The sequence below is a fragment of the Lynx rufus genome, unplaced genomic scaffold (genome assembly GCF_022079265.1).
Source record: "Lynx rufus isolate CCGP_SWC_20201006 ecotype Redwood Valley unplaced genomic scaffold, mLynRuf1.p SCAF_4, whole genome shotgun sequence".
Classification (NCBI taxonomy): domain Eukaryota; kingdom Metazoa; phylum Chordata; class Mammalia; order Carnivora; family Felidae; genus Lynx; species Lynx rufus.
Window position 1 is genome coordinate 4918144 of NW_025814856.1, and position 245234 is coordinate 5163377.

General features: G+C 54.5%; 4 protein-coding genes and 4 long non-coding RNA genes across 13 annotated transcripts; 4 read left to right on the forward strand and 4 right to left on the reverse strand.

Moving 5' to 3' along the window:
- Positions 1-9164: 9164 nt before the first annotated feature.
- Positions 9165-44267, reverse strand: CERS4 (ceramide synthase 4). Of its 4 annotated transcripts, none has more exons than XM_047095370.1 (11): positions 44137-44267; positions 20520-20693; positions 17932-18049; positions 17168-17286; positions 17009-17066; positions 16633-16683; positions 16223-16315; positions 15882-16010; positions 11062-11168; positions 9682-9838; positions 9165-9599 (listed from the first exon to the last, which is right to left on the reverse strand). In XM_047095370.1, the coding sequence occupies exons 2-11, from the start codon at positions 20690-20692 to the stop codon at positions 9441-9443; spliced, it is 1164 nt and encodes a 387-aa protein (XP_046951326.1). In that variant the 5' UTR covers position 20693; positions 44137-44267; the 3' UTR covers positions 9165-9440. The 4 variants fall into 4 exon arrangements, with proteins under 4 accessions (XP_046951326.1, XP_046951327.1, XP_046951328.1 ...); XM_047095371.1 differs by lacking the exon at positions 44137-44267 and adding an exon at positions 43639-43799; XM_047095372.1 differs by lacking the exon at positions 44137-44267 and adding an exon at positions 18599-18672 and having other exon boundaries at positions 20520-20590.
- A 611-nt stretch (positions 44268-44878) lies between these two features.
- Positions 44879-47565, forward strand: LOC124524149 (uncharacterized). The gene is made up of 3 exons (XR_006965163.1): positions 44879-45009; positions 45681-45771; positions 46091-47565. It is a non-coding gene; the product is annotated as an uncharacterized LOC124524149 (long non-coding RNA).
- Positions 47566-91050: 43485 nt separating this feature from the next.
- FBN3 (fibrillin 3) lies at positions 91051-149098 on the forward strand. Its single transcript, XM_047095867.1, has 64 exons — positions 91051-91247; positions 91348-91430; positions 91963-92061; positions 92253-92342; positions 92600-92695; positions 94239-94436; positions 94542-94667; positions 94801-94926; positions 97306-97458; positions 97574-97756; positions 98150-98293; positions 98365-98484; positions 98606-98731; positions 101555-101677; positions 101788-102063; positions 102351-102404; positions 103877-104002; positions 104104-104229; positions 105573-105692; positions 105832-105969; positions 106117-106167; positions 106428-106553; positions 108365-108589; positions 108770-108895; positions 109181-109309; positions 110526-110651; positions 110839-110964; positions 111116-111238; positions 111386-111511; positions 112477-112602; positions 113959-114081; positions 114268-114390; positions 114793-114918; positions 115000-115122; positions 115908-116030; positions 116613-116774; positions 117674-117742; positions 119206-119331; positions 124230-124355; positions 124766-124915; positions 127345-127416; positions 129998-130123; positions 130399-130524; positions 130888-131013; positions 131391-131507; positions 132794-132922; positions 133901-134020; positions 134774-134899; positions 135731-135883; positions 136024-136089; positions 136292-136417; positions 136655-136774; positions 136894-137016; positions 138623-138757; positions 138903-139028; positions 139551-139757; positions 140563-140688; positions 141263-141385; positions 141545-141661; positions 144838-144966; positions 145056-145175; positions 146546-146780; positions 147336-147486; positions 148478-149098. Exons 1-64 carry the CDS (start codon positions 91051-91053, stop codon positions 148814-148816), a joined length of 8577 nt encoding a protein of 2858 aa, XP_046951823.1. The 3' UTR covers positions 148817-149098.
- A 1860-nt stretch (positions 149099-150958) lies between these two features.
- Positions 150959-154261, reverse strand: CCL25 (C-C motif chemokine ligand 25). Its single transcript, XM_047094463.1, has 4 exons — positions 153955-154261; positions 151909-152233; positions 151618-151805; positions 150959-151321 (listed from the first exon to the last, which is right to left on the reverse strand). The coding sequence occupies exons 1-4, from the start codon at positions 154028-154030 to the stop codon at positions 151314-151316; spliced, it is 597 nt and encodes a 198-aa protein (XP_046950419.1). The 5' UTR covers positions 154031-154261; the 3' UTR covers positions 150959-151313.
- Positions 154262-158371: 4110 nt separating this feature from the next.
- On the reverse strand, positions 158372-159764 carry LOC124524562 (uncharacterized). The gene is made up of 3 exons (XR_006965274.1): positions 159724-159764; positions 159256-159449; positions 158372-158809 (listed from the first exon to the last, which is right to left on the reverse strand). It is a non-coding gene; the product is annotated as an uncharacterized LOC124524562 (long non-coding RNA).
- A 7578-nt stretch (positions 159765-167342) lies between these two features.
- LOC124523647 (uncharacterized) lies at positions 167343-176089 on the forward strand. 2 transcript variants are annotated; one of them, XR_006965061.1, is made up of 5 exons: positions 167352-170002; positions 170158-170289; positions 170650-170827; positions 171248-174952; positions 175189-176089. It is a non-coding gene; the product is annotated as an uncharacterized LOC124523647 (long non-coding RNA). The 2 variants fall into 2 exon arrangements; XR_006965060.1 differs by lacking the exon at positions 175189-176089 and having other exon boundaries at positions 167343-170002; positions 171248-175063.
- Positions 170191-184534, reverse strand: LOC124523648 (uncharacterized). Of its 2 annotated transcripts, none has more exons than XR_006965063.1 (4): positions 184373-184534; positions 183728-183859; positions 180616-180757; positions 170191-170269 (listed from the first exon to the last, which is right to left on the reverse strand). It is a non-coding gene; the product is annotated as an uncharacterized LOC124523648 (long non-coding RNA). The 2 variants fall into 2 exon arrangements; XR_006965062.1 differs by lacking the exon at positions 170191-170269 and adding an exon at positions 175743-175819.
- Positions 184535-184799: 265 nt separating this feature from the next.
- Positions 184800-227203, forward strand: ELAVL1 (ELAV like RNA binding protein 1). The gene is made up of 6 exons (XM_047094973.1): positions 184800-184838; positions 197766-197953; positions 208441-208544; positions 214351-214504; positions 219167-219392; positions 222141-227203. The coding sequence occupies exons 2-6, from the start codon at positions 197782-197784 to the stop codon at positions 222463-222465; spliced, it is 981 nt and encodes a 326-aa protein (XP_046950929.1). The 5' UTR covers positions 184800-184838; positions 197766-197781; the 3' UTR covers positions 222466-227203.
- The last annotated feature ends 18031 nt before the right edge of the window (positions 227204-245234 follow it).

The window sequence follows — 245234 nt, forward strand, 5'->3', positions numbered from 1 at the left end:
CCTTGTGTGGGCTGAGAAGTGGGTGAAAGCAGGCCTTGAGTGCTGAGCCTTTAGCATCTTGGAGAGGGTTTGTGGGCCCTCCATACAGGCCCCTCTAAAGAATGGACAGAACCGGTGAACGGATCAACCAAATGTGACCTAGCCGTCCGATGGAATATTACTCACCCATAAACAGCAATGAAGGATAACGGACGGCATGACCAACCTCAAGAACACGGGGCTGCGTGAAACGAGGCCGGAGGCCCCGAAGTCGCATGTTGTGTGGTCCTGTCTGGAACAGGGAAACCCACGGACTCTGCACGCAGCTGGGTGGTTCCCAGGGGCTCGAGGACGGAGGCGTGGGGAGTGAGCGCGAACGGGGGTCGGGTTTCCTCTGGGGGGATGGAAATGTCTCGGAACTGGAGAGAGGGGGCGGCTGCACAACCTTGTAAATGCACCCAATGCCACCGAACCGTTCACTTCACAACGACTAATTCTATGTGAATGTTCCCTCCGTAAGGCATGTATATTAAGAAAAACTTTCCCATCATTTCCATAGATGTGGAATATGAAAGGAGAATCTAGCAACGCTCCAGCCTGCCCACTGCAATCTGCATACGTGCTATGCACAGTTTTTTTTCTTGTTTGTTTTTGTTTTTAAGGAATCTCTGCGCCCTACGTGGGGCTTGAACTCACAGCCCAGAGATCCAGAGTCCCATGCTCCACGGGCTGAACCAGCCAGGCCCTCGCTTCCCCGCTGCCCCTGTGAAGTTCCTGATACCTTTTTATTGTTTTATGGTGAAACGGCATCTATAAAAAGGTCCATAAAACGGACATTACGGATACTTACAAAGCGAACACCTGGTTACACCCACTTTTCAGTTAAAACGCTCATTCTCTCATTTGTTCCTCCCGTTCTTTTTTGCCATTGGAATTTGGGCAGATATGAAAAACAGAAATATTAATAGAAAAAAGAATAATAATCATTGATCTCTCTTCTGCCCCAACTTAATTACTGTTAATGTTTTGATACGCTTTTTTTCCACTACGTTCTACGTATCTTCTTTAACAATCTGCACGTAATCGGGGCGCCTGGCTGGCTCACTCGGGAGAGCATGCAACTCTTGATTTCTGGGTTATAAGTTTGAGCCCCACGTTGGGTGGAGAGATTACTTAAAAATAAAATCTTAGGGACGCCTCGGGGGCTCTGTCAGTTAAGCGTCTGACTTCCGCTCAGGTCATGATCTCCCCGCTCATGGGTTCGAGCCCCGTATCAGGCTCTGTGCGGACAGCTCAGATCCTGGAGCCTGCATCAGATTCTGTGTCTCCCTTTCTCTCTCTGCTCCTCCCCTACTCATGCTCTGTCTCTCTCAAAAATGAGTAAACATTAAAAAAAAAAAATTTAAGGGGCACCTGGGTGGCTCAGTTGGTTAAGAGTCCGACTTCAGCTCAGGTCACGGTCTCCTGGTTCGTGAGTTCAAGCCCCGCGTCAGGCTTTGCGCTGACGGCTCAGAGCCTGGAGCCTGCTTCAGATTCTGTGTCTCCTTCTCTCTCTGCCTCTTCCCCGCTTGTGCTCTCTCTCTCTCTCTCAAGAATAAACGTTAAAAAAATTAAATTTTAAAACATCTTAAAAATACATAAATAACATAAATGCATCCTTAAAAGGTAGGAGTTGTCATGAAACTGCCTTCTGTCTCCATCCTTCATCACCCTCTACTATGTATGTAGCCTTTTAGTTTATGTTTAAAAAAATACATATATATATATATATATCCATAATTTGTATTTTTATGTAGATGGTGTGATTCTGTATTTTTGCAAATTGCTTTCCCTTACTCAACAGTATGTTTTGGGGCGCCTGGGTGGCTTAGTTGGTTGAATGTCCAGCTCTGGCTCAGGTCGTGATCACGCTGTTCATGAGTTCAAGCCCCGCATTGGGGCGCAGCGACTAGCAGGAAAAAGGAAAACCACCCAAAAGGCCAATGACAGGGAAATGTGCTAGCAACATGCACATGATTCTGTACTGCACATCACTGCGAATTACAGTCGTATTATCGGCCTGAGTAGGCTCCAAAAACACACTGTTGTGTGTTGTTTTTGTTTATTTTGTTTTAATGTTATTTTTGTTTTTATTTATTAATTTTTTTTAATGTTTATTTTTTTTTGAGAGAGAGAGAGAGACAGAGCACGAGTGGGGGAGGGGCAGAGGGAGAGGGAGACACAGAACCCGAAGCAGGCTCCGGGCTCCGAGCTGTCAGCACCGAGGTCGACGTGGGGCTCAAACCCGGGAACAGTGAGATCACGACCTGAGCCGAAGTCGGGCACTTAACCACCTGAGCCACTCAGGCGCCCCTGCGTGTGGGCATTCTAATAGGAGTGTTGTGGTGGCCCATTGTGGCTTTATTTTGCATTTATTCCCTGATGACAGATGATATGTGATGACAGATGTGTTTTCATGCACTTGTTTGCCATCTGAATCTCTTCGGTGAGCTGTCTGTTCAGATCTAATTTTCTAATTGGGTTGTTCATTTCTTATTGTTGAGTTTTACGAATTCTTTGTATAACAGTTCTTTATCAGATAGGTAGGTTTTTTTTTTTTTTTTTTTTTTTTTTGCATTCCTTTTCTCCCAGTCCGTGCCTGTCTTCTCACTCCGTTGATACTTTCTCTCTCAGAGCAGGAATTTTTTTTCATTTTAATGGTGTCTAGCTTACCAATTCCATTTCTCACGGACCATGCTGTTGGTGGCGTATCTAAGAAGTTACCACGAAACCCAAGTTCATCTAGGTTTTCTCCTCTGTTATGTTCTAGGAGTTTTATGGTTTGGTGTTTTTACATTTAGGCCTGTGATTCATTTTGAGTTAATTTCTCAAGGGTGTCAAGTCTGTGTCTAGATTCATTTTTTCTTTTGATTTTTTTTATATGAATCTTTTAAAAAATTTTTTTTTCAACGTTTTTATTTATTTTTGGGACAGAGAGAGACAGAGCATGAACGGGGGAGGGGCAGAGAGAGAGGGAGACACAGAATCGGAAACAGGCTCCAGGCTCCGAGCCATCAGCCCAGAGCCTGACGCGGGGCTCGAACTCACGGACCGCGAGATCGTGACCTGGCTGAGGTCGGACGCTTAACCGACTGCGCCACCCAGGCGCCCCTATATGAATCTTAAAAAAATTTTTTTTAAATGTTTATTTTTGAGATAGAGCATGAGTGGGGGAGGGGCAGAGAGAGAGGGAGACACAGAATCCAAAGCAGGCTCTAGGCTCTGAGCTGTCCGCACAGAGCCCCACCCACATGGGGCTCGAACCCACGAACCATGAGATCATGACCTGAGCTGAAATCGGATGCTTAACCTACTGAGCCATCTAGGCGGTCCTTTTAATGTTTATTTATGTTAGAGCAAGCGTGCGTGTGTGTGTGCGTGTGCGGACGGGGGGTGGGGGGTGGACAGAGGATGCAAAGTGAACGGCAGAGAGCTTGATGTGGGGCTCAAACTCCCGAAACATGAGATCATGACCTGAGCCAAAGTCAGATGCTTAACCGACTGAGCCCCCCAGGTGCCCCTAGATTCATATTTTCCCCTGTGGATGCCCAGTCGTTCCAGCACCATCATCATGGAAAACACTGTCTTTTCTCTGCTACGTCGTCTTTGCTCCTTTGTCACTGACCAGTTGATTCCACTCGGTGCGTGTATTTCCGGGCTCTGTTCTGTTCCGTTGATCTGTCTGTTTTTCACCCATACCACATGGTCTTTATCACCGTGGCTTTGTAGTAAGTCTTGACGTTGGGTAGTGTCAGCCCTGCCAGCTTTGTTCTTCTCCATCGATATTGTGCTGTGTATTCTGGGGGATTTACCTGTCCCTAGAAACCTTAGAATCAGTTTGTCAGTATTGAGGAAACTTGCTGGCATTTTGGCTGGAATTGCATCTGTAGATCAAGTTGGGAAGGACTAACGTGTTGACAATATGGAAACATGGGCGTCTCTCCATTTGTTTATTACTTCTTTTATTTCTTTCATCAGTGTTTTGTAGTTTTCCTCATATAGAATTGTACGTGTTTTGTTAGATTTATACCAGAGTATTTAATTTTGTGGGTGATAACAAATGGTATTGTGCTTTCATTTTCAAATTTCACTTTTTAATTGCTGGTACATGGAAACCGATTGGCTTTTGTATATTAATCTTGTATCTTGCTACATTACTATAATGGCTTATTAGTTCCAGGAGGATTTTTTTGTTGATTATTTTGGATTTTCTACATAGATGGTCATCTCTATGAATAAAGACAGGTTTTTTTAAACTTTATTTTGAGAGAGAGAGAGTGGGGAAGGGACAGAGAGAGAGGGAGCGAGAGAATCCCAAAACGTGTAGGACTTAAGACCATGAATCACAAGATCATGACTGAGCCTAAATCAAGAGTCAGATGCTTAACCAACTGAGCCACCCAGGCACCTCAATATAGTTTTTTAAATAATTTTGAGAGAGAGAGAGAAAGAGAGCAGGGGAGGGGCAGAGAGAGAGGGAGAGAGAGAATCTCAAGCAGGCTCCATGCTGCCAGCCTGAACCATGAACCATCAGATCATGACCTGAGCTGAAATCAAGAGTCAGATGCTCAACCGACTGAGCAACCCAAGTACCCCGGACAGTATTATTTCTTCCTTCTGAACCTGTATCCCTTTTATTTCCTTTTCTTGTCTTACTGCATTAACTAGAACTTCCAGTATGACATTGAGAGGCAATGGTATATCATTGCTGTGTTCCTGTTCTTAGAAACCTTCAAGCTTCTCACCATAACGTATGCTAGCTGTGGGGTTTTTGTAGATATTCTTTATCAAATTGAGGAGGTTCCCTCTAGTCCTAATTTACGGAATTTTCCATTAAAAAATTTTTTTTAGTGTTTATTTTTGAGAGAGAGACAGAGTGTGAGTGGGGGAGGGGCACAGAGAGAGAGAGAGAGAGAGAGAGAGAGAGAGACAGAATCGGGAGCAGGCTCCAGGCTCCGCTGTCAGTACAGAGCCCGACGCGGGGCTCGAACTCACGAACCGTGAGATCATGACCTGAGCCGAAGTCAGACGCTTAACCGACTGAGCCACCCAGGCATCCCTCCATTTTTAAAAATTGTGGTAAAATACATGTAACATAGGGTCACCTGAGTGGCTCAGTCGGTTAAGCATCCAACTCTTGGTTTGGACTCAGGTCACGATCTCATGGTTCGTGGGTTCAAGCCCTGCATCGGGCTCTGTGCTGCTAGCACGGAGCCTGCCTGGGACTCTCTCTCTCTCTCTCTGCCCCTCCGGCTTGCACTTTCTAAATGGCCAAACAAAAAACAAACTAAAACAATACACATAACGTAGAAATCATTATTGTGACTATTTTTAAGGGTACAGTTCAGTAGGGTTAAGTATATTCACACTGTAACCAATCTCCAGAATTCTTTTCATCTTACAAAACTCTATACCCATTAAATAGTTCTTCATTTTGACTTCCTCCTGCCCCTGGCAACTACTGTGTCTGCTTGCTGTCTTTGTAAATTTGACCACTTAAAACATTTTTTAAAAAAATTTTTAATGTTTATTTATGTTTGAGACAGAGACAGAGCATTAACGGGGGGAGGGTCAGAGAGAGACACACAAAATCCGAAGCAGGCTCCAGTCTCTGAGCTGTCGGCCCAGAGCCCGACATGGGGCTCAAACTTGTGAGCCACGAGATCGTGACCTGAGCCACCTGAAGTCAGATGCTTAACCGACTGAGCCACCCAAGGTGCCCCTTTTTAAAATTAAAAAAAAAAAAGGGGCGCCTGGGTGGCGCAGTCGGTTAAGCGTCCGACTTCAGCCAGGTCACGATCTCGCGGTCCGGGAGTTTGAGCCCCGCGTCGGGCTCTGGGCTGATGGCTCAGAGCCTGGAGCCTGCTTCCGATTCTGTGTCTCCCTCTCTCTCTGCCCCTCCCCTGTTCATGCTCTGTCCCAAAAATAAATAAATGTTTAAAAAAAAATTAAAAAACATTATTGACCACTTTAGATACCTCATAAGTGGACGCCTACAATATTTGTCTTTCTGTGTCTGGCTTATTTCATTTAGCGTAATGTCCTCAAAGTCTATCGGTGTCATAGCATGTATCAGAATTTCATTCCTGTTTAAAGATTATTTTCCCATGTTTAAAAAATTTCACTTCCGTGACTTGCTTGTTCATATTCCATTGGCCTCTTTTCTTTTGGGTGGCTCTTCTCACTGATACCTGGGAGTTCTTTAGTAAGGTTCAATGTTAAAAAAAAAAAAACCCTCTACCCACTAAACAGTTATTCCCCATTTCCCCCTCTTCCTCCCCAGCCCCTGGCAACCGTAACTCTGCATTCTATTTTTATAGGCTTAGCTACTGTGGCTATTTCACTTAAAAGGAATCCTGAAATGTGTGACCTTTTCTGTCTGGCTTCCTTTGCGTCGTGTATGTTTTTGAGGTCCATCCATGTCATAGCCTGAATCGGTATTTCCTTTTCCGGGTGGAATAATATTTCTTGGTATGGATATACAACAATTTGTTTACCCATCTACCCACTGATGGACATTTAGGTTGTTTCCGTCTTTTGGCTGTTGTGAATGGTGCTCCTGTGAACTTTCCTGCACGAGTATTTGTTTATCTGTTTCCAGTTCTTTGAGGGTATATATCCAGGAGTGAAATTGCCGGGCCGTATGGTAATTCTGCTTAAATTTTTGAGGAACTGCCGAACCGGGTCCCACATTAATTAACCATTTTGCATCCCTACCAGCAAATACAGGGGTCGTTCCAGTGTTGCGACATCTTTACCAACATTGTTTTTTGTTTTGTTTTTTGCTCTATCCATCCTTATGGTTGTGAAGTAATATCTTGTGGGTTTGATTTACGTTTCCCTAGGACAAGGCTGAAACATTTTCACGTGCTTGTTGCTGTTCGTATATCTTTTTTTTTTTCCTTCTTTTCTTTGGTATCTTCTTTGGAAAAATGTCAGAGTCCATTGCCTACTTTTTTTTTTTTTTTTCAACGTTTATTTATCTTTGGGACAGAGAGAGACAGAGCATGAACGGGGGAGGGGCAGAGAGAGAGGGAGACACAGAATCGGAAACAGGCTCCAGGCTCTGAGCCATCAGCCCAGAGCCCGACGCGGGGCTCGAACCCACGGACCGCGAGATCGTGACCTGGCTGAAGTCGGACGCTTAACCGACTGCGCCACCCAGGCGCCCCAACCTACCTTTTTTTTTTAATCAATTTTTTAAATGTTTATTTTTGAGAGAGAGACAGAGCATGAGCAGGGGAGTGGGAAGGGCAGAGAGAGAGGGAGACACAGGATTGGAAACAGGCTCCAGGCTGTGAGCTGTCAGCACAGAGCCCGACGCGGGGCTCGAACCCACAAACCGCGAGATTGTGACCTGAACCGAAGTTGGACGCTTAACCGACTGAGCCACCCAGGCGCCCCTTGTTACATTTATTAATATGAGTATCTGTACCACACCTCATAACTCTGAAGGCTAGAACAGTTGATGGTAGGTCTATGTACCTGAATCCCATCTTCCAGCCTCCCAAGATCAAAGGTAACATCACTATTCTGACTTTGTATGCTGTTTACTAAAGAAACAGTTATACCAGATTGATGTTCATGCCTAAATAGTACACTGTTTGTTTGTGTTGCTTTTGAACTTTGTAGAATGATTAACGATTTTACAAGATGGTGAATGGTGTTCCAGAACAATTGTGCTAATTTATGCTCCCGCTGTAATAGATCAGATTCTTGATCCCCATCCTCTCTCATGCTTTCTTTGTCCTGTTTATTTTTTTTTAGCCAATGGAATGGGTCTTAGATTGTATCTGCTAGTCTAGTCTTGCTTTGTTAAGTCCTTGATTATTATTAATGAGACTGAGTCTTGGCCTTGAGTGTTTTCTTTGCTATAAACGTCCATGTCTTCTGGTCCTATTTTTTGTTTTCAGATTGGTTGTCCTTTCTTACCGATCTGTAAGTGTACTAGGAACCTCTGGGGGTGTCTCTAGGGATAGAGAGGAAAGGCATTTGTACTTCTAATTCCTGCCAGATTCCCCTCCACAAGGGGCGCACTGGGACCGGTCCATTTTCCCTGCAAATCACAACAGAGGATGCTGACATTGTGCCGGGAGAGCTGGTGAGAAAGGAATTCATTGTAGTTTTTTCCTTTGCCCCTGGTGTAGGCTGAGATTGAGCCTGAACTTGAACGTGTCTTCCCTTGCGTCAAGGCCATTTGCACCCTTCCTGTGGGCCACCTGCTGGTCCTCTTCCTCCCTCCTCCTCCGGATCAGCTCTCTTCCCAGATGTTTGAAAAGCAGGAGGTGAAATTGACACGGCTTGTCTTTACCATTTCCTCTTTCATGGTCCCATCCCGTAGCCCCTGCTTCCCTCCTTGTTCTTGCCTCCCTCTCCCCTCCAGATCTTCCCGTCTTCCCATCCCCCCAACTCGCTCACCCCGCTGCTTCTCCCTCCTCCTGGACGGCTGTTCTCCTCTGTGCTCCTGGCCCTTCCGGTCCCTCTGGGGGCAGGGGGAGGGGAGAGGGGAGAGTCTCCTAGAGGAGACACAGCAGCGCCTCCCTCCTCCCCTGTGCAGAGCAGCTTGACCAGATCTGTACCCCTTCCCCCACCCGTCGGAGGGCCTGGTTTGCCCATCCTGCGGCCTCCAACCCTGCCAGCCCTCCCCCTCCCCGCCCCTGGAGGCAGCCCCTCTGGGCCTGCCTGGGGCCTTGTGGCCGGGATTTCTAGAGCTGTGGATGGACACTCCCTTGGCTTGTCCCACAGGAACTCTCCCCCTGGGCCCTATCTCACCGTCTCCAGGGAGCCTGCCAGTGTTGAGCAGGGGCTGTGGAGACCGAAAGAGCCTGCCCTCTGCCCCGCCTCTGACTTGTGTGGGCCTCGTACCTTCCCACCTGTAAGCTGGGGGTGGAGTTGGCCGAAGGCTGCGCGGTGCTGGAAGGTGATGGCTTACCTACAGGGCTGGGTACCAGGGATTGAGTCGCCTGGCGGGGGGGGGGGGGGGGGGAAGGGGGTCTCCCTGCCCGCTTGCGGAGTCCCCTGGGGGTGGGCGTGTGTCTTGGGGTGGCCCAGAGGGTCTCATCGGTACGGTCTGTAATTAGAGTCCCCTTGGGGCCTCCGGGGATGGATGAGGAACTGGAACACGGACACAAGCGCGCTCAGAGAACTTGGCTCCGTTCAAGTTTTATTGGACCCCTTTCAGCCTGGAGGTGGCTCCGGCGGGCTACCGCCCGCCCTCCCCAGCTCTGTCCAGTTGCCCAAGGGAAGGGAAGGGAAGGGTGGGCAGAGAGAGGGGGCTGGAGACAGATCATCAGCCCTGCCCCTGCCCCTGCGGGAGGTCCCTCCCTGTCTCCAGAGCCGCCCCGGGGCCTCCGGTCCTGCCGCCCCGCAAATCCAAGCCACAGGGCCCCGGGAGCAGGCCCGCGAGGCCGGTCTTCGGCTGGCTATGTGGCTGGCGCGTGCCCGTTGGCCAGCCGCCCGGCCGCCCGGCTCCGAGGACCGTCGGTGGGGGCCGCCCCGTTCTTCAGCGGCAGGGACTCCCGGGCCACGTCCGCATCGCTCGAGTCGGCCTCCTCCACGTCGCTGCGGACGTCCTTCTCCATCTGGGGGGAGGCGGGGCGGGGCGGGGCGTGAGGGCGGGGCTCCGGGGAGGCGCCCGCGAGCCGCCCCCCTGCCCGGCCCTACCTGGCCTTTCTTCGTAAAGCTGTAGATCATGCGGAGGATGAGGCAGGACCAGAACACGTGCAGCAGCTGCAGCATCATGAGAAGGCCGTTGAAGAAGTAGTAGCCGAAGAAGGGGCCCGAGCTGGCAATGGACTCGTAGTATGTGGTGTAGAGGATCCTGCGGCAGGTGAGGAGGGGGGAGAGGTGGGGCTTCACCAGGTCTCGGGCGACCTTCTTGGCTCCAGAACCTTCCGTGGCTCCCCACTGCCCCCCCGAGTAATACCTAGGCCCTCCGGGCATTTAAGTGCCCCTTCTCGCCCGGTTGCGTTAAGCTGTGAGAACGCACAGCTTGCCCGCCGGCCATTCAGGCCCACGAGCTGCAGACTCCGGACGGGGAGCTCTCTCTCTCTGGAGCCCCAGGCTGGTGCACCCGCTGCCTCCTCCAGGACACTTCCGGGGACCCCACAGGTCCCTCGAACCGGCCCACCCAAAGCTCAGCTCCTGCTCCTCAAGCAACAGCTCTGAGCTCATTCCCGTTTTACGACCCTCGGGGGACCCCGGGCCCACCCCTCTGTCACCTGCACCGCACCCTCCAGGCGCCCCCCAGCTGCTGCTCAGGTCTCCCACCGGCCGGTCCCCAGCAGCTGCCAGGGGGCGCCTGTGAGCCTGAGTCAGGTCTGTCCCTCTCCCACCCGCAGCCCTCCAGGGCTCTCTGCTCATTGGGGTAAAAGCCCAAGTCCTCCCCGTGACCCCCAAGATCCTGTGCCACCTGCCCTGTCCCCTCCTCCCTTGTTCACTCAGCTCCAGCCACACGGGTCTCCTCGCTGTGCCTCCAACACACCAGGCCTGGTCCTGCCCTAGGGCCTTTGCACATGCCGTGCCTGGACCAGTCTTCCCCTACGATCAGTGTGCTTCTCTCCCTCCAGTCTCTCCGAATCTCGTCAGTGACCAGCTACCTATACACTTCCTGTGCCTCCCTGACCTCATTTTCTCTTTAGCACATCACTCCCTCAGGCTTTGCATTTTACCTGTTTGCTTTATTTCTTCTATTCCCCTGCCCACCCCCAGTGTCAGCTCCACGTGAGCAGCGATCTTCGTGTTGTTCCCTCTGCCAGGAGAGGCTCAGCAAATAGACTGGGGAGACTTTAGTGAGCACGTGCCCAACCCTGCCCCCTACTCCATGTTCTGGGCACATGCGAGAATGACCGCGCCCAGTTTTCTGTCTCTCCTGCCACGGGGCCTTTGCATATGCTGCGTCCAGTCCCAGGGACACCGTTCCTGGCCCTCCCCTGAAAGCCTCCAGGCCAACACCCCCAGCTTCCTGGGTGAGGGAACCGAGGGTGAGGCAGGCCTGGATCTCAGGCACTCCCCTCTCCTCAGCCGGCACGAGGGCAGACTCACTGCGTAGGGAAGAGCACGAGGCGAGTGTAGAAGAAGACCAAGGAGAAGACGATGAAGAGGGTATCGCATGCTTTCCGCCAACGCGTGTAATTGAATATCTTACAGGCCTGGGAGGGGGGCAACGGAGAGAATCGGACTCAGGCACGGGGGGGGCACAATGGTGCCACCACAATGGTGGGCACAGGGGAAGTAGGTGGGGAGGGGAAAGGGCGGGGCCTCCTCTCCAGGAGCCATCTAGAAAGCTAAAGTGGGTGCAGCCAAGAATCCTTTATCCAGCAAGGCTGTCATTCAAAAATAGGAGGAGACAGAGAGTTTCCCAGACAAACAAAAACTAAGGGAGTTTGCAACCACTAAACTAGCCCTGCAAGAAATTTTAAGGGGGCCTCTGAGGGGAGAAAAGACGAGAGAAAAAAAAAAGGACCAAAAGCAACAAAGACTAACTCTGCAGGCAACACGATGGCAACAGATTCATATCTTTCAGTACTCGCTCTAAACGTCAATGGACTCAGTGATCCAATCACAAGACAGAGGGTAACAGAATGGATAAGAAAACAAGATCCATCTATATGCTGTTTACAAGAGACCCACTTTAGACCTAAAGACACCTTCAGATTGAAAGTAAGGGGACGGAGAACCATCTATCATGCTAACGGTCGCCAAAAGAAAGCCGGAGTAGCCATACTTAGACAATCTAGACTTTAAAGACTGTAACAAAAGATGAAGAAGGGCATTATATCATAATTAAGGGGTCTATCCACCAAGAATACATAACAATTGTAGACATTTATGTGCCAAATGTGGAACACCCAGATATATAAATCAATTAATCACAAACATAAAACTCATTGATAATAATACCATAATAGTGGGGGGCTTCAACACCCCACTTACAGCAATGGACAGATCATTTAATCAAAAAACCAACAACAAGGAAACAAAGGCTTTGAATGACACACTGGACCAGAGGGACTTAACAGATATACTCAGAACGTTTCATCCTAGAGCAGCAGAATATACATTCTTCTCCAGCGCACACGGAACGTTCTCCAGAATAGACCACATACTGGGACACAGATCAGCCCTCAACAAGTACAAAAAGATTGAGATCATGCCGTGCATATTTTCAGACCACAATGGTATGAAACTCAAAATCAACCACAAGAGAAAATGTGGAAAGATAACAAATACTTGGAGATTAAAGACCATCCTACTACAGAATGAATGGGCTAACCGAAAAGTTAAAGAGGAACTTAAAAACACGGAAGCCAATGAAAATGCCCAGAACCAGCCCAAAACCTCTGGGACGCAGCAAAGGTGGTCATAAGAGGGAAGTATATAGAAATCCAGGCCTTCCTAAAGAAGGAAGGAAGGTCTCAGATACACAAGCTAACCTTAACACCTTAAAGAACTGGAAAAAGAACAGCAAATAAAACCCCAAACCAGCAGAAGACAGGAAATAATAAAGGTTAGAGCGGAAATCAATGCTATCAAAAAACAAACAAACAAACAAACAAACATTAGAACAGATCAATGAAACTAGGAGCTGGTTCTTGGAAAGAATTAACAAAACTGATAAACCCCTAGCCAGTTTGATCAAAAAGGAAAGGACCCAAATAAATAAAATCAAGAATGAAAGAGGAGAGAGCGCAACCAACACAGCAGAAATAAAAAAATAATAGGAGAATATTATGAGCAATTATACGCCAATAAAATGGGCAACCTGGAAGAAATGGGGAAATTCCTAGAAACATATACACTACCAAAACGGAAACAGGAAGAAATAGAAAATTTGAACAGACCCATAGCCAGTAAGGAAATCGAATTAGTAATCAAAAATCTCCCCAAAAAACAGAGTCCAGGGCCAGATGGCTTTCCAGAGGAATTCTACCAAACATTTAAGGAAGAGTTAAACACCTATTCTCTTGAAGCTGTTCCAAAAAATAAAAATGGAAGGAGAACTTCCAAACTCTTTCTATGAGGCCAGCATTACCTTGATTCCAAAACCAGACAGAGACCCCACTAAAAAGGAGAACTATAGACCAGTTTCCCTGATGAACATGGATGCAAAAATCCTCAAGATACTGGCCAACCGAATCCAACAATACATTCAAAGAATTATTCACCACGACCAAGCAGTAATTATACCTGGGATGCAGGGCTGGTTCAATATCCACAAAACAATCAATGTGATTCATCACATCAATCAAAGAAAGGGCAAGAACCACATGATCCTCTCAATAGATGCAGAGAAAGAATTTGACAAAATACGGCATCTTTCTTCATAAAAACCCTCAAGAAGGTGGGGATAGAAGGATCATACCTCGAGATCATAAAAGCCATATATGAGAGAACAACTGCTAATATCACCCTCAATGGGGAAAAACTGAGAGCTTTCCCCCTAAGGTCAGGAACAAGACAGGGATGTCCACTCTCGCCACTGTTATTCAACATAGTATCGGAAGTCTTAGCCTCAGCAATCAGACAGCACAAAGAAATAAAAGGCATCCAAATTGGCCAGGAGGAGGTCAAACTTTCACTCTTTGCAGATGACGTGATACTCTATATGGAAAACCCAAAAGATTCCACCAAAAAACTGCTAGAACTGACCCATGAGTTCAGCAAAGTCGCAGGATATAAAATCAATGCACAGAAATCGGTTGCATTCCTATACACCAATAATGAAGCAACAGAAAGAGAAATCAAGGAATTGATCCCATTTACCATTGCACAAAAACTGTAAAATACCCAGGAATAAATCTAACCAAAGAGGTGAAAAAGCTACACACTGAAAACTATAGAAAGGTTATGAAAGAAATTGAAGACGACACAAAAAAATGGAAAAATATTCCATGCTCCTGGATAGGAAGAACAAATATTGTTAAAATGTCAATACTACCCAAAGCAATCTACATACTCAATGCAACACCTATCAAAATAACACCAGCATTCTTCAGAGCTAGGACAATCCTAAAATGTGTATGGAACCAGAAAAGACCCCGAATAGCCAAAGCAATCCAGAAAAAGAAAACCAAAGCTGGAGGCACCACAATCCCGGACTTCAAGATGTATTATAAAGCTGTAATCATCAACACAGTATGGTACTGGCACAAAAACAGACACTCAGATCCATGGGACACAACAGAGAACCCAGAAATGGACCCACAAATGTATGGCCGACTAGCCTTTGACAAAGCAGGAAAGAATATCCAATGGAATAAAGACAGTCTCTTCAGCAAGTGGTGATGGGAAAACTGGACAACAGCATGTGGAAAAATGAACCTGGACCACTTTCTTACACCATATCCAAAAGTAAACTCAAGATGGATGAAAGACCTAAATCTAAGACAGGAAGCCATCAAAATTCTCGAGGAGAAAGCAGGCAAAAACATCTTTGACCTCACCACAGCAACTTCTTAGTCAACACGTCTCCGGAGGCAAGGGAAACAAAAGCAAAAATGAACTACTATTTTGATGACCTCATCAAAATAAAAAGCTTCTGCACAGTGAAGGAAACAATCAGCAAAACTAAAAGGCAACCGACGGAATGGGAGAAGATATTTGCAAACGACATAGCAGATAAAGAGTTAGATCCAAAATCTATAAAGAACTTATCAAACTCAACACCCCGAAAACAAATAATCCAGTGAAGAAATGGGCAAAAGACATGAATAGACACTTCTCCAAAGAAGACATCCAGATGGCCAACCAACACATGAAAAAACGCTCAACATCACTCGTCATCAGGGAAATACAAATCAAAACCACAATGAGATACCACCTCACACCCATCAGAATGGCTAACATGAACAACTCAGGCAACAACAGATGTTGAGAGGATGCGGAAAGAGAGATCTCTTTTGCATTGTTGGTGGGAACGCAAGCTGGTGCAGCCACTCTGGAAAACAGTCTGGAGGTTCCTCAAAAAATTAAAAGTAGAACTACCCTAGGACCCAGCACTTGCACTACTAGGCATCTGTCCAGGGGATACAGGTGTGCTGTTTTGAAGGGGCACATGCAACCCAACATGTGCTATCAACAATCGCCAAAGTATGGAAAGAGCCCATATGTCCATTGACAGATGAATGGATAGAGAACATGTGGTATATACATACAATGGAGTATTACTCGACAATCAAGAAGAATGAAATCTTGCCATTTGCAACTACATGGATGGAACTAGAGGGTATTATGCTAAGCGAAATTAGAGAAAGACAAATATAGGACCTCACTCATATGAGGACTTTAAGACACAGAACAGATGAATACAAGGGAAGGGAAGCAAAAATAATATAAAAACACGGAGGGGGACAAAAGGTAAGAGACTCTTAAATATGGAGAACAAACAGAGGGTTACTGGAGGGGTTGTGGGAGGGGGACGGGCTAAATGGGTACTAAGGAATCTACTCCTGAAATTATTGTTGCACCATATGCTAACTAACTTGGATGTAAATTTAAAAATAAAAAAAAATTGGGGCGCCTGGGTGGCTCAGTCGGTTATGCATCCGACTTTGGCTCAGGTCACGATCTCACAGCTCGAGACTTTGTGCTGACAGCTCAGAGCCTGGAGCCTGCTTTGGATTCTGTGTCTCCCTCCCTCTCTGCCCCTAACCCACTCGCATTCTGTCTCAAAAATAAACATTAAAAAAAATTTTTTTAATAAAAAAAAAATGTAAAAAGAAAGGTAAAGTGTGTGTTTCTGGGAGCGTGAGGAGCTTCAGGTCCCAGGAAGCCAGGAGGGGGCGTGGCCTCATGGGGCGTGGCCTCATCTCCCAGGAAGGCGGGGCGAGGGCGGGGCGAGGGCGGGGCGGGGCCAGGCCCACCTCCAGGAGGTAGTCCGAGGCGTCGTGCAGCAGCAGCACCAGAGAGCCGATGCGCAGCAGGTTTGCGCTGTAGGAGAAGACGATCAGGGTGATGGTCACGAAGTGGTGTGCCACCTGCTCCTTGAAATCCTGCGGGAGATGGTGGGTCACAGCAGGGAGGAGGTTGGGTGGCAGGGCCCCCCCCCCCACCGGGCTGGGAGCATCTGTACCTCGTGGACTCTGGGCCTCCGGCCTGAGGCCACCAGGGGGTTTCCGGGTGTGGGGTGAGGCCATCCCTCCGGTTGGAGACTGGGTCACAACTCCCCCAGGGCATCACTGCCCAGTCAGATTCTGGGCCTCACCTTGCGCTTGACATCCAAGTGCAGCGTGATCAGCAGTGAGATGTAGAAACTCAGCTCCAGGAGGTACCAATAGTACAGGCCCGGTTTCAGGGGCTGCGGCGGGGCGGGGCAAGGTTAGCCGTGGGGAGTCGAGGCTCCCATGGGGCAGGGGCCTCCCCGTTCGCTCAAAACCAGGACCTCTGGATCCAAATGACTGGGGAAGGTGGGGGCGGTCAAGGGCAGGGGGTCTGTGGCGGCTCCTGCTCCAGGGTTCCTGGCTTCTGGCCCCTGCCCACTCCACAGGGGAGGCGGAAATACTGTGGCCCTCAGGGGTGTCGTGTGATGTCCAGGTTTGGCTCCCCCCCTGTGGCTACAGGGGCTCTGACCACCCCCGCCCTCCCACCGGCCTGGGAGCCCCGCCCACCACTCACCTGATCTGGGTAATTGTCCCAGCACATCACCGGTGTCCACAGCCATGACTCCTGCAGGGACCCGGGAGTCTGAAGCTGCCCAAAGGTCAGAGCCCAGCCCTCTACTCCCCAGGTGCGCCCTCCCCTGGGCTGCTCTCACTCTAGACCGAGGGTTGTCGGCTGCACACCCCCGGCTCCCCGCGCACAGCATGTCCTCAGCAGGCACCTGAGTGATCTGCCAGGACCCCTCCCAGCCCTCTCCCCTTCTCTGTGCCTTTGCGCACTTCCCTCCTCTGCCCGAACCCCTCCACGGCCCCCAGCCCAGGCCCTGGGCACAGCAAGTGCTTGTGGGATCGATGGGGGTGGGGGGGGCAGGGAAAAGGGCAGGTGCACTCACGTGGTAGAGGACGGAGAGGCCACCGAAGAAGGAGCACAGGTAGAAGACAAACCTCCAGCTGCAGATGGCGAGGGAGCCCATGAGGCAGCCGCCAGGGGAGCAGACCCCTCGCCGGCACCCCAGCCCCCCCCTCCCCCCGCAGCCCCACCCCGGGCTTACCTGGCCTCACAGAACTTCTTGCTCAGGCAGGGCCGGTCTTGGTTCCGGCGTCTCCGGAACCAGCGCCGGGTCTGTTGCAGCGTGAGGCCACACTGGGCAGCGAGGAAGGCCATCTGGGGCTGGGGAGGGGCGACAGGGGTCACAGAGGTGGCCCTCCTGCCCCTGTCCCAGGACAGGTGAGACCCAGCTGCGTCCCCCCCCCTTCCCCTGCTGCCCCAGGCCTTGCCTGTGGGCCTGTCTACCTATGCACGCGGGGAGTAGGGGGATTCACAGCGTGGGGTCCCCCCAAAAAGGCCATATAAAAAGCAGTCCTGCTCACAGGACAGGCAGGTGGCTGACGGGGCTGGGGCAGCCCCCTCCTAGAGGTTTTCCTGGAACACTCAGGTCTTATCCCCACCCCAGGGAGGCAGTTGAGACCTTGCCTCCCACCCCTACCTTCAGAGGGAGGTGGACAAGGGAGGAAGAATCCCAAGGCCCTGAGCCACACCCACCGGATGGGCACAGGGGAGGTCACAGGCCTGCTCTGGTCTCCCCCACCCCCAGAGCAGTCCAGCCTTCTGTTCCTCACCAGCTCAGCAGAGACCTGGTCTCCCCACCTCCGTCCCAGGATGTGCCCACTGGGCAGCTGGGATGGCTGGTGGGGTGGGGAGAGGGGCACTGGGCTTTCCCTGTTGACGACTGGGCGTCATCCCAACCCCTGGGGCCCCATCCGCAAGGCAGCCGTGCAGGCCGATGGGGGGGGGGGGGCGTCAGGGGGCTCTCACCTCCTTGGGTTTACACCCCTCTGTGAGGAAGTATTTCTCCAGAGTGGCATTTGACTTTGCTGGCCTCCTGGCCTGATCTCGCACACCCAGCCACCGGCTCAGGGGCAGGCCGATAAATCTGGGTGCAGGGGAGACAGAGCCGGTCAATCCAGGTGGGGAAACTGAGGCTCCGAGGGGCCAGGTCACACGCTGGAACCCTGGAGGGGTAGGCTGGCCGCCGTACTGGACCAAACCTAGGAAGGGCAGCTGGATGGGTGGGTCTTCAGGATGGGGACGCGAAGGTTAACTTTTGGGGCACTCGGCCAGCGGCACTCAGTCCCAAACAGGAACGAGGGTCCCCGCACTGCCTGTCTCACGGTGGTCTGGGTCCTTGTCTGTGCCCCGTCAGGCTGGGGGGTCCCCACAGGCAGGAGCGGGTCTGCTCCCACTCAGGTGGCCCTTCTCCCAGCGGGGTCACGTGCAGGAGCCCGGATCTCCGGGCAATCCCCACACTTTCCACTAGAGGGCCCCTGAGGCCGGGGGTCAGGATGGAATTTCCTACCCACCATCCAAAACCCGCCTCCGTCTGGGAGAACTGAGCTCAGTGCAGCCCAGCAAGAACTCATTCCAGACTCTGTCATGACCGGGGAGTGGGGGAGAAGGGGACTGTCATTTATTGAGTACTTACAATCTGCCAAGCATAGGCACGAATCCACATTAGGTCCTGGCTCATTTCACTCTACTGTCAAAGTCCCCATTGCCCTGATGAGTAAACCGAGGCTCAGAGAGGTCAGAGGTATGGCCAAGGTTACACAGCGGGTGAGCAGCAGACTGGCCCAGGATTTACTTTAGCGATGGCGAAAACGTCCGCCTTCAACCCTGGAAGAGCTACCCACTCACGCTGGTCTTTGAAAGGATAACTCTAGGATGGGATACACCCATACCTCTAAGGAGGCCATCAGTTAAATATACAACTCCCCCCACTCCAGGCTCCAGTAGTGAACCTGGGCATAGTCTTGCGCCCTCCCCACCCTGTGGGAAAGATGAGGACTCACCCTTCAAAGCCTGGCTGAATTGGGCCTCTTAGAATCCCTCAGGCAAAGCCTTAGTCCCAGACGACCTACCCACTGTGTGACCGCAGGCCAGTGCCTCAACTTCTCTGTGCCTCAATTTCCTACTCTGTACAATGGGGATAATAACAGTACCACCTCATGGGGTTGCACAGGGGGCTGAGTTAAGACACATAAGCTGCTTCGGGCAATGGTGGGCACAGAGTAGGTGCTCCAGGGGTATCTGTTAAATAAATACAACCTCAGTGTGTATTCCCGGGTCCCCGGTGTCCCGCCTGTATCACGTGAGCCCAGACACGGGGAAGCTCCTTGGGGGTGGGAGAGACAAGGCAGGAGGTAGAGTGTTCTCATTTCCCGGTGGTCAGGGCAGGACAAAGCCAGGGACTCAACGTGGGGGCGGAAGGGAGTTATGGGCTCTATGGGGGGGGGAGCAGAAGGGCATGGTGGGGGGGGGGAGCAGAAGGGCATGGTGGGGGTCTCCCGGAACCCAGCCTTGAAGGAACTGCAGAAGAGTGAGGGAGAAGGCCAGGTGGGTGCATAGAAGGTGGCGGGCCCGCGAAGGGCGCCTGGGGAGGGACGTTAAGGGGGAGGGGGAACCTCAGAGGGGGTGGGTGGCTGATCACGGAGGGGACTGTCCGGCAGGAAGGGGGCCTGGCAAGGCAGGTCTGAATCAGCTGTGACTACAGTGTTGGGCCACGTGGAAAGCGTGGGGCACCTGGGGCAGAGGTCCCGCGCCCAGGAGACAGCCAGGCAGGGAAAGGCAGGGAACCCCAGTGTGAAGGAGGGTCTGGGTCCCATGAGACACGACTGAAGATCTACAGGGTTTGGCACCCGGCTTGCTGGGAACCGGGACAGGGGGGCAGGGAACCAGGCTGCAAGGGGGAGGGGAGAAGGGGGGAGGGATTTGGGCACAAACGGGGAAGCCAGAGTGCTCAGCTCCTTCCTTTGGCAGAGGGAGGAGGGAAGGTGTTAGGAGCCGGGAGGGAGGGGAGGGGAGGGGGAGGGGGTGTAGGAGGGATGATGGGGGGTGAGAGGGATGTGGGGGGCTGATGGAAGGATGGTAGGGGCAGGGTGGGGGAGGTGGGGGAGGGCTGGTGAGGTGGAGGGTCACTTGGCCCACAGGAGAGGGGCAGGAGGGAGCGGGCGAGAGTTTCTTTGCCCCCGGGGCCTCTTCAGGCCTGTCTTTGGTCAGCAAAGCAAGAACGCGTCCTCCAGGGCCTCCGCCCATTTTCCGAAGACGCTGGCACGCGGGACCTGAGCTGCAGCCCGTGTGGCGGGAAACCAGCCACCGGGGGCTGGAAGGGTGCGGGCGCGAGGGGTTGGGGACAAGACGGGGCTGGGAGAGGCACGCGGGCTCAGAGCCAGGCTCCGTCCAGGACACATTAGGACGAAACCCCGCAGGGCGTCTGGCCGGGGTGATCACGTCGCGCGTGCACGCACGCGAGCGCACACACACACACACACACACACACGTGAGCGCGCACACACACACACACACACACACACACACACACACACGTGAGCGACCCCGGCACTCACCTCTCGAAGGTGAAGCGCATGGCCACCAGGGCCAGTGCCAGGGGCAGGGCTGCCAGCACGTCCCGGGGGTGGGGGTACACCAGGCCATCTCGGTCCTCCAGGGCAACCCACGAGCTGTTGGGCGGTAACCATAACTTCTCCTGCCAAAACCACTCGTTGAAGCTGGACCACATCCTGTGGACACGGGGTCCGGTGAAAAGGAGCTCGGCCCGCAGGACCCACGGGTGGGGCAGGAGGGTCCGCCACCCGCCCTCGCCTCCCCCCCACCAGCGCCCGGCAGCCTCGGGCTGTGTGTCCTCAGGCAAATGACCGGCCCTCTCTGAATCTCAGGTTCACTGGGCAAACACCTGTCGGCCCAGCCCGATGAGACACACAAAGTGCTTAGCCCGGTGCCTACTGACCCTTCAGACACAGCTCCTGAAAACAGTTAGTATTTTGCACTTTACAGATGCGAAAACAGGTGGCCAGTGGTCAAGGGACTGGCTGACGGGGGTCATCAACTCGAGTTCTCCGGTGTCCAGAACAGCTTTCCGTCGCTGTGGGACAGTCCCTCCAGTGCAGCCCAGGACGACAAGGGAAATCCGCGATTCCCTTCCTGACCGCCCGCCCTTCCAGGTGTGAATGTCGCTGTCTCGCTTGCTACGTGACTGCGGTTGGGCAAGAGGGTCCCCTGCATGACCCCGTGTGCCACGGAAGTGGAGCCTCCTTCCGCCAAGAAAGCTTTCCAGTGGCCGTCTGGATGAGTCTGAGCAGCTGTGACCTTTCCTGAGATCCATCTATCGATCGATCGATCGATCTACCTACCTACCTACCTACCTTTTAAAGTTTTAAGTAATCTCTACACCCAACATGGGGCTTGAACTCACAACCCCCTGAGATCAAGAGTCACATGCTCTTTTGACTCAGCCAGCCAGGCGCCCCACCCCTTCCCAAGATCTTGAGACAACTGTCCAGACCCCCACACTGGTCCCCACTTAGGGTGTTCATCCTTAACGGCCATCTGTCCATCTGCCTTCTTCCCTGCCATTCATTCACTGTCCATCCATCTGTCCATCCATCCATCCATCCACCAATCCACCAACCAGTTATCCTTCCATCCATCCGTCCATCCGTCCGTCCGCCTGCCCAGCTGTCCCTCTACCCATCTATCCCTCTACCTGTCAGCCCATCCATCCATCTGCCTGCCCAGCTGCCCATCCGTCTGTCCATCCATCCACGAGGTGTTCTCTGATCAACTTATGCATGCCAGCATGGGGCTAGGTGATGAGGATACAGCAGGGAAAAAAGGAGACACATTCCTGTCCTCATGGAGCTCAGAGCCCAGCAGGGACAGCAGCCAATGCACAAGTAAACATTCATGAATGAGGTAACACGGTGTGATGGAACCTGGCAGGAAATACACAGGTGGCCATGGCTTTAAGTGAGGTGGCCAATGAAGGTCTAATGAGATACCCTCTGACGTGAAACCCAGAGGTGAGGAGGGCCTCGGTTTATGCAGAAGAGGGTACTGGTGGTCGGGAGGGGCTTTCAGAGGCACAAGCAGCAGGTGCAAAGGCCCTGAGGCAGGACTGAGCTCAGAGTGTTGAGGGAACAGCAAGAGACCCCTGTGGCTGGAGCAGGGTGAGTGAGGGGGAGAGAGGAAGGAGGGAAGACCAGGGAGGGGGGACAGGGGCAGGTCACCCAGGGCCCACGGGCTGCAGGGAGGAATTTGGATGATTTCCAACATTTACGATTAAACATTTCAAACCTACAGAAAAACCGAAAGAATTTACCGTGAACACCCGTAACCCACCACCAGATGCTACCACCCACATTTTGTCCCATTTGCTCTGTTGCACATCTGCTGGTGCATCCGTCCGCCCCTCCATCCGCCCCCCTCGCCCCCTGCCCCCCTGCCATCGGGCCACTTACTCTTCTGGACGCACTTTAAAATCAGCAGCAGACGTCAAGCCATATCACCCCTACATATTTCAGCATGCAGATCCTTAGCAAGGGTTTAATATTTGCTTATGGTTTTTTTTTTTTTTCATTCAAGGTAAAATTTACTAGAGCAAAATGCATCAATCTTCCGCGTAGAGTCGCCTCTGGCAAATACAGGTACCTGTGTCATGCAGCCTCCCGTCCCGCCACAAAGCTCTCGTGCGTCTTCCCCCCTTCCCGGTCAATCTCCATATCCCCCATCCAAAGGTAACCTCTGTTGGGGCTCGAGTGGGATCCCTGGGTCACGGGGCAGTCGCCTGTTTCACTTCATAAGCAACTGCCAAACTGTTTTCTGGGGTGGCTGGACCATTTTCCACCCCCCGCCCGTGGAGTCTGGGGGTTCTGTGGCCCTTGGTTTTATTTTAGATACAATGACAAGCTGTGGGGTACTGGCGCCCGTGTGGGAAGTGGCCTTCTGGAGGCCGGAAGGGGGTGATGTCCACCGGAAGGAGGTGGAGAGGAGGGGCGCAGGTTCCCAGAGACTTTTTTTTTTTAATGTTTATTTATGTATTCATTTTTAAAGTAATCTCCACGCCCAACGCGGGGCCCTGGAACTCACGACCCTGAGATCAAGAGTCGCACGCTCTACCTGCTGAACCGCCAGCCAGGCGCCCCCCTCGAGAGACACTGGAGGTCAGCGGTCTGAGACGGGGGCTTGTGGTGCTGAAATCAAGGTTGGGCAGGGCCGCATTCCTTCTGGAGGTGGAGAGAACCCATTCCTGCCTTTTCTGGCTTCTAGAGGCCACTGTACTCCCTGGAAGGCTGCGCCCTCTGTCTTCAAAGCCCACATCTCTCTCCCTGACCCTCCTGCCTCCCTCTATCAAAGACCCCTGGGGCGCCTGGGTGGCTCAGTCCCTTAAGCGACCGACTCGATTTCGGCTCAGGTCATGATCTCAGGGTTCACGAGACCAAGCCCCGCGTCGGGCTCTGCGTTAAGCATGGAGCCTGCTTGGGATTCTCTCTCTCCCTCTCTCTCCGCCCCTCCTCGCTTGTGCGTGCTCTCCTCAACGCCCCCTCCCCCTCCAAAAAAGACCCTTGGGATGACACTGGGTCACCAGGGAATCCAGGGTCACCCCATCTCAAGGTCAGCTGATTAGCAACTTCAACTGTCCTTTGCCACACGAAGCTTCCAGGATTAGGGACGTGGGTATCTTAAGGGGGCAGTACTCTGCCTACCACAGTGCCGGACATCGACAAAGTGGCTGCTCTCTAGGGACAGTGACCAGAAGGGGGACGTGGGGTTGCCCAGGGTTGGCATGTTCTGTCTCCTGGTCCGAGTGCTGTTCAGGTTGAGAAAATTCACTGAGTTATGCATCTACAACGTGGGCCCTTTTCTCTCCGCAAATTAAAATGTTTGCATTTACTTTTTTATGTTTATTTATTTATTTTGAGAAAGAGGGAAGCAGAGAGAGAGGGAGAGAGAATCCCAAGCAGGCTCTGTGCTGTAGGAACAGAGACTGATGCGGGGCTCGATCTCACGAACCGCGAGATCATGACCTGAGCCGAAATCAAGAGTTGGACATTTAACCGACTGAGACACCCAGGCGCCCCTAAATGTTTTGTTTAAAACGTCTATAATTCTGGAGGCGCCTAGGTGGCTCAGTCGGTTAAGCGGCTGTTTCTGGCTCAGGTCATGATCTCACGGTTCATGGGTTCGAGCCCCACGTCGGGCTCTGTGCCGTCTGCACGGAGGCTGCTTGGGATACACTGTCCCCCTCTCTCTCTGCCCCTCCCCCGCTCGTTCGTTCATTCTCTCTCTCAAAAATAAATGGGTAAAAATAAATTAAATAAAAAGTCTATAATTCTGTTCTGTTTGTTGTTGTTGACGTTTTTAGTAGGCTCCACATCAAGCCAATGTGGGGCTTGAACTCACGACCCTGAGATCAAGACCTGAGCTGAGATCAAGAGTCAGATGCTTAACCGACTGAGCCACCCAGGCGCCCCGAGTCTACCCTTCTGATTCCGGTTCCAATGGGTGGGCTTCTCCCCACCACGGCCCCAGCTAGCTGTCCTACAACAACGCAACAACGGAGACGGCATCAGATCCCACAGGTCAAGGGCTCAGTCCTACAAGACCGTCCCCCCCCCCCCCCCCTTCAGACACCAACTGGGCCTAAATTATTATTACCTGTGCTTCTGACCAACTGGCTATAAATCAGAGGTTCCCAGGACCCCCTCCTTGGGTTTGATTAATTTGCTAGAGCAGCTCGCAGAACGCCGAGAAACACGCTGATTAGATCACAGTTCTCGTGCAACGGGACACAACTCAGGAACAGCCAGATGGAAGGGATGTTGAGGGCAAGGCATGGGGAAGGGGCACCCATCTCCACATGTACCAACCCCCCCCCCCCCATTTCCACGCATTCGCCAACCAGGAAGCTCTCTGAACAACGCCCTTCGGGTTTTCACGGAGGCTTCGTCACAAAGGAGGCTGGATGAAATCATCATTCACTGGTGACTGAGTTCACCTGCAGGCCCTCTCCCCTCCCTGGAGGTGGGACCAGGGGGCACTGAAAGTTTCTACCCTGGGTTCACAGTTGCTACCTCTGGCAACCGGGGGCTTTCCCAAAGCCACCTTGTTAACATAACCAGAGACTGCTCGATCGGTCTTATCACAGGAAATTCTAAGGGTCTGGGAAGCTCTGTGCGAGACCAGGGACAAAGACCAGGCACCTATTTCTTATAAATCACAATAGGACAAGTCAAATGGAGAAAAAAGAAAAAGCCTCAGAGTCCGAGTCTCAGAGCCAGCAGGGCTGACGTTCAAGTCCACGGGGACGTGTGGAATAGCGCAGGGAGGGGCGGAGACAAAGGACCAGGTTGTGAGGCATCTGGCAATCAGCGAGGTGACTGATAATGGCAGTGCCACCAGTGGACACCCTGGCAGCAGCTTGACAAGCGGCCGAGGGTGTGCGACCGTGGCTAGCCTAGACCTACGAGACTCGGGCGTCCCAGACAGAACGGACAGATGGGTAGGTGGACGCAGGGACGTCTGCCCGGGCGGTTGAGCTCTCTAGGAGAGACCGTCTTCGCTAACAGGCAAGGTTGGCTTGATCCCACACACCCACAGGGGCACAGGGACACGTGCCCAGGCCGGCATTCCCGCCTCCCAACCGGAGCCACACCCACTGCAGGGCATCTCCAACCCCCTCCTCACCCAGCGGACATCCCTCCCCCCTTCCCCCCCCCCCCCAGCACAAAGGAAGCGAGCGGGGAGTCCCGGGAAAGCCCCCAGCCAGCCAGAGCTGAAGCCAGAACCCAGGAGTCCAGGCCCCCAATGCCACGTTCTTCCCCCACTCAAGGGCCACCCATATCAGGATCCAGCACAGCTGTGACGCGCGCAAAAGCCGTGATGAGCTTGGGAGGAGGAAGAGTGCACACGGGCGATGGCATCTTCCAATCTGAGGCCTCGGCCGATGTCCCAGCTTCAAAGCCCACTGCCTGACGCTTCCTGCTCCCCCCACACCACAGGAGTTCCCACAGCTAGCTTTTACAACTGCTGTCCTCTGCCTAGAATGCCCGTCTAATAGTTATTGCCCTACGTTGGGTGCTGAGGACACTGCATGGTGAGGGAACAGGCAAGGGCTCTGCCTCCACAGGGCTTACACCCCTTCCTTGTCTGTCTGGCAAACTCCTACGCATCCTTCAAAACCCAGTTCATTTGTCACTTCCTCCTGGAAGTACCCCCCGGTTGCCCACGACCTTGGATTCAGTTCAAGCACATTCCCCCAGCCCTGCTTCACTCACTGTGATACTGGGAGCTAGTCACAAAGTCTTTTTGGAACGGTGGGGGACGGAGAAGGAAGGAAGCGTGACCAGTCTGGAACTCCAGCACCCTCAGCTGAAGCAAGCCCAGGCAAACCTTTCTGGCATCCACGTCAGAATGATCCACCCGGACCGCAGAGGTCTTAGCCCCGGAAGCCCTACCCTGTCTCTAAAGTGTCTGTCCCCTCCCACCCCTCCACCCTCTCGATAAAGAAGAGACACTGTGGCGTGAGAAGAGAACAGGGTCTGGAGCCCAGCAGACGGGCCAGAGTCCCAGCTGCAATGCAACCTCAGGCAGGCAACCAGGCTGCTCTGTGCCTCAGTTTCCCCATGTGTAAAATGGGATACCCACACGGCGTGGTGGGAATGACCCCTGGGGTAGAACGGGCACTACGTGTAACTGACTTCTGTATTAGCAGCAGAGAGGGCAGCGTGGGATGAGGGGCAGTCTGGGCAGGAGGGGTGCTGGCCTGCAGCAGGTTCTGGATGGTTCTTCCCAGAACCTCCTCGGCCTCTGCAGCCTTCCCTTAAAGCTGCAGCTAATAAACTCAGGCTGGGCTTGGCCAGGGCCACGGAGAGGTCATCTGGAGACTCACCGAGTGGCTGGTCCAGCCCAACCAGGCTGAGCCTACATCCCCATCACCCCAGCCCTGCCCCCAGTCTCCCAGCAGGACTGCTGGGTCTTGAAGCCTCTCTGGCCTCGCTCCCAGCCCTGCCCCTGCCACCTGGGAGCCAGACTCTGATAATCCTTCTTAGTGGCTAAAAATATCCCCAGACCGGGAGAGATTAGGGCTTCGGGCTGATGCGGGGAGGGAGGATGAGCAGAGGGTCCCTGTCCCCGCTCAGAGGTCCGAATGAGCTTACGGCTCCCTGTTGGTCCCCAGAACCTCCAAACGCCCCAGCCCCAGCAGAGCAGGGCTGTGCACGTAGGTTTGTTTTGTTTTATTTTAAGTCCAGCTGGAAACGCAGGACTTGCCTGGGTTGTGAAAAAGGAAATCAATTCAGACTCCAGATGTCTGGGCCGCCCAGGGACGGACACACACATACACACAGACTCCCGGCCCCTGCAGCCTGGCCTACTGCCTGGGGTCACCTGACTCCGGCTGGAGGCCCAGGCAGGGAACACATGATGTGCTAAGCGGGGGTTGTTTGTAGATAACCGCAGCCGCCCCTGCCCTGGGCCCTGGCTGTCCCCTCCAGATAGCCCTGGTTCCTCTGCTCTGGGCCTCTCTGCTCAGAGGCCCTGCGCGGTGCGAATGACCAGAGGGGGAGCCAGTCCAGGAGTCACTACCGTGCCGTTCTCTGCAAAGACCCCGAGGAGGGCCCCAGGTCCAGGGCTCTGCCTCACCCCAGCCCCTGCTATGCAGACACACGTGTGCCCTCCGCACTCCGGCTCTGTTGACACACCCTCCCTCACCGCGCTAACTCAACTTACTACGATGGCTGCTTGCCGGCCTTCTAATTCACCAAGCTCATTTCTGCCCCAGGGCTTTGCATGTGCTGTGTCCAACTCACCAAGCTCACTGTTGCCCCGGGGCCTTTGCACACACTGTCCCCTCACACAGCCCCGTGTCTGGCTCTGTCTCATTATTCATATCCCAGCTCACTCATCAGAGAAAACGTCTCAGATGGCTACCAAAGAAGCCTCTGTGTTACTCCGTCTCCATATCCTGTTCTGCTCCTTTAGTCTTCCTGTCCTATGTGAGCTCGTATTTACTAGTTTGCCCGTCTCACCTCAAGGCAGAAGACTCGTGAAGCCCAGAGTGTTGTTTTAGGCACCGCTGAATCCTGAGAATAGGGCCTGGTACAACGTTAGATGCCAACCGTTTGCTAAGTGGATGAATGAACGGGTGGTACAGAGACATGGACAGGTGGGTGGGCACGAGGGCTTTGGCACAGGTGGTCCGACTTTCTCGAGAAAGAAACCACCGGGGCACCTGGCTGGCTCCGTCGGGGGAACGTGCGGCTCTTGATCTCGGGGCTGTGAGTTCAAGCCCCACACTGGGTGCAGAGCCTCCTTAAAAAGAAACCATCTGCTTCGACAGGCAAGGTCAGCTTGATCCCCAGAACGCAGATCCACAGTCTCCCCATTTCCAGAACTGGGAAGCCCGGGCTCAGAGCAAGAAGCCACTGGTCATTCAGCCGGCCGGACCACCGACACTGGGGCCATGGGGGTCACTCTGCAGCTGCCTGGGGCTGGCCGTGGGCCACCCTGGTGGAATCCGCCCCCTCCTACGGCTCCGGGGAGCCCCCGCGCTATCCCACACCCAGACGCTGGGATGCCCAAGGGCTTTCCCCAGCGGTCCAGCCTCCGGGCCTTTGCATCAGCCGAGCCTTCAGTCTGAGATGCCTCCACCTGCTTTATTCAAGCCTAGTCTGTGCCTTAACCTGGCAGTGGGTATGTATGTCTTCATCATACTACCCTTTAAGAACTATAGATGCATTTTACATGCCACTTCATCTACGATGTTTTAATGAGTAAAAGTGAAGTAAGGTCTTTCATATCCTGAAATACAAATATTTTCTTCCACGTTCTTCTAATATTTATGTCATGTTTCTCAGACTTTGGAGTGTATCCGAAATTTACAAAGCACTTCTTTACAAACTCATCCTTTCGCTGTCTCCCCAGCGACTCAAAGTCGGTAGTTCTCAGAGGCAGATCAGAAGTCTGCAGTGTGGACAAGCGCCTCAGGCCCTCCATCTGTGCAGGGCCACCGGCAGGTGCTCCAAAGGACCAGGTCCTACCAGTGTTTCAAGACCTGGGTCAGATTCAATTTCTTCCTTAAGAACCCTTCTCTGCCCTTCCCACCCTCAGCAGAGCCCTGTCCCCATCCTGGCCCGGCCCCACCCTGCCCTGCCCCACCCCTGGGCCTTTCTTCAGAGATTTCTTCGGCCCTGGAACTTAGAAAGCTAGCTGGCTCTCAGTGTCCCCCTAGACCGTGAGAGCCAGGCCAGGGACAGACCTCTGGGGTCCCCAGCACCACCTAGCGTGGGGGTGTGTCGGGGGTGGGGTCAGTCTGGAAGGTTTCAAGACCAAGAAAGGAGAGGATCAGGTCTCTTGGAGTTTAAGGGGCGGGGGCGGTGGGATCTGTCACCGGCACAGGAACTGATCAAGCGTACAGCTTGGGGGTGAGGGGAGCCCTCTTGGGCTATTACAATAAAAACACAAATACAGCTTTATTGAGGGACCCCTGACATGCAAAAAACTGCACATCTGAAGTGTGTGGTTTGACATGTTCTGATGTATGTACATATGCATGAAATCATTGCCCCAGTCAAGATAATGAACACATCCATCACTCCCCAGATGTCCCTGTGCCTTTTTGGAGTCTATCCCTCTCTCCCTTCCAGTGAAAACTTGCAATCCTGATGTCTAACAGTTGGAGATCAGAAGCCTCAGGGTTCCATATGATGAAATCTTTTTTTTTTAAAGTTTATTTTTAAGAGAGGGAGGGAGCGTGAGCGAGCGCGCACAAGTTGGGGGGGGGGGTGCGCAGAGAGAGGAGACACAGAGTCCGAAGCAGGCTCCAGGCTCCGAGCTGTCAGCACAGAGCCTGACGCAGGACTCGAACCCATGAACTACGAGATCATGACCTGAGCCAAAGTCGGATGCTGGATGCTTAATCAACTGAGCCATCTGGGTGCCCCACAATGAGATCTTACGTTATAATTTGAAAGGAGGAGGAAGACACAACATGGAGGGGCCCTGGGGACATTACATTCAGTTGAGCTAGCCAATCACAACAAGACAGATACTGTTCGATTCTGCTACAGGGGGTCCCTGGAGGAGTCCTGTCCACAGAGACAGGAAGTAGACGGTGGGAGGCGGGGGAGGGGGTGAGGAGTCGGTGTTTCATGGGGATAGAGTCTCAGTTTGGGGAGATGAGAAAGTTCTAGAGACGGATGGACAACAATATGAATATTTTAACAGTACTGAACTGTGTAAAATGGTCAAGATCGGGGGCGCCTGGGTGGCTCAGTCTGACTCTTGATGTCATCTGAGGTCATGATCTCACATTTCATGAGTTTGAGCCCCGCATCAGGCTCTGAGCTGACAGTGTGGAGCCTGCTTGGGATTCTCTCTCTGTCCTGTCTCCCTCCCTCTCAAAAATAAATAAACTTAAAAAAATTTTTTTTTAATGTTTTATTTTATTTTATTTTATTTTTTTAAAAATTTTTTTTCAACGTTTATTTATTTTTGGGACAGAGAGAGACAGAGCATGAACGGGGGAGGGGCAGAGAGAGAGGGAGACACAGAGTCGGAAACAGGCTCCAGGCTCTGAGCCATCAGCCCAGAGCCTGACGCGGGGCTCGAACTCCCGGACCGCGAGATCGTGACCTGGCTGAAGTCGGACGCTTAACCGACTGCGCCACCCAGGCGCCCCTTATTTTATTTTTGAGACAGAGAGAGACAGATCGTGAGCAGGGGAGGGGCAGAGAGAGAGAGGCACACAGAATCCGAAGCAGGCTCCAGGCTCTGAGCTGTCAGCACAGAGCCCGAGCGGGGCTCAAACTCACAAACCGCGAGATCGTGACCTGAGCCGAAGTCGGATACTTAACCGACTGAGTCATCCAGGCACCCCTAAATAAACCTTTTTTTTTTTAAATGGTCAGGATGGTAATTTCTATGTTATGTGTATTTTACCACGGTTCACTTTTTTTTTTTTAATTTAAAAATTAACCAAAGGGACAAAAAGAGGAGGAAATGTTATACTCACGGACTTGGGGAGGGGGCAGTCAAGGAGTTGAAAAAAATAAAAGCAAAATGCAGGGGGCCACTGATGGCCTGATAAGTAATTTATGCAATGGAAAACCACCAGGAGAGCTCAGCTTCTGGGGGAGGCGGAGTTAGCCGCATCGGACCAGCCCCTCGGAGCCGAGAAACTCTACCTCGAAGCTAAAACCCCTCAGTACTGCATTGTCCAACGCACGGCAGCTACTAACAGCAGGGGCCTTTCTGAATTGCAATGAATGGAAATGAAATTTCAATTCAATTTCAAATTCAATGCCTCAGTTGCACCAGCGAAATGTCTATGCTCATTGGCCACATGTGGCTTGTGGCTACCCTAATAGGCAGTGCAGATAAGGAACATTTCCACAAGTCTGCTGGTGCTGCTCTAGCATGACCCAAAATAGGTAGCAGTTGGAGGGGAATCTATACCAGGGATAAGGGAACGGCCCAGGGCGCGTTTCCTTTTTTACTGTTATTCACTGGAAATAGAAGCCGGCTTGAAAAATGAGAAGACAGAACCCAGAAAGACGACAATAACTCAATGGGACAGGACACGCAGGAAAGGAGAAAGCCAGAAAAAGGAAGTCCCAAATTCTACACAAAAATTCTGTGCAGTGGTTCAGGGCAGGCTCCAACCAGCCTAGCTAAGGCTAAAAGAAAGGAAGTGAGGGATGCCTGGGTGGGCTCAGGCAATTAAGTGTCTGACTCTTTTTTTTTTTTTTTTTTAATGTTTATTTATTTTTGAGAGAGACAGAGACAGAGCGTAAGCGTGGGGGAGGGGCAGATAGAGAAGGAGACACAGAATCTGAAGCAGGCTCCAGGGTCGGAGCTTGTCAGCACAGAGCCTGATGCAGGGCTTGAACTCACGAACCGTGAGATCTGACCTGAGCCGAAGTCAGATGCTTAACCGACTGAGCCATCCAGGCATCCCAGTGTCTCACTCTTGATTTTGGCTCAGGCCATGAGATTGAGCCCTGCATCGGACTCCACGCTGAGTGTGGGACCTGCTTCGGATTCTCCCTCTCCCCCTGCCCCCCTGCTCATTCTCTCCCTCTCTCTCTCTGAAAAATAAATAAACCTAAAAAAAAGAAAGGAAGAAAGGAAGTGAGATCTCACCTGTCACCCACCATAAGGAAAACAGACTTTTAGAGCTTGAGTCCAGACAGGTTAATTGCCTGATAAAAAATGCATTTTTAAAAAAGCCGTGCTCTCCAGAGGAACACAACAGAATCCAGAGTCTCCCCAACACATCTTGACAATGTCCAGAATACAACCCCAAATTACTTGACCCTTGAAGAAATAAGGCAACATGACCCATACGCAAAGCAGAAGGAAATTAATGGGGACTAACCTGTGAAGTGCCCCAGATGTTGGAATAAGCAGGTAAGGATTTGGAAGCAGCTATTATAAATCTATTCAAAGATGTGAAGAAAAAAATAGCTACTACTGAATGAATAAGAAACCTCAGCAGAAAAGCAGAAAAATGAACCAAACGTAACTTTTTTTTTTTTTTAAGTAGCCTTCACACCCAGCATGGAGCCCAATGTGGGGGTTGAACTCACGACCCTGAGATCAAGACCTGAGCAGAGATCAAGCAAGAGTCAGACACTTAACTGACTGAGCCACCCAGCTGCCCCCTAAATGTAAATTCTAAAACTGAAATTACTTGAAATTAAAAAGTCACATGTGGGCTTGATTGCCTATCAAAGAAGATAAAAGAAAGAGTTAATAAATTTGAAGCTAGATAAATCCTAAACATCCAAACTGAAGAACAGAGAAGAAAAAACAAAGATGAAATAAAAATGTGCCATCTGGGGTCTCCTGGCCGGCTCAGTCGGCAGAGCGTGCAACTCTTGACCTCAGGGTCATGAGTTTGAGCCCCACGTTGGGTGTAGAGATCACTTAAAAATAAAATCTTAAAAAAAACAATGTGCCATCTGGAAATAGACAGTGGTGACGGCTGCAGGATACTGTGAATGCACTCAATGCTACTAAGCTGCACACTTAACAGTGGTTAAAATGGTCAGTGTTACATTTTGTATATTTTACCACAATTGGAAAAAAAAAAAAAGTAGAGTCTCAGTGACCTTTGGGACATTATCAGATCTAATTAGAGTCCCAAAAGGAGAAGGAAACAAGAACGGAGCCAGAAAAAATATTTAAAGGAATACGAAGAGACTTTTTATCTTCTCCCATGGCCACATATATGCAATTTAAGTCACAGAAATAGGCTATAAGGATTATATTCTTATATGTCTGTGTGTGTGTGTGTGTGTGTGTGTGTGTGTGTGTGTATACCCATAATCAGGAGAGTTATTATATCAGGAAGTCGGGGGAGGGAGGAGCTGGTCTGCTTGTTTTGGGATTCAGGGATTTTTTACAAGGAATGTTTCAGGGTGACTTAAATTTTTTTTAATTGTGGTAGAAAACGTAGAACATAAAAATATACCATCCTATTTTTTTATTTTTATTTTATTAAAAAAAATTTTTTTTTCAACGTTTTTATTTATTTTTGGGACAGAGAGAGACAGAGCATGAACGGGGGAGGGGCAGAGAGAGAGGGAGACACAGAGTCGGAAACAGGCTCCAGGCTCTGAGCCATCAGCCCAGAGCCTGACGCGGGGCTCGAACTCACGGACGGCGAGATCGTGACCTGGCTGAAGTCGGACGCTTAACCGACTGCGCCACCCAGGCGCCCCCATCCTATTTTTTTAACGTTTACTTTCGAAAGAGAGCGAGCGAGCGCATGGGGGAGGGACAGAGAGGGGAACAGAGGACCTGAAGCAGGCTCTGAGCTGTCAGCACAGAGCCCGACGCGGGGCTCGAACCCACGCACCGTGAGATCATGACCTGAGCCGAAGTCGGACGCTCAGCCGACTGAGCCGCCCAGGTGCCCCCATCCTTACTATTTTGAAGCGTTTAGCTCAGTGGTATTAAATACAGTCATATTGTTGGGCAACCATCAGCACCATTCATCACCGGGGTTTTGTCTTGCAAAACTGAAACTCTGTCCCCATTAAACACTAGCTCCCCACTCCTCCACCCCCAAACCCTGGTCACCCCTATTCTGCTTTGTTCCTATGGATTTGATGACTCTAGGGACCTCCCACAGGTGGAATCATACGATATTTGCCCTTGAATGACTAGCTTATTTCACTGAGCATAGGTCCCAAGGTCCATGTTGCAGCAGCTGTCAGAACGTCCTGCCTTTTAAGGCTGAGTAAGGTTCTAGGGTGTGTATATATTAAAGGTGACTTTTTAAATAGAAAATCACATGAGTACAGAAGGAACATAAAGGTTCCCACCGAAGGGGTGCTTGGCAGAGGAGATACGGGCTCAGAGGGGGCATTTCTAGCTGTCAGTACGCACCCCCCCCCCTCAGCTGACCATTAAGAAACCGATTCCCAATCCAGGTCAGCCCCTTCAGCAATGCCAGAGAACTGTGGGTTCCAGGTTACACTCTGATGGCACCCCTTATTCACCCGATCTCGTCTAACACCTGCCTTACTTCTCCCACCAGCTGGCCGCTGGGCCCCTCTGCCGCTCCCTGGTGACAGCGTACATGGGGCCAGGTTCAGGTAGGGCCAAGTAGCAGCAAAAGCCAGACTTCTTTTTGGGACAGCAGGCCTTGCCCATACACGTACCGGGGATTGCCCAACATGCCTGGGGTGCTGGTACCATGCCAGGTGTCACCCACAGAGGCTTGCCCCAGGGCAGGATCTGTGCCCTACCAAGTGCCCTACCTTCCTACGCTGGAAATGTTAGACATGCCCTGAGGAAGATGCTGTCAGGGTCCCCATTTCGTGGATAAGCTGAGTCTCAGAGACTCTGAGTCATCTACCTGGGGTCACACACTGGCAAACAGCTGGAGTTTGAACTCTCATCTACACCACTGGGCATCCCAGATGCACACGGGCTCACGGAACCTCAGCTCACTGGCGGCCACCCAGGCATTCTTGGAAAGCAGACCCTGCCTTCGTGCCTGTATGTCACTCTGTCTCCACCTCACTCCCGCCCACTCGGCCTAGGTCCCCAGGGACTCCCCCCACCTCCCTGGCCAAGCGCGGCCCGCGTGTCCATGACCTCTTACTGCGTATCCGACCCCTCGTCTGCCCCTCCCTCGGAGAACGGAGGCGTCCCGGCTCCCCTCCCCTCTGCTGTCCCGTCTCTAACCCATGCTGGGTTTCCTCCCCTCTGGCCCCAAATCCAGTCCTGGACCCCCATTGCCATCTGCTGTTGCTGGAAACTGTGATCAGCACGGCTCCCAGGTCTCTCCCACAGCAAACCTGCTAAGCCAAGACCCCCAACTGCTCTCTCCCAGACGCATCGCACTCAAGCCCTCCCCCACCCGGGTGTGCTCTCTTCCTCCCCAGGCTTCCTGGCCATGGTCCCACCTTCCACCCAGTCTTTGGGGACAGGAATCTGGGAGTTGTCCCGGAGCCCTCCACACACGCCCGGGTCACGGAGCCCCTGCGATAGCATCCATCTGCCCCGTGACTAGCAAGCGGGTCCCTTCCCACTCGCGTCCCACGGCCACGCCCTCACGTCTCATGTCAGTAACTGTGGCCTCCTCCCCGGGGTCCCCGCCTCCGGGTTTTGCTCAGGCCGCCCTTCCAACGTGCAAATCAGACTCTTGGCTTGAAATCCCGCAAAAGTTCCTGCCCCCAGCACGTTGCCCACAGGTACGCCTCCGGATTTTTGCACGTGCTGTTCCCCCAGCCAGTGATGCCCTCCCTTCTGCCTGCCAAGGCCTCCTGGTTCTTCACGACTCTGCTCTCAGACACGTCCACCAGGAAGCCCCCCAGGCTAGGTTAGGGAGCCCTCCCCTCCATCCTCCCCACAACCCCGGCCTCTCCCATCTGTGCATCAGGCACCCACCCGTCTCCTTCAGAAGGCGAGTTTTGTTTTTCAGTACATTTATCTTCAGAAGAAACTTCCCCTCCCTCCCCTGAAGAGAAAGCCAGCGTCAGTGTCCCATGTGGACAGGGACCATAAGACAACCAACAATGAAAACAAGACGACGTTCGGTCCTGGCCCGCCGGCACCTGATGCTGATGAGGCTGTCAGCCCAGGTCCAAGCCTTCCTCGTCAAGGGGAGGGTGGCAAGCGCCTGTCACCTGGGCCTTAAAGGTCCAGTGGCAGCATGGGAGGCTCAGGCCTCGATGTCCGTCCGAAGGGAGTGATTCTGTGAACTCTCCTCCCTCGTGGGCTGTCCTTGGGATTTCGCAGGTGAGGAAAGTGCTGCCCAGGAGCTCATCGGTGGGCTGGCATCTGGGAGGGGACAGGGGCGGGGGGGGGGCAACCTGATCTGGGAATCACCCACCTTGGCAGGAATTGGGGGACAACCAACCCAGCGGGGGGAGGGGACAAGAGCCCTTTGGGCAAACCTCCAGGTGTGGGACTCTGAGAAAGTGCCTTCTGAGCATAAAGAGGGGTGACGATGGGGAAGGGCAGGGCCTTAAGGGCTCTGGAGCTGCAGCACCCCCAGGCACCTCCTCCCCACTCCGACCTCCACGCACCTGTCCGGGTTCTGGGTCAGGTACTGGCAAACAGTGACTGTTGGGAGTCCACAGGCCTGGGCAGATCTGCTCCTGCCGGATGGTGTCAGGCGAGCGGTACCTCCTGTCCTCCTATGAACTGCCACCATCCCGCCAGCCTGCCTAGGAAGGGTGGGGAGCCCGTGCAGGGCACATGTGAGCACTGGTCATCCTCTCCAGGTGGGGTAGGGCTGCGGGGCTGGAGCATGGGGTGGAGAGAGAGAGGGGTCCCCCCGCCCAAACGCTGTCTATCTGGGGGCCCTTTAAGGACCAGAGGTGTTTGCATAACTAGAGGCCAAGCCACTGCACTTCCTCCCAGATGTCGGTTGAGGGGAGCCCCTCCTCCGGTAGGGGATGCACACAGATGCAGGGCTGTGCACTCATGCAGGGCGAGGCAGTGGTGGGGGATGGAGGGCGGCTGGGGCGCGCAGGGCAGACCGCTTTTCCCCACCCAGCCCTCAGCAGCACACAGCACAAAGTACAAGCCTGTCCCTTCCCCCTGCCCGGCACCCGGAGGACGTCCTGTAGCCACCCAGACAGCCCCTACTCCCACCCATGGTTCTTAGCCAGCGTCCGTGGCCGGACTCCCAGGGTCGGGTCAGATTTCAGAAATACCACTCCAATGCAATACCCAGATGTCCCCCTTGGCCCGAGTCACTAGCCACCATTCCTGCAGCCCTTCAAGTAACCAGCTTGCCTGTTGTTGCTTCCAGGAAGCCTTCCAGGACTTCCAGGCTGCATCAGGGGGCCTGTGGATCCTCCATTTGGTCCACATTATTTTTCCTTGTAACTGCCCAGGGACGTGTCTATCTCCCCAACGAACGGGGTGGGTGTGGGGGGGCTCTCCAACGAACAGGATCCGATTCCTCTCTGTGTCTGCTCTCAGCTCTAACTCTGGCCCCAGCTCCCGTATTACCTCCTCAGAAGACCTAAGTTTGGGCAGCACAAGTAAGGCAACAAAGAATGCCTTAGTAAGCAACAGATACAACGTAGCCAAAACTTACAAGGGGTGGTGCTTAAAGAGTATTTCAGTAACAACAGAGACATCCAGTCTCTGCCTCCGAAGCAGGAGTGAACTATCTATCCTATGAATGAAAAAGTCAGTGGCTGCACACACCCATGCAGTTCTGGTTTCTAAATACTCTGTGCCCGATCTCTAGGCAATATTTGAGCAACGCTGTGTGCAAATGACTTACGTGCTTGTCAGATTTCCCCAAGGTCCCAAGCCGCGACCCCTTCACCTATTTCCAGAATTTCAATCAGGTATGTTCACTGAGTCTCGGAGGAATACTGTCCAAAGTTGAAATAGGTGAGCAGCTACCTGCCCTGTGGCTCACGCCCCGGTCTCGATCCAGAAGTTACCACAAGCATCTTTGACATGTCATCAACGCAAGCGCCACGGCTCTTGCTGTCTGAAAATCCTCAAACCCCAGAGCCAACTTCACCAAAACGTAGGACCAACCACTCACTCAGGCATGTAAGTACGAGGCTTTGTTTCCCGTGCTAGTCCTCTGGGCTCTTAGAGTTCAGAAACACATCCCAGTGAATCAATCGCACCATTTCTGCAGAGTGGTGTGAATTTCATCGTGTAAGAAGGTTACAGTAAATACACAATTACTCCAAGCACGTGCACGGGTACAACCACGCCTCCTCAGAATGTGCAGACCAGGGGAACCTCTGGACCCTCCATGCACGTGAAAGGGAGACATGGCCGTGGAGACACTGGACTTTAGTGTCAGAAATGAGCCCCTTTGCGAAACAGCACTGGTAACGTACATCCTCAAGGGTCCTGGCATTTGTCCCGGATAATGGCCCACCAAAACCTTTTTCTTTTTATTCAAAACTGAAAGATTCAGGGGCACCTGGGTGGCTCAGTTGGGTAAGCCTCTGACTCTTGATTTCCGCTCAGGTCATTATCTCACCATTCGTGGGGACAGAGCCCCGCTGACAGCACGGAGCCTGCTTCGGATTCTGGGTCTCCCTCTCTCTCTGCCCTTCCCCTGCTCATGCTCTCTCTCTCTCTCTCTCTCTCTCAAAAATAAACAAACGTTAAAAAAATACAAAAGTGAAAGATTCAAAATCCATCAAGAGGGGGAAAAAGTGACCTCCTCAGAGAGGCTCTGCCCCCCCAGCCTCTTACTCTGAACACATTTCTGGAAAATTCTAGGAACATGTGGGAAAGTTCCGAGTGTCCTGACTTGGGGCCTAAATTGCCCTCAGCTGCTTCCAGTCTCTGGCTAGCCACTCCACACACCCCCCCCAACACACACACACACACACACACACACACTCATTGTATGCCAGGGGGCTGGGGTCATAGCAGGAAACACACTACATGAGGATCCCAGCCCTCATGGAGCAGAGGTCCTGGACGGGGTGAGGGTTGGGGGTGGCAAATACTATACATTTTATTATTAATTTATTTCATTATTCTGGATAGTGGAGAGAAAAATAGGGCAGGAAAAGAGATCAGAAATGGGCAGTGGGGGCTGCAATTTTTTTTTTTAATTTTTTTTTCAACGTTTTTTATTTATTTTGGGGGCTGCAATTTTATTTTTTTCAACGTTTTTTTTTTTTTTTTTAATTTATTTTTGGGACAGAGAGAGACAGAGCATGAACGGGGGAGGGGCAGAGAGAGAGGGAGACACAGAATCGGAAACAGGCTCCAGGCTCTGAGCCATCAGCCCAGAGCCTGACGCGGGGCTCGAACTCCTGGACCGCGAGATCGTGACCTGGCTGAAGTCGGACGCTTAACCGACTGCGCCACCCAGGCGCCCCAGGGGGCTGCAATTTTAAACAGGAAGGTCAGGATGGTCTCTCTAAGAAGACACGAGGAAGCCACAGGGATAGAGCATTCTCGGCAAAGGGGACAGGCTGTGTAAAGGCCCTGAGGCCGGGCCATGTGCAGTAGCTTCGAGGCACAGAGAGGAAGCCCACAGGAACAGAGGGGCATGTGGGAAGAGGTCAGGGCAGGGGGGCGACAGCCTTATACTACGACCCGCCCTCACCAACATCTCAGATGAAAAAGGAGATCCAGACGCAGATGTTTCCAGAGCTCATCCTGCCTGCTCTCCCTCTCTGTCACTGTCTTTGTTCCCTGCCATCTCCTAATAGTTTAGTGAGACTCCCTTGCGCCCGCGGTGGCTCCTGAGCGCCTGCGGGGATCGTCGTCATAACTGAGCCAGGGCCAAAAAGAACTGCCCTTAGGCACACCCATCCCCAGTGTAGACAGGGATGGGGGTGGGGAGGGCAGTCGTGGCCACAGCCTCCTGGCTCTCAGCAGGACCCCCAACCAATCCAGGTTCCGGAGTCCGAGGCTCTGAATCCTCTCATTAAAGCCTCTGAAGCTGGTAGGGTTTGGGGTCTGCCTGGCTCAGTAGTGGGGGTGGGAAGGGGAACCAGATCCAGGTGACCAGGCCCTCGTCCACATGCCTTACAGGGAGGGGCGGGGAGGGGGCCGAGTCCTTTCTCCTCCACCTGCAAAGGGAGTGACAGCAGGCCGATGGCAGGGCCGCCCTCACGACACTCCTGCTCTGGTGTTTGCTGACCGCCATCCGGCATCCCTGTCCCCTCTCTGAGGGTGTCCCGCTCCAACCCCCAGCTCGGGGCCCTGCCGGTCACTGCCGCTGCCCCCGCCCTCCAAACCCCCACCTGAGCCCTCTCCCTGGCTACTTCAGTGTTTCCGAGAAGTCTCCCAGGTCAGCTGAGCCCCACCACATGCAGGGGGAAGGCGGAAGCCTGCCCCCCACCCCGCTGGGAAAGGGGGTGGATTTGCTCCCTTCCTCCTGCCAGCAGCCGCCTCGGCCATCAAGGGTTCCGGAAATGACCACCGTAGGGAGGCCACAAAGCAGCAAAGCAATGCCCCTGCAAACTGCGAAGAGGTAGGGCTCAACTCCTCTTACCCTTCAAGCGAGGACCCTCCCAGGGCCTGCTGTTACTGGACCCGGGAGCCCTGAGACCTTCAGTCTCGTCGTCTGCCCCTCTGCCCACTCTCCTCCTTGCTCCCTCTGCTCCAACCCCCCCCCCTCTGCCCCCCCAACATTACTCCTCCAAGTAGTGTGCAGCAAGGAAGCTTCCTTTGGTGCACCGCTCGTCCCCGGTGCCTTCCGGTGCAGGTACTTCATAAATGCGTGCTGGATGAATAAATGACGGACGTAAGGGTGAAGAGGGGTGGGGCCAAGCGCAGGGCAGAGGGGTTCTCCAAGGTGTGGCTGGCAGGCACGTGGCCCCCCTCCTCAGACACACGGTCAGGGGATCCTGGGGCAAAATATGCGTTTGGGAGCCCAAGATGGGATGGGGAGAGAACAAGCTCCCGGCCATTCATTGTGGGGAACTGGGGTGACAGCCTCATATTAACAAAGGTATAAAGTCGAGATTGAAGGAGGAGAAAGACCTCCCAGATGCCACTCTGGTCAGAGCCTCTTCAAGGGTGGCAAAGAAGAGTCCATCTGGGGGCATCTGGGTGGCTCAGGTGGTTGAGCGTCGGACTCTCGATTGTGGCTCAGGTCATGATCGGGAGTTGGAGCCCCGCATCAGGCTCTGTGCTGAGCCTGCATGGGATTCATTCTCTCTCTCTCTCTCTCTGCCCCTCCCCTGCTCGTGTGCTGGCATGCACCCCGGTGCTCTCTCTCCCTCTCTCAAAAGTAAATAAATACACTTAAAAAAAAAAAGAGAGAGCCCATCTGAATGGCTTGGGGTGGGGTGGGGTGAGGGTGGGAAGGACAGTCAAGTAAGGGAGTAGAAGTCCTGCCACTGAATTATTCACGCAGAGGATTCAGAAACTCAGCTGGGCTGGCCATTTCCTTCTTTTTTTTTTTTTTTTAAACGTTTATTTATTTTGAGAGAGAGAGAGGGTGCACGCGTGCGCATACGCGCAGGTGAGAGGCAGAGACAGAATCCCAAGCAGGCTCTGCACTGTCAGCACAGAGCCCAAAGAGGGGCTCGATCCCACCAACCCTGAGATCATGACCTGAGCCGAGATCTAGAGTGGACGGTTAACCCACTGAGCCACTGGCGCCCTTCCTCCTTTTTCCCCAGAGCCCTTGCCAGCTACTCCATTTCGTCCTGCCCTCTCTCTACCCCCTCCCCCACCCCCCCATGGGGACCTCTCCCAACCTCCAGCCTCGCTTCTTCAAAGCCCGCCTCCAAGCCGGCTGCGGAGCAGGGACACTCGCACCCGAACCTGTTCCCCGATCAGTGGCCGTTCCACTCCGCCCCCCACCCCCGCCCCCTTCAAATCTCTCCGGGATCCAGGCGCCTCTCACTCAGCTCCATCGCGATCTGGACCAGTCAGCTGCCTCCATGCTGCTCTCAGCTCCTGCTTGTGGCTCCTCCCATGCACCCCCCAGTCTCTCCCCACTGGAGTCCCTCTGCTCTGTTACCTCATAGGCGTCCTCAGTGACCCACCAATGGTCACCTCCTCCGAGAAGCCTTCCCTGACCCCTCCCCAGGCTGAATCAGGCCCCTCCTCTGGGCTCCCTCCCCCCACACATCCAGGCATCTGCCGTTTCATCAGCTGCTTATTAGCAGCTGGGCACCACACTCGCCTCTGAGGTGACGACGGCTATTATTTCCATTTTACAGGTGAAGAAACTGAGGCGAGAAGGAGGTGAAGTCACTAGCCTGAGGGCACTGAACTCATACAGGCAGGACAAGGTCAGAGGCAGCCTCCGGACAGCCGGAAAGGGGACAGCCTGCGGTGCCCAGATAAGAGCGGAGCATGCGCCCCGCCCCCCCCATGCCTGCTTTCCTGTGGGCATCCCAAGGGTGATGGCCCGTTCCCGCCCCCCCCTGCCAAATACAGGAGCCCAGTGGCTCCTGGGCCGAGTGATCACTCCAAGCCAGGCGCTGGGCCAACCAAACACTTTACACGCCTGACTCACTCAGTCTGCAGAAGGCAGGCCCTGGGTCTGGAGGTGGGCGCAGTTACACAGCGCTCCCATTTCTGAGAGCAGGCAGAAATGGGGGCTCCTCAGGCTGCGGGGGGGGGGGCGGTGATCAGCCAAGTCCTTTCCTAGCCAAGGCTTCCTCTGATCAGAACAACATTCCCAGGGATAGGTTCTACTGACCCATTTTACAGATGGGCAAACAGAAGCTCAGAAAACTTTCCCTGGGGTCACAAGGCCAGGTCAGCGACCAAATCTCCCAGCTCACTCCTACCGCCTCTCCCTTCCCCTCTCAAGACACTCGCATTGGGAGTAGGTGAGCCGGAAAGGCACGGAACGTTCTGGCTTGGCCCGCCCCGGCTCAGGTGTGCTGCGTGAGGCTCCTCGTACCCCTGCCCCAGCCATGCTGATTCACAGCAGCTGCTCTTGGAAGGGGGCTGAGTTGAGCCTGGGGACCTTCAGAGGCCACCCCACCCTCCAGAATGTGTTCCTCAGGCAGCCTCCCTAAAAGAGACCCAGGTCACCCTAGTGGGGCCAGCGCGGCCCCTGCACTCGGCCGCTGGACACCTCCCCTGGGTGTGGAGTTGGTCTCCAGGAGCCTCCCCCATCGGGCGGCATTTCAGGGCGTTCGCCAGTCAGACGCGGCCACAACAGCCCCACCCCACCTGCTTCTCCCTCAGTTTCCCCATCGCGGAATGAAAGGCCCCTGCGTGCCCCCAGCTGCCAGTGCCAGAAATCTCCTCCCAGCGTGTTACTTCACGCCCCACTTCTAAGCAGGCAGGGAATGCAGAGGACGTCTTCTGCCAGGATGCGCCCCCCCCCACCCGCTTTCCACCGCTCCTTCCAGGGGGGCGCAAACCAGCAGCCTCCTCCCGGGTCTCCTCCCATCCCTCCTGCCCACAGCACGGGGTCTTCCTAAGACACAACACGACCGGGGAGCTCACTTGGCTCTAAGCCTCCCGTGCCCCCCCCCCCACCCCAGACCCGAGAGCGGAATTCACTCACTCCCCGCCATCTTCGAGGCTCGGGCCAAACTCTCCCCACCTCCAAGCCTCCCTTCTCCGCGCTCCAGCCACGCTGGCCTCCTTTCTGCCCCGCAGACACACCGGGCTGGGCCCCGCCTCGGAATCTTGGTGCTTCCTGGGCCTCAGCAGCCCTCGCTGGCGGGTCCACTCAGCCCGGATGACACCTCCTCCGACAATCCGTCCCCCACCCCTTACCCCGTCTCCCCGAGGTGTCGTCTTCCCCGCACTCAGCGCGGGCTGGAGCGATCCGAGTCTGTTTACGCCGTTGCCAGCCGTCTACGCGGCCGGGCTGCGAGGCCAGGGCCCCGGCTGCGCCCCCAGCGCGGGCACGTCGGTGGCCCCCACGCAGGCGCTCGGTGTGGGCTCGCGGGTGTCAGACCCACACGCCCGCGGCGCTGCTCGCGTTCACACATCCGGATGCCCCCACCCCCACCCCGCGTCGCCGCGCCGGGCTCGCCCCCACTCCCGCCCGCCTCGCAGCCGCGTCCCCGGCGCTCGCGGCGCCGCGACCCTCGGGGGAGCAGGGCTCGCTCGGCGCGGCGGCCGGGGCCTGGGACCGGATGGGAAGCGCCGAGAGGCCGCCCGGGGGCGCGGTGATGGGGACCGGGGCCGCCATGGCCGCGGAGGCGGGGCCGGGGCTCGCCGCGAGGGTGGCGTTCCGGGCGGCGTTCGGGGCGCGGGGCGCTCGCTTACCTGGGGGCGCAGGCGGCGGGGCGCAGCGGGGACGGACGCGGAGAGGAAGGAGCAGGCGCGGCCCGCACGCGGCAGCGGGACTCTGCTCCCGGGGCCCCCTCCGCCGTGGGCCCAGGAGGTAGGCAGGGGTGGGGGGGCGGGGCCTGGAGGGGCGGGGCCGGGCCGGGGCGGGCCCCTGCGGGGCGCAGGGTCCGGGCGGCGCTCGGCCCCCTCCGCGGCCTGGACCGCTTCCCGGACCCCCCGCCCCGCGCCGCGGGCCCCGGCCTAGCTCCGCCCCCAGGCCCGCCCCCACCCCCACCCCCGCTCCAGGCCTGTCCGGAGGCGCGCCTGGCCGAGAGCCAGCGGCAGGTCCCCGGGCTGCGCCTTATCTCTCTCCTTTGAACCCAGCACCTTCGGCGCTCAGTCTGGCTCCTGGTTCCGTTCCGCTCGCCGCACGTCCGCGCGATCCCCTCCTGCCGGGTCCCCTCTTCTGGCCCCGCCCAGACCCGCGCATCTGCACCCACACCGCGTGTGCCCTGATCGCCGGAGCACACGGGCCGGCCGGGCATCGATTGCCGGGGAGGCCCGGACTGTCTCGGGCCTCAGAAGCCACCTCGGGTTCCCCACTTGTCCCAGATTGAAGACCGAGCCGCCCCAGTTCGGAGGCGTGGGGCGGAAGCCCAGTTGGGAGGTTGGGCGTAGGGGAGGGCAGGCAGGCGGGTGGGGTGCGGGGGGTCAGGAGGCAGAGCAGGGGAGACGGGCCCGCGTGGGTGGTGGGGCAGCCCCCAGCCCTCTCTTGCCGGATGGAAGCGAAAGTGACCCGGGGTCAGCAGTGCGCGGGAGCAGGGAGCCCCGGCAAGCCTTGAACGGAAGACGATCCTGGATGGGGCGCAGGTAGTCTGTGAGCGCCTGGGTCGTACCCCGGGGAGGGGGGGGGCGGTGCTCACGGCCCAGCTGCCCCAGCCGAAGGCAAGGGGGTTCCAGAGCTGCTGGCCAACGGCCCCTCACCAAGTGGCTTCACCTTTGAACAATAAGCCTCTCCTTGAAGCACATCCAGGGCGAGGGAGGGAGAAGGCCCGGCCTCTTGGGCGTGGGGCCCTAAGCCGGTTGCTTCACGTTGCTGAGATTTGATTTCCACACATGGGAAGCAAGAGGGGCCCGAGAGCCTGTGCCTCCAAGAGACTATTTTTTTCTCTTTTCAAATGTGCGCGTCCTTCTCCCTCAAACCCTCCCTCCCTCCCCCTGTGCTCCCAAGAGCTCCTTTGTGCACGGGGGGAGAGGAAGGGCCATAAAGCCACTTTCCCAGTTGCAGGGCCCAGGAGCTGCGGTTTTATCGCCTTGCACCTGGGGGGGGGGCGCTCAGAACGTGACAGTCGTCTGTATTAATAGTAACTGGAGACATTGTGGAAGGGCGGAGTCCAGGCCCCAGGGGAGAAGCAGCAGATCCCTGGAGAAGTAGAGGGGGAGGCCCCTGAAAAAGGATTTGGGTGGGCCAGGGTCAGGGACAGATTTCTTGGCTACCCTATGCCCTCCTTTTCTCCTGCCCCCACCCCATGTGTGAGCAGGGAGTATTCAGGACAGGCTTCCTGGAGGAGGTGACATCTGAACCCTGAGAGGTGAATGGATGGTGGCCTTAAGTGGAGTTAGAGTCCAGAGGTGAGTGAAGAGGGCAGCAGGGTGGGGCCAGCCACCAAGGCCCTCCAGGGTTCTCCCAGGAGAGGGACAATCAGACTTCAAATTGGACTCTGCCGTGGGGCCGCTGGGGCCTGGTGGAAGGGGTACGGACAGGGCTCTGGGCATCAGGGGAGGCCAGGATCTGGTTGGTGGGAGTTTCTAAGCCCGAGAGCCCAGTGTGGGGTGTCTGGGGAGGGGGAGGGGGAACCCTAGGGAGGCCCAAAGCTGGGACCAGAGGCAGAGAGGGGGAGCGCCTTGCTTCCCCCTCCCCTCCGGGTTTTCACACCTTTTGTGCTTGAAGGGCAGACCCAGGTGGAGGACGCTGTACTATCTGAAGATGAAGAAAGGGGCCATGAGCCAAGGAACGCAGATGCTTCTAGAAGCCGGAAACACCTTCTCCCCAGGGGCTTCCAGGAGGAAAATGTGACCCTGTGGACACCTGGATTTCAGCCCAGTGAGACCCGTTTTGGACTTCTGACCTCCAGAACTGTCAGATAACTGTGTGTTCTTTTAAGCCACCAAGTGAGTGCTGACTTGTTACGGCAGCGATAGGAGACTCAGACCCCCAACCTCCCGCCCAGAGTCCTGCTTGTGCTCTCAGAACCACCCCTCCCCGCCCCCCCCCCCACATCTGGACTCAGTTTCCAAATCAGCAGTCTGGGGCCCCATCCAGGTCAGACCCACAACCCCTGCAGCACGCACCCATCACCCACCCCTCCAGACCTCTGGGCCCCTCTGGGGGTCTACCGGGGCTGCTGCTCCCTTGTTCCAGCAGGGTGGGAACTGAAATCCCACAAGTCTGTCTGTCACTGCCTCTCTGTGCCCTGCAGTGCCCAACTCACGCCAGGCCTGCTGTCCCAGGCCTCTCTGTGTCTGGCTGTCCTCCCTGGCCTAGCCTTTGCCAAACAAGACCTCTGTCCTCAGTGGGGGGCTCCTCTCCCCGAAGGCAGGAGCCCCCAGTTCAGACAGTCCTGGGCTCATGTTTGTGCTGTGTGAACTCGGGTGTGTGACACAGCCTCTCTGAGCCCCAAGGTGTCCTCATCTGTGGAATGGAAGAGAACCAGGCCATCTGGGGGACAGATAGGTGGAGGGACCCCTGCCTCCATGCTGTTTCATCCAAGTGGCCTGAGTCAGGGCTGGGGAGGGCTGGGATGGGTCGGATGGGGTGGGTGGAGAAGCCTTTATGCTGTCTGTTCCTCCTGTCTGGAACGCTTTTCCTTCTTCTTGCCAGTCCGCGTGGCCCCCTCCCGCCATCCCTTGGGCCTTTAGTCAGGGGTTCACACTGTCCACCCATCCTGCCCCCCCCCGCCTGCCACCGCCCCCCCCCCCCCACCAGCTGTATCTCCCCAGCCCTCCTCCCTCTCGGTTCCTTTTTTATCCTGTGCCTGATAGCCTCCTCCTGGAAAATGTCCACCCCTCAAGGCTGGGGGGCAGAGGGGGTGTCCCATCTTGATCCCCCAGTGACCCTAACGCTGAAACAGGGCCCGGTACCCAGTGGGTGTTTCACAGATGTTCCTTAAGGGCAGAGAGGATGGGGCGAGGCAAGGTGGGAAATGAAGTTTTCCAAGAAGGGCTCTGAAGAGGGCCTACTGGGTATGTCTGTGAGTTGGCCTGCCTTCTTGTCCGTGTGTCTCCAGGTCCCTCTGGGTCTCTGTGTTTCTGTGTGTGTGTGTGTGTGTGTGTGTGTGTGTGTCTGCAGGGGTGTCTCTGTGTTTCTGGGGTGTCTGTACGTGAGCGTCTGACTGGACGCACACAGCTTCAACTTCTCCGGCCACGGTGGGGGGTGGGAGGGGGGATACTGAGCTGTTCTCCCTGGAGCGACTCTGCCTCCTTCCATCCTGCTGCTGCCTCCCCAAGGGCCCCGCCAGCTTCCCAGTGTCGGCGGGATAACCCACTTGAGTTGGTGACGCCTGCCTGCCAGCCTGAGGTTCCCAGCAGCCGGGCAGGGAACAGCATGACGGGGCTCCCGTGCTGGGCGCTTTATAGAGACGAACATACCCACCCCTGTCTGTGGAGCAAGTGCATTAAAAATTCCCATTTCAGGGGCGCCTGGGTGGCTCAGTCGGTTAAACGTTCCACTTCTGCTCGGGTCCTGATCTCATGGTTTGTGAGTTCGAGCCCCGCGTCGGGCTCTGTGCTGACAGCTCAGAGCCTGGAGTCCGCTTTGGATTCTACGTCTCTCTCTCTCTCTCTCTGCCCCTCCCCCACTTGTGCTTTCTCTCTCTCTCTCTCAAAAATAAAATAAACATTTAAAAAAAAATTCCCATTTCCACAGACGACGACACAAGCCCAGAGTGGTGCAGTTAGCTGCCCGAGGCCACACAGCCAGAGAGGAAGCTTGAACTCAGCTTCTCTTGACCTCTTATTCTCTGTCAGCCCCTGCTTTCTTTCCTTGTGCTGGTTTTGGGGGGGGCACTGGGGTAGGGTCACAGAGGACCCTCACCCCTCACCTTCCCTCAGCCCTGGCAGACTCACATCCCTCACTCTTTTTATTTTATTATTATTATTTTTAATGTTTATTTTTGAAGGAGAGAGAGAGAGTGTGAGTGGGGGAGGGGCAGAGAGAGAGAGAGAGAGAGAGAGAGAGAGAGAGAGAGAGACATAGAATCCAAAGCAGGCCCCAGGCTCTGAGTTGTCAGCACAGAGCCCGACGCGGGGCTCAAACCCACAAGCTACATGATCATGACCTGAGCTGAAGTCAGACGCTTAACCGACCGAGCCACCCAGGCGCCCCTATTTTATTTTTAAAAAATAATCTCGGGGGCGCCTGGGTGGCTCGGTCGGTTAAGCGTCCGACTTCGGCTCAGGTCATGATCTCACGGTCCGTGGGTTCAAGCCCCGCGTCGGGCTCTGTGCTGACAGCTCAGAGCCTGGAGCCTGTTTCCGATTCCGTGTCTCCCTCTCTCTCTGCCCCTCCCCTGTTCATGCTCTGTCTCTCTGTCTCAAAAATAAATAAACGTTAAAAAAAAAAAAATCTCCACACCCAACTTGGGGCTTGAACCCACAACCCCGAGATCAAGAGTCACACACTCCACTGACTGAGCCCACAACGTGCCCCATTTTCTTTTCTTTTTTTAAACAATCGCATCTTATGTAGTCCCCCTTTTTAAAAAATGAGGTAAAAAGTATATAGCATGAAATGTACCACTGTAACCATTTTTTAAAGTGTTTAAATTTGTGTTTAGTAATCTCTACACCCAACGTAGGGCTTGAACTCACAGCCCCAAGATCAAGAGTCACATACTCTTCCAACGGAGCCAGCCAGGCGCCCCCTGTTGTAGCCATTTTTAAGCGCACAGCTCGGTGGCACTAAGTATATTCACACGGTTGTGCAACCACCCCCACCATCCATCTCCAGAACTTTCTCATCTTTCCACACTTGAGATTATGTCCCCATTAAACACTGACTCCCTAACCCCTACTCCAGTCCCTGGAACCTGCCATCTACACTCTGTCTCTACGAATTTACCCATTTGAGGTATCTCATATAAGTGGAGTCCTACGGTATTTGTCCTTCTGAGTCTGGCTTGGTTCATTTAGCGTAACGTTTTCAAGGCTTATCCACGTTTCAGAACTTTATTCTTTTTAATGGCTGAGTAATATTCCACGGTATGAATGGACCACATGATTTATTCATTCGTCCGTTAATGGACACTTGGGTTGTTTCCACCCGCTGGCCGTTGTGATTGTGCTGCTGGGAACATGGGTGCACAAATATCTCTTTGAGTCCCTGCTTTCCAGGGATACCCAGAAGAGGGATCGCTGGCTTATACAATAATTCTACGTTTAACTTTTTGAGGAAACTGAACCTTGCTTTTTAACTTAATGTTCCTGGGAGCCCAATGCAGGGCTTGAACTCACAACCCTGATATCAAGACCTGAGCTCGGATCAAGAGTAGAATGCTTCACTGACTGAGCCACCCAGGCACCCCACTTTTTAAAAAAATTTTTTTAACATTTATTCATTTTTGAGAGAGAGAGAGACACACAGAATCGGAAGCAGGCTCCAGGCTCTGAGCTGTCAGCACAGAGCCCGAGGCGGGGCTTGAACTCATGAACCGTGAGATCATGACCTGAGCCGAAGTCAGATGCTTAACCCACTGAGCCACTCAGGTGCCCCTACTTTTTATTTTTTTAAGTAAGCTTTATGCCCAAGATGGGGCTTGAATGCATGACCCTGAGGTCAAGAGTTGCACATTCCCCTAACTGAACCAACCAGTTGCCCCAAAGTTCTTTTTAATATTAAGGAAATTACTTATTCTCTGATACAAGCCGCAATATTCCCCTCGCCCTCCCAGTTTGTTGTAGTTTTAGCTTGTTTATAATCTTCCCTTCCCATGCGCCTCTAAGGATTTTTAGGAAGTTGAACTCACCTTTTTCCTTTGCAGCTTTTGCGTTTAATTATTTTTTGTAGGAAGACCTTACCTATTCTCAAATTACTATTTTTTTTAACGTTTATTTATTTTTTGAGACAGAGAGAGACAGAGCATGAACGGGGAAGGGGCAGAGAGAGAGGGAGACACAGAATCCGAAGCAGGCTCCAGGCTCTGAGCTGTCAGCACAGAGCCCGAGGCGGGGCTTGAACTCATGAACCGTGAGATCATGACCTGGGCTGAAGTGGGACGCATAACCGACCAAGCCACCCAGGCGCCCCTCAAATTACTATTTTAAAAGGCCCCCCCCCCTTGGGGCGCCTGGGTGGCGCAGTCGGTTAAGCGTCCGACTTCAGCCAGGTCACGATCTCGCGGTCCGTGAGTTCGAGCCCCGCGTCAGGCTCTGGGCTGATGGCTCAGAGCCTGGAGCCTGTTTCCGATTCTGTGTCTCCCTCTCTCTCTGCCCCTCCCCCGTTCATGCTCTGTCTCTCTCTGTCCCAAAAATAAATAAACGTTGAAAAAAAATTAAAAAAAAAAAATAAAATAAAATAAAAGGCCCCCATGTGTTTTTTTGTTCCCTAGTACTTTTATGATTTTCTTTCCCCGTGTAAAACATCGACCCATCAGGAACTTATATTGAGGTAAAGTAGGGATCCAAGTTTTACGCTCCCGGTGGTCCCAACGGCATTCACCGCCTCATCTGTGTTTTCGATGAGCACTTTGGGGAGCCCACTAGGGGTGTCACGTCTGCAAGGAGGGTGGTCGTAAGGTGTGGAGGGAAGCTAATGTTGTCACAATATGAGAACCACTTACTACTAAATTGGCGACTTAGGAAATCGGACTCCATCTGAACCTTCAGGATTATTTCAGCAACAAACTGCACCCACAGGAAACGATCTTTTTGTTAATTTTTTTTTTTTTAATTTTTAATCAATTGTTCTCTGGTGTGGGACGTAGTCAACATTGCCCCCGAAGTTAACACAACAACGCAAGTCTATCACAACATGATACGGTCAGTCTTGCGACCTGGTATGATTTCACGTGGTGAAGAGAATGGCTGTGGACCTGGACCCAAATGCAGGCAAGTTACTAAGGAATAAACGAAACAGGGAGAAGGTGGCCAAGCCTGCTACAGGGAGAGTGACTCAAACCCCAAATGGTCAGACGCAGACCTGTGCCGGGTTTCCTGGGGCCACCATGACGAAGTGCCACAAACCGGGCAGCTCGCACAGCGGAGGCTTAATCCTCTCACAGTGCTGGAAGTTCAGTGTCTGAAATCAAGGTGCCCACAGGGCCGTGTTCCCTCCGATGGCTCCGGGAACCGATCTTTCCTGCCTCCTCCAGCTTCCACTACTGTGGGCAATCCTTGGCACTGCTCGGCTTGCGGACACATCATTCCAGTTTCGGCACATGGCCATTTTCCCTCTGTGCAACGTCTGTGTCTTTGTGTCCAAACTTCTCTTACGCCGTCATTGGATTAGCGGCCACTTCTACTCCGGGATGACCTCATCTTAATTTGATTGCATCTGCAGAGATCCCATTTTGAAATAAGGTCACATTCCCAGGTACCACCACAACATATCTTTCTGGGGGACACAATTCAACCCACAATAGCATTTTTGTTTTATTTTCTGTGTGTGTGTGTGTGTGTGTGTGTGTGTGTGTGTCTGTTTCCCCCCAAATGATTCCAGAATCCTATTGAAATATTAAATGTGAATTATTGGGGCGCCTGGGTGGCTTGGTCGGTTAAGCGTCCGACTTCGGCTCAGGTCATGATCTCACGGTCCGTGGGTTCAAGCCCCGCGTCGGGCTCTGTGCTGACAGCTCAGAGCCTGGAGCCTGTTTCAGATTCTGTGTCTCCCTCTCTCTGCCCCTCCCCTGTTCATGCTCTGTCTCTCTCTGTCTCAAAAATAAATAAACGTTAAAAAAAAATTTAAAAAAAATGTGAATTATTGAACACAGTTTGGGGGGGGGATGCCCTTCCAAAAAATCCCCAATGAACTAATTTCTTTTTTTGTCTGTTTGTTTCAGGAATTAGCCTGTAGTTTCCATTGTAGCTCACATCTTGTTTACTCTCAAGTAGAACGAATTCCTTGTCATAATTTGTACTCTGTTTTCAAAAGAAACAGTTCCTTCCAATCAACCCTTTTGTTTCTGGCTCCGGCCTTTTTGGTGCCAGTGTTAATTGGAGGGACTTTTCTCTGGGACCAGTGAGCCAAAGCTGATGAAGAGACCCCTTGGCAATTCCAGGTCAGTGTGCTGGGGGTGTGAAGGGGGAGAGCACAGGATATTCAGGACGTGGGTAGGAGGTCAGGGTGATGTTCCCAAGGACAGAATGTCCCTCAGCTGAAGAGGCAGGTGGGCAGGGATGTGGGGGGCGGGGCGCAGGGAAGAGGAGGGCCCACTGAAACAAAAGCCCAGTGTGACCTGGGGGGGGGGGGGCGGGCAGCATGAGAGATACTGTCCCTTCAAGCCATTCAACAGCCGCAGGGCTCACCCTTCACGCAGCTACGATTGGGTTTCTATAGGAGAGTGTCGTGCTCTGATTTGCAGTCTGAGAGGTCACAGGGCCTGCAGCGTGACAGATGCATGCAGGGGACAGAGACACGGGAACCTGGTTTCTCCACGGGAGAGTGTCTGGAGGCTGGTGGGTCCCTGCGGAAGGAGGCAGAGGAGGTGTGAGGGAGGTCTGGTGGGTGGGTCTGGACTGTGCCCAGCATGATGTCCCTCTCTGGCTGGGTGGCCAGATGGGTGACCCTGGGGGGGCGGACGGGCAAGGGCAACAGCAGACTTGAGGGACGGTGCTGGTGTCTGAGAGAGGGGCGCCCTAGAAGCCGTCTTGGGTGTCTGTCTGCACTGGAGATGGGGAGTCCCTGGTGTCAGCCCCAGGAGAGCCGTGGATGGCAGGAGGCCCCATGGGTGACAGTCCCTGTGGGTGAGGGCCAGAGGAGGGGGCATGGGGAGAGGCTGGGCTGAACTACAGTTGGGTCACCTGGCTTGGGCCTGTCCTGCCGCCACCCTCCGCATCCAGGCAGTGGAGGCCCGCGGAAGGATCAATTCAGACCTTGAACTTGGCCTCTAGACCATCCTGGGGCAAAAGCAGTATGGCACTGGCCCAAGGTCACACAGCCTGTGAGCACCGGAGCTGGGACTGGGAGCCAGCGAGCCACTGGTGTCTGTGAAAAGCTAGCCGCCCTGGGTGAAGCCTGCCCAGTGCTTGTTCCGGTGAGGACAGGGGCTGGGGTGGGGGGCGCAGGGGGCGCAGGGGGTGCAGGCGAGCAGGAGACAGGCTTGGCTGAGTCGCCTAAGGTCTGCTGGCGGGCCGGGCGGTGTGAGCTCGGGGCGGGGCTGACCTCACCTCGCCTCCCTGGAACTTTCTCCGCCAGCCCCCCCTCCCCTCCCCCTCACTTCCCCTTCGGAGAGCTGCCGGCGGGGGGGGGGGGGGGGGCGGGGTTATCGGCGGGGGGGGGCGGGGAGTCCTCCGGAAATAGGAGGAGAGAGGAAGAAATCCGAGGCCAGACGCGCAGGGCTGGGGTAGGGGGCTGCAGATGGGCGGAGGCTTGGGGCTTCTTCCCAGCCTGAGAGACCCCTGTGTGGCTCAGAGGGATGGGGCTTTCCCCGGAGGAAAGGACCCCGGGGTGAGCCACTAAGCTTTTGCCCAAGACTCGAAGCCTCCTTTTGCATTTTGCAAAACCCAGAGCGCCTTGGGGTGAGCCTCCGAGGGCAAGAGTGTGTCAAGCCCGCCACGCAGTCTGGCAAAGAGGAGGGCAGGTGCCAAGGCGTGGAGGTTTGAAGCAGCATGTTTGGGGCTGGAGGTTAATTTAATGGTGCAAAGAACAGAGAGGGGAGGCAGAGGGAAGGCTGCAGAAGAAGCAGGGCCGGAGCCGGGAAAGTCCTTACAGACTTGGAGCTAATCTTGCGGGGCGGTAGGGAGCCATAGAAGGATTTACAGCAGGGAGGGCCACAAGTCTCTGGTTGTCTGGAGGAGGGCTGGGGCCCGGGGAGAGGTGGGGCAGCGTGAGAGTTGCCCTGGGCAGAGTTGATGAGGCCTGAATATGGCGGAAGCATAGAAGGGGAGGGTTTTTAACTTTTAGAACCTTTTATTTCAAGTTTATTTATTTACTTTGAGGGGCGCCTGGGTGGCTCAGTGGGTTAAGCATCCAACTTTGGCTCGGGTCATGATCTCGCGGTCCGTGAGTTCGAGCCCCGCGTCGGGCTCTGGGCTGACAGCTCGGAGCGTGGAGCCTGCTTCGGGTTCTGTGTCGCCCTCTCTCTCTGCCCTTCCCCTGCTTGTGCTCTGTCTCTCGCTTTCTCAAAAATAAATAAAGATTAAAAAAAAAAAAGTAGCCAGGACACAGACCTAGGGGAGAATATCAGCAGCCCCTAGAACCCCTCCTTCCTGTCACTCCCACTCAGGGTAACCCCTAACTTGACTTTGAACAGCATACAGTCATTGTGCCTGGCGTTCTGGTTTTAATCCACATCTCCCTGATGACTTGGGATGTCAAGCATATGTTTACCTATTGGCCATTTGGAGATCACCTTTTGCCAAGGGCCCATTTTTCCTTTGAAGTTTCTGCCTTTCTCTTCTTGGTCCGTAAAGGACGCTTTCTATATGCCGGACCCATGGGGGCATCGGGGCTACCTTCATTCTAGTCCCTCCGGTCCCCCTGGCCACCTCCATCACGCTGATGCCCCCCGGCTGTGTTGACCATCCGGCCGCACTCCACTCTGGCCACCAGACTCCCCGGCCATCAATCTGCAGTGACCTGATTTCTCTGGCCACCGCAGGGAGGCGCACTTGAAAGACGCAAGTACCCAGAACAAAAATCACTGCCCCCCCCCCCCCCCCCCGGAAAACCACTTCCATAATCTGTGTCTACTTTACCAGGAAGAGAGAAAACCATATATAACATATAATGCTATTGTGTGTGTGTTATGTAATTTATATAAATAGCATCACACTGTATTATCATCACACAACTTTTTTTTTTCCACCCAGAAGTAGGTTTTGGGGATACGTTTATATTGAGACAGAGATAGAGAGGGGGAGCTGGTCATTCCTTCTTCACTCCTGTATAATATTCCATTTCTTCACGTGACTGCAAGAAAGTCCTTGTATCGGGCTCCCTGACACCTCTCAGAAGTTATTTCTTTTTCAAAACCCACTGGCCACTTTTTTTTTTTTTTTTTTTTTTTTTGCTGCCTCTGCAGTAAATGGTTCCATTTTATTGGCCATTTGGAGACAACCTTTTGTGAAGGGCCCGTTTTTCCTTTGGGGTTTCTGCCTTTTTCTTGTTGATTTGTAGGAGCTCTTTATATATACTGGACACAAGGCCTTTGTCAGATTTCTTACAGCAAATATTCTGGAAGAAGTTTTGGGAGGCACTCAGGAGGTAAGGTCGCTAGATCTAGGCGGCTCAGTGGAGGAGAGGGAAAGGCAGGAACGGAAAGCGATGCCCTCATCTCTGGGGCTAAGTGTCAGGGTTGACTGATGCGACCATTGCTGAGGTGGGAGCCTAGGAGGAGCCACAGGTGAGGGAGGTGCTGGTGGATGTGAGGAGTCACCAGAATTTGTCCTGCAGCGACACAGACAATATGGAGCGCCACAGGGAAGGGCCCCTGGGTCAGCTGCAGACTTCGGAAATCGTCTGCAGGATAGCAGGGCATTTTTCTTTTCTTTTCTCCTCTTTCTTTCCTTTCCTTCTCTCTTTCCTTTCCTTTCCTTTTCTTTTCTCTTCTTTCTTTCCTTTTTTCTTTCCTTTCCTTTCCTTTCCTTTTGTTTCCCTTTCTTTTCTTTCCTTTTCTTCTTTTCTTTTTCCTTTCCTTTCCTTTCTTTTCTTTCCTTTTCTTTCCTTTCATTTCCCTTTCTTTCCTTTCCTTTTCTTCTTTTCTTTTTCCTTTCCTTTTCTTTCTTTCCTTTCCTTTCCTTTTCTTTTTTGAGAGAGAGAGAAAAAAAGAGAGAGAGAGAGAATGCATGCAAGTAGGAGAGAGGCAGAAGGAGAGAGAGAGAGAGACAGTCCCAAGCAGGATCTACGCCCAGCACAGAGTCTGACACAGGCCTTGATCCCACGACCCTGAGACCATGACCTGAGTGGAAATCAAGAGGCAAACGCTCAACTGACTGAGCCATCCAGGCGCCCCACACTTAAGTTTATTGATTTACTTAAGTAATCTCTACACCCAGCGCGGGGCTCGAACCCACGAACGGTGAGATCATGGCCTGAGCTGAAGTCGGGCGCTTCACCCACGGAGCCACCCAGGTGCCCCGATTTTATTGTTTAATGGACTTTATTAGGTTCGCAGCAAAACTGAGTGGGAAGTACAGGGAACCTCCATAAGCCTTCTGCCCACATGTGCATAGACTGTGCCATATCGACCTGGCAGAGGGACACCTTTGTTACCATCGAGAGACCCGTACTGACATCATTATCTCCCAGATCTGTGGTTTACAGCTGGCCCCGGGTGGTGTGCATTCTGTGGGTTTGGACGCACACGCCACGAATGAATCTGCCATTGTGACATCACGCACAACAGTTTCACTGCCCTAAAAATTCCCCTGCCTTCTGCCTGTTCATCCCTCCCTCCCCCCAAGCCCCTGGCACGACTGATGTTTCCACGGTCTCTTCACTTCTGCCTTTTCCAGAACGTCACAGAGCTGGAATCCTACAGCGTGTAGCCTTTTCAGACTGGCTGCTTTCGCTTAGCGATAGGCGTTTAAGGTTCCTCCGTGGCCTTTCGTGGCTGGATGGCTCGTGTCTGTTTAGCGCTGAATAATGTTCTCTTGTCCGTGTGTCCCACGGTTTACTTATCCATCCACCCACTGGCGGACATCGGGGCCGCCTCCAGGTTTCGGCAATTATGAAGAAGGCTGTTATGAACATCCGTGTGCAGGTTTCTGGGTGGGCATAGCTTTCGACACCTTTGGGTAAACAGCAAGGAAGGCGATTGCTGGATCGTATGGTAAGAGTATGTTTAGTTTTGCGGCTAACTGCCAAACTGTCTCCCAAAGCGGCTGCACTGTTTTGCATCCCCACCAGCAGCGAGTGAGAGTTTCCTTGCTCTCCAGGCAACAGAATTTTTCTTTTAAAGATTTTTTATTTTTATTAAAAAAAACTTTTTAAATGTTTATTTATTTTTGAGAGAGAGAGACAGAGAGACAGAGCGTGAGCAGGGGAGGGGCAGAGAGAGAGGGAGACCCAGAATCCGAAGCAGGTTCCAGGCTCCGAGCTGTCAGCACAGAGCCCGACTCGGGGCTCGAGATCAGAAACCTCAAGGTCATGACCTGAGCCAAAGTCGGATGCTTGACTGAGCCATCCAGGTGCCCTAAGTCTATTTATGTATTTTGAGAGAGAGAGAGGGACAGAGAGAGAGAATCCCAAGCAGATTCCACACCAGTAGCATGGGGCCCCATTCAGGGCTTGAACCCACAAACCATAAGACCATGACCAGAGCTGAAACCAAGAGTCAGCTTAACCAACTTAGCTAACCAGCAGAGTCACCCAGGCGGCCCTGGCAACGAGACTTTTAATCACAGAAAAATCTAGACAAAAAATTAGGTTCCATCTATATGCTTTCTCTTTTCATCTAAGCTTTTTTACTTAGAATTTTGTATGAAAACACTTTCCATATTGTTAAGAAAAAAATCTTTCTGTATTGTTAGAAAAACCTTCCCATATTGTTAAAAATGTCCACAACATTTTTGATGACCGCATTATAGATTTCATCATCTTATTTTTTTAAGGTTTGCTTATTTATTTTGAGAGAGAGAGAGACTGAGAGAGAGAGAGGGAGAACGCACATGCGTCAGTAGGGGAGGGGCAGAGAGAGAGGGAGAGACAGAATCCCAAGCAGGGCCCACACTCAGCAGAGCCGGATGCAGGACTCGATCTCATGACGGTGAGATCATGACCTGGGCTGAAATCAAGAGTCAGGCACTTAAGGGTGCCCGGGTGGCTCAGTCGGTTGAGCATCGACTCTTGGTTTCGGCTCAGGTTATGATCTCATGGTTGGGGGGTTCGAGCCCTGCATCCGGCTCCGAGCTGGCAGGGCAGAGCCTGCTTGGGATTCTCTCTCTCTCTCTCTCTCTCTCTCTCTGCCCCTCCCCTGCTCTCTCTCTCTCACTAAATAAACTTTAAAAATTATTATTAAAAAAAAAAAAAAACAGAGACGCTTGACCGACTGAGCCACCCAGGACCCCACTCATGTTATTTTTAATTTTATTTTTATTTTTTAATTCAACTTTTTATTTTAATACCAGTACGGCCAACAGGCAGGGTTATATTGGTTTCAGGCGCAAATCATCATGTGCTGGTGCTGACCTACCTGCGTACCTCAGTTTGCGTTACCTGAGTATCGAAATAATGCTACGGGGAGTACTGTTATGGGCAAATATTTGCCTACTTCTCATATTTCTGCGGAGTGAATTCGCAGAAGTGGAAATACTAGCTTGAAAGAGGCAAACATTTTGTGATTCTTGGTACACGTTGCCAAACGCTGTCCAGAAGGCTGCAGTTTATGCTGAAAGCCGCCAGCCAGCGCGAGATTCGGTAATTAAAAAGAAAACAACGCACGTCACTGTTCAAACAGACAACAAGGTGTCTCCTTTTTCACCAGCAGTGAGCATCTCTGAGAACTCGGGGGTCGGATGTGTTTTCCTCTCCTGCTTGTTTCACGGGTGTGTATGACTTCTCTGTCCGTGCTCTTTTCCATGTCCTGGCTGGAATATTACTATGAATCGATCCGTGGAAGGGCTTTCAGTTTTAAAGAGACGACCCAGTGCATTCCTTTCTGATTCCTCCCACTGCTCTTAAGCTTAGAAAGAGCTTTGAAATCGCACAGCTTTGAAATCCATTCACTTTTATTTCCTTCTAGTTACGTGGAAGGTGTAGTTTGATTTGTGGAAATTTAATTAAACAATTTTTTTAATGTTTATTTATTTTTGACAGAGAGAGAGAGAGAGACAGAGCATGAGTAGGGGAGGGTCAGAGAGAGGGAGACACAGAATCCGAAGCAGGCTCCGGGCTCCGAGCTGTCAGCACAGAGCCCATTGCGGGGCTCGAACCCACAGACGGTGAGATCGTGACCTGAGCTGAAATCAAGAGTTGGATGCTTAACTGACTGAGCCACCCAGGTGCCCCTAGATATTTATATTTTTTAAATTTATTTTTAATTTATATCCAGGTTAGTTAGCATACAGTGCAATAATGATTTCAGGAGTAGATTCCAGTGACTCATCCCCTGCATGTAACACTCAGTGCTCATCCCAACACGCGTCCTCCCTGATGCTCCTTGTGCATTTAGCCCATCCCCCCTCCCACCACCCCTCCAGCAACCCTCAGTTTGTTCTCTGTATTTAAGAGTCTCCTACGTTGGGGCACCTGGGTGGCCCAGTCGGTTGAGCGTCCGACTTCAGCTCAGGTCACGATCTTCAGGTTGTGGGTTTGAGCCCCACATCAAGCTCTGTGCTGACAGCTCGGAGCCTGGAGCCTGCTTCGGATTCCGGGTCTCCCTCTCTCTGCCCCTCCCCCGCTTGTACTCTGGCTCTCTCTGTCTCTCAAAAATAAATAAATGTCAAGAAACATTAATAATGAGTCTCTTCTGTTTTGGCCCCCTCCCTGTTTTTATATTGTTTTTGCTTCCCTTCCCTTATGTTCATCTGTTCTGTGTCTTAAAGTCCTCATATGAGTGAAGTCATATGATATTTGTCTTTCTGTAATTTCGCTTAGCATAATCCCCTCCAGTTCCATCCACATAGTTGCAAATGGCAAGATTTCATTCTTTTTGACTGCCGAGGAATACTCCATTGTATATATAGACCACATCTTCTTTATCCATTCATCCATCCATGGACATTTGGGCTCTTTCCATACTTTGGCTGTTGTCGATGGTGCTGCTATAAACATGGGGGTGCGTGTGTCCCTTCGAAACAGCCCACCTGTATCCCATGGATAAATACTTAGTAGTGCAATTGCTGGGTCATAGGGTAGTTCTATTTTTAGTTTTTTGAGGAACCTCCAGACTGTTTTCCAGAGTGGCTGCACCAGTCCGCCTTCCCACCAGCCGTGCAAAAGGGTTCCTCTCTCTCCGCATCCTCGCCAACATCTGTTGTTGCCCGAGATGTTAATTTTCACCATTCTGACAGGTGTGAGGTGGTATCTCATTGTGATTTTGACTTCTAGTTTCCTGATGATGAGTCGTGTTGACCATTTTCTCACGTGCTAGTTGGCCATCTGGATGTCTTCTTCGGGAAAGTGCCTATTCGTGTCTTTTGCCCATTTCTTTACTGGATTATTTGCTTTGGGGGGTATTTCATTTCTTTAATGTTTTAGGTTTAGTTTTGAGGGGGGGGAGGGGCAGAGAGAGAGAGGGACACAGAGGACCCGAAGCAGGCTCTGTGCTGACAGCAGACATCCCGACGTAGGGGCTTGAACTCACAAACCGAGGTCAGGCGCTCAACCGACTGAGCCACCCGGGCGCCCCTTGGATATTTACTTCCTGACACCAGCTTGTATTTATCAGCTATTGTTGCGTCACTAACTACCCCAAAACGTAGTGGCTGAAAAGAGTAACAAACATTTAGGATCTTTCCAGTTTCTTGCGGATCAGGAATTTAGGGGCGGTCCAGCTGGGTGGTCCCGGCAAGCAGGGGTTTCTCAGGAGCTTAGAGTTGGATGTCGCTCGGGGCTGTTGTCACCCCAAGGTTTGACGGGATTCATTTTGAAGGCGGCTCACTCACAGGGCTGGCGAAGTTGGCGCTGGCTGCTGGCAGGAGGGCTGGGGGCTGCTTGAACAGATCAAGCAATCCAAAAGACCAAGGCGGTCAAAAGGACAGCCCGTGGGCCAACCCGGTCCCTTCCCTGTTTTTATAAATAAACTCCCATTGGCATACTGCCACGCCCGTGTTTCCACGTGGCCTGTGGCTCCTCACACACTTGCAAGAACAATGCAACGGCAAGTCGAGTCGTTGTGACAAAGATCACACGGCTCACGACACACAAAATATTTAGTATCTGGGGGTGCCTGGGTGGCTCTATCGGCTCAGGTCACGATCTCACGATCTCGTTCCTGGGTTCAATCCCTGCATCAGGCTCTGCACGGACAGTGAGGAGCCTGCTTGAGATTCTCTCTCTCTCTCTCTCTCTCTCTCTCTCTGCCCCTCCCCTACTCGTGCATGCGTGCACGTGCCCTCTCTCTCTCAGAAGAATAAACTTAAGAAAAAGCTTTCTTGGGGCACCTGGGTGGCAGTCGGTTAAGCGTCCGACTTCCGCTCAGGTCATGATCTCATAGTTCGTGGGTTCGAGCCCCGCGTCGGGCTCTGTGCTGACAGCTCAGAGCCTGGAGCCTGCTTCGGATTCTGTGTCTCCCCCTTTCTCTGCCCCTCCCGTGCTCGTGCTCTGTCTCTCTCTGTCTCAAAAATAAATAAACATTAAAAAAAATTAAAAAAAAAGAAAAAGCTTTCTTTATTTTTTCACTATTTATTTATTTTGACAGAAGGAGAGAGAGCTTGTGCACAAGTGAGGGAGGGGCAGAGAGAGGGAGAGAGAGAGAGAGAGAGAATCCTAAGCAGGCTCTGCTCTGTCAGCCCAGAGCCCGATGCGGGGCTCCAACTCACAAACCGTGAGATCATGACCTGGGCAGAATCAAGAGTCAGATGCTTAACCAACTGAGCCATCCAGGCGCCCCCCACCCCCCCAAGAAAAACCAAGCACTTTCTTAATTTTTTTTTCCCCCATCTGGTTCTTTACAGGAAAAATTATCCTGGCCCTGCAAATGACCAAGGCAGAGGCTGCAGTGGCTTTTATGACCTAGCCTTGAAACTCACATACTGTCCTTCTACAGAATTCCATTGGTCACACAGGTCACCCCACCTGTGATCTAAAACGGGAGGGACTTGACTATCAGGAGGTGACCTTTGATCGCAGGGGGCCCTCTTGGAGGCTGACCACCCACATGCCTGCAATTTGTTTGCAGGTGTCTTTTCAAAGATGTTTGCCTGCTTGCCTATTCATTTTCCCTTCTTCGTTACTAAGGAAACATTGATTTTTTTTGTCTGGGGCAGCAATATGTTCAGTTTAAAACGCAAATGTCCCCAGATTCCCTTATAGCCAGAGGTGGCCACAGGACTCACTTGTGGCCAATGAGAGGCATGTCGGACACTTTTTCTGATTGGAAGGGGAGAAACTGTACAATCCCTACCTTTTTTTTAAAACACATAATCCTTCCTGTTTCTCGCTGCCTGGAAAAACGGTCATGATGCCTGGAAGCACAGCAGCCATCTTGAGGCCAAGAGGACAAAAGCCACACGGCTAAAGATGATGGTGGAGGGGGCACCTGGGTGGCTCAGGTGGCTGAGCGTCCGACTTCGGCTCAGGCCATGCTCTCACTACTCGTGAGTTCAAGCCCCACATCAGCCTGGCCGCTGTCAGTGCCGAGCCCACGTCAGACCCTCTGGCCCCCTCGCCCTGCCCCTCCCCCACTTGCGCTCTCTCAAAAATAAATAAAAACATTAGAAACAAATGAATAAAAGACAATAAAGATGATGATGGAAAAGAGAAGGAGCCCAGGTCCCAGGGGCATCATGAGACCACCTCACTGGTGCCAGATTCCTCACTTCCAGACTTCACCTTCTTTGAGGAACAGCAAACTTCTCCCTCTATTTCAGCCGCTTAGTTGGTTTGTTTCGTTTTGTTCTTCGGTCATGCATAGTGAGAAGAAATTCCAGAGTGGTTCTGATGTCGTGCGGGATAAGGATCCTTTCTTCCTCCCAAATAGGTAACTGTTTTATCACCGTTAACTGGTCTGTGACACCACCTCCGTTACCCAAAAACCATGCACACACGCACGCAAGACTTTGGTCCGGGGATTTGGTCTCCAGTCTTCTTGCTAGAGCAACATTGTTTTCACTGTTCTTGCCGTATGTTGCGTTTTCATATCCGGTAAGGCTTCCTTCCTCCTCCTCTTTTTCCTTCAATTATCTTTACCTCTTTATCCTTCTTGGGGACTTTTGAGTTGACGTGTCCATCCCCCTACCTCGCTGCCGCGATATTTTAAGTCAGGGTCTGGTAGTAAAGGGCAGCTTTTTAGGTTTGGTGCAGATCAGCTTTGTCTCACTGGTTTCATTTTCCGGACGATTCATCGGGTCTGCGCGGGATCATGCCAGACGCTGTGCTTAGGGTTCCCCACCGCTCTCTGGTTGGATTTACACAGCCCTCACTGGAAATAGGTACCATTATTTGCTCCCTTTGACAGATGAGAATGCGGAGGTCCTGAAGTTGTCCAGTGTTCATAAAGCTAATAAAGGGCTGGACATACTATTCAAACTCGGACGCCCAACTCTGAAGGCCATTTGAACTCCTCCACGGTCCTGCCTCCCTATCGTGTCCTCGGTGCCCCCCAAAAGGCACCATTTTCATCTAGAGTCGGCTCAAGGGGTGGCCAACAGCTTCGGCCAGTTGACGGAGGCTGCTGAACTCCCAGAGAGAATAATTCCCGTGAACCCCTGCTCTCTGCCTTCCCGCCCGGTCCTTGTGTTTACGGCCAACACTCCCAGAGAGCCGCAGAGAGAAATTCAGAATGTTCCCGGGCAGAGAAAAATGTCAGGAGCCAGAAGGTAGAAACCTGTTATGTGAGGGGGTGGGGGTGGGGGAAGCAATGACCAGAGCCCCGCCCCCCTGGCCCCCAGACACCCCCACCCCCACCAGGCAGCTTCACTCAAGTTCAGTATCCCACTTCCTGTGACCTAAAACCATCAGCGTTTCCATAGTCCCTCACCTCTCTGTCCTCTTTATCCTCGAGGTAGTTTGGCCCAAGTCCCGAACGGGAAGCAGCGAATCCATCCATTCGGGGCCTCCCCAGATGTTAACTGAACAGCTACTCTGGGCAAAGCACGATGCCAGGGAGTCAGCAGTGATGACGGCCCTGCTCCCCGGAGCTGGCGGTGTAGAGGCCAGTGATAGATGGCCCGTCTCTCTCTGAACGGGCTCCCCTGGAACGTTCTCCAACAGTGTATGTGCTGATAGGCTGTCTGCAGCTGCTGTCCTCTCTCGAGTTGGCTGAGTCTGGGTCATTCTGCCAATCCATCCATCAGGGGGAGTGTCCGGCAGGACTTGGGATCCCCTGGGGATGTGACTGTTGGCAGGTCGGCTGACTGCCCATCCGGTCCGGGTCTGTGCCCAGCCACGGGTCCCCCAAGGGACCCAGACTCAGGCACAACGTGGTTCTCGGTCACCTGGATGGCTTTGCAGGGATGGCCCGTCCTTTGGGCACTGGGCCCAGGGCCCATGACATGTTTAGGGGCCCATGAAAATGCTCGAAATGTAATTTTTTTTTTTTTTTAAGGTCAGAAACTAAAAAGGGAAGGGGTGCTTGGGTGGCTCAGTCGGCTCGGGTTATGATCTCGCGGTTCGGGAGACTGAGCCCCGCGACGAGCTCTGCACTGACAGCCAGAGCCTGCTTGGGATTCTCTCCCTCTCTCTGTCTGCCCCTCCCCTGCTCTCTCTCTCTCTCTCAAAATAAATAAATAAATAAACTTAAAAAAAAAAAAAGGAAAGGAGTGGATAGAAAATAATGCATACATAATAATGAACCTGGCTGGAATCACATGGATTTTTATACCAATGCAGTTCTAATTATGACTGCTTCATTTAAAAAAAAAAATTTGGGGGGCGCCTGGGTGGCTCAGTCGTTTAAGCGGCCGACTTCGGCTCAGGTCATGATCTCGCAGTCCGTGAGTTCGAGCCCCGCGTCGGGCTCTGTGCTGACAGCTCGGAGCCTGGAGCCTGTTTCAGATTCTGTGTCTCCCTCTCTCTCTGACCCTCCCCCATTCATGCTCTGTCTCTCTCTGTCTCAAAAATAAATAAATGTTAAAAAAAATTAAAAAAAAATAAATAAAAATTTTTTTTAACGCGTATTTATTTTTGAGAGAGAAAGAGAATGCGAGTGGGTTAGGGGCAGAGAGAGAGGGAGACACAGAATCGGAAGCAGGCTCCAGGCTCCGAGCTGTCAGCACCAGAGCCCGACGCAGGGCTCGAACTCACGAGCTGTGAGATCATAACCTGAGCCGAAGTCAGACACGTGACCCAGTGAGCCACCCAGGTGCCCCTGATTGCTACGTTTTTTAAATAAAGGAAGGGGCCCATGAACGTAAAAGTGCCTATGACCCACAAAAGTCATACTGCCACCCTTGTGCTCTCCTCCCAGGAAAGCCCAGCCCCACCTGTCACCCTATCCCATTAGGGAGACTGGGTCTCATCCCACCCCTGCTCAAAACCCTCGTGCAGCTTCCCAGCACACTCAGTGACCACAGCTGACAAGACCCCCATCACCTCCTTGCTATTCACCCCTGTCTCTCTATTCCAACATCCCAAACTTCCTTGCTGTGCCTCAGACAGCCAACGTCACTCCTGCCTCAGGGCCTTTGCACTCCCTCTTCCCTCTACTTGGAACTCTGTTTCCTAGTTCTTATCATAGGTGACCCTTTCTCATCCTTCAGGTCTCAGCTCAAATGTCACCTCCTCTAAAAGGCCCTCCCTCGGGCGCCTGGGTGACTCAGTCGGTTGAGCATGCGACTTCAGCTCAGGTCGTGATCTCGCAGGTCGTGCGTTTGAGCCCCGCATCAGGCTCACTGCTGGCAACCTGTCAGGGCAGAGCCTGCTTCGGATCCTCTGTCCCCACCCCCCTCTCGCTGCCCCTCCCCTGCTTCGTCTCTCTCTCTCAAAAAATAAATAAAAAACATTTTTTTTTCAACGTTTATTTTTTTGGGGACAGAGAGAGACAGAGCATGAACGGGGGAGGGGCAGAGAGAGAGGGAGACACAGAATCGGAAACAGGCTCCAGGCTCTGAGCCATCAGCCCAGAGCCCGACATGGGGCTCGAACTCACGGACCGCGAGATCGTGACCTGGCTGACGTCGGACGCTTAACCGCCTGCGCCACCCAGGCGCCCAATAAAAACCATTTTTAAAAAGTTAAAAGGTCCTCCATGATGTCCCCAACTAAAACAGTCCAGTGACATCACTCTGCTTTTGGGCCTCCACATCACTGGCTGAAATTTCCTTGTTTGCTTGTCTGATAACCGTCTCTCCTGGTCTGGTTACCCATTATTGTCACCCCTAAACTTATTATGATCTCTCATAATTTGGGGGGTTGGTTGGGTTCAGCCGGATGGCTCTTGCCTGAAGTTGCTCATGTGGTCACAGTCAGGCTGGGACTGGAGTTACTTCCTGGCTCACCTGTGCGACGACAGATGCTGGCTGCTGGCTGGGGGCTCAGCTGTCCACGCCACCCTCCCGTGGCCTCTCCACGTGGCTTGGGCTTCCTCACATCATGGCGGCTGGTCCCAAGAGGGACCCAGTTAGGAGCCGCGTCACCGTGTATGACCCAGCCTTGTGGTGTGGTGTCATTTCCCCCTGTGCTCTCTTGGTTAAGGTGGACACGAAGTCCCGCCCAGCTTCAAGAGGAGGAGACCCGGACCCCGGTTCTTGTCCGGGAGAGTCAAGTTCACACTGCAGACGAGCAAGTAACATGGTAGAGGTTGTGACAGCCGCTTGGGGGGGGATACAGTCTGTCCCGTCGCCCCTGGAACCATCTCCAAGAGAGCAGCGTCCTTGTTCCGGTTGTTCACGGCTGTGTCCTCACACCTCGAAAGTGCACGCCACCTGCTTCGACTGAAACATTGTAACGCTTTCCTGAAAAATCCTGTGTTCCGATAGCTCACATTATTTCTATTTTTTTAAACAGATGTTTTTAGGATGTAGCCTAGTTCTTTTTAAAATTTTTTAATGTTTATTTATTTATTTTGGAGAGAGAGAGAGAGAGAGCACAAGCTGGAAGAGGGGCAGAGAGGGAGGGAGACACAGAATCGGAAGCAGGCTCCAGGCTCTGAGCTGTCAGCACAGAGCCCGACGCGGGGCTCGAACCCATGAACCGCAAGATCATGACCTGAGCCGAAGTTGGATGCCCAGCTGACTGAGCCACCCAGGCGCCCCCGCAAAAGCTCACATTTAAAAAATACCAGGATATTATCTATATATTTATTTATATGATATAAATAACATATTACTTACATTACAACAGGATATTACAATACATATATTAAATACAAACTAAATATTATACTTAATAATAGAAATAATTGGGGGGGAAATGGGGTTGAAGGCACAGGGCAGGACAACAAAGCACTTTGTGCCCAGAGCACTAAAAGAAGCATCTGGCATCCTGGTCAGACCCCTGCCCCAGGTGTCCTCTCCTGTCACATGTGAGCGCCCCCTTCTCCAGGCTCAGTCACAGGGTGCTGCCTCCTCCTTTGAGACAAAGGCATTCGCATCTCAGAGAGGCCACCTTTAACCCAGTTTAAATCTGACCCAGCCTGTGGATGTCTTCATTAATTTATTGCTTCAAACTAGGGCAAAATGTCTTTGCGGTGTCTTCACCTTGAAAATTCCCCAGGCAAGAGACCAGAAGGTGTAGAAATTCCTGAAGCCCCAAGTCAGCCACAGAATCTAGTCATGGAACCCAGCACGGAACCCAGCCACAGAATCCAGACGCTGCTTGCCCCGAAGGAAGGCATTTTCACAGCTCTTTTGTTCTGTCTTGTTTTGAGAGAGAGAGAGTGTGTGTGTGTGAGAGGGGGAGGGGGGCTGAGGGGCAGAGGGAGAGAGAGGAAGAGAGAGAGAATCCCAAGCAGGCCTCATGCTCAGTGCAGAGCCCGATGTGGGGCTCACTCCTCAATCCCACGCCCCTGGGATCACGACCGGAGCTGAAGTCAAAGTTGGACACTCAACTGATTGAGCCACCCAGGCACCCATAGTCTTTTTCTTTTCTTCTTCTTGTTATTATTATTATTATTTTAAAGTTTGTTTGTTTGTTTGCTTGTTTTGAGAGAGACGGAGGGAGAGAGAGCGGCAGAGAGAAGAGAGACAGGCTTCCAAGCAGGCTCGGCACCCAGCTCCGAGCCGGATGCGGGGTTCGGACCCACAAACCGTGAGATCATGACCTGAGCGGAGGTCAGGAGTCGGCCGCTTAACCGCCTGGGCCACCCGGGTGCCCCCAGACTTCCCTTTAATTGCACAAAAGTGCTAGGAAGAAAACGCGTGTGAACCGACACTTCTGGGTTATCTTGACGTCCACCCTCTCCCCGTCCATGCGACGCGTCCGTTCGAATTCACAAAACAAAGGACACGCGGAGAAGCTGGGGCCGTTGGCGACAGGGGCTGGATGGCCAGATGGGCCCGTGAGACTCCTTCCAGCGTCTCAGATGCGGCCCCGCTGGGCACGGATGCGAGACAGGTGTGGGTCCGCGGCTCCCCAGCTGGGCCCGCTCAGGCGAGCTGCCCCTTGTTTCATCACCTGTAAAACGCAGCCCGAGACCGGCTTGGCACGTCTGATCTGTGTGGCTGCTCAGAGCCCTGCAGGCAGAAGGGCCCTGCGCTCGGTTTGAGGCCGGGCAGTTGCCATCTGGAAAGCCCCCGCCCACTTCACTGAGCTACAATTGGCACGTAGCCCTGGGTGAGTTTCCCGGTGCGTGTGTTGATCCGATACACTTATAAATTGCAAAACGCTCACGCTGCCTCCACCGTGACACAAAGTTACCATGTCTTTCTTTGTGGTGAGAACGTTGAAGATCTACTCCTTAGCAACAGTGGAGAATATGATACACTACTGTTCGCTATAATCGGCGCGCTGTCCATTAGATCCCCCGAGCTGTTATTTCCTTTTTCAATTATTTTTTTAATGTTTCTTTTTGAGAGAGAGAGCGTGAGCAGGGGAGGGGCAGAGAGAGAGAGAGAGAGAGAATCCCAAGCAGGCTCCGCACCGTCCGCGTGGAGCCCAGCAAGGGGGCTCGATCTGGTGAACCTGGAGATCGTGACCTGAGCCAAAGTCAAGAGTCCCACGCTTAACTGACTGAGCTACCCAGGGGCCCTGGGGCCCCTTTTCTGACCATTTTAGATTCCACACATAAGTGAGATCATCCCGCATTTGTCTGTCCCTGACTCATTCCACTCAGCATAAGGCCTCTGGAAATTCTTAATCATTTCACTTTTGAACTTGGGCTTTTAAAGTGCAGTGGGTGGGGTAGTGGAGCCCCCCCCCCCCCCCGGGGAGCACAGAATCAAGGTGCGCCTGCCCTGCCCTGTGTGCCTGGCTCAGCAACATTCAAAGTGAGGTCAAGGGTCCAGGCTTGAGTAAGGGGAGGTGCTCACAGCCTCCGGGTCAACACTTTGCCTGGGAACCAGAACTGGGCTCTAATTCTGAAAGCAATCAATAGCGTTCCAAGAAACAGGCAAGAAACCCTGAGGTGACTTGTGTCACTGGTGGTGTTAGCCAACGACTTGCATGGTGACACAATAGAACAGAAGAGAGGGCAAGGTAGGCTCCCCTCTGCCGCCGGGCCCAGCGAGGGAAGGCGGAGTGTGTGGGCGGAAGGGGCCCCTGCAGCCTGGGGGGACTGGCCAGTGGCGGTTCCCACGGTCCTGGCCAGAATGTGGTGGGAGGCACCGTCACCCTCCCTCCGTCCGGGCGCCCAACTCCACAGTGTAGGGGATCTCACGAACAAGTGGCATGCTTTCTTATATTTGCATTTAAAAATAATTATGTTGAAGGGGCGCCTGGGTGGCTCAGTCGGTTAAGCAGCCAACTTGGGCTTCGGTCATGATCTTATGGGTTCGTGAGTTCGAGCCCCACGTCAGGTTCTGTGCTCACGGCTCAGAGCCTGGAGCCTGTTTCAAATTCTGTGTCTCCCTCCCTCTCTGCCCCTCCCCTGCTCATGCTCTCTCTCTCAAAAATAAATAAACACGGGGGAAAAAAAGGAATTTAACATTTTGATTGCTTGTTACTTAGAATGACATGGGAAATGCCAGATACCGTAAGTCAAAGAGGAAGCTAGGGAAAAAAGGGAAAGCTTTGTATTTCCTCTTTTTTTGTTTTTAATGATTATTTATTCTTGAGAGAGGGAGAGACAGAGTGCAAGCGGGGGAGGGGCAGAGAGAGAGGGAGACACAGAATGCGAAGCGGGCTTCAGGCTCTGAGCTGTCGGCGGGCCCGACGGGGGGCTCGAACCCACAAACCGTGAGATCGTGACCTGAGCAGAGGATATCAAGAGTCGGACGCTTAGCTGAGCCGCGCAGGTGCCCCTTCGGTTTGTTTTTTAGCAAAGAACCCCACATTTGCTATCACGCTGGGACCTGCACGTTATGTAGCCCGCTTCGTGTAGAGCCTAGTGGGGGCCTAGGGCCCTAGCGTGTAGAGCCCGCTTAGTGGGGTTGCAAATGATCACGTGGTGCTTGGCCCACCGCAGGGCTTCCGCGAAGGTGAGGCCTGCCATCATCTCCTTCTCCTCTCTGTCCCCCAGCCCTGTGCTCTCAGCTCACCCACGGCCAGCTCACGGACTCCTCTCCTCACTGGCCAGCCCAGCCTCCCTGACCCCCCGAGACCCCTCTGCCATCCCTGCCCGCCACACCTTACCCGCACTCTGTCACTGGGCCCTCCGTTCGGCCAGCCGTCCCACGGCGGCTCCGAGGGGCACGGTCTGGGTTGGCTGGTCCCCAGCCCCGTCCCTCATCGGTTTCTTCTCCCCTTTGCTCACCTCACTGCCCCCTCCCCGCTGAAATCTCACCAGCTCTTGGCCTGGACCCCCAAGGTGAAAAGCAGCCTGGTATCCCTCTTCCCGTTAGCAGCCAATCTGCTAACAGAGGAGGTACCAGCCCCCCTCTACGGCACCCGGGACCCCTTAACCCTACAGTCACCGGCCAGGCTCAGCAGCCTTGACTTCTTGCAGCACTCGGCCTTGCTGACCAACTGTCTGGACTCTCTGAAATCCTTTTGTCTTAACGTGTACCCAGATTTGTTTCAACCAGGGATGGCCAGACACACAGAAACCGGAAGGAAGGGGTCCCCTAGGAGCAGGAGGTAGGGCATGGCCCCCACGGGGCCCCAGGGGGAAGCCCCAGGCTGCGGCAGGGGGCAGAGGGAGTGAGGGGAAACCCTAAGAGAGAGCCTTTACTGTGGTTTCCGTGGGAGAAGCAAGACAGGGTGGGGTAAGATTTAGGACTTGGTAGTTTGAATAATTTCAGTGGACTCCAGAGGGTAGGTGTTATCCTTAGTTGGGGGTGGTTGGGCGGGGGAATATTGGCCCCAGGGCAGAGCCTGTGAGGGAGGGATTTGGGGTTTTGCACCGGCTGCTTTGTGTAAGAAGATGAGTTCGCGGAAATTGTGCCCTATTTCTAGGAATTAGCTAACCCTGGGAGGGACAGTGTCTCTGGGATCAGCAACGCCCCAGGATGGTAAAGCCCCAGAAAATACAGAATATAAAGAGGCATGGTTAACACAGTCTTTCACCTCGTAACCCCACACACCCTTTTCTCCGTATCTCTGCACTTGTCCCCCATGGCGGTCCCTCGCTGTCTGTCCCCCGGCCCTGACTCATCCATCCATCCCGTGCCTTCTGTCTCCCTCTTGTCTCTGTGTGCAGCCGGGCTTCTCAGAGCCCCTCTCGGCTCCCCCCACCCCTGCCGGCTCTCATCCACTCCATCAGCAAATGCTCTAGAGCAGGGTCCCTGCCCCAGGGAGTTCGCAGCCCCTGAGGCTTCAGACACTTGACACGGGTTTCTAGTTTTTGAACCAGCTTCCTCCCCGGTGCTTCTGACTCAGCACCCCGTCCCGTGCCCACCTGCCACCAAGCAGCCAGGGAGACGGCTCTGGAGGCTTCAATAGTTGCTCATCCCTGCTTAGAATCCCCAGATCCCAGAGGCTTTCCTACAGCCCTCCAGCGAGCTCACCCTTCTTGTTCTTGTCTTTCTGGTTCTTCTTCAGCAAGCCCACCCTTCCTAGCTGGAGACGCAAAGCCCTTCTGGAGCTGAACTTGCTGGCCTTTGGGATCATTTGCTCATTTCTTCCGAGTGGGCTTTTTTTTTTTTTTTTAATTGTGAAGGGGGGAGGGGCAGAGAGAGAGGGAGACAGAGGATCTGAAGCGGGGTCTGCTTCGTGGGGGGGGGGGCTTTCCTTATGGTCTTAAGCACCCGGGTTATACACACACACACACACAAACACACGCGGGTCCTGCTTCTCAAGCACACACTGGGCACTTGTCTGTCTCAAGGTCACGCCCCCTCGTTGTCCTCTCTGATATCAAGGAGCAAAGTTTGAAAAGACACCCCGTGGAGGCTGCTGCTGGAGACCCGGCCCCCCCCCCCCCCCCCCCGCCAGCCCCTGGGAACAGCCGGGGGGAGGGCAGTTAGGCTCCAACCAGAAACCTGGGAACCACAGGCGCCTTTGGGGGAATATCTCCTGCACGTAAACTTGCATACGCGAGGGACTTCACACGAGGTGATTCCAGGCTGTGTCCTTTGTTGTAGCAAAACCTAAACGCCGGGCAATCAAGGGCCAGGTAAAAAAAAGTCCGCAAAAACGGGACCCTGCTTGGCTGTCACGTGAGAGGAGGCAGGTCAAGGTTGGCCAATCAAGCAGTCTATGTATTTTTTTTTAAGTTTATTTATTTTTATTGATTTATTTAAAAATGTTTAAGTTTATTTATTCATTTCGAGAGCGAGGGAGAGAGAGAGAATCCCAAGCAGGCTCCATGCCCAGCAGAGCAAAGCCCGATGCGGGGCTCAGTCCCGCAACCGTGAGATCATGACCCGAGCCGAAATCAAGAATCCGACGCTTAACCGACTGAGCCACCCAGGTGCCCCTAGAGACTTTATTTATTTTTATTTTTATTTTAATTTTTACTGTTTATTTATTTCTGCAGAGAGAGAGACAGACAGAGTGCAAGCAGGGGAGGGGCAGAGAGAGGGGGAGACACAGAATCCAAAGGAGGCTCCGGGCTCTGAGCCGTCAGCACAGAGCCCGACGTGGGGCTCGAACTCACAAATTGTGAGATCATGACTTGAGCTGAAGTCAGATGCTTAACCGACTGAGCCACCCAGGCGCCCCTCTAAAGATTTTATCTTATTTTATTTATTTATTTATTTATTTATTTTAAGATTTTAAGTAATCTCTGCACCCAATGTGGGGCTCAAACTCACAATCCTGAAATCAAGAGTCAACTCTCCACCGACTGAGTGCCCCTATTTTTATTTTAATTATCTGTACACCGCGGGGCTTGAACTCAAAACCCCCAAATCAAGTCCGGTGCTCTTCCGGCTGAGGCAGCCAGGAGACCCCAAAACAGTGCAGACGTACGGTGCTGTGATGAATGCACGATAGGTGTTGGCCTTTTCTCTTTATGTCCTGAAATGCTCATCACATTTCTATGTAGGAAGTGGATGCTGCATTTCTCCCCACTTTAGGACAAGGAAGGAAACGGGGGTGGCATCGAAGGGTTAGATGACGAGACTGGATTCATGGAAATAATAATGCAAATAATCCCTGTGCTAGGACATGTCGGTCTGCTGACTTGGAAGGATGTCCAACATCCGTCATTCACTTCAAAAGCAAGGAACATATTTGTGAAGTGTGAATTCATGTTTGGGGAAAGCTGACTGCAGGGGATTCAGGAATCCTCTTCACCATCTTTGCACCTTTTCTGTAGACCGGCAACCATTCCAAAATAAAGAGTTTGTTAGGAAGAAAAAAATGTCTCTAAGAGTCGCTTGGGCGTCCACGTTCAGAAGCCACCTAACAAAATGTGGTCCGTCCACACAGCAGAGTATCACTCAGCCTCGAAAAGGAGGGGCGTCCTGACCCCGGCTGCGTGGATGAACTTCGAGAACGTTATGTTCCGTGAAATAAATGAAAGTCACATAAGAACAAGTGTTGTATGATTCCACTTCCATGAGGTCCCTGGGGGAGTGACATCCATAGGGACAGAAAGCAGACCGTGGGAGCCAGGGGCTGAAGGAGAGTTTAATGGGGAGAGTTTCAGTGCCGCAAGATGAAAAATGCTGGCGATCCTTGCACAACAGTGTGAATGTGCTCAGTGCCACTGACCTGGACGCTTAAAAAATGTTCTGCAGGGGGCGCCTGGGTGGCTGAGTCGGTTGAGCGTCCGACTTCGGCTCCGGTCATGGTCTCGCGGTTCATGAGTTCGAGCCCCGCGGCGGGCTCTGTGCTGACGGCTCAGAGCCTGGAGCCGGCTTCAGATTCTGTGTCTCCCTCTCTCTCTGCCTCTCCTCCCCCACCTCTTGCAAATAAATAAATATAAAAAAAAAAAACACCTTTTTTTTTTTTTAATGTTCTTCATGCCCTAGTGCCGGCTCCATTCCAGGAGCTTGGGTCAATATTTGTCAATGCCATTATCTACCAGGGCATCAGTGGGGGTGTCCTTGGCTGAGGCTGCCAGGGGGCTGCGGGACAGATGGGGCTGACTTCCTGCCTGGGGCCACGCAGTCTCCGCACAGGGCTGCGCTCACGGCCAGGCGACTTTGTCCGCCGCTTGTAGATCTTCCGTTAATCTTTCTCCCCAGGATGGTTTTGACTTCCAGGGGCCTGCGGGGGTCACTTGCTAGAACCCCCACTTTGTCCATTTGGGGGTGGATGTTTCTGGAAGGCAACCGACATGTATCCAAAACTTTAATAAATGGCCTTTGACCCAGAAATTCTACTTTTAGGTTTCAATCTTAAGAAAAAAAAGACTCGGGGCGCCTGGGTGGCTCAGTCAGTTAGGCGTCCGACTTCAGCTCAGGTCACGGTCTCGTAGTCCGTGAGTTCGAGCCCCATGTCGGGCTCTGGGCTGATGGCTCAGAGCCTGGAGCCTGCTTCCGATTCTGTGTCTCCCTCTCTCTCTGCCCCTCCCCCGTTCATGCTCTGTCTCTCTCTATCTCAAAAATAAATAAATGTTAAAAAAAATTTTTTTAGGGGCGCCTGGGTGGCTCAGTCGGTTAAGCGTCCGACTTTGGCTCAGGGCATGATCTCGCGGTCCGTGAGTTCGAGCCCCGCGTCGGGCTCTGGGCTGACGGCTCAGAGCCTGGAGCCTGTTTCAGATTCTGTGTCTCCCTCTCTCTTTGACCCTCCCCCGTTCATGCTCTGTCTCTCCCTGTCTCAAAAATAAATAAACATTAAAAAAAATTAAAAAAAAAATAAAATTTTTTTAAAGAAAAAAAAGACTTAAAGTTTTAGCAACATATATAATATATGCAGTAATATATAACATATATATTATATACATACAGCATGTTTATATTGACATGTCCCATATATACATAAAATATATATGTAGTGAAGTTATATGGCTATATATAATTATAATAATATGTACACAATATAGTTATATATAAAAATACAGTTAAATAAATATATAAATATATATATATATAATAACAACAGTAATGAATCAGAAGCCACATAAATGTCCAATAATAGAATATTGGTTAAGTATATAATGCTTTGGCCGTGTAAGGGAGTACTATATGATCGTTAAAAAAAAGATGAGGGGCATCTGGGTGGCTCAGTCAGTTAAGTGTCTGACTCTTGATTTCAGCTCTGGTCATGATCCCAGAGTCGTGGATGGGATTGAGCCCTGCATAGGGCTCTGCACTGAGAGCACGGTACCTGCTTGGGATTCTCTCTCTCTCTCCCTCCCTCTCTCTGCCCCTCCCCTGCTAGCTCTTTCCCAAAAATAAAGAAATAAACTAAAAAAAAAAAAAAAAAAAGAAAGAAAAAAAAAGAAGAAAGGATGGGGTGAAAGCTGCTATACTGAAGGCTATTGCCAACCCCTTCCTTGCTGGGTTCCAAGAAAGCCAGGGGTACGCCCCCCACCACCCCCACCCCCACCCCCACTCCAGGAAACGGGGAGTCCTTTTTGGAGAAATCAAATGGTCCCAGAGAAAAGATCTATAAGAGACTGACATATGGGGATGAGGAGCTTACCTTCAACGAAACTCCCCACCAACATGAACCCCTTGCCATCAGTTCAGCCCCTGGGCCTCACATTCAAATACACGATTTAGGGGAAACTTCAAAATGAAAGGCAGAAACCAGAACAAACCTCGGAAAAAGCAACTCAGGAAAATTTTTAAACATGCCAAGAGGGGGAGAAAAAAGTAATACAGCCCCACCATTATTATCTTCAGAGAAATAGCCGAAGATATAACGATTAGATCAATAACGTAAGAACAGAATGCTGTTTTAAAAAAAGGGGGGGGGGCGCCTAGGTGGCTCAGTGGGCTAAGCGTCTGACTTCGGCTCAGGTCGTGATCTCACGGTTCGTGAGTTCGAGCCCCACATCTGGCATTTTGCTGACAGTGCGGACCCTGCTTGGGATCCTCTCTCTCTGTCCTTCCCCTGCTCCTGCTAACTCTCAAATGCCGCTTCTGAGTCAAACAAAAAAACAAAATGCCAGTGGAGACAGGAGGAAACGAGAGCTAAAGATAACACAAAACCATCTGGGTCAGTGTAAAACACGTGCACGTAGGACAATATTCATCTGGCAGCATTAGGAACAAAGTAAAAGGTACACACCAAATTCTCTACAAGAATACCATTGGGATTCTCCAATGGAAGAGATAAAGCAAGCCAACCACAAAAAAAAAGAGCACAATGAGCCTACCCTCTCTAGAACCCTTTTCATGGCCCCGCCTCCACCCGTGGCCAACCTCTCTTCCCCAAACCCACCATCAATGTCAAAGGGCAATGCCTTGAATGACAGAGCCAAGAGGGAACTTGTAAACTATTTAGAACACAGTGAAAAGAGCACCATCTTTTTTTGCCCTTAAAGATTTTATTTTTAAATCTCTACACCCAATGGGGGGCTCGAACTCACAACCTCGAGATCAAGTCACATGTTCTACCGACTGAGTTAGCCGGGCGCCCCTGAAAAGAACATTTTAAACAGTCAGAGTAGAAAAACAAACAAGATTAGGGAGATAAGGTCTCAGTGTAAGTGTAAACGGTTAAATATGAGAATGTACATGCAGCTCTGGGCAACATTCGGAAAAACCTAGAAGGAAATGAATGATCGCTGAGAAAAATGCACATTGGGATCACTTGCCCCCAAGCGGAACATCCGATGAGGACAACCATGCTGTAGAAAAATACAGAAAACTCCCCGATGCATCTTTGACTTCATTTTATGAATTCAATTTCATGTCTTGAGTTCTAAATGACAGGACAGAAGAGCACAGATCAATCTCACTTAAGGACATAGAAAAATTTGGGGCACCCAGGTGGCTCAGTCGGTTAAGCATTGACTTTGGCTCAGGTCATGATCTCGCGGTTCGTGGTGCGAAGTCAGCTTGGGATTGTGTCTCCGTCTCTCGCTGCCCCTCCCCTACTCGCAATTTCCCCCTCCCTCAACATAAATAAATAAACTTAAAACAAATAGCAAAATTCTGAAGGTTGCCAGATATTGTCATTTGATAGTAATGTACCAAAAAAAGAGTAGGAAATGGTCAGCTTTATTTCCAGATTCCAGAGAGGTCCAATAAAAAGCATTCTGTCAAATGAGGAAAACCCACATGGTCCTATTAGTGTGTACGAAAAAGCATTTCATAAAATTCAGCAGTCATTCCTGACAAAAGTGAAGTAAAATTTAAAAAGAGAAAGAAATTGCGAGGCGTGTGGATGGCTCAGTCGGAGGAGAGAGCAAGGTCATGAGTTTGAGGCCCCACGTGGGGCACAGGGGTTACTTAAATAAATACACTTGAAAAATAAAAAATAAAGAATAAAAAGGGAAAGATATTGCTTAAATGCAATAAAAGCAATTCCCTTAAGATCAACAGTAAATATTAGCCTAAATGCTAATCAGGAAAAAGACCAATATGCAGTCTTTTACTGTGGTTATCTAACTCTGTCCTGGGGATTCCAACAAATGCAGGAGGACAAGAAAACAATAAGACATTTGGAAAGAAAAGGGGCACCTGGGTGGCTCAGTCAGTTAAGCATCTAACTCTTGATCTCAGCTCAGGTCTAGATCTCAGGGTCATGAGTTCAAGCCCCACATTGGGCTCTGGGCTGGGTGGGGAGCCTACTTAAAAAAAAAAAAAGACATTTGAAAAGAAGAGATAAGGTGAACTCTCTTTGTTCAAGTGCTTTTAGCAAGAATTTAGTAAGATGACTACCTAGAATAGAAATACTCAAAAGACTCAGAAATGAGCGAACACCACATTTATTTATTTATTTTTAAATTTGTTCAACGTTTATTCATTTTTGAGAGACAGAGCACGAGCAGGGGAAGAACAGAGAGAGAGGGAGACACAGAATCGGAAGCAGGCTCCAGGCTCTGAGCCGTCAGCACAGAGCCCGATGTGGGGCTCGAACCCACAAACCATGAGATCATGACCTGAGCTGAAGTCGGATGTTCAACCCACTGAGCCACCCAGGCTTCCCGAGGGAAAATGACAAACTACCTGTGAACAAATTTAATGAAAACAGCACAGGTACAATACAAACAAAATTATAAAATCTCATTGAAGGAGGGAAAGCAAAGTCTGTAGTAATGGAAAGACAGTTTCTTGGGTTGACATAAAAAAAAAAACAACTATAAATTACCCACAATCTAACTTACAAATTAAAAAATTTTTTTTCTAATATTTATCTTTTTTTGAGAGACAGAGCATGAGCAGGGGTGTGGGGTGGGGGGCAGAGAGAGAGGGAGACCCAGAATCCAAAGCAGGCCCCAGACTCCGAGCTGTCAGCACAGAGCCCGACGCGGGGCTCGAACTCACGAAATGCAAGGTCATGACCTGAGCTGAAGTCGGACGTGTACCAACTGAGTCACCCAGGCACCCCCTAACTTACAAATTTAATACAATCGTACTCAGCATCCCAACAGAAAAAGAACAATTCTTTTTCTTGAGGAGCCAAGACAAACATAAAAAAGAATAGGGGGAGAATTCAATTGCTGAGGTATTAAAATGGAACTAGTTAAGTAGCCGAGTAGAAAAAGAACAGAAATCCAGAAACATAATCCGGCGTATGTGAAAATCTATATATGATAAAAAGTGGTATTTTAATTCTCAGGGAATAGGGTGGTTTATTTCAAAAATAGTGTTGGCCCAATTCTGAATATCCATCTGAAAACACAAGTAGAGCCTTAGTAAACCCTTTGTTAATTGTTGAATACAATAAGCAAAAATATATCCCAGATAGAGTCAAAACTCAAATATAAAAGAATAAAAATCTTGCTAGGAAATCTAAGCGAATACATATGCAATCTAAGGACAAAAGAGAATTTCCTTGGCAGGAATGGGAACTCTAGGCGATAAAAGATACCACAAAATTTTGACGTCAATAAATCAGATGGCAAGGGACATGTATAAATTGGAAAAAAGACAATTCAAATGAAAAAAAAGGAACAAAGAATGTGAATAGCTAGTCTACAGAGAAATGAATCCAAGTTACCCAAAATCATATGAAAAGATGCTCGACAGGACTGGGGTTAGAAAATGCATATCGAGGTAACAGTGAGATAACCCTTTCTCAAACTGGGAAAAACTTTAAAAAGTGATAACACTCACAGCTGGTGAGGCTGTGGGGAAAAAGTGCACTCCTGCACGGTTAGTGGGAATGTGCTCGCCAAAAGGATTTGTTCTGTTTCTGAATTTGCTAATGCCATGATTCATTTTGGGTTCACTTTTGTGGGAGGTGGAAGGTGTGTGTCTGGACTCACTTTTGTGCCTGTGACATCCAATTCTTCCGGCACCGTCTGTTGAAGGGACTGGCCTTTATCCATTGAATTGCCTCTTGCAATTCTTTGCCAGAGATCAATGGACTTTATCTGCGCAGGCTGCTTGCACGCTGTCTGTCCTGCTTCATTGATCTTCTGCCAACAGCCTTTGTCACCGTAGCTTTATAGAAAGTCTTGACATCGGGCAGAGCGTCAGTTCTCCAACTTGGTTCTTCAGTATCGTGTTGGCTTTTCTGGATCTTTGCCTTTCTTTTAAAAATTTTTTTTTTCAACGTTTATTTATTTTTGGGACAGAAAGAGACAGAGCATGAACGGGGGAGGGGCAGAGAGAGAGGGAGACACAGAATCGGAAACAGGCTCCAGGCTCCGAGCAGTCAGCACAGAGCCCGACGCGGGGCTCGAACTCACGGACCGCGAGATCATGACCTGGCTGAAGTCGGACGCTTAACCGACTGCGCCACCCAGGCGCCCCGATCTTTGCCTTTCTGTATAAACTGTAGAATCGGTTGGTTGATGTCTAGGACCTGACAACATCTATTAAAGTTAAAAACACACAAGCCCTTCATCTAACAGCTCTCTCCTAGAAATCGTTCCCTTAGAAATAGAATCATTAGCGCATGGAGGTATAGGTATAAAAATATTGATTGCCGTGGTTTTTGTGTTTGTTTGTGTCTTTTTGGTAGCGGAGGGAATAAAACCTGTGAACCAGGGGCACCCGGGTGGCTCAGTCGGTGAACCTGTCTGACTTTGGTTCAGGTCGTGATGTCATGGTTCATGAGGTCGAGCCCTGCATGGGGCTCTCTGCTGTCAGCACATAGCCTGCCTCAGATCCTCTGTTCCCCTCCCCCCACCCCTCCCTCACTCACGCACACACGCTCTCTCTCTCTCTCAAAAATAAATAAAAACATGTTTTAAAAGAGGGTAATTTGCCCCCTTACAATAGTTAAAAAATAGTAACTTCTCTCTAAGCCGGCACTGGCCAATACGAATACAACTGCAACCCATGTAAATAGTCTTAGATCACAAGAAAGCAAAGGGATGTCTGGTTGACCCAGTGGGAAGGGCATGTGACTCTGATCCCGGAGCCACGAGTCGGAGCCCCACGCTGGGTGTAGAGATTGCTAAAAAACAAATAAATAAACTTTTAAAAAGGTTAAAAAAATACCAATGAAACTTTAATAATATAATTTATTTAGCCCGATGTGCCCCAAATCTCATCATTGCAACATGTCACCGACGTTTTAAAAGGCATTAACGAGGCACGTTGCCTTCTTTTTCCTCTCACGAAGGCTTCGCAATCTGGCACGTGTTTTGCACTTACATTTTGACTCGGACTGGCCACAGTTCAAGGGCTCACGCAGCCACCGTGTTGCACGGTGCGGCTCCGAAGAGAACCTATAGGAGGACTTGAGTGCCCCCTAGCGGCAGATACGATTAACACCGCCCTTCTCCGCAGCTCGATCGTGGAACTTAAATCAGATCGCGGGGCTCCCTGCCTGGAACCCTCCCAACCTCCCTGGCTGCCTGCTGCTTCTGGGTCCAACCCTCCGCACTTTACTGACCGTATCCTTGGGCCTCAGTCTTCACCTCTGACCCCGCTCTTCATGCCTTTGTCTAGGATCATTGGGGGAACTCAGTGTGATAATACGTGTAACGCGTCTGGCCCGCCATAGATGCCTCATAGATGTTGGCTGAACTAATGGCATTCTGGAAGTCTGCGGGACGGGGCAGGAGCTGCAAGGAAAGACTCTGACAGCAGCTGGGAGGGGGCGGGGCGGGATGGGACTGTTGGGAGGAGACAGGCTGGGCAGATAGCGGAACCCCAGAGAGATGGTGGGTGCAAATAGCAGGGCTAAGGGTAGGTGCCCACGTCCTAACTCCCCTACCAGGCCTAACCCACACCTGGCCCAGTGGTCCCATCCCAATCGTGGCAGAACCCACTTGTGATCACCCTCTGTGAAAACCCCTCGATGGCTCCCTGCTGACTTTAAAAATAGCAAGGATGTCCCCACAGATCACCCCTCCCCGCTTCTCTCCCTTGTTCCTCGCGCTCTGGCCACAGAAACTCACACATTTGCTCATGATGTTTCCCCTTGTTGGGATACTCTACCCTTCCTTTCTCTCAGTTTAACTCCCCCTTGTCTGGCCAACCTCAGAGCAAACGTCACTGCCATAGGGAAAGCCCCTCCTGACCCCCCACCCCAGCCTAAGTCAGGTCCCGGGGCACCAGCAACCTCCCTTCTGTGGCAATTACCACTACCAGAACGTGAATTCCAGAAATCTGTGCTTTGTTTGCTGCTGTCTCCCACCAACCCACGGCACCTGGAACCTTGCCTGGTATACAGCAGGCACTCAGTGAATGTCAGCGCAATGAACGTTCCCCAGGCTCTGCAGGAGGGCAGGATCTGGGTCTATTTCGGCTGGCCTTCCTGTCATCAGGGCCGGGTACACAGTAGGCGATGAGTAAATGTTGCAGAAATCAATGCCGGGTCACTGGTCACCCGTGTCTTGGCTTGCCATGTGGACACTGCATATTTCCACCTGCTTGATTTCGCCTGATCTCTGCAGGAAGATGGCTTGCAAAAGGCAAAGAAAGAGGGACTCTCTGTCCCATTTTGAAGACGAGGGAACCGAGGTCTGCAGGATGAAAGGCACAGCTCAGGCACGCAGCTCCGAGTCTGTGTCTCGCTCAGTCTTTGGAGCTAATGGTGAGGTTTGTTCTCCATCAGGGAAGCTTATTATGAGAGGTTCAATAATGCACCCCCTCCCCAAGGATGCCCACATCCTCACCCCTGGGATCTGTGAATAGGTTACCTAACACGGAAACGTATTTGCCGATGGGATTCGGTTAAGGATCTGGACAAGGGAGTAGATCCTGGATTCCCTGGGGGTCCAGTGACATCACATGGGTCCTCAGAACAGAGGGGCGGGAGTCAGAGAGAGATAGGAAGGCACGATGCTGCCGGCTTTGAAGGTGGAGGAAGGAGCCATGGTGCAAGCAGGGCAGGCAGCTTCTAGAAGGTGGAAAACGCAAGGGAAGGGATTGTCCCCTGGTCCCTCCAGAAGGATGGCAGCCCCCAAGTTGCCTTGGTGTTCACCCACTGAAAGACAGTGCAGACTTCTGACTTCTAGAACCGCAGGATACTAACGTTGTGTTTCTTGAAAGCCACCAAATTTGCCACAGCAGCGCGGGAAATGTATACACACTTCAACCTCAGGGGAAGGTTCCAGCAGGTCAGCATCAGATGGCATCAGACAGGTGTTGCGTGACTGTCCCCTTGGCATTCAAAGTTCTACGTTCTGGGTACGACCAGCCCCGCTGCTCCAATGCCTCCCAGAAACCAGTGGCCAAGTCAGTACCCCCCCGCCCCCCCGCTCCGCTTCAGCAGCAGAGAGAACGTTAGAACTTTGGAGATGTGACAGAGCCGTCAGAAGTACAGGCAATGCATGATTTGTGAAATGGCAACCCTCACCTCTTTGTCCTACAGCCGCAGAAACATCCAGACATTTCTCTCCAACGAGAGAGGAAACAAAAACCGAGAAAAACCCTGAGCCCTCGGTGAACCTGACATGACTTCACGCCTCTGGGGCCGCCGTGGGGAGCAGCGATGGCCAAGGCTGATGGCCGAGACCGAGGACCGATGGCCGAGGACTAGGACCGACCAGCCCCACCCCTCCAGGGGCCGAGGCCGCAGGCGGGGAACGACCCTGCAGGCAGACGAGGCTTGGATGGGCCCAGAGGTGAAACTGTGGCCTCCACATTTTTTAAATATGTGGTGATAAAATTTACCCTCTTAACCATTTTATTAATTCTTAAAATTTTTTTCCAACTTCATTGGGAGATAATTGACGAATGTGATTGTATTTATTTAAAGCGTAGCATGTGATGATTTGATATACACATACATTGCAGAATGGTTGCTTAACCATTTTTTAAGGGTCCTGTTCAGTGGCGTTAAGGACAGTCACGCTGTTGTATGGCCATCTCTCCTGTCCATCTCCAGAACTTTCTCATCTTCCCCAAATGGAACTCTGTCCCCATGAAACACTGACTCCTCACCCCTCCCCCAGCCCCTGGCTCCCACCATCTACTTCCTGTCTCTATGGATCTGACTCCTCTAGGGACCCCATGGAAGAGGAATCCTACAGGGGCGCCTGGGTGGCTCAGTGGGTTAAGCCTCCAACTTCAGCTCAGGCTGTGACTTCATGGTTTGTGAGTTCAAGCCCCGCATCGGGCTCTGTGCTGACAACTCAGAGCCTGGAGCCTGCTTCAGATTCTGCGTCTCCCTCTCTCTCTCTCTCTCTCTCTCTCTCTCTGTCCCTCCCCCGCTTGTCCTGCTTCAGATTCTGCGTCTCTGTCTTTGTCCCTCCCCCACTCGTGCTCTGTCTCTCTCTCTCTCTCAAAAACAAATAAACATCAAAAAAGTTAAAAAGAAAAAAAAACCTGTCTCCCCCAGCAGCTGCCTGCCCGTTTTATTTTTGTTATTTTTTAGAATTTTTTATTATTTTTTTAACGCTTAATTTAAAAAGTTAAGGCAGCCTGTCACTGACATTATTACCACTCCTTGTCTTTCGTGAGTGCAGAGTGGACGTCCGTGGCCTTCTAGCTTCTGGCAGTCACTGATGAGAACGCTCTCCCGGGACGTCCCCTTCATCTTCAAAGTGATGACGTTCCAGAGGTGGCAGGCATGTGTCCTTCTCCGGGGTGGGTGATGGGGGGGCGTGGAGTCTGAGAGTCAGGAGCCCTTTCCTTCGGAGACACGGGTCTGTCTTCAGCTCGGGGAAATGCTTGCCCGTTACTGTTCCAGGGCTCTGTCTGTTTTGTCCGTCATGGGAGTGTCGGGAAGTCCGTCCCGCTCAAAAGCTCCTGCCCTGGACCCCCGAGTGTCTTTGTGGGGCAGCCTTACTTCCACCTCTCCCCCGGGGCCAGCAGTCTGGGGTCAGCAATGGCCGTCCTTCCTTCCACGGAGGGAGGTGAGTGACAGCTTGGCCACAAGATGGCTAAGCCACGTCTGCAGGCCTGAGATGACCCCTAATCCTCAGAGTCCCTGTCACGCCCTGTGGCTGTGGTCTTCCTGTTCTCTAGGGCTTCACAGCAGTCAGTCCCTTGGGACATCTGTCCCGGGTGCTTGGGTTCATCCCTGGTGGCTGATCCTGTCGGGAATTGTCCTCTCCAAGGCTTCTCTACTCTGTCCATTGTCCCTTCAGCACACAGGCTGGTCGGGTGCAAGGTGACAGTGGTAATGATGGAAACTTAATGATGCATCCACGGGGGTTCACCACGCTGTCTATGTATTCTCTCTACTTTTGCAAATGCTTGACATTTTCCACAACAAAAAGGTTTCTAGGGGTGCCTGGGTGGCTCAGTCGGTTAAGCACCTGACTTCAGCTCAGGCCATGATCTCAAGGTTCAAGGGCTCCAGCCCCGCGTCAGGCTCGGGGCCGACAGCTCAGAGCCCGGAGCCTGCCTCGGATCCTCTGTCTCTCTCTCTCTCTCTCTCTCTGCCCCTCCCCCACTCATGCTCTGTCTCTCTCTCTCTCTCAAAAATAAACATTAGGGGCGCCTGGGTGGCGCAGTCGGTTAAGCGTCCGACTTCAGCCAGGTCACGATCTCGCGGTCCGTGGGTTCGAGCCCCGCGTCGGGCTCTGGGCTGATGGCTCGGAGCCTGGAGCCTGTTTCCGATTCTGTGTCTCCCTCTCTCTCTGCCCCTCCCCCGTTCATGCTCTGTCTCTCTCTGTCCCAAAAATAAATAAACGTTGAAAAAAAAATTTTAAAAACAAAAAACAAACAAAAAAAAAACAGTAAAAAATCAGACAATCATTGCAAAGCACTTTTTCGTTTGCAAGTAAAAGAAATTTTTACGGAGAGGAATGAAGCCAAGGATGGTTACACAGGTGCTAATATTGTGTTTACTGTTAAAGAAAAAAGAATGTATGTATATTTATCCGAGAGACACCCCTTGCCCGGCAGACTGAGGTCTGGGGCTTTGTGGCCTGAGTTCAGATCTGCCTGTGTTCTTTACTGGCCGTGTTCTTCAGTGACTCTGGGACTCAGTTTTCCCACCTGTGCAATGGGGAAGATACATAGCAAAGGCCCCTAAGGGGTCTGTTAGGAGGGTCTGGCCCAGCACACGGTGCGTACTCCATGAATTGGGGGGGAGGGGGCTTGTCACGCCCAGAGAACCAGACGGGGAAGTCCTCGGGCTCCAGCTGCTCTCTCTGCCCCTCCTGGCCTGGGCCTGACCTTCTCTGGGTCTTACGGGGACCCACCACCCCCCAGCCTGATTCCCAGGCATCAGGCCAAACTCCCCGCCCAGCTGCTTCCTGTGCTCAGACAAAGAGAGCTCTGTCCTCAGGCCACCCGGCCTAGGCGGGCACAGCGCCCCACACGGCACAGATTGCAGGCAACCCCCCCCCCCCCATGTCTCTTTGTCTGCCCTGTCTCCACCCCTTCCTTGGGCCTGGGCTAATGGACACCAGGGCACCTCCCAGCCCAGGGCACACACAGTGGAGTCGTGTCTGTGGGAGGGGACTTTGGGACCGCACAGAAAGTGGTGGGGAGGAGGGGGCGTGTGGGAAGAAAGAGCGGAGCTGGAGTAACTCAGACATTCCATCATGACCTCAACAGGGTGACAACAGTGCGGGGTGCTCAGCGTAGCAGGGACGGGTGACAACTAACAGGAACCGGGGATGATGGACAGGCAGCGTGACGGCGACAGGTGACAAGGAGGAGACAGTGTGACAGCAACAGGTGACCATGAGGACATAGGCTGACAGCGACAGATGACACCGTAATAAGAGAAAGCCCCTGGGGATCCGTGTAATGTTGGTAGGGAGGCTGGGATACGGTGATGAAGGACAATAAGGAGACAGTGTGTGAAAATGACAGGCGGCAGTGGGGAGGCAGTGTTGGGATATGAGAGAGGACGACATTAAGACAGTCTCTGATGGTGATGGATGGTGGCAAGAAGATGTCAGAAGGTGTGACGGGAACAGGTTGGGAACGACACGGCACACAGGACCTTTGTCATCTATGTGGCCATCAGGTGACCCAGTGACCTTTCCCTGGGTCTGGGAAACGAGCCCCTCACGAGACACATCCCCTGACAGAACTTCTAGATGCCAGATCCCATTTTCCTGGCTCCCTCACAGCAAGGCGGGGACACACGCCCCCACACTCCCCCAGCCGGTCACCCCTGCCCCCAACTTAGGCAGATGCCGATGTTGGAAGAAGTTGGGGCCCCCTCGGACTCCATTTTGCCGAGGTGGTGCTGATTTCTGGGGAGGAGGAGGGAATGGAAGGTATCTTTGTGGGACCAGATCTGTGGGCGACTTGGGCATCACTCTGCCGGCTGTGGAACCCCCAAGCTCGGGTCTCCGGCCTCCCCGGGGGGTCTGTGCGCGGCCAAGAGCCCTTTCTGCGGAGGGTGACTTCTACTGCTCGCAGTATAAGGATGCCGGCCCTCTGGGTGATGGTGTGATCGTTAATGGGTCACAATGTCACAGCAACAAGGTGTAGAGATGACAGGGGAACACCACGAAGGTGACAGGCAGCAAAATCACCAGAACACAGCAAGGTGTCTCGTTGATGGGTGACAATGAGAGGGTGACAGCCCTGGGTGACAGTGACGGGAGGCCTTGGAATAGGGTATTGGTGATGCTACAACTTGGACAGGGAGACCGGGGCTGCTCTGCCCTCATGACAGACAGTCTTGGGGTGGCACCGGGATGCTTCTGGGACACCCCGTGCCTATCCCTGTGTCCGTGCAAGACACATCTGTTGGCTGAAGAGCGGCCCAGGATGCACCTTGACAAAGGAGCCTGGGAGGAGGGGACAGAAGTGTCCCCAGAAGCTGGCTCATCCCCACAGCCTCTGGGCCCTCCCACACTAGAATCCCACCCGTCAGCTGCTCTTCTGGTGAATCCTGGGGTTCCTTCCGTAGCCCCGCCCCCTGGGGGACCCCATTCCCTCTGCCAGGATGTCCTGAACCTTGTCCCTGAGGTTTCCCTCTGTCTCATGCCCCCCCCTCCCCCAGCCCAGTTCTAACCCCCACAGTGCAACTCTGGGGCGATTCTCACCATGGGAGCCCACCATGTCCGGGGGGAGCCCCCTGAGGGCTCCTCTGCTTACCCGGCCAGATCCCCTCTTTCCCTTTCTCTGCTCCCCCAAAGCTCCAGCCTCATTCAATTCCTGCGTTCTCCACGCTCTCCTGTCTCCAGGCCTTTACCTAAGCTGTTTCTTCCCCTTTTCTGATCTGCCCCTTTCTACTGAGCCCCAAGCCTCCCATCCTCAAACAGAATGCCCCCTTCCTCCCCATCCCTGTCCAGGGGGTCCCTCTCTCCTGCCCAGGAATGTTGGCGTCTAGGTCTGCCTCCCTGGACCCACACTGGGAGATTATGAGTATCTCCCTCATAGGGTTTTTAGTTACTGAACGAGATAATGTGTACCACACGCTTAACACCAAGCCTGGCACGTCAGCATCCGTTAAACATGAGCTCAAATTACTTTTACTATTTATTTATAACATTCTGGAAGTGCCGTGACGGAGACACGATCAGCGCAATCAGCACTGGGAACGTAATAGGGTAAGCTAACAATTTGGGAGTAGGGAGGGGCTTTTAGAACCGGGCTCTGCCAGATGCATAGGAGTTTGCTGAGCGGCATTAACAGTTTCAGGCCCACCCAACTGCCCTGACTGGATCCCCACCTTGAGGGGCAGCGGTGGTCTCTGTTCTCAAAGCTGGAAAAGTGGTGGGTGGAACTTACAAATTTTCCCCGGGAATGTACAGCCCAAACAGGCAGCCAAAATTCTGAAGTCTGGGCCCCTTTGACAGGTAGAGAAACCGAGGCCCAGAAAGTCTAGACCTGTTGGATTCTTAAACTCTTCATTTGGAGAATCAGGCGAAAACCGTGGGCCTTCTCAGGAAGGCCACCTTTGCCCAATGGTTTGCCTACATTCTTAGGGGCCTCCGGATCTTGGTTAAGAACCCACGCTCCAGGCGCGGCCAGGTGAGTTTCCAACGTCACCCTTGGAATTCTCCTTGCCCGCCCGAGGGAAGGGGAGGTGGCTTGGGACGACGAAGGGCGGCCTCCTAGGTGAGTCCCGGGACCTCCCGGCCCTGGCTGGCTTCCCGGCCGCCCCAAATCGGAGCCCCGCCTCAGGGCTACCTCCAGATCAATTCCTATCCGAACACGCGGTTCCTGCAGCCCCACCCCCCAACCCCCCTCCAGAGCCCTGAGCCCCCCCCTCCCATCTAGCCTCTCAGCCCCGGCAGAACTCTGGGTACCCCCCCCTCTGGCTTCTCCAGCCTCTCCGAGTCCCCCCCCCCCCCCACCGCAGCCCCAGGCCCTCCCCCCAGCTCCAGCCCCTCCCCCCAGCCCGGATCCGAGCCCCCGGCCCCCGCCCCGGGAGCTTCGAGGTGCAAACGCGCCCTCCCCCGACTCCTCCCGCCCCCAACTCCCCCCGCCTCCCCCCCCCCCCCCAGTGGCGGCTCCGGGCTGCGAACGCGACGGGGTCGGCCTCTCGGTTCGCCTTCCCGCCCCGGGCCCCCGGCGCCGCGCGAGCCGGCCCTCCAGCGCGGAGCCCCCGCGTCCGCTCGCCGTGCCTGCCTCCACGCGCGCCGGCTCGCAGGTCGGTGTCGCGCGGGGCCCGCCGGGGCGCCCGCGGGGACGGCGGGGACGGCGGGGGGCGGGGGAGGCCGGGGCCGGGGAGGGGGAGGGGATTCCTTTGTTCGCGGCCGCAGCCCCGGGCCCACCCGCTCCCCTCTCCGCGCGGGACGGGGGCGCCGGGCGGCGGGAGGGCCGCGGCCCGCAGGTGAGGGCGGAGCCGAGCGCGGTCGCGGCCCGGGGGCCCTCGGTCCTCGGCCCTGCCGGGTGGAGAGCGCGGCCGGCGGGTCCCCCTCCTCGTCCGCGGAGCCCCGGACCGCTCGCTTCCCGCCCGGCGCCGTGCGCGCCTTCCCCGCTCATTCATTCGAGCACCTCCGGGACGCGGGGCGCGGAGGGCGGAGGGTGGAGGGCGGGGGGGGGGTAGGGGGGAGGAGGATGCCGGTCAGGGGTCAGGACTGGTCAGAGTCTCTACCCACCCCCCCCCCCAGCCCGGGGCAGAGGGGGCGGGGAGCGAGACGGCGTGCGCCCCAAGGCTGCCTGGAGAAGGCGTCCTCCCCGCGCGGATTGAAGTGGGACAGCTTGGAGGCGAGAAAGGGGTGCCCCTCCCCAGCCAGGCTGAGGCTTCCCGACTTTCGCCACGGTTGACAAGGGTCTCTCCCTTCCCCGAGGACCTGGGGACCACCTGGTCAGGCTCTCTTGGCACCCAAGGCCCAGAGAGGGACAGCCACCGGCCCAGGGGCACACAGCAGAGTTCCTGCACGGTCCCTACCCAGGACCAGTTCTTCTCTCTGGTCTGGAAAGTAGGAGCTGAAAGGGTCCCCCAGAAGGCCACTTGGTCTGTCTGCTGTCCTCCAAGTATTCAGCTTCCTTCCTCCTAACCCGCACCTGGGCATCTCCTTCACCTCCGTCTCTAGCCTCCTGCCCTTCCAGGTTCTGGAGAGAGCCAGCCCCCTCCTCAGAGGGGGGGTGCACCCATCCTCTCCCTCTCCCCGCCTCTGCCTGGGCTTCAGCACTCACCCACCCCCAGCCCCTCACTAACTGTGTGATGGCCTTGATTTGCTCCTCTGTGCATTGGGCACAACAGCTATCCCTTCCCTGCTGGGTGGAGGGAGTGCGCCACCCTAATGTGCATCCGCCACCTGTCCCCCCTGCCCTCGGGTCCCCTCCCGTCAGCCCTCCCAGCCAGGATTCCGGGAGTCTCCTCAATGCCTCCTGCCTCCTTTGGAACCAGCTTCCAACTCCTGGTGACTCATCTCCTCATTCGTCCTGGAATTCTGTCCCCTCCCCTCTCTGGACCCCTGCCCCAGCCTCCTCACCTGCACGCTTCCTCCCCGGCCCCTGCAAGCCCTTCCACACCCCACCAAACACCCATTCTGCCTTGGTTCCTCCCGCTTCACGCCCTTCAGGGCTTCTCCATCGCCCTGGACCGCAAGTAGAAGTTCCACTCCACACTCCTCCCGCCTGTGCTCTCACTGCGCTCTCTGCTCCCAGCACTCTTCTCTCAGCTAACTCTGAGACATCACACCTCCTCCAAGAAGCCTGCCCTGACTGTTCACCTGGTTTTGGGTCAGGGCTGGATGCCGCCCTGGGCTCTAGTACCTGTTCCCCGTCCCCTCACCCTGCCATCCAGCCGTCCCAGCCTCCTGGTTCCCCTGGGTACTCTGTGGCTTCTGCTGCCGTTGACTCTGCTTCCCCTCTGCAGCCTCTGAGGGACGCACGATGGTTCTGAAAGGCCTGTGCTCAGCAAGGAGAAGGGCTGGGGCTTTCACCATGGCCTGGGGCCCCCTGGCTCGGCTCCTGCTGGCCTGGACGGCCCTGCTGTGCATGGTGGGCGTCCACGGCCGATGGGACAGGGCCTTGGAGCCTGCAGGTCCCGGACGTGTGCGGAGGCGTGGCAGCCCGGGCATCTTGCAGGGGTGCGTGGCTCCCGGCATGCTGTCAGGCCCCTGGGGTGTGGGCTGGGCTGGGCTGTCCTGCAGGGCGGGGGCTCACCCGCTGTGCCGCGCTCTCCCAAAGGCCGAACGTGTGCGGCTCCCGCTTTCACGCCTACTGCTGTCCCGGCTGGAGGACATTGCCAGGCGGGAACCAGTGTGTCGTTCGTGAGTGCCATCGCCCTCTGGGGGTGGGGCGGGGGGGAGGGGGACGCAGGGGGCGGGACGCCAGGGCAGCTCTCTAACCCCCTGGCACGTCCAACCCTGTTTGCCAGCTGACTTGACCAGGAGTATCAGGCTGAACCACAGGATTGGCCCTGGCCTGTCTTCAGGCTCTCGGGCCACCCTGCTATGTTCATTTCCTTTGCCTCACTGCCTCCTGTCTCTGTCCCTGCCTGTCTGTCTCCCTCCCATTGTCTCTCCCCCCATCTGTCTCTCTCTCTGCCAGTCTGTACCCCCCCAGCCCCCAGGTTCTAGAATCTGACTCTACCCCCAGGAGAGCCCTCCACCTCCACACCACAGTCACCGACCCAGCGTCTCCGGCTTCTGTCCTCGGTGCTCAGCCCTCCTGGCCCAAAGAGCCCCTCTCCTCGTGGCTCCCACAGAAACCCAGAGCCTTGCCTGGGCACTGGCGGGGTAGGGGCGGCACAGGATTCGGGGCCCAGCCCTGACTGACCGTCACCTGCTCTGCCCATGCCAGCCGTCTGTAGGCACGCCTGTGGTGACGGCTTCTGCTCCCGGCCCAACCTGTGCACCTGTGCTGATGGGAAGCTGGCCCCCAGCTGCGGGGGAAGCCGAGGTGAGCAGGGAGATGGCCCCCCCGGGGGCAGGAGGAGAAGGTTGGAGGCTCCCGGATGCCACTGGGGGCCCAGGCTGGTTTTGCCGGAGGACCGACCAGAGCCGGGCCGGGCCAGCCTCGTCTTGCCACAGATCTCGTGCATCTCGAGGGTTTGTCCCCACTCTGCCGCGTGTCCCTCCTCCCGTCCTTAGGGTGCAGCGTCAGCTGCATGAATGGGGGCAGCTGCCGAGGGGAGTCCTGTCTGTGCCAGAGGGGCTACACGGGCACGGTGTGTGGGCAGCGTGAGTATCTCCCGTGAACACCTGGGCCCGGGGGGCCCAGAGGGCGGGTCTCTGCTGTCAGCTGCCCCCCCCCCCCACCACCCGCGGGCCACTCTTCTGGGACCAGGGAAGGGAGGGACATACGTACCCATCGTCACAGTCTTCTCATTGGGTCTGGGCCACACGGTGGGGATTCCTGGGTGAAAATGGGCTTTTCTGGGCCCCAGCTCCCTCTGCTGCGAGGGGACCTCAGGCCACCCTCCTCTCTTCCTCCACAGCCGTCTGTGACCGTGGTTGCCACAACGGGGGCCGCTGCATAGGGCCGAACCGCTGCGCCTGTGCGTATGGCTTCATGGGGCCGCGGTGTGAGAGAGGTACCAGGCTGGGCGTGGGGTAGGGGCCTTGGGGGATGGCAGGGGGCTTCCCGGCAGCCCCTGAGATGTAGCCAGGCCCTGGGAGGCTCCAGCTGGCCTCCTTTCTATTGTCCCTGGTGCTGTGAAGGGCAGAGAAACTGCTGCTCCAGGGAAGGGCATCGGGGAGGGCTTCCTGGAAGAAGCGATAAGTCAGTTCATGAGATGGACAAGCCTCCCTTTAATGCACCCCCCCCATTGTCAAAATACTCCCACAGCTGAGGTGGGGCGGGGGTCATCTGTTGGGAGGCAACGGTGTTTTGTGAAAAGTTGAATGCGGGGCAGGCGGAAATAGCTGGACAGCCGGGCCCGGGGCTGCCCCGTCCGTGGGCCCGAAGCCGAGCGGATGGTTGAGTTTCTGGCGGAAGACAAGCGAGGGTGACTCAGGGTGCGCAGAAAGCACAGAGCCCAGGGGAAGCTGAGAAGGAGAAAGCCAGCAGCGGTGGGGATGCCGGGCTGGTGAGGTTTCGGCTGCGGGAGCCACGAGGCTGCCCCGTGTGTGTGGCCCGGGAGCCCAGGCCGGCGGAGGTGGGTGGACCCCAGCGTTGGGAGGTGCTGCTGGAGGAAAAGACCCATCTGTGGCCAAAGCCGGGGTGGGGACGGTGTAGCTATGAGTCAGAGGCTGGAGGGACTGGGAGGGTCACCTCGGTGCGAGCCGGGTGCTTTTGGGAACTGGAATTCGGGCTGACCGATGGGGAAGGGGAACAGCGTGGGGTGGCTGACGGGGAGGAGGGTCGGTGGGGCGGGTGAGAGAGGGAGGCCTGAGTGGGTGGTGGCTGGTGAGGGCCCCAGAGAGAGGCAGGAGCCAGGGGGATTCCAGAGTTCTGGGTGAATAAGGTGAGATTCTGGAACTGTTTGGGCTTCGTGGAGTCGGGACCGTTGCTGGTTTCTGCGTGTCTCCTCCTCCATACGGGTCTAGGGGGCCCGGCTTTGCCTTCCCCTTCTGGGAGGGGCTTCCCTTGGTCTGTCGCCAGCCCCTTGATTGGAACCATCTGGAGGATGGAACCAGGAAGCCCACATCTGAGCCCGTGTACAGAGGTGGGGGCACTCAAGAGACCACCTTTGGCCGGGCTCAGGGGTCAGGGGCGCGGTGTTGTGCTGGGTCCCTCCTCGAGTCTGGGAGATCTGGCAGGGCCTGGCCTGCACTCAGGGATGAGACAGGCTGTCCTGCTGGGTATCTATGGTCTCTGCCCAGGCCTGAAGGGAGGGTGGGCCAGGGGGAGTGGTCGGCTTCTCTGACATGCTCTGGTCTTTGTGGACTTGGAGGTCCTGGCCTCTCTTTTGGAGGTTGGTTGGGGAATGCTTTGGGGAGAAAGGGTTTTGAAGGGTGAATAGGAGTTCGTCTGATAGGGCTGGGGTACAGCGTGAGTAAAGGCTGCTTGCTGTATTGGTAAAGGAGGCCACAGCAGTGGTCCGAGTAACAGAGGTAAGGGCCCGAGCTGGGGCTGCAGGGATGACAAGTTCTGGGGCGGGGGCAGCTGAAGTAGCCAGCTACCCTGTCTCACAGACTATCGGACGGGCCCCTGCTTCGGTCAAGTGGGCCCTGAGGGGTGCCGGCACCAGCTGATCGGCCTCGTGTGCACCAAAGCACTCTGCTGTGCCACCGTGGGCCAGGCCTGGGGTGTCCCTTGTGAGCTCTGTCCTGCACAGCCTCACCCCTGTCGCCGAGGCTTCATCCCCAATATCCACACGGGGGCCTGTCAAGGTAAGGGAGTCAGCGAGTAGGGAGGACGGTCCTGGGGGCCAGGGCTGAATGGGATCCCTTGCAGCCTTGGTTCTTCCCTCTGACGGGCCTCTCATTCCCTTGCAGATGTGGATGAGTGTCAGGCCGTCCCGGGCCTGTGCCAGGGGGGCAGCTGCATCAATACCGTGGGTTCCTTCGAGTGCCGCTGCCCGACTGGACACCGGCTCAGTGAGAACAGTGCCAAGTGTGAAGGTGGGCGATGGGGAAGGTGACGACTGGGGGCCTCCTTTGGCTCCGGGCAGCTCAGGCTCCCCTGCAAGGAGGAGGAAGAGGAGGGGTACAGCTGGTGGCAGACCCGCTTCTGACTAGGCATCCGTCTACACAGATGTGGATGAGTGTGTCAGCGTGCTGGGCCTCTGCTCCGGGGGCGGCTGCACCAACACAGCTGGCAGTTTTGTGTGCACCTGTCCCCGTGGGTTTGCCAGCAGCCTGGATGGCTCCCGCTGCCTGGGTGAGCTGGGGCCTGGGGGGTGCTGGAGGGACAGGGGGCGGTTAGGAGACAGGCCCCGTGCTCAAATATATTTGCAACCCTTCGGCCCTTGGGCTCCTCTAGCCCTCGGGTCTCTATGTCCTTCTGTCGTTTCTGGAACAGGGTTCCCTCCCCTCTGGCTTCCTGGCTCCCTACCCATTAGCCCTTGTGCTCTCTGGACCCTGGTCTTTAAGCCCCTCACTTCCGCCCCGCCCCTCTCCCGCCGCCCCGCCCCTTGCCCCGCCCCTCTGCCCCTCGGACGCCGGACTCCGTGCCGTTAGGGCTCACTGGCCACCCTTGTTGCCTCTCTGGCTCCCTGTCTCTATGCCTCCTGACCCTCTGGCCTCAGTCTCTGTGCCCTTCTACCCATTGCGTTGTCTTCTAAAGAGACTTCCCAGAGACTTCTAAAGAGTTCCCCATCTTCCCCCACACCCTGTGTCTGAGAGAGGGAAACAGACCCAGGGGGGAGGTTTGCTTGAGCCAACTCAGTAAGTCCAGAATATATGGCCATACCCAGCTCCCCAGACCGCCCCCTCCCACCCCCCAGCCGGGATGAGGTCCTCTGGGCCATGCCTCCTACCGAGGCCCACACTCCTGTAAGCCCCCCACCCCCGCCCTGGACACCCTCCTGGGAGGCGGGGGACCTTTGGGCTCTCACTCCCTGTCCTGCTGTCCTGCTGAGCTGGTCATTAGACTTTAGACATTGCCGGTGGTTAATGAGGTTGGCCAGGAATATGGCCACTTGTGGCGGGGGATGGGCAGAGCCCTGGTTTGGGGAGGAGCGAAGGGGCTTGGCAGTTCCCCAGCATCACCAGGGCCCCTCTGGCTGGGCCTCTACCAGGCAGGGTTGGGAGTATTGTGTTTGGAGTTCTGCCAGTGTGCTGTGGCCAACGCCAGACCTTCTATGCCTCCACCTCTGGGGGCCATCATGGCCAGCGTAGACGACACCTCTGGGCAAGTCCCCTGCAATAAAGGGTGGAAAAAGGGGGTCTCTCCCAGCCACTAAACAGTAGAGCCTAGATTTGAGCCAATGTCCTGGGTGCCAACTGCTACCTGAGCTGCTCACAAACTCTGTGATCTCAGGCAAGTGTCTTAACCTCTCTGTGCCTCAGCTTCCTTATCTGTGAAATGGGGATGGTGGCGATACCTACCTCTTGGAGTCGTGGAGAGGATTAAATACAATTTTGGAGTGATTTGCCCAGAGCTGGATGTGGTGGGCATGCAATACACATTCACAAAGACGAGAGAGCGGTGTAGATGGGGCGCTTGGCTGGGCCCGATCACCGTGGGTGCTCTGTGAACAGAAGCAGCATCGTTTTTGTTAAAATCCTCACATTCTGTCTCTGTCTTCCCTACTTGAGAGGCGGCTGCTTGGTCAGATCCCCTGGGGTTTGGGTATCTGCGCTCCCATCCCTCCTCCCTCTTTAGTGGCTGTGTGACCTTGAATGAGTCTGTTGACCTCTCCTCCTCTGGGCAGGCCTTGTCCCCCTCAACCCACCTTTCAAGGGCTGGGATGGTACCCCAGCTGTCACACGTGCACCTGGGGGTCCAGCTGGGGAGGTAGAAATGTTTGCTTGTTTTCTCAGCCCTGGGCGGGGCAGGACAGGGGCTGCTGTCCGGGGCCCTCCCTGCTGGTGGGAGAAGTTTCACTGTGGGCCACTGGCCAGGATTTGTGCGCTTTTAAGCCAAAAATACTCTTTGGGCCTGAGAAATCTGATCACTGCATAAAGCTGTCAGCCCAAGAACAGAGTGGGATGTGGAAGAGTGTCTGTGGTTCTCGTGTCTGGGGAGCCTCTGGTTCAGTGTCCCTGGGGCTGCAGTCCGTGGTCATGAATCCAGCAGTCTGCTCCTTGGGCCTCTTCTCAAATCCACAGCCTCTTAGGTTTCCCCAGATTCCCAGGGCTGGCCGGTGAGGGCACACGGCCGCAGATCCTGGCGTCCTCGCTTGAGCCTTCAGCCTGACCTCCCAACCCGGGCAGCCCCCCCCAAACCAAAGGGTCTTCCTCGGTGTGGTTGAATGCCCGCAGGGACAGGGAGCTTACTACCAACGCCAGCGGTAGGCATCAGAATTCTTTTACTTGGAATGAGCCCAAATCTATCTCTCTGGGATCATTTGGAAATCTTGGCAATAAGATTCTCATTCAGTGACGATCGGCCATGTGCCCCACAGGGCGCCCTCCACTTTTCCATCCCGGCGACTTTCTTCTGAGGTGAGGTGGATGGTCTGAGCATCCCCATTCGATGGATGGGGAAACCGAGGCACAGAGCGGCAAGGAAACCTGTTCTGCAGGTTCTGCAGTGTTGGTGGAGCTGGGATTTGAACCCAGGGCTGGTAACAGATCCTTCCCGTCCCCGTTGCAGACCACCGGGCTGGCACCTGCTTCTCGGTGCTGATTGTGGGCCGCTGTGCCGGAGACCTCGCTGGCCGTTACACTCAGAGGCAGTGTTGCTGTGACAGGGGCAGGTGCTGGGCTCCCGGCCCAGCCCCAGAGCCGTGTCCTCCGAGGGGCTCTGGTGAGTGGCCTGGGGTTGCCCCCCTCCTTCCTCTGCCCCCCCAGAGCTCCTGCCTGAAGACTGCGGCCCCTGGGGCACGACTGAGGGCCTGGCCTCAAACTCTGCTTCCTTGCAGAGGAGTTCCAGCGACTGTGCGTGCAGGGGCTCCCGCTGCTGCCCTCCTATCCCGGCCCCTTCCCTGGTCTCCCTGGCTTTGGATCCAACGGCATGGGTCCTGGCCTTGGGCCTGCGTGGCACAGCCCCCATGGCTCCAATGGGCGTGGCGTTCCCGGCCTGGGCCTTGGCAACGCCCATATCGGTGAGGCCAGGGGCTTGGGAAGAGGCATCCAAGACCCAGGGGAGGGGGTCCAGGCCTCAGGGGGAGGGTCAGGGCTTTGGAGTGGGCGTCCTGGCCTGGGCAGTAGAAATGAAAGTACGACAGCGGTCTGGTGGTGCGGGTGGATGTGGGATCTGGGCCTCAAAGTCAGGGTTCAGGCCTTGGGTAGGGGTCTGGCACCGGGTCGGGGGGGCGGGGGGCAGGTCTCACTCCATGGTGAGGGTCTGGGCCCACAGTGGGGTGTCAGCCGGTGTGGGGGGTCTGCGGTTAGGGCGGGACTCCAGGCTGAAGTGGGCGGGGTTCCAGCCTCCGCGTGGGCGTCCACACCCAGAGGCCCGGCCTAGACTCAGGTGCGCCTGCTGTCCCCGCCCTCAGGCACAGCCACCCTGAACCAGACCATCGACATCTGCCGGCATTTCACCAATCTGTGTCTCAATGGCCGCTGCCTGCCCACCCCTTCAAGCTACCGCTGCGAGTGCAACGTGGGCTACGCACAGGACGTTCGCGGGGAGTGCATCGGTGAGCGGCGGCCGGGTTGTGGGTGGGGGGCGCACCCCGCCGGGCGGGGGCTCAGGGTCCTCTGCCCACAGACGTGGACGAATGCGCCAGCAGCCCCTGTCACCACGGAGACTGCGTCAACACCCCCGGCTCCTACCGCTGCCGGTGCCACGAGGGCTTCCAGGCGGCGGTGGCCAAGCAGGCCTGCGTGGGTACGGCCGTCGGTCGGAGAGCGGGGGCGCTGGGGTTGCCCTGCCGGCGGGAGCCTGCTTCGGCGGCCTGAGCCCGAGTCTGACCGCCTGCCACCTCCCCCGCGTCCCCACCCCCACCCAGACGTGGACGAGTGCCTTGTGGGCAGCAACCTGTGCCACCGCGGCCGCTGCGTCAACACAGACGGCAGCTTCCGGTGTGCCTGCAACGCGGGCTTCGAGCTCGGCCCGGGGGGCAAGAACTGTGTGGGTGAGTTGGGGGTGGGCAGGTGGGTAGGGGGGCTTGGGGGCCCCGGTGGCTGCCGGCGGGGCCCACCTTGCCGGTCTCCTCTGTGGCACCACCCACCTCCGTCCCTAAGGCAGAGAGAGCCCCCGCTCCCACTCCTGAACCCAGCCAGCCTGCTCGAGATCCTTCTTGCGCTGCGGCCCCTGCCGCCCCTCGGAGTCCCCCTCCCCGGGGGCCCTCCCCGGCCGCAGCGACCAGGCTGGCGGGACTGGGGCATCCCAAAGTCCACCTGGGTCCTCGGGGTGGTCCTGCACCACCCTCGTGCCGCACCTGCCAGTGCCTCGGGGGTGGCCTGCCACATGTCCGTGCCCCCCGCCCCCCCCCCCCCCAGCCCTTGCAACCCATCACCGACAAGCAAGCGGCCAGCCTGGTGCCGCCACCACCCCTGGGAAGCCCTCAGCCAACTAACTGACTCCTTCGTTCCCTCCCTCCTGCGTTCGCTCCCCGAATCCCAGCAGGGGCTGTCCGACCCCGGTCCTGTCCTGTCCTGTCCTGTCCTGTCCTGTCGCAGTCTGGCTGAGAGCGTGGGATCAGGGCCATGGGGTTCGGGGAGCATGTGTGAGCGCCTCGCCCCTGCTGGTGGCTGAGGGATGTGCCCGTGGGTGGAGGGGCACATCGTTTCTTCACCCCTCAGCTGGTGGACGTTGGGGCTATTTCCTCTTTTCCCAATTATGGGTATACTGCGATTGACATTCCCACGCAGGTTGTTGTGTGCATCGCTCATTCATTCATTCACTCGTTCCTTTCTACTTTTTTTTAAATTTTATTTTTAATTTTTTTAAATTTACATCCAAGTTAGTTAGCATGTAGTGCAACAGTGATTTCAGGACTGGATTCCTTAGTGCCCCTGACCCATTTAGCCCGTCCCCCCTCCCGCAGCCCCTCCCGTAACCCTCAGTTTGTTCTCCATATTTATGAGTCTCTTCTGTTTTGTCCCCCTCCCTGTTTTTAGATTATTTTTGTTTCCCTTCCTGAGTCTCTTCTGTTTTGTCCCCCTCCCTGTTTCTATGTTATTTTTGTTTCCCTTCCCTTATGTTCATATGTTTTGTGTCTTAAAGTTCTCATATGAGTGAAGTCATATGATTTTTGTCTTTCTCTGAGTAATTTTGCTTCGCATAATCCCCTCCAGTTCCACCCAGGTAGTTGCAAATGGCAAGATTGCGTTCTTTTTGATTGCCGAGTTATACTCCATTGTACATATTTGTACATCTTCTTTATCCATTCATCCAGCAATGGACATTTGGGCTCTTTCCATACTTTGGCTGTTGTTGATGGTGCTGCTATAAACATGGGGGTGCATGTGTCCCTTCAAAACAGCACACCTGTATCCCTTGGATAAATGCCTAGTAGTGCAATTGCTGGGTCGTAGGGTAGTTCTATTTTTAGTTTTTTGAGGAACCTCCAGACTGTTTTCCAGAGTGGCTGCACCAGCTCGCATTCCCACCTTTCTGCTTTTTTGACGTAGTCCTTTTTGCTCAGAACGGATACTTTGATACTCATTTCTGCACCTACCGCTTCCTTACAGTGAGACCAAGTTCTTGTCAACTGTCACCCCCCCCCTTTTTTTTAATGTTTATTCATTTTTGAAAGACAGAGAGAGACAGAGCACAAGCAGGGGTGGGGCGGAGAGAGAGAGAGGAGGACACAGAATCCAAAGCAGGCTCCGGGCTCTGAGCTGTCCAGCACAGAGCCCGACGCAGGGCTCGAACTCATGGACTGCGGGATCGCGACCTGAGCCAAAGTCAGGCTCTCAACCGACTGAGCCACCCAGGCACCCCACCCCTTTTCTTTTCTTTTTTCAAAAATTCTTTTAACGTTTATCTTTGAGAGAGAGAGTGCGAGTGGGGGAGGGGCAGAGGGAGGAGGGGACAGAGGATCTAAAGTGGGCCCCCGAGCTGACAGCCCAGAGCCCGACGCAGGGCTCAAACCCACGAACCGCGAGGTCATGACCTGAGATGAAGTCAGTCGCTCAACCACCCGAGCCACCCAGGCGCCCCTGTTCTCCCCTTTTCTTTGTTTGAATTGAGGTGAGATTCACACCACCACCTCCTTTATTAAAGACAAAAATTGCAGCAAAACATACATAGCCTCAAACCATTTTGACCATTTTTAAAAAAATTTTTTTTTCAACGTTTATTTATTTTTGGGACAGAGAGAGACAGAGCATGAACGGGGGAGGGGCAGAGAGAGAGGGAGACACAGAATCGGAAACAGGCTCCAGGCTCTGAGCCATCAGCCCAGAGCCTGACGCGGGGCTCGAACTCACGGACCGCGAGATCGTGACCTGGCTGAAGTCGGACGCTTAACCGACTGCGCCACCCAGGCGCCCCCTTTTTTTTTTTTTAATTTTTTTTTCAACGTTTATTTATTTTTGGGACAGAGAGAGACAGAGCATGAACAGGGGAGGGGCAGAGAGAGAAGGCATTTTGACCATTTTTAAAGGGACGATTTGGTGGCGTTTCGTACAGGCTGGTGCAGCCACCACTCTGCCTTTGAACAAATATTTATGGAGCACCGACCTGTGCCAGGAGGAAGATGCAGGTGGAGGCAAAGACCCCCTGCCCCCACCCGAGCGTGGCCCACGAGCGCTCACGTTCCAGCAGACAGACTGACAGCCAAGCGGACAGAGCCAGTTGCCTGGTGGGGCTCCCAGCCCCTGGGTGGGGTCCTGGGGGCTCAGCCCTCACTCTGCTCTGCAGAGGAGAAGTGAGAGGGGGGACCGGTCTGCGAGCAGGGCCGGCAGAGCCAGGGGCCGGGGCGGGGCTCCAGCCTCTCCGGTGTCCCTAGATCACAACGAATGTGCCACCACCACCATGTGCACCAACGGAGTGTGCCTCAACGAGGACGGCAGCTTCACGTGTCTCTGCAAATCCGGCTTCCTACTGGCGCCTGGTGGCCGCGACTGCGTGGGTGAGGCCCGGTGGCCGGACAGACGGGCTGGGCAGGGGGTGGGGTGCGGTGGGGCCCGCTGGGACCCGTTGCAGAGCCTCCCCGTGCCCGCCCCCCCCCACCCCCTGCAGACATCGACGAGTGCCAGACTCCGGGCATCTGCATGAACGGCCGCTGCACCAACACCGAGGGCTCCTTCCGCTGCCACTGCTTGGGGGGGCTGGTGGTGGGTGCGGACGGCCGCGTGTGCGTGGACACCCACGTGCGCAGCACCTGCTACGGGGCCCTGGAGCGGGGCTCCTGCGCACGCCCCTTCCCCGGGGCGGTCACCAAATCTGAGTGCTGCTGTGCTAGCCCAGACCACGGATTCGGGGAGCCCTGCGAGCTCTGCCCTGCCAAGAACTCCGGTGAGCGTCCTGCTGCCTGGCCCAGCCTGCCTTTGTGTCCCCGTAGACCTTCCAGTTCATCACCCTGGGGGTGGGCGGGGACAGGCGTCTCGGTTCCTATGAGGTGGGGGGGGGCATCTCTCTGCTGGTGACTCTCCCCAAGAACACACCGCAGGAAGTTGCTGTCTCCGTCGGGGGAGGCAATCGGGCCCCAGACTCCTGCTCCGCACCAAGGGGTCACGTCCTTGGGAGTGGCTTGGGTGCAGCGATGACCACTGCCCCCTCTCCCCCTGTCTCTGCCACCCCAGCTGAGTTTCAGGTTCTGTGCGGCAGCGGTCTGGGCATCACCACGGATGGTAGAGGTGAGTGGCAGCGGGTGTCGGGAGAGGGCAGGGGGGCAGGGTGCTGGCTGGGCACCGTGTCAGTTCGCGGAGGCTGTCGTAGCCCGGCACCACGGGCTGGGGGAGGGCAGGGGGCTTCAAGCACAGAAATTTATTCCTCCAGAGCTATGGAGCCTCAAAGTCTGAGATCAACGTGTAGATAGGGTTGGGAGAACCTGTTCCTTGCTTGTATTCCCAGCTGCCTGTGGTCACTGGAGTTTTGGTGTTCCTTAACTTGCAGAAGGAGCCCCAATTTCCGCCTCCGTCTCTACGTGGGGTCCTCCCTGCGTGTCTGAGTCCGAATTTCCCCCTTTTGTGGGTATGCAATCATCCTGGAATGGATGGGGGGTCCACCCTAACGACCTTGTTTTACCTGGATCACCTCTGCAAAGACCCCGTTTTGCCATAACGTCCAATGCTGAGGTCCTGGGGGTTTAGGATTTTAATGTATGAATTTGGGGAAGACGCGACTCAACCCACAGAGCTGGAGATGGTGGGTGTGCAAAGCTGTGCTTTCTCCCACACCTTTCCCTCCTGAGCTGTGATTTTTTTTTGCCCCAGTCGCTCTCCAACCTCCCTGATTCTTGTCATTCCCCCCACGACCGACAGTCCCTACCCTGGGATTCCTGGCTGATCTCCCGTGGCCACAGCAGGTCTCAGCCCAAGGGGCCTTATCTGTACAGGTGAAACCTGAAAGCGAAGGAAATTGCCCATGTGTGTGTCTCCTCATTGGTTTGCTGAATACACACACACACACACACACACACACAGAAACAGCCTTTCTGCCCGAGTGGTAACCAAAGGACTTAGGATACAGTTGATTTTCCCTTGACCGCTGGGCCATTGGGGGAGGACAGACATCTGGACCACCACCCCCTCATCCAGTTGAAGGCACTGGCTCTGGAGACAGATGCCTGGGTTCGAATCCCAGCCCTACTGTTTACGGGCTGAATAACCTGGGGCAGGTTACTTACCCTGTCTGTGCTTCAGTTTCCTTGTCTGTGAAGTGGGCACAATAATAGGACCTGTTTCGGGGCTGTTGTGTGGTGAGGGTCAGTCGGGTTAATATGCACAGAATGGTGAGCCCTCCGCGACGGTAGCAAGTAGGACTGCCTTTGTTCTGATCGTGTCGCCGCGGTACAAGGGTTTGCTCCAGGGGCGCCAGACTGAGGACGGCTCTGCCCCCAGGAACATTTGGCACTGTTTGCAGAAATACTGGGAAGGGTGCCTTTGGCGTTTCGTGGGCGGAGGCCAGGGACGCTGTTCAGCGTCCTACAGTGCCCAGGACGGCCCCACCGCCAAGAACGGCCCCGAAGGGCCACCGCGCCGAGAAACGCTGGTTTAGAGGGAAATGAGGCGGGGTCTGGGCTGAAGCTCGGGCCTCCGCGGGGGGACCTGGCTTCTTGGAGGCTCCTAGGAGCCCGAGCAGCCGCTCTGTCGTCTTCCTGCTGCAGACATCAATGAGTGTGCCCTCGACCCCGACGTCTGCACCAACGGCATGTGTGAGAACCTTCGCGGCAGCTACCGCTGCGTCTGCAACCTGGGCTACGAGCCGGGCGCGGCCGGCAAGCAGTGCGTGGGTGAGCGTGCGCGGCGGGCGGCGGGCGGCGGGCGGGTGCGCGGGCCTCCCCCCTCCGCAGACGCCCTCACCGCGCCCTCCCGCCCCCACCCCTGCCCCTAGACGTGGATGAGTGCGCGCGCAACAGCCTCCTGTGCGACAACGGGCGGTGCCGGAACAGCCCCGGCAGCTACAGCTGCTCCTGCCCCCAGGGCTTCAGCTTCCGGCAGGACACGGAGACCTGTGAAGGTACAGCCTCCGGGCACACTGCGTGCAGCGTGCACGCACACAGACGCACACGCGCTCGAACACTTACGCGTGCTGCGTGCGCCGTGTGCACACGCACACACACTGTCAGACGCTCGTGCATGCTGTGTGTGCACACGGACACGCCCAGGCACGTGCTGCATGTGCTGTGTGCACGCACACGCTCTCAGACGCTTCTGCATGCTGCGTGTGCCTACATGCACGCACTCGGGCACACACGCTGCATGGCACACGCACACACTTACACATTGCATGTGGCGTGTACACACAGGCGTACATGCTCAGGCACTTGCACGTGCTGCGTGCGGTGCGTGCACACAGACATGCTGAAAGACGCACGTATGCTCGTTACACACACATTCGCACTCACATAACTCGAAGACCAGTATATTCACGACTCGGTCTCACACAGTTATACACACTCATGGGTGCGTGCCCTCAAACACACGCGTACCCCCATGCACACACTCACTTCTCACGTTTTACACACTTGAACTCACAGCCACACACAGTCACACCCTGAGAGGCACACACTTGTGCGTGCAGTCACTCAGTTACGCAGACTGGTACTCACTCAGGACACACACACCCGTGTTCACACTCACAGACGTGCCCGTGTAGCTACACACACTCAGGTGCACGCTCTCAGATGCGTGTGCCCACATCCTTATGCTTTCACACACTTAGATGTGTGTTCACATGCATGCACTTGTGCGCGCACACGCATGCTTACACGCATGTTCAAGCATGCGCACACTTCGTATCGATGTCCTTATTCCCCAGCAGTCGTGTGGCCGTGCCCCCTCTGCATGACCCCACCTCTCCCTGGGCCTTCTGTCTTCTCTCCCTCCCCCCAGCAGCCCCGCTCGCCCTACTCCGGAGCGACTTCTGTCCCCCACCCTGTCCCATCAGCTGCCTGCAACCCGCTCCCCGGCCACATCCAGGCCTCTCCTCCCTGGGCCTTCCTCCTGCCCCCTCAGTCGCGTCCTCTCTTGTGCGGTGACTCCCTTGAGGACCACTGTTCCCATCGTGTCTGTCCCTCCACGGTGACATGTGCGTGCTCCTGGGACCCCGCGTGTCACCGTGCTTGTCTGAGCGCACAGCACGATTCGGTGCAAGCACTTGGGCGTGCGTGCCTGTGCGTTTCCGTTCCTGTGCACCCTGCCTGCGTGCGTGCGCCTCCTCCAAGTACACGTGTGGCCACACGTGTACCTGGGTGCATCCTATGTCACTGGACCCTGGCAGCCCCTGGGGAGACGGGAGTCCTGGTCAGCCGGGGCTTCCCCTCCCAGAGCTCAGGACCTGGTGGGGGACTGTCCTTGCAGACATCAATGAGTGCCTGTCCAACCCGTGTGTAAATGGTGTGTGCCGGAACCTGGCCGGTTCCTATGCCTGTGAGTGCGCCCCCGGCAGCCGGCTGGGGCCGTCCGGCACCGTGTGTCTAGGTGAGAGGCCCCGAGTCCCGTGGAGCAGCCGCGAGCCTGCTGCCCGGCCCCTCGTCCCACCCTGGGGAAGGCCGGGCTTCCGTGGGTCGGTGTGCAGGTGTGGGCTGGCGGGTGACATGGGTGGCCGCCTCCCCCGCAGACAGCACCGGGGGCACCTGCTGGCTCCAGGTCCAGGACGGCCGCTGTGAAGCGAACCTGCGCGGAGCCTCCCTGCGGTCCCAGTGCTGCGCCACCCTGGGGGCTGCCTGGGGGAGCCCGTGCGAACGCTGCGAGCCCGGTAATGCCCTGGGAGCCCCCGGGGGGGGGGGGGCTCTTGGGGTCCTCCCGGGCGTGGCCACTGTGGTCGCCTGGGTGCCCGTTGAGAGAACGGGGGTCTGGATAGAGAAAGTGACTCCCGTGCCCACTCTGGTTCTCCCAACCACAGACCCCGCCTGCGCCCGCGGCTTTGCCCGCATGACGGGGCTCACCTGCGAAGGTAACTCCCTGCCCCTCTGTGGTTCACCCCTCCCCGCGAGCTGCACACGGGCCGGTGCCTGTCGTGGGGGATGCCTGGGGTCCTGAAGTCTTTTGAGATCAAGGTAGAGATTGCCCTTCCTTGGGGTCTTCCCCGAGATTCCCCAGCCCCCGAAGCTGGCACTGTCCCCTTTCCGCCTCCCCGAGGACAGCCTGGGTGTCCTGAACCCCCAGCAGGGGAGCTCCAGCCCTTGCCTCTCCCCCTTTTCCACCCCTGCCCAGATGTGAATGAGTGCGAAGTCTTCCCCGGGGTCTGTCCCAACGGGCGCTGCCTCAACACTGCCGGCTCCTTCCGCTGTGAGTGCCCCAGCGGCCTGACTCTGGACACCACCGGCCGCCTCTGCGTGGGTGAGTCCACGTGGGACTGTGCGGGGCTGCCTGCCCTCCCTCCGTGGCCCCCATGCCGGGGCCTGGAGACCCCTCCTAGGGACAGAAGGGACTGGGGAGGGGGTCCTCTGGGACCCTCTCCTCCCTGCTCCTCTCTCGTTGACGTGTCTTGAAAGACATTTGTTTGGGGGTTTCACCCTTTCACTTACCTGCCCTTTAACAAGGCTCCTTGCTAATGGTAAGCTCTCGTAAAATACCACCTGCAACTTTTATTTATTCTTTCTTGTTACCAAAAAGGTTTACACGGGGCGGGGGGGGGGGCACCTCTAGCATGCCCAGGAATCTCCCTCAGCATCCAGGGCTCAAACACTCACTCTGAATGGTTCCCTGTCAGGCTCAGAGATCTGAGACGTTTTCCCCCGGGGTGAGGGTTTCTCGATGTTGCCACTGTCCACATCTTTAAATAAAAAAAATTTTTTTCAGCGTATTTATTTTTGAGAGAGAGATGGCATGAGCAGGGGAGGGGCAGAGAGAGACAGAGAGAGGGAGAGAGAGAATCCCAAGTGGGCTCCTTGCTGTCAGCACAGAGCCCGATACGGGGCCCGAACTCACGAAACCGTGAGATCATGACCCAAGCCAAAACCAGGAGTCACACGCTTAATCAGCTGAGCCCCCCCAGGCGCCCGCCACTCTCCACATATTGAAGCAGACATTTCTTGGCCAAAAGCATGCCAAGCAAACAGGGCTCTGCCTGCTGCCCGGTTTCTCCCCACAGTTGGCTAATAGCCTCCTTGTAGGTGCCTTCTCAACTTTGCTTCGCTTCTGAACCGAGTTTTAGGTGGGTCCTCCCACTGGCCCCCAAATCTAACCAAGGAAAGAAAGGAATCGAGGAAAGAGAAAAAAGCCATCGCATTACAGGACCCGTGTGCTGAATTCGGGGCCGGGTGAACAGGGAGGTGCTGACTCCGGCCCGGTCTGCTCAGACGTGACCATTAGCCCCGGGCCAGGGCACCCGTCCCTGTGTGCGTCACAGGGTTCCCAGAGGTTCTCGAGGTTCTAAAACAAGGTCTCGTCTTCAAACTGACCTGCCCGATCATGCATTCCTTCGGGAAACAGAAGTTTTCCTAGACCAGGGGTTCAGCAAACGTTTTCTGCAAAGGGCCAGGGGTAAATATTTTTGGCTTTGCGGACCACACAGTCCCTGTTGAAGCTACGGAGGTCTGTCGTGTAGCGCAAAAGCAGCCACAGGCAATTTGGAAACAAAGGATGTGGCTGAGTGTCAATAAAACTTTATTTACAAAAATAGGCGGCCGACCCCCAGGCTTGCAGTTAGGCTCTCTTGGACTCTTGTCTCTGGTCTTGATGGAGGCTTATCTGGCATCGGATTGTTCTGAGGGCATCTTGCAGATCAGACACACACTCTGGGGCCAGATGGCCTGGGGTGAACGTGGTTCTGCCTTTCGCCGTGTGGCCGCGGACAAGCTACCTAACCCTTCTGTGCCTCAATTTTCTTGCCTGTAAAATGAACATGATGCTAATATTTTCATCTTGATGTCTATTTTGAGGATTGCATGGGTTGGGGAGCTTAGAACAGTGCCCTGCCCGTAGCAAGCACCTTAACACAGCAAGGTATTGCCACTAAAATGTTGCATGACGTTGTTACGGAAGCGTTACCGCTGGGTGATGTAGAATGTCGATAATGGCACTCCCCTTGCGTCCTTCCTGTTGGGGAGGGAGTTTCAGACAGGTGCTGCTGAGGGAGACCTTATCGGCCATGTGACAGCAGGCACACCGTGGCAGGGGTGGGACCCAGTGACTGTCCCTCTGTGTAGACGTGCGCCTGGAGCCTTGTTTCCTGCATTGGGAGGAGGACGAGTGTGGGGCCGCCCTGCCCGGCAAGTACCGGATGGACGTCTGCTGCTGCTCCGTGGGGGCCGCCTGGGGGGATGAGTGTGAAGCATGCCCAGAGCCGGAGTCCCCGGCATTTGCCAGCCTATGTCCCCGGGGACTAGGCTTCGCCAGCCGGGACTTCCTGTCAGGCCGGCCCTTCTATAAAGGTGTGTTCGGACGCGGGGAGCCTGGAGGATGGGGAGAGGGCACAGCACAGGCAAAGGCCCTGTGGTGGGAAGTGTGTTTGGGAGAGAGCAACGCGTCTGCAGTCAGAGGTGTGAAATCTCAGGGGCAGACCCAGGGACCCTGGAGGGGTTTGACTGACATTTCGTGCTCCCGCACCTCAGACGTGAACGAGTGCAAGGCGTTCCCCGGCCTCTGCGTGCACGGCACCTGCCGCAACACCGTGGGCAGCTTCCGCTGCTCCTGTGCCGGGGGCTTCGCCCTGGATGCTCGGGGAAGGAACTGTACAGGTATGTGCCCACCCCGGGGGCGTCTGCAGGAGTGGGGGCTTCAGATCACACATGGGGTCCAGACCCACTCTTGGTCCTGCTGCCTTCTCTGGCCCTAGGGGATTCCGACTGTGAAAGGAGGGGCTGACAAAGGCGACCTCCGGGGTGGGGGGAGTTCCCTGCCCTTCTCTGATGTGCAGCCGCCACACCTCCGTCCCCATCCCTGGCTCAGCTCGGCAGCTCGGGGCTCCCGTGTAGCCTCCGTGTCTACAGACGCGGAGGCCGGCCTTGCCCCTCTCTCCCCAGACATCGACGAGTGCCACATCTCCCCTGACCTCTGCGGCCGGGGCACCTGCGTCAACACCCCGGGCAGCTTCGAGTGTGAGTGTTTCCATGGCTACGAGAGCGGCTTCATGCTGATGAAGAGCTGCATGGGTAGGTGGCCGCAGGGCCATTGCGCGGGTGGCCCCGGGCAGGGTGATGCCTGTAGGGTCTCGGGGCTGAGGGGAGGGATGGTGAGGGCGTTGTTGTGATGGGCGAGGTGGGAGGCGCAGGTGTGGGGAAAAGCTGAGACCCAGCAAATCTGGGTGCCAGGTGGTGGCATCCCCAAAGGCAGCCAGATGTCGGGTCTGTCATGCAGAGTTGAGTCCTAGGGACCCAGATTTGGGTGAGTTCTCCCAGAGCAGGTGTAGCGTGAGAAGAGGAGGAGGGCCCTGGAGAGAGGAGTTCCTTCCTTCCTTCCTTCCTTCCTTCCTTCCTTCCTTCCTTCCTTCCCTCCCTCCCTCCCTCTTTCCTTCCCTCCTTCTCTCCTTCCCTCCCTCCTTCCCTCCCTCCTTCCTTACTTCCTCCCTCCCTGCTGCCTTCCTGCCTGCCTTCCGTTTTTTTCTTCATTCAGTGAACATTTCATGCACCTCTACTGAGGGGAGCCACAAGGAGCTCAGTAGCAGACAGCCAGGCTCTCGGAGCTCATGACCTGATGGGGAGACAGATGTTGATAAAATTAATCCCTGGAGAAATGCAAAATGGCCACTGTGAGAAGCGCTTGAGAGGGCCACGCAGTAGGGTAGAGTGTGGTCCCCAGGGACATGTCCTGTTCTGTGGGCCTTGAGGTTGTGGCTGAGAGTGGGAGTAAATGTGGTGAAGAGGGGCTGCAAGAGCAGCCTGAAGGGAGAACAGCAGGTGCAAAGGCCCTGGGGTGGGCCTGAGGGATGGAAGGGGTTTCTGTGCGGTGAGCCAGGTGGAGGAAACAGCAGGTGCAAAGGCCCTGGGGTGGGCCTGAGGGGTGGAAGGAGGTACTCGAGACTGGAGTTCGAGGCGGGGGGTGGCACAGTCTGCTCCTGGTGATGCCTGCACCTTGCCTCCCTGCGGAGTCCTACAGCGTTGCTTCTCAGGGCCTCCTTCAGTGACTCGAGGAATGTCGGCCTCATGGCCCTGATTCTCCTGAGGATTCCAGCTTCCTTCTTGGGCTGACCTGCCCCTGCTCCTCCCAGCGCACACCCCGCTCCCTGGGTCATCAAGCCCAAGCCTCCAGGCTCTCCCGGCCGTGGCCAGGGTGACGGGGCTGGGGACCGCAGGGAGAAGCTTCCCACGAGCCACGCCGCGCCCACCCTGGTCGGTGCCTTCACACCCGCTCTCTCTTGCACACGCGCAGACCTGGACGAGTGTGCGCGGGACCCGCTGCTGTGCCGGGGAGGTACCTGCTCCAACACGGACGGGGGCTACCAGTGTCAGTGCCCCCCCGGACATGCGCTGACGGCCAAGGGCACTGCCTGTGAGGGTGAGTGTGCAGCAGGCATGCGAGCGAGAGTGGTGTGGTGTGAGTGAATGGTGGGCGTGTGCACTTGTGCGTGCCTGAAGTACCCTTGTGAGAGTGTGTGCGTGTGTCCGAGTGTCTCAGGGAGCCCACGCTGGGTCATCGCCTCTGCTCACGCTGGGCCCCCGCCGGCCACGTGCTCCCCCCGCAGATGTTGACGAGTGTTCCCTGAGTGACGGTCTGTGTCCCCATGGCCACTGTGTCAACGTCATCGGGGCCTTCCAGTGCTCCTGCCACGCTGGCTTCCAGAGCACAGCTGACCGCCTCGGCTGCACGGGTGAGACTGTGCCCACCTGCCCCACGTGGACTTCAGCCCCCAGCCCCCAGCCCCAGCCACCGTGGCGGTCCTTCCTGGCCTCAGTTCCAGACCCCACTCCTGCCCCCCCCCCCCGTCAGCCCCGTGCTCGAGCCTGCCCTGCCTCCCACAGATATCAACGAATGCCGCACTGGGAACGGTGGGTGTGACGTGCACTGCACAAACACCGAGGGCAGCTACCGGTGTGGCTGTGGACACGGCTACTCGCTGATGCCCGACGGGAGGGCGTGTGCAGGTGCGTGGCATAGGGGATCCAACCTAGCTTGGCCCAGGCGAAGCCGGCCAGACCTGGGATAAGCCGCTGACCCCGTGGCCAGGTCCCCGGGGGCTGCTCCTCCGTCCCTGCCCGCCTGCAGCCCAGCCCCCACCTCTGCTCCCCCAGACGTGGATGAGTGTGCGGAGAACCCGGACATCTGCGACGGAGGCCAGTGCGTCAACGTGCCGGGGGGTCACCACTGCCTGTGCTATGAGGGCTTCGTGGCCACGCTGGACGCGAGGGCGTGTGTCGGTGAGGAGCCAGGACCGTGGGGCGGAGGAGACAGCGTCCGACCTCACACGCCAGGCCTTCCCCAGGGGGGGCGCGTGGGCAAGACAGACAGCGGGTCCCGTCCCCGTCACGTGCAGGCGAGGGAGACGGGCTCTGCAGCAGCACGTGGCAGTCTGTGCGTGGCCACCAGTGCCCAGGGCCGACCGCCACGCGCCAGGGCCTGGGGGCTCGGATTCACAGCAGCAGATACCCTGAACCTTGCTCTTGAAGTACATCTATTGAGCACCACTGTGTACCTGATGCACACCCCGCTCCCGGGGCTACGTCTCAAGATTGTCACACGCCGAGGCGTTTTATGCAGAGGGGGGGCGAGCTCGATGGGAAAGGGCGCTCAGAACTGTGTTTTCTGAGACCCGCTCGGGGACCGCGGGCTGTTCATGCCGTGGTTACTGTCCTCCCCTGGCTGCGGGGCGTCGCGGGGCCCCGGGAGCGGATGCGTCCTGGGTGCCCCATCAGGGCAGCGCTGGGGTCCGAGCGGGGAAGTTCGAGGAAGGGAAGGTGCAATTCTCTCCGAGGAAAGACGTGTGTGCAGCCCCAGCGCAGCTCAGCGTTCCCGGTCGCGGGAGTCTTGGAAGCCCTGAAGCACCTCGGCTCAAATGACACAGGGAACCGTTTATTGCTCCACGCCCTTCTTGCTGTTGGCGTAAAGGCTCTGAAAAGGCCCGTAGGAGAAAAACCCTAACTCTGCGCGCTCTAACTGTCCTCAGCTACAAAATCCTTTCGGGAACTTGTGCCCAGTGTGTCCCACAGGGTGCGCGCTGGAAAACGCGGACGAGACAGCGGTCCGGTGGCGGAACCAGAAACGGCGTGCAGTCCCGGAGACGGGCACCCAGAGCCTCCACGCGGGGGAGCGGCGTGGCAGGGCACCCGGCAACGCTCGGGCACCCCCTCCGCCCTCACCTGCTTGCCCTCCCGTCACCCCGCAGACTTGAACGAGTGTGAACTGAAGCCCCACCTTTGCCTCCACGGGGACTGTGAGAACACAAAAGGCTCCTTTGTCTGCCACTGCCATCTGGGTTACATCATCAGGAAGGGGGCCACGGGCTGCTCCGGTGAGCTGGCGGTCGGTGGGGTGTGGCACGGGGGGCTCCGAGGGGCCAGCTCGGGGGTCGTGGGGTCCCTGCCCCGTCCCCCGGGGCTGAGCACGGCCAGAGTTCATTCTCCCACATTTCCGCGGGTAGGGCCTCGTGTTCAAGCGGGAACAGGACCCAGTCGGGTGCCCCTGGGGCTCCCCTCTAGCCCCCAGCTCTGCGGGCCCCAGGTGTCCGTGGCAGCGTTCCCAAAGCATGCCAGCCTGATGACGCGACACCCTACGGGGGCGAACGTTTCCACGGTTCGTTAGTCAACTGACTCAGGCTCTTAGCGCTGTCGTAACAAATTCCTACCAGTCTCAGGGCTCAGAACCGCAGAAACGTATTCTCTGTCCGGAACGGTTCCCGAGCCCAGAAATCTGAAATCAGCACGTCCGCAGGGCTGCGGGGGCTCAGAGGGGGAATCTGTCCCACGCCTCTACTGCCTTTGGCGGTGGCCAGGAGTCCCCCATGTGCCTCGTCAGCGTGTCGCTCTACTCTCTGAGTCTGTCTTCACGTGGGTTGTCCCTGTGTCTGGGTCCAAATTTCCCTCTGATGAGAATGCCAGTCGCTGGATTAGGGCCACCAGAATCCAGGATGACCCCGTCCTAACCTGGTTACATCCACAAAGACCCTGTTTCCAAATAACGTCCTGTGCACAGCTTCCGGGCATTAGGACAACGCTGTGCACAGCTTCCGGGCATTAGGACAACGCGAACGTATCTTTCCGGAGATACACTGATGCGGTTATTTTAACGCGTGTTAGAATCCGACGTTATGTAGCAGCCTCGAATCCATGACTCTTTAGAGCCTGTTGTTGATGTAAAGTTGGCTTTTAAAATACATTTACCTAAGTAACAGTGAGGAAGCATGGGAAGCAACGTTCGGGAACCAGGAGCTCACTTGGGTGGTGGGTAGACATTGCAGAGTTACAAGGGTGAGGCTGACCTGGCTGAGGGTCCGAGACGCTGGTTTGGAAGGAAATCCTGCTTGAGGGCGAGGACGAATGCATTAGGACGGCTACTCTTCAAGTCTACCCTGAGACTCTTACGTTCCTGTTTCAGATCACTTCAGAGGGCTGCTGGGAGTCGTGCCTTTGGGGTTTGGGAGTTTTCCTCCTGGGCTCTGGGTGACGGGGGAAGCTCCTGAGGTGGGTGGGGGGCTTTCTGGGCCAGCCCTCCCCCAGGAGGGTCCTTGCCCTTTCCCTGTTGCTGTAGTGTCTCCCTACTCTGGACCCGAAGCCCTATTTCTACAAAGCCCAGGCCTTGTGGGGGTGCCGCGTCCTTCCTCTCCTCTCCTGGTCCAGACCCTCCCGTGACCGGGTCCCTCTCCTTGCAGATGTGGACGAGTGTGAGCTTGGGGGACACAGCTGTGACAGTCACGCTTCCTGCCTCAACGTCCCTGGGAGTTTCAGCTGCAGGTGCCAGCCAGGCTGGGTGGGGGATGGCTTCGCATGCCACGGTGAGTGCCTGGGGGCAGGCGGTCTGGGCAGAGCAGCTGAGGTAGGTGGGGGGCAGGAGGGAGACGGGGCGGTGGGGGTGGGGGTCTGGGCCCAGGGGTGTCTGTGGGGGTCGAGCTTGGAGGGTCCGCCTCCCTGCAGCCCCCCCAATGCGCACATTGGGGGGCCCCGGGCTCCGTGTCCTGCAGACCTGGACGAGTGCGCTTCCCGGGAGCACCAGTGCAGCCTGAGGGCCGACTGCCTGAATGTTCCCGGCTCCTACCGCTGTGCCTGCCACCAGGGCTTCACCGGGGACGGCTTTTCCTGTGAAGGTGAGAGTGGGGTGGGGCCCGAGGGGACAGCCACAGGGGCTGGGTTCCAACTCAAACTGATCCCACCCAGTGCACGGCGCCGGGGTGCTGGAGATGATGTGACTTCATCCTCGCGGGGCCACAGGCCAGGCCGAGTCACGGGGTGGGCCGTCTTCTCCCCTGGACTCTGAATGCACGGAGCCTTCTGGACGTGGAGCACAGGAACACTAGCTTACTTCCCGGTGGCCCTCCACCCGGGTCCCGCGTGACCAGGTCTCCTGTCTCCCTGAGTCGGGGTCTGAGTTCCCGGTACTCCCTGGAACCCTGGGTGACCATGAAGGGTTTGACCGGGGCCCCCTCCCCCCGCCCTGCATGGGTCCCGGCCAGCTGGCCCCCAGCCCTCTGCCTCTCGGGGTCCCGCAGACAAGGACGAATGTACTGAGGACGTGGACCTCTGTGAGAACGGGCAGTGCCTCAATGCCCCCGGCGGGTACCGCTGTGAATGTGAGATGGGCTTCAGCCCCACGGAGGACCACCGCGCTTGTCGGGGTGAGACCTGGGGCTGCCGGGCTGGGGGACACAGCAGGAGCAGGCTGCCAGGCAAGGCGGGCTGACCTGGGGTCCCCACAGACGTGGACGAGTGCGTTCTCGGGAACCTCTGTGTGTTCGGGAGCTGCGAGAACCTGCCCGGAATGTTCCGCTGCATCTGCAGTGAGGGCTATGAGCTGGACCGCGGTGGTGGCAATTGCACAGGTGTGGGGTCAGCCGGGCTGTGGGGGTGGGAGGAGGGGCAGGGCTTACTGCCTCCCTGCCCTTAGATCTCTTCTTGAATGTCCTATTCTGGAGGGGGGGGGCTTGTCTGACCCCCATCTCCAGCAGTGCCCCCATTGATCCGTGTTCCCATCAACCTCCTCCGTTGGCATCTATCGTCTTCTGAATCAATGCAGTGAATGAATGAAGGTGTACTCCCTCCACTACCACCGTCAAAATGACCTCCCACTTATGTATTTAAAACGGGGGTCAGCAAACTTTTCTGGCAAATGACCAGATAGGAAATATTTCTGGCTTTCCAGCCATACAGTCTCTGTCACAGCTACTCAACTGCCTCCTAGCTCAGAAGCAGACACACACAGGCAGTATGTAAATGAGTGGGCGTGGGTGTGTGCCAATAAAACTTTATTTACACAAACAGGCAGGGGGCTCTGGCCCACCGATAATAGCCTGCCAACCCGTGGCTTGAAAGCATGTTCTAAATGTTGGGCTTTGTGGGTTGGCTGCATGGAACCCATGACACAGGAAACTTTCAAGGGGCAAACCTCCATCCCAAGTGGAACAGAACAGGGAGGAGAGGGGGTTAGACAGGCCAGGGCAGACCCTGGAGGCTGCTGTCCCTTCAGGCTTTCTTCCCAGGGGAGGACATGGCCTCACTCCACAGCCCACATCCAACATTAAGGGCTTCAGCTTCCCAGGAGGAAGGTGGGAGGGAAGTGGATTGAGGGAGGGCTCCCGCTGACAGCATTCCCCACCCCCCCCACCAGATGTCAATGAGTGTGCAGACCCTGTGAACTGCATCAATGGCCTGTGTGTCAACACCCCCGGCAGCTACCTCTGCAATTGTCCCCAGGATTTTGAGCTGAACCCCAGCGGGGTGGGCTGTGTGGGTGAGTAAGCCCTTGGCTCCAGCTGGGGATCTGATGGCAGGTGAGCTGGGCGGAGCTCAGATTTACCTGTTCTTGACAAACAGGACCTTTGCCAGCCCCTGATCAGGGCCACTGAGGATGTGTTCTTGCACACCCTTCCACTCCTGGGGTGTGACACGCACACACACACAGCTCCCTGCCCAGGGAGAGTGTCCCTGTCCATTTGTTCAGACACCCCCTTCTGTCCCTGTGCTCTACACATTCAAACATACATGTACACACACAGTCACATGTGTGCACATATACACGTATGCAGAGGCACAGCCATGCATACGGGCACACGTGTACACTCAGCCGCGAGGCAGAGCCAGGCACGCATGGGCACACGGCCGCGAATCAGGGCCAGGCACACAGGCACGCATGCGCACACGGCCGCGAATCAGAGCCAGGCGCAGGCGCACGTGCGCACACGGCCGCGAATCAGAGCCAGGCACACAGGCACGCATGCGCACACGGCCACACGCACAGTTACGCAGAGAGGTGCAAACGCGCGCGCCCTCGTCTCTCCTGCCCCATGCTAACCACCCCTTTCTGTCTGTTCAGACACCCGGGTCGGGAACTGTTTCCTGGACACGCATGACCGAGGGGATGGTGGTATCTTCTGCGCTGCTGAGATCGGGGTTGGCGTCACCCGGGCTTCTTGCTGTTGCTCCCTGGGACGGGCCTGGGGTAACCCGTGTGAACTGTGCCCGCTGGCCAACACCAGTGAGTCTCCGGGTGGTAGTGGGGGACACAGGCGAGCACTCCCCAGGACTTCGGGGGTCATCTGTGCTAAGGGAGGGACACTGAGAACCAGAGAGGGAGAGGGTTCGCTCCACGTCTCTTTTTGCCCTCCCTTCCTGCAAATTCTGTGTGTTTCTATTCGCTTGCTTCCTCAGTCCGTCAGCCAGCAATCATTGAGAGTTCCTCCATGCCCTGTGCAAGGGGCTGGGGACCCAGAGCAGGATGAACCACAGCACGGCACACTGCCCCTCACCTGTATACCAGTGGTCCCCGGACTGTGGGAGTAGAGCTATCCTGAGGGTTTGTCTGAGACACAGTGGTGGCCAAGGACAGGAAGTAGATAAGGGAAGACTTCTCAGGACAAAAGGCTTAAATGAGGTTTTGAAGGATGAGTAGGAGTTTTCTAGGCAGAGCAGGGGGAAGGGTCTGTGATGCTGTGGGAACAGCATGTGCAAAGGCCTCAGGTTCACACACCTGTCCACCTATTCAGGTGTGTGTGTGTGTCTGTGTCCATGTGTATATGTGATATCCAGGGTCTTTCTTTCAATGGGGAAGATTTGCAGTCACACTGGTCTGGTTTTAGATCAGAAGAAATCACCCCTTTCCACCCCCAGCTGTTAGCACACAGTCTCATCTGTTCATATGTTGAATGTGAACACATGTTCATACACACACACACACACACACACACACACACTGCCCCATCTTCCCAGATTGGCTGAAGTCTCTCGGTGCCGAGAGGCTGAGGAGGTAAGGGGATGGAATTGGTGTGGTAGAGGGATGTGGGACCCATTCTGGAGCCCTTTTTGGGAGACCTCAATTCCCATGCCTCCCTTGGGCTTCACCCCACAGCCCCTCAGAAGAACCTGTTTCCTTTGCAGCCGAGTATAGAACCTTGTGCCCAGGGGGCGAGGGCTTCCGACCCAACCCCATCACTGTCATTCTGGAAGGTGAGCTCCGGGCAGACTATCCACTTGCGTACTCAGTGAGCTTTTTCTCATCCCTGCCTCGCCAAAATGCACAGTTGCGGGACAGGGGCACATCCTCCCTCCCCAAGGCCAGGCAGTGAGGCTAAACTGTTCTGTTTTTGGTGAAGTTTTTGTTTTTTCTTTCATCCGTCTCTTCTTCCAACTGTTGGTTTATTGATCCGTCCTTCCAACAACCTATCCATCCACCCATCCATCCATCAATCCCCCACCCACCCACCCATCCATCCATCCATCATCCTTATCCAACCACTCACCCACCCATCCATCCATGAACCCATCCATCCATCCATCCCCCATCCAGCCACTCACCCACCCATCCATCCACCCATCCATCCATCCATCCATCCCCCATCCAGCCACTCACCCACCCATCCATCCACCCATCCATCCATCCATCCATCCCCCATCCAGCCACTCACCCACCCATCCATCCACCCATCCATCCATCCATCCATCCCCCATCCAGCCACTCACCCACCCATCCATCCACCCATCCATCCATCCATCCATCCCCCATCCAGCCACTCACCCACCCCATCCATCCACCCATCCATCCATCCATCCATCCATCCATCCACTCACCCATCCCCCCCATCCACCCATCCATACATATATTCCTCATTCACACACACACCTGTCCACTCACCCATCCTTCTTTCCCTCCTCCATCCACACATACATACTCCCCCATTCACCCATCTACTCATCTACCCATCCACCCACTTCCCACTCATAAATTCCCCATCCTTAATCCTTCCCCCTTCCCTTCCTTTCTCCCACTATTCTCCCTCCCTTCTTTAATTCCTTCCTATCTTCTGTGCATACATATATCATCCATCTACTCACCTACCCACCCATCCATCCATCCATCCATCCATGCACTTATTCATCTTGTTGATTCACTTCTTATTCATCCACTATTTTTTATATCAATCCATCCATCCATCCATCCATCCTTTTTTAAAAAGTAAGCTCTATGCCAATGTGGGGCTTAAATTCATGACTCCCAAGATCAAGAGTCACATGCTCTACTGACTGAGCCAGTCAGGCACCCTTCATCCATCCATCCTTTTATGCACAGGGGGTGATAAGATTGGAGAATTCCATCCAGAGGGAACTATGTGATGGATGGATAGATGGATGGATGGATGGATGGATGGATGGTTGGATGGATGGGAGCGTGGAGTAGGAAATGAAGAAAAAGGGGGAGAATTCAGGGTGACCTTGACTCAAGAGAGTCTAGGTGCAGCCTCCAAGGTGGACCCTGGCCTGAACGCTCCAAATAGCCCACACCTCTCAGGTATTCTTGAAGAGGCAGGACTGGCTCCTCCAGGGCCTTGGAGAACCCAAGGCAGGGTGTGGGTGTCCCCCGAGGCCTCTGCTTGGGTTTAGCGGCCAAGCATGGCTTCTTCACTTCTTGACAGACATTGATGAGTGCCAGGAGCTGCCCGGGCTGTGCCAGGGGGGAATCTGTGGCAATACCTTTGGCAGCTTCCAGTGTGCGTGCCCACCCGGCTACCACCTCAATGAGGACACCCGCATCTGTGAGGGTGAGTATACACCTTCCTCTCTAGCCTCACCTCCTCCTCAGGTGCGGGGGCCTGAAGTGCCTTTAGGGGCTCTACTCACCTGCCTTGCTGCCTGGGGCCCACTGGGAGGGTGGGAAAGGCTTCGTCAGAATCCCCCAGCCCGCCCTCTGCTCTGCTCCCTCCCTCTCACTTCCTGCCCACTTGGAAACGGCCTGGCTTTGCTATGGCAACCACTCCCTTCCTCCTTCGGGCAAAAGCTGACCAAGTCCCAAAGCTGAGAGTGGGAAGGGACAGACACAGAAGGAATAGCCACACCATTCCTTCAAACAGCGCTCTACCTGTCTCCTTACTCCCCTCCTTTGGGCATCACAGTAATGACCAACAGGAAACTGGTGTTTGTGACTGTGTGTCACCCTCGCACTGAGCATCTTCAGTTGTCATTTGTTCAGTCACCACAACAGCCCCGTGAGGGGGATGTTCCATTTAGGATCCCATTTTTCAGATGCAGAAACTAAGGTTCAGGGAGATGAAGTAACTTGTCCAGCTAGTAAGTGAGCGAAACCCAGCCATTCTGGTCCTTGAGACTGAGCTCTTCTAATGCAGTATACTAAGTCGGTCCATCCACCCACCCACCCATCCACCCATCCATCCATCCACCATCCACCTATCCATCTATCCATCCATCCACCATCCACCCACCAATTCATTCTTTCTTTTCCTTTTAATGATATTAATTGAACACCTACATGTAGCCAGACACCAACACCAACACACAAGGACAGAATACGTATCTTTTCCCTCGGAGCAGTGCTGTTTAGAAACTCAAGGAAATAGGGAAGGAAGGAAGAGGTCTAAGATCAAAACACCAACCTCCATTGTACGTGGAAGAGGAAGCTATCACAGCAGAATCAGAACCTAAATACTTGAAGAATGTTTTATTCCTTTCTGCCTCCCCGTCTCTCGGGACATCAAGGAAGAAAGAGAAAGGTCCGATCAACAAATAAAAGTCACAGGGCAGGGATCCTTTAACCAGATCACTGACCTTGGATGTGCAGCCTTGCCGGGCTAGAGGTGCACTTGAGGGCTGCAGTTCTGTGCGGCAGCATAGAATCCTATTCTCCAAAGGGCCCACACTTGGCTTAATGCTTTGCTGTCGCCACCTTGAAACTCTTCGTGGGTCTTGAACAAGGAAGCCCCAGTGTTCATTTTCCACTGGGCAAATTCTGTAGCTGGTCCTTGTCAGATAGTTTGTCTCACACCCGGCATCGCTGGGCTGCATGGCGATTCTGTTGACTACTCTGTTGTGTTTGAGGAACTGCCCAATGGTTTTCTGCAGTGGCTACAGCCTTTTACATTCTCACCAGCAATGTACAAGGGCCCCGGTTTCTCCACATCCTCACCAACACTGGTATTTTCCATTGCTCAAAGTTACACCGTCTAGTGGGTGCGAAGTGGCATCTCATTGTGGTTTTGATTTGCATTTTTCCCCGATGACTGATGACTAAGGAGCATCTCTCCACGTGCTTACTGGTCATTTGTATGTCTTTGGAGTAGTGTCTGTTCAGGTCTTTTGCCCATTTTTAAATGGGGGTTGTCTTTTTGTTGTTGAGCTGTGAGAGCTCTTCCTGTATTCTGGATATAAGACCCTATCAGATACATAGTTTGCAAATAGCTTTTCCCATTTTGTAGTTGTCTTTTTGCTTTCTTGATGGTGTCCTTCGATGCACACCAGGCTTTAATTCCGATGAAGCCAAATTTATCTTTTTTTTTTTTCCTTCTGCAGCTGTGTTTTGGTGTCCTCTAAGAATCCACTGCCAAATACAAGGTCATTAAAATTTACCCCTATGTCTTTTTTGTTTGTTTGTTTATTTTTGAGGGAGAGATAGAGTGCGAGTAGGGAAGGGACAGAGAGAAAGGGAGACACAGAATCTGAAGCAGGCTCCAGGCTCTGAGCTGTCAGCACAGAGCCTGACGCGGGGCTCGAACTCATGAACTGCAATATCATGACCTGAGCTGAAGTCGGACGCTCAACTGACTGAGCCACCCAGGCGCCCCGACCCCTATGTCTTTTTTCTGAGAGTTTTATCATTTTGGCTCTTATATATTTAGGTTTTCCACTTATTTTGAGCTATTTTTTGCCTGTGGTGTCAGAGGGAGTCTGACTTCGTTCTTTTGCCTGTGGAGATCCAGTTGTCCCTGCACCACTCGTTGAAGACACCCTTCTTTCCCCATTGAGTGGTCTTGGCGCCCATGTCAAAAGTCACGTGACACACGGTTTCCTTCCGGACTGTCAGTTCTATTCCGTTGATGTATATGTCTATCTTTCACCCATACCACACTGTCCTAATGAGTGGAGCACTGTAAGTTTCAAAATTGGGAAGTGTGAGTCCTCTGACTTTGCTTTTCTTTTTCCAAGATGGTTTTGGCTGGGGGGGGGGGGGTCCTTTGTAATTGCACGTGCATTTAAGACTGAGTTTTCCATTTCTGCAAAAATGAAGGCATTGGGGTTTTAATGGGGATTGCATGGCAACTCTAAATTGCTGTGGGGAGTACTGCTGTGTTAACAGTATTCAATCTTCTGATCCATGTACACAGGAGGTCTTTCCGTTTCTCTCAGTCTTCTTTAGTTTTTTTCCGTGATGTTTTGTAGTTTTCAGTGCTCAACTCTTGTGTCTCTTTGGTTAAATTTATTCCTAAGCATTGCATTTTTTGGACGCTATTAGAAGCAGAATCTTTCTTTCTTTCTTTCTTTCTTTCTTTCTTTCTTTCCTTTCTTTCCTTTCTTTCCTTTCTTTCTTTCTTTTTATTTTATTTTTTAAAAGCTTTTTTTAATGTTTATTTACTTTTTAATTTTTTTAATCTTTATTTATTTTTGAGAGAGAGAGAGAGAGTGCGAGCAGGGGAGGGGGAGACACAGAATCCAAAGCAGGCTCCAGGCTCTGAGCTGTCAGCACAGAGCCCGACGCAGGACTCAAACCCATGAAACGCCAGTTCATGACCGGAGCCAAAGTCGGACACTTAATCAACTGAGCCATCCAGGCACCCCGAATATTTATTTATTTTTCAGACAGAGAGACAGAGTGCGAGCAGGGAAGAGGCAAAGAGAGAGGGAGACACAGAATCGGAAACAGGCTCCAGGCTCTAGGCTCTGAGCTATCAGCACAGAAGCTGATAAGGGGCTGGAACTCGTGAACTGCGAGATCATGACCTGAGCTGAAGTCGGATGCTTAACTGACTAAGCCACCCAGGCAACCCCCCCACCAAATTTTGTTTAATGTTTGTTTTTGAGAGAGAGAGCATGAGCAGGAGAGAGGGAGACGCAGAACTCAAAGTAGGCTCCAGGCTCCACGCTGTCAGCACAGAGCCCAATGAAGGGCTTGAACCCACAAACTGTGAGATTATGACATGAGCCAAAGTCAGATGCTCAACCAACTGAGCCACCCAGGTGCCCCAATATTTATTTATTTTTGAGAGAGAACTAGAGCGTGAGCAGGGGAGGGGCAGAGAGAGAGGGAGACACAGAATCTGAAGCAGGCTCCAGGCTCCGAGCTTCAGTACAGAGCCTGACGCAGGGCTTGAACCCACAAACCATGAGATCACGACCTGAGTCAAAGTCGGACCCTTAACTGACTGAGCCACGCAGGTGCCCCATTAAGACTTTATTCTTAAGTGGGGCACTTGGGTGGCTCAGTCAATTGAGTCTCCAACTTTGGCCTGGGCCATGATCTCACCTTCTGCGGGTTTGAGCCGCACATCGGACCCACTGCTATCAGGCAGAGCCCACTTCTGATCCTCTGTCCCCTCTCACTGTGCTTCCCCCACCGGTGCTCTCTCTCTCTCTCAAAATGAAGTAAAACTTCTACTTGTTTAAAAAAAATGATTTTATTTTTAAGTAATCTCTACACCCAACATGGGGTTGAACTCACAACCCTGAGATCAAGAATCGCACGCTCCACAGATTGAGCCTGCCCGGCGCCCCTTTGTTCTGTAGATTTTTTAGGATAGCTTACGTATCAGATGCCATGGTTGTTGTAAGTTTTTGACTGGATTCCAGACTCCTGCAAAAGTCGATTTTGTCAGTTTTCGCCAGCTTGATAGTTTTGTGCAGGAATGGAGGCTGATGTCCTATACTCTGCCGTTTTTGGTGATAGTGCTAATATTCTACTATCTGTTTTTATATAGCTCACTAGCTGAGAATGCTTGTTACACTTAAAAAAAAATTCTTAATGTTTATTCATTTTTGAGAGACAGAGACAGAGCATGAGCAGGAGAGGGGCAGAGAGAGAAGGAGACACAGAGTCTGAAGCAGGCTCCAGGCTCTGAGCTCTCAGCACAGAACCAGACACGGGGCCGGAACTCATGAACCCCGAGATCATGACCTGAGCTGAAGTCGGACGCTTAACCGACTGAGCCACCCAGGCGCCCCAGGTCATATTTTTTTCTTAATAGAAGTGAGGTCAGGAGCGCCTGGGATGGCTCAGTCGTTTGAGCATCCGACTGTTGATTTTGGCTCGGGTCATAATCCCAGGGTCATGGGATCAAGCCCCACACTGGGTTCCATGGTCAATGTGGAACCTGCTTAAGATTCATTCTCTCTCTCTCTCTCTCTCTCTCTCTCTCTCTCTCTCTCTTTCTCTCCCTCTCCCTCTCTCCCTCTGGCTCTCTTCCATGCTCACACACGTGCTCTCTCTCTCTCTCTCTCTCTCTCTCTCTCAAAACAAAAAAAAGTGAGATCATAGTAAGCTTTTTCTTTTTTTTTCATTTAACACCATGTCGGATCTTTCCCTGTCACTGAAATGCCTGTGCATTTTAAGCTAATCTTGACACTGAGCTCAAGCCCATAATGAAGTGACTCTACCAGGTCTGGGGTTGGGAGTTACCCAGACAACTGCTAGATGCTGTCCCTCCCTCCCCTGCAGACGTCGACGAATGCTATGCACAGCCGGGCATCTGTGGCCCCGGTACCTGCTACAACACCCTGGGGAACTACACTTGTGTCTGTCCTGCGGAGTACCTGCAAGTCAACGGTGGCAACAACTGCATGGGTACAAAGTGTGATGACTGGGGAGATAGGCAGTTGTGGGAAAAGCACTTGGGTGTGGGAAGGACTCCTAGGAGTCTCCAAGCCTTGGAAGAGTGTGGAGAGCTGTGTGTAGGGGAGTAGAGAGCAAGAGGGTGAGTGTATTTTTGAGTTGCTGGTCAGTAGCAGAAAACAAGATGCAGGATTTGGGGGCCCAGGGCTGTCATGAATGGTTGTCCAGGTTGTGCACTGCCCAACAAAATCTAAAATGTAAAAGGCACCCCATGTGTGTTGGGGGAGAGGCATCAAGCCAGTATTTCTCAGCTGGACCCGTGAATGAGTTCCCAGCCGTCTGATGGCTCTCTCTTCCTCTCTTCTTTCTTCTCCTCTCTTGGCTATCTTTTACCCACACTCCTCTTCCTAACGGAACTGCAGACATGAGGAAGAGCATTTGCTTCCGGCACCATAACGGCACGTGTCGGAATGAACTGGCCTTTAACGTGACCCGGAAGATATGCTGCTGCTCATACAACATTGGCCAGGCCTGGAACAGACCCTGCGAGGCCTGCCCCACCCCTGCCAGCCGTGAGTGCTCTCCACACCCCCGCCCCTGCCCCCTTCCTTCCAGCTTCCTCCTTTTTAGTGCAGTATTTAAGGAGGCGCACCTTGATTGGGGTGCCCAGATTAGCTCTCATCCTACATTGTTCTGATGAGGGCTAAGGAGTTGAAAATACGTCCTAGGTGGCGTATGGAAAGCATCCGTCTTGGGGTGGGCGAGGCATCCTTCCTTGTATGTTGCAGATTTGGGGATTCAAAATGGATCAGTGAAGCTTACGTTTGTGGTAAAGGTCCTCGGAGACTCACAGACTATTTTGGGGGGAGGGCCAGTGAGTACCTGGGGCCAGGGAGGAAAGCAAAACTGGCCGGAGGCACCAGGGGCCCCATGAGCAGGGGAAGGTGCAGCCCCGGGGAAGCTCTGGGAAAAGCTGCTGAAACACTGTTCGGGATGAAGAAGGGTATTGCGGGCAGGGAACAGCGCGAGCAAAGGGCTGCAGGCAGAACTGAGCAGCAGACCATGCTGGCGGCTGGAAAGAGAGCTGGTAGAATGATCTAGCAGCCAGCCCAGGAATCAGAAAGAGCCGCAGGAGTGGGGCAGTGATTGAAAGTGGACAACGAGGACGTTCCCACATGCTATGGGCTGAATGTGTCCCCTGCTAAACTCACGCGTTGGAGCCCCGGTCCTCAGGGCGGCGTGTTAGGAGGAGGGGCCCTGGGGAGGGGATTAGGAGGCCCCCTGAATGGGATGGGGGCCGTTCCGAGAAGACGTGTGTGGGAGACGATCTCCACCATGTGAGGACATAGCAGGAAAACAGCCACCTCTGAACCGGGAGGCGGCTCTCACCAGACCCCGAGTCTGCCGGCACCTTGGTCTTGGACTCCCAGCCTCCAGAACCGTGAGAAATACGCATCTGCTGTTTAAGCCACCCGGTGTGTGGCATTTTGTCATGGCAGCCCCGGTTGACGGAGACCAATAGCTTCCTCGGGCCGTGGCAACAAATTGCCACAAATTTGGTGGCTTAAAAACCCCAGAAATTAATTTTCTCCCAGTTCTGAAGGCTAGAAGCCCGAAGCCAAGGTGGCAGCGAGGCCGTGCCCCCTCCAGAGGCTCCAGGTTAGAGTGCTTCTTTGGTTCCTCCAGCTTCCGGTGGCTCTGGGCGTCCTGTGTTCCCGGCTTGGAGCTCTGTCCCCCATCTCTGCTTTCGTCTTCATGTGGCTTCTTCTCTCTAACTGTCTGCGTGTCTCTCCTTTTCTTATAAGGACACCGGTCATTGCATTCAGGGCCCACCCTAACCCAGGGTGTCCGCATCTTTTCTGGATTGCATCTACAAAGACCCTGTTTCCCCAGATGGTCACACTCAGAGGTTCTGGGTGGACATGAACTTGGGGGGCAGTGGGTGTCCATCCCGTGCGGGGCAGTGGAGAGGGGATCGTTACTGGGCATTTCTGGGTGGTGGGCCTGGTCTGCGTTCTAGGTAGCAAGAACGGGGCAGACCTGAGCTGTGCAGGCTGGGAGGGAGCTGCAAACAGCCAGCTCTGGTCAAGAGACCGTCAGGACAGATCACATGTCACCCTTGGTTTGGGTGCTGGGACTTAGGTACCTGCTCGGATCTCGTGCACCTGAGTCTGAGGTGCAGGTGCAGGTGCAGGTAAGACGAGGCAGAGGTCCATACTAGCCGATGACGCGGGTAGAAGGCCGAGTGACGGCCAGGGCGGGGACCTGGGGAAAGGTGGCAAGATGCCGCTGCCTAAATACCTGCCCGTGTCCACCTGGCGGGCCCAGAGACACCTGCCCCACCTGGGGATCGCGGTCTGGTAGGCGGCATCTCGGCCTTGCCAACGGGATGCAACTAGGCAGGGTGGGCTGCCCCGGGGAGGCCCAGGGGTGGCGCCATCAGCGGCTGGTGCCAGTGTGGCGGGTCGGAGGGAGCCCAAGGGAGCCTTCCCTGTGGCCGCCCTGAGTCCTCGAGGCTGGAGTGGGCTCTGCTAGGGAACAGCAGAGGGAACAGCGTGTGCAAAGTTCCCATGTGGGATGGATGGACGGTGGAGAGCAGAGCCCCTCCAGACGTGTAATGAAATCGGTGCAACGGGAGGGCAGGAGTCGCTGCTGGAAAGGCAGGGCCGGGGGGTGAAGGTCTTGAAATTCAAACTGAAGAGTCTGCCTGTTCCGGAGAGGGCAGTGGGGTGTGGTCAGCGGCACTCACGCGTAGATGAGAGAGGTCGCGTCTCTGTGTCTCTGTGTTGGAAGGTCACGCCGCGCGGGTGGGTGGCTGCCTGTAGCTCTTCCAGTGCTGGTGAAAGCGGGTGGGAGGCAGAGAGACTAGTTGTCAGAGGCCGGGTGAGGGCTGGGCTACAAGGGTTGGAGGAGGCCATGGGCGGGGATCAGGAAGAGGAGGGGGTGTCCTTCCCGGGAGCCTGCAGCCCCAGCACCCTCTGCCCTGTCCTCCTTTGCCCAGTGGACTACCAGGTCCTGTGCGGAAACCAGGCCCCCGGCTTCGTCATTGACATCCACACGGGGAAGCCCCTTGGTGAGTGACTGTGTCCCCCTGCTGACAGCCTCCAGGTCCCTCTGTCCCCAGGGCCCTGACCTCCCCCTTCCACCCACCCCCACCCCGTGCCCACACTTCTGCCTTCCCAGACCAGGCCAGGAGTTATGTCCCCAAATAGTTCCCTTTATTAAAAAAAAAAAGTAAGAGTGTTTTTATTGTTATTATTCATTTTTTTAAAATTCTGATAACCTACGTATAACATGAAATTTACCACCGTAACCGTTGTTAAATGTCCAGTTCAGCGGCATCAGGCACGCTCACACTCTCAGGCAACCATTCCTACCATCTGTCTCCAGAACTTTCCATCACCCCACACTGAGACTCTGTCCCATGAAACACGGACGCCCCTGCCCTCTGCCCCACCCCTCGCTCGCAGCATCTCCACTCTGTCTCTGTGGACGGGACTCCTCTAAAGACCTCCTGCGAGTGGGGTCACGCAGGACGTGTCCTTCTGTGACCGACTTCTGTCACTGCACGCGGTGTCCTTCAGTCCGTCCACGTGGTGGCAAGTGTCAGAATGGCCTTCCTTTCTAAGCCAAACAAGGTTGTGTGCAGTTTAATCCCTGGAAGGCCACAGCTCAGCTGTGTGGTGTGGAACTGGTGAACCCACTTCGGGCTGTTTTCATCCCAATAAGGATGTGCTCTCCTTATTTTAAACAACCGGGGCATGGCAGATAAGATCTGCTTCCCCTGCCGTTACCACATCAAACCTAATCTCCTTCACACTCCCAAGGTTCCCATGCTGTATGCCCCGAGGATTTCTAGTTCCTTCTTCGTGCATTTCAGTATACATAGAGGTCCCCATTGAGAATGCACGGCATTGTTTTCTGGGGAGTTTGAAATGTTCTCATTCTATAATTCCCTGCATACTGGTTTGCGACTCACTTTTCTCCGGCCACCAACGAGCCGTGAAGACCCAGACAAGTGACTGACTGAAGTGCCCCCCTCTTGTCCTGCTTTGTAGTATTCCACGTGTGGACACGCCCCAGGTCACCAGCCAGCCCCCCGTGGATGGGCACTTAGGCTGCTTCTGGATTCCTTTTTTATACAGTTGGCCCTTGAACAGCACGAGGATTTGGGGCGCAGAACCCCATGCAGTTGAAAACCTGCATATAACTTTTGACGCCCCACTCAAACTTAACTAGTAGCCTACTGATGACCAGAAGGCTTACTGATGAGGTCAACAGTAGATTAACACGTTTTATATGCTACAGGTATTGTATGCCGCATTCTTACAATAAAGTAAGCCACAGTCCATAAAATGTTACTAGGATACCTATAAGGAGGGGTGCCTGGGTGGCTCGGTCAGTTGAGCATCGGACTTTGGCTCAGGTCATGATCTCACAGTTCATGAGTTTGAGCCCCGCATTGGGCTTGCTGCTATCAGCCCAGAGACTGCTTCGGATCCCCTGTCCCTGTCTCTCTGCCCCTCCCCAACCTGTGCTCGCTAAAAAGAAATAAACATTCAAAAAAAAAAAAAAAAAAAAAAACACGTTTATAGCACTATACTCTATTTATATAAAAAATACACACAGCTAAGTGGCCCTGTGCAGTTTGAACATGTGGTGCTGTTGAACATGTGCTGTTTAAGCATCAACTGTATAGATAACAGCTTTTTTGGGGTATAACTCACATACCACATGCCTCGCCCATCTTAAGTACAATTCAGTGGTTTTCCGTGTCTTTACAGAGCTGTGCTGCCATCACCACTACGTTAGAACATTTTATTTTTAAGTTTATCCATTTATTTTGAGGTTGGGGAGGGGAAGAGAGGGAGAGAGCGAATCCCAAGCAGGCTCTGCACTGTCAGCACAGAGCCCGGCGCGGGGCTTGAACTCAACGAACCGTAAGATCACGACCCGAGCCCAAACCAAGACTGGGCACTTAACCGACTGAGCCACCCAGGCACCCCTACATTAGAACATTTTCATCACGCAAAAAGACACCCGGTCCCCGTGAGCAGACACCCCCCGTTCCCCCTCAGCCAGCCCCCGGCAACCCCTGTTCTACTTTCTGTGCCTATGGATTTGCTCTTCCGGGCATTTTACATCAGTGGGATTGTACAATATCTGTTCCTGCATCTGGTTTCTCCCACTGAGCATCGTGCATTCAGGGCTCGCCCACGTCGTAGCGTGTCCGTGTTTCACCCCTTTGTAAGGCTGGGTTACGTTCCATCATGCGGACGGACCATGGTTCGCTACCCATTCCTCTGCTGACGCTTCTGGTTTCTTGCTCAGCGTTGTCCCAGGACCCCCCCCCCATGTGGCTTCCTGATCTCGCAGGGGCTGTTGACCCCAGCAGACCCCTTGAGGCAGAGGCAGACTCACTGGGCTGCGGCGAACGTGTTTTCAGTTGAGAGATGCTCACCCCCCTCTGTTCTCTGTCTTTCGTCCCACATCCTGATCTCTTTCTGGTGTCAGAAAGACTTCAGCTGCCGCAGAATTTTTCCAGTGTGCTCGTTTGTGGCCACCCCTTCTCCCAGACTGCATGGCCCCCTGGCCCAGGGTCCCCAGGTGTTCCCTGGGGCTGGGCTGCCCCTGACGGCCGACGTCCTCCCCAGACATCGACGAGTGTGGGGAGATCCCCGCCATCTGTGCCAATGGCATCTGCATCAACCAGATCGGGAGCTTCCGCTGCGAGTGCCCCACGGGCTTCAGCTACAACGGCGTGCTGCTGGTCTGCGAAGGTGCCACCTGCCCGGCCTCCCCAGCCCTGGGTGGGAGGCTCGTCCCCCACCCCATGCCCTCTGGACAAGTCACTTAAGCTCCATAAGCCTCAGTTTCCCTTTCTGTACAGCGGGGCCGATGCCTTCCCAGGGGGCCTCCAACCCACATAACCAGCCTCCCACTGGTTCCGGCCACTTCCGGAGGGATTCCCCGCTGCAAAGCCCGGGGCAGGGTTTGGGGTTGGGACCTGGCAAGGAAGCCTCCCGCACTCCTGCCTGTCGGTTGTATCCCGCAGACGTGAACGAGTGTGCCGGCGGGGAGAGCCCCTGCCAGCAGAACGCCGACTGCATCAATATCCCTGGCAGCTACCGCTGCAAGTGCGCCCGAGGGTACAAGCTGTCGCCGAGCGGGGCTTGCGTGGGTGAGCGGGGACCCCAGCACGCTGCAGGGCAGGGAGCTGAGGGGGTGGGCTGTGGGACCTGGCGGGCAGGGACAAGCCCTGTGACTTGAGTAGGGCACGGCTCCATCCGGGTCTTTCTCCTCGGCTGTGCCATGGGGTGGTTGGGGATGCCGAGCACCTGTTAATAGGGGGCTTGGAAGAGGAGGGGGGGTGGGAGCATGGTGCTGGTCTGGCAGCAGCTTGAGCGCGGGCTTCCAGGCAGGTTCCGGCTTCCCCATCACCGCACGCAAGGGCTCGGCAAACGCCATGCGTGTGTGTGTGGGCGTGTGTGGGTGTGTGTGGAGGTGGGGTTCTGGGGACACCACACTGCCTGCCCTCCCCCAGGACGGAACGAGTGTCGGGAGATGCCAAACATCTGTAGCCATGGCGACTGCGTGGACACCGAGGGCAGCTACACTTGCCTCTGTCACCGTGGCTTCCGGGCCTCGGTGGACCAGACCCTGTGCACCGGTGAGCGTCCCTTCCTGTTCCCCCCCCGGAGAGCCAGGCCGCCAAGCCAGAGGGACCTCAGGTGCACACGTCCCCTGTGAGGGCAGTGCTTTCATCCATCTGGTTCACAGACAGACCCAGGTTTGAGTCCTAGCACTTAAGACCTTGGATCTATGACCTTTATTCACCTCCTTGTGCCTCGGTTTGCAAAACAGTAGTGATAAATCGTTTCAGGGGCTCTTTCCAGCCACCTCCCCCCCCCCCCAGGGGTCACTGCCCATCCATCCGGACAGGGCTAGGTGCAGGAGAGGCGGGCTGGGTCCAGCCAGGCCCTCAGTCCCTGAGCTGCCTGATGCCCTGGGTGAGCCGGGCGGGGCTTGGGGGCTTTGCTCTGGCAGACGTCGACGAGTGTGACCGGCAGCCATGCGGAAATGGGACCTGCAAGAACATTGTTGGCTCCTACAACTGCCTCTGCTTCCCTGGCTTCGTGGCGACACACCGTGGAGATTGCGTCGGTGAGCCCCCGGGCCGGCGGGCGGGCCTCATTGCCCCGCCCTGAAAAGTGGGTCCTCAGCTTGAGGGCGCCCCTCTGAAATAAAGGGTCTGGCCCCAGGGATCCCTTAAGAAAAACAACCCCAGTGGTCGGTGCTCCCTCTAAAATAGTCAACCACAAAATTTCCCACCCCACCCCACGGTCAGGCGTCAGGAGGTCTCTTGCTAGAGCTTACACTCAGGGTGACGGCAGCCGGTGGACAGTATAGAGGACACAGCACAGACCTGGGTGGTGTGATGCTGCCACCTGGGTGCAGTGGTTAAAAGCATGAATTCCAAAGCCAGGCAACATGAATTCAAATCCCAGCTTTGCCACCTGCCAGCTGTGTGACCCCAGATGAGTCGTTTTACCTTTTACCTCTTTGGGCTTCAGTTTCCTCTTCTGCAAAAAGATTAATAGTAGTACCTACTTATGTTAATGTTAGACCAAACAGACAGTAATAACAAGAAATGTTAGCAGAGATGGAAAAAGATATCATATAAAGAGACCAATTCCTTGAGAAGACATAACAACCATAAATACATATGCATCTAACAACAGAGCTTCAAAACATACAAAGTAAAAAATGACAGAGCTGAAAAAAAAAAAAGATAAACCCACAGTTACGGTTGGAGACTTCAACACTTACCCTCAGTAGGAGAGGGGACAAATAGAAAATCAGTAAGGATAGGGAAGATCTGAACAACACTGTCAATCACCTAGACCTGGTCAGTATTTATACAACATTCCAGAACACACATCCTTCTCAAGTGCACCTGGACATTTGCCAGGAAAACCCATATTCTAGGCCATAAAACAAACCTTAGAAAATTAAAGACTTTTAGTCACACAAAGTAGGTCCTCAGAATGTAAGGGAAGTAAACTAGAAACCAGTCACAGAAAGACATCCCAAAAAATCCCCAAATATTTGGAAATTAAACAGTATATTCCTAAAGAATCCAGAGATCGAAGAAGCAATCATAAGGGAAGTCAGAAAATATTTTTGACTTAAATGAAAATGAAAACACAACAAAATTTGTGGAGTTCAGCTAATGGAGTACCCAGAGGCAAATTCATAGCTTTAAGTGCTTGTACTAGAAAATACTGCTATCTGCCTCATTGGATAGTTGGATATACAGAGCCTAGCACGTGAATACATGATAAATTGAAGTCCCTGCCGTCAACTTAACTTCATCGTGGACAGAGTGCAAGGGAGGCTCAGAGCCCCAGGACTATGGGTGACCCCATCCGCCCATATCCCCTCTGCAGACATGGATGAATGCACCACCCTGGTGGGGCAGGTGTGCCGATTTGGCCAGTGCCTCAACACAGCTGGCTCCTTCCACTGCCTCTGCCAGGATGGCTTCGAGCTCACGGCCGACGGGAAGAACTGCATAGGTGAGTCTCGCCTTGGAGTGGGGAGTCATCTCCGCCAGCCCCTGCTCCAAGTTGACCTGCAGTTCATACTTCCAAGTGATGACGGTTCCATTTCATAATCATGCACTTATTTTAAGGTATAAAAGGAAATGACAACTAGCACGTCACATCCATGTTTTCACAGGATTTGTGGTTTAGGGTAAGGCTGTCTTAAAAACCTGAGTTTTTAGGGCACCTGTGTGGCTCAGTTGGTTAAGCGTCCAACTCTTGGTTTCGGCTCAGGTCACAATCTCGCAGTTCATGAGTTCGAGCCCCGTGTGGGGCTCCGCACTGAAAGCACGGAGCCTGCTTGGGATTCCTTCTGTCCCTCTCTGCTCCTCCCCTGGACACACTCTCTGTCTCTCTGTCAAAATAAATAAACTTTAAAAATGCTTTTAAAAAAACCCTAAGTTTATGGGGCGCCTGGGTGGCTCGGTCGGTTGAGCATCCAACTTCAGCTCAGGTCATGATCTCACAGCTCATGAGTTCAAGCCCCGTGTCCAGCTCTGTGCTGACAGCTCAGAGAGCCTGGAACCTGCTTCGGATTCTGTGTCTCCCTCTCTCTCTGACCCTCCCCTACTCACGCTTGGTCTCTCTCTCTCTCAAAAATAAATAAACTTAAAAAAAAATTAAAACCCTAAGTTTTCTGAAATAAAGAATAGTCAAGGTGCTACATGGATTACACAGAAATCAGGAAGGGGGTCTGTAAATGGCTTAAGATTAGGGACCTTGCTCCTTCCCTTGGACACCACATAGCTTCACCTATAACCCCCACTTTAGGACCCAGAATATCCTTCCCAGGCTGTCTCTTTTTTCCTGAGTCTCAACTCTTCCCCTGGACCCAGGAAGACTTGTTCTGGGGCCCTTGGTCATCATGCGGTGACTACAGGTGCTGGTCCCAGTCCCAGGTGAACCCCTGTCACAGGCTGGTGCTGGGACCCCTCGCCTTCCTCTCCCCAGACACCAATGAGTGTTTCAGCCTCGCGGGAACCTGCCTGCCAGGCACTTGCCAGAACCTCGAGGGCTCCTTCCGCTGCATCTGTCCCCCTGGCTTCCAGGTGCAGAATGACCACTGTGTCGGTGAGTGTCTCTCTGGGCCTCTGTTGCCCCATCTGTGAAATGGGAATGCCAGCTGGGGTCTTGGTGAGGGCGGAGGCGTCCTTAGCACAGCACCCAACACAGCTGTGTACACAACTTCTGTTACGAGGATTATTTCGGATGCTCGGCTCAGGGTCTCTCTCTGGGGCCCAGAGGCTTCTTCTTCATGGATCCTACAAAATGGGCATGGGTGTGGGCTTGCAGGGCCCAGAGAACTCCTCACGCTTGGTGGGTGGTGGTCAGGGACCAGTCTGGCCCGAGTTCCCCCTGGTGTGAGTCCCTGTCTGGGTGACTTTGTACCGAGTCGGCTACTCTGGACCAGTCTGGCCTAGGCAGGTGGGCTAACCTAGATCAGTCTGGACCCTCTCTTCTGATCTATTCTCTCTGGTCTCCCCTAAGCACAGTATGAGCTAACCTCATCCAGCATAAGCTAGGTTTATCCGATCCTGGTTAGCTTTGTACACGGTCAGTCTCTAAAGATGAACTTTTCCTGACCATGACCCCTGTCCCAGAGATACCTTCTAGGAAAGACTCCTCCCCCGCCCCCAACACAGCCCAGCTGGTGCTCAGGCTCACTGCATCCCGAGGGCCCCTGGCCCGTGTCTGTCAGTTCTCGGACCCTCCCGGGCTGGGTTGCCACTCTGTCCGCCCCCTCCTCCCCCGACAGCTGAGGCTGTCCTACCCTGGCAGAGGTCCTGCCTGCACCCCACCTAGCTCGTGTCCCTGCCCCCCCAGACATCGACGAGTGCTTGGAAGGACCCAACCTCTGCCTCTTTGGCACCTGCACCAACAGCCCTGGGAGTTTCCAGTGCCTGTGCCCACCTGGCTTCGTCCTTTCTGACAACAGGCACCGTTGCTTTGGTGAGTCTGTGGTTCTCTCTTTGAGAAGAGGTGGAAGGTAGGGCGAGAAGAGTGGGGCCACCCCGAAAAGGGGGCTGCAGTTTCCTGCATGGATCTCCAGGAGCTCTGCCCAAGCAGAGGTGCTTCCCGGCATTGGTGGGGTTTTTCTAGTCCAAACAGCCTCTGCGCCAGACAAGTCACTTGCACGGAGGGCTATCCTGGTCCGGTCTGGGCTAACCTGGTCTCCTGGGCTTTGGTTGCCCTGTAGTGGCTGCGGTTGCCCTCCGTGGGCTGGCCTCACCTCAGTAGGCCAGCCTTGTCCAGTGTGTGGGCTAGCCTCAACCAGTCCGAGCCAGTGTCGTCTCTCCCCGGTTAGGGGCAGCAAAGCAGAGGGCAGGGCAACCCAATCAGCGTTTGTTGTCCAGACCCCAACCTGCCCTTGAGGACTTCTCAGGCTGATGGGAGTCCAGGGCTGATGAGGGGGGTCCACGAGGATGATTGGGGGTCTCATGTCCCAGGTCCTCTGGCTCTCTGGAATCAGTTGCTTCCCCTCTCCAGGAAGGGGCTTTCTGAGCCACGAATAACTGGCTGAGTGTGCTCCCCTTGGCACAGCTGTGGATGTGGGGTGTCACTGGAAGGGATTCCCGGGGGTCCAGCGGAAGCCCCAGGGCTGGCCCTCATTGGCCCGGTGTAGGTCACATGTCCATCTCGGAGCCAATCACCACAATAGGGGGGGTTCTGATTGGGCACTTGGTGGGGTCTGGGCCCCCCATTCTCTGGGACCGGGGTGATGATCAGGGCACTACCGATGACCTTTCTAATGTTTCCCTGGGGGGGGGGGTCACCCCACAGACACGCGGCAGAGTTTCTGCTTCACCCACTTTGAGGCCGGGAAGTGCTCTGTGCCCAAAGCTTTCAACACCACCAAGGCCCGGTGCTGCTGCAGCCAGAAGCCTGGCGAGGGCTGGAACTACCCCTGTGAGCTGTGTCCTCAGGAGGGCGGCGGTGAGCTTCCTGCCCTGTCTGTCTCCCCTTAGATTCCGCCTGCCGGCCCACATCTGTTTGGTTTCCTACACATGCTCAGGGGGGGCTCTAGGGGCCGCAGCAGCCCCCGACCCTCACCTCCTTCCCTTCTTGGTGTCCAGCTGCCTTTCAGGAGCTCTGCCCCTTCGGCCACGGGGCGGTCCCAGGCCCGGATGACTCTCGGGAAGGTGAGCCCCTCGCCCACGGGCCAAAGGCCCCTCGCAGCCGCCTAGCCCTGTCTGGGCTCTGTCTGTCCCCCGCTCCCAAGTCTCAGGCTCCCTCCTTGCCCAGTGGGTGGCCCGGACCGCACCGGCCTGGAGGGGAGGAAGAGACCCCCGAGTGTGGCCGGGGCGTGACCGATGCCGTGTCTGGCACCCCCGCCTCCCGCAGACGTGAATGAGTGCGCGGAGAACCCCGGCGTCTGCACTAACGGCCTCTGCGTCAACACCGATGGGTCCTTCCGCTGCGAGTGTCCCTTTGGCTACAGCCTGGACTTCACAGGCATCCGCTGTGTGGGTGAGTGACCAGCCCGCCCACGCGCCCGGAAGGAAGGAGCGGAGCAGACAGGGCAGAGGTCAGTTGCCCACTCAGGCCAACCCACTGAGCACGCGCATCCCGCGTGCAGCCCGGAGTTGCGCCAGATCAGGCCCGTGTGGTCGGTGGCACTCAGGGGGTGCAGACAGGATAATGTGGAGACGGTGAGGGCAGGAGGCTCTCTGCGGGTCCTGACCGCTCCCTTCCCCCCTACCCCAGACGTAGATGAGTGCGCCGTCGGGCACCCCTGTGGCAAAGGCACCTGCACTAACGTCATCGGAGGCTTCGAATGTGCCTGCGCCGACGGCTTTGAGCCCGGCCCCATGGTGACCTGCGAGGGTACGACCCTGCCTGCCTCTGGGCTGTGTGATGGGGGGCATCGGTGGCTGGCCTGAGGGCGGGGGTGTGGATCCCACAGGCAGACCCTGCCCAGCCCGCCCCTCCCCTGGCCTCCCCAGACATCGATGAGTGCTCCCTGAACCCCCTGCTCTGTGCCTTCCGCTGCCGCAACACTGAGGGCTCCTACGTGTGCACCTGCCCGGCCGGCTACGCCCTGAGGGAGGACGGGGCCATGTGCAGAGGTAGGATGTGCAGGAGAGGCGGGCGGGGCCCCGGGCTCCCCATACCTCAATCCTGGAGAAGACAGGGAAATGCGAGCCTGTGCCCAAGGGGGAGCACCAAGAAATGGAGTGAGGGCAGCACTGAGGCAGTGAAGTGTGGTGGGTGCTCTTCTGTGAGTGGTGCTTCTGTCGTCATGAAAATGGGGTCTCCAGTCTTAGCAGGCCAGTGGTTCTGGTGGCCTCTGCAGTGGCTGCTGGGCTCGCCCTGAGCTGAGTAGGACCGTGAGGGCTCTTACTGTGTCTCCCAGGGGACGTGTGGTGGTGATGCCTGAAGACCTTTTTTTTTCATGTTTTTATTTATTTTTAAGAGAACATGAGCAGGGGAGGGGCAGAGAGAGGGGGATAGAGGATCTGAAGCGGGCTCTGTGCTGTCAGCAGTGAGCCCGACGCAGGGCTCGGATTCACCGACTGTGAGATCATGACTTGAGACAAAGTCAGACACTTAGCCGACTGAGCCACCCAGGCTCCCCAACAGTTTTGTGGGTTTTTTTAATGTTTTATTTATCTTTGAGAGAGAGAGAGAGAGAGAGAGACAGAGCATGAGCAGGGGAGGGGCAGAGAGAGGGAGAGAAGGAGAGACAGAATCTGAAGCAGGCTCCGGGCTCTGAGCTGTCAGCACAGAGCACAAAGCGGGGCTCAAACTCACACAGATCATGACTCGAGCCAAAGTTGGATGCTCAACCGACTGAGCCGCGAGGCGCTCCCTGACAGGTTTTTTAAAAATGTTTATTTATTTCTTTTGAGAGAGAGAGCAGGGGCGGGGCAGAGAGAGAGGGAGAGAGAGCATCCCAAACAGGGTCGGTGCCATCAGCTTGGAGCCCAAGGAGGGGCTCGAACCCGCGAACCATGAGATTAGGACCTGAGCCGAAATCAAGAGTCAGATGCTGAACCAGCTGAGCCCCCCGGGCACCCCTGGAGACAGTTTTCATTGTGACAGCTGGGTGTGGGGGCTGCTGCAGACATCGAGTAGCCAAGGATACTGCTGAATATGCTACAGCACACAGAAAGACCTTCCACCACGAGGAAGTCTCTGGTCCCAAATGTCCTTAGTGTCAAAGCTGAGAAACTCTGGGCTGGGACTTGGTCCCTCCAGGGCTGTCTCAGGGTCAGCGTTCCAGGGACCATGTTTTTTTTTTTTTTTTTTTTTAAATTTTTTTTTTCAACATTTATTTATTTTTTTGGGACAGAGAGAGACAGAGCATGAACGGGGGAGGGGCAGAGAGAGAGGGAGACACAGAATCGGAAACAGGCTCCAGGCTCTGAGCCATCAGCCCAGAGCCCGACGCGGGGCTCGAACTCACGGACTGCGAGATCGTGACCTGGCTGAAGTCGGACGCTTAACCGACTGTGCCACCCAGGCGCCCCCCAGGGACCATGTTTAAGGCCGGACGGATTCACTGACCCTGACGTGGGCAGGGGGACGCAGGTGTTGGGACAGTCCCGACCCCTCAGCTTCGTACTTTCGGTACCCAAGGGCACAGAGGGAAATGGGACTCGGGCCCCCGCGGCCTGCGGCCAGGCCACGGGGCGCCTGACCTTGGCCCCCTCTCTCCCTGGTCATCCGCAGATGTGGACGAGTGTGCGGACGGTCAGCAGGACTGTCACGAGCGGGGCATGCTGTGCAAGAACCTCATCGGCACCTTCGCCTGCGTCTGCCCCCCAGGCCTGCGGCCTCAGCCTGGCTCCGGGGAGGGCTGCACAGGTATGGGTGTGCTTGGGGGTGCAGGGCCCCCCCGGGGGAGACGAGTCAAAGCAGGAGAATGTGGCGGGAAGGGAGCGTGCAGGGCGAGGGGAGGCTGGCTTGCGGGGCTCCGGCCTCCCCACCGGCCTCATCCCTCCCGCCCCAGATGAGGACGAATGCCACGCGCGGCCCCGCCTGTGTGCCAACGGCCGCTGCGTCAACACCGCGGGCAGCTTCCGGTGTGACTGCGACAAGGGCTTCCAGCCCAGCCCCGCTGGCACTGAGTGCCACGGTGAGTGTGGCCACGCACGGCGGGTACAGCTCTCCCAGCCCAACCCCCGCCCCGCCCCATCTCAGCCATGCCCCTGCCTCGGCCTGGAGCCGCAGGCCAGCCCCCTCGCGTCCCCACCAGCCTCCTCGTCCTCACCCAGTCCAGGCTCCAGCCTGTCCTGTCCACTTCCCTGGATGTCCTCCATCTGCTCTGTCCCCGCTGTCTGTCCGGCCCACTGCCACTCACACCTCCTCCCTAGTGTTCCCTGGCCCCCGTGCTGCCCTTGACCGTCCGTGCTGTCCGCGGCCACAGGCGTCTCTTGACCCTACGGGTCTGCAGCTTCTGCCTCGGCCTCGGCCCCCGGAGGGCGTCTGACAGTGCTAGGTGACAGCGGTCTGGAAGATTGCGCCCCGCGCCCACGCACAGCTGTGTCGGAGGCAGCTGGGAGCCCTTGCTAGACTCTCGGTGCCGCCGGACCCCGGGGGGAAGGGGGCCCTGGACGGCAGGTGCCTGCCACCCACCCGCCTGCCCCGTTCTCTGCAGACGTCCGGCGGGGGCCCTGCTTCTCCGAGGTGCTGCAGGCCGCGTGCCAGGCTCGCTCGAGCAGCGGTGAGGCCGTCACTAGGGCCCAGTGCTGCTGTGGGGGCGGCCGGGGCTGGGGGCCCCGCTGCGAGCTCTGTCCCCTGCCTGGCACCTCTGCCCACGGGACCCTGTGCCCCCACGGCTCAGGCTACACCGCCGAAGGCCAAGGTGGGTGGGGCGTTTGTTCTCGGTCGTGTCTGTGTCCCAGAGGGGGCTGGGGTGTGCGAGCCAGTGCGAACCGGACCCCGTTCGTTGCTGTGCGCGTGCATGAACTCGGGCGAGCGGGTGAACAGGTGTGTGAGCCGATGTGTGTGTGTTCTTTGTTCTCTGCGGGCTCATCCGGGAGTGTGTGAAAAAGGGTGCGGACCGGTGTGCATTCACTGGTGTGTGTGTTGTGCGTGCCGGCCGCATGAGGAGCATGTGCCGGAAGGTGGGTCCGTGTGCTTTGGATTCCAGCGAGTTCCACGAGGGCGGGTAGGTGTGCGAGCGAGTGTGAGTGACTGCGTTCACGAGCGTGTCTCATCCAGCGTGTCAGCGAGGGTGGGACAGGTCACCCCAAGCGAGCAGCGGTGACCCCCAGGTCTGACGAGGGTGTGTCTTGGGGGGGGCGGGGGAGACAGAGGAGCCGCGGAACGTGTGTCCCTGTGATTCCGCAAGAGTGTCGGCCTTGACTGGTGTGCAGTGTGTGTGTACCTCTGCCTGTGCTTCCGCATTTGTGTGCGTGTGCCCCGAGGTGTTGCAGTGAGGCTGCGGGAGGGCGTGTTCCCCCTGCCAGGCGCTCTCGGGGTGTAGTGAAAGGAGCTGCATTAGTGAGTCCGGGGCGGGACTCACAGCCTCGGGGAGGGGTCCCTGGGGTCAGGTGGGGCAAGTAGAGGCTGGCCTCGCCCCGGGGGAGAGGGCTGCCGGCCAGAGGGTGGAGGTGTGCCCCAGGGACCCGAGGCAGCCGGCGCAGCTGAGCGCTGCTTGTCCCCAGATGTGGACGAGTGCCGCATGCTCGCTGACCTCTGCCCTCACGGCGAGTGCATCAACAGCCTCGGCTCCTTCCGCTGTCGCTGCCAGGCTGGGTACGCGCCGGATGCTGCTGCCACAGCCTGCCTGGGTGAGCCTCCCGCCCCCATCCCCTGGCCCGGCCCGGCCCCGCTCCCTCTGCACAGCACCTGGCCTGCGCTTCCGGCCGAACCCGGGAAGCAGAGCATCCCCAGTCCCGCCCCCAGCCCCGACCTCATTTGGGCGTCTTTCCTCCTGTTACTTTGTGCATCCTAAGATTTTCGGTTTCGTCGTGTAGCAGGTGTTCATCGCAGTCAGGGGTCAGCAAACTCCCTCCAGCTCAAGGGCCTAGGCCGGCCCTCCGCTTGTTTTTGTTAATAAAGTGTTATTGGCAGCCATAGCTATTTGGTTTCCTCTCCCTCTGCGGCTGCTTTCCTGCCACAGAGGCAGAGCTGAGTAGTTGGAACCGGAACCATGTGGCCTGCAAGGGCAAACATGTTTAATCTCTGGCTTTTTACAGAAAAAGCGTCCATTCCTTGTATAAGCCCGTAGATTCTGATTGGTTCGGGCCTGGGAAGGAGGCCTCAGCAGGACCTGAGTGGAGACCCCAGCCCCTGACCCCCCGGGGGGGACATCTGTCTGACACCAACCCCCCCTCCCCCCGCCACATGCTGCCAACCCTCTAGATGTAGACGAGTGTGGCCAGGCGCCCACGCCGTGTACCTTCCTCTGCAAAAACACCGAGGGCAGCTTCCTGTGCACCTGCCCCCGAGGCTACCTGCTGGAGAAGGACGGCAGGACCTGCAGAGGTGATGTCCCCCCCCCCCCAGGCCCTGTGGGGCTTCGTCCCTGACCCCCCGGGGATGCCCCGGGCACATCCCCGGCCGCTCGCCCCCGGGTCTTTCCCCTGGGAAGCCCCCGGCCCCGGGGGGCCCCGCCCTGAGCCCACGGGGACGTCTGTGCTGCAGACCTGGACGAGTGCTCCTCCAGGAACCACAACTGCCAGTTCTTCTGTATCAACACCGTCGGCTCCTTCACCTGCCACTGTCCCCCCGGCTTCACCCAGCACCACCAGGCCTGCCTCGGTGAGTCCTCTCACCCTTCCCAGCCCCTGGCACGTGACGCTGGCCTTCGCTCACTTGTTCTCCAAATAAGCGGCAAGCCCCCCGTGTGTGCCAGACGGCGGGGACACAGAGGGGGTCAGAAGAAAGCCCCTGCTCTGTTGGTGCCCACATCCTGCCAATGCCTAGGACTTCGGTCTCCTTCCTTGCCCTAGGGACCTGGGAGGAGGGGAGTCCCTCTGACCTCAGCCCAGGACACTCACCTTTGCCCCTGACCGGACCCTGATGGGTCTCTCTCCTACGGTCTCACGGGGTCCAGAGCGGAAGTTGGTTCCGAAGCCAGAGTTGCAGGGGCAACTGTCACTCCCATCGCTTTTTAGTGTCTCGTGGCCTGGGAGAACCAGACCTCCCCTGGGGGCCAAGCCCAGCCGTGGGTGGCCCCATTCAGGCTCCCACTGGTCCACTCAGCCCACACCTACTGAGACCTACAGTGGACCAGGCTGTGCTCTGGCCCGGAGGTCTTTGGACTCCAACCCTCAGGTCAGGCCTGCCCAGCCCCCTACTTGCTTCTGTTAACAAAGTTTGGTCGGCACACAGCCACGCCCATTCATTTGCATAGGGTCTGTAGTCGCTTTTGCGCTAAAATAACAGAGTCAGAGCCAAGCCGTTGCCACAAAGTCACACGTACCTCCTAGCTGTCCCTCTACAGGAGCCGTTTGACTCGCCCTGTTCTAAACCCTGAAGGTGCAGCAATGAACACAGGAGGCAAGCTTGCTGCCGCCATGGACTGTCCCTGCTAACAGGGACTCCAAATAGACACAAACGGCAAAGGGGCGCCTCGGTGGCTCAGTCAGTTAAATGTCCGACTTCGGCTCAGAGTCCGTGGGTTTGAGCCCCGCGTCGGGCTCTGTGCTGACAGCTCGGAGCCTGGAGCCTGCTTCGGATTCTGTGTCTTCCTCTCTCTCTCTGCCCCTCCCCTGCTCATGCTCTGTTTCTCTCTGTCTCGAAAAAACAAATAAACATTAAAAAAAATTTAAAAACAAACAAAGAGTAAGCTAACACCACAGCCTGTTGGAAAGTGATGCGTGGCATGAGAGAAAGATAAAGTGAAGCAGAGTAAGGAGATCAGGAAGGCTGCAAGTTTTCCACTAGGGATCAGGAGAAGCCACATCCAAAGGGACTTTTGTACAAAGAGCTGACGGAGGTGAAGGAGGGAGTCACGTGCCCGTCTGGGGAAGAGCCTTCCAAGCCTTGAAACAAGATCGTTTCTCTTTTTCTGCACATTCAAGTTATCTTCCCTGCTTCCTAAGATGAGCACACTTAATGTGGCATCTGTATGAGTTTGTAGCTGTTTGCACGTACACACGCGGGCCCGTGAGCCAGTGCAGACACCCAGCAAGCTCCCGTGGGACTTCTCTCTCTGGAACAGAGTTGAAATTCCCAGCCAGGCTCCCCACTGTGCAGTTACCAGGGATCGAGGGCTCCAGATCATTCACGATTCACATCTGTGTGGCCTATACCCCTGGTGGGTGGTCTTAGGCTAACTAGATCAAGGGCCTGCAAATTTTTTCTGTAAAAGGCTCTACGGTTGGGGTGCCTGGGTGGCTCAGTCAGTTAAGCAACCGACTTTGGCACAGATCATGATCTCACGATTCGTGAGTTCGAACCCTGTGTCAGGCTCTGTGCTGACAGCTCAGAGCCTGGAGCCTGCTTCAGATTCCCTCTCTCTCTCTCTCTCTCTCCCCCCCCTCCCTCTGCCCCTCCCCAACTTGCACTCACTCTCTCTCTCTCTCAAAAATAAATAAATATTAAAAAAAATAGTCTTGCCATTGTAGGCCAAAAGCAGTCATAGACAACATGTCATAAATGAATGGGCATAGCTGTGTGCCAATAAAATTTGTTTATGATAAACAGGCAGTGGGCCAGATTTGGGTCTCAGGGCCTCTGTTTGCTTATGATTAAACTAGAAGATCAAACTTATATGACCACAGTATGCCCCCTGACCCTTGGCCTGCTTTGTGGATGCAAGGGAAAGAGACCATAGTCGTGCCAGAGGCCTCTCTCTGGTGAAATCCTGGCAGGAATCCAGGGCTAGTCTCTGTGGCCCCTCAAAGGACGGCTCAGGCATGACGGATGACACCAGCAGCAGATACAGGAGCCACTGTGGCTGAGGAGCCCAGGTCCCCAGCGTCTCTCATACCCAAGAGAGATCCCAGGTCCCCAAAGGGAGGCGTCTGGTGTCAATCTTCATACCCTAGGGAGCCAAAACGAGGGATCCCCCCGCCCCACCCTGGAGATGCACTGTTCACTCCCTAAACTCCCAGCATGGGCCATTAGCACGGTAGCCACACTGTCTGGTAACCAGCCCGTCTCTGCTCGCACTGCTGGCACAAAACACCACAGACTGGGCAGCTTGAACGACAGACACTTGTTGCACGCGGTTCTGGAGATTGGAAGTCCAAGGCCAGGGTGCGGCCTGGTCGGTTTCTGGTAAGGGCTCTCCTCCGGCTGGCAGATGGCTGCCTTCTCGCGGTGTGCTCCCATGGCAGGGAGAGCAAGCTCTCTGGTGTCTCTTCTTACAAGGGCGCTAACCCCGTCCTCAGGACCCCACCCTCACGGCCTCATCTAAACTGAAGCCCCTGCCGGAGGCCCCACCTGCAAACACCATCACTCTGTGGGGGTAGGGCTTCAACATACGAATCTGGAGTGGAGGGGGGACAGCCACTTTCAGTCCATAATCCAGGCTGACCTGTCATGATGGTCCAGTGTCCACGAGGACAGAGTGCACTGTTACCCCCAGGAAAAGGGGTTTTGTTCATCCCTGAGTCCCGTGCTGAGCACTGTCCCGAGCCCTGTGTGTGACTGGATTAATCTCCCAAAACCGCGGTGAGGGAGGTGTTACCATCTCTGTGCTACAGCTGGGGAGACAGGCCCACAGGGGGTAAGTCAGCCACCCCGGGCCACACAGCTTTGAGGTGCCACAGACAAGATTCAAAGGAAGTCGTATACGTGCTTCATCTCAAACGTTCAAGGCAGTTCTGTGATGTGGGAGCCGCTATGGATCTCATTTCACAGAAGGGGAGACTGAGGCACAGAGAGGGCCAGTGACTTGCCCGGGAGCTGGGTAGGCCCAGCATTGTGGTGCTGGCCGTGAATCCCCTAACCGCTAGGCTGTCCTGCCCGTTCCCTGTCCTCTGCAGACAACGACGAGTGCTTGGCCCAGCCTGGCCCGTGTGGCACCCGGGGGCACTGCCTCAACACCCCGGGCAGCTTCAGCTGTGAGTGCCACCGAGGCTTCACCCTGGACAGCTCAGGCCATGGCTGCGAAGGTAGAGCTGGGCTTTGGGTGGGCTCTGGGCCTGGGCTGTGGTCCCCAGGGCCACCGGGCGAGCCCTGCCACCCGGTCTCTGTCTCGCAGACGTGGATGAATGTGACGGGCCCCATCGCTGTCGGCACGGCTGTCAGAACGAGCTGGGGGGCTACCGCTGTGGCTGCCCCCAGGGCTTCACCCCGCACTCCCAGTGGAGCCAGTGTGTGGGTGAGTGTCAAGGGCCCCCCATCAGAATCTGTTGGGAGCAGGCAACTAGGAACCGCCCCCACCCGGGATGTTGGGATAAAGCACAATGACCTAAAGTGCTTCTGGGCTGGCCCGGGAGGTAGTGAGGTCCCCACTGCTGGGGAGACTGGGGAGTCGGGGGGCTGCAGATAAAGCACGGCCAGGTTCAAGCCCATTTCCTTGGGAGTGGTGGCCTGGAGGGCCCAGCTGAGAAGGATTCTGAGTCAGCACCTGTGAACACTAGGAAAGAGTTCTGCGATTGATTGGTGATGCCTGCCGTGGGTGTGGCAGTAGCAGATGGGAGTGTGTGCTGTATCTTTGCCTTAGCTGCTCCCGAGGCCCTCAGTTTGGGGGACTAGCCTGTGCCCCAGCCTCCTCCATCGCATACTTCTCTTTGTGCTCCAAGCCCTCCTAACGACAGCCTCGTCCTTACCGCCTCCGTTTGTGCCTTCCGGACAGTCTGGCTTTCGCCCTCTACCCTTGGGCCCACTCTCTCCAGGCGCCTCCACCTCCGCTGCTCTGGGCACTGCTGCCTGCCCCTCCCAGACGCTCTCCTCCCTCAGCCTCTCTGATTGACGTTGCCTTCTCTCTGGTTCCTCCTCCTCCCCTGATGGTGGGTCCTCAGCTAAGTTTCCATCTTTCCCTTGCTGTGTGGCATTTGGCCCCTGGGGACCACACACACACACACACACACACACACACACACACACCTTTGCCTCTGCTGCCGGTTCTCCTTCTCAGCCTGCTTCCCCCTCTGCTTTCTCATTTGCTCACTCCTTCTGCAGTGGGCTGTCCGGGGTCTGTCTTGCGTCAGGCCCTGTGGATACAGAAGTGGGCCAAGTAGCAGACTCTTGTCTAGTTAGTGGTGGGGACAGGGATGAGTTAGGCTCATGGTTCTCAACTGGGAATCATTTCGCCCCCTCGGAGACGTTTTGAAGCGTCTGGGATACGTTTTGCTCGTCACACCTGGGAGGTGGGAGCTCCCAGCATCTAGTGGGTGGGGGCCAGGGATGCTGCTTAATGTCGTGTGGTACACAGGACAGCCCCCACCACAGAGAATGGCTCGGTCCCAGATGTCAGTAGTGCCAGGGAAGAAACCTCGTTCGAGATCATGCCACCATTTAGGATTTCTGGGAAGTTCCAAGAAATGCTTGGAAGGAGAATTAGAGGGCTGGGGCAGACCTAGTCCCGGGGCTGATGGGGAGCCTGATGGAGGTTGACTTTGACCCTGGGCTCTGGAGGAGGAGCAGGACTTAGTGGGTGGAGATCAGGAGGGCTGTGGGCGGGGGGCCTGGGGGTGCAGAGGCCACCCCCTGCCCCCCGCGTTTCCTCTCCCCTCTCCCCACTCACAGACAAAAACGAGTGCGTGCTGTCGCCTGCGGCCTGCGGCAGTGCCCCCTGCCACAACACGCTGGGTGGCTTCCGCTGCGTCTGCCCCTCTGGCTTTGACTTTGACCAGGCCACAGGGGACTGCCGGGACGTAGATGAGTGTGCCGCGCAGGGCGGCCCCTGTAGCTACGGCTGCGCCAACACCGCCGGTGGCTTCCTGTGCGGCTGTCCCCAAGGCTACTTCCGGGCTGGGCAAGGGTGAGGGGCTTGCGTAGGGCGGGCACAGATTCCCAAACCCTGCGAGAGCACGCACACACGCACGCACGCACACACATACACACAGGTGGGCCCGTGTTCACATGCATTTTACACAAGTGTGCACGGAGCCCTGAGCACATGTATGGGTGTGCACACAAGCTCACACCCGATTCTGGCATAATTACCTTCGTGGCAGATGAACCCACCCGGTAGATGCACACTTCTCTGTAATACACTTGAGCACACGGCTCACACGGATGCCAGCACGCCTGCGGACCCTTCCGCATTCGCGTATCTCAGTGTGCACATGTGTGCACATACACATCAGCATCCTGGGGTGTGAGCAGGTTCGCACCTAGGCCCAGGTCAGCCAAGGGATGCGTGCACACAAGCGCACATCCCTTGTGTGGGCACACGCAAAGGCACGGCCACACATTTACACACCAGCACCTGCCCCCGTGGGCAGTGAGGCTCAGGGTGGGGGCTGGAGGGGCTGGCTGGGGAGATCCCGCCAGCCTGCCCCTGAAGGCCTACCGCCACCTTGTCCTGGCCCAGGCACTGCGTCTCTGGCCTGGGCTTCAGTGCCGGGCCCCGGGAGATGCCAGGAGAAGAAGAACTGATTTCATCTGAAGCCTGCTATGAGTGCAAGATCAACGGCCTCCCGCCTCGTGACCGGCCACGGCGCAGCGCCTACGGCGGCCACCAGGTCAGGAGAATGAAGGGATAGGAAAGTTGGGTTGGAGGGGCGCTCGCTATTAGATTAACTAAATATGAGTGCATTGCTTTGCCTTCTTTTTCCCTCTTGTTTCTTCCCCCCCTTTCCTGGAAAAACAGTGGCTCTATATGTCATCCCACTGTTACAAATATTTTCTGTAAGCTTCGCAGGGGTAGGGCCCTGTGTCTGTAAGAGTGAGGGGAGTGGTTGTCAGGGCTCCTGGGATGGGCGCCAGCGGATCTGGGCAGAGGAGGGCCTGGCGGCCCCATGGCTTTGCCTGCAATACTCACAGACTGCCAGCAGGTGTCAGCAAGGGCACGTGTCTGCGCAACACGCTGGGGAAGGGCGGAAGTGTCCAGAACCCAGGGGCAGGGAAACAGGAATAGCTTTCACTTTAACACAACAAGGGAACCACCCCTCAATATGTAAATTAGGCGAAACCAACACCAAGGAGAAGAAAACACAGATAACCTCCTGTGGGACTGGCTACGTCACCAAGCCCGGGCTAGCCTGCCATTGAGGCCCCTGGCTTATTCAGGGCCCTGTCCGGCTGCCAGGACCAGGAGCGCGCTTACAGCAGTTCACATAAAGAGGGGTTTGTCATCAGCACACAGGGTGCTCTCAAAGAGCCCAGATGCAGGAAGTGCAGCAACCCCCACCCCCACCCCGGCACCGGAAAGCAGCTCCTCTCTGTTGCAGCCAGGTCTTGTGTTTCTCACTGTGGCGGCTTCAGCGTCGTGTGGACAAGTGGCCGCCTATCTGCCCGTCTTTGCTTTCCCCTGGGGAAGCCGCCTCCGCCGTCACGCCTCTGTCTGTGGCCCAAGCTGACGGTGGGCCTTGTGATGGAGGGCTAGATGGAGGTCAAAGGTGGAGAGTGACGGTGAGAGGCTGAAATCTCTCTGCCGTGACCCCGTGGTCCCCTACCCACTGCGTTCCGACGCTCCCCGCCTCTCACCGTCCTCTGTCTGGTCTTTCTCCACAGGTGAGCCTGGCCAGCCTTGACTCAGAGGCCCCACTGACCTTGGGCCTGAACCTCTCGCGCCTGAGCCAGGCCGAGCACATCCTGGAGCTGCAGCCAGCGCTGGAGAGCCTGGCGGGACGGGTCCGTTATGTCATCGCCCGTGGCAATGAGCAAGGTTTCTTCCGCATGCATCACCTCCGTGGCCTCAGCTCCCTGCAGCTGGGGCGTCGGAGGCCCGGGCCTGGAACCTACCGGCTGGAGGTGGTGAGCGTGGCAGGGCCCTGGGGCACCTGGCCGGAGGGGCAGCCGGGACCAGGGGGCCGGGCCTTGCGGCTGAAGGTGCAGCTACAGCTGCTGTAGTTGGAAGGACACCCCCTCCCCCCACCTCCTGGCAGACCCCAGGCCCCTCCCGCCCGCAGCCCCCGCTCCGGACTCACTGCATGGGCCCTGCCCAGTCCTTGCCTCGTTCGGCAGGATTTGGAGGAAACTGAGGTCACCGAGCTCACCACACACCGTAGGGAGCCTCCGGGGTCCCTGGTGAAGCCCTGGACTCAGCGCGCCCCGGCGCCCCCCGTTCGTCCTCCTGTCCAGAGCTTGGGACGGACCGACCCCACCAGCAATGGGGTCACTGACCGGGAGGAGCCCCAGAACTCAGGAAGAGTAAAATGCTGTGCTGCGACCTCAGGCGAACCCAGCCTCTGCCCAGGGGGACCCCAACACTCAGTCTCCCCTAGAGACGGCTGGAAGCTGGCGCACGCACCCTCCTTCTGCAACAACCAGGGTCACGGAAGGGCCTGTGATTCGCCGAGTCCGGTCAGCCTCAGGCTTCCACTTCTGCACTGCACCGCGGCTCACCCCCCGGGGGTCGATGGGACATGGAAACGGACAGCTGGGGGGTGTACCTGGGGCTCAACCCTCCGAGCCGAAGAGCCTGTGGGGCCCCAGCCAGAGTTGGTGACACCACCACGCTCGGGCCCCCGCTGGGGTGGGCTGGGGTTCCAGGATGCTTTTATATCAAAAGCAGAGACCACAGTAAAGTTATTTTGGGTTAAGCCGGCCTCTTTGGCGTGTTCTCGAAGTAACGAGACGCTGCCCTCCGCGGGGCCGGGCTGGGCTCACAGGTCAGGGAGCGGGAGGCCCCAGAGCTTTGGAAGGATGGGCTTCAACCCGGGGCTCTGAGGGGAAAGCGTGCAGCCGAGACGCAGGCGAAGGCCGCCTTCCAGCTGGGGGTGGGGGACACGGCACCCAGGCTGCAAGCGGGTTCTGCGAACCTCAGACCTGCGAGTGGCACAAAGCCAGGCTGCTGGTGGCAACCACCGAGGGCCCGGGTGGCTTCACCGGGGCCGATTCCAGCAGCTCACGCTCCCTGACCACGTACCGCGTACCCGGCACCGTTCTAAGGACCGTTACTGACCCGCTCGGTTGTCCTTGTAACTCCGTGGAATAGAAGCTGTTGTGTTCGGCCCCGTTTTACAGATTGGAAAACAGGCTTACGGATGGCAGGCCGCTTGGCCAAGGTCACTCCAGGTTGCAGGTAGCAGGTCACCCTGCCCCGCTCGCATCCTGCCTGGTCCCAGGGTGAGCCGCACCTATACCTAATCTGATGGCCTCGCTGGATGCCAGGGGGCCGTGGATACGCGGTCGGTGTGTGTGTGTGTGTGTGTGTGTGTGCAGACGGTAGTGCGTCGGTTGTTTATTGTCATCTTTGCACCCGGCGCGGGGCTGGAACTCCCAACCCCGGAGGTCAGGAGTCCCACGCTCTGCGCCAGCCAGGCACCCGGTGGTAGTGCATTCGGTCCCCACTAGCTTGTACGAGGCAGGCAGCGATATCACCCATTTTACAGCGGGAGGAACCAAGGCTTAGAGGGTTTGTAGAACTGGCCTGAGTCGCCTGCATAGCCTAGCAGGGCCTCGGTGTGACCCCTGGCCCCAAACCGCCTCTTGTCCTCTAGAGATGAAGCGCTGGGTTTTCATCTGGAATGTTCTCTCTCGTGGTGGAAACTGAGGCTGCCCGAGGATGGGACAGCTGGATGGCTCGAGTCTAGTGCCTGGCTCCGGGGCTCTATTCTTGGCTGGGTTCCTGGCCACTTGACTCATCGAGAGTGTTTCTGGACCCCTGTCAGAGCTTGCAGAGGGCTCCTCCGTGCCTTAGCCAGGCTCGCTACAGCCCAAGGGTGTGGACGGAACAAACGCAGCGACCCCCATTTTACAGGCGAGGAAAGAGATGCCAAGAGAGTGCGCGGTTTGCTCAAGGTCACCAGCTGGACTCACACCCTCGCCTGCAGCCAGCATGCCCCCCCCCCCCCGGAGCCGTCAGCTTGAGGGCTCAGCACAGATCCTGGGGTGGCATTCACGTGGGATTCGACACAGGCTGGGATAGCAACTCACACCCCATAAGGAAATGTGACAGAGACAGGAATGACGTCCCACCCCAGGGGTGTTTTAAATAACGTTTATTTAAAAATCATAGAAAAGCATAGTCTGGGAGGAGCGTCCCGGGACGGTCGGGAGCTTTGCAAGGACCCAAAGGGACACAGGCAGGCGTGGCCCAGGGTGGGTGGCAAGAGGCTGCGGTGGGTGACAAATCCACATGATCCACTACAAGACCCGCTGCTTACGGCTGACTCTGGTTCCTGGAGCAGGCAAGGGGCCTGAAGCAAGGTCAGCTCTTTCCTTCCAGCTGCCTGAGGAGCAGGATGTGGCAGGAGCGATGGGACAGAGCCAAGAGCAGGCCCAGGCCCGGGCACTGAGGTCTGGCCTGAATGACAGGCTGGGGCACCTGGAGCCTCAGGGGACAGTTGTGGCGGGGAGAGGTCCGGCCCGCCTTCGTGCTGGCTAATCCTGGAGGTGTTCGGGCTCACGGATCTGCGGGGGGGGGGGGGGATTGGAGAGGTCAGCAGGTGATGGGGACTGGAGTAGGAGCTGGGGACCCCGCCCACCTGACACTTCGTCTCAGCACTTGCCGAACCCCCCGCAGCCGGGTTAGGGTAATGAACAGCCACCCGAGTGTCAACCGGCAGGACTGACCACAGAGTCAGCCCCCTCGGTCCCGGAGTTGAGTCCCCTCCCCCAGCCCGTGCTGCTCTAGAGAGCCCTCATCCCTCAGCAGTGGTGGGGGGGGGGGGGGCGCAGAGGGATGGTCACATGATCAGAGTCCTCACCTGGATGAGCTGTCGTCCGGAGGGCAGTTTTCGTCTTGTTGCTTCTGGGGGGCCAGCTAACCCCGGACGGGGTTCTCAGGCGGCTTCTGTGATGCTTTGCCTTCCGCGCATCCAGGAATTCTGTCCAGTACTTCACCCTCTTGTCCCGGGGGTTGCCGCACACCATCCTGTGTTTCCGCAAGAAGAATCTGGCGGGGGAGAGGGTGCCCAGGTTGGGGTGTGAGCCGGGGGCTAAGTCGCGTCTGGGCCCCGCCCCCCGCCCCGCCTCCCAGGCCCCGCAGCCCCACTCACATCACAGCCGGCAGGTTGCAGCTGCCGCTCACCTCCTGGCGCTGGTACCCGAGGGCGCGCTTCAGAAAGTCCATGCTCTCGAGCCGGTGGTAGGCTAGGCAACAGTCCTCCGAGACACCTGCGGCCGCGACCCGCGGGCTCACGTCTCTGTGCGCACGCGCGTGGGCAGCGACGCACACGCGCCCGCACACACACCTGCCGCAACCCTCCCGAGGCCCGCGGAGGCCAAGAGACAGCCCAGATGATAAGGAAGGCACCCGCCTCACCTTTGGTCCCCTGATAAGGGGACCGCTGGCACGAGTTGGAGGGGGTCCACGGTCCCGGGCTGGGAGGGGCCCAGGACCCCCAAACGAATGAGGGATCGGAGTGAATGAGGACTTCCACGAGGGCTCTGGGGCAGAGGAGCGCAGACGCCCCGAGGAGGGGCCAGGGGACACGGCTCCCAGCCCAGGCCCTTCGAAAATGAATGGGCTGGCCGGCTGCTCCTGATGTCCCCGCTCCTGCTCCGGGCTGGCCGTTCCCCACCTAGGGCTATCTCCAGGGCCTCCTCCTTTCTGTCCCCGTCAGAGTGACCGCTCGGTCACCAGACCAGAAACCAGGAGGTCTCTGTTTGTCTACTCGTTGCCTGACAGAAGCACTTTGGGTTCCTACTAAGGTGCCAGACGTGTAGACAAACACAGAGGGGAATTGGACCCAGGGCTGTCACGGGGATCCCCCAGCCTGGTGGGGACACCCAGAGGTGGATCTGTGCCGGGAGGGGGAAGGGCAGGGACCTGGGGGTGGTGTCTTGGAGGAGGGTGCCAGCAGGGCCTGGGAGGGTGGGCGGGTGGAGGTGATGTGAGAGACAGTGCAGCGGCCTTCAAGGCCCTCCGGGACCCATCTGTCTGCTGACCCCCCCACCTCCAGGAGCCACACCCAAGGTCTGGCAAAGTGCAGTGGGAAGGATGGGGGAGGAGGGCGGCTTGAGCCTGCCCTGCATCTCCAAACCTTGGCCCCAGAGGGCGAGGGGCAGTGGTGTCAGATGGACCCCGGGTTTCGGTACCAGGCAGGCAGGGGGCCACTCTGCCCCTAGGATCAAAGGGCCCCGGGCTGGGCCTGGCTTCTGGAATGGGCCTCTGATAGCATGACAATGGGAATGAAGCCCAGCCCCATCTTGGGCAAAGGCTAAGGTCTGCTGGAAGCAGAGGACTAGGGCCTCTCAGACCAAGTGAGGGCAGGCGGGGCAGGCAGGGTGGGGGGGTAGGGATGGTGCTATGGGGTTTGGACCAAGCCGGGGACCCTGCTCAGCCAGCTGCTGGGCTCAGCCGCTTCCCCCGGGGCCCATGGGGATGCAGGAAACAGTGGCGGGACTCCTGGGGGACACGGTATGCCCAGAACTGGCCTTTGGTCACCAAATCCTCAGGTGCCCGATGCAGGGAGAAGTGGGAAGGGACTCCCCGTGAATAACAGTATGGTTGTCATTGTTATTGCCAGGCACCGGGCCAAGAGTTTTGCAAGTTACCAGCCCATTGGAGTCTCATGTCCTATCTGTGCCGCAGGAATCCAGAGGCCCCACTTTGCAGATGAGGAAACCGAGGCTCATAAAGACTGAGTAGCAACACAGGTAGCCCAAGGCGGGTGGAGCTGGGACGGGGGACCCACTCCCGTTGGTCTCCAGGGCTCTGCAGGGTCATGTCACTGCAGCGTGTCCCTGGCAGTAACTGGCCATGCCACCACTGGGAGCCATACTCTGCTCCCCACAGTGTCTGGGCTGACTGGAGTCCTGGCAGGGAGGCCTTGGGTCACGGACGGTGGAGGAGGCATCACAGGGGCTCTGGAAGGAGGGACTGGGGGGCCTGCACCCGCAGGGAGCCGCAAACACATGCCAGGAGTTTCTGCACGACTGGGGCGGGAGTTGTGCATCAGAATTCAGTGGTGGAGACATAACGGGTGGGGGTTGGGGAGCTTCTGGAGGAGGGGAGGAGCAAATGGGGGAGGGAGGGCAGGGAGGATGGATGGGGAGAGGAGGGCTCCAGGAGGCTGGGTGGGTACGGCCCACGACGTTACCTTGAGCGTGGACAGGACACCAGATGCCCACAAAGCTGGCCGCCACCACCAGGCACAGCAGGAGCCACCAGTTCATTGTGCACCGGCTGGTCCTGCTCCCCAGGTGTCTGCAAGAATAACGGGAGAGGTGGGGGTGATGAGGACCCCACACGGACGGCAGCAGACCCTGGGAACACTCCCATCTCAAGCCAGGCCCCAGGGCCCTCTGCAAGGGAGGCAGCAAGGGAGGGCCTGGCGGCTGGTCGGGCTGGTCCCAGCCAAGACTGGGGGAAGGACTCACCAAAGTCCGAGGGATCCCAGGGGCTGGTGCCTGCTGGGGTGAATCCAAGCTTTTCTGCCTGCCAGGCCAGCAGGCTGGGCATTTTATAGGTGGGGCCCCACCCTGAGGCCACCTGCCCTCCGCCACCCTCCCTCCTTCCACCTCCTCCCCTGCTGGGCCTCCAGGCTTCTCCCCGGTTTATCTTTCTAGCTGCTTTCCCCAAAGTCAAGATACACCTGCAGGGCATTGTAGGCACCTGGGGACAAGAAGACCTACAGCAGAGGGCTGGCAGGAAACACTGACTTTCTCAACTACTTGGATGTGAGACAGACAAGGGTTGGCTCCCTTGGTGGTGGGAGGCAGAACCACACAGATGGACAGACCCAGCCTGCCCAGGCCACTTGAAGGCTGGCTGCCCTAGGACCACCCCCCCTCTTTCACTTCCTCCCCCATCCAGTCGTCCCCTGCTTTCTCCCCGAAGGGCCCTTTGTCCTCCCAGCATTCCCTCTCCCGCCACACACCACCGGGGCAGACACAGCCTTCCTGCACAGGGGCCTCAGGCTGCCTTGCTCCCCGCTCCCAAGCCACCTGTCCGGTGGGGCCCTGACTTCACCCCACTTTTCTCTCCTTCCCCACAATGGGGGGCCTTACAGTTTCATAGAAATGCCCTGGTTTTGCCAACAGGCAAATCCATTGAAACAGAAAGTAAAATCAGTAGTTGCCATGGGCTGGGAGGGGAGAATGGGGGGAGGGGGCGGGGAAGGCGCAACTTGGCGAATATTGTGAACGCAGGGAACCTTGCACTTTTTTGTTGTTTTTAAGATTTTATTTTTAAGCAATCTCTGCGCCCAGCGTAGGGCTTGAATCCGCAACCCCGTGATCGAGTCGCGCGCTCCACTGACTGAGCCAGCCAAGCGTCCCCGGAACCTTACACTTCCGATGGGGTGCAGTGTAAGGTATGTGAATTTTCTCGACTGTTACCTCGAGAAAAATGTTATTAACATCCACCACAACAAAGAAATGCTCTGGTTTTGGAAGAAATGCCTGGAGCCCTAGGTAGCCGCGCGCCGGCGGGAAGCAAAGCAAAACCCACCTAGAAGGCATATTTTTCTTTCCCTGGGTCAGCGTGGCTCGCCTGGTCAGGGGCTCCACGGGTGGGAGTGGGCGGTTGCAGGGGCAACGGGGCTTTGCAGAGACCTCACAGCTGATTGGCTTGAACTGTTAACTTTTTATTGCTCGCATCCTTAGCTATAGAACACTCCAGGTATTTACCACACCCGTACCCGTCTCATCTCCCCGCCCCACTAGGAGCCTCTGGCGGAGGACCCTTCGCAAGCCCCCAGGGGAGGAATCCTGTGGGTTTGGAGGCGTGGCTTACACTGGGGGCGGGGCTTACAAGCCCCGCCCCTCCCCGCTCTGGGAGCTGAGACTCCCCGCGGCCAGGCCCAGCGCCTAGTGGTCCGCGGAGGTGGCTGTGGCAGCCCCCAGGGCCCGCTCGCAACTCCGGTTCCTCGACCTCTTGCTCTGGGTGTGGGGCCGGGGGGGGGGGGGGGGTGCGCAGGCGGGACGAGACGCGGCTCCGCGTGGCTGGGGGCGTGGGGACGCGGCGTGGCGGGCCCGGCCAGCCTGTCTGCTCAGGCCCACTGCACCTGCCTGTCCCGTCGCCCGAAGCCGCCAAGACGTGGCGTGACCCAGACTCGCCTGAGGTCCCCGCAAGCGAGCCCACTTCCCCTCCCCGCCCCTCGGGGTTTGTCCCACCCGCAGCCTTCACCCCGGGCCGGGCCGGTGTCCGAGGAACCTGGGGGCAGGGCAGGCAGGGATTTGCGTGATCTTGGACCCGGTGCAGGTGTCAGGGAGGGGGGCGGCGTGCTCAGACCCCGGTGAAAACCCGGAGTTCTGAAGCCCGCAGCTGCTGAGTGTGAGGGCCGCATCCTCACATTTAAGGGCCAAACTGGGAAGGGGAAGCCTCTTCTGTTCCTACAGCTGCTGGAGGCGCCCCTGTGGAAAGAGCGTAGCTGGGGGGACAGAGGCCTCCTCCTGCCTCCTGGCCACCAGCCCTGACGATGGGGGCCGTTTGGGGTGGTCTCCGGCCTGAAGCTGAGCCAAGGTGAGGGACTGACCACATCCCAGGGCCTGCAGGTCGGAAGGGCAGGCAAAAAGCCTTCCTTCCTCAGGCTCAGCTCTTGGAGGCCCCCTGGGGAGGCCACCGCTAGGGAGTGCACTCAGAGGGTCCCCTGCAGAAGGGTTGGGGGGTCTGGGCTCTGTGAGGGGAGATGCCAACCGCTCCCTTGGGGTCAGTTCCTCCGGGGGCCGGCTCACTATCATTTCTGTGCCGGAGAAGCCCTCCCGGGTGTTCAACTTTGGCCCTCTCGACAGAGGGTCAGGGAGACTCTAAGAGTCATCGGAAGGGCACAGGGGCACTGGGGAGGTGCCACCAACTGAAGCGGGGGCCCTCCTGCAGTTGCTGTTGCACATCAGGTCCCTCCTCTCCCTGTGTCGCCCACCGCTCTCCCGGGCCGTCTGGTGCCTCCAGGCCCCTGCTCAGGCGGCCCCTGGAGGCAGCAGCTGGGGGCCCTCCCTCGCGCACCTCGTGTTGACGCACGTACGAGGCACGTACCGGCCCCTGTCTGCGGGGCCTGGGCCCCCGTTGTGCCTAGCTGCCTCTTGCTCTGGCCCAGACGCACAGTGGTTACCGTGCGACTGGAGGAAGGGAGGAAAAGGGGTTTTTCCAACATGCCTTTCAGGGACTTCATCTATGGTCTCTGTGACCCCTGTCACTGTGTTCCTGACGTGGTTGGCCCTGCCGCCTCCTGGAAGGCTGGCTTGGAGGGGCTTGCCTCCCCAGGCTGACCAGGGTCTCTGTGTTCCCTAGGGTCGCCGCGGCGACCATCTGGGCAGGGGCCAGGCCCACCACACATTCTTGGGCCATTGGCACTGGTTGTATGGAGCCTTGGCCTCTGTCCTGGTGCTTCCCCGGCTCTTAACTGGACATGTGGGGGACAGGCCAGCTGGAATGCCCCAGCTAGGAAGGTGGCCTATTGCCGGTCCTGCCAGGCTGGGCTGGGGCAGGGGTGTCAGCGAGGAGGAAGGGCGGTGGGCTCTGAGGGGAGGGTCCCACAGGGCCCTCTTGGGAGTCCCTCTTCGAAGCGGCTGAACTCCATTCACCCCTCCCACGCAGGTTTTCTGGGTGCCCCTTACAAACCAGCCATTTGCTGGGGCCCCCGGGTGATGGCAGTGAGTAAGCAGATGTGTCCCAGCCATGAAAGATGCCAGTGATGTCACTGGTCCTCACTGAACATCTGTCGGGGGCCATTTGTCATCATGCCCATTCAGCAAGCACTTAGTAAGTACCTACTGTATGCCAGGCCCTGGGCCGGGTGCCAGGGAAAAATAGTGAAGGAGGCAGATGGTCTCAGGGTAGAGCAGAAAACACAAGCAGCAAATAGTGAAGCAGGATATACTACCTTGACATTAGGAAGGCTGACACTGGGGATGGGCTGGGCTTCTTCAAAGAGAGTGGCCCGAGGTGACAACAGCCCTATAGGATCAATAGTTATCCCCATTTTCCAGGAAAAACACAACCAACTGAGGCCCAGAGAGGTTAAGTGGTCTGCCCAAATCAGCGGGGCCGGATTCCACGCTCAGGTCTCACCCCTTCATTCCACATGAGCTGTTAGGGTGCTGTATTAAAAAACTTTTTTAGGGGCGCCTGGGTGGCTCAGTCGGTTAAGCATCCGACTTCGGCTCGGGTCGTGATCTCGCAGTTTGTGAGTTCGAGCCCCGCGTCGGGCTCTGTGCCGACAGCTCAGAGCCCGGAGCCTGTTTCCGATTCTGTGTCTCCCTCTCTCTCTGCCCCTCTCCCACTCATGCTCTGTCTCTCTCTGTCTCAAGAATAAATAAATGTTAAAAAAAAATTTTTTTTGAACTTTAGTACTGTATTTTCTTTAACCATATCTATAAAAATATTATCATTCCCACAGGCGATCAAATAAGGATGATTTGTGAGACATTCCCTCTTTTTTCTTTTTTTTTTTGGCATAGTAGATCTTGACTGCACACTTGTAGCACGTTTCAGATGCCAAATAGCCACACGTGGTGGCTAGCGGCTAACCTTGGGAAGCAGTGAGGTTCTAGCCACAGATAACCGTCAGGCCATAATTTTGTCCTGATTCTTTCTTATGTTTATTAAGACTTTTTTTTCTGGGCAGTTCAATTTTCCCAGCAAAACTGGGGGGAAGGTACAGAGATCTCCCATATACCCTTTGCCCCAAATGGATATTTGCCCCAAATGGATATTCCCTGGTTATCAACATCCCGCACCAAAGGGTGCATTTGTTACCATCGACGGGCCTGTGCTGACAGCATTGTCATCCAAAGTCCATAGTTTACGTTCGGGTCCACTCCTGGTGTTGGACGTTTTATGGGTTTGAGCAAATGCTTGATGACCTGTACCCATCATTATGGCCTCATACAGAGTACCTCACTGCCCTGAAAATCCTCTGTGCTCCAAGCATGTCTTGTGTATCAGGACGTCTTGACAGCTGGCGCCTACCTGATCATGGAAGGACTGAGTGCCCCTCCCGGGGCTGGCAGATCCTAGAGAGAGCAAATGAGTCGTGAGTGCACCTTCCGCAGGCGAAGCGGCCAGTCCGGAGCCCGCACCCAGACCCTCTCCTTTATGGGGCTCTCACACTCAGGGCCACTGTCCCCGGCCCTGATCACCCCAGAGCCAGGTGTCAGACCACTAAGAGACAAGCCCTGTACCCCGGAGCCTGCGGAAATTATGCAAACTAGCCAGTCCTGAGCCGCACGGGCCGCCTCACCCATTCCCTCCCGCGGACACCAGACTACAGGCTCTCACCCACCTTTTCCCCTCACTCCCTCTGCCTCCTGGCCAAGCACCACACGGTGCTTCCCCCTGTGGCCCTGTGAGGATGGCGTGCCCCCTCCTCTTGACATCTGTGAGTAGCAAAGTATCTTTTTCATGACAATCGTCTCCTGGTCTAGTGGCCTCACCACCCCCGAATAGGCATAAAACCTACATTTTAAAGCAAATGCCAAGCGATGTGCAGAGAGCTGGAGACAGAGGGCAGATAATAGATGTACCGTGCCCTTGTGACGCTCACCGCCGGGGGGACTTTCACAGGATGCACGGTCTGCATTCTAGAGGAACGTCCACACACAGGCTGTGGGGATGCACAGGGCACCCCACCGGGGCTCCAGAGAGAAGGGAGACCTGAAGGGCAAGCAGGTGTTAGAGGTCAGACAGAGCAGGACGCCAGAGGGACCTGCCAAGTGTAGGCTGGCTGGGGCGGGAGGAGACAGTCTATTCGTGGCCTCGTGTACCGAGCCAAGAAGGGTGACCTTCCTCGAAAAGGCACTGGGGAGCTGCTGAGGGATTTAGCCAGGGGAGGACTGCGGTCAGCCCTGTATCTGAGCTTTGCCAAGGTCATGTGGAAGACGCAGTGTGGCGACACGGGTCCGGGAAAGAGTAGCCTCAAGACTAACACCTTGTCGAGGCGTCTGGGTGGCTCGGTTGAGCATCCGACTTCAGCTCGGGTCCGGTCACGATCTCGCGTTCGTGGGTTCGAGCCCCGCCATCGGGTTCTGTGCTGACAGCTCAGAGCCCGGAGCCTGCTTCGGATTCTGTGTCTCCCTCTCTCTGCCGCTCTGTCTCCCTCTTTTTAAAAAATAAATAAACATTTTAAAAAATTAAAAAAAAAAAAAAAGATTAACGCTTGTCTTCCCATGAGGGCTGGAGGAAGACCCTTTCCATGCTCTAAACAGCAAGAAATACAGGAAATGTTTACCAAGATCTACTGGGTGCCAAGTTGAGTAGTTACAACACCTGACAAGACAGACTTAGTCCCTACTGCCATGGAGATGTTTTAGTTTTATTTTTCTAACAATGACTTTACAATGGCATCTGATGAATGCTGAGATGACACAATACAGGGACCCGGAAAAGAGAAAAAAACCAAATAACTAAAATCAGAAATGAAAATGGGGGAGGGGTGCCTGGCTGGCTCGGTTGGTAGAGCACGTGACTCTTGATCTTGGGGTTGCGAGTTCAAGTCCCGTGTGGAACGTAAAGATTCGGTAAAAATAAATAAATTATAGATAGGTAGATAGATAGATAGATATTAAAAAAAGAAAATGGGGGACACAACTACTAGCCTTACAGAAGTTTTTAAAAAGAATTAGAAGAGAACATTATGAACAATTACACACCAACTGATTAGACGATACAAATGAAATGAGCCAATTGCTAGAAACAAACTACCCAATCTGACTCAAGAATAGAAAATCTGAAAAGGGCTATCACTAGCAAGGAGATCGAATCAGCAATCAAAACCCCCCCACACACAAAGGAAAAAAATCCCCCCAAGCCCCTGATTGAACCACACAGCCCTACTTATTTTCATCTGTTTTCTCTTGGTGGGTGAGGGGTTCTGCACAGCATTTGACCCAGCAAACCCCAGACTCACCATCGGGTGAGGTGGAGACATCAGGACTCGGGGCCGAGTGAGGGGCAGCGCCAGGCTGGGTCTGCTGGGAGGGAGGACAGCAGCCAGAGGGAGCTCTGGGTTCTGACGGAGGCCTGCCTGGGTGGCAGGAGGAAAGGGGCTGGTCCCGCTCCCATCAAGATGGCCCTTGGCTCCCTTTCGACTGGCTCTTCAGCGTCCCCTGCAATTCCATACGAACTTTAGGGTCTGTTCTCCCATTTCTGAAAAGTGTTCATTGGTGTTCTGATAGGGATTGCACTGAATCTGTAGACAGTGTTACGTCTTCCATGGACGGGGAGAGGTCTTTCCAATTACCTAGGTTTTAATTCCTTAAGCGTATTTTGCAGTTCTCAGCCATAAGTCTTGTACTCCCTTACTGTAACTTATTCTCAACTATTTTATTCTTTTTGATGCGATTGGAAATGGAATCTTGCCATTTCCTTGTCAATGGCTCATTGCTATTATAGAGTGCTACGTGGAATTTAAACACTTTTTAAAAAAAACTCCCTTTAGCATACAGCGTTCTCTTAGTTTCAGGTATACAATATAGTGACCCACCCCACCCCATTTACCCCAGATGGGTGGCGACCCTTGGGCCTCTGAAAAGAGTTTGAAAAGCTACTGCGCTGGGGGGAGTCCCTAGGGTAGCACATAGAACTGGTCAAATTTTCTATTTCTTCTTGAGTCAGTTTTGGTGTTTGTTTCTATGACTTTGTTTGTTGCACTCAGGCTATCTAATTTGTTGGCATTTGGTTATGCATAGCATTGTCTTACAAACTTTTACTTCTGTGAGATCCAGAGTTTTGTCCTCACTTCCATTTCTGATTTTATTTAATTTTTTAAAATGTCTGTTTATTTATTTTGAGAGAGAGCATGAGGGGAAGGACAGACAGGGAGAGAGAGGACTCCAAGAAGGCTCTGTACTGCCAGTGGAGAAACCAATGCAGGGCTCGAACTCACGAACTGTGAGGTCATGCCCTGAGCCGCAGTCAAGAGTCGGACGCTTAACCAACTGACTCACCCAGGTGTCCCTCATTTCCGATTTTCATTATTTCCTCTTTTTTCCTTACCCTAGGTAGTTTGTCAATTTTGTCATAAAACTGTTGGTTTTGTTGATTTTCTCTGTTGTTTTATATTCTCTATTCCACTTATCTCCACTATAATCTTTATTATTTCCTAGCTTTGGGCTTAAGCTTATTCTCCTTTGTCTAGTTAAGGTATAAAGTGAAGTTATTGATTTAAGATCTGTCTTCTTTTTTAACGTAGGCACTTATATTCCCTGAGTACTGTTTTGTTGATTTTTTTTTTTTTTACATTTATTTATTTTTGAGAGACAGAGCACAAGTTGGGGAGGGTCAGAGAGAGAATGAGACACAGAATGCGAAGCAGGTTCCAGGCTCCGAGCTGTCAGCACAGAGCCCGACGCGGGGCTCAAACTCACGGACCGCGAGATCACGACCTGAGCCGAAGTCCGACGCTGAAACGACTGAGCCACCCAGGCACCCCCCGAGCACTGTTTTGTTGTGTCTTCATTTCCATTCATCTGCAAGTATGTTTTAATTTCCCTTGTGATTTCTTCTTTGACTCACTGGTGTTCAACAGTGTGTGGTGTAAGGCATCCAGATGGCCAACAGATCCACGAAAAGATGCTCAACGTCACTGATCATGAGGGAAATGCAAATCAAAACTACGATGACATTATCACCTCATACGTGTCAGAATCGCTAAAATCAACAACACAAGAAACAGCAGGTGTTGGTGAGGATGTGGAGAAAGGGGAACCCTCGTGCACTGTTGGTGAGAATGCAAACGGGTGCGGCCGCTGTGGAAAACGGTATAGAGGTTCCTCAAAAAATTAAAAATAGAGTTAGCATATGATTCAGTAATTTCACTGCTGGGTATTTACCCAAAGAATAGGAAAACACCAATCCAGTGTGTATCGCAGCACTGTTTACAATAGCCAAATTATGGAAAGAGCTCAAATGTCCACTGATGGATGAACGGATAAAGAAGTGGTGTAGGCACCCCTGGGTGGCTCAGGGGGTTAAGCATCTGACTTTGGCTCAGGTCATGATCTCGCAGTTCACGGGTTCAAGCCCCACCTTGGGCTCTGTGCTGACTGCTCAGAGCCTGGAGCCTGCTTCGGATTCTGTGTCTCCCTCTCTCTCTCTCTGCCCCTCCCCTGCTCGCACTCTGTTTCTTTCTCTCAAACAGAAATAAATGTTAAAAGATACATAAAAAAAAGAAGTGGCCTATGTATATACAATGGACAATTACTCAGCCATTAAGAAGAATGAAATCTTTTCATTTGCAATGACATGGATGGAGCTAGAGAGTATAATGCTAAGCAAAGTAAGTCAAAGAAAGACAAATACCATATGATTTCACTCACATGTGGCATTTAAGAAACAAAATAAATGAACAAAGAAAGAAAGAGACAAACCAAGAAATATACTCTTAACTACACAGAACAAACTGGTGGTTACCAGAGGGGAGGTGGGGGTGGGTGAAACAGGTGAAGGGTATTACGAATACATTTATCCTGATGAGCACTGAATAACTTATAGAATTGTTGGGTCACTATATCGTATACCTGAAACTAAGAGAACGCTGTATGCTAAAAGGAATTAAAAAGAAAAAGTGTTGTTTAAATTCCATGTAGCTGAGAATTTTCCAGGTTTCCTTGTGTCACTGATTTCTAGCTTCATTCCACTGTGGTCAGAGAAGATAATTTGCATGATTTCAACCTTTAAAACATTTTTTAAATGTTTTAATTTATTTTTGAGAGAGAGACAGAGCATGAGCCGGGGAGGGGCAGAGAGAGAGGGAGACACAGAATCCGAAGCAGGCTCCGGGCTCTGAGCTGTCAGCACAGAGCCCGACGTGGGGCTCGAACCCACGAACCGTGAGCTCACGACCTGAGTCAACGTCAGACACTTAACCGACTGAGCCACCCAGGTGCCCCTGATTTCAATCTTTTAAGATTCATTGAGACTTGTTTTGTGGCCTGACATAGGGCCTATATTGGAGAATGTATTGCATGCATTTGAAAAGAATGTGTGTTCTGCGGTTGTTTGCTGGAATGTTCCAAATACATCTGTTGGGTCTGCTTACAACCAATATTGAAAATGGAGTACTGAAGTCACCAGCTATTATCGTAAAAGGGTCTATTTCTCCCTTCATGCTGCCCATGTTTGATTCATGTTTTCTGGGGCTCTATAGTTTGGTACATATATGTTTATTTTTATTTTTAAACATTTTTTAAAAAAAATTTTAAGTACTCTCTTCACCCAACATGGGGCTTGAACCCACAACCCTGAGACCAAGAGTCGCGTGCTCCGCCCACTGAGCCAGCCAGGTGCCCTGGTATGTATGTGTTTATAATTATTGTATCTTCGGGGCGCCTGGGTGGCGCAGTCGGTTAAGCGTCCGACTTCAGCCAGGTCACGATCTCGCGGTCCGTGAGTTCGAGCCCCGCGTCAGGCTCTGGGCTGATGGCTCAGAGCCTGGAGCCTGTTTCCGATTCTGTGTCTCCCTCTCTCTCTGCCCCTCCCCCGTTCATGCTCTGTCTCTCTCTGTCCCAAAAATAAATAAACGTTGAAAAAAAAAATTTAAAAAAAAAAATTATTGTATCTTCTTAATAAACTGACCCTTTTATCAGCAAGTAATGTTCTTCTTTGTTTCTCATAACAATTTTTGACATAAAGTCTATTTTGTCTGATAGTACTATAAATATGCCAGCTCTCTTTTAATTACGATTTACATGGAATTTCTTTTCCCCGCTCTTTCATTTCCACCTATTTGTGTCTTTGGATCTTTGTGTCTGATGCTCTTGTAGAAAGTATATAGCTGGGTCAGTCTCTTTTCCCCTCTGTCTGCCTTTTCTTTGGAGGGTTTAATCTACTTATCTTTGAGGTAATTACTGATAAGAAAGAACTTACTCCTGCTATTTTATTATTTGCTTTCTTTTTTAACCTTATTTGTTTCAGAGAGAGTTCACGTGCAAGCAGGGGAGGGGCAGAAAGAGATGGGGAGAGAGAGGATCCTAGGAAGGCTCTGCACAGTCAGCACTGAGCTGGACGTGGGGCTTGAGCTGATAAACCATGAGATCGTGACCTGAGCCGAAATCAAGAGTCAGGTGCTTAACCGACGGAGCCACCCAGGTGCCCCAGTGTAAGACATACCTTTAAAAGAAATAATAAAATAGGGGCCCCTGGGTGGGTCCGACGGTTAAGCATCTGACTCTTGATTTCGGCTCAGGTCGTGATCTCATGGTTTGTGAGTCCGAGCCCCACGCCGGGCTCTGCTCTGGTAGCAGGGAGTCTGCTTGGGATTCTGTCTCCCTCTCTGCCCCTCCCCCCTCATGCGGTCTCAGTCTCTCTCAAAATACATAAATAAATAAGCTCTTAAAAAAACAAAGGTATGTCTTACACCTATTTTTTTCCTTAATTTTTTCACTACTACTTTCTTTTGCATTTCATTGATTTTTTTTTTACAGTGTACCATTTTGACTCCCGCATTTCCTGTTCTGTCTATATTCCGTTATTTTCTTACTATTTACCTAAGATTACAATTAATATCTTCAACTTGTGACACTCCAGTTTGAATTAATAACCAGCTTGGCTTCAAGAGGATACAAAACTCTGCTCCTGTACAGCTGCTTCTCTTCCCCTTTATAGTGTTACTGTCACAATTACATCCTGATATATTCCATTCCCATTATCATACCTTTGCAATTCTTGCTTTAGGCTCTTGTTTCTGAAATCACACAGGAGGGAAAAAGAGTTGCAAACTAAAAGTACAAGAACACCGGCTTTTATATTTACTTATGTAGTTGTCTTTCCGGTGCTATTTTCCATGTGGCTTTGAGTTGCTAGCTAGTGTTCATTTCAGCCTGAAGGACTCCTTTCAGTCCTTTTTTTTTTTTTTTTTTTTTTTTGTAGGGTAGGTAGGCCAGCCACCGAGTCTGTTACCTTCTGTTTATCTGGGCATATCTCTATTTCTCTTTCATTTTTTTATTTAATTTTTTTTAACGTTCATGTATTATTGAGAGACAGAGAGACACAGAGCGTGAGCAGGGGAGGGGTAGAAAGATGGGAGACACAGAATCCGAAGCCGGCTCCAGGCTCTGAGCTGTCAGCACAGAGCCTGACGTGGGGCTCAAACTCACGAACTTTGAGATCATGACCTGAGCCAAAGTCAGCTGCACAACCAACTGAGCCACCCAGGCACCCCTCTCTTTCATTTTTGATGGATAGTTTTACTAGAGACAGAATTCTTGGTTGACAGGGTTTTTTTTTTTTCATTCAGCACTTTATTTTCTAGAAACAAATTTTTTAACGTTTATTTATTTTGAGAGAGAGAGAGAGGCAGAGAGAAAGGGAGAGAGAGAATTCCAAGCAGGCTCCATGCCGTCAGCACAGAGCCTGATGCAGGGCTTGAACTCATGAACCATGAGATCATGACCTGAGCCGAAATCATGAGTTGGATGCTTAACTGACTAAGCCACCCAGGTGCCCCTCGTTCAGTACTTTAACTGTCATTCACTGTTTTCACAATATCCGGTGAAAAATCAGCTGTTACTGACTGGAGACCCCTTGCATGTAATGAGTCACTTCTCTCTCGCTACTTGACAGGTTCTCTTTGTCTTTATTTTTCAACAGTTCGATTATAATGTCCTGGTGTGGATCTCTTCCAGTTATCCTGCTAGGAGTCTGCTGAGCTGCTTGCACAGATGGATGACCGTTATTAAAGTTGGTAAGTTTTCAGCCATGGTGTCTCTGAATAGTCTTTCTCTTTTTCTCTCCTGTCTCTGGGATGCCCATGACTTTTCTAAAAATATTTTTTAAAGACTGTATTTCTTGTTGTGTGTGGTCTCTGAAGCATCAGTTCCTTTGGCTTCTAATCAGCTAATTGTTGGACAGAACTTTCTTAAATGCCTGAAAGAAGAAGACAAGAAGGACGAGGAGGGAAGAGAAGGAGGAAGGTGGAAGAGGCGAGAAAGAGGAAGAGGGGAGAATGGGAGAAAGGAAAGAGGAGAGAAGAGAGGAAAGGAGACAGCGTACTTTCCTGTTCTTTGCAGACTAGTCTGGGTTGGGGCGCTCCTGCAACACCAAGCCAGGTTGTTTACCAATCTGCCTTGGTCTTTACTTCCTGCTTGTGGTGAGCCTGAATGGGGGGAACACCTAGGGGTTTCTACAGTCTTTTCTGAGCATGCATCCGGACCTGGGCATGGGAGGCTTTTCAAAACCATTATTTCCCCCAAGTAACTCCTCCCAAGCAACTCCCCCAAGTAAGCTTCCCCCCAAGTAACTCCTCACCCCAAGTAACTCTCCCCTCAAGTAATTCCCCGAAGTAACTCCAAGTAACGCCTCCCCCCAAGTAACTCCTCCCAAGTAACTCTCCCCCCAAGTAATTTCCCCCCAAGTAACTCCCCCAAGTAACTCCTCCCCCCAAGTAACTCTCCCCCAAGTAACTACCCCCCAGTAACTCCTCCCAAGTAACCCCCCCAAGTAACTCCCCCCAGTAACTCCTCCCAAGTACCCCCCCAAGTAACTCCCCCCCCCAGTAACCCCTCCAAGTAACTCTCCCCCAAGTAACTCTTCCCAAGTAACCCCTCCAAGTAACTCTCCCCCAAGTAACTCTTCCCAAGTAACTCCCCAACCCAGTAACTCCTCCCCAGGTAACTTCCCAAGTAACTCTCCCCCCAAGTAATTCCCCCCCAAATAACTCCCCCAAGTAACTCCCCCCCCAGTAACTCCTCCCTAGGTAACTTCCCCTCAAGTAACTCTGCCCCAAGTAACTACCCTCCAGTAACTCCTCCCAAGTACCCCCCCCAAGTAACTCCCCCCCCAGTAACCCCTCCACGTAACTCTCCCCCAAGTAACTCTTCCCAAGTAACCCCTCCAAGTAACTCTCCCCCAAGTAACTCTTCCCAAGTAACTCCTCAACCCAGTAACTCCTCCCCAGGTAACTTCCCCTCAAGTAACTCTCCCCCCAAGTAATTCCCCCCAAGTAACTCCCCCAAGTAACTCTCCCCCAAGTAACTACCCCCCCCAGTAACTCCTCCCAAGTAACCCCTCCAAGTAACTCTCCCCCAAGTAACTCTTCCCAAGTAACTCCCCAACCCAGTAACTCCTCCCCAGGTAACTTCCCAAGTAACTCTCCCCCCAAGTAATTCCCCCCCAAATAACTCCCCCAAGTAACTCCCCCCCCCCAGTAACTCCTCCCTAGGTAACTTCCCCTCAAGTAACTCTGCCCCCAAGTAATTCCCCCCCAAGTAACTCCTCCCAAGTAACTCCCCCCTCCCCAGTAACTCCTTCCTTAGCTCCTCCTCTCAGGCTTTCAGCACATCTATTGTTTGTCCCAGCTGTAATCTTGCCCCCCCCACCCCCCACTCCCCACCCCCCCCCCGTGGGAGCACCTTGCTCATCCGCGTTCAGTGCGCTCAAGGAAGACCTTCCGCACAGTCCCTTCCTGCTTTGAGAGAGTTGCAACTGGGCAAGACAAAGGCCAGTGCCTTGTCATCGCCTCAAGGAACCCCCAGACGGGGCACACCAGGCACATGCGGTTCCTCGGGAACAAGGGGTTTCTGTTTCGTTTCGCTTCGGGGGAAGGGGTAGCCAACGACTTTCTTTGAAAGAACGGTAAGGGTAAAAGAGGTGACGTGGCCGTCCCCCTGCAGCAGAGAGAAAAGGGAAGGGCAAGCACAGCGGGCACACGCCGCCTGGCACGGAAGCCACTGGCGCGGCCGTGGGGAGGCCCACCGAAGGCTCGGCTAGCGGCACTGTCCCGGGGCGTCCTCATCAAAAAGACACCCGGGGGCTCTGGGGCCCCAGCTGGCGCAAGCTGCTTACGTACGTGGCCACCAATTCTTTGGCGGATTTCGCTCTCTCGGCGCAGCTACGTGAGTGACTCGGCCGTTTGCGCGGGGGCCGCTCTGCGCGGCTCTGGTTGTGAGCGGGTCACGCGTTCCTGCGAGCGTACCCCACGCGCCTCCGTGTCCGGCCTGCTCTCCCGGCCACCGCAGTCCGGCTTCCCGGCACCCTGAGGAAGGCTCGGCCACCCCGTGGGTCCTGAAGCTCCACCAGCTCCTCGGCACCCTCCCCCCACCACCGTGAGGTTGGCGAGGAAGATCGATCGGGTCACCGTTCCTCAGAGCCAACGCTGTGGATGGGCGGATGCGGGAGGCGCGGGGCTCCGGGTGGATCCGCTGGCAGGCCTAGCCTCCGGGTCCCGCAGGGAGGCCTGGAGTAGGGGGACACTGTAGTAGTCACGGCAGGTGGCTTAGGAGGGCTGGTGGCCGCGCAGCCCTGGATCTGCACGGCAGGGGCCTTGGCGTGGTCAAGGGCACTGCCGGCAGGGGTCAGGACTCTTGGACTGGGACGGCCTGAGGACCACGCCGGCTTCGTGAGTGCCTGTCACGTGCCAGGCACTGTTCCAGAGTGCGAGGTGGTCGGCTGGCTACATGCCGGGTCCCGTCCTGAGGAACTTTATATCCACCGATGTGACAGCGGAGTCGGTCACGTGCCCAAGGAGTCAGGGCTGACTGCAGCACGCCAGCACCCCCTGGCCACTGGGCTGTGCGGTCCCTCGGTTAAAAACGAAGGGACGGGTCAGCCGAGGAGCCCGAAAGCCCTGCGGGGCCCCAGGCTGCACCCGAGTTGACCGCAGCAGGGAGTCAGGACTGGGCGGCTGGGCGGCCTGGTGCTCGGCCGAAGCTGCTCCGCGTCTCTCCCACGGCTGCCTACGGAGGCCGGTCACCACGCGTGTGTTTGGGTGCCGCGGGGTGGGGCTGTGTCCGGAGGTGCGTGGCAGCTTCTTCCGAGGCTGCCTGCCGGGGCCGGCCACTGCCGGCTAGCACGGAGGCAAGGCCTGGTCCTCCAGGGGCTCCAGGGGTGGGGCCCGCAGAGAGCTAAGGTGTGCCGACTCGGGTCCAAAGCCGACGGGGAGTCCTGCGGGTGCCGAGTATGGATGATGGGACCCGTTGGGTCACCTCCTGTACGCGCGAGCTCTTGTGGGCTTCGAGCTGAGCGATCAGTGCCCCTCCTCCAGCGTCACCGAGACAAAGAGACCCGAGCACCCGCTCCCCCTGCCTCCTTTGTACCCCATTTTCTCCTCTCTGCCCATCTCCAGTGACAGATCTGTCCCTCAGTGTTTTAAATGTCGGTTTTATTATTATTCAGGTATGGTGAGGCCAACAGATCAAGAGACAGTTGCCATCGGAAAGACAGTTGGTGGGTGACTCGGTCGGTTAAGCGCCTGTCTCCTGATTTCGGCTCAGGTCATGATCTCACAGTTTGGTGGGTCTGAGCCCCTCATCAGGCTCTGCGCTGACAGCATGGAGCCTGCTTGGGATTCTCGCTCTCCCTCTTTCTCTGCCCCTCCCCTGCTCGTGTGCACGCTCTCTTTCAAAATAAGTAAACTTTTTTTAAACAGTTACTCACAGATCCCACGAGGAGGGCACACAGCACACCATGCGGGGCCCCACGGGGAAGCACCAGGGGCTGGCAGGAGGCAGAGACGTGGGCAGGAGCCTTTACTGTGGTTTCTACAGGACAAAAAGGCAAGGTGCTCAGATTCGGGATTGGCTACTTTGAATCATCTCGGTGGGCTCTGGGGTGGAGGGGCAAGCCTAGTTGTCGGGGACCTGGCCCCGGGGAGATCAGGGCAAGTGGACCCTGCCTCTTGGCACGAGGCCACCTGCTAGGCAGGGGCTCTGATTGGCTGCTTTGCACACATAGGTGCTGTGGCAGGCGAGGGCTGTGTTATCTCTAGGAACTAGCCCGGCCTGGGCAGGGCGGTCCCTCCCGGAGCAGCGAGGCCCCAAGATGTCAAAGCATCAGAATATAGAAAAGAAAAACTGGAATTGACACACTCCTCACCCCTCTGCTCTCACTGCCCACTCTCCCCTCTCGCCTGTCTCTGCAGCCGCCCCCTTCGGCAGTGGATGAACACCAGCGATGTGTCTCTGGTCTCCTCGACCCAAAGAAGCGCGCCATCGCTGACCCTTCCTGCCTCACTGTCCCCATCACCTCCCACTTCTGGACTCCTGGCTCACAGGCCCCTGGTGGCTCCGCTGTGGCTCCTGCCTGCTTTTGCTGCACAGGTACACCTGCTTTGCGTCCTTCTCCCCTCCTCTCCGTCATCTCTGAGACAAGAGCATTTTCTCAAGGTTCTGTCCCTGATCCCTTTCTCTGGGCTCAGGCTGAGGCCACACAACAACCCCCCTTTGGTATTTTAGCTGCTGATGAAAGGGCTGTTGGTGCCTCATGGGCCATGTATCCACTTGTGAATCCCTGGATGCAAAATTCACTTGCCCTTTGACATTGGCTATAAAAGTCAAAGATGTCTCTTCCTGGGGCTGGGGGAGAAAAGAACTGGGCCCGGGACACCTGGAAGAACATGGGAAGCCTTTCAAAGTCTGCAACGTGAAGCAAAGACTGGGGCTTTTTGGTCTTTTTAGGTGTAACTTTTGGGGGTGTGGGGTGGGAGACAAACATGGTCATTTTGTCTGCCATCATCTCAGTGTTCTCAGCCTGAGAAAGCCTGATGCACCCAAGCCCTGACCCCCAACCTTCACGCGAGTCTTTGGCATCTAGTGGGAGAGACAGCAGCCTCCGGATACAACACAGCTCGTACCCCAAGAGAGGCAGGTGCCAGCCCGACCGCCCAGTGGCCCTCCTGGCTCCGGCTCCAGAGTGCACACCTATCCAGGTTCCCTGTCGCGGCTACAACAAACGGCCTCAGCCACGGTGGCTTAAAGCAACGCAGATTTATGAGCCTGCAGTCCTAGAGGGCACAAGTCCTAAAATCAAGGTGTTGGCAGGGCCAAGATCGTCCCGGAGGCTTTGTGGCCGATCTGTGTCCTCACCTCCTCCGCCTTCTAGAGTGGCCTGCACGCCCCGACTCGTGGCCTTCCTCCTCCTGCAAAGCCAGCCATGAAGCACCTTCCGGTCTCTGCCTCTGCAGCCTGCTTCTGTCACCACTCTCCTTCTCTGACCCTCTGGCCTCCCTGTCCTCAGGACCCTTGTGATGACATGGGGCCACCTGGATAATCCAGGATCATCTCATCTCCAGAGCCTTAACCACATCTGCAGAGTCCCTTTTGCTATGTAAGGTGACATATTCTCAGGTTCTGGGGATCAGGACAATGGACATCTTGTGGGGGGGAGCATTATTCTGCCTGCCGCAGCACCCATGGGGGTCACACTTCTGAGACAGGTACCCACGAAACACTTCTTCAGGGAAGGGATATGTGGACCCAGTTCTGGAAAATGGTGGGTGACCCAGATGTGATCTGAAGGCCTTTGACATCAGCCCGAGAAGCCAGGCAAGGGAGACCCCTTTCCAGGCTCAGTTCTGCAAAGTGAGGGATTCTCACCCGGGGCAATTCTGCCCCCAAGGGACACCTGGCAACGTCTGGAGAGAGAGGTGGTTGTCACAGCAGGAGAGGAGGGATGCCCCCTCACCACAAAGAATCCTCTGGCCCAATGGCCAGTGCCCCTACAGCATAGCTACTAGCACCTGTCTCCTGGCCGTGTCTCCAAACCCCAAGGGGCTCCACCACCCCCTTGGAGGGTTTCTGCTCAATGACCTTTGGCCTCTGACACCAGTCCCGCCTTTCTTGAGAAAAGCAGTTTTCAGTTTCTCCTGACCCTTGGCCTGCACTGGGTACATTTGAGTGGGTTGGACACTCCTAGCTGGGGAATTTGAAGGCCCAGGAAGAAGAGGATGGAACAGGAGCAGTGCTTTCCACCCACCCCACCCCGCCCTTCCCCACCCCTCCCCACCCCACCCCTCCCCAGGCTGACTGCCCTGGCCTCTGGGTCCCCATGCTGGGAAAGTGAGGCAGATGGTGTGCTAAGGACACTGGTCACTGGGTGGGGACTAAGCTAGTTCACTCACGCAGCACAGGGCAGCAGGTGACAGACCCGGGACAAAAGGAGAGAGTTGGGGGTGAGCTGTCCCCCTCCAGCTCCTTGTTGCTGCTGCCCTATAACACAGTCAGCGACACCCCTGGAGTCAGATGTGCGGTCACTGGGCCGGGGCAGGCGTGCAAGGGCCCCCAGCTTCGGGGGCCTGATTTGCTGGTGGGGGCGGGGCTAGAGGCAGGCCCTGCCAGAACACAATCAGCCCAGGCTAGGGTCTTGGAAGGGCCTGCTTCTTGTCCATTCGGCCAGCAAACCTCTGACACCTGCCGGGTGCCGGGCCCTGTGCTGGGCAGCGGGGGTGACAAGACTCAGCCGGTCCCTCAAGGGGCCACAGTGACCAGGAAGAGCAGGGCTCATGCTGGGGACTGCTTACCTGAGCTAGACCCCGTGCCGGGGGTCTCACCGCTGCTTTCTTCGTGGCATGGTGGCGGGGGTAGGGGGACAGACTTACTGCCCTTCTAGGGGAAGGGACGGGGCACGCTGGCCAGGGAGGAGTCTGGGCCGAGCAAGCCCCCAGGCAGCAGTACAGAGAGGGGGAGGAAGGACAGCATGTGTCCGTGGGGGCTCCCCTCGGTGTGAGACCGAGAAGACCCTTGCTCCTGGGGATAGGAGGGTTGCTCTGGGAAGATGGCCGGACCCCACTTTTACTCCTTGCTGCCCGTAGCTAATCTGGCCGGCCTCTGTGGACTTCCATGTGGCTGCTCTCTGGGCTGGAGTCCCTGATGTATGGCTCCCCATCCCCCCACCGGGGCCCCAGGTCAGCCCCATCCACAGAGAATGGGGTGTCCAAGCCCCAGAATCCTGCTTCCTGAAGCGTGGAAGGCTAGGTGGTGCCCACGGATGACGAGGGGCCGCCTGAGCTCCTGGGCCAACCCCTGTGGGAACCCGGGGGGCTGTGGCACAAATCACACACTTCCCTAGTGTTGTGGACTGAATGGTGTCCCCACGTCCGGAACTCATGTGTCACAGCCCCACCCTGCAGGACCTCAGAATGTGACTGTGTTTGGAGAGAGGGCCTCTAAAGGAGGTGATCAAGTTAAAATGAGGCCATCAGGGTGGGCCCTGATCCAGTATGACTGGTGTCCTTACAAAAAGGGGAAATTAGGACACAGATGCGCACCGAAGACCGTGTGAGGACACGGGGGGGTGGGGGGGGAGGCAGCCATCTGCAGGCCAAGGAGGGACGCCTCAGAACAAACCAGCCCTGCCCACACCTGGATCTTGGGCTTCTGGCCTCCAGAACGAACCAGGAGGAAATATTTTTTTAAACGAGAAGAAGACTGTATTTAAAACATACCATCAGATACATATAATAGTATCAACCGTTTATTTAGGGGCGCCTGGCGTGTGACTCTTGATCTTGGGGTTGTGGGTTTGAGCCCCAGGATGGTGTACAAAGGACTCAAAAATGAAATCTTTAATCTTTAAAAATACAACCAAAAACATTTATTTGATGCTTTCAACGCGAGGAAACAAATTTGTTGTTCATAAACCACCCAGACCGGGCTGCCTGGTTATGGCCGCCAGAGCAAACGCTACGTCCAGGGTCCAGGACGTACCTGAGACAGCGGCGTATCGGGTGCCTACGGATGTGGGGAAGGAACAAAGATCAAGACAGACCCTTCCTCCATGGCCATGGCTTCTCCACTCTCCTGTGTGGACCTGGTGCTTTAACTGCACTGAGGAGGGTCCTTCCCTCTAACCTCAACCATCTTAAGCCACTGGGCCCCAGTTGAATGGGGGAGTGGAAAGAACCCCCCCAAGATGCCACCATGAGCCGATGACCCCCCACCCAGCTGAGGTCTCCTTCTCCACAGTGGTCCATGCAAACTTTCTCCTCCGGACGCTCCTCTCTCCTAGACCCCACCCACCTCTCATCTGCATCCCACTTGGTCTTTCCTACTGTCCATGCCCTTGGGCCCGTGCCCTACTCTCCCCCTCATTTTTCCAGCCTGGGGTGGAGGGTCATGTGCGGTGCAGGTGCGATTCTGTGCCCCACCTTGTTCCCGTACCTCATGAGCTCTTTATTTAGCACCACGGTCCCAGCCAGTGGCCCCCCCTCTGCCGATCTCTGGGAACGTGTGATCCTGTGCCCACTTGATCCTTCTGTAAAATGGGGCTAAGAGGACCCAGCTCAGAGGCTGACTGTGAAGACTGAACTGCATCCACACAGTGGTCCGCCTGGAGGCGGGGAGCCCCTCTTATTCCATACGGTTGCAGGCCTCCTGTCTTTTCTAGCGGACGTGCAATTCACCGAGCCAGCCTCACCTCTGGGCATTCAGGTTGATGCCAAGCCAAAGGTGAGTCACTGAAGTCCACGAGAAGTGTCCTCCGGGGGGTGCCAGGGTGGCCCAGCCGGTTAAGCATCCGACTCTTGACTTCCGCACAGGTCACAATCTCGCAGTTCCCGAGTTCACACCCCATGTCGGGCCCTGTGCTGTCAGTGCAGAGCCTGCGTGGGATTCTCTGTCTCCGCCCCTCCTCCTCTAGCTTTCTCTCTCTCTCAAAAATAAAAATTTTTTTTTTTAATTTATAGGAGAAAAAGTAACATCCTCCTTCAGACAGCCCTTCCACGGGTGACTCAGGATCACTGTGAGTGGTACGACCACAGGGGCAGAATATGAACCCTCTTCTGTGCTGGGCAGGTATCTTAAAATGGGTGTCTTCCCAATTTAATGGGGCTGCCGCCCCCGAAGAAAGCCAACGTGGGGGGTTCTGGCATGATCTTCACCTGGACTAGCCCTCATCCTTGGGCCTCGACAACTCGGTGGGAGAGCTGCTCTGAGGTTTGTTGACTCTCCCCTCCTGCGAACTGTTTTTGATCTTTGCTCCTTTGGTTCTTATCGATTTGTGTGAGCTTTTAATAGACTGATAACCCCTGGCTTGTTCCTATCACACAACTGGCTCTTGACACAGAGTTCAGGGTGCCCGGAGCGCTCCGAGAAAGGCTGCTGGGTGTGCTTTGCGTATTTTGTCTGGGGAGCTGGGAGGTTTGAAGATTTTTTATGATACAGGGAGTGTGGGTGTTGATGGGGGGGGGGTGCAGAACCTGGTAACAGAAACATCCATCCTTTGGTGCTCCTGCCCCAGCTCGTCAGGGGCGGGTGGGAGGCACCGTGCACGTGGACTGTGGCGAGTACGTGAGTCCCTGGCCTGCTCCCTGTGGGCTGGAGGAAGAACAAGGCTGGAGAAGCGTCGCAGAGGCTACCTCCCTGCCAGTGACTCGCGAGCACGAAGTCTCCAGCTCATTTATAAAGACAAGATCAGGGAAGCCAGCCTGGTGGTTTCTTAAAAAGTTAAACATAGCGTTACCATGTGACCCAGCCATTCCACTGCTGGCTGTACACCCAAGAGCGTGGAAACCATGTTCGTAGGGGCGCCTGGGTGGCTCAGTTGGTTAAGCGTCTGACTTGAATTTGGCTCAGATCTCGACCCTATGGTTCATGGGATCGAGCCTTGCACTGGGCTCTGTGCTGACGGCACGGAGCCTGTTTGGGGTTCTTTCTCCCTCTCTCGCTGCCCCTCCTTCCCTCTCTTTCAAAATAAATAAGTAATAAAATACATATATATGTATATGTATATATATATATACACACACACACACATATATTCACATATCTCGTGGTTTGTGGGTTTGAGCCCTGTGTCAGGCTCTGTGATGACAGCTCAGAGCCTGAAGCCTGCTTCAGATTCTGTGTCTTGCTCTCTCTCTGCCCCTCCCCTGCTAGTGCTCTCTCTCCAAAAATAAACATTAAAAAAATTTTTAAATAAATAAACGTTAAGAAATATTAAAAAAATAGGGGCGCCTGGGTGGCGCGGTCGGTTGAGCGTCCGACTTCGGCCAGGTCACGATCTCGCGGTCCGTGAGTTCGGGCCCCGCGTCAGGCTCTGGGCTGATGGCTCGGAGCCTGGAGCCTGTTTCTGATTCTGTGTCGCCCTCTCTCTGCCTCTCCCCCGTTCATGCTCTGTCTCTCTCTGTCCCAAAAATAAATAAACGTTGAAAAAAAAAAATTTTTTTTAAATAAAAAAATAAATTAAAAAAAAAAATAAATAAATAAATAAATAAATAAAAGAGGGGTGCCTGGGTGGCTCGGTCGGTTAAGCGTTTGGCTTCGGCTCAGGTCATGATCTCACAGCTCACGAGTTCGAGCCCCGCGTCGGGCTCTGTGCTGACAGCTCGGAGCCTGGAGCCTGCTTCGGATTCTGTGTCTCCCTCTCTCTCTGCCCTTAACCCACTCACATTCTCTCTCTCAAAAATAAACAAACATTTAAAAAAAGAAATGAAAAGAAACATTCACAAAAATCACTGCAGAAAACCCAACAAATACACGTGAAACATCTACAGGCAAAGCGAGAGACCTTGTTTGGCACAGAAAGGAAAAATCAGAAATCTTAAAAATGAAAAACAAAAGTGAGAGTGGCTACTCAGGTCACTGTAGAAACGCGGGTGACCGAGTGCATACACCTGGAAGTGAAAGCGATCGCTATGGGCGATACGCCAGGACAAGAGGGGAGGCCAGGCCACTCCGTGACCCCGGGAGCCAGAGCTACAGGGCCTTTCCTAGTCTTTGACCTGATGAGAGATAAAGCGTCCAGTGCCCTTCTTGCAGTGGAATGCTTACAGGTCAGTCAGATGCAGAGAGATCGTTCTGGAAAACAAAACTTGCCAAGCTCGCCCAGGTCAGTGACCCACGTTATCTCAGGTGGTGGCGGTCGAGGAGCCGCGGTTTTCAGACGAGAAGCGGGGCCGTGCTGCTCTTTGGGGCGTTAACGGCGCCACGTGCTCTGCCCAGTGCCCGCTCCCCCTGTGTCCCTGAGCAGGTGCTGCCACCTGCCTTTCACTAAGAAGCAAACAGAGGCGCAGGGAAGTTACTAGCACAGTGGTTCCTGAAAGACAGCCCCGCATCTCTTTGCCTGCTCCGGGGACGGGCCTTCCAGGTCAGAAATGTGCGCAAATGGGAACCACAGGGGACCGACACCCAGAAGGAGCCTTGGCTACCTGGTTTTCCAATTCTGAAATGATCAGGGACCTGAGCTCCAAACCGTTGCTCACCTGAAAATAAATGCTGCTGCCTGAGAAGAAATACAGCTTCTTATTTCTTTACACAACTGACCTACTCAGTACTCGAGATGGAATCAGACCGGAGTTGGGGCTGTGAAGTGCATGAGTGCCCGAAGGTTCTCTGGGCTTGTCCAGGCCTGCCCGGCCTCTGTTCTCAGAACAAATATCTGCTTTGGTGCCTCGGCTCTGGGAGCTGACCAGTGAACGGCTCACTGGACAGCGACACCCATTTCTTATGGCACCAAAATAGCCCCCACCTACTTTGGGAACCCTGTAAATGGTTCAGATGTCACGGCTTCTGCTGCGGACAGCACAGAGCCCGCTTAGGATTCTCTCCCTCCCTCCCTCCCTCTCTCTCTCTCTCTCCCTCTCTCTCTCTCTCAAAATAAGCGTACATACATACATACATTTCTCTTTGGCTACAGGACAAATTCTTTTACATGCTCACTGCCTATGGCAGGTGTACTGGTTCCTTGAGGCTGCTGTCACGAATGACTGTGATCTTGGTGGCTTGAAACACACATTTATTCTCCTACGGTCCTAGAGGTCAGAAGTCTGACATCAGTCTTGCCAGACTAAAATCAGGGTGTCAGCAGGGCTGCGGCCCTTCTGGAAGTGCTAGGAGGAAATCTGTTTCTGGCCTTTTCTAGCCTCTAGGGGCTGCCTGCATTCTGTGCCTCAAGGCGCCTCCTCCACCTTCAAAGCCAGCAACGGGATCACCGAACTCTGACCTCTGCTTCTGTCATCACATCTTCTCTGATTCTGATCCTCCTCCCCCCCCCCTTGTAAGATCTTTGTGATTACGTGTGCCATGCAGATCATCCACAATAATCTCCCCCCTCTAGATCCTTAATGCCATCTGCAAAGTCCCCTTTGCCAGGTAAGGTCACACAGTCATAGGTGCCAAGAGATTAGGACATGGACATCTTTGGGGGCTGTTATTCTGTCCACCATAAGAGAATTCACATACTTGTTCTGAAGAGGGCCCAACAGTAAATACTGTAGGCTTTGGGGGCCATCTGGCCTCCGTTACCAGGACTGGCTACACAATTTTCAGGGCCCAGTGCAAGATAAAAAGGAGGGGACTCTTATTCGTGTGTTATTAAGAATTTTAAAACAGTGGGGTGCCTGGGTGGCTCAGTTGGTTAAGTGTCCGACTCTTGATTTTGGCTCAGGTCATGATCCCATGGTTCGCGGGTTTGAGCCCTGCGTCGGGCTCTGTGCTGACAGCTCGGAGCCTGGAGCCTGCTTTGGATTCTCTGTCTCCCTTGCTCCCTCTGGCCCTCCCCCGCTCATGCTCTCTCGCTCTCAAAAAATAAGCATTATTAAAAAAAAAGAATTCTAACACGGGGACAGAAGTGCAGAGCCCTATGAGATTATACAGTTTGCACAGCCGTGACGCAGGCCCTGCCTGAGCAAATCTGCTTCTGTTATGGCCAGAGAGCAGCCATGGGCCACGTGCGGACAACAGGCGTCGTTGTGCCACTATCAAACCTGATGGCGACAAGCAAACTGTCATTTCCTCGTGTCACAAGATGCTATTCTGCTTTTGCTTCTGGTTTTAAGTCGGCTCCACGTCCAACGTGGAGCCTGAACCCACGACCCTGAGACGAAGAGTCACACGCTCCACCGACTGAGCCAGCAGGGACCTCCTCTTTCGTTATCTTTTCAACCACTTAAAAATGGAAGCATCGTTTTTACGTACAGGCCGACAAAACCAGGTGTAGGCTGAACTGAGCTAGAATCTGCCAGCTTCTGGTCCACGGGATAAAATCCCATCTCTGCCTGACTCGCCAGGGCCCTCCGAAGCTGGAGACTGGCATCTAGTCCCACCTCACAATCTGCATCCAGCACTCCTGACGGTTCCCGTTCCCTAACAGATCCCCCAAGACAGATCGCGCCTTCGTGCCCTCAGGCCCCTCCATCCGGAAGCCCCACGTCCCACGTGCTCCCACCGTGTTCCAGCTCGGACGCTGCCCTCCACGAGGTGGCTCTGTGCCTATCCCATCACCCTGGCTGGACTTACGTGTCTGTGTGTCCTCCTCTCCTTCAGGGAGTGATGTGTTCAAGTGCGGGGGTGCAGGCTAAGTTATCTTTGGGTCTCCTGACCTCACGGGCCCTCCGAACTTCAAGTGACACCAAGAAGAATCTAGAACTTTGGTAGCTAGAGTGTACTCAGATTCCGACCCCCAAAAACCAAAACTATGCTTCTTACCTAAACCAAAAACCAAACAAACAAAACCCCAGAGCGAGAATTTCCTACCTTAAATTCAGACCAAGAAAATAAAGATCCCTGAGACCAAGCTGACCTGGGTTCCAATCCTGACTGTCCTTGCGAGACATGTGCCTTTGGACAAGTCACGTCCCTTGCGCTTCAGACTGAGTCTCGATTTGCCACGGCTCACCAGGCCGTGTGACTCGCCCCTTCCAGCCCATGAGTCTCCTCTCCTGCCCCTGTCTCCACCACTGGCCTTTTCTCAGTTCCTAAGTGTGCCAGGTTCCCACCTGCCTCAGGGCCTTTGCACTCGCTGTTCTTGCTGCCTGAAACATTCTGTCCCTGTTTGCCTGGTGACCTACCCTTCCTGCCTCAGCTGCAACCCCACTGATCTGGAAAGTCTTCCCTGGTCACTCCAAAATGAAGTCAGGCTCTCCTGCTACATGCTTTGCTGGCACTCTGAACCTCTGCAGACTGTAATTATTTTGAAATTTTGTAATGATAGTCATTGTGTGATTTCTCATCACTGTTAACAAGAATAGGATTTAATAAGTACTTCATGCCACACTCTGTTCCAAAGGGTCTAAAAGTGGGTGATTTCATTGAATTCTCCCAGTGCCTTCACAAAGTATTATAATCACCCCCATTTCACAGAAGCTGAAGCTCAGAGACGTTAAATAACTTACCCAAGGTTGCACACCCAGTCGATGTTGGAGTTGCCCTCTTAAGCCTGTACCCACAGGTTGACTGGGACTTCCGTGAGGGCAGATGCCCGTTCTAGCATGGTCACTGTTGTATCCCCAGGGCTGAGCATCTGCACCGGGTACACTGTGGGTGATTAAAAAGTATCGATGACCCTACTAAAAAGTATCGATGAGCGTCCGACTCTTGATTTTGGCTCAGGTCATGATCTCTGCTGACCATGTGGAGCCTGTTTGGGATTCTCTCTCTCCCTCTCTCTGTGCCCCTCCCCTGCTCACACTTTCTCTCTCTCTCTCTCAAAATAAATAAAATAAATTAAAAAAAAAAACTTTCGATGACCTAAAAGAAACAACACCCCAGTAGCAACGAGCATTCCAAGTGCCCAGATCTTGGTTTCTTTTTATCTTATTTTTATTTTTTATTTCTGTAACATTTATTTATTTTTGAGAGAGAGAGAGACAGAGTGAAAGCAGGGGACGAGCAGAGAGGGAGACAGAATCGGAAGCAGGCTCCAGGCCCTGAGCTGTCAGCACAGAGCCCAATGCGGGACTCGAATCCACAGACTGCGAGATCATGACCTGAGCTGAAGTCGGACGCCCAACTGACTGAGCCACCCAGGTGCCCCCAGATCTTGGTTTCTAACACTACTCTCTAATAAAAGGAACCAGGCTGGGAGAAATGACTGATTCTAGGACTGGGGCAGGAAATATGTGAGATAAACCCGAGGCAGCCTGTAGTACCAGAGAGTAAGGAAGTGCTCCCAAGAAAACCAAAAAACCCCAAACCAAATACACAGACGGGAATGTGTCGAGGAACCACAGGAGCCAACTGAAAGCACCCTCAATGGCCAAAGCTGGAATAATTCAAATAAAATAAAGTAGTATTGGGTTATAGCCCAGAGAATAAAATAAATATCTAGAGATCACACTGATATAATCACATAATGCATAAGCTGGGGGCGCCTGGGTGGCTCAGTCAGTTAAGCTTAGACTGACTTCAGCTCAGGTCGTGATCTCGCGGTTTGTGAGTTCGAGCCCCGCGTCGGGCTCTGTGCTGACAGCTCGGAGCCTGGAGCCTGTTTCGGATTCTGTGTCTCCCTGTCTCTCTGCCCCTCCCCCCTCACACTCTGTTTCTCCCTCAAAAATAATAAATACACATTAAAAACGTAATGAATAAGCTGACAAATCAGGGAGAGAAGAGAAATCTCCCATGCAGAATTCCACAGAATTTACATAGATACCTCACTTAAGGAAGGGGATGTACCTCTTCGCTCTTTAGGTATGTGCTGCACACAGTGACTTTCTTCCAAAGTATACAGTACAGAGAGGGAGGGGGAAGTAACTTTATAGTGGACAAACCTGACAAACGCTACCTTGGCCCACGATCAAGGCCAACATCAACAGGCACAGAACACGATGGGAGTATATACCTTTGATGGGATGTGATGAGAGTACACCTTACATCTGTGGTCTTCCTTCCCCACAAACCCCATCCCAGTCTTACCACAAGGAAAACACCAGATAAATTCCGACAGGGGAGCATTCTACAATACCTGATCAGTCCTTCTCAAAATCATCAAAAACAAGAGAAGTCTGAGAATCTGCCATAGCCAAGAGGAGCCTAAAGAAACAGGGCGCCTGGGTGGCTCAGTCGGTTGAGCGACCGACTTTGGCTCGGGTCATGATCTCACGGTTTGTGAGTTCGAGCCCCGAGTCAGGCTCTGTGCTGACAGCCGGGAGCCTGGAGCCTGCTTCGGATTCTGTGTCTCCCTCTCTCTCTGCCCCTCCCCACTCATGCTCTGTCTCAGAAATAAACTTTAAAAAAAAAATTAAAAAAAAAAAAAAAAAAGCAGGGCATCTCAGTGAATAGGATCGTAAAAGTTCTCATTGCAACAGCAACAAGATATTTGTAATTACGGGTGTTAACTAATTGTAGTAATTATCTTATGTTATACACATACACCAAATCGTTACGCTGCACATCTAAAACTAATAGTGTTACATGTCAATTATAACTCCAAAAAAAAGGAAGAAAAAAAAAAAAACAGAGTACCAGGACAACCAAAAGTAATGTGTCATCCTGCATGGGATTCTGGATGTTAAGTAAAAAACAAGGAAATCTAGTAAACTATGAACTTTGGTTGACATGTATCCCTACGGCTTCGTCAATCCTAACAAATGCATCATGCTAATGAAAGATGTTACTAACAGGAGTAACTGGGTGTGGGGAAAACGGTAACTCTGTACTTTCAAATATTTCCGTAAATCTCAAACTGTTCCAAAAGACAAAGTCTATTCATGAGAATGATAACAAGGCATAGATGAATAAATGAAGGATTTCATTCTTCACCATGGCGACAATGATTAAAACTCCCATCTCGGGGCGCCTGGGTGACTCAGTCAGTTAAGCACCCGACTTCAGCTCAGGTCGTGAGCTCACGGTTCGTGGGTTCGAGCCGCGCGTCGGGCTCTGTGCTGACAGCTCAGAGCCTGGAGCCTGCTTCAGATTCTGGGTCTTCCTCTCTCTCTGCCCCTCCCCTGCTCGTGCTCTGTCTCTGTCTCTGTCTCTCTCTCTCTCGAAACTAAATAAACGTTAAAAAAAAAATTAAAAAACAAACCAAAAAACTCCCATCTCACAGAGCTTTTGTGAGGATTACACAGAAGAATGCACATGAAGATTCAGCACCAGATTCAGAGAATACGCCACCACATTCTACTAAATCCACGCCATCCACTAGAGGAGCCACAAGCTCTATGTCACTAAATTAATTAATTTATTTATTATGGTACTAAATTTAAATTAAGTAAAAATGAAGAATATTAAAAATTCAATGCTGTGGTGGCACCAGCCACACATCAAGTGCCCAAAAGTCACCTGGAGCTGATGGCTACTAAATGAGCGGTGATAAAGAACATGCCCATCGCTGCAGGAAGTTCTACCAAACAAGGAACTAAACAACGAATGGCATAATTACTTGCTCAATTCCTGCGATCCCTCTGCACATGCCATCTTCTCAACCTTCCCCACCTCCCTCTTTCAAAGGGCAACCCCCACATTCCCCATACTCCCCTTCCCCAATGTACTTTTTCTTCTTACCCCTTTCCACCACTTGATGTGGAATCCGCTTCATTTCTTTTCTGTCTCCCCAACTAGCATTGCAGGGTCCAATGCAGGAGACACGTGCTTGCTGAGCTCTTGAAACGCAGCCGGTAGAACCTGAGATGGGCCCTACGTGTAAGACATACAAGATTTCAGAGAGTTGTGGGGGAAAAGAAAAAAAGGATGTAAAAGACCTCTTAAGTTTTTATATTGATTACACGTAGAAGGAACATCTTGCACAGACTGAAATAAAACACATCGTTAAAAGTAACTGTTTTTAACTTTTCTTTCCCCTGACACAGCTACTAGAAAATTTAAATCACGCCCCTGGCTAACATGTGGGGCTAGCATTTTTGCCTGTTCGCTGCCCATACAAGTGACTGGCGTATAGTAGACACTCAATAAAACTTTAATGACTAACTGCTGAGCTGGGCCTCTGGGAACCCGCTAGCTCCAGTAGTCAACGCTGAATTAAGGCTGACCACGTCCCATGCTCCACCTCCTCACCATACCAGATAAGGAAACTGAGGCCCGCAGAAGTGACGTCAGTCCCTTCCCAACGGCACGTAGTGCGGAAACGTCGGGGTCGGGATTCGAACCCGGGTCCTGTCCCCACAGCCATGGCGCGCTGACCATTACTACCTGGCGGGGCGGCGGCGGGAAAGACAGGCGCGGGTCACACAGCATGCGCTCCACAAGGGGCGCGGCTCTTCGGCCACCGCCTTCCGCCGGCCTCCGTGGGCTGGGCCCCAGCCGGCCCCCACCGCGGCCATCGCCGGCCACCCGCGTCTCCGCCGGCCGCCGAGCCCTTCGCAGGCGGCGCCAGCCGGAAGTCCCGCCTCCGCCGCGCGCCCCTGGGCGCCGAGACAGGCACGCCGGCCAATGAGAAGCGCACCGTGGAGGACGCCGGCCAATGGGCGCGCGCGCCGGGGGGGCGTGTCCGGGCCGCGGGCCGGAGCGGGTCGTGCGCGCTGAGGAGGAGCCGCCGCCGCCGTCGCCGTCGCCGCTGCCGCCGCCGCCGCTACCGAGGCCGAGCGGAGCCGTTAGCGCCGCGCCGCCGCCGCCCGCCCGCCCCGGAGCAGCCCCGGGCCCGCCCGCCCGAGTCCAGGTGAGGCGGGGGCCTTCGGCGGCCCCCGACGGGGTAGGCCGCGGCAGGCCTGAGCTCGCCTGGCCCGGCCGCGGGCGCCCGCGGGCCTGCACCGGCCGAGGCCCAGGCCGCACCGGGCCGGGAGGGGACGCGCGCGGGCCGCGGCGGGCGGGCGGGGGCCGGCCGGTGTGGGCGCCGGCGACAGGCCCCGGGCCGGATTCCTCAGCCGCCGCGAGGGGCGGGCGAAGGGGACACGGCGTGGGCACGCGCCTGGCGGCCGGGCTCCGCGGCCGGGGCCCTAGTAGTCCTGGGAGCCGGGGAGCCGGGGGCGGGAGAGAGAAGCCAGAGGCGAGGGAGTGGGGTGAGCGCCTTCAGCGCGCAGAGGTCACGGCCCACAGGCTCGCTCCCGGGGGAAATCCTACAGATTCTTTTGTGGTCGTTGTCAGAGGACCGCGGTCGAGCGGAGATCCTTTTTAGAAGTGTGCATACCCTTCAGGATGTATGGGAACCCTAGGGGGAAAAAAATATTTTTTGAACGCCATCTCTAACAAAGCTGTTTTTGGGGCGTGGGACGTTGGGATTTGTAAAATGTGTGTGTGTGTGTGTGTGTGTGTGTGTGTGTGTGTGTGTGTGTGTTGAAAACACAACCTGCACGCATTTGAACAATGGGGGATGGATGCTCTTCCTTTTCCGGTCTCCTCTGATGCTAGGCTTCTGGGTTTTGATACCTACTGTGTGCAGGGAAGGTGGAGAAGAACTTTTGCTTGTGCTGTCCCTGGAGGGACAGAGCCCCCACCCCCACCCCCCCCCGCCCCTTAGCAGAAGTATGCACATAGGATCCATATGGCCATTGCTCCAGAAGTGGGAAAATGAGAAAGATGATCCGACCACAGTAGGGTTTCTCAACCTGGGCACTAACATTTTAGGTCTATCACGCTTGGTTTGGCAAGGGGAGGGCTGTCCTTTGCAGGATGCACGTTGTAGTATTTATTGACTAGCATTCCATCAGATGCCAGCAGCCTCTCCCCCCCACCCCCCCACCCCCCAGTGCTGAAGATCAAAAATGTCTTCAGACGTTGCCAAAAGTATCACACACACATGAAAACCACCACGGGACTAAATGATCTTTTACTAAAAGTTCCTCCAGCCACAACGCTGATGCCTTGGTATCCAGGGCTCCCGAGACCTTGTACAAATTCAACTGTGGGAGCCTTAGTTTTCTTATCTGTAAAATGGGGTGGAAAAATTGCTGTGTGGATTTGAGAGTGTGGGAAGCTCCTAGCAATGGCCTGAGTGTGGGAAACACTGAATAGGTAAAGTTTAAATAATCGCCAGTATTTAGTGAGGGTTTGCCATGTGCTTGTCACTTCACAGAGCTTTATCCCCAGCCCTTGAGATGGGTGCTGGTGTACTTTACATCTTCAGGACAAACAAACCGAGGCTTAGATGGGTCACTGGTTTTGACCAGGCTCGCACAGTAGGGTAGCTGAAGTGGGATTTGAACTCAGGTCCTCAGACTCAAAGTCCTTACTCCTAACTACAGAATTTTATTGCCTTTATGACCACAAGTGGCCAGGAGAATTCCGTCCAGTTGTCATTGAGCATCTTCTGTGTGTAAAGTGTTGTGTTGGGATCTGTTAACAAAATTTTGTGATCTCAAGGACCACAAAGAGGCTGAGATATAGGAATACCTCAGAATGTGGAAATAAATAATGTTTATGTTGAAGCACTGGTTTTGAGGAGGCAGAGTTTCAGTCTGGGTGTGCTGAGTGTGAGGTCATGGTGCAGCAAGTGGAAAACGAGAGAATTGTGAAAACACTGGCTTTTTGCCGCTTGCTTATTGCTTCTCTTGTTCCCCACTTCCCATTTGCATGTTTTCATACTCCAGCAAAAGTTGTCTTTTTTTACTGCAGATCTGATCGTGTCACTCCTGATTAAAAGTTTTTGGGTGGAAGAAATTTTAATTTTTTTAACCTCTGTAGGTGACTTTAAAGCTAAAGTTTGGGATCCCAGGTCTTGCACATTTTAACCCTCCCTTCCTTTTGCATTTCACCTGCACCTAGACCGGAACCTCTGACCCTCTCTGCCTGTTGTCCCCACTGCCTGCCACGTCCCAGTTCTCCTCCACCTAGAGATCCTTTCCTCATGCTCTGTGGCCCCACTCAGAGCTCACTCACCATTTGAAGCCTCCTCTGATTGCTACTCTCCTCCTCCCCTCTCCCCCGCCAGAATCAACTGTTCCTTGCTTGTGTCCCCATCCCATTCAATGGAGTCAAATGTTGAATGGTGAGGGAAGTGCAGTTGCTGCCTTTTGCCCCTAGGTGGCAATAGTGAGGCAGCGAGGCTGACCAGAGCCTGTAAGTCAGGGGAAGACCAGAGGAGAGCAGCCTGCAGAAGGGAAGTGAGTCCTGCTCCCCTCCTTTAACCAACTCTCCCGCTCCACTGCTAGGCTCTGGGAGGCAGTGGTGATTACAGTGTGTGGGCAGATTGTTTCAGTTATATACTGACTGGTGTGGAAGCACAGGAAAGGAGACTGTTAACCTAGGCTTTGGTGTGCAAAGGAGATCACAGAATGCTTCCTGGAGGAGGTGGAGTGGGGCGGGGAGAGGGGTTAGCCAGGTACAGACCACAGGGAACAGCTTTGCACGATACAGGAACAGCATCTGCAAAGGCACGGGAGTGGGAACCTCTTGGTTTGTTCAGGGAACCACGTGGAGTCTGGTAATTCGGGGGCAAAGCAGGGCACGAGGACTCGTGCGGCCGCTGTGCAGAGGGGTTGGATGTTGTCCTGTAGGCCAGCCATGGATGATTTTAGGCCATAAAGTGAAGAAGTCAGATCTGCTCACAGTTGGAAGAGTCGGAGGGGGATGATGCTGAAGGCCAGCACACCAGTCAGGAGGTGATCACTTCCCTCTATGTAGGAAAAGCTGTGAATGTGGCCCAGAGCTGTAGTGGTAGGGAAAGAGGGGGGATGGGTTTGAGACATGGCTGGGTATGTAAGAGACACAGGACTCAGTGGGTGTTTAGATGTGGGACGTGAGTGAGCAAGAGAGGACAGCAGTGGACGATTCTGGGTCTCTCCCTGAGTGACGAGTAGAAGGATAGTGGTCAGTAAGAGAAACAGCGAAGGCAAGAGGAGTGGTTGGGAATGTGGACGTAGACAGGAAAGTGCCACTGGAATAGAACGCACGTACATGGACATGCTGCGAAACAGGAAGGGGCAGAAGGTGTTGTCCGTATGTGTCCGTACGTGTTGGGGGGGGGGGGTCTCACTTTTATGATAACTGTCCATCCCCACTTGACCCGGGGCCTCTGGGTGCCTTGGCCAAGTCAGTGGTCGTACTTTTGTAGATTCAAGACACAAAACGCAACTGTTTGCTCATTGTCTGGGGAACAGGGAGAAGGGGAAGAAATTGCCTCCTTGAGGAAATTCTCACCTGAGTTGGGGAGAAAAGACCTTTATAGATGTAGAAGATGAGGTAGCAACCGGGGGAAGCAGCGGGTCGTGACAGCATTGAGAGTGTTGAGAGAGATGGTTGTCTGCTGCCTGGTTCTTGTGTTTGATGAAAGAGCTGCTGTCCATACTGGTTGTTGTGATCAGAGAGGCGTGGGCAGGAGTTTTCAGGCGCAGCCAACAGCCACGGGTGAGTGAAAGGAGAGCACAAAGAGGTCCGGAAGCCTGAGTGGACTGGTTTGGGCAGGCAGAGGGGTCAAGAAGGTGAACTCGGAGATGAATCTAGAAAAGTATGTCCGGATCAGGTGGTAGAGGGTTTCTGGACACAGTCAAGAGGTGATCTTGGAAGTTTGTGTTTCTGGGGGAAACTCCAGGATGGACGGACTGGTCAAGAGGCTTTTGTGGTACGAGGTGGTGGGTAATGGCCCGAATTTGGGGGCTGGGATGGGTTCTGTTCCTTTATCTTATATACCCCGTACCTTGCTCTTTGGCTGGCACACGTTCGACACTCTGTGTATACTTGGGAGAAGGAGGGCCAGAAGGGGGCTCGGGAGTGACTGGATCCAGCCGCCCACCGAAAACGACATCTCTACTGGAGAAAAGACATCTCTACAAAGGAAGGAAACAGTCCGGGATGATCCAGTGGCAAGACTGATGTCACCATGAACAGAAGTAGGGAGACAGGAGGTGGAGGAGTGATTTGGACGGAAAAGACCTGATTGGGTTTAGAGAGATTGGGTTTGAAATAATCATGTGGCAGGGAGACCACTTGGGAGTCTGTCTAGGCAAGAGATAACAGGGACCTGAACAAAAACGATGGCAGAGAGATGGAGGAGAGGGCGACATATCACTGATGTGCATCTGGCAGAACTTGGTGCCTGCTTAGGTATGGGGGACAGAGAGAGGTGGCTTGGGAGATACATGTGTCCTGCCACCAGAGGAAGTAATTCAGGGGAGGAGGAGGTTTGAAGAGGGGGGCAAGGATTGGAGGAGAGGGTTTAAAGGTGTCTGCGGTTGGGCACAACGAGGTCAGGGAGGCGCATGTTCCCCTTGATTTTGTTAATGAAGTAGGAGTAAGGAGATGGGGTCAGAATAAGGTTGATATCTCTATTGGGCAGATTGAGAGGCGAGCTGACCCATAAGCTCGCGTGTGCGGTTGACGGTGAGGGAGCATAGACCACCAACCAGGTCTTCCACGTGTGTGGGGCTGTAGTCGTGAGCTCTGTGACTTCCCTGGAGTCCCGGCCCATTAGAAATGGCATCAGAGGTTTGGATCACTTCCAGGATCCCAGGGGCAAAGAGGCAGAGTGCTCCTCAGTGGACCTGGAGGCGGTGAAGTGGCCACTTGCCGAGCACTAGGAAGCGTGCCAGGCGCTGTGAAGCAGGCGGCAACATCCCCATTTTGCAGACAAGGAGACTGAGGCTCCAGGAAAGGAAGTGCCATACTCCACGGTAGTGTAGCTGATTAACAGTAGGGTTAGTGCTGGAGCTCAGGTCTGTCAGAGTCCGCAGGCCAGTCCTTCCTGCCGTGCCGTGTTGCTTTGCAGTTCTGTATGAGAGCCCTGGAGTGGCCTGGACCAGCCAGAAAGAAGCTGGAAACTCTAGCAGGGCCGTGGAGCCGATCCTGTCTCCTCAGGCCTGTGGAGCACTTGGACTGGGCCAGACACCAGCCTCACCTGACCTGCTGCTTCCCGGAGCTTCTCGGCCTGGTGGATGTGTAATTGCTGTGACGTAGCCTTGGCTGGCCCAGTCAGGTGGCTTTACCCGCCAGGGGCTGCAGGAAGTGGCGAGTAAGGAAATACGTACCATGTTCACTTAAGCCCTCCCCTCACAGAGCAGTTGTAATTGGGTCAGGTGGTTCGTTCACTTTTTCTCTGGCACCCCAGAGTGTTTCCTGGGTGACCTTACATTCCTGAGGCTTTTACCTTGGAGAACTCAGAGTTTTACATTTGGAAAGGACCTTAGAAATAATTGAGTCCAAGCCTCATCATGTGATGTGTGAAGTGTCAGGATTGAGCCTGAGGATCTATTCGACTGTTCTAGTTTTGCTCTGGCTGGAGTAGTTCAGCACGCCTGCTCTGGTGCCTATAAAGTGAGACGGATTCTCACTGGGGCATAGATGGGAGCTAGTCTTGCTGCTTGACCTGTGTAAGTTTTTTACACACACATCTCGCCTCTGTGCACGTAGCGCTTATACGACTGATGTGAACAGTGTTGCTGGAGTCACACGGACAGCTAGGGTTGTTGAAAATAGTGCAGTGGGACTGAAGACTCTCAGAGATCATCCAAGCAGGACTTCTCCGTAATGTATGCAGTTACTGGAAACGTTTCCAAATCACCAGGAATTGCTTTGCTAAACGAAGTTTCCCCTTTTATTCCCCATGATTGAGTTTGATTCTGTGGGATGGGATGGATGATCCCAGAAAAGTAAGGGACTGAAGGAATGAGTACACTGTTAATACAATTTCCACCCGCCCTTTAACATCAAGTGGCAAATACACGATTCCCAGGTGGGTCTGAGACCCAGTGTCTGTCTGTCCCCCGTCACCCCCAGCCCCCCCCCCCCCCCACACACACACCGTGTGTGCCTGGATGACTTATCTACAGTTTGCCAAGTGGTATGGGTTGGGCGGGGCCCTTAGGGGACACCACTGTAGGTTCGGGCCCCCAGGCTGTCAGCCATGATGTGGGTGAAAAGCAAATAATTAGGTGTTAGAGTGATTTGCCCATCAACAAAGGTTTGGGCTGATGGTGAACGGGCCCAGGGAACGAGGGCGACCTACTGTCCGGGGGGACTTTTCACAGATAAGTGAGGAGGTGATGGAGAGGGCAGACACTCTCTGCAAGAGGAGCAGCCAGCACAGAGACACGGCGACAAGGTCTGCAGCTTGCTGGGGAGGAAGTTGGAGCCAGGGGCCCCATCACGAAGGGCCTTATGTTTTGTCCATGGGAGGCTCTCTGGAGTGACCGTCAGAGGCCTGGCTGGCCCTGCCGCTTCTTAACAGCGGGATGACTGACCCTGAGCAAAGTCATGAATCTCCGAGCCTCAGTGAGTGGGGACACCACTGACAGGGAACGCCCAATGCGTTGACCGGGAGGAGTCCACGTGGAGAGACCGCTGAGTGAGAGGGCACGGCCCGGTGAGCTGCGAGGTGGCCAGAAGTGGCTATGACTTGGAAGTCACTGATGGTCAGACAGAGATGAAGGCCCAGCTGTGATTGGTGCTCGCCAGTAGCTAGCTTGGGCTGGGTTATCGATGTGGATTTGGAAGGGTCAGGGGAAGGGACCCAGAGAGCAGGGTGGGGCAGCCCTGAAGCATCGAGAAACCCTGCGTTTAGAGTTTGCGTTTCTCCACTGTTGCCTGTTGACCAAGAACTGGGCCCGCAGGGGCTACTCAGCCTCACCCAGGGTGTCAGGAGGAGTCAGGGTGCTGGGGGATAAGGTCCACTCTTTAAATCTTTTAAAATTTATCTTCCAGTTCGCTCCTTTTGTAGAGTTCTTTGAGTTTTGGCAAATGCATAGAGTCGTGTTACTACCTCCACAATCAAGACCTGGGAAAGTTGCACCCCCCCCACTCCCCCCACGAAGCAAAAATGCCCCCTGGTGCTCCCGCTGTGTGCTCCATGCTGCCCTTGCTCCCTGCCCCTGGCAACCACCGATCCATCCCTATGGTTTTGCCTTTTCCAGAACGGTCTCATGTGGTATGTGGCCTTGGAGTCGGGTTTCTTTCACTCTGCGAAATGTATTTGAGATTCATTCAAGTTGCGTGGATAGGGAATGCTGTTTTATTGGTGAGCAGAACCACATTCTGCAGCCTTCCATAGTCTCACCACTGATGGCTTGAGGGGCGTTTGAGCTGCGCCCGCTTAGGGTGTTGATGAATCAAGCTGCTGTAAACACTTGTGTGGGGGTTTCTGTATGAGCACAGGTTTGCATTTCTCTTGTATGACGACTAGTATAGGATTGCTGGGTCTTACGGAAAGTGTTTAACTGTCAGGCGCTGCCCGTACATTTTCCAAAGCAACTGTAACATTTTTACATTTTCCACCAGCGATGCACGAAAATTCCCCGGTTTCTCCACATCCTCACCAGAACTTGATATTGTCTGTTTTGTTGTTGTTTGCCTGCTTTTGTTTTATTTTGTTTTAGGCATTTTAAATGGATTGGGAGTATTCTCATTCCGGATGAGTAACGGTATCTCAGTGTAGTTTAAATTTGCATTTCCCTAATAAGTAATAATGTCAAGCATCTTTTCACATGTCTGTTTGCCATCCATATATCTCCTTTGGTGTGTTGTTTGTTCACATCTTTGTTTATCTTTAAAATTAGTTTAGTTTAGGGGTGCCTGGGTGGCTCAGTCGGTTAAGTGTCCGACTTCGGCTCAGGTCATGATCTCGCGGTTTGTGAGTTCCAGCCCCGCGTCGGGCTCTGTGCTGACAGCTCAGAGCCTGGAGCCTGCTTTGGATTCTGTGTCTCCCTCTCCTTCTGCCCCTCCCCTGCTCACACTCTGACTCTCTCTGACTTTCAATAATAGATAAACATTAAAAAAAATTTTTTTTAATTAGTTTAGGGGTGTCTGGGTGGCTCAGTCTGTTAAGCGTCCGACTTCTGCTCAGGTCATGATCTCATGGTTTGTGGGTTTGAGCCCCGCATCGGGCTCTGTGCTGACAGCTCAGAGCCTAAATCCTGCTTCAGATTCTGTGTCTCCCTCTCTCCGCCCCTCCTCCATTCTCTCTCTCTCTCTCTCTCTCTCTCTCTCAAAAATAAATAAAAATTTTAAAATTTGTTTTTAATTGGTTTAGTTTAATTTTTTTTACCCCTCCCTTAAAATTAGGTTGTTGTCTTGTTAAGTTTTGAGAGTTAAAAAAAAAGTGTATATTCTGGATACAAGTCCTTTTTCAGATACGTGATTTGCAATTATTTTCTTCCAGTCTGTAGACTGTAATTTTCCTCGCAGTGTCTCTTGCAAAGCAAAAGTTTTACATTTTGATGATACTCACTTTATCAATTTTTTAAAGTGGATTGTGCATTTGGTGTGGTGTCTAAGAAATCTTTGCCTCACCCAATGTCACAAAGGTTTTCTCTTAGAAATTTTCTGTTTTGGGGGTGCCTGGGTGGCTCAGTCAGTTGAGCATCCAACTCTTGGTTTTAGCTCAGGTCATGATTTTGAGTTCATGGGTTCGAGCCCCACATTGGACTTTGCACTGACAGCGTGGAACCTGCTTCAGATTCTTCAGATTCTGTGTCTCCTTTTCTCTCTGTGCCTCCCTTGTACACTCTCTCTCTTTCTCTCTCAAAAATAAATAAATATTAAAAAGAGAGGGGGAGGCATCTGGGTAACTCAGTTGGTTAAGCATCGGACTTTGGCTCAGGTCATGATCTCACAGTTTGTGAGTTCAAGCCCCACATCAGGCTCTGTGCTGACAGCTCAGAGCTTGGAGCCTGCTTCAGATTCTGTGTCTCCCTCTCTGTCTGCCCCTCTCCTGCTTGCACTCTGTCTCTTTCTCTCTCTCTCAAAAATAAATAAACATAAAAAATTTTTTTTTAAAGAGAGAGAAATTTTCTGTTTTTACATTTTAGAACAGAGGTCGGCACACTTCTTCTGTAAAGAACCAGATGGTAAATATTTTCAGCTTTTTGGGCCATATGGTCTCTGTCACAACTACTCAACTATGTCACTGTAGTGCAAAAGCAGCCACAGACAATACATAAACAAAAGAGTATAGCTGTGTGCCAATAAAACTTTATTTGTAAAAACAGGTGGTGGGCCATATTTGGTCCACAGACCATGGTTTGCCAACCACTGTTTTAGAAAGTCATCTTTTTGGGGCGCCTAGGTGGCTCAGTTGGTTTATCTCCAACTCTTAATTTCAGCTCAGGTCATGGTGTCATTCATGGTTTGTGAGATTGAGCCACACATCCGGGAGGGGGGGGCGGAGGCTCTGTGCTGACAGCGCAGAGCCTCCTTGAGATTCTGTCTCCCACCCCTGCCCCTCTTTTGTGCACGCACTCTGTCAAGTAAATAAATAAACTTAAAAGAAAAAAAAAAGTCCTTTTTTTACCAAGCAGAGAGGACACTCCACTCTGAATAATGAGAATGGGGTAATTATTGCCCAGTTCATCACTGGTGAAAGCAGGGGGAGGGAGAAGGCAGAACAGTAGGTGCCTAACTCAGAACAAAGGTGAGGAGAGGGAGAGAGAAAGGAGAAAGGAAAGAAGATAAATGTTTGAATCACCTTTTGAGCAGACTTCCTTGTGCATTTTAATTTTTCAGAGTTAACCCTTGCACTTTGGTTCAGGCTTCAGCAGACGTGGTTAGTTGGTTTGTTTGTTTTTACGCTAATCTGTCTTAAAGACTCGTGGCTGCAGATGCTTTAACAGATTCGTGGAGTTTTTCATGAGTGAGTCCATTATTGCTGGTGGTCCCATGCCTTCTACTGAAAATTGGTATTTATTTAACCATTCTCTAACTCATATTTCGATTCTGTCTACCATCTTATGAGCTATGGGATCATGGGTTCCTCACATACTTCCCTGCACGTATGTGATTATTCCTGGAGAACAGATTCCTACGGTTCTGAATCAGAGGGTAGCATTTCTATTAAAAATTTTCATAGGGGCGCACCCGGGTGGCTCAGTCGGTTAAGCGTCCGACTTCAGCTCGGCTCCTGATCTCATGGTACGTGAGTTGAAGCCCCACGTTGGGCTCTGTGCTGACAGCTCAGAGCCTGGAGCTTGCTTTGGATTCTGTGTCTCCCTCTCTCTCTCTCTCTGCCCCTCCCCCTGCTTGCACTCTGTCTCTCTCTTTCTCTCTCAAAAATAAATAAACATAAAAAAGTTAAAAAAAAATTTTTTTCATAGACACTACAGGTTATCTGCCAAAAAGGTTGTATATACTTGTATCAATGGTGTGTGAGGGTGTTTTCCCCCCTGATCCTTAGTCACATTGGATTTTATCCATTCTGGGTGGTCTTCTGTCTGACTGCCAGAAGGTGGCATCTTTTTTGACATTTTCCTCATTATTCATGAATTTGAGCTCTCCATGGTTTATTAGCCATTTGAATTGCCAGCGTCTATTAGTTGTGGCTCATATCCTTTGTCCACTCTCTGTTAGTGATGTGTCTTTTTTCTTATGAATTTGTAGATGCTCTGAATCAAGTGGTCTCAGCCTTGGGAGTATTGACATTTGGGGCGGGACGTTTCTTGGTTGCGGGGGCCATCCTGGGCCTTTTGAGATGTTTAACAGCATCGCTGACTTCTACCCACTAGGTGCCAGTGGCACACCACCACCTGTATTCGTGATAACCAAAAGGATCTCCAGACCATGCCCGGTGTCCCCTGGGAGCGCCAGGTCACCCCAGCTGAGAACCACCGACCTAAATAATATAATAGGTGTAGCACGTATTTTCTCCAAGTCCGCTGTTTGTCTGTGTATGGTGTCTTTTGCCGTACAGAAGTTCTTAATCTTATGAAGTCTGACTTTCCAGTCATTTCTTTCGATGCTAACCTATTTTATAGAGAACAGGGAGCATAGAACATTTTCAAATAAATAAAAGAAATGCTGGGAGAGTGGACTAACTTTGCACGTTGTGTGTGGTCGGAAGCAAATTAGGAAGTGGGAAGGTAGAGAAGAGCCAAATGTTTCCAGCAGGAAAAAAATAAAGTAATAAAATACAAAACACACCACACCTAACTCCTCTCTCAGTGCTGACTCAGGGGGGGGGGGGTGGGAGCTGTGTTCAGGTTTTTACATAACCGCAGGCAAGGCTATTTTTGAAGAAGGCTGCGTGAGTGCTCCTGACAGCGGGCACCGGGTTTTCAAGCGTGAAAGCAGGGCTGGGCAGGAGGGATCTGGAGAAAGGGGTGGGCCGCCCCCGAGACCTCCCGGCTGGTGGGCAGCAGGGCCCCTTTCTCAGAGATAACACTTCAGCCCCATTGGAGCGAGTGCCTGCATAGTTAGAGGCAGGGATGTGGGACATCTTAGATGTGGCAGCCGCATGGCCAGTTGTGCCTCCAGATGAGCCGTCCTGGTGCTCTCGGCTGCATTGATCTGGACTCCGCTCTGAAGCCATCTCTGTGCTGTGATGCTTCCCGCCGAAAGTGAAGGCTTCTGCGGGCGGCCGAGGGCATTCCAGAGCCTGCAGCCTTTGAAGACCAAGTGCCTCTGACTGGTGGAGAAACCCTAACCTCTCCCAGTTCCGTGGCTGTGGCCTTCGGAATAAAGGGATGCAGATTGCCGTCGTCTGCCTGCCTGAGGCCAGACAGGCCGTCTGAGTCAGGGTGCTCAGGTGCACATCGCGGGCTCCTTGGTACCCAGCTGCACCAGTAGTGCACGCGGAGATGAGAGAAGGCTCTTGAGATGACCCGAACACTTTTCACAGGAGCTTGAGTTACGGCGCTAGAATTGTTTGTGGGTGTTGTTTTGTTTTGTTTTTTAAGTCAGCTCTGTGGAACTCATGACCCTGAAATCAAGAGTCACACGCTCCAGGGGCACCTGGGTGGTTCAGTCATTTAAGCATTGGACTCTTGATTTCGGCTCAGGTCATGATCTCACGGTTCATGGGGTCGAGCCCCCTGTATCAGGGCTCTGTGCTGATGGCGCAGAGCCTGCTTGGGATTCTCTCTCCCCCTCTCTCTGCCCCTCCCGCACTCGCACTCTCAAAATAAATACAGAAACTTAAAAAAAAAAAAAAAAAAAGCCACTTGCTCCACTGACTGAGCTAGCCAGGCCCTCCTATTTGTAGGCTTTTAGAAGCTCCTTAGGAAGAGAAATGGTTGAGCTTGAACTGCTTTGTTTTGTTTTAGAGCGGTTTTCGGGTCGCAGAAAGGTTCCGCCCCCAACGCACAGTCTTCCCCGTTAGTCACATCTTGTGTTGGTGTAGTGCTTTGTTAGAACTAAAGAATCTGTACAGTTTGCCTTAGGGTTCCGCTCTTTGTGTTGTACGTTCTGCGGGTTTGGACAGATGTGTGATAACACGCACGCACCGTGAAAAGATCACACAGAATAGTTTCGCTGCCCTAAAAATCCTCTGTGCTCTGCTGTTCTTCCCTCCCTCCCTCCTAACCCCCGACAACCACTGGTCTTCTTACTGGCTTTAGAGTCTCGTCTTTTCCGCAGTGTCATATAGTTGGGGTCAGTCAGTGCGTAGCCTTTCACACTTAGCAATGTACATTTGAGGCTGCCCCAAGTCTCCGGTCCCATAGCTCATTTCTTCCTGTCACTGAATAACACTCCGTTGTGTGAACGCACCAGACAGTTGGAGTCTCTTTCTCCACTCGCCTGTTGAAGGGCATGTTGGCTGCTTCCGGTTTCCAGACAATTACGAATGAAGCCGCTGTAAACATCCGTGGGCATGGTTTTATGTGGACCTGAGTTGAACTTGTAGCATTGAAAAGAAAACCCCGAAGTGCCAGTCACGGTGTTTTGCCTTAATGTCCTGCAATGTGGACACTTGGAATTTACTTGACTTTTTTTTTTTTCTTCTCTGTCTCAGATTTTTAAAAAATACAATGTCTAATGGTTATGAAGACCACATGGCCGAAGACTGCAGGGATGATATCGGGAGAACGAATTTAATTGTCAACTACCTCCCTCAGAACATGACCCAGGATGAGTTACGGAGTCTGTTCAGCAGCATCGGTGAAGTCGAATCTGCAAAACTCATTCGGGATAAAGTAGCAGGTAAAGGAACCGAGAGGGTTTGCGAGGGGAGCTCGTGGCCCTCCCGCGGGGCACTGCCTCCTTGGCCGGCGGCTCTGCAGTGCTCCTTGGTGCAGAAGGGGCCGCAGCCTTGAGCCGATGGCTGTGAAGTTTCGTTTTTATCTCAGGCTCTACTTTGCCCTGGCCCTGGCGTTAAGATTTGGACATAGGTTCCCAAGAGTTCATCGTAAGCCAGAGTGCGCGTACATACAAAGTGCGGTGGTGGGAGGGGAGGGAAAACGAGGAAACCCCCGCAATGAGGACCGCTCAGAGCTGTAAGAGACCAGAGAATGACAGCCTGGCCCGGCTCGGTCCCACCTGTGGAAGCGACGCTGGCCCGTGGCAGAACATGGAGCGTCCCCCTGGGTGGCCCTTCCTGGGCTGTGGGCTGTGCTGTTTGCTGTCACGCAGTCACATCAGCTGGAACCTCTGAGACACACGGAGCTTGACCTCTTGTGGAGCCGGAGCAGGGCAGCCGATCAGCAGGCAGGCAGTACAGTCGGGTGCCGGCTGCAAACCCCGCTCTCCCGCTGCCTCCGTGTGCGACCCCTAAGCCTCAGTGGCACCCGACGTAAAGTGAGGATGGTGGCTCCCACATCCTGATCCTTAGTTGCCTCGAACGGGTTTGCAGACACCTGGGAAGGCCATCCTTATGGAGCAGCCTCCATCCTGAGAGCATGGTTTCAAGGAGCAAAACATGGAAAGACCAGGTGCTACAAAGCACTTCCTTCCTTTTGTCCCCAGGGAGGAGCATTGTTTTAGGGAGCTGTCCTCCTCCTCCTCCCTCCTCCTCCTCCTCCTCCTCCTCCCCCTCCCCTTCCCCTTCTTCCCCCCCTTCTTCCCCCCCTTCTTCCCCATGCCCCTGTTCTCTCTTCCTCCCCCTTCTCCTCTTCCTCCTCCCCCTCTCCCTCCTCTCCCCCCTCCTCCCCCCCCTTCCTCTCTGCTCTGGTGAGCTGAGCAATGGGCAGTCCCCGCAGGAGGGCTCTGGCTGCCACCCTGGGCTGTGGGGCTATGATTCTCTCACTGAAAACTAATTTAAAACTTAAAAAACAAAAAACAAACCTTTATTACGGAAATAAGATAATACCTTGTTGTATTCAAATCTACATAAAAGTAGAGTAACATATGGGACCCCGGGTACGCATCGTCCTACTTCATCCACTCTCAGCTTTTGCTGGTAACCTGAAGATTCCTGTCCCTGGGATAAGTCCTGGAGAGGCCAGCTGACTGCTGTACAGGGAATTAGTTCCTCAGAGGGGGCATTGAATTCAAAAGTCTTTTAAGGACTCTCCCAATTCTGAGAGTCTGTGATTTTAATAGATGTCTTCTAAGTAGGAATTGTAGCTAATACCCAAATTGAACAGTGTTAGAATGTTCTAGAAGCCATTATCTTTCTCCTGTTTCAGGAGACCATCCTGAATAAGAGAGTCCTTGTTCAGAGGCATTTTAAAATTCTCCTATGCTACTAACAAGTCTTGCCTTTCTCCTTTTGTGTTCTGGTGGAAGGGAATTTTTAGCCCCGTGGATGTTCCTGAGCCTTGCATTCCGATTTTGCCAGCATTCTCGTGGTACCTGGCTTCTTTGTCTGTTCACTTGTTGTGGTTTTCAAAGGAATGTGAGCTATGTTAATAGGAACACCTAGGTTTGGCGAGATCAGGCCAGAGAGAGCTGGTTCGGGGAAGGAGGTAAAAGCAGCAAAGAGTAATTTGGAAATTATTTCAGTTCAGAGATAAACTTTTTCTTCTCTTCGGGCAAGATAAGTAAAGGGTACCAAGAATTGTGGAGGAGGTGAGCCCAGGCTCGATTTCAGCTCGGCATCTTGCTAACAGTTCCTTAAATTGGATGACCGGACCTTCCCGGAAAGCTTACTGTGTTCCCACCTCTGTCCTGCCGCCAGCGTGTGAAAACCTCGCCGGCCTTGCTGCCTCTTTGTCCTCTGTTCCGCTGCTCTGGTGAAACCCCAGACACAGATACGTTCACGGCTTCTTCCTCCTGGCCGGAGAGAGTCCTGCATCCAGACACACAGGTGCCCCGTGGAACCAAATTCCCAGCTGAGCTCAGCCTGCCACACGGGCCTCCCTGGCCCTCCCAGCAACCACTTCAGGCCCGTTTGCACCCTTCATTCTTGGCCCATGACTGCCTTTCACCTCGTAATGAAAATAACAGCCACCTCTACCTCTGTTCTATCCTGGCACTTCTCCATCCCAGGAGCCTCTGGCCAGGCAAGTGCGTGCTTGCCTGGGTCTCTTTGGGGCCGCCTGACCAGCGTTCCGACACGCTCCAGCATCTGTCCTCTTTGAGAATCCTTGCTGAGATTCTCTGACTTCCTCTAGCCCAGGATTTTTCCACTTGAGCACTCCTGACATTTGGGACTGGAGCATTCTTGGACGGGGCGGGGGGGGGGCATCTTGTGCATTGTGGGACGTGGAGCAGCATTGCTCGCTCCCACCTTCTATGTCCCATGGCATCTTCTGAGTCACGACAACTGAAACATGCCCCAGACATTACCGGGTGTCCCCAGAATCCTCCCCCTCCTCCCTGTGAGAACCACTAGTTGTTGTCCTCCCTCCCATTCACAGAGCTGTCAGTGGACTGTCTCCTCTTCCTTCTGGAAGCTTCCTCTCCCCCTTGGCTCCCACGAACCACCTGCCTGAGGCCTTGCTTTGCCTCTCCTGCAGCTCCTTCCCAACCATTCACTTAGTCTTTCGGGTTATTCCCATGCTGCTCCTCCCTAAGCCCGTCCTGGGGAGAGCAGACGCCCCTCCATAGCTTCACTTTATCCTCAGTCTGCTGCCTGTGTGTCAGGGGAACTACTCTCCCGAGCTTCACACCCCTCGACCCCTCAACTTCAGGGTTTTCCAGACTGACCTGGACTCTGTCCCACCAGCTGCTTTCTTGTTTCTCAGCATCTGCATCTTAACAGACGACACCAGGTTCACTCAGTGCACTCCAGTCAGAGATCTAAGCATGACCTTTGACGCATGTCCCTGGCATTCATCCTTCTGGGTGCTTCCGCCCCTTTTCCTCCCGCCCCCACCCGCTGTCTCAGATCTAGATGAGGCCACATCACTGTCTGCCTGCACTAGCGTTCTGGCCTCTTAACCAGCCATCTGTGTTCCCTCCAGATGGTTCTCTTCACTGCGGCAAAGGAATCTCTTTAACACTCCACATGTGACCCTGTCACTCACCTGCTTTAAAACTCTTAGTCCCTGGCCCTGCTTGCTTTAGGGCACCTTCTCTGCTCAGCCATGTCAGCATTAGATGCTGCTCCTGGTCTGGGTTCCCATAGCAACCAGGCAGCTGGCAGTGTGGGCTTCCACACTGTACTGAAGTTAGAACTTTTTGGTCCAGTAGGTCCGTATGGTTCTCAGAAGCAGAAACCCCATATGTCCGTAGATACGACCATAATCAGTGCTTGTTGAATGAATGAATGAACGAATGAATAGGTCTAGCGATTGGAGAAGAATGCAGATCAGCATGGATGTTGATTTGCTCCGCAAATATTTATTGAGTGCCAGCCATTGGCCAGGCACTGGTGACGGGAGGAACGAGGAACGGGTGGTGGCTGGGTTATCGGGAATATTTGGGAACGTCTGACATGCTGGCTTCCAAGATGCAGCATGTTTCTGGCTGGCCAGGCCCCAGCCCCCGTGCTGGGGACATGTATTTATTGCTCCCTGTTCCATCCACAATCCCTAGCTGGTCCTACTGTGCAACCCTGTCCCACTCTCTGCCTGGGGTCTGGTCCCTCTGCAGATGCCATATGGCCCAGGAGCCAGCCTCCACCCTCCTGGACTGTCTGTCCTGCTGGCCACTTGGTCCCCAGCCTCCAGCCCATTCGCTCAGCTTCTGGCTCATTGCCATGCACCTCTGGTCAGGATAAAGCCCACACTCCTGCCTGTGGCTCCCAGGTCTCTGGGGCGCTGTCCTCCTCCTCCCTAGCCGCTGTGCTCTCCACTCACCCTCCTCTCAGCCCTGACTGAGCTGCTTGTCACTCCCCAGACAGACCCTTCTCTTACAGTCTCACGATTTTGCAGATATTGTTCCCTCTGTAGGAAAGCCCTTCCACACCAAGCCAGCCTGACCGCTTTTTGTTTTCTTAATGTGAATCACCTTTGTCCCGTATATCAACAACAACAGTGTGAGGCAAAAAGGAAAAGTTTAAATTACCCCAAATCCCACCACTGTTAGCTTTGTGCTTTGTGTCCTTCCATACTTTTTTCTTTCCACATTTGTGGTCATAAGCAACTACGTGTTTTTAGAAAAATGGGTTTGCACCACTCAAGCTGTGCTGGAAACTTTTCTTCCTGTACCTGTGAATGCTTTTCTATCATTGAACATAAAGCAGTCTCGTCAGAAGAGCGGCACAGTGTTCTGTTGTATGGAGATTCTGAGTTCACGGCAGCTTGTGACCACATTTCCATATTTACAAACCCCACTGAGAAATATCCTGGTGCAAACCTTCACTCACCGCTCGTTCGCATTGGGGGTCTTCTAGAAATGGACCATTAGATGGGAGGGTGTGGACCTTCCTGGACCCTGTCACCAGTTGACACTGGTGCCGTCAACTGGGCCAGGGGGGTTTCTCATCTTGCCCAACCTAAGTCACAAATGACATCTGATTGGGGTGGTCATTCACTCTAGTGACGTTCTAGTGGCTGTTTGTACTCTTCTTTTATAAAATACCCTTCTTGTCCTTTGCCCATTTTCTTTCTTGTGGGGGCATTCGCTGTTAATCTTGCTCATTGTCTCATTAACTCGCCCAAGACCTACTCCTCCCGCTGTGAAGTCTTCCCTTGAACCCCTGCAGACATCTAAAAAGGAAGAGCTCTAGGGGCGCCTGGGTGGCTAGTCGGTTAAGCGTCTGACTCTTGATTTTAGCTGAGGTCGTGATCTCACCGGGTTCGTGGGATCGAGTTTTGCGTTGGACTCTGCGGACAGTGCGGAGCCTGCTTGGGATTCTCTCTCTTCCCCTTTTTCTCTGCACCCTCCCCCCCAAATAAATAAACTTTAAAAAAAAAAAAAAGGAAAGTAGTTTTAAAAAAATAAAAGTAAAATTTTCTTTTAACGTTTATTTATTTTTGAGAGACATAGCACTAGTGGGGAAGAGGCTGAGGGAGAGGGAAACACAGACTTCAGAGCAGGCTCCAGGCTCCGAGCCGTCAGCACAGAGCCCGACGTGGGGCTCAAACTCACAAACTGTGAAATCATGACCTGAGCCAAAGTCAGATGCTTAACCGATGGGGCCACCCAGGCACGCCTCAAATTTTTTTTTAAATAAAGGAAGAACTGGGCTCTACGGGCCCTCTCACGTTGCAGGGCAGTGCCTGTCCTCAGGGTGTTCCCCTCCCTCAGCTGTCCACCCCAGGTGGATTTGAGAAACACTGAGGGATGAAAACGTTATATCTGGCTGCTCTGGATGGCAAATGTAACACGAGATGCCAGGGCATTGTCTCTAGGTTTTAACCTCGTCTAGGGGTGCCTGGGTGGCTCTGTTGGTTAACCGTCTGACTCTTGATCTCGGCTTGGGTCGTGATCTTGCGGTTCATGGGTTCGAGTTCTACATCGGGCTCTGCGCTGGCTGCTTGGGATTCTCTGTCCCTTTCTCTCTGCACCTCCCCTGCTCGCTCGCTCGCTCTCTCTCTCAAGATAAATAAATAACCTTGTCTAGAGAGAGTGGTGTTTGGAAATGGAAGAGCATTGGCTCAGAGGCCACCCGGCAGGGCATGAGTAGTGCTCGCAAGGAGGCAGCCTCCATATTCTCCAGGCAGCGGCTCTTGGCCTGCTGGCCACCAGGAGAGACCCTAGTGTCAGGCCCTGCCCAGGCCTGCTCGGTCAGCCAGTCTGGGCTGTTTGAACATCTGTGATGTAAGCTTTCTGGAGGACGGCAGTTCTGGTTCAGGACCAAGTGAAAGAAGCCGAGCTCTTCCCGCAGTGCGGGGATGGCGTGAGCTGGGGGGAGCACTGGCTTCTGGGATATCCCTTGGCCTCAAACCCAGAGTTTATTCATGCTTCATCCTTGGCCGTTCTCTTTCTCATCTGCTGCCCCCTCCCCCTCCCCTAGATCTTCACCCTGGGGGTCTGCTTGACCTCCCCTGCCAGCACCGACCCCGGGCAGGCCCTGCCTGCCCTCTGTAAGTCCCAGCAGCCTGTGCAGGATCCGTGCCCTGCCTGAGCGCTGCCCCTGTTCCACCACCAGGCCTCAGACCTTCCTCTGTCAGGGCTTGTCTTCCGTTGCCCTAAATGAGGGAGCAGCACCTGATGGGTCTTCGTGGCCTTGATTCTAGCAGGCTCACCGTGTCTAAGGGACAGGAGAATCATCCGTAAGGAGATTGGAAGTACACCTGCCTGACCTCTTGGGTCCTTGAGCTTGAGGCAGGCCCTCGGGAGCTGTGTCATTACCCTGCACGGCTGATAGACCCTGTTAGAGAAACAGGAACTTGGGGGCCTGCTTTGGGAAGTGAGGGCCTCCCCCAGGTGCCCACTCTGAGTATAGACCATTGAGGGTCTGCAGAACCGGGGAGCCCCACTCTTCCTCATTCACTTCCAGCAGCAGCTCTCAACCTGGGCTCCACATTGGGATCGCTGGGGGGCTTTAAAAACTGCTGAAGCCACCCCCACTCTTACTACACCCCACCCCCATGCTGATACTGGTTCAGGTTCTGGCCTGGGCAGTGATAGTTTTTAGAAACTGCTCTGGTGATTCTGGCAAGCAGCCGAAGTCGAGAGCAGTTGGTTTCTGGTGAGCGGCCAGGTGGAGGCAGGGACTCGGCACTGTGTTAGGCACTTTCGCCGGTGGCCTCATCCGGTGGGTGCAGTGCAGGGCTCCTCTTCACTCCTCACCTGCCTTCCCTCCCACAGCATGCAGGTGCCCGCTGTAGAGGGTTGGATAGACTCTCAGGGGACAGGGCCAGCCCAGAACAGGGTGTACAGAGATCCCTCCCCATGAAGCTCCCTCCTACAGCAGCCCATCTGTGGGCCTTTCGGTGGCTCTGCCTTCTGCTGCCCGCCCCCCGGCACCTCCCTACCCAGCCTCGCTCCCGGGCTCTGCCTGGCAGCCTGTCCCCCCCACCCCCACCCCCACCCAGCAGCCACCTCTGGGCCATTCCCCAGCTCGTCTTGTTCAACTGTGCTGGCTGCCTTTCGTTTCCTGGAACACACCAAAGTCTCCTCTGCCTCACGGGCTTGGCACCTGCTCTTCTGTCTGGGCTGCTTGCCGCCAGCCATCCCAGGGTCATGCCGCGAGTGTTGGCTCCTCACTGGGTGCTTCTGACCACCCTGTCCACCATGGGCCTCACACTCATGAGTCCCTCACACCACCGCGGAAATTTTCCTTATAGCCCCCCGGGCGGCAGTTTTGTTGGTTAGTTTCTTGCTGCTTTGCCGTCGGCTGGCCCATCAACCGTTAAGGCACAAACTGTCTTCCGCTGTGATCATCAAACCCCCTGGCCAGCCTGGCCTGGGGCCTGGCACATAGTAGGTGCTCACTTAATACTTGTCAACTCATTGACGAGAACCGGAGGGGAAGCAGGCCTAGGAAAGGAGGCAGTGGCCGCTTGAGGGTGTGTGACTTCCTGGGTGACGTTGGCAGTTGTCCTGGGAGGCTACCCAGGAAGAGTGTGGCTGGCACAAGAGCCAAGGGCAGAAACCTGGGGGTCATCTCAGTGGGATGGGTAGAAGACTAAGCTTGGGAAGGGACAGCTGGGGAGAAGGAAAACCCAGAGAAAGAAAACCTGGCGTTGCTGCTCCATTCTGGGGGAGGTGACCCCTCCAGTGAGTCGGCCGTGCCCAGTGCTGCTGAGAGCTCGGGGAGCTGCGTCCTGACCGTCTCTGGGGGTGGCACCTGATGGTCGGACTGCCTCGGTAGACTGGCAGTCTGCAGTGACCACCCTGGGGCCGGGCCACCAAGTGCCTGGGAGGCGAGGAATCAGGACCCGAGGGTCGGGCAGGACCCATGTTTATATGCAAGAGCAGCCAGCTGTGGCTGAGACACAGGAGTGTGGCCCAGGTACGAGTCCTCATCAGTGTCTGGTCTCCCCTAGCAGGACTTGGGCCACCTGTGGCACTGGCAGTGGAGGAGATAGGTGGTCTAGGGTTGGGCTTGGCCTTGTGGGAAGAGCAGAAAGACGAGAAGACACAAGTGTGGGTCGTGCCGACCGAAGAGGCAGAGAGTCCATCCGGCGGTCAGGCCAACGGGCTCCATGGCCTGGGTGTGGTGACAGATGGGCAGAGCAGGGTTGGAGAGCAGGTGTTTGGGAGTAAAAATCCCAGCAAGCCTGGAGTTCAGTCAGGAGTCTGTACCATAGACATTCTGCATTCTCAGCGTTAATGTTTGCAGTTTGGACCTTTTGCGAGGGCCCTAAAGTTCCCAGCCTGGAGCCAGTTGTGGTTTTCTGTACTGTTTTCTGAACTTCTGATTCTGACTTTCTTGCTAGTTGGGCGCCAGCCCCACAGCCCCGCTGCTCCGGGGTCCTTGCTCTCTGGGGTTTAGGAGCTACTAAGTCTCTGAGACCCATGGGGTTTTGTTAGAAATATGGTTGTGGAAGGGCAGGTTTGGGTTTGTTTCTTTCAAAAGGAAAGCGGCCCGTGCAGCACTGCAGGTGGCTTGTGTAGTTGCTGTGTCCTGAAGGAGGGAGTACACCTCCGCGAGGTGCTCCCGGGGCATGGGCCACGCACGGACTTCCTTCCAAAGCCTGCGGTTTTGGGGGAGGGGGGTACTTTTCAGTGGAGGAACTGCCGGCCTCGGGGGATCCTGGCCAGCGCCAACACCAACAAAGCGATAGGTCATGGTGACAGCACGCAGCCCCCAGTACGATGTCAGGAGGAGGGCCCCTCGCTCTGGGGTCTTCCTCCCAAAACCCGTCACCCACTGCAGTCTCGCCATGAGAAAAACATCTGACGAACCCAAGCTGCAGGAGAGTCTACAGAATTCCTGACCAGTCCTCCTCGAAGCTCTCAAGGTCATCAAAAACGAGGAAAGTCTGAGAGCTGTCCCAGCCAAGAGCAACCTAAGGAGACGTAACAGACTACATGTCATGTGAGATCCTGTGTGGCCTCCTGGGACGTAAGAGGACTTTGGGGGGAAGCTGAGGCAATCTAAATCAAGTGTGGACTGTGGTTAATTGTAATGTATCAGCATTGGTTCCTCGGTTGTGACAGATGTCTCACCCGGATATAAGATGTTACCACCGGGGAAAACGGGGTATGGGGTCTGTGGGAACGCTTTCTATTACCTTTATAATTTCTCTTTAGATGCAAAAAAATAAAAGCGTTTAGGGTTTTTTTTTTTTAAGAAGTGGCAAAACTGGGTTAGGCTCTCTGCTGGGTTCCACATCTCATTATCCACCTGAGGGTCTGGGTTCAGCCGGCACCCAGAGACCCCCGCCTCATGCGGCTCAAGGCCTGGCATGTTTTCTACCTGCTTGTTATCGCCCTCCACCAACCAGAGGAATGGAGCGAAGCTCACCACTCTGTCTCTGTGCCCAGAGCCGTGCCTAGCATTCGGTGGCTGCCCGCCAGCACGGCGTGTGGGTGGGTAAGCAGTGGGCATGTCGGTTCTCCTCTCTGGGCCGCCTCCTGCCTGTCCTCTGTAGCGAAAGGACAGGCCTCCTTCCACTGGGCCCCTCGGCCTTGGCTGCTCTCTGGGCTCCTGGGAACCCACAGCCCCTCCCCTGCTGGGCTGCATCCCTCCCGTAGCATGCCGTTGGCGGTCACTCCTGCCACTTCAGTGTTTCCCAAAGAAGAGGTGGGGACACCCACGCGTAACCTTGGCTTCCTTTGGGAAGAGCTCAGGTGTCGTTATCCCTTGGACTTGGGCTGATGGTGCTGTCACATGACAGCCGCTGCCAGGGGAAGCCTGGAGGCCTGGCCGGGGCCGTGAAGGCAGGTGCACGGCCGGCCGGGGACTTCCCTCGGCTCCAGCTTCCCTTTGTGCTCCACGTCATCTGCTTTTTAGCTGGGTTGTAGGTGTTCGGGCAAGTGAGGGAACCAGCACTGGGTGGCACTAGAGCCCAGCAAGCCTTCCCGCTGTTGGGGTGCAAGCAGGGGAGAAACCCCTGGACGCAGACGGGTGGCCGTCATGCAGCTCTCCCCACCTGCCCATCTCGCCCACTCGTGACCGTCCTCTCTCCTCACCCTTGGAGTCCCCACATCTCAGCCGGGACTGGGGGCACCGATCATCATCATTGCTTTTGTGATGGGTTCCACGGGATGCCGTTAGTAGCACAGTGGTTGTTTTTAAACGGCCCTTTTAAAGAAAAAAAAAAATTAACAAAAGTAACACTTGTCCATCGTAGAAAATTTACATGTCGGCCAAAGAAGCGTGATGGTGACCGTGGGTCTTCTAACCCCACTTCCAGGAGGCCATGGCTTTTAACGACCTTGTCCTTTGGAGCCCAGTCGCACATGGTCCTATTCACCCTCCCTGGCTGTCGGCCGGTTTACCAGTGTGCACGTGTTCTCCCACACAGGGCACAGCTTGGGCTATGGCTTTGTGAACTACGTGACTGCCAAGGACGCGGAGAGAGCGATCAACACGCTGAATGGCCTACGGCTCCAGTCAAAAACCATTAAGGTAAAGAGCTGCCATCGCCACCTCGTTCCTGGCCCCCCGGGGTCTGTGCTGGGTCCCCCGGCCTGGGGGAGCGACCTCCCTGACCTCACCTGGGCGAGGGATCTTCCCCTTACTTGACCATCACTATCAAAGGGACCATTGGCTTGGCCATTTCTCGGAGCCCTGGTGCATTTGGGGCATCTGGGGTGCCTCCTGTCTGCTTAGAGTTGAAGCATTGCATGTCAGACCACCCCAGGCCATGCTGGTGCCTCTCAGCCTCCTCAGCCCCGTGAGCAAAGGGAGAGTCACCGTGAAGGGCACTTAATCGAGGGCAGTCCTCTCCCCGGCCCAGGGTGTGCCGTCCTTGTGCCGAGCGAGTATGTGTCTGGCCTTGCCCTCCTGTTCCTTCCTGGTTTGTTGCCGCAGCGACAGCAGCAGCATTGTCCCTCACGCCCTCCCTGCCAAGGTCTCTCCCTTCCTCCCCAGTCACAGCCAGGTCATCGAACATGCATTTGCTAATGTTTCTTGAGTACCTGCTATGTGTCAGACAGTGAACAGATGAATTCCTGCTCTCATGGAGGGGCGTGTGTGTGTGTACACGCATGTGTGTGAGCACGTTCCAATAATAAACCGAAAGTCCCGTGTGGCAGAGGTAAGTGTTGCGGAGGTACATGGTGGGGGATGTTCTGGGGGGTGGCTTCGTGTTGACCGGTGACTTGAGGGATGCAAGGGAGCCACCAGAGTCACTCCCAGTTGAAGGGCTGTGGTGGCTTCCTGGGACGAGCGGGCAGGTCCCCCAGGCCTCGCAGGACAGCTTCCCCCGCCCTCATGTTCTCAGCTGCTGCCACTTACCCCCCCCCCTCCTGCTCTTGGTCCAGAGCCCCACCTCCTCCCCATCCCCAAGTGTCTGTCCTCTGGCTCATGTGATCTTGCGCAGCTCCGGACCCAACCTGGACGACTTTGGTGTTTTCCCGACCTTTACTCCCTACTGCACCCTCCTCGAATAGGCCTCCTCCCACTGCCCCAGGCTGGTGCCCTGACCTTGCTTCTTGCAGCAGCCTGGGGTACCATGCCCACCCACTTCACCTGTAGATCTGGCAGGTCAGCCGCTGTTCCTGAGACGCATGCCTGCCGGCGTCCTCTGCCTCGACAGGAAGCCACGTGGAGTGAGATTGCCCTTGAGCCTTTGGACCTGCCGGGTCCTCCCACCCCATCTCCCATCCCTCCGCTTCATGTGGGTGTCCAGAAAGGTCCCTCTTGGGCTTTATATCAGGGCTGGGCTTCCTAAGCTTCCCTGGACATCAGAGCCACCTGGGGTACTTTTGCCATAAAGGTTCCCAGGGTTGTGGCTCGGGCCTCCCCAGTCACACTGTGGGGTGGCCCTGGGAACCCGGATTTCTTCCCGCCTGCCAGGGGAGTCTTGCAGTCTGGCTGTTCGCAGCACATGTTCATTTGGAGGGCGGTGTTCCATTTCTGCTGTTGAAGTGTTTGTGGTATGGATTGCTCAGTGGTTTAGTCGTCCCTGAACCCCCCCTGTGGACTAGACCTGCGTGCACACAGGCCCTGCGCGTGGTCCCCGAGGGCAGGAGCGCTGCCCACACATCTCTGTGGCCAGCACGGGCTCCCAGAGGCTCCTTCCACTGTGGAGCCTGGTGAAGGAAGCCACGTGTCACAGCCTTTCCACGTGTCTAGTGACTTTTGTTCCTCTCCACCAGCTCCGCGTTGTTTATTCTCAGCCCAAAGCTCCCAGTCTGTTAGGAAGGATCTGTTGTATTTAGAAAATGTTTGCTGATGCCAGGAGGGCAGTTACTCTTATTCAAATGCTGAAAACTCTTCATTACACAAGTGTGTTCTGGGGGCCAAGCCCTCTGCCTGGCTCTGGGTTCCATGGCCGATGGGTGCCCTCAGCTAGCTCATGTGTTAACACAGATGTTGATTCCCAGACTACCATCTGACTGGACCTCACATGGGCTCCACCCGACTCGTAAGGCACTGAGAGTTTCCCTCAAAGTCAGAGTTGAGACATAGGAGAGCAGGAGGAGGTAGGGGTAAGGAGGGCCGGGGTGGGGATACGAGGGTGTTCTGGGCAGAGGTGTCTACAGGGGCCAACGTGTGCCTCTTACGGACACACGTGTGCTGCAGGAGACATATTGGCTAGCACATTACGGGAACTGCAGGCTATCCCCAAGGTTGATGCCCCATTTCTCACCCACAAAGGCAGGACCTTTCCAAAGGCTCGCCTGCCCCCCAGGCTCTGCGATCATGGCACCCCGCGGCCCGCCTGGATGTGCCCTTGACCTCACTGGCATTCACTCTGTCCTCTGTGGTTGTAACGTCATTCCTTGATCTGAGTAGGGTGTAAGGAGTTTCCCGATCCCTGTGCCCTGTGACGGCAGTCCAGACAACCCCAGTGGGTGTGTGTGTGGAGGTGACAGGCTGAGTGTGTCACAGCACTGATCTTGTGTGATTCACGTGACCGGTACCTGTCAAGGGCCTGTAATGGGCCAGGTCCTTCCATACCTTGTCTCTGTTTTCCTCACCCCAGCCTGGGAGAGATGATCCCCAATTTAGGGTTGAAGGAACTGATGTGTAGACTTGTGACAGGTCTCCCAAGGTCACACAGGTAGAGCGGGGCAAAGTCAGGGTTTGAAACGAGTGCTGTGGCTCTGGGCACTTACCACCCCTGCCTGGCAGCTTCCCCAGCCCAACGTGGGAGGTGAACACCAGGAACCAAACAGTGTAGCTTGGATTAGCCGCAAACAGAGCCCAGGAGCCTGCGGTGCAGTTAGGCGGGCATTATTAATAATAACAGCAATTGCTTTTATTCCCTCGTTCGGCATTTAGTCGCTGAATGCCTGCTGTCCACCTGCATCTGTTCTAGGTGCTGGTGATACAGCAGCAAAGACAAAAGTTGTGCCCTCATCGAGTGTTCTACACAGCTAAATAAGTGAAACATATAGGATGTCAGACCAAGATAAATGCCATGGGGGACATTTACACGGAGGCGGCGGTGGTGGAGGGGGCTGGGCACTGCTTGTGGGTGGGGGGCTCCGGGGCGAATCAGGTGGTCAGGCAAGTGGGTTTGTTTCTTAGGACCGCCATAACAAAGCACCACAAATGGTCTTGGGGGGTGGGGGTGTTAACAGGGATTTGTCCTCACAGCTCTGAAGGCCATACGTCCGAGACCAAGGTGTGTGGCCAGGTTAGTTCCTTCTGCGGCCATGAGGGAGAGTCTGTCCCGGGCTCTCCCCTGGCTTGGGGGTCGCTGGCCACTCTGGCGGTCCTAGGCTCATGGAAGCGTCACCTGGGCCGCTGCCTGCGTCTTCACTTGGCGTTCTCCCTGCGCGCACCTTTGTCCAAATTCCCCCTTTTTCTGAGGGCACAGTTACTGGATTTGAGGCCCATCCTGCTCCGGTGTGACCTCGTGTTCATGAGTTACATCTGTGACAACTCTTTCCCAATAGGGCCTCGTTCTGCTGTGCGGGGTGGGATTAGGACTGCGACATATGAATTTGTTGGGGGACAGCCCTTTATAGGAAGGTTTCGTGAGCACGTGCCAGGAGAAGACCTGCCTGGGGCAGAGGAGCAGGTGATGCCGAGACCCCGTGTCATGGAGCCTCTGGGGCGCCAGGTGCTCCAGTGCAGTCTTCTTGGAGGCTGACCTGACTCTGAACTTGATAGTGGCCGGAGAGGGAGGGAAAGCTGCGGTGGTGGTCAGGCGCCTCGAAGAACCTGTTGTCAGAAGCACATTCGGCTGTAGAAGGCGTTTTTCTCTCTGGGTCTTCATCGAGAGATGATCATGGTCAGTACCAGCCTCTGCACTGCTTCTCCAGTGCCAGGGTCTTGGTTTGAGGATGCTCTTTCCCACAGTGTCCTTCAGTAAAGGCCAAGGGCGGACCCCAGATGTAGCCCCATCCAGACAGATCTGCAGAGGGCCAGACAGGATGGTCGTGGGAGGCCTGGCCTCCCCCTGTGGCCGCTGACTGGGGCCTTTGGTGAAATGGGACAGCCAAAAATTGCAGCCACGTCCTCTGGCAAGAGTTTGAATGGGGGTGTTCTGTGGGCTGGTGATGCAGACCTGGAGAGTTGAGGCCCAGATGTGAGAGTTGACACCCTTTGGAAGTTGAGGAGCGTGACCAAGCCCCAACTGGACTGGTCAGCCACCTGCCGCTTTGGAGGGCGCTGGGGAGAGCCCGCAGGCCAAGGTGGCCTCTTTATCTCAGGGGACATTGCCATATCTGCCCCACTTGCTTGGAGGCCGCCTGCCCCCACCAGGACCTGGTGCTCTGGGGCATCTTCCCGATCAGATCAGGGCCACTTCTGTTCTACTCTCTGACGTTCAATCTCCGTGATCCTCGGCACCTCTCTGGGGGAAGCTGGGCTCTGACCACACCACATAATTTCTCATTCGTTCTCTGTCTCCTGCTGGACCACATTCTGCTCTGCTGGCAAAGGTTGTGTCTGTCGTCCCTCTTAGGGAATGTCATAGATTTGGACTCAGAAGCACGTGAATGCCGGGGCCGGGGTGGGGTGGGGGGCAGTGTGTTCCTGCCCACGTGTTTGGTACTGAGGGGCCACACTTCTGCCCCTTCTGGCAGGCCTGAGCGTTGCAATGAGAACACACCTGTTGTCTGTGACCTTGTGCTGCCTGGTGACGCCTGAGAGGTCGTGTCAGTTCCTGGGTTATGGTCTCAGGCTCTTGGTCTCCTGAGCTTGTGACTCTCAGAGAGAGCATTATTGTGCATAGGTTCCAGTCCCCAACCCTTCCAGAGCATGACTCCCTGCCTCCTCCCTTCTTATTTCCCAGCCTCCTGACTCGGATCTGACTCCATTGGGTGTCATTGAGCCCTGTCCCTTCAGGCCACACAGGGGCCTTGTCCCAGCTGCTCCTTCCCAGCAGGGGTGTGGCCTTTGTCCCATCCCTCCTTTTTTTTTGTTTTTTCAGAGAGAGAGGGCCCAAGTGCCCCTGTGCGAGTGGGGAGAGGGGCAGAGGGAGGGAGAATCTTAAGCAGGCTCTAGGCCCAGCTCAGAGCCGAGAGAGCTCGATCTCATTCATGCCTGTGAGATCATGATCTGAGCTGAAATCAACTTAACCAACTGAGCCACCCAGGTGCCCCTCCCATCCCTGCTGGCCTGCACGGTCCATGGCCATCCACAGCCATCACGCTGACCTGGGAAAGCACCAAGGCCTATCTTGCCATCAGCCCCTGAAGCCTCCCGCGTCTAGTGCACACACCTACCATCTTATCTGAGCGGCTGCAGAAGTTCCTTGCAGGGTTTATTCGGTTTTGCAGAACAAAACCCCAAAAAGTATGGAGTCATTTAACGTCAAACACTGAGTGTTAGACTGCGGGCTCCCCAGCACCCCAGGGTCCCCCGTGGGCTCCAGTGGTAGGTTTGCCTGTTGGCAGGTGGTGTCGCCGTGCCTTCCCCCCCCCCCCCGGCAGCACCCAGCTCCCTTGCCTGCTGCCCTTTGGGCTCTTCACTGTCCAGAGAAGGGAGAGGCCACGGTAGGAGAGACGGCTGTGGTTGAGTCCTGGCCCTGTCTGCAGCCACCCGTGGGCCCTCAGTCTCTCAGCTTTGAAACTAAGACTATGTCTGCCTCACTGTGGGGCGTGAAGTCCAGGTGAGAAAATGCTACGGGGTGTCCATCTGGCTCGTGGCTTGGCCCGCGTGAGCTCTCACGCATGCTGCCGCAGATGGTGAGTGTTGGAATGATTTCTCACCAGAAGGGTGGCTTTTTCTCGCCCCCCAAATCTAACCCCGTCTCCCTCGATGCTTTGGCCACACACCTGCCCTAACCCCAGAAAGTGGTTTTGTTTTCAAGGTGTCGTATGCCCGCCCGAGCTCAGAGGTCATCAAAGACGCCAACCTGTACATCAGTGGCCTCCCAAGGACCATGACCCAAAAGGATGTGGAGGATATGTTCTCTCGGTTCGGGCGAATCATCAACTCCCGGGTCCTCGTGGATCAGACCACAGGTACGGTGGGTGGCCCAGATGTGGGTGAGGTTTTCCTCCAGACGGACTCCAGAGTTTCCAGGAAGACAAATCACTGCTTGATTCTCAGCGTCAGTAGTCCTTCCACCAGGGAGCACAGAATCAGAATGAGGAGACACTGGCTTTTGTTTTACGAGTCCGGGGACGGAGGATGCAGTTTGATGCATTTTATGGTGAAAACACCAAGAGATCCTGGCACCTTTCCTCAAGCACCCAGATGGCCCAGCCTGGCCTGTGAACGGGCGGAAAGGCCACCAGTCAGCCGTTCGCGGCAGCTCTTAGGCACTCGGGGTGCGGTGTGGGACAGTCTTCGCTCATGACCCAGAGTCCCTACTTTTCACTGGCCCGAAGCCACAGGTAGCTGCTTCTGAGGAGCTGTCGTCTCCATGATTTGGATGTCCCCCTCGTGTAGCACATTCAAAGCTCAGAGAGCTCAAGGCAGTAAATTCCCCTCACTGACCAGCCTGGCCACTTCACCAGCCCCTGTCAGGTCACCTCAGCTCAGGCATTAGCAGCCTGGGCTCTGGGCCTTGCACGAGGCCATCAGACACAGCCGAGCGGAGGCCCCTCACCTGCCCCCGGGAGAGCCCCACGCAGGAGGCTGGTGCCAGTCCTGACCGTGCAGCCTGCCCACCCCACTGGCCTGGGCACTGGGGTCAGGACATCCGCTGTCAAGCCCCGTGCCTGTCTCTGTCTGGGGAGAGGTGAGCTTGGGCCACACCTGCTGTAGGACTCCTCTGTTCTGCCCCAACCAGGAGTGGGAATCTGTTGACAAACCGCTCACGGAGCTCAGAGAGGCCATTAGAATGATCTGCGTTTGATGTTCATGTTCTTCCATGTCCCCGCCCCCCTTGGCTGTGATGTGAAAACAAACACTGGGTAGTTTGGTCCCAGGGAGTCATAACTGTGAGGTGACTCCCTTCCGAGAGGCCAGCGGCGCCCCTAGGAGGCTGCAAAGCAGATCCCAGAGAGCAGGTGGGCTGGGCCCTCCTGGCCTGTGACAGATGGGGGTAGAGATGCACACACATCGTCCTTGTCCCTCCGAGCTGTGTGCTTTGGGGTGGGCAGCCTCACTACTCGCCCTCCCTTCTCCACCCCTCCTCTGGAAGCCGAGCTCCGCATCTGCTGGCCCTGCTGCCCAGGCTGCAGTCCTGAGGCATAAGCAGCTCGAGTCCCCGGAGGCCTGAGCGGAAGGGGAGCCTTCTGGAGTGTGGTCCACAGGTGCAGCTCGCCGGGTAGCCCCATGCCTAGTGCGGATGCCCACTCTGACACCAGGCTCTGCCGGAGGGACAAGGACCACACCGCGGCCTCTGTTCTGCAGCTGTGCTCTGGGGCGGGGAGAGGGGTGAGGGCGAGGATCCTATTTACTTGGTGTCAACCTCTTTGGTCCACACCAGGACAGTTTCCTGGGGTCCTTGAAGCCCCCCGTACTCACCTTCAAGTGCCAATTGAGAAGGAACAATGCAGTGGGCTGGTCAGTGTATGTGTTTGTCCTCAGCCCCATCTGCATAGGAGCACCTGTGTGGGCTGCCTGGGGACCCGGATGGTATGACCACGCTGGGCCACATTCTGTTTCCATCGCCCTCCTTTTCTACGTGTCATACATACCGCTTTGCCTCTACTTGTCTCTGTCCAGCCCAGCATGACTGAGTGGAGCTGGCTGTCTCCAGGAACACCCCCACCCCGGACATCTAGCTTTCCCCAGCGGCTCTCACCACCCTGAGGGAGGTCACTTATGCAGACAGTTCCCCTCAGCCATTTGTGGGGCATTTGGTCTCCTTTCCCTCTGTAGGACTGGTGTCTCTTAGACACCAGGATTGCCCCCCGGGCTCAGCCAGGAACTCCGAGTGGCGGCTCTCTCAGGCGTCCCGCCAGCCTCTGCTGAACAGCAGAGGGACTGTCTTCAGAATCTTTGTGAGGGCCAGAAGGAGGGGAGATGTGAGGGAGTCCCTGGGGCTCCCTGTCCAGGCCTGGGGTGTTGAATTGGGGAGTTAGAACGGTGGACCCCCAGGACTGTGGACTTCCATTCTGTCCTCTGCTCCAGAGGGGGCCACCAGCGGGGCTTCTCTGCTGGGACCCAAGGAGTCCCAGGGGACGAGGGCAGAGACTAGCAATGCTGGCGGGTGTGCGGGTCCAGTTTGCTTCCATATGATGTGCCTTGTAGCATTAAAGGGATGGGGCATCGCTCTTGGAAAAACTTAACGGCTGACAGAACTTAATTTTTAAATTTTGTTTTCTTACCTGTTTTAATTGTGAACCTTGTAGGTTACTCATCTGGAGATCATGCCATTGATTGACCTCTGCTCTTGATTCTAAAAACAGAGGGGAAAAAAACACCACCACGGGCCCCCTTCAAAGGGTGTCTACTCATCAGATCATTTAGTGAACATGTTCTCCCTCACGCTGACATTTTCTCTCTTGGGTTGTCTTCGTTTCACTTGGGCGGTTTCCATTTGAAAGTCATTTTACAAAACCAAACAGGGAAACCACACCACACATACACTTTTCCTCTGTTCCATCTCAAGGTCCTTATCACTAGGATGGAACCTTCTCCCCGAGGGCAGCTTCCTGCCAGAGCCAGCCAGAGACAGCTGTCAGTGTTTTGCCTGAAGTTAAATACCCGTTCAGGCGTCTGTCTGTCAAAGGTGCCATTCATGCTGTTCAAGAGTAAATAAAAACAGTGTGTGTTGAGTGTGTGTTTTTAGGTGTTCCTTCTGAACTGAAATTGAAAATGAGTTGAGGCTCTAGAATTTTCTTGGCACACATGTGAATTGTCAGGTTGGATCTCATGAATTCAATGAGTGTCTTTGGTGAATTTCAAATTTATATATATTTAAACGATCGTGGAGCCCAGATGGAGGCAGCCTTGAAGCCACTGGGGGCAGCTGTGTGCCCTCCCAGGGCACTGTACTGGGGGGAGACCAGGAGGGGCAGGTTCCCAGTTGGGTGAGCTGGGATACGTGCTTTTGGACTCACCATGGAGTGTCCAGTGTGCGTTACAGTTGTAGACCGAGATTCCTTGGCCCGAGGCTCCCTGACTGCTGTCTACTTGCTTGAATGGGGCCCAGGCCCAGGCCCAGGCATGGGATTCTAGGTGCACAGTGGGCGGCCATGCCTCTCACCGTGACACTGGTCACTTCAGCATCCCACCTGGCATGCCTGAGCCTCTCTGTGCCCCTCTGCAGCCCTTGGGCCAGCTGGGGAGACCCACATCCTGTGCCCATCATGGGGCACTTGGTGGGACTCTGGGAAGGGGTAAAGAAAGGTGTGGGAGATGAAGCTGCTTGGGGGGGGGCATCTGGTGTGCTCACTTAGCTGGTGACCCCCCAGATCCTGGGCTGTCCTGCTTTGGTAATTGTCATGCACTGGGAGCCGAAGGCCTTTGTCTACAGAAGGAAACGTGACCCCAGGCAGGCTATAACTGACAGTCCGGATGAGAATGTGCAGGATAGGGCTGTCTGCTACAGTCCCCCCACGAGGGCACATCCAGGACTTGCCCTCGGCTGTCACCTCTCCACTGCATTTTGATCTTCCCACCTGACCCCTATTCTCCCCAGGAGAAGGAGCCAGGCCTCTTCCACAGCCCCACCCTGTTCGTCTAGTTCTGCAGGGGACAGTTGTCATCGTTCCTCCCAGGCCTAGAACATGGATGGATTAGGGTGGAGGATGGCCAAACCCCTCTTCTGCCCGGTTTGTGCGGGTCTCGAACCCATGCTGGGCTGGCCAGACCTTCAGCAGGGCCTTGGATCTCAGGCAGCCTGGTCCCGGTCCACATTCTTGCTCTGTCGAGAGATTGGGTTACAGCAGGGACCCAGGGCTTGACTGCAGGTGGCTCGGTCTATGAGGCAGCTGGACACCACGGCAGGGGGCCCCGGCCCTTCCCACTCGGGAACAAGGACAGGTTTGGTGTGGGCCCCAGGCAGGGAGTCTTAACCTGCGGGGAGTCTGCAGGCAGGTGGCAGCACCACTGTGTGCACCTGAGCAGTTTTCTGGGGGAGAGCGAGGGGCTTCACTCGATTCTAGGCAGTCCTAGGACATTAACAATGGAACATCCCAAAGGTGAGTGAGGTGAGGGCAGGAGGAGGAGAGGGCTGTGGGCCGAGGCTTGTTCACTGGACTCTGTCCCCTCTGGGGATGGTAAAGGCTGAGTGAGCAGGGACTCTGTCAGGCCGGCCTGGGCGGGGACAGCCTACAAAGGCCTGGCTGGGCTACACGAGCCACCGTCACTCCTTGTTCACAGGGCAGGCCGCGGGGCCCCGGAGCACAGGGAGAACCCTGCAGACCCTACCTGGTGGGCGCTGAGAGCGATGGAGGGTGTCCTCTCCTCCAGCATGTTTTTTTTTTGTAAGAGGCTGGGGTGTCTGTCTGGGACATCTGTCACCAGAATGTCTGTTGGCACTGAGGCTGTGTAGTTGCTGCTTCAACTCAGAAGGACGTCTGAAAGCTTAATCTTGCAGGTCATTGTTTTGTTTTTTTTTTTTTTTTTTTTTAAGTTCATTCGTTCATTTCCATGTTTAGGCTTCATTTTTGTTTGCCTCGTTACCTGATTTGAAACCATAGCTGACTGACTTCGCTTTTGCTTTTCAGTTTTAAAATTCCTTGTATTTTCTCCCCTAACTCCGTTTTTGTTGGTTTGTTAAAAAGGTTTGTCCAGAGGGGTTGCGTTTATCCGGTTTGACAAACGTTCGGAAGCAGAAGAGGCAATTACCAGTTTCAATGGTCATAAACCCCCAGGTTCCTCCGAGCCCATTACAGTGAAGTTTGCAGCCAACCCCAACCAGAACAAAAACATGGCGCTGCTCTCCCAGCTCTACCACTCGCCGGCCAGACGGTTCGGAGGCCCCGTTCACCACCAGGCGCAGAGATTCAGGTGGGTCGGGAGGCGGCGCTCTCATCAACCCAGCTCTTCCCACCGCGGGCCCGGCCGGGTCCACCGGCTGGTCAGAAAGCCGCGCCCAGAATCACTGTGTCTTCACGCCCCTGCCCCCATCGGAAGGTGTCTGTGTGAAAGGCGTTTATGTCCATCCGAGTATTGCCTGAAGTGGAATCCAAAAGGTGGTTCCGTCTCCAGCCAGCCCCCCGCCCCCGGGGGCAGAGTACGTAGCGCCCCAGGGCCCGGTGTTCAGTGGCCGGAGCTCGGGGCCATGAGTGTAGCAGCCAGAAGATGCAGCCTCGGGTGTGCGTAGGGGAGAGCTGCCCTCCTCCTCGGCGCGCAGCCCCTGCTCCCAGCCCTCAGGTAGCCAGCCCTCTCACTCACCTACCTGGGCGCTCACCTGCATCTCTAAATATCACACGGCTTCTGTTTTAAAAGCCCTGTCCTGGAGGCGAAAGGTTTTCTGACATTCCCTCGTCTTTCCAGACTGAAAATGACTCCAGTTGCCAGGCTCTAGGAGAACAGAGACGATGAGGGTCAGGAACTTGGGTTCCAAAATCGGGCGTGTTCTGCCTCACAAGCAGTGGCAGTCCCGATTTCCAGGCCACTTGGTTTTTGTTTTTGTCAAAACCTCCATCAGTGGCGTGAGGCATGTTAGGGATCTTTATCTCTGCGACTTTGCTGGTTTCCCATCTCTGTCTTGGAGAGATTGGGCAAAACCCTGCACAGAGGCCCCCTGGGGAGGCACTGTCTTCAGCGTCTAGCAACGCAGAGTTCTCAACTCGGCTCAGGTTCCAAAGCTAGCCTTCCCTCATTGGCTTTTCTAGTTTAAAGACAAAGGCCGGGGAAGCGTCTTGGGATGGAAGTGAGGTAAATCCATGTTTGAAGGCCAGCTGACATAGTCTGTGTCACTGCTGGTCAGGCGGGACGTGTGGATGGCAGCGTCCAGCAGGTTCCCAGTAACCAGACTGGACAAGCAGGGAAGAGGGTACGGGAGGAGGGGGGACTTTGGTCACAGGAAGGAGGAACAGAAAAGAAAGGGGACCAGAGCAGCCAACACTGCTGGCCAGGCAGGAAAGGGGTCTTGACAATTAGAGGCTCACCGCGAGGAGAGACAGAGGGAAGCAAGGATGGCAGGAAAGGTGTGAGGAAAGACTGGCCACTGGAAGGAGGACTAAGATGAGAGCAAGAGGGAGAGAGGCCCAGCCGAGGGGAGAGTGTGCAGTCTGCATCTCACAGCAGGAAAGACCCCCCCCCCCCCCCAAATACTCAAGAAGGGCTCAGGTCTCCTTTGTACATCAGAGAAAAGAATGGGAGGTAGGTTTCACTGCAGCCAGGATGAAAGAAATCAGCTCCAGTTAGCAGGGGAGAAACCAACTAACAATAATTAATAGGAATGAGAATCACATCGATAGAAAATAGTAAGGTAAGACTTCAGGTTATTTTCAGTATAACAGGTACGTGACGATTCGGGTTAGCTAGTTTAACTCGGACCCACATTTGGTTTCCCACAAAACTGGAGGGGGGGACAGGTCCGTTAAAGTCAGAACGTCTTTCCAGTTTTTATTGAAAACCAGCTTGGCTTAATGTCACACAGATACAAGGGTGTCTTTACCCACCCCCTTCAGTGCCACTGTGGTCCCTGTTGAGTCGAGACCACTAACAAGCCACTGGAGTCATTGAACCAACTCCGACCTTCTGATGCAAGCTGTTTAAAATTCCTCCCGTACATTCAAAGCCATGGCCAGTGATGTGTCTTGATTCTTCCCTACCTGCCTTGAAGAGATCCCCTGGATAAGTGGGCTGCACCTGGGGAGCTGGTCGGTCCGTCTTGTTGTTATGTCCGTCAAAAGAATGAATCTGTTGATGGCCCTTGAAAGCACCTGCTTACCCCTGGGTCAGCCCCACAGCGCGAAGCCTGGTTTTATTTTAGAGCAGGTCATGTTTCTTGTTTCTTGCACAGTGCGGCCCCCCAGACGCTCTGTCACACTTGGGTAGTCTTAAGCCGATCCTAAGGCCATTACTTTTTAATTTCCGAAGCCTTTCAGAGGGCTGTGTGGCTTCAGTAACGATTTTGTCTTCTCCCTTAGTTCTACTGCAGTGGCCACACATTTGTAGAAGGCTTATTTTTTATGCAGCTGGAAGCGTTGCTTTGGAAAGAGGCCCACACTTTTGGTACAGCTTGGCAGACCTGCAGGCCGCAGGCATTGCTTCTGGGATGCCATGAGCCAGCAGCGGAAGGTCGCCTGGAGCTGTGGGAAGGAATTCCCTGTGCCCTGCGGTGGCCCTTCAAGGGGTGTGCTCGCCTGGGACCCTCCAGCAGGGGCAGCCAAGATGAGGGCAAGATAGAAAATTTGGAGAAAGAAAAGGAAAAAAATCCTGCCCCCCACTCCCTGATGTACACACGTATGGAGGCATAGAGTATGAGGATCGAGCCTCCTCCAGGGAGGTCCGAGGGTGGAACAACACCCAAGAGGACGCGGAGAAGCTTCTGTCATTCAGCTAGGGAAGCCTGGGACTCCCCCCACCCCCTCCCCCAGTGATGGAAGGTACTGGAGGGAGCGTGGCTCCCAGGGAAGCTGGTCGAGGCTCTGACCCTCTGTGGGCAACAGGTGTCTCTCCCCAGGGTCCGTGGTCTGTAGTGCAGGGAGCCCCCTCCCCCCATGCTGAATTCCTGCCCGTGACGGATGGGGGCGCGCCGGCCTGCATGACCTTGACCTGCATGCTGTGCTCTCTGTTTGCTAGGTTCTCCCCTATGGGTGTAGATCACATGAGTGGGCTTTCTGGTGTCAATGTCCCGAGCAACGCGTCTTCGGGCTGGTGCATCTTCATCTACAACCTCGGGCAGGACGCCGATGAGGGGATCCTCTGGCAGATGTTTGGCCCCTTTGGGGCGGTCACCAATGTGAAAGTGATTCGCGACTTCAACACCAACAAGTGCAAAGGCTTTGGCTTTGTGACCATGACAAACTATGAAGAAGCCGCCATGGCCATAGCAAGTCTGAACGGCTACCGCCTGGGGGACAAAATCTTACAGGTTTCCTTCAAAACCAACAAGTCCCACAAATAACTCGCTCATGCTTTTTTTTTGTACGGAATAGATAATTAAGAGTGAAGAAGTTGAAACTTTTTTGTTAGTGTACAACTCATTTTGCGCCAATTTTCACAAGTGTTTGTCCTAGTCTAAATGAGAAGTGAAGAGGTTTTTATACTCGGGGATGCAACCGACATGTTCAAATGTTTGAAATCCCACAATGTTAGACCAATTTAAGTTTCTTAAGTTATTTCCTTTAAAATATATATTAAACAGAAATCTAAGTAGACTGCATTGACTCACCAGTCCCTCGGGACGGTGGTGAACCTGAAGCATGCTTTACCCTCTAAGACTGTCTAACACTCATTTCATTCGGTGTCTCCACAAACTGGATTTAAAAAAAAAAAAAAACAAAAAAAAAAAAACAGAAAAAGGAAAAAAAAAAAACCAAAAAAAAAAAGACCTGACCTTTTAGTTCTAGTTTCCAGACTAAAGATGTTAGACAGATGCTGAGTGTGTGCTTTCCTCAGCCGCTTCACCATTTTTAAGCGATTTCTGCTTTTGGTTGACGGGAAATTGCTTTCCCGAGCAGGTGCCATCGCCACCTCCTGCTCCCTCAGCCCCGGGCCCTGCAGGGGTGCCCGCCTTTGTGGGGGGGGGCCGCCGCTGGGGAAGGGGGGCCGCACGTTGGGCCCTCCACGGAAGGACTCGAACAGGTCTCCTAAAGCCCAGGCGCCAGTGGGAACGGACCAAAGAGTTTCCGGGAAACTCCAGTATATTCCCCAGTCAGACCTAGCTCCCGGCACGCCCGAGGATGTGTTGCTACCCTGACATCCCGCATTTCTGTCCACACACGGCATGCACGGTGCCCCGCACATCGGACACCGGCGTTCCCCATCGTTTCGCCAGTCCCCCAGAGCATTTCACACGGCGCAGGTGCGGAAGACCGCTCCATATTTTACGACCCCAGAAACATTTGAGCATTGTATTTCTCGCATCCCTTCTCGTGAGCGCTAGACTTTGTTTTGTTTTGTTTTGTTTTCTATTTTAGTCAGATTTTGTTTTGAAACTTTGCTTTCGTATGAACACTCAGCAGAAAAGTACTTACTTCTTGCCAGTTATCTATTAACAACAACGAGAGAAATACCCCTTTGATTTGTAGTTTTAAAGATTAACCCTCCCAAGTTCTCTTCATAACTGCCTTGACATTTTGGGTTGTTCTGTTCTGTTAATTTTCTTTTGCTTTTTTGTGTTTTTTGTTTGTTTTTACTTTTGCATTTAAGACCATTAAATTTGATTTTGTTTTGCTCGAATTTTGTTTTGTTTTTTATTTTACCTTTTCTTTCTTTTTGGCTAGGTAAGGTACAGATGGCCAGCATTCAGGGAGGATTTATAAGTCCTTAAGAAACAAAAACTTGCCTGGAGACCAAGCATTTGCACATCTGTGACGCAGGAGTGCACAGTCACAGATGGCACTTAGTTTTAAAACGGGGGAGCCGGTAGGGAGAGGCAGAGAGTGAGCCTGAGAAGGGGCAGGGCCAGATCTCCAGGCACCTCAGGAGTGTGAGCTGACTTTCATAACTGTCTGGTGTTTAGAGAGGACCAGAAACAGGGGAACTCAGTACCAGCAGTTTTTAGTCTCTACAAAAGGCTAAAAACGGGTACCAGTGGGCAGTTTTCATTGATCGGTATCATGGAATTGCGGCATTATCTATCTATTTATCTACCTGCCTACCTACCTATTTATTTATTTATGTATGTATTTATTTATTTATTTATTAAGTGGAAAAAATTGGGCACAGCCTTCTCCAGAGCAGGTCAGTGTTCTGAGAAGCCCCCGGACAGTTTGAGGCTCCCCGTTTCCCTCAGACTCCGTTGAGGGCCTGCCGACCGCTTGCATCGTCCTCCCCAACTTGAGATGTTGCCGTGTTCTCTTCCCACAGAAGGGCCAAGTGCATACCTTGAGGCCTTCTCATGAGTTGGCCACGTGCCACGGAGGACCTCCCCCTGCCCCATCTCACCCCCAGCAGAAGTTTCCAGACCCTGAGTCAAAGCCAGCTTACGTGCCCCCTTCTGGAACCCAGAACCGAGGCCCATTTGTCTGGATTTGACACAGAGTGGGTCCCCACTCTGTCCACCCCAGAGCGCCCTTCACCACAGACCGGGATGTTTTCCTGGAAGAATATGCCTTTCAGGTTGCGCTAGCCTTGGGCCAAGCATCTTCTCTGCGAAGGTGAGATTCCCAATTCTGAAAGTGACCCTTCGGTCTCTTCCTTGACACACATTCCTGCCTGCCCTCACTAGTGTTGGATTTCTTACTCAGATTCCCGTCGGAAGCGTAAACTGTGAAAGACAGTGGGCTCGAAGCCAGCACTGGCATTTCCCTCCCCTCCCTGTTATCTGGACCATATCGATTATTCTGATGTTGGCACTGAGGAGGAGGAGGAGGAGGAGGAGGAGGAGGAGGAGGAGGAGGAGGAAATGAGCCTTTGAAAGCGGCCCAAGGGGTAAAATTGTCCTTTTACGTGGTCTCCACTCTTTAAACAGCCTTCTAGCTAAAACCCCAGTGCATTTCTTTGGGAGTGTTACTTTGCAAGTTGTGTGGAAGGATTTCACTTTTGACATGTGACTTAACCCTGAAAAGCAATTGTCACTCCCATCGAGGTACCAGATGTTGGCCCTGTGTCCGAAAAGTCCCATTAGATCTTCCTCAGGCTTGTTTGCAAAAGGAAGATCCCATTTTTTTAAAAGTCAGGAGCCAAAAGAAACTGTTTTTTAAAAAAATTTTTTACATAGATCTATCACATTTGTATTTCGCAAAATGAGTGCTCTCCTTTTATTTGGGAATTTTGATGAAAAAGAATAAAGAGTAGATGATGTTAATTTATCGAAAGTTTGGTTTGGTACACAAACACCAAAGAGGCTTTGATAGAATTTTCTTTTGGCCTGCGGAACTTCCCCTGATAGTTGTTTGCTGAGAAGCTCCCAGATTTGTGAACCTGGTTCCAGTTGAATTACTCACTTTTTACGCTCTGGCTCTGCCCTTCTTTAGTTTTTCATTGTAATATGCCAAGCTGTGGTTTTCTACGCTGGCTGTGCCTCTAGTCGCACGCCCTGTGACTGGGTTCCCCTTCCCCTTCCCCGCCCCCTGCCCCCCCCCCCCCGACTGCCACCATCTTGCTAGAATAGCTGCAAGACGGGCTTTCCTGGCCTGTGGGCAGATGGTGCTGTGTGGGCTCCACCTTCTTTGTTCCCCGAAGGTGAGTCTTTTCCCTTTGCCAAGGGCAGCTGCCTTAACCTTTGAGAGTCTGCGCTTGGCGTTAGTGCTGGAAACCCAGCGCGCAGGGTCTGGACCGTGCTGCTGTAGGGAGCTCTCTGAGCTGGCAGCCGGGCAGGGGGCGGTCCCTGCTGGATCAGACAAGTCGATGAACCTGAAGACAGTTCCTGGCAATAACTTGTCCTGGTTTGCTCCCACGCTAGGACTGTTGACCGACCCCCAAGTCTGCTGTCGGACTTGAAAATCAAAGTTAACGTCACCTAGCTGTTGTGTTTTCACATCTGATCCAGCCTGGCTTTATTTCTCTGTGCTTTTTGCAGCCTCCCTGGGTTGGATGAGAGAAAGAATAAGCTGCCAAAGGTCTATCTTCCCCAGCCCTCCCCCTGAAACCCTTCCCGCCTTCCCAGGACCTCTGGCACCTCTGGGACCTGAGGCAGCTCCTCAGGAAACACCTCCCGCTGCCCGTCAGATTCCCAGGCCCGGCCCCCAACTCAAGTCCCAAGTGCTTGCCGTTGAGTGGCATTGATAACTGACCCTCGCTTGCAATAGCCGTAGATAGACCCTGAACCCCGGACACCCGCCCTCCCCGCCACAGCCCCCCTGTAAGGTTCACATCTCCCAACCTTTTCATTTGCCTCTGACTTCTAATGATTGTATCGCATATTTTCCCACAGCCTTTTGGGGACATAGTTTTTCGTTTCCCGCTTGGTCATTACAAACAAACAAACAAAAAACCCAACAAGTTACTCGTAGGGCACCGCAGGGACCCAAGTTAGGCTCACGGATGGTTCGAGCAGCGGCTTTGCGAGGATTGTGTTGCATTCCGCCAGGAGACCAGGCTCGTCCGCTGGGCGGGGCCGCCTCTTTACCATGTAACGTTGCGTTTACAGTGACTTGCTCTGGGGGGCGGGGCGCTTGACCAGCTGGCTCCCGTGTTGTGCAGTAGACGGGCAGACGTTTTGTATATTAGCGTGTTTTAAGTTATTGATTTGTTTTATATGAAATAATTTATTTTTCAGGTACCATCTTTCCTTTTAACTTTGTTTTTACATGGGTTTGTTTTCAATAAAGTATGACACTGCTGTCCAAAAGCCACCAATAAAACGAATCCCCTTGTGTTCTTTTGAGGAATGTTTATGTAACTAGCTCTTTTTTTTATTATTTTCAGGGAAAAACAAAAAACAAAAACAAAAACAAAGCCCTTCTCAGTTCTCCCTCTCCCCATTTGCCTTTTTATCCTTGTGAATAAATGTTCTTTAGTGTTCTAGGAGGAAAAAGCAAACCTAGATTTTGATAATCCAGATTTCAGCTTAATAAGGAAGCTTTGAAAGAAGACCGTTTTTCAAAATTTTAGTGAAGTGTGACTATTTTCTGTCAACCGCTTTCTCGAAGAGAGTGACACTTTTGCACCATTTTCAGAGTTTTTATAGAGATGCCAAATTGATATATTTACATGTAATGGAAACATGAAAACGTTTTATTAAACAATTGTTCATAGCTGTGTAGACATTTTAATTCAGCTTCCAAAGCTCTCAAAGCGTATTTTTTGGAGTACGGAGCGATAATCGGGTTGGGGTGTTGCTTACGCTTCCCAGTGACTCGACTGTCCGAATACTTCGACCTTTCCGCAGGGATCAGGTTCGTGTTAAACGCTGTATGTTAACCATGACTGGAATTCTGTGCTATTTTGGTAATAAACGAAGTGGGCTCGTTGAGACGTGGTGGTGTGGGGGTGATGGTGTGTGATCGTTAGCGGCCAAGCTGAGCGAGGCGCCGGCCGGGGCTGCGGGTGACTTCCTCCCGCCTAGGTGAGCGAGGGCGGCCTCCTGCCAGGCTGTCCCCTGTGTGCCAGGCCACAGAACCCTGGGACAGCCCCGCCCCGGGGGGGGAGAGAGGGGAAGGCCCCGGACTGTGTGACCGGCTTTCCCCCACCGCCCGCTGCCTCTGCCAGGGTGTGCCCCTTCCCTGGATGCACTCACCAGCCCGCCCCCTCCCCTGCGAGACCCGGGGCCTCTCTTCTCCAGCGCTTCTCTCAAAGGTTTGTGGGCCTCCTTGTGTTGTCCCTGGGCGTTGCCTGTCCATCCCCTCCCTGTGGCCGTTCTGACACTAATCTCCTTTGGTGACGGGAGAGTGACTTTTAACTCCCCTGGAGGCACAGCAGAGCTCGAGGGCCTTAGGGTCAGAGTCTGCAGTCTGAATCCCGGTTCTGCCCACTCCCCGGCGTGCAGTGCGGACAAGCCACCGACTCTCTGGGTCTCCGTTGCCCCCTCTGTGAAATGGGGTCCGTAACGCCCACCCATCTTGCTCTTCTCCAGATGTGGCTAAGTGGTCCCACGGGTGGCACTGTAGCAGGAGGTGGCTCCAGGGGTGTCCCTCGGTTACTCAGACCCAGCGGCCAGCTTGGGGCTCCCAGCAGGAGCTCCTGGGGCTTCTGGGCAGCCTCTCGGGTGTGGGCCGTCCTGGTCACCAGGGAGGAGGGATCTGGGTATCAGCCCTTCTGCGTGTGTGTGGGACACAGGAGGACTGGCTGGACCAGAGCGTGTGTCCACCTTCTCCAGAAGCTTCGTTTCAAAGCAGATTTGGCCTCAGCAGGTCTGGGGTGAATCGGAGCATCTGAATTTCTAATGAGCTCCCCACCCCCACCCTGCCCGCTGGTGATGCTCGTGCTCCAGGGACCCACTTTGAGAAGCAGAAGGTTTAAGAGGAGGCTGTGAGTGCCTTAGGGAAGCCTGCCAGCCCCCACCCCCACCTGTGGTGATGGCTTCCGCTTCCGCCTCACCCCAGAATGTGGGGCCCTGAGAGACGGAGCCCCGTGTGCAAAGTGGGGGAGCTCTCGCCACCAGACTCTCTCCTCTCGGGCTGCTTTCGTTTTTCTTTCCGTTCAAGGTTAAGGTGCTGAGAGCCTGCATCCCTTCATGTTTGAGGTTTGGGTCTTTTAGCTTATAGCCTCAGTAATATCTCTGCGCAGTTTAAAAGGATTTCCAGAAGAGAAGGGAGAAAATCAGCCCCCGGTGTTGTCTGGGAAACCACGGTTTGTGTTCAATGAGAAGAAGAGCCAAGTTGTGACGTGAGGGTGTCTTTTCCTGGGGGGTGGGGTACCGGGAACCGACCCCCGGTCTTCTGCCACTGGCCTGGAGCCTCTGACCGGCGGCAGCCCCCGGCTTGGGAAGCCACGTGGGAGCCCTGCACCACAGGTAGCGCCGGCCTGGGAGCATTTCCCCCAAGTCCGCACCCTGCTTTCCCACGGCCGGGGCCTGGCAGACGCCAGGGAGAACCAGCCTGAAGATCCCCTGCCCGCGTGGGGGTGCCAAGAGCCGGGCAGGCGGGGCAGCAGGGGAGGGGAGGGCATCGGAGTGGGAACTAGCTGACCCGGGAAGAGTTCCCAGTAGCTGGAAGGTGGTGATGGGCCGTGATCGCGACTCTTAGCTCTTAGCCATGCCGTTCGTTCGCTTTGCAAAGTACTTCACTGCCCTTCGTGGGCACGTGCCTGTGAGGGAGGTGTTACTCTTAGTGTTGTTCGCGTACCCATTTTACAGATGATATGACTGAAGCTTAGCTGGTTGGAAAACAGGTCATGAGTGCCGGTGATTTTTTTTTTTTTTTTTTTTTAACCAGTTTGGTATAGAGCATTCTAGGTTTGGGCTGCCCCTTAGTTTTGTGAGCATAAGTTTCCAGAAATAGTCTGTGCAGGGCCTGGAGCTCCAGGACCACCAGGGGCCCCTCGGGAAAGACTCTGGAATCCAGGGCAGGAGGGCATGCTGCCTCCCAGTTTTTAGCCACAAATGAATGTTTCGGCCACATAAATAAAATTGCCACGTCCCAAGGAAACTGCCGCATGGGTCGTCACCAAGTGCGGATGGCGTGATGGCCATGATGTGACTTGCCACACTGAACTCGCGGCAACCAGGAATTTCCCACAGAGGCCCCTCAGAAAGCCGGGGTGCCCAACCCAGGCCCACGGGACTCCTGAGGGGAGTCACACGTGCTCAAACAAGAGGCTCTGGGGCAGACACTCTGAAGGCAGGTGTAGACGTGCACACTGCTTTTCCCCAGGGCGGGGGTGGGGGTGGGGGGCTCGGGGGCTGCTCGGTGTGTCTGCCTCTGCAAGGTTCACAGGCCTCCCCAGGGAGCTGGGCCGAGGAAAGGCAGTGGGGGCCTCGAATGCCGAGGCCACTGCCAGCCGTGAAGGGGGACTAGTGCCCATGTCCCTCCCCTGCTGGGAGCGGCTGCCCTCTCTCAGCAGTTGTTTGGACAGGATGAGGGCTGGGAGCCACCAAGGCCACCGCAAGGGTTTTCACAGGGCATCTGTGTTGTGTGTGCTGACCGGGGTTGCCCGGGCTGACAGACAAATGGACCACAGCACGGCGGTTCCAGGTGAAAATTAGAAGTGAGTAAATAAAGGAACTCTTAGAAAGGGATGTGTCCAAGGTGGAGGGATCACAGTCCCCTGGGGACCATCAATGGAAAATAAGGACGTCCCGAGAGACCTGGTCTGAGGTGGAACATGTCAGCTGTGGAGGTATCTGGGGCCCGGACCCACGGACCCACGCAAGCACAGACCTTAAATCTGCTTTGTCAAAAGGCTTTCAGAGTGTGTGTGTGTGTGTGTGTGTGTGTGTGTGTGTGTGTGTGTGTGTTTGGTAATTTTTTTTTAATCTTAAAACATTCCACTCATCTGCTTTTGTGACTGAAGAACAAAATCTCAGTATTTAGCAAGTTATTTTTAAACCCTCCAGCCACACAAAGCTGCAGTCTTAAAACATTTTGAATTTAAAGAGATTGTGTGGAAAACGTGGTGCTTTTAATCCACCCTGCCCAGTGCAGGTTATATCCCCAAAAAGCCAGGAATCGGATGGAAGGTGTGGCAGCTTGGCAAGGACAGTGGGGGCGGGGGACAGAAGGAGAGGACAGGGCCATCCCAGCCACCCCCGGCGGCATCCTGCGGGCAGGCGGGGGTCTCACGGTCCCCGGCATGAGTCTCAGAGGAAGGAGGGCCATCCCCCTGTGCCTTCACATCATCTCCCCTGTGTGTGTCCGTCTGTCCAAATGGCCCCTCTCTACGACTTCAGTCCATTGGGTCAGGACCCACCCTATTGACCTCATCTTAGCTCATCTCCATTGACCTTAGTAAGGTCTCTAAGTCACGTGCTGAGGTCCTCGGGGTCAGGATGCCAATCAGGGGACACAATCCAACCCATGACCGGCCCCTTCCACGGTTTGTCACCAGGCCTTCTCTGGTCTCCCCCAAAGCAGCGAGTGCAGTGGGGGTTCATCGTGTGCCCCCCACTGAGCTCCGCTCGGTGACTTTCAGGGAGGAGACTGACCAAGCTGTCTTGTTGCCTAGAAGGATTTCTCCTGCTCGATTTCATGTGACAGTGGCCAACAGCACAGACTACGTAATCTGTGAGGCTCAGCGCAGAATGGAAATGCGCTTTGTTCAAAAATCTCAGATCTGGGGCACCTGGCTGGCTCAGTCGGTGGAGCGTGTGACTCTTGATCTCGGAGTTGTGGGTTTGAGCCCCACGTTGGGTGTAAAACTTACCTAGAAAAATTCAGGTAAAATCTGGTTCAAGCAATGGAATATATTCAGCTTTAAAAAGGAAGGACAGTCTGACACCTGCTACAACATGGATGGACCCGGAGGACCCTGCACAGCATGAGAAGCCAGACACAGAAGGACCCGTCCTGCGTGACACCACTCACAGGAGGTCCCCAGAGGAGTCCCATCCATAGAGACAGAGAGCGGATGGTGGGAGCCAGGGGTGGGTGGGGGCGGGGGGAGTCCGTGTTTCATGGGGACAGAGAGTCTGGGGAGATGGAAAGTTCTGGAGACGGATGGTGGGAGCGGGTGCACGACAGTGTGAGTGTACCTGATGTTGTTGAACTGGACGTTTAACGGTTACGATGGTAAATTTTATGTTATGCGTATTTTACCACAATTAAAGTGTAAAAAAAGGTACTAAGAACTCTGAGAGGGCAATGGCACAGCACGGGGTCCTATGGGTCCTCGGGGGTCGCTTGCCCCCCCCCCCAAGCCATCCAGCTGGCTGCGTCTTGCACCACCTGCCGTGGGCAGCCAGCAGGCCTCCCAGTGCAGCCAAGACTCCCTCGCCCGCCCGTGGTGCCCGGGTGGGGAGGACCCCGCACCCCGCGGCCGGGCTGGTGTTTACAGCAGCCAGACGTTTCCAGTCCGGGGGAAACGCACGGGAAAATCCACAGCGCGTTTGCTGGCGGCCGGTGGTTGATGCCAAAAGAAGGCAGATGGGCCGCGACGGGGTTCCCAGGGCTTCCCCCAGTCCGGCTGTTGGCCTGGGGGACTGTGCCTCCTGGGCTCCCAGCCCACCCGAGGGCCCCTGCCTCTGCAGGCAGCCTGGAGTAGGGGGAGGGGGCCGGGAAGTCAGCCCTGGGCCCTGAGCGCCTGGAGGTAGGAAGCCTGCAGCCCAGCCCCCTCTGCCGGGGGAGGAGCCAGTTCCCTGGGGAACCGTAAGTCTGGGATCGCTCCCCTCCTGCCCTCTTATTCCAGAGGAGCCCCGTGTCAGCTCGCGGCTGTCTGTCCCTCCGCCACCTGCTGTCCCCTGCCAGCAGCCCCGGCTGCACACCGCTCCACACGTGCTCGCCCTCAGGTCGGAGTTGCTGCCCTCCCCCCGTCACCACCCACCTCCCTCCTTTCCCACGCCCCCAGGGCCCCCCCCCCCCGACTCCCCGCTGGCTTCTGGCCCACTTGCGCCCCTCCCCCACCACGGCCTCTGCCCTTCCAGCCATCCTTGTATTCAGTCCACACATAGTCACGGTGTAAATCATCTTAGAGCCGTCGGTGGTCCATCCATGCGGAAGCGTATGACTCGGCCGCAAAAAGGAGTGAGGGGCTGACACTCTACCACACGGGTGAACCCAGAAAACACGCTGCGCGCAGTAAGCCAGACACAAAGGTCACGTCTCGTCTGATTCCATTGATGAGAAATGTCCAGAACAGGTACATCCATAGAAAAGTCAATTAGTCATTGTCGGGCTGAAGGAAGAGAGACTGGGAGCGGCTGCGTCATGGGGACAGGTTTTAGGGTGACAGAAATGTTCTAGAACAGCGGAGTGTGGCGGTATGCCGCTGAGTTGCTCACTTTAAAGGGCGAATCTTGGGGCGCCTGGGTGGCGCAGTCGGTTAAGCGTCCGACTTCAGCCAGGTCACGATCTCGCGGTCCGTGAGTTCGAGCCCCGCGTCGGGCTCTGGGCTGATGGCTCGGAGCCTGGAGCCTGTTTCCGATTCTGTGTCTCCCTCTCTCTCTGCCCCTCCCCCGTTCATGCTCTGTCTCTCTCTGTCCCAAAAATAAATAAAAAACGTTGAAAAAAAATTTAAAAAAATAAAGGGCGAATCTTCAGGGCGCCTGGGTGGCTCGGTCGGTTAAACGTTCGACTCTTGATTTGTGCCCAGGTCTCGATCTCCAGGTTCATGGGTTCGAGCCCCACATCGGGCTCCATACTGCTGGTGGTGCAGAGTCTGCTTGGGATTCTCTCTCTCTCTCCCTCGCTCCCTGCCCCCTCCCCTGCTCTCTCTCTCTCTCTCTCTCTCAAAATAAATAAACTGAAAAAAAAAGGGGGGGGCAAATTTTCTGTTATGTGTATCTCACTTCAATCAAAAGAGAAAAATTATCCCAGGTGTTTCAACTGCTAAGGATGTGACGCACACGAGAGAAACCAGCCGAGTCACCCGTGGGTGCTCAGCCCAGGTGGGGTCACCCTTTAGGGCTCCAAATGGGTTGGCTCACACGGGAACAGGCTGTCTGAAGATGTATGGATTCGTTTGCTAGGGTGGCTTAAGAAAACAGACATTTATCGTCTCACAGTTCGGGAGGCAAGAAGTCGGAGATGGAGGTGTGGGCAGGCTGGTTTTGGGGAGCGAGACTCTGTCCCAGGCCTCTCTCCTGGCTTCTGGTGGCCTCATCTTCATGGGTCTCTCTGTGTGCACGTCTGTGTCCATACTTCCCTTGTAGAAAGAGACAATTATGTTGGATTTGGGGCCACCCTACTCCAGGATGACATCATCCTTACTAATTACACCTGCAATGAACCTACTTCCTGATAAAGTCACATTCTTGCTTTTTTTTAAGATAAAAATTTTTAAATTATTTTGAGAGAGACAGGGAAGGGACAGAGAGAAAGGGAGAGAGAGAGAGAGAGAGACAGAGAGAGAATCCCAAACAAGGGGTTGAACCCACAAACCGCGAGATCATGACCTGAGCCAAAGTCGGACACTTAACTGACTGAGCCACCCAGGCACCCCAATAAGGTCACATTCCAAGGTGCTGAGGGTTAGGACTGCAACATAGGAATTTGTGGGGAACACAGTTCAACCCATAGCCATCCCATGTGCCAGTTTGAGAGTACAGAGATGAGCCAAAAGGACCCCGTCCCTGTCCTCACAGAGCACCTGCTATGCTGGTTGAGGTCGATCCACACCAAAAAAAAGGCACAGGATTCGAGCAGGCATGTTGAGAAGTGTGTAAAGCAGCTTCACCTCATCGTGACATTCAAGTGCATTCTCTCTTTTTTTTTTTTAATGTTTATTTTTGAGAGACAGAGTGTGGGCAGGGGAGGGGCAGAGAGAGACGGAGACACAGAACCTGAGGCAGGCTCCAGGCTCCGAGCGGTCAACACAGAGCCCGACGCGGGGCTCGAACTCACAGACCGTGAGATCATGACCTGAGCCGAAGTCGGATGCTTTAACCGACCGAGCCACCCGGGAGCCCCTCAAGTGCATTCTCAAATGGCTCTGTGCCCGGGATCTAAGCGAACATGGGTGTCGCACACCTAGTGCCCCCCCCCCGCCCCAGGCATGCACTGGCCACACACAGTAGAACCGTGTATTGCTTCACAACGGATTGGAAATTTTAAAGGAAGCAAAAAAGCAAAACCGGAGCCTTCATTGCAGATCGTCAGGGAAGATGCTGTAGGCGTGGGAAGGACACAGCCGCACTACACAACCACACGTGTGCATCCCCGCAGGCCAGGTTGACGCTACTGTGCAGAAAGAACTCTGGGCCAAATCTGGGTGGGGGTCAAGAAACCTGGGAGGTTCTGTGGCGCCAGGAAGGGTAAGAGGAGGGAGGAGGAGGGAGACGCCACTGGCGGAGGGCGGAGTAGGAAGGGGGGGGAATCTGAGGGCAGCGGGGCAGGGCTCCCGGATCGTGGCTGAATGTGCCAGAAGCCGTGAGTACAAGCCTAGGGAAGACAGAGCCCCGGCAGTGCCGGCACCATCGGCCTGGATCCCAGGCTCTATCCTGGCAATTCCCTCGACCCCTCCATTCCAGAGAAGTCTCAAAGGCAGAGGGCGTGGCGGGGAGGGGCGGGGGCTGGTGGTGGTAGATGCGGTCCCTCCATTGATGAACCCCAACTCCCGCTTCCCCCCCCCCCCAGTGTTGGGACATGCCCTCTCCTGACGGAGACGGTGGCTCCCAGCCCCCAGCCCTGCTCCACTTGTCTGGTCTCTGCCCCACGACAATGCTGCTGCTTCTTGCTTAAGTGTCTTTTATTTTCTGTATTCTGACGCTCTGTCATCCTGGGGGGCGGGGGGGGGCCTCGCTGAACTGGAAAAGCCCGCCCCTCCCAGGGCTGGTGAATTCCTAGAGCTAGCAAACAACTTGCCAAACTATCTTTCACGCGCAAACCTATTAATCCAGAGTCCACAGCCCCACCCGCCGTGGGCTCCTGTCACACTCAGGGCCACCACCCCTGCCCCATCACCCCAGGGCCTGGTCCAGGCAATGGGGCCAGCCCCGGACACCGCAGAGTCTGCTGAGGTCATTCAAACTAGCCAGCCCCAACCCTGTTTCCCCCACCTCGCCCCCTCCTCCCCGGGGAAACCACAGTAAAGGCTCTAAGCCACATTTCCCTGCCCCTTCTACCCCCTCACTGACCCTGGTCCTTCCCCATGTGGCCCCGCTTGGCGTCCGTGCCCCCCTCCCTGGGATCTGTGAGTAACAAACTACTTTTCCTTTTTCAAGGTAGAATTTATTTTATTTTATTTTATTTTATTTTATTAAAGATTTTATCTTAGGGTCGCCTGGTTTAGTCAGTTAAGTGTCCGACTTCGGCTCAGGTCGTGATCTCGCAGTTTGTGGGTTTGAGCCCCGTGTGAGGTTCTGTGCTGACAGCTCAGAGCCTGGAGCCTGCTTCAGATTCTGTGTCTCCCTCTCTCTCTGCCCCTCCTCTGCTCATGCTCTGTCTCTCTCTCTCTCTCTCAAAAAATAAGTAAATATTAAAAAAAATTTTTTTTTTAAATTAAGTACAGTCTACATCCAATGTGGGGCTTGAACTCATGACCCTGAGATCAAGAGTCACACGTTCCACCCACTGAGCCAGCCAGGTACCACCATTTTAAACATTTGTGAGTGCATAGCTCAGTGGCAATACATATACTCTCAGTGTTGTGCAAACATCCCTACCATCTGTCTCCAGAACTTTCATCTTCCCAAACTGAGACTCTGTCTCTATTAAACACTAATGCCCCCTCCCCCAGGTTCGTTTTCAGTAGGTAATGTTCATGGCTCAAAGCATGCAAGGCCCAAAGATGATCAAATGAACCTCCTCCTCTCTCCAGTTTCCTAGCCATCCAGCTTTCTCCTTCCTCGAGCTGCCTGTGTGGACCCCCCAGAAACACTCTGCACATTGGAGCAAATCTCTCCATCTGTATCATAAGGTATTTCAAGCCCCGGGGGGGTTGGGGGGGAGGGGCGGTGAGGCCATCAGGTCTGTGTTTGAAGCCCGCCCGGATGTGGAGAGGGGAACGGCTGCCTGCCTTTCGGAGCTCTGTGGATTTCAGAAACCCTGTGCGTTGCTTCGCTTAGCAAGTGTTCTCAGGCCCATCCGTGCTGTGGCAGGTGTCAAAACTTCAGCTCTTTTTGAGGCTGAATACTATTCCATTGTATGGACATACCACATCGGGTTTATCCTGCGTCTGTTGGTAGACACTCTGTCCCTTTCTGGGTCATGGTAACAGAAGGGGGGTTGATAATACTACCCAGGACTGCAAAGACCGACCCTAGGATGATAAGGCTCCCCAAATATGCTAAAAGCATGCCCCATTGTGACTTTTGGGGGCCCCGGGTGCTTTGGCCTTCATGGGTCTGATCATCCATAAAGGAAAAAAATATATCTATATACTAAAAGTTAAATTTGGGGCGCCTGGGTGGCTCAGTCGGTTAAGCATCTGACTCCTGATTTCGGCTCAGGTCATGATCTCATGGCTCGTGAGTTCGAGCCCCACATCCAGCTCTGCACTGACAGTGTGGAGCCTGCTTGGGATTCTCTCTGTGTCCCTCCCTCTGTCCCTCCCCTGTTCATACTCTCTCTCTCTTAAAATAAATACAAAACTTAAAAAAAAAATTGTTTTTTTAATGTTACACCTGAGTTGGAGCATAAAGGTGAATATAATATAAAGACGAGATTATGGGGATTTTCCCTTCTTTTTAAAAAAATTTTTTCCTTATTTATTTTGGGGGAGAGAGAGACAGCATAAGTGGGGGAGGGGCAGAGAGAGAGGGAGACGGAGAATCCCAAGCAGGCTCCGTGCTGTCAGCACAGACCCCGACTGGGAGCTTGATCTCACAAGCCTCAAGATCATGATCTGAGCCGAAATCAACAGTCGGACACCTAACCAACTGAGCCACCTAGGCACCCCTTTCCTTCTAATTTTAAAAGAAACTGAAGCATTTGCAAGGGCCCCCAAAGTATTGTGGTCCTAGGCATTTAATAGCTAAGTCCGTTGTGCTAACGGGTCAGGCCCGGTTCTTCGAAAGGCCTGATCGCCTCACAGGCTGTGCGCCTGCTGCCTACTGACCATTCTACCCATAACTCACGTGGACGCTGATGACTGCAAATAAATTTCCAGAAGAGAGATCAGCTTCCAAAGAGAGAGAGTGTCCCGCTGACCAGGAGGAGGGCCACGCAGCACGGTCCCAACGAGCGTGGAACAAAGGACCACCGCAGAAGTTGGAAACCTTTCCAGACTGTCCACCCGCCGTGGGCCCGGCACAGCAAAGGCCCTGTCACCCGCAGCAAAGGGCCCTGCTCTATAGTCTTGGAGCGCAGGGAGCGCAGACAGCGAGGCGGTTAGGAGTGGGTTGCGCTGCCCGCCTTATCCCCCAACAGGCAGGTTTTGCCATTCCACAGTCACCACGCCCTGTCCGGCCTGTCCCCTGGCTTCTCAGCAGTCCCGCCTGCTGGGTCGCCTGGTTCGGGACTCTGTGGTCTCTCCTGACGGCCTCAGTGGCCTCCTCACTGCAGCCAGAGGGATCTTTCTGCAAAGCAGAACTGACTGGATGACACCCTCCACGCCCTTGTGCACCCCTGACATTTGCGCGGCCGTTCCCTCGCCCTGAAGCATGCCTGTCCTTACTCCCTGCCCTGTCGTCCCTGCCTGCGGCAAGCCTGCGAGAACCTAGCTGCTTTGTCGCTTCTCGCAAATACCGCAGCCGTCCCCCCATCGCAGCACTTGAGCGGCTCGACTTCTGGGGGCCTTTGCTTCCTTGCCTTAGAAAATGGGGGAAATGAGGCCAACTTCAGAGATCTTAAGGAGAAGCCAGCGTCTGCTATATGCGCAGCTCTCGCTGGCACATCACCCTGCCCACCGGCCAGGAGTCCGCGCCATGACCTGGGACGACAGCCCGCGCCCTGACCGGGCCAGCCACGTTCTCTCTGACGCTGCCAGTGGCTGTGGGCCACTTCCTTCCCCTCTGCAAGCCGAGAGCTCATGATAGCATCCGCCCCGGGGGTGGGGGTGGGGGGTGCTAAGGAAGATAGCGCTTCCCGGGGCTGGGCCGGCTGTCTGGAACAGAGGAGGCGAGCCACCCGTGCCAGTGGCTATTATTACACCTCGAGAAGGAGCGAGCCAGCCGGTCGGAGCGGGAGCGGGAGCGGGAAGGAAGCCAGACAGGAGGCAGACAGAACGCAGAGGCCTGTGGGCAGCAGCAGCTGGGCGTGGGCAGGGGCTCCGAGCCCAAGAGAGGACGCGGGGTAGCTGTGCTTTGCCAAGGGCGGCCGACACACGGGACGCGTATTTCTCACCGCTCTGGAGGCTGGGAGCCTGAGATGGAGCTGTCGGCGGCCCTGGGGGCTTCCGAGGCCTCTCTCCTTGGCTTGTGGACGGCCACCGTCTCACCTGTGTCCTCCCGTGGCCGGAACTTCTGCGCGCGCCTGTGTCCCCACCTCCTCTGCTTTTAAGGACCCCAGTCATACTGGGTTAGGATCTGCCCTGATGACCGCATTCTAACTCGATGATCACATTAAAGGCCTTACAGCTCCTGAGGGTCACATCCTGAGGTGCTGGGGCCAGAATGTCGACATAGGAAGTTGCGGGGAGGATGACATCCGGCCCACAACAGACACTGAGGGGAGTGTTGGGAGAAGGGAAGCAGGAGGGGCACTAGGCTCCAAGCAGTAGGCTTGTCTTGTCCCCATCCAGCCTCCGCGAAGCCAGCGGACTGTCCTGTTCTGCCCACGAGCCCCGGCCGCTTGGTTAGATGCCAGAGTCCCTCATCAGGTTCTTCTCAGCTAAAGAGGGCTTAACTAAACCAGTCTTGTGAAGCTCTTGGCACACTGCCTGGCCTAGAAGAGCTTAATAAATCACAGCTCTCATTGTTAGTGAAGACGGTTTGGCCAGGACTGTTGATCTAGAAAAAACACCAGGTAGACCAAAAAGACAAGGAGCCTGATTATGATAAACATGACGATAAGTTGGAGGCATGGCATTATTAAAACTATATGCTTCATAAAATATAATACCAAAGGGTGCCCGGGTGGCTCCCTCGGTTACGCGTCCCACTTCGGTTCAGGTCATGATCTCGCCACGGTCCGTGAGCTCGAGCCCCGCGTCGGGCTCTGTGCTGATGGCTCGGAGCCTGGAGCCTGCTTCGGATTCTGTCTCCCTCTCTCTCTGCCCCTCTCCTGCTCGCATTCTGTCTCTCTCTGTCTGTCTCTCTCTCAAAAATAAACATAAAAAATTTTTTTTAATAAATAAAATATAATACCAAAACAAAAAAATGTTAGAAATAGAATAAGGTAGCCCGGGTGGCTCAGTTGGTTGAGCGTCCGACTCTTGATTTTGGCTCAGGTCACGATCTGACGGTCGTAGGATCAAGCCCCCTATCGGGCTCTGCGCTGAGGGTGCAGCCTGCTTGAGACTCTGTCTCTCCTCTGCCCCCTTTCCCCCGCTTGCGCACTCTCTCTCTCTCTCTCTCTTAAAAAAAAGAAAGAAAAAATATAGAATAAACTGGCAGAAACGTAACTGCAGTGAGAACTTAATCAACTATGGCAAACTGAGGGTTTAAGAATAGAAATAATCTGCCCAACAGTCACACTGTTGTGCTATTACCCACATGGAGTGAAAAGCTAACAAGCACGCACAACCTGCACACAGGTGCTCATGGCAGCTTTATTCATAATCCCACAGACTTGGAAGCGACCCAGACGTCCTTCGGTGGGTGAATGGATAAACCATGGGACATCCAGACGAGGGAATGTTATTCAGCGCTAAAAAGGGAGGAGCTCTCCAGCTGTGAAAAGACACAGAGGAACCTCAAATGCATGTCGCTAAGCGAGAGAAGCCAGTCTGAAAAGGCTACACACGGTATGATTCCAACTCGATGACATTCTGGAAAAGGCAAAAGCACGCAGACAGTAAGTAAAAGGATCCGTGGCTGCCAGGGGTGGGGAGGCGGGAGAGATGAACAGACGGAGCGCAGGGGATTTTTTACGGCAGTGAAATACACTGTATGTCACCACAATGATGGATACATTCATTATCCATCTGTCCAAAGCCATAGAGTGAACCCCAACGTAAACCATTGACTCTGGGGGCGCCTGGGTGGCTCAGTCGGTTAAGCATCCGACCCTTGATCTCGGCTCAGGTCACGATCTCACGGTTCGTGAGTTCGAGCCCTGCATAGGGCTCCACGCAGGCAGTGTGGAGCCTGCTTGGGATTCTCTCTCCCTCTCTCTGCCCCTCCCCCGCTTATTCATTTTCTCTCTCATTCTAAATAAACATTAAAAAATGTTTTGTTGGGGCGCCTGGGTGGCGCAGTCGGTTAAGCGTCCGACTTCAGCCAGGTCACGATCTCGCGGTCCGTGAGTTCGAGCCCCGCGTCGGGCTCTGGGCTGACGGCTCGGAGCCTGGAGCCTGTTTCAGATTCTGTGTCTCCCTCTCTCTCTGCCCCTCGCCTGTTCATGCTCTGTCTCTCTCTCTGTCCCAAAAATAAGTAAACGTTGAAAAAAAAATGTTTTGTTTTTTTTTTTAATTTTTTTTAACGTTTATTTATTTTTGAGACAGAGAGAGACAGAGCATGAACAGGGGAGGGGCAGAGAGAGAGGGAGACACAGAATCTGAAACAGGCTCCAGGCTCCGAGCCGTCAGCCCAGAGCCCGACGCGGGGCTCGAACTCACGGACTGTGAGATCATGACCTGAGCCGAAGTCGGACGCTCAACCGACTGAGCCACCCAGGCGCCCCTAAAAAATGTTTTTAAATAGAGTATGGACTCTGGATGGTAATGAGGTGTCAGCGCGGGTTCACGGACCGTAACAAAAGTGCCCCTCTGGTGCCACGTTGACGGTGGGGACGACAGAGGGTATGGGGACTTCTTTCCTTTCCACTCAATTTTGCTGTGAACCTAAAACTGCTCTAAATATAAGTTATATGTTAATTTTTAATTTGTATTTTTTTATTTACTTATTTTCTTCAAATGTTTATTTATGCTAGAGAGAGAGCGCACGAGCAAGGGAGGGTCAGAGAGAGAGGGAGACAGAGGATATGAGGCGGGCTCTGCACTGTCAGCAGAGAGCCTGACGCAGGGCTCGAACTCATGAACCACGAGATCATGACCTGAGCCCAAGTCAGACGTTTAACTGACTTAACCTATATGTCAATTTTTTAAAACAAGGGTCATTGTTTTTTACATTAATGCCTATATTGAAAATATGGTACTCTTTCGGGAGATGAATATATTAAAGGTACACACTTATTCACAAAAAGTAATGACCTAGAGAATGTGAATGTTATAATTAATGGAATAATTCATATACCCGGGTTTATACATTACAAATAATAAGTCGGTTTTTAAAAAAAATAAACTTCCCTTGGGGTGCCCGCGTGGCTCAGTCAGTTGAGTCTCTGACTTCGGCTCAGGTCATGATCTTGTGGTTTGTCAGTTCGGGCCCCACATCGGACTCTGTGCTGACGGCTCAGAGCCTGGAGCCTGCTTCGGATTCTGTGTCTCCTTCCCTCTCTGCCCATCCCCTGCTTGTGCTCTGTCTCTCTCGGTCTCTCAAAAATAAATGAACAAATGTAAAAAACAAATTAAAAAAAAAACACTTCCCTTTTAGAAGATTCAGATTTACAGAAAAATTGCAAAGATGATACAGAGTCTCATACACCCTACAATCTTTCCCCTTGTCCTCATATCTTAGAATGAAGATATGGGACACTTGTTACAATTAATGAACCAATGTTGATGCATTTTAATCAACTTAAGCCCATACCAGATTCTTTCAAATTTTCCCTGATGTCCTTTTGGGTCCCAGGAGGACATCCAGGGTCACACATGGTCACTTAGTCTCATTTCCTTAGTCTCCTCTTGGCTGGGACACCTTCTCAGACTTTCCTTGTTTGTGATGACCTTGACAGTCCTGAGGGGAACTGGTCAGGAATTTCAGAGAATCTCCATCAGTTGGGACCTGCCTGATGCCCTTCTCACAGGTGGATGAGGGTGGTGGGTTTGGAGAGGAAAACCCAGAGGTGAAGGGCCCTTTTCATCATATGGCATCCTATCCAGAGTAGATGCTGACAACATGATTAATCACAGGGGTTTTCGAGGAACAGTAACAGAGAATGATAACACACGTAGGCCAAGAAGGAAATCTCTAAGCACAAGAAGGAGACACTGCCTAGGCCCCAGGTTCTGTAACGGCACAACTATAAAAACGAAGGGGGCGTTACCCTTGAGCCCTGAGTCTTGCCCTCCCCAGGGCTTATAATCAAATCGCTCTAACACTTATCAAGGGGGGAGGGGCTCTACACCGGCTCCCCCGGTTCCCATCTCCTCTGTTCAGGCTCCTGCCTGACCCTCTCCCCTGGAGTGTGGACAGGACCTACGGAGTCCCTTTTAAGTAACAGAATACGGTAAGTGTGATGGGATGTCACACCTGAGATTAGGTTACAAAAGACTGTCACTTCTGCCCCGCTGGCCCTCTCTTACACCCTTGGATGGAAGTCAGCCGCCGTGTTGGAGGCTGGCACATACTCACACGGGTAAAACACCGAAGAGGGCTACCAGCCTATAATCAGTGAGAAGCGGAGGCTCCTGGTCCGACAGCTGTCAAGGGACTGAATCCTGCCAACAGCCGTAGGAATGATCCTGGAGCAGAACCCCCCTCCCAACCCCCACTGTTGGGCCCTGAGAAGATTACAGACCCGCCTCATACCTTGACTGCAAACTTGTGAGACACCCTGAACCACAGGACCAGCTGGGTCACACCAAGACGCGGGGCCCACAGACACTGTGAGAGCACACCATACATACTTGTCTTAAACCTCATATTTAAAAATTTTTATTTATTTTTGAGACGGAGAGAGAGGAAGAGGGAGAGAGAGAGAGAATCCGAGGCAGGCTCTGCACAGTCAGCACAGAGCCCGATGCAGGGCTCGAACCCGCGAACCGCGAGATCCTGACCTGAGCCGAGATCAAGAGTGGGAGCCTGGCGTCGGGCTCTGTGCTGACAGCTCAGAGCCTGGAGCCTGCTTCAGATTCTGTGTCTCCCTCTCTCTCTCTGCCCTTCCGCTGCTCGCACTGTTTCTCTCTCTCAAAAATAAATAAATACCACCCCCCCCAAAAAAAGAATCTAGGTGAAGCGTACGTGAGTGTTCATCATACCATTCTTGCAACTTTTTGGTAGCTTTTAAATTTTTCAAAAGGACAAGGTGGAAGAACCAACAAAGCACCCTCCTTCCTCCCCATATGTTCCCCTACCTGCCATCATTTTTCCTTCTACACACAGCAAAGATTCCTCCGAGGTGCCCACACTCGCTCTCTCTGTGTGCTGGCTAAATGTTTAATTACTGGTCCTCCAAACAAAACCAAAGGCGCCTGATCAGTAGTGTCTGCCAATTCCTGTGGTGTAAATATTCCCACCCCGGCTGATTTCACGGCTACTCACACGGTGTCGCTGAACGCTGAATTGGTAGCAGCACATGTAACAGTATTTCCGGCACACAGATGTGATACATGTAAATACCCTCAGTAGCATGGTGAAGCAACATGTGGAAAAATAATTATGAGTTTTGGGACACCTGGGTGGCTCTGTCGGGTAAGCATCCGGGTCTTGATTTCAGCTCAGGTCATGATCTCACGGTTCTTGGGTTCAAGCCCCGAGACAGGCTCTGTGCTGACAGTTCGGAGCCTGCTTGGGATTCTCTCTCCCTCTCTCTCTGCCCCACCCCGTTCTCTCTTTCTTTCTGTCCCAAAATAAATAATAAACTTAAAAAGAAAAGGAGGTGTTGGGGTTGGAGTATTTATTACCTTTGTCTAAATATAATCCACTTGGTCAGAAGTTTATACAATTAACTTGTATTCTATTTTTTGTTTGCTGTTTAATTATTTTTGAGAGAGAGGGAGACAGAGCACGAGTGGGGGGAGGGACAGAGAGAGAGGGAGACAGACCCGAAGCAGGCTCCAGGCTCTGAGCTGTCGGCACTGAGCCCGACGAGGGGCTTGAACCCACGAACCGTGAGATCATGACCTGAGCCGAAGCCGGACGCTCAACCGACTGAGCCACCCAGGTGCCCCTATAATTAACTTTTAAATAATGGCTGTTTTTAACAACTAGCTCCCAAATTCCTAAAAATTTGACTGTTAGCTCTCGCTAGCCAGAACAAGCTGGCTCCAGCACACCGCTGTAAAAAAAATCTCAACCCACTGAAATCTGGCTTCCACAGCCACCATTCCACCAAAACCCTCTTGCTGGTCTCACCGGGGACCTCCATATTGCAAACTGCCAAGGACAACGGATACATGTCTGGCCTGGCCTGCCTTGCGTTGAGTTCCGTGCAGCATTCAACACTGCGTGCTCCACCTGCCTTCTCCGAGGCCCTCCAGGTGCCTTTCCTACCTGCTGCCCAGTCCTGCCCAGTCTACTTGAAGGGTTCTTTTTCCTCCACTTTTGGCCTTTGATATGCCCGTTTGACACACTCCCGGGTGCCCTTGTCCAATCCATGGCTTCAACGACAACGAAGAAGCCCAGGTCTTCTCAGCAACAACCTATGTATCCCAACCACGTAACTAGTTTGCTCTTCTTGGAGTAAAGACATTTCAAACAAAGCCAGAGTGGAAGCCCTCGTCCCTTACTCCCACCTCGAGGTGGAGCTCCTGAGAGACAGAGGATCTGTCCTGCCCTGAAGCTAGGAAGTGTTAAGTTGCCTCCCTTTCAAGTCCCACAGACCTTATCACAGCTTAGTAACTCAAAAGGCTTCAATACATGAACTCCCCCCA

Excerpts from the sequence above, each read along its gene's own strand:
- CERS4 (XM_047095370.1), bottom strand. The coding sequence starts at position 20,692 with ATGTGGTCCAGCTTCAACGAGTGGTTTTGGCAGGAGAAGTTATGGTTA. Across the intron at positions 16,684-17,008 it reads GCCTCTCCGTCCTCTACCAC|GAGTCATGGCTGTGGACACC; the intron begins GTGAGTGCACCT and ends GGGTCCCTGCAG. Across the intron at positions 9,839-11,061 it reads CTCGTGCTCTTCCCTACGCA|GATCCTCTACACCACATACT; the intron begins GTGAGTCTGCCC and ends CACCTGCCGCAG.
- FBN3 (XM_047095867.1), top strand. The coding sequence starts at position 91,051 with ATGGTTCTGAAAGGCCTGTGCTCAGCAAGGAGAAGGGCTGGGGCTTTC. Across the intron at positions 119,332-124,229 it reads GGACACCCGCATCTGTGAGG|ACGTCGACGAATGCTATGCA; the intron begins GTGAGTATACAC and ends CCTCCCCTGCAG. Across the intron at positions 141,386-141,544 it reads GGACGGCAGGACCTGCAGAG|ACCTGGACGAGTGCTCCTCC; the intron begins GTGATGTCCCCC and ends TCTGTGCTGCAG.
- CCL25 (XM_047094463.1), bottom strand. The coding sequence starts at position 154,030 with ATGAACTGGTGGCTCCTGCTGTGCCTGGTGGTGGCGGCCAGCTTTGTG. Across the intron at positions 152,234-153,954 it reads GTGTCCTGTCCACGCTCAAG|CCCGGGACCGTGGACCCCCT; the intron begins GTAACGTCGTGG and ends GGCCCCTCCCAG. Across the intron at positions 151,806-151,908 it reads TGCAACCTGCCGGCTGTGAT|ATTCTTCTTGCGGAAACACA; the intron begins GTGAGTGGGGCT and ends CTCCCCCGCCAG.
- ELAVL1 (XM_047094973.1), top strand. The coding sequence starts at position 197,782 with ATGTCTAATGGTTATGAAGACCACATGGCCGAAGACTGCAGGGATGAT. Across the intron at positions 197,954-208,440 it reads CATTCGGGATAAAGTAGCAG|GGCACAGCTTGGGCTATGGC; the intron begins GTAAAGGAACCG and ends TCTCCCACACAG. Across the intron at positions 208,545-214,350 it reads TCCAGTCAAAAACCATTAAG|GTGTCGTATGCCCGCCCGAG; the intron begins GTAAAGAGCTGC and ends TTTGTTTTCAAG.